At 42.4% G+C, this 260,543-nt stretch overlaps 4 long non-coding RNA genes across 4 annotated transcripts; 3 read left to right on the forward strand and 1 right to left on the reverse strand.

The window, feature by feature from the left end:
* Positions 1-8,462: 8,462 nt before the first annotated feature.
* On the reverse strand, positions 8,463-10,555 carry Gm31254 (predicted gene, 31254). The gene is made up of 2 exons (NR_168338.1): positions 10,291-10,555; positions 8,463-8,996 (listed from the first exon to the last, which is right to left on the reverse strand). It is a non-coding gene; the product is annotated as a predicted gene, 31254 (long non-coding RNA).
* Gm29185 lies at positions 10,123-179,108 on the forward strand. Its single transcript, XR_865539.3, has 5 exons — positions 10,123-10,391; positions 138,953-139,047; positions 139,643-139,744; positions 175,931-176,148; positions 178,903-179,108. It is a non-coding gene; the product is annotated as a predicted gene 29185 (long non-coding RNA).
* Gm31197 lies at positions 10,567-17,945 on the forward strand. The gene is made up of 3 exons (XR_373509.3): positions 10,567-10,663; positions 17,011-17,135; positions 17,927-17,945. It is a non-coding gene; the product is annotated as a predicted gene, 31197 (long non-coding RNA).
* Positions 179,109-233,783: 54,675 nt separating the features above from the next.
* Gm31344 (predicted gene, 31344) lies at positions 233,784-241,923 on the forward strand. Its single transcript, NR_168702.1, has 4 exons — positions 233,784-233,921; positions 234,961-235,173; positions 236,737-236,993; positions 240,314-241,923. It is a non-coding gene; the product is annotated as a predicted gene, 31344 (long non-coding RNA).
* The last annotated feature ends 18,620 nt before the right edge of the window (positions 241,924-260,543 follow it).

A 260,543-nucleotide genomic window follows, 5' to 3' on the forward strand; every position in this document is an offset into this window, starting at 1 on the left:
GTACAAGTATGTACTGCTTTGCAGTGGTACCTCCAGACAAGAGCTGGTCACTGCTCTTCCTCTTACATTGCACTCAAAGTGACTGGGACCACAGGCAGCCATGGACTTTATGACAGACCATTACAAAGCACCAGACTAGCAAGTTATTAATGAAAGCCAGATGATAGACCGCAAAACACGTCATCCAGAAGGTTGATTAGCCGGAATGGAACACACAAGGCTGAAAGATGGCAGGAGCCTGGGGTAGGAGGTAAGACTTGAAACCCTAACTCTGCTCTGATTGGCTTAAGTCATTGGATATTTCATCTCTCTCACCCCACCCCTCTGATCATCTATCAGAGGAGAAGGTCAGAGCAGGAGGTCTCTAGGGTTTTTCCCTGCTCCCACAAGCCAAATTTCAATCAGTTGAATCCTGATCTCCAGCTGTAAAAATACCAGGCCAGCCCCCTGGGTTTGCAAATGGTAACATTACAGACTAGCAATCATGTCTTGCAGGGTGTGAGGTGAAGCACTTGGATAGCCAGCAGGCGTTGTGACTCTGCATAATCCCACTCCTGGCCAGGGACCTCCTCCTTACTTGTGCTGTGTTCCATCACACATAGCTTGGCTGAGTCAAGTGAACTTATATTTTATTGAAACATTTTTTTTTCAAATGAGCATCCTATAAGTGTATACTAATATCCACTTACAAGCATGTATGACAAGGCCTATTTCTACATATACAGCATCCCACTCATACTGAACTTAACCACGCGTTTATTCATAACTCTAAGTTCATCTCTTATGAGATGAAAGTGTATATATTTCACCTGAGTATTATTCTACAGTTTTTGTTACCATTTACTTGTTTGTTTTGGGGTGTGTGTGTGTGCGTGTGTGTGCACTCATGCCCATGCTTATGTGGAGGCCAGAAGTCAACCTCGAATCAGTCAGCTTTTTTTATTTGAGACAGGGTCTCTCGCTAGCCTAGCCCTTACTGAGCAGACTCGGTAGCTTGGCCAGCAACACCCCAGGGATCTGCCTGTCTGCAGCTTCCTCAGCCTTGGGATTTTGCTACTACACTATTACTTTGCATGCATTCTGGACGTTGAACTTGGGTCCTTGTTCTTACAAGGCCAGTACTTTAATAACTTGGCTATTTTTCCAGTATCTTATAATTTTTAAAGCAAGTTTCCCCCAGTATATGACTCGCTTCATATTTTTGTGCATAATTTAGCATTTTATTTTACAACAATTGATTCATGTGGGTTTTTTTTTTCTAAGAGTTGGACTTGCATGCTAGGCAAGGAATCATATCCCCAGATGCATAGCATTTATTTTATTTTACTTCATTTTATTTTGTTTTATGTGGTCACATAAGGTCATGCACATTTTCATGGACTTACAGTATACTTTGAACATATTCTACACTATATATTAACATTTTAAATTATATTTTTGTCAGTATATTTATTGTTTAAGCTCTTTCTCCACTCCCCATCAAATAATTTCATGCATTAATAGCTGTGTGTTTTTTCCTTTTTATGGCCTATGATATTTCATAAATTTAATTTGATGCTTGATTGAGGTTGGCTGGTACATGTAGTAAGCAAATAAGAAATTCTCTCTGGAATCAAGGAGAGTTTCAAGGTTGGCCAGATAACTTTATCATTGTGTAGATAAATGGCCCGATGAGTCTGAATGTGGTTTGGATTATTTCTTCCTGATGCAGATGGGAGCCGGCTTGACTAGGATTGACCTAGGGAACTGAACATAAAAGATAATACTCTACCATTGAGCCACACCCACAGGTACATGTAATTTAAAACCATTATTATTATTATTATTTACTAAAGGTTGTACAAGGTTATATTCATTCCTATAGTTTTATGCCCAAGTAGTTTTAGTGGGAACACAAAGTCACAAAAGAGGGACAGTCACTCTGCTGGTCTCTTGGGTCAGTTACCCTCTTCACAGGAAAGAATGCCAGCTGCTTTTCTGATCAAAGCCAAAGTCCTTATAAACTACGAAGAAATAATGGGTCCTACAGATTCATTCAGGCCAGGGAAGTAAGGCTCATAGAACATCTGGCCTACAGAAAAACTCTCCAATCCTCCAAGTTCCTTATGTCTGCATCACAGAGGCTGTACCCTGTGTTCTTTCAAGGTTAGAATTTGCTTTAATTGAGGAAATAAAACACAACACACCCTACTCACCCAGCACATGTTCCAGGAGGTTCCAAGCTACCCCCAATGCTCTCAGAGCAGTGTGCAGAGACTTCTGGGATGATGTGGTTGGTGTCAGTTGACCTCCCCAACTCTTTTTCCTGGAGCACACTAGCTCCTTCTTGGAGGCAGCGAATCGTGTGCTCAGCATCCTTAAGTGTAGTGGTGTTCATATGGACTTCAGTTTGCACAGCATTTCTTCTATGCCAAGAGACATAGGAAACTTTCAATTAATAAGACTGGTTTGATAACAGAAAAATCCCTTGGTTACAGAGCCTTTGGTTGTGAAAATGTGACATGCTTTGTTTAGCATGCTTTCTGTGTGTATCTCCCAACTTGCTCTAATCCTCATTGGTCACAGTGTTCTTCCCATTTGGAACTCTGACCAATTAATTAACCTCAAAAGAATCTTCCATGTTAGAAATTTTTTATTTTGTATTTTTTGGCCCTTTGAAAATGTAAAGCACTTGTACTTATTTTGCATAATATCTTAAATTGATATGACTTTTCTCTGTACAAGCTCCTTGACTGCAGAGTTAACACTAACACACATCAGAGCACGGTTGATCTTAACTATTCCTCTCTTCAAAGCACATAGAAAGCAGTGAACAGCCTCATCTTTTTGAGATAGTTTAGTTAGCAATGCATGGAGAGGCAGGAGAATGATTCAGAGGACATTGACGTGTCCTGACAATGATGGGATGATGGATGGTCTAGAGCAATGGAAAGGGAGTACTGAAGGAATCTAAGGCTATTCTGAGGAGGCTTTCAGCTCTGATTGACTCCCATCCATCAGGATTTAATAATAGAAAGATGGAACTATGAAGATTCATAGGAGTCAAAATTAATTTAAGCAAAAATAGGACTGCCTTATGCAGGGTTTCCATTGCTGAGAAGAGACACTATGAGCACAGCAACTCTTATAAAAGAAAACATTTAATTTGTGTTGGTTTACATTGGCTTACAGTTTCAGAGCTTTAGTCCATTATCATCATGGTGGGAAACAGTGTAGAGTACAGGCAGGCAGACTTGGTACTGAAGAAAGAGCTGAGATTTCTACATCTTGATCCAAAGTCAGAAGAAGGAGACTATGTCCATACTGGATGTAGCTTGAGCATATATAAGATATCAAAACCCCACCTCCACAGTGACATACTTCCTCTGACAAGGCCACACCTCCTAATAATGCTACTCCTTATGAGCCACACATTTAAGCACTTGTGTCTATTGGGGCCATTCCTAGTCAAGCTGCCACAGGGATATCTAATGGCCCTTGAATTTGGTGTGACTCCAGGAGTACAATTGGTATTGCACTCAGATGATTAGGTTTCAGCAACTCTGTGTTGGCTCCATTCTCAGGAAGGTTTGCCATTCAGTGTCTATACCACTAAAGAAAATGATTCCTTTTACCTAGCAACCATTAGGTACCCATAGCTCCTCAGGGAGAGATGGGGCTTCATGAGTCCCTTCCCTCATTCACTACTGGATGTTGACAAGCCCTGTTTTGTGAAGGTCTTGTGAAGTCAACCACAATTGCTCTGAGCTCATGGTTGCAATGGACCAGCTGTGTCTAGAAAAATATAAGATATTCTCAAACCATTTCTCCCCATTCTTTGGCCCTTACATTTTTTTTTCCCCTGCACCTTCTGAGATGTTCCCGGAGCCTTGAAGAGGGTAATGTGATTGACACCATTTTTGGGTCTTGGCATTCAAAGTATTCACTAGTCTCAACACTTTGGCCAATTAGAAATTCTCCACTAACCATCATCCGCTGTAATCATGCCTTTTCTTAAGGACCTCTGGTCCCTTGGATTCTTTCTATTTTCATTCATTATTATTCCAAAAATTCTATGGGAATATGGTCAGGTTTGTTAACACCTATTGAAATGCTCCCCCAACAACACTTCAGAGATTTCAGTGGCACAAAATATGTCACTTTCTTCAAATTTGTAATTTTACTCCCTTATTGCTGCTTAGGGCTCCAACTTCTTCTTAGAAGCAGGTCAGGCTTGGGGCTTTTATTTAGCAAGTAGCTTAAAAAGTTCTGAGTTGTTTTCCCAGAAATCATTGAGAACTACTTTTAGAACTCAAGTTAGGACCCTCGAGTCCTCCATACTATCCGATCAATGTCACCTTCAAGCAGAGAATGTGAAAAATCCCCACTCTAGGCATCTGATACCAGTTACATAGACCACATTTTAGTTATTTGTATTTTAGAAAGAAATCGAGCAAGAGCAGAGAGACCCTGAGCATTGAGCTGAGCCTGGTGGTGAAGCTGGGATCTGTCAGTCTGTGTTGGCTTCAAGGATTTAGGACTCATTAGCCAGCATCAGCCACACTTTCATCTGGTGGCACTGGGGAGGCAATTATTTCAACTCAATAGTTTTCAAAACTTAGCTTAGGTCTATCCATAAGATTTCATGGTATCTTATTGCTTTTGTGGGAACTTAAAACTATCATTGAACAATCTGTAACCTTCCTGTCAGTCCCCAAAGTGTGCCAATGAGCTTTATTTGGAAATACTTTCTTTTTTTTCTTATTTATTTATTTATTTATTTATTTATTTATTTATTTATTTATTTATTTTTATTACATATTTTCCTCAATTACATTTCCAATGCTATCCCAAAGGTCCCCCATACCCTCCCCCCACTTCTCTACCCACTCATCCCCATTTTTTTTTTTTTTTTGGCCCTGGCGTTCCCCTGTACTGGGGCATATACAGTTTGCGTGTCCAATGGGCCTCTCTTTCCAATGATGACTTTTTTTTTAATTAGGTATTTTCCTCGTTTACATTTTCAATGCTATCCCAAAGGTCCCCCATACCCACCCACCCCCAGTCCCCTACCCACCCACTCCCCCTTTTTGGCCCTGGCGTTCCCCTGTACTGGGGCATATAAAGTTTGCAAGTCCAATGGGCCTCTCTTTGCAGTGATGGCCAACTAGGCCATCTTTTGATACATATGCAGCTAGAGTTAAGAGCTCCGGGGTACTGGTTAGTTCATAATGTTTTTCCACCTATAGGGTTGCAGATCCCTTTAGCTCCTTGAGTACTTTCTCTAGCTCCTCCATTGGGGGCCCTGTGATCCATCCAATAGCTGACTGTGAGCATCCACTTCTGTGTTTGCTAGGCCCCGGCATAGTCTCACAAGAGAGAGCTATATCTGGGTCCTTTCAGCAAAATCTGTTAGTGTATGCAATGGTGTCAGCATTTGGAAGCTGATTATGGGATGGATCCCTGCATATGGCAATCACTAGATGGTCCATCCTTTCGTCACAGCTCCAAATTTTGTCTCTGTAACTCCTTCCATGGGTGTTTTATTCCCATTTCTAAGAAAGGGTAAAGTGTCCACACTTTAGTCTTTGTTCTTCTTGAATTTCATGCGTTTGGCAAATTGTATCTTATATCTTGGGTATCCTAAGTTTCTGGGCTAATATCCACTTATCAGTGAGTACATATTGTGCGAGTTCCTTTGTGATTGGGTTACTTCACTCAGGATGATACCCTCCAGGTCCATCCATTTGCCTAGGAATTTCATAAATTCATTTTTTTAATAGCTGAGTAGTATTCCATTGTGTAAATGTACCACATTTTCGGTATCCATTCCTCTGTTGAGGGGCATCTGGGTTCACTATGTTCATAGCAGCCTTGTTTATAATAGCCAGAAGCTGGAAATACTTTCTATAGATGAATCTGGTTTCTTTTCTTCTTCTTCTTCTTCTTCTTCTTCTTCTTCTTCTTCTTCTTCTTCTTCTTCTTCTTCTTCTTCTTCTTCTTCTTCTTCTTCTAACCAGTGTCATAATGCTCCTTATTCAATAGGGTCATACCAAATACTATATCCTTGTGACTAATTATGATAATGGACAAAATGAATTCCTATCATCCCATTAAAAATTGTCCTGGGGCTGATGAGCAAACTGCTCTCTATTCAAGCATGAGAACCTGAGTTTGAATGTTTAGCATTCACATACTAATCTGGGTTTAGCAGCATAATCCCAGTGCTGGGAGGTGGAGACATGGGTATTGCTGCTGCTCCCTGGTCAGCCAGTAGAACCAAATTGATCAGATCTCCAGGTTCAGTGAGAGATGCTGTCTAAGAAAATAAGGAAGAGAGCAATTGAGGAAGACACTTGACATAGTGCTGTGGTTTCCACATGCATGTGTAAATAATTGCACAACCTGTTTTTGAACTACACACACACACCCCAAATGCTTAAAGTTCATTACATATATATCGAGATATTTATTTTTTACCTCACTTTCTCCATTCTGTACATTATGATAAAATAAGTAGATGCACACATATATACTCAGATATAGAAACATATGTGTATATACACATATATATGAAATATACAAAGTAATATTTCTGTCTGGACTATGATTATTCCTTGGGAGCTCACATGTTAAATGCCTTGTCCCCAAGGCAGTATTGTTGGAGATGCTTTAAGAAGTAGGGCCTGTGTCATTGGGAGTTTGCCTTTATCGGAGATTTTAAGGTTCTATTTAGTGTACTGATTGTGGGATGAATAGCTGGCCACTCATTTCTGCTATGGTATCCCATCCTGCTATGGGTTCCAAGTGACATGACTTGAAACCTCTGAAACTGTGAACCAGATTAAGCACTTTGGTTTTATATGTCAAGTATCTTGGTCATTCGTTATCATGAGAGAGAATGAATGAATGGACATCTCTGTAATATATGTGCATACATTGGAATGCAAAGCAAAAATCCTATATTAAATTGTGATAACATTACCTTATTCAATATTCCTTATGTTGATGAAATCCTTGCAATCAACATGTAAGCTATTAAAATACAGACATTGGAGACCTGGAGAGATGGCTCAGTGATTAAGAGCACTTGGCTGCTCTTCCAGAGGACCTGGGTTTGATTCCCAGCACCAACATGTCAGCTCACAGCTGTCTGTCACTCCAATTCTGGGGGGTCTGGCACCCTGATACAGATATACATGCAGGGTACATCTGCATGAAATACATGTGAAATAGAATAAATTAATTAAAAACCCAAACATTAGTATGACTTAATTTTTCTCAATGCGTACGCTTTGACAATTACCACTAAAACCAATTAATTACATATTTAGTGTCTAGAAAAGAAATCTAAGCTTGAGTTATTACTGTTAAGCTCACACATTTTGATTTCTGGAACCAAGTTAAAAATTGGAGAAATTGGTGCTCTAATTTTTCATTCTTTGGGCCTTTTCCTAATTTTCTACAGCAATTCAGCAATCCTTAGCTATGTGTCAAAAACCATTCTCTTGGGTCTCGTATCTCCTCTCTTCAGTTAACTCTGTCGATCCTCAGCTCAGGAGCCTCGTCCAAACCAGGTCTCTGCTTCTGTCTGAGGTCCCTGGGTCCTGAGTTCTCAGGTGGGTGGTGCCTTGTGACTCTCACAACCCAACCTCAGCGAGAACATCTCTGCACTTAGACCACCCAGTCTGCAGACATCCAGCACAGCAGCCAATTTCTGCTTGGAGGTCTGCTGCCCTATGCTGCCTTGCTTCTCTTCCCTTCTAATGGTAATATGGGAGACCCAGAGGGGTATATTTAATGGCAAAGAAATTAAATGTTTATGATTTCTATTCCAATGACACATAAACTAAAAAGAAAAGAAAGAAAGAAAAAAGAAGGAAAAAAGAAAGAAAGAAAGAAAGAAAGAGAGAGAGAAAGAAAGAGAGGGAGAAAGAAAAAGAAAGAAGAAAAGGAAAGGAAAGGAAAGGAAAGAAAAGAAAAGAAAAGAAAAGAAAAGAAAAGAAAGGAAAAGAGAGAAAAAGAATCTAATGATAGGGTGCAGAGAACTTTGCTCCTGATCTGACTTCTGTCACTGTCCACATTGACCAAGATTGAAGGTCCACAGCTTCCAAATCATTCTGACTTGTTGCAATGTCCTTCCCAGAAGTCACAGAAAGAAATGTGTTGACTCTTGTATGCCTGAATGAGTGGATCAAAGTTTCAATCAACCACAGATAAGCATTTGACTCTGCCAGGGAAGGAAAGGGATATGGGCAAAATATTTTTTGTCTTGGGGCTTCTTAGCTTGATGAAGAGATTTTAAAAAAGAAATACAGGATAAAATAAGTGGGACCTTTAGGCTGTGTGCTTCGTGGGAACCTAGGGGATGCACTCAAAAATACTGTGTCTCCCACCATGTACAGGGGCCACTATGCTGGGAACTTTTGGCCCATGAGGCAGAGGGAATACCATAAGATTTAAAATGAGGTGAAGCAGAAACATTGAGATCGTGGATCTACCACTTGCATTTGTCACTTTATTTCATGTCACAAAGGCTCAGTCTTCAGCTGGCATGTGTGATGACGTCCCAAATGCGTGCTTTGTAATGCATTTTCCAACTGGATTGTACTTATTAATTCTCTTGGCAGTTCCATCAAGTGTGAAGTATTGTACCAAGTTAATTCTTCTCATTAAATACTGGAACTGTGTCAGAGAACGTTCTTCAGGGAGAATCCTCCGAGCTTTCTTGTCTCCTGTCCAAAGGAACTCTTTCCATTAGGCTGCAGGGAAAGCTTTCTAGAAGACCCAATCTTCCTGGAGTCTCCTGGTATCTTGTTCCACTTTAGCTCATTCCTGTGTTTCCCAGATATACAGATGTGCAAATGTACAGCCAGAAGGATGAGCTCAGGCCTAAGCCGGTCATCTGGCTCAGCGTATTGGAAGAATTCTCACCCTAGTCAGTCTATGAAACAAATTTCCTTGCACTTACTTGCTTTGACACAGGGGTGGAGAATGTAACTGGAAAAGTCCAAGGTCTGGGTCCAATTCACAAAGCCAGGGAGTGAACATGGAAGATGTAAATAAGAGAAAATACATGGTTATGCTCTGGAAAGAAAAGTAAGCACTTACTACCTATGTAAAATGTTTTCCCAACTCGTACCTTTCATATCTATCCATTACTGCTTCTGATACTGACTTCATAGTTTTTCTTCTAAGAAATGTAAGAACCATTTCTGTCCTTTCTGTAGTCACGGCCAGAGGCTGAGCAGAGCGAAGCTGTTTCCAATTTTGATAGAATGAATAAATGGGGTTGTGCTACCTAGGAGGGATTTGTAAGAAGCTGATCTGCCTTCATCCTTCCTATCATTAACATCTCCTGGAAATGGTGATGATCTTGATCACACAGATGTAACACAAATGTTAGCTGATGTCTACTGCATGTTTTCTAGATGCTCCTCATTCACCAAGTATTGTGCATGGATTAAAATAATCTTTTTGTAGTAGCCATTCAAGATAAGTCACATAAAGATCAGTTTTTTCACAAACAAGAGAGACAAAGTTCATAAAATTGAAATACAGCTCCATAGGTTCTAAACCCAACCTTGTCTGTCCATGTTGCTTCATCCCACAATTGTGGAAAAGCAAAGCGCTTTACCTATGTCTTGCTCTGGGTTTCTTGGAAGTCCTGCCTTATGACAACTGTCCTATGATCCCTTTTGGAGTGGGACTCTAGAGAGCCTTTTTCCATGCCCCTATCCCATCTCTCAAGAAATGAGTTGAGCCACAATCTTAATGTCTTGCTATCAGCTTATTCCATCTTGGTTGACTTCTCTCCTTAAGCCCATCAGCTTCTTCTCCACTCTCCACTCAAAGTGTGGTGCATTCGTTACAACATCAGCATCCCCTGGGAATATGCTGGGGATGTAGTCTCAGCTGCAACCTGTATATTTACTGAGCTGAATCCATCTTTTGCAAGATTCCCCTGTGAATCCAATGTGTAAAGGTTTGCAAAGGATTCATGTAGTTGCTAGGCAACATTCACTGCTCTTCCATGTTTCTTTTCTCTCCCTCTCCTCTCCTCTCCTCTCCTCTCCTCTCCTCTCCTCCCCTCCCCTCCCCTCCCCTCCCCTCCCCTCTCCTCTCCTCCCCTCCCCTCCCCTCCCCTCCCCTCCCCTCCCCTCCCTTTCAGAATAACTTCTTAGTAACTGCATGAAATGTACAATGTAAATATTATAAGTCTCATTTCCCATATGAGGATCAGAGGTATCATTATGTAATCTGGCTCTTGTGCTTAGTTGAATGGACTTGAGACTAGGCTCTGGGGCTTACCTTGTGTCAGTTGGAAAGAACAGTTCCATCACCCCTCCCTCCAGTGGCTCCCATGTCTGTGTTCCTCCAAGAGATCACCAGCGTTAGAGGATAACCCTTAAGTAAGTAGATTCCTGGGCTCATCTAAGACATAATGGATCCCTCATGGTCCTTAAAATTCGAGAATCACTTATTTCCTTAGGTGATTAGAGCAGTGGGGCTTAAAGAAGACTGGACAGGAGCATTGGAGATTGGCTCATGTTAATGAGACTTAAGCTCACAGGGTGGGGGTGGGGGATTTGACAGGAAGTGGGAAGAACATTTTCTCCTAACTGCCCAGCAGCTGAAAGGCTGCCAAGAGGATTGAGAGAGAACAACAGAGTTGGTCCTGACAGTAAGTATTGGTACTGCCCTGGGTGGGGCAGTAAAACAGAAAGCAACCAGCTGTGGAAAGAGAAGCAAGGGTGACGTTCCACAGGCTAGGAAGGGGGGGTGGGGTGGGATGAGAGAGAGCAGACATCTTTGGAAAGTAGAGCGGGAAGTAGCATAAGTAACTGAAGGGGGAAAGGAAGCATAAACCAGTGTGAAGAGGGGAGATGAGTGTATGAGGGGAGGGGCATGCGGGCTGGCACAGGAAAAGGGACAAACAAAACAAGGCGGTGGGTAAGCCACAAATGGGAGTCAGAGGGCCTTTCTCTCAGGGTATCTCTGGCCCAGGCATCTGGTGATTGGTCCTTGTCACTGCGTCATAAGCATCACAAAATAGAGTGGCAGTGAGTACATCTGTAAGGCTGTAATGCTCTGGACACTGTTGGGATCCCAGCCACGTCTGAATCTAGACACAGGGATAAGTAAGTTTAAAACTACAGTGCTTCTATAAGGAAAGACAGGACAAAAAATTTAATCTTAGGATGAAAAAAAAAAAAGACAAAATTTAAAGACAGCAAACAATTAATTAATTAATTTAAGATCAAACGCTCTTTTGAAAAATAATGAGAAAAATAGAAATAAGCCACAGACTGGAATGCTGAGGCATCTTACCCTGAGTTTAGAATAAATTCTTAGGTCAGTAATAAGAAAACAATTGACTTTTAACAAGATCACAAGACTTGAGCAAACAGTTTGTGGGGCAAACTGTAGAGAGTAAACATGCATATGAAAAGACACCATCATCTGCCATCAAGGCAGTGTCAAGTGTAAATAATAAGATACCAGCACTTAAAATGACTAAAGGTTGCCATCGTCAGTGGAGACAGTGTACAATGCTAATACTTATTCACTGCCTGTAGGAAGACAGGGTGCTAAGATAACTTCAGAATGGAGTTTGTAAGTTCATATGCAATATAAGTGTGGTGTGATACATGCCTTAAATCCCAGAAATTTAGAGGCAGAGGCAGTCAGGATTCTGTAAGTTAGAGGCCAGCTTGTTCTGCAAAGCAAGTTCTAAGCTAGCCATGGTTATATAGTAAGACTCTATGCAAAAATAAAACACACACACACACACACACACACACACACACCCCAGTATTTGTCCTGGTAGGTGTCCATCCAACTGACTCAAAAACATGCTCACAGAAACCAATATTAGCATTTCTTTCAGCAGTCTTATCTATAATGCCACCAGAGATGTCTTTTAATAGACTACTGGGCAAACCAGCTAAGACCCTCTGTATAATGGAAGACTATCTATTTGCAGAAAGAGTGAGTTATCATTCATAGTTAGCCTGTGAATCTAAAATTGCATATTGCTAAGGGAGAGAAACATGCCACTGCTGCATGGTTGCCTCATGCGATTCCATTTATATGACATTCCAGAAAGCTAAAACCGTAGAGATAAAAACTAGATCAGTGGTTGCCAAGGGTAGGGGTAGAGGTTGACTAGATGAGGTGCAGAGGATTACATTTTAGGGCAGTAAAACCATTCTCTGAGCTACGTCACTTGTGGATTCAGGACACTACGTATTTACCAAACCACATGGAATTTTATAGCCCAGAGAGTGAAATCTTAATGCATGCAAATTAAAGAAATTCAATTAGGAGACCAAAAGGTTCCAGGATGTAATGCAGACAGTAATGAAAGGAATCTAAGTGCATTACAAATGTGTGACATAACCCCAATGAACAGGGTAGGAAGATGGAGCTGACATAGGCAACTTTGGAAGTAGACGTAGATGTAAGACTAGGCAAGGAGCAGTACGTGAGTACCGCAGTCTGGGTGGTAAAATGTTCAAACCACTGTACTGGTATAACAAGCTGAAACAAATCAGTAATGGATATGAGTTCTGAGGACCACACTGCTAGAGAGGAATAGTACACAGGGCAAGAGGGAAGATTAGAATGAACCATGGGGTTCTGCTCAAAGCTGGCACCATCAGCATGGATTCATGTTTGGCCAGATAGCAAGGCAGATAAACCAGCTTATCACACCTTATGTGCATACCTTCTCTAACTCAGTGTGCTTAATGGGTCTACAGGCCACATCACCCAAATATCAGTGAGCACATCTGTTCCCTGGATCTCCCCGTTTAGGACATTTTAAAATAGAAAAGGCCAATTCTCAGACTCGCTTGGGTAATATACACTAGGAGCTGGGAGCATCTCACTGCCAGGAAATAAGCCAATGCTCAATTAATAAAGTGTTAGAAATGTATTGAAAGAATGCCAGAAACAACCGAGAGAGCTCCACATGGCCAGAGTTGAGACACCGTGAGTGATAAAACATGTGCAGTAGTAGTATTACTGAAGTATAAGATATCAATCGACCCAGGACTTCCTGTTGATGTAATTCAAAGCTTGAATAAATGAATGAGAAAGCAGACACCATGCCTACGAAGTCCGAATAACGTATGTGGTCACCCTTCCCTATCTTGCAAGGATGAACTGCATACTGTGATTCACTCTACAGTCTGGAAATGGGAAACAAAAGATGAACTTTCTAGTGAGGGACTCTTATTTTTCCTACGTTGTTGTTGTTACGGTCCGGAATTCTTTCTGTGTATTTGAGTCTCATCCCCTCCATTGCATCTTCCCTTAGCTACTCCACAGGGCGCTTGCTGTGCTTCCATTTCTCTAAAATGGTGTGGTCAAGGTACCCAAAGGAGCGTAGCCAGTACAATTCCATTTAAAAAAAAATTTTTTTTTTTTTTGTAAATTTTCATTCATCATGGGCCTGGTACTCTTGATGCATAAGAATCCCATGCAGCCAAAGAGTTACAATCCAGAAAGAGAGAATGCGATGGTTAATTAATTAATGCCCCATAGAAATTACGGATGTGCCTTTAAGATGGCCCCTTAAAGTACTAACTGACCCTCTCTGTCTGAGAGAATGTTTGTATATTTGCATGCTACACACTAGGTCTTAAGGAAAGGAGAGTGGCTAGTTTGGAAGACTACGTAGTGTCGTGAACAGCATGGACCAAGGCCTATAGCATATTCATAAATGAGATTGCTGGATGGTAGGAGATGACCCTGGGAAGCTAAGTTGAGGTCAGACTATGTAGAACCATACCAAAGAGTTGAGGAAGAGATGATATTAAATAATGGATGCAAAAGAACTGCATAATATGGATCACGCAGGGGACATACTCAAGTTATAGCAACCATTATGGCACCATTATTGTCTTTATTTAACACATCTTTTAAGGAGTATACAGGATCTCATGGTATCTCTCACTAGCCTGGAGTCTATGTAGACTTGGATGAGCAAGACTAGAATCCCCTTCCTGAGAATGGGATTAAGGCATGTGCCCCTATAGCCAGTGCTGGGGATTGAACCCAGGGCTTCATGCTTCCTAGGCAAGCACTCTACTGAGCTACATCCTCAGCTTTAGAACTGTTTTGAAGTCTTCTTTAGCTCATGTGTGTTGAAGCACACTCTTCCCTGGAAGAAAAAGCAAAGCTATTTGCCATACTACTTCAAGAAATGCCACAGCCTTCCCCATACACAAGAATGAGAGAAGTCCTTTTGGCTCTTTCTAGCACAGGGCATGTGGCGATCCTGCAGAGAACAAGAGTCACATGTGGACTTGAGTGACAGCTCCATGCAGGCTCTGATGGTTCCAGGTCCTTCATCTGCCTCCAGGGGTCTCCTACAACTTCTCCTTCCTGGTGTCTCCATGTCTTTATTTTCTTCCCACAGTCTCAAAGGACAGAAAATCCTTACTTAGGCAGGAAAGAGAGTTCTTGCCGGTTGCCACACTTTCCTATGATGCCTGCCCCTCTCTCCTCCCTCTTCCTCCATAGGTGGCAGAAATGTGAAGACCATTAAGTCCAGGAGGGGTTGTCAGGTTCTTTGGGGTATATGATGGGAAATAAAAGACATCTCATTTATATTATCCACATGGTAGGAAGAGGCAACTGAAAGGGGTCCTTTTAGACATGAATGGTCAAAGAAAATAGATGGCTTTCTCATTAGCCATTGACACAGTCTGATAGTTTTGCAGATGTTGTCTGGTGACCAGAGAAGCTGCAGGGACTCTGAGGGACTGCAAGTCATACCTCAGCAACTAGGCCTTTGATTCCTGCAGTAAACACATACCTGCAGACCCTAGCCCTCTTCGCATAAGGGAAACAAACACGAAGTCCAGTTGCATTTGGAAGAAGGAGTAGGGAAGCAAGGGAACTCATTTGTACAGAGACAGGGCCTACAACTACATGGAGAAGACACCATGGGTACAGGAAGATAAAATTATATCACTGTTGTGTGTGAGAGGGTGTTTTCACCTCTGTTATTGCTGCAGTAGAATACGCAGTAGTCAGGACAGAGTGGCAGTGAGGACCTAGAGTAGATTGACTTACGACAGTCTGTCTTCTATAACCCAGACACCTCTGTCTTTCTCTGTTTTCTGGTAATTGTATCCTAGTTACTTTCTTATCACCCTGACAAGGCAAGTAAGAGAGAAAAGATCTTGGCTTACAGTTCTAGAGGGAAACAGTCCATGCCTGCAGGCAAGCCACTGTAGTCATAGAGAATGAGTAGTGACAGGAGCAAGAGGTTGCCTGGTTACACTGTATCCACCACAGGAAGCTGAGAACAGGAAGTGGGGCTAGGTTATAAAGTCTCAAAACCCAACCCCAATGACCCACTTCCTCTAGTGAAGCTCTTCCTAGTAAACATTCCACAACTGCTCCAATCAAGGATACTGCTACTGTTTAAACCTATGTGCCTATGGAGGGCACTTCATGTTCAAACTACACGGCTTCCCATGCAAGTAGCTTAGGAAGTGAAGCACATATATTGAAAACTTCAATGGCCCAGACACTTACCAAGCTTTGCACCTCAGATATCTTTTAGTTCCTTTAGGATCCTCTAAGGTACATGGCACTGCCCTCTGAGTTTCAAGAAGGGCAAGAAGGGCATCTCTTAATCCAAGCTGGATTTTGCTGCCCGGGATGTTAACTTTGAGGCATGGGCTCTTTCTATCACATGGCACGGTTCAAACTATGGCTTTGTTGCGGGGGGGGGGGTGGGGGGGAGTGGGGGGAGCACTACTGGGTGATGCTGTATATGTTGAGAGTTATACAAAGACTAGAGAGAAGGAAGTAGTAGGTGAATGCTTGCCTTTTTGTTTTTCTTTGGGGACTCATAACACAGGGTCAGTCTGTGAGCTACAGACTTCCTGATAGTATCACTGAACATCAATATCTGGGGAGAAAATTAGTTTGCTCTGAAGTTCATTGTTTTCAGAACACTGGGCAGTTTCTAGCTGCTCTTTCCTCTGGTGCCGTTACTTGCTTCTGTCTCTCAGCTTATTTGGAATGACTTCCATCTTCCTGGTTTTAGTTGCAACCCAAGACAGAGGTGCCAATGTAAGAATCAAATAGATTTGGACCTCTGTGTAGCGTCATGTTCTTTCTATGTGAAGTTTGGCAGGTTATTGCTTAATTTCCAGGGCTTGAATTATTTCACATCACATGCAGCGCTGTTATGCCGTGCTACATTATATTGTGTTATGATGTTATTCATGGTGTTATTATGAAGGTAGTGAGATAATGCCTATGAGATTGCTAACAGATTTCCATGAATATTGCAAACACAAGTAAGTTACACGTGTATTGTCCTTGGAACAACACACAGCTCAGAGCCTTATCTCCATAGCAGTCCCCTTTTTTCAAATGTGACTTATGGTCCCCTTGCCCCAGACTTCTTCTTTTCTAGAGAAATCTAGTCCATTCAATGAATAACCAATAGTTTTCAGCCACCCAAAGATTTATCAAACTTATGATTATATGATTTATGTCCATCTGTTCACTGTCCCCACACCTGCAACCTCTAGTTTGATGATGGTATTGAGTCAGCATTGAGGGCAATGCATCTCCCATTCCCCTTTAGCTTTGTTGCTATGGGCAAACTGGTTCCCCTCTTTTGTACCTTCAGTGCTGACATTTATAAAAGAGAAATAATATTTCCCCCAAATATTTCATAGGTCTATCAAGAAAGCTCAACAATGCACACTGCAAAGTATACAGAAAGCCCCAGCATGCTCTATAAATAAAAGGCATTGTTATTCTTAGGAGCTTCTAAGGAGCTTTAAGTTTTAACTCTGTGATCATTTAACTTTTGATGTGGAGCAAGCAACCAACCACACACACTCTGTGTCATATAACAATAAGCATTTATTTCCCACACATCTGTAGAACTGAGCTATTCCAAGCTGCCCTTGCTTACACATGTAAAGGGTTCTGGGGTTAGCTGAACATGTTAGGCTTGGCTGAAGCACTGTACCTCCACATGTTTCTCAGCCTCTTCCTAGGATTGGACTAAGTAGGATCTCAGAGCAATGGGGGAATCCTAAGGAAGCCATCCTAACACATGTGGCTTTTGACATCTAATCTTGGAGTTGGCACATCATCTTTCCATTAGCCAGGTGAGTTGCATGCCTGAAGTCACTGGTGGGGGTTAAGTGCTTTTTGTGCCACTGGAGTTTCCTGTTTGTATCAGAGCATGAACTGAGAGAGGTATAACACCATTTGAATTGTTAACACAATTTTCCAAATTGTGTATCTTGTCTACTGTGAAGACAGGGTTCTTTAGAGATTTATCAGATGTCTTTGCTCAATGTCTTCAGAAAGATCAAGGAAACTTACTGACTGGTTCTGCAACCTAACAACAACACTTCTTTGCTTCAGAATGGTTTCAGGAATAAAGGGGATGAAAAAGGGAGGTCCCATTTGGCCTGTTCTGTTACTCATAGTTCTTGCATTGTAACACAAAACAAAACAAAACAAAACAAAACAAAACCAAACCCCCAAGGCCATTGCTCTCAAAACAGGAGAAAACTATTCATGTTTTTCTATTCCCCTCCCCCCTTTCCCAGGATTCCTGTATATTCCTATGAGTTACTGAAGTGTAGGAAGAGAAACACATCCAACACAGGACTGTGATGTTCTTGTCTTGTCCTCCAAACATCCCCCAAAACACACACACACACACACACACACACACACACACACACACACACCCTCTCTCTTCAGGGACAATTATGTTCCTTATGGTACCAGATCACCACAGATAGGTGAACACAGCCATAATAGGCTCTAAGCAGTAAAATTTTCCCCTGGAAGTTTTATTTGTAAATGATCTCAATGAATCAAGTAAAATATGCCAATATAGAAATTCTGGGTTAGACATTTTCAAATCACTACATCCTGTTCAAAGGAAGAAGAAGAGGGGGAGGAGAAAAAGAAGAGGGAGAGAAAGAAGAAGAGCAAGAAGAGGAGGAAGAAGAGGGAAAGGAGGAAGGAGAGGAGGAAGAGGAAGAAGAAGAAGAAAAGGAGAGTAAAAATAATAGTAGAAGAAAAGAAAAGAGAAGATGGAGCGAAAGAGGGGAAGAGAGATAGTAACTGATGTGTAAGGAACATTCAGGACAATGATTATCTTTCACAAGGAATCTACCAATTATCTGAGTCCTAGTCACAAAGTAAGTGAGAAAGAGAAATATCTGCACCATTTGGTTGGGTCTTTCTCAATTTATTAAAACTGGTTGTTAAGGAGATTTGAAAGATAATGTTGATGTTGTCCAATGCTTTTCTTAATATTCTCAGATATGAAACCCAGGGTCGAGAGTCCTTCCATCTAGGTTACCTCCTGGTTTGACCTTATATGTGTAGAAAGGACACGCACATGTGTGTATGTGTGTGTGTGTGTGTGTGCATGAACATGTTGGTATGCTTGCCTGTATGTGTGCCTGTGGAGATCAGAGGTTAATGTTGGTTATCTTCCTCTGTAATTTTCCACCTTATTTTTGATGACAGGGTCTCTCACTGAAGCTGGAACTCAAATGGGGTGCCAGTGAGCCTCTGGGATCCCCTTGTCTCCACCTGCCAGTACAGGGAGCATGCCACCACACCAAGCTTTTCCGAGTGGGTACTGGGGTCCCAAACTCACGCACACCAGTACTTTATCTACAGATCCATCACTATAGACCTCTTGTTTGAGTTTTCAATAAAAATATCTGCTTTTCCAAAGAGAGTAGAAGAAAAAGAAATAGCACGAAACAATTACTAACTTGCACTGAAATATATGTACACCTAGGTATATGTATGTCTCTCTTAATGTAGAGTTGGGTTCACAGAAGAGACTGAAGACAGTAACACTCGAGTAAGTATGAACTCATCAAGTCTATGACCTTGGACTCTAATTATCATTACTCAGAGGAGGAACCTTGCTGGTGGCAGTGGAAGAGACACCATACGAGATGAGCCTGCACTATCTTATTATGCTAATTTAAAGAAATGGGTGGTCAGAAAAGTAACAGATAAAAACCTAAATTCCTTGTGAAACTCACAAGGGATCTGTACTGGCTAGTTTTATGTCAACTTGACACAGCTGGAGTTATCACAGAGAAAGGAGCTTCAGTTGAGGAAATGCCTCCATGAGATCCAACTGTAAGGCATTTTCTCAATTAGTGATCAAGGGGGAAAGGCCCCTTGTGGGTGGTGCCATCTCTGGGCTGGTAATCTTGGTTCTATAAGAGAGCAGGCTGAGCAAGCCAGGGCAAGCAAGCCAGTAAAGAACATCCTTCCATGGCCTCTGCATCAGCTCCTGCTTCCTGACCTGCTTGAGTTCCAGTCCTGACTTCTTTCAGTGATGAACAGCAATGTGGAAATGTAAGCTGAATAAACCCTTTCCTCCGGAACTGCTTCTTGGTCATGATGTTTGTGTAGGAATACAAACCCTGACTAAGACAGGATCCATAAAAAGTTAAATAAAAAAGAAAAGAAGAAGAAGGAAAAAAGACTCAGAACAAGTGTGAGAAGCTCCCCAAGCTGTGGAACGTAAAGCATCAAACATAAAGATGATCACTTGTCCTTTTTAACTGACACATTCATTCTTTCCTAGACAGGATAAGCTAAAGGTTAGCAAACAGGAGCAACACGAAGACCGACATCTGAAGTCTTTCAAGGTAGCTTGGGTTGCACACAACTCCTTAATGCACCGGGGTCATAGAATCACTGGACCACAAGTTCCATGTGGTCAAAGACCAAATGGGCCTTTATTGTCCAACAATGAGCTGTTGCGTGGCACACAGTCGCTGCCTGTTGTGGTTTGATTGTGAACTGTCTCCTCCACAGGCTTACGTATTTGAACACTTTGTTCCTCACTGGAACATCGTGGAATCTTTAGGAGGCAGAGCTTGGTTAGAAGAACTGGGTCACTGAGGATGGGCTTAGGGTTTTATAGCCCAAACTGACTTCCTGTCTGCTCTCTGCTTGGTGCTGTGCCCAACGTGAGGAGATGGGGTATCTCAGCTGAACAAATCTGCCACCATGGAGCCATCTGTCACCAAGACTTTGCATCCAATGTTGGACAGGACCCTCACACTGGGAGAATAATAAAACCTCCTTCCCTTATGCTCTGTTAGTAGGTATTCTATCACGGCAAGGAGATAAATAATCCATACCTCAGTCATCCCAGTTGATTAAGTAGCTGGAAGAAAGGAAGGGTGAATCAGACTGCATCATCTACGTGCACCAGGGCCATGGAATCACTGGACCACAAGTTCTCAGATGTGCTATCTAATGAAGCCTCTAATGCTTAAAGAGACCACATCTCCCAATCCAATGTAGACCAAAAAAAAAAAAAAAAAAAAACAAAAACAAAAACAAAAACAAAACAAAAAAACCTCCCAAGTTACAAGGTCTCAGGAGTTTATTAAAGTAAAACATGGAGCTAGAGAGGTGGCACTATGGTAGGTCTTGCACTGGACCTAGATTTGGTTCCCAGAAACTACATGGTGGCTCAGAGCTATTTACAATCCAGGTTCCAGATGACTCAATGCCCTTTCTGGCCTTCACAGTCACCAGGCACACATGTGATACACATACATACATATAGGCACACATACACACAGAATAAAAATAAATAACTAGAAATAATCAGGCAGAACAGATTTGGACCCTTCCTTCAAAAAGGGACAGTCCATGTGGCAATTAGATTCACAAATATCTATCATAGTAGAGAGGCAAGTAAAATGGTAAAGGAGCTATGTGCACAGTAGTCCACCTCTGCTCCCAATGGTTCAATAAGAAAGCACTAACAATCACTAATAAAAAGCCAATATGGATCTCCTACCCATTGTACACTGAGCACATTTCATCATGCTATTTATATTCAGACATGTGTCACTATCACAGCCATTTTTCAACAAGGGAACTGAAGCTCAGAGAGGTTAAGTAAAACTTCTTCAAGGTCACAGAACTAGGAATCTGTAGAACAGACTCCTATGTCTTGACACAGTCCATATCCAAGTAGATTTATTGTTAGAAAGATCTTCACGGTATATTTAGCTTTATATCCTTTTAGTTTCCGCTTAGAATTAATTCCACTTTCACCAAGCCACAAAGATGAAGTCTATTCCTACTTGAAAAATCAATGACTGAGTTCAATTGAATGCAGTTAACTAAGCGGTTAGCAATCCCCCATTTCAGCTGTACTGTAGGCTGCCAGTATTCCATCACAATCGTGGGTCTGCACTAAATATCTCCTCTAGTTCTCTACCCTTTCTTCACAGAGTTGCAGAGGAATTCTATGCTAATTCCTGAAGCTGTACAACCTGGTGATTTTTATGTTTTCTGATTAATTTATCATATCACAAACTCTCTGTTTTGTGGCCCTTTTCAGTTTCTGCCCCTCTGGTTGTCTCTTTTCTTAACAAATATTTATTTCCAGTTTCAAACCTACTGGGTAGAAAACTTTGGACTAGCCATGAATAGACACAGAGGGAAAGATAAAAGATGGTATTGAATTTGGAGGCCACACACACACACACACACACACACACACACACACTCACACACACACTCACACACACATGCACACACACCATTTTATAATATAACAAAATTTTGTGCTCATGAAGAAGGTGTGAAGGGTTAAGTATCACAAAATAGCATCCCCCAAGTCTGGCCCACGGAGGTTTGGCTATCTTTACAGATGAAGTCATGCTTGTAGCTAAGATGTGTTAGAGACAGTGGAGATGCGACACTCATGGGAGACAAACTTCATGTGTGAAGCCCTAAGGTGTCAGGAACAAAAGAGGACAGCAGGTTGAAGTATTTGGAAGTGTCTGGAAGAAAAATGAGGTTCTAGTGAGAGCCTGGGGTGCATATGGGGCCCATTCCCATAGTGGTCCAACTGTTAGGTTGTTGTTAAAGTTTAGTCCAGAGGATCTGAAGAATAGTCATGCACTTAAGCAGCCTATAGGTAGTACTAGATTTATGCTTTCAAAGCATTCACCGGCGGGGGCAGGGGGGCAGAATTTAGAGGCTTTATTCACATAAAAAGACACGAGTTTCTGCAGAGTCATAAAAAGGGTAGTTCAAATGCAGAGGTGTAGATCTGACATCCCAGCTGTCCTGCAGCTGGAGCAGGAGGCTTGACAGTTCAAGGTTAAATGGGAGACCTAATGGGACCCTGTCTCAAGATAATAATGGAAAAAGAGCTGAAGATATACATCAGTGGTGGAGTGGTTACCAAGTATGAGCAAGGCTTAATCTTCTGTCACCTCACCTCCTGCCCTTAAGAAAATTAGGTGAGCCATTTAAGAGGCAGGTGAGAAGAGATTTAGTTACTAGTTAAATTGGGGCCTTAAGAGGGAAGTTTAAGGTAGCGTAAGTTTTCCTTTGGGGTACATGAATCTACTGTGTGTAGCAGTGGTTCTCAACCTTCCTAATACTGTGATCCACCCCCAGCCATTAAATTATTTTGTTGCTTCTTTATAACTGTAATTTTGCTACTATTATGAATCGTAATGTAAATATTTGGTATGCGATCCCCCCCCCCCCTAAGAGGTTGTGACACACAGGTGGAAAACCTCTGGTGGGTAGCCATAAAAACAGAGGATGCACTGGAAGTGGCAGTGGTGAGCACAATGAGCTTGGAGTTTGGCATAAATTCGATCTTATGTCATTTGGTGGTGATGTTCAGGCAATGACTATGTGCACAGAAGTGGAGTCTGCCTGGAGCTGCTCCTCCCTCTCTTCTCCTTCCCTCCTCCCTCCTCCCTCCTCCTCCCTCCTCCCTTCCTCCTCCTCCCTCGCTCTCTCCACTTCTTCCTTTTTTCTTTCTTTGATCTTTTTTTTCTTCTCTCATTTCTTTTTCTACCTTCTTGGGAAAATAATACTTAAGAATATTTATATTCAGAGTGAAGAAGTCGAAAATAGCGACTGAAGGCAAAGTAAAAGGGAGAAAATATTTAAGAAAATATATGTTCATTTCTGCTTTGTTTTTCCATCTGCGTTTTTGCACAGTCAGTGTGCAAATAAGAGCCCGTGTGTGCATGCGTCCTGCTCATATATTCAAGTTCTTACTCTACATTTGTGGGGGAGGTTCATCTTCAAATCACTTCATGGATTACAAACTTTGCTGAGAGATAGGAAGAACATTCTTGTAGGAAGAGAAGAAAGGTGTGTGTGTCAATAGTATGTTCCTAGAGCAAGAGATGCCTCTCCCTGCCATGAAATGAGAGGCTAGATCTGGTTAGGTGTAGCACAGGCTTCTTGATTGCCTAACAGAATAACATGGATGGGTGTGGAAGATGGTGCTATAGGGTGACACTTGAGGTGCTCCAGCTGAGGGTGCTTCAGCTGAGGGTGCACTGGCGAGTAACAGTTGGATTTGCCAGAGGCCCACCATTTGAGTGCATACAAGAGAGCAGCCTGGGCTCTGTCCCAGTTTCCACTTGGCCAGCCCCCTGGAAACAGCTGTTCACGGGCCGCTGAGTTCTTTCCGAAGAACAATGAAGAACAGTGGTTTGGGGTAGGTGGGGCTAGGAACTGGTTGGTTGGGCAAGAAAATCAGACACAAATTCAGGCCTCGTGGCCCAATAATTCTAAGTACCAAAGAAGCCTTGTCTGGAAGCCTTGACACTCGTACTAAATAAGGGGAGAAGAAACAGGAAATTAAAAAGCACAACTGTGACCCAAGCATTCCATACATAATTACCCCTTAGATAAACATTGTCTTCTCCACACAAGAACGAACACTATTCCAATATTGCCCCAGTTTCTGACAAACATGGCAAGAAGACTCTCAGTACTGGACTGTTCACTGTGGGTCATTTGGCTGAAGCTTCATGCTCAGTGGAGTTAACTGCAGTGGAGCCTTAAGAGGTCCATCCTCTGCCTCCTCGTCGCTAAAGCCTCTTTAGCAGTTTTTTATACTATGGAATCCAATGGAGTCTGAGTCTCAGCCATCCTCCAGCAGACTCAGCTTGGTCCCTGTGAGTTTGGAGAGTCTGGATTCATACAGAAGGCTTCTAACATTTCAAATGAATACCCATGGAATTCAGAAGATTACTTTTACTGACTGAAAATGACCATGGATGGATAATGAATGTTTGCCTCTATTTCCAGAGTATATGGATGGAGGTGGCCAGTAAGATTCATAATCCCAGCGAACAGCTTATCCTTTCCAATATTTACCTTTCATTCACTCTACCAAGGAAGCGATATTTCAGACATATTATATGTGAGACAGCATGAAAGATACAAATGTATGTCAGATAAACTGCCCTCAAGCTATTTACAGGGAGGTACATAAGAGCAATATTTACATACTCATAAAACAGGCAGGGTGGAGCACATGCGTGTCTTTGTCCACCTTTCACAGTGTGGTGTGTGTCCACATAAAGTCTCTTTTACCTTATCAGTTGCAAAAGCACAATTCTAACATAAGCAAAATAGGAGATATTTATTAAAGTAAAAGGAATTATTTATTAAAAGTAATTAGGGAATTATTACTTCACACAACTAGTAAATTTAGTGGCTTTGGATACACTCACACACACACACACACACACACACACACAGAGAGAGAGAGAGAGAGAGAGAGAGAGAGAGAGAGAGAGAGAGAGAGAGAGAGAGAGAGAGATATGTTGCCTGGAATGGAGCTAGAAGACAAAGGGAATCTGGAAGTCAGGATCCTAGCCCATGGCCTCTTTCTCCTGCTCTCCATAGAAGATCTCCTAGGAGACACTGCTTGCTCTGGCATTGGTACACCACCTGATATAGGGCAATCCTCTCTCTTTGGAGAAGAAATGTTCTTATTGGTCTTGCTGCAGCAGGTTCCTACCATGTGAATAGAGTGTGGGAACACTGAGGTCCCATCAGAAAGAGATGCTGGTTCAGTCAATTCTAATGACATTTATTGTAAGCTAGACTTCTTAGGATGGTTATTTGTGAGTAGATAGAGAGAATTCAGGATGAAGAGTAAGGAAGTCTCTGCAAAGAGAGATAGATTACAGGGAGATGGAATTTGACCAATACTGTGTCGATCACAGATCTGACTGTCTCCATGTTTATAGAAAAGAGCAGAGATACATTGCACTTCAAGGAAAAGTGGTAGCTCTATAGCCTAACTATAGTTTATTCATTGAGAGGATAAATAAAAATAAAAACTATTTATGAACTAAACATAACCAAATTATTTATGAACTAGAGCCGAGCAGATAAACCTGGCTTCAGGTTGTTGAATAGGCTGAGACGGATGGAGTGGGGAGATGAATAATAGAGGAATCCCAGTAATCCAGGGGAGAGGAAAGGCAATGGGAGGGGCAGCGGGAGGCACAATGGGAGGAGCTCTGAGCTAGGTGGTGGTGGTATGACTAGAAAGGAGGGAAGCACTGTAGCCACTCTGTCTCCTTGAACATGGAGCCCAAGGGAGGAGAAGTTAAATGATGCTGAGGCTCCTTATATGTCCAGTGGTGCATCAGTGAGCAGTGTAGCTGCATCTCTACGTTTGCTATCTATCAGGAAGGTGTTTAGCAAAAGATGTTCCCACTAAAAGTCATTGTGTTAATTAAGTTTCCATTATGGCGACAAAATACTCAAGAGAATCAACTTGTAAGGAGGAGAGGTTGCTTTAGTTAACAGTTCTCAGTTCCTACTCACTGGGCTCTGTTGCTTTGGATCTGTGACGTCCCAGTTCACTGTGGCGGGAATGTAGAGTGTGTAGTACAGGAATCTTGTTCATCTCCCAGTAACGCAAGTGGTTGAGGACCCAGCCTTCAGTGCATTTGCCTTTGGAACACGTTCAAGAACCAAACTGTAGCAGTTTTCTAGAGCATTGCTTATTGTTAAATCCCAAGGTTTTGATTTTTTTTTTCCCTGTTTGAGTTCTCTGATGATGCTGAGAAAGAACTTGATTGCACTTAAGCAAGCATGGTGATCACAAAGTAGCCAAAATGTGGAGTCCTTGAATGCAAATAAGGTTTTGTATTTGCTGTCCCGTCACCCCTAGAACAGATGCAACGATCAGGTTGCTTCTAGCTCTCCTAGCTACGTGATGAGCATCAGCGCATTGATGATCTGAGCCTAGTTCTTGATGAAAAAAAAATTCGATTTTACAACTGAAAAGGATGGGGGTATTAGTAACGACTCTAAGACGAGTCAAAGGCACCTGCAAATATGTCTTCCAGGCAATAGCTAGAATGAAAAAATGAATTAGAGCCTTCAACCTTCAGCTATGCTACAGCACCAGATGTTAAATTTCTGTCCTCCATAGGATCCAGGATCTTCAAAGGGACCACATACCACTGACTCCTGAAGGTAGCAGGAGGTACTTGCTGCAGCTTTCCACAATCCTGTTGCCACACTTTCTGCTACAGGAGGAAGAGATGTTGCACGCAGGCTAAGAGAATGCTCGCATGTCTCCAGGAGAGTGAGGCAAGGCTCAGCTGAAGACTGGGAATGAGCTGAGAAATGGATGAAAGTCATACTATGTGGATAGGCTGGAGGGACTGCCTTGGGAGGAGAGGTGGAAGCCCTCTACTGACAACACCTGAAGATGTGGCCTGATGGAAAAGCACCAGTGTGTGGCAGGGTCTTAACTCTTGAGGCAGGGCAAGATCGGAGAAGAGCTAAGGAAAACATAAAGCTGGAGAGAAACTGACTAATGGACGAACCAGTTGGGAAGCAGGAGCGTCCTCTATGGGATGGGCAGAAGCAGGGAGGTGCTAGAACTGGACACAGATAAAATCAGCTCTGTGTGCTGTGTAGGCCAGGACACCCTGGCATGAGGAAAAGTGTCTACAAAGGGTGTTTACATTCACTGTCTCATCCGAAATGTTTTCCAACTTCATTCCATTCACTGCTTCCCCAGTAGGTGAGGACAGTACCAAAACCTGCAGAGCATGTTGAGGTGTAGATACAAATGAGCAATCTTCCTTTCCATTGCTGCCTTTGAAACTAGGATACCTCATCCCAACTAGACTATACTTTCCTTCTTCCCAGTTCTTCGCCTGATCACATTATTTTGAGGCATCTCACAGTCACCTGGGCCGTCAGACTCTCTCTAGAACCCAGGATCAGGAACATTATTAGGCTCACACCCAGGAAATCTCAGAAATTATTTCTGAAGTCTAACTAGTAACACCAGGTTTTCCTCCGGGTTCCTGATGAGGTTAGAGTGAAGGACACAAGCCAGGGAGGAGGACAAAAGACACCAATTTCATGAGGACAGTACCAGACCTTTCGTGTACTCTCCATGGTCACATTTGAAACCAAGATTACTTTTATTTTATATTATTATTACTTTCTAAATGTCTGATTACTAATGAGAGAGGAAAAATAAAGAATGTGAGTTTGGGTGGAAGGATATAGATAAGAAAAGAGGTGGAGAGGGTCTCAGAGAAGGTGGGTGAGGGGAAAGCCATTAATCGGAATATATTTATTGAAAAACAATCTATTTCAATGAGAGAAGACAACATGTTCTAGAATAAATGACAATAAATTAACAGTGAGTAAATGTATTTGAAGCCACCGTTGTCTGACCCCCCCAAACCCACGTTCTTGAGAGGGAACAGTTAGAAATGGGTCTGTCCATGACAGCGGAGTCTGAGGAGTGGCAAAGAAGCCATATTGTCTAGACCTGTGTGGCTGAGACTCTTAGAATCAGGGTGGATAGAGAGACTAAGTCTGGCGAGCCCCACATCCCTACTTAGAATCCCCTCCCAATGTGCTCAGATGCTGCTCGTTGTAAGTCAGGAGGGCACATTCGCATAGCTGCCTGAACTAGCCTCCCCCCAGCTACCGCTGAAAGTTACACAAGCAAATGGGAATTTCGGCATGCCAGCATCAGCAGCTCCCTTGCCCTACCTCATGATCTGGGTTCTGACTCTAAAGTCTCCACCCTACTCCTCATTGCCTCCCATTTCCAATGCCACCTTTTTCTTCTGAATTGCTGGTGTAGATACCTCTGTGACCAGTGTTGTTGTGTTAGGAATGAGTAGGATGGAGAGGCTTAGAGAATAAAGTGGCTCTGGGCAGTCTGGTGACGGCTTTAGAAGTCGAGGGTCTGTTATGTATCTACGTAGACTCTGAGGACGAGCAGAGTTGAGATTTGGAGAGAGATGAGCCATAAGGGTCTCAGGGTTAGGTTTGGCTGAGGCTGTGAAGAATTCTTGTCCAGAACAGATTTGGCTGCATATACAGCATCCCTACGGCCTCTGTACCACACTGGGGCAGAGTCCTTGCTGCTTTCCTCTTGGTTAAACTACAGCTGGAGAGAGAGCCTGGACGTAAGCTGACTGGGACAGCTTTGAGTTTCTGGAGAGAGCACAGGACTCATGGAACTTGGGCTCAGGTCCTGCTTGGGATTCAATTTGGGTTGTCCATTGGAGACAGAAGTAGACATAAACAATGGCTGAGCAGAAGAAATTTGCCTGGGTTAGTTTTCCCATGTCAATGAGTGTTACAACACCCACCACGTCAGGCTCCAAAGATGACAGAGATCACGCAAACAGAGGGCAGCAGCCCTACGTTGCACACCATAGGCACCAGTGAGTGCTCAGGGAGGTGGTGTGGCCTGAGCTGAGAAGCCACAGGGATTAGAGCTAAATCCACTGAGTTGCCTTCATTTAAAATCTCAGCAACGTTTTTTTTTAATGAAGTTTATTATTTTACTGTTTTACATTTTAATAATTTTTAAAGATTTAAAGATTTATTTATTTTAATGTACATGCATGTGTGTGTGTGTGTGTGTAAGTACTTGTGATTGCCAGAAGAGGGGGTTCAAACCTATAGAACTGGAGTTATGGGTGGTTGTAACCCTCATGATATAGCTATGTAGTACTGAACCCAGGTTCTCTGCCAGAGCAGCAAAAACTCTTATGCCCTCTCCCTATTGTTTTTTTTTTTCTTTTAAAATAAATGCCACATTGAAATAGTCTCCCTCCTGATTACATAGTTTTTTCCAATAAGCTCTTTAATGATCCTTTTCCCCCAGAGTCTGCTTTGTCTCTTATAATCATGTATTTTAATTTTTCCATGACTCTGGCTTTTTTACTTGTAAGATGCGCAAACTGGAAGCATCTATCACACAAGGGCTAAGACTGCTGCACGTTAATGCCACATCTCTGGGTGCACCAGCTCTGCATCCCAGTGAGCACTGAGTGGATGCCACCGATCTCTCTTGGTAATGCTGCTGGTTTTGTGTGTGTGTGTGTGTGTGTGTGTGTGTGTGTGTGTGTGTGTGTGTGTGTTCTCTTCCTGGAGAGAGAAGATCAGAAGGGAAAGCTCTCCTCTGAGTGGACCAGAGGAGACTCTGGACAACAGTGAAGGAGATTAGGGAGCCTGGGGCTGTCAGGGTTCTGAAGGCAGGGCGTGGATGCTGGGGGGTCTCCCACAGAGACCCAGAAGCCACATGTGTTGGGGAGAGGCAGCCCTGCCCAGCCCATGCAGAAGATTCTTGTGCTGCAGCTCCTCTCCGGAGAGCCTACACAGCGCCCTCATAGCTTTTGCTTTCGGGACTTGTTTAACATTTCAAACGCAAATAAAATAAATAACTGCAGTGTTTATGGAAACCTAAGCCTGAAATGAAGACAACTTAGGAGAAAGTTCTGTGGAAGGAGGCCAGGGGGCCTTTAGAGGACACCCCTTCCTTGACGTCAATGGTCCTGTGCTTCCATTTGTCAGAACTTCTTACTGGGCAAATGCAACCTCCCTCAGCAACCTCTTGCTAGGATGCACACATACATATATGTATAGAGCACATATGTAGACACACACACACACACACACACACACACGCCAATGAGAAACACACACTCCAGACACTAGCTCACACCCATCTCTCTCTTCCAGAAGTGCTTCAACTGGCTTCTGTAGGCTTAGCTTTATTTATTTATTTTTAAATATTACTAACTCATCTCTACAAGATGGGTTAGTTATATCACTTTTAATTCCGTCATTCTTTTAAAGTTTTTGGCTTTGACCTTTGTACTGGCAAACTAGCTTGTCCCTATGTGGTAAGCCATTCCCAAGTCAAGTTCCCAGGGGTTGAATGAGATGAAGGACTCAGATCCCAGTGGGGGAAACCTTTTACGTATGCTCTACCTAGACCCGCCAACTAGTGTGTTAGATCTATGTGGACCACTTCATTTGCCTACAGTTAAAATGACTCTTCTTTGCTAACCTGGTTTGTCTGCCAGACTTCCCCAGAGGAGAGTGATTTTGCTAGAAGTGAAGGTGCCTGAGGGAACAAGATTACAGTGTGGGAGTCTCTTAGAAGCAGCTCTGGCTACTTTCCATCCCTCCCTGAAGGCACAGCTCCCAAAGCCCTGTGCACTGTTCCTGATGTAACTACTGTATGTTTCTGGGAGTCCTGCTGCCCATACACTCAGGGCACCTCAAGGGTGACTAGACTAAGATGCTGGTGACAGCACATATGCTGGACTCCAAGGCTGCCTCTACATGCGCCTCATCATCTAGTCCTGACTGGTCATCAGAACCACTCCTGCTGTTGAAAAAGCTCCGATCTGCAGAAATGCAGAGGACCATTGTGTGGTAACTCTCAGGGAAGTGCTGGAGAGCCTTACTGCAGATTTAGAGAACAGAAACCTTTCCAGAAGACTGAAGGAAGCCCTCACAAGGGGTCATGCACCCACGAGCTTAGTTGCTCAGGGGTGATCTTGAGACGTTCTTTCTTACTTTTAAAGTTTTTACTACCATATATTCCTTTTATATCATAATTTTCAAATATGTCTAAAATGTGTTTTTGTTCCATTCACTTCCCCTTCCCTTTCCACTCTTTCCCACTTTCTTGCATCTCAGTTTCTTCACCTCTAAGTTGTCAACTCTTTATCATAGGCTTCTGAGCATTACATCTAAATGATGTGGGGTTTTGTATAGGAGGACCAGCGGTGTATAAGATGCTTTAACTACCTGCATCTATCTCCCCTCCCATTTCCTGGCTGAACAGCTGTTGGAGTGGCTACAGGGAGAGGAATGTAGTAGATCAATTCTGTCAATGGCTTCTGAATCGTGTTCTATGATGAATGCTCAGCTAAGAACACTATATGAAACATTCACACTGGCCAATCAACAAAGCACCTGACTCTAGATCCCTAGGGACTTGGACCCACTCCTATATTCCAATCCTTCATATTCCCCCGTTTCTCCATCCACCAAGCAAACAGTGCGAGATATTAAGTTCTGCCATAAATGCATCATGAGTCCATCTTTGTGCTGGTTTGAATCATCTGCATTCCTGTCTGTCAACTACATAGACAGACTTTCTAGAGGCCTCAAGGTCAGTAGATTACCTGACCCACCTTTGTCAGATACATTGCAAAGAGAACTGTCCCATGCAAAGCACAGGAAGTTCAGGCCATGGCCCTGTTGTTGTTGTTGTTTGATACCCAGGTCATGCACAGAGAAGTGCTGTACCAGTAAGATACCCATAGCCCTTCAGCAAATAAAGATGTCAATCAACATCGGCCCATTGGCCATGGAGCATGGAGGAAGGCTCTGAGTTACAACAACACAGAAGGTATATATAAATAGTCACTTTTGTCCAGTAGCAGGTACGGTGACCATCAGTAAGTGCAGAAGGGCAGCATACTATTATTATCAGTGTAGTTGGGTATGTCTGAGGAGGCAGAAGGTTGAGGTAAACAGCTTTCTGAGAAAATAATGTATTGTACTGGCCTAACTAACCCCTAAGGTTCTCATACCTTGAAATAAGTTGTACAACTCCTAAGCCACTCAGCTCTTCTGACTGTATCCCAGATGGTGCCTCTGAACTCTACTGATGAGCTTCCATTAAGGAGAATGACTACAGGGGATATCTTCCATAAGTTCCCTCCTTGTTGGGGCTACAGCTGTAAGAACTACTCTTACATTCAAGGTGCTTGCTGCCCTCTCTTCTTTTGCCTCTCTGAGCTAAGACTGACAATGGCTTCTTATGGGTTTCCAGAGAACTGGAGTCTTTGACATTCTTTATTTCTGTCTCAAATTGTCAAGAGCCCCTTAAGTATTCTTGGACAGTGTCCCAACTTATGGACTCATTATTCACAAACTGTGGCTCATGTGGATGCTTCAGATCCATAGGATGAAGGCTACTAGGTGATGGACCAAGAAGGAGTCTATGGGGAGTCACTTCTCACAGCTCTTGGCAGTCTTGGCACAATATTGTCTTGGTACTCAGCACATAGCAACTGAATAAGCCTATGGAAAGCTAAAGGCTCCAGCCTGACTTTAAAAAGAAGCCTTTGAAACTATCCTCCTGGGAAAATAATCTAGGTCAGAGAGGCTGAGGAGGAAAGGGTGCAAGCTGTGCTGACAAAGCAGACAGTACCCTTCCTGATGCTGTGCCCAGCCCAGTGTGGCCGAGTGAGTGCTGTCATTCCAAGCCCTGGAATTCTGTCCTCTAAGGAGGCTGGTTTGACTCAGCCCTGCTGGGGGAGCTACAGCACATTCCTCATTAGCATTTATGGGTTCATTACCAGCTTCCCAGAAAAATACCAACAAAGGGGCTAAGTCCCTTCAGAGCAGACTTCTAGAGTTTTCTTTTGAGAACTCGTACACTTCAAGTGAAGTTTAGCTTTTAAAATTCAGACATGGCCAGGCAGCCCTCCATTTTCCTATTTCAACTGTTTTTGGAATGACTTTGGGGAAGAACTAATAGTCCTATACATTTCTGGAACACAATCTCACTGTTGGTTACTGAAGAGGAAGAACCCAAGGCTGCTAAGGTTAGTGGAAGAAGCCAGAGTGCTGCATCGAAGGTATCAATCACCTCCCATCAAAACGCTCATGCTCAGCAGTTTTGACATTTGGGGCTCATTTCTCAGTCTCTAGGAGATTTTGTTCCCCTGTCTAAGAAGTGAGGAGCATATGACATTCACTGTCATATTGCAATGGATACATGGATGGTCGCCGAACCAGAAAATTAAATAGGAGAAGTGGAAGCCAGCGGGAGAGATCAAGAATTTCCATGGCAGAATTGAATTTCCTTCATCACACAAGGCAATCTCCCTGTAGGATGGAGGATAACGATGTTTTGTGTATTTTTAATCGATAGATAGCTGTGTATAGTAGGGATTGCTCTGAAAAGGCATAGGTAGTCAATAGAGCTTACCCAGTAAGTACAAGATATACACCCAGTGCTCAATTCCTTCTCCTTGCCAGCTCACCTCCTGTGCACACAGTGGAGAGAGCTGGTGTTCTTTCCATTCACTGGCATTTCTTCCTGGCTACTTCCTTCCTGGAATTCCACTGATGCCAGTTACCAGAGTCTTCCTAATAAAACCAATTCCAGAAATGTGTGCCAGCTGTGAGCCAAAACCTTCACCTGGTTCTCTCATCATTCTCCAGTAACTGGGAAATTGGATGCCACGATCCTCTTATAAAAAAAAAATGAAAGAATCTTAATACCATGTCAAGTAATCAGATTGCACTGCCAGGTGACCAGACCATAAGTCCCCAGCATGATCAATACCATGGTTTCTCATTGTACTATTGTTTCCTTAACTTGCCCCAAGACACAGGTAATCTCTTTGACTCATAAAATCGATTTGACTCATAATGTACCATCTCCAAGAAATGTAGATGAAAATAGACCATATTGTAAATCTCCAGCTCCATCCTCTTATCCACAGCCTGGCCATTAATATCAAATAGATGTCTAAGGTTGATTCAGTGTGCTCCATATGCAGACATTCGTTCCAACAAATTGTATGGGTTCTTTATTTAAATAACGCACAGCACGTCTGTGAAGTAAGTACTGTCATTCCCACATGGCATGGCAGGACTAAGCACTTCACCCAGTTTCCAATGGAAGTCAAGTGGTTATCAATACTATGCAGGTATGCCTTGAAGTTACGTCCTCATTCAGTCACCCACGTAAAATTAATTTCATGAGGCTTTACTCAAGTATTATAGGAAAGGATCCACAATATCCATGGACCCCAAAGTCTATTTGTATGACAATTACCCATCAACTCACTGTGGTCTTCCCTTTCTGCAAAACCATAGTCTAGAGTTGAATCTCAAATTACAGGATATTTTGACCATACTGATTCTTTAGTTTCCAAGGTAAATAATTCCTTTAAAAATGAAATAATTTTGGCTATGCAGTGAGCACCATTTGATTTACTCTTAAGTAACAGACACTGGTTGCTTCATACATTTGAGCTAGGATATTAGTTGACAATATTCGTTCAGTGAATAGCTTTCTTCTTGTGACCCACCCTTTCAAAAATGCCTTATTATCTATGGTAGGTAACTAAGGACCCAGTCTTCTTATGTGTGCTTCTAGGAATGATGCCTCTGGATTGGGCCAGAAGTCATTGGATGAGTGCCCTTGTGTAATGCTGATATGTGAACCTATCCAAAGAAGGAAGTCCTTATGGTCTCAAGACAGGACTCAAGAAGAAGGGCACCTTGAATACATATATTAGTTTCTCTTTGCTGTAACAAAAAAAAAAAATACACAACAAACACAATGTAAAGGAGGAAGGGTTTATTTGGACTCATAGTTTAAGGATGTCTTCATCATGGTGGAGAAATCATGGCATAAACATGAAGTAGATGATCACATTTTGCTTGCAACCAAGAAGCAGAGAAGTGAATGTTGGTGCTCAGCCCAGCTCAGCTCACTTTGTCCTTTTTCTATATTGTTCATGGGGTGGTGCCACCAACACTCAGGGTGGTTCTTCAGTTATGCTTCTATGGAAAGGCTCTCACAGACATAGCAACCTTTTGCTTCACTAATGCCATAAAGATTAAATCCAACTAAGTTGACAATTGAGATTAGACATCTCAGGAAGCCATGCTTCTCCAAAAAGTAACTCCAGCAAAGCCAAGGGTTGTGTTAAAGTACAAGCTATCGATAATGCTTTCCTGCCTGCTTGCTCAGTGCATCTTAAATGCTAGTTGCCAATGGAGGACATACATCCATGAAGCTTGGAGTTCGTCTACTCAACAGTTAAAAGCTGCCAGTCTTGAGTTTCAAAGGGTCCTAGAGCTGAAATTTCAAGAGGTGGATGACAGGTTCCTCTTGGGCTTGAGAACATAACTGCAACAAGAGCAGTAGACAACAGAGGCAAAGAAAGTGGTGTTCCCCAGAAGGGTGCTGAGGATTTACGAAGTTAATCATCTGTAATTGTTTATTTGAGTATGAAGATCCCTTCTCCTCTCTTCTCTCCTTCTCACTTCCCCTTGTCTCTTCCCTTTCTATTCTCTCCTATTCATACCTGGAGAAAAAGAAAAGAAAACGTCTAAGAAAATTAAGATAAGAATTCCAGCTTGTTCAGATTTCTGGGCTCCTATTCTATACAAACCATGCAGCATCTTTCCCACCTCTTTTGTCCTCACCTTTCTCTCTTCATGACCTCCCTCCCCTTTCTCTTCACTCCTCTTTCTTATCATGATTCTTTCTCATTAATTAGAAGATAATTTAGAGATCTCACATTTACTAAAACTGCCACTTGCCCATCAGTTGGGTGACAGGCATGTTCTTTGGATGACAGAAAAGTGGGACATACGAAGGCACTAGCTGAAGTGACTTCCTTCAAAGGTATATAATCATGGTAAGCACACTATGACCACATCTTCTGTCCAGTGCACCTCATCTTGATTGTATTTGATCTTCAGAGAGCATGCTAGCATATTCATGGGCTTCATAGCTTTCTTATTTTATGAACAGTGACCAATGTTTACTTCAATTTAGGATAAAATTTAGGATTGTGCTATCAGAAACCTCTTGCTATAACTTATTTAAAGGTGCCATGGCATTTAATCTGAGAACATTTATCTCTAGAGGCAGTACAGAAACTTCAAGGCTTACTCTTGGAGGATGTGAAAATACCTTCACAGCTTCAATGGCCCTTCTGGGACCTACAGGCAAACAATTATACCTGGGAGGGGTGTTCCCTTGTTACACTCTCAGTACCAATGGAACCAGTCTTTGAACTGACAAAGACAAGCATGTGGGTGTCCAAGCTGACTCAACCTGACCTAGGAATTTTAAATGAGTCCTCTCAGTCCCCCCTGTCTTCTTTCTGCCACTAATCAGTAATGATAGTAATAAGAAATTGCATTTTAGGGTCAGTGCCTTTCTGCCTTTGTGGTCGGTGACAGCCTGGAGTGTGGCTGGGCTACATGGGCATTGTCACAATGGTCCTTTCTGTAACTTTATGTCTTTTTAATCACTTACAGAGAATTCTTTATTTCTTTCTGGTCTAAAATTCAGTAATTGAATCTAGCCCTTGAGAATCTGAGTTGAAAGACCCCAAAGCCCCACTAATCTTGACACGGAAATGTCTGTCCTTTGAAGCTACACTGTGCCTATAGCTTTAATTGTACATCTTTGGAAGACAGAGAAATCTCTCTTCTTCTCCCTCCTGTGATGTGTGCCTAGTTTAATCATCCTCTTGTAGACATCATCAACTTTTTCTAAGTAACTTTTTCTAACAGCATAATGATTCCTTTTCAAGGCCAATCTAAACAAATACCACCAACTTGCATCTCAAAGAATATTGAAAACAGAAGAGTCCTTCTGGGACTCTGACTGGCTTTGTGTCTTCTTTGGGCAAGCATTGGTCTCCAGCTTGTATTTCCTAGTTATCCCAAACATGGGTGGGCCTCGTCCTACCAGAGCCATGATCTTGAGTGCAGACTCACTCCATGTTCCTCGGTCATCAGTGATTCAGTGTGCTGTGATGGTTTGCAGAAGGTGCCCAGAGTCAGATTTTCACGGGATCCTCCCAGCAACCCCACAAATCCAGGGTGAAAGACATGCTGTCTAATGCCAACTTCCATACCACACTGTCATCCTGTCGATAATGGAGTAAGAGCAGCAGGTATAAACACATAAACATTTGTGCAAATTATCCTCTGATTAAAATATGGGCAGGCATTTTGGGTGAACTATTAGTTTGGGTTATTTTGTGTCCTCTTGTATTTCATGTCTAAGTGAGAGCTAAAAACACTAGCTCCACAAACAAAAGGTGATCTCAAGGAGGTGAACAACACAGGTCTGGAGTTACAGATTGCCTCTGTTGCTGGTCAACTCTTAGCAAAAGTACTGCACAAATACTTTCTTTATATTTTTAAAAAATGAGAGCAGGCACCAGCGAACTGCTTACTGCATCCCAGAAGCTGTGCCCATGCTTTATTTATGCCTACAAAACAAGTTGGGAAGCCTCAGGACATTTGTCCTTGTCAGATCCTCTCCTGGAATCCCTCCTAGACATACATTTTAGAAGTTCTTTCCTTCTTCTGTGTGCAGCAGTTTATCCTCCTTTGTCATCATTGTTGGTATTGGTCGCTTTTCTCACTGCTGTGACTTCATCTCCGACACAATGAGACTTAGTTGAAGAAAGAGTTATTTTGGCTCTCGGTTTAAGGGGATACAGTCCATCACTGAAAGGAAGACACAGTGGCAAGAGTGTGAGGCAGCTGGCTCTGATACCTTGGTTGGTTGCAAATGGAGATTAGATAGAAAGTTAATCTGACTATCAAACCCCAGCAGCCAGCCCCCAGTAACCTGTGCTGGGGGGGGGGGGAGGGAGCCCAACAAGGCTCTACCACCTGAAGCAGTGACTGTTCTCAACCCGTGGGACACAACCCCTTTGGCAAATCTCTATCTCCAAAAATATTTAAATTATTTCACAACAGTAACAAAGTTACACACACACACATATAGTTGGTGGACCACAACATAACTGTCTTAAAGGGTTGCAGCATTAGAAAGGTTGAGAATCACTGACCTAAATGTTCTACAATCTTCCAAAACAGTATCACCAGATGTGGAACAAGTACTCCAAGACACAAGCCTATGGAGTGGGGAGAGGGTAATGCATTGCCCACTGAAACCCTAACACTCTCTTACCAGCTTCCTTTTTAATCTCGGTCCTCCTGGTCACTACATTGCTGTATTTACTTGTTAATCTGTGTCTTGTGTTCTATTTCACTAGGATACAGACTCTTTCAGAGCAAGGTTGGCTCTTCCCTACAATATCCCCAGCGCCCAGAACAATGTCTGGCCCACAGCACATATTCCACAAATATTTGCTGTGGTATGTCCTTTTACAAGTGAAGAAACCGAGCCTAAGACAGCAAATCAAGGGTTTTAGGTGAGAAACCTTAAGTCCTGCCTGGCTTTTTGTCTCAGGATTCTCTGGCCATATGGACATGTCCTTTATCTTGCCTGCTCCAGCTAAGGCTTCCCAGAGCAACATTGAAAGATACAGATTTCTGCCTTCCTCCTGTCCCTGGGAGGGGAAACAGCTTTTGCTTAATCCACCCTCTTTGTCAAGGTCATCCCAATCACTCCTCTTCCCACCAAACTGTTTACACTTGCAGAGCTGTGTTGATGCATATCACAGCCTCCTTAGTCATTGTTTAACCATTAGGCTTCACGGAGGTAATTTTCCATTCTTCTGTTTGTATTATACTTTTGCCTCTTCCTCATGCGCTCCACCTTTCTGATCTTTAAGGGCGGTGAAAGATGTGTTTGGTAACACCAGCAGTAATACAGTTGTAATGGCAATGGAAACATGTTACCAAATGGAAGGATTTAACTGGGATGTGTTGGATTTCATCATGACTGGATTCTTAACAGAACAAATGTGTGACCCTTTCCTGGGCCTCCTCAAATGGAGCAATCCCCAGTAGCTTCTGTCTCTATAGGAATAAGTGACAGCTCTGAGGAATGAAAAGTGGACACAGGGAAGGATATTTTGAAAGGAGCCTTCAGGTTGATACAGGAAAATCACACAACATATCTTTATCCACATCCTCTTCCATGGTACTAGAGGGGACTCAGCACCTTGTGCCACCACATCGGGCTGGCTTCCAGTGGGGGCTTAGTTTATGCACTTCTTGACTTGGGTTGCTCTGCCCGATGCTCTGTCTGGGTCACAGTGCATTTTCTGACTCTTCAGATTGGTCTAGAACTAGCGGCAGCCCTAGTTATAGAAATGAATTTGGATGAGTCTTTGATCTGTGAACCTATGGCACCTTTCTTTGTAGCTCCAACCGCCCATCCCTCTAGCGTTCACATCCTGTTGTTTCCATGGCTGGATGAGCACACTGGCAGGCAGAACCCAGTGGAGACAGAGGCAAGAGGAGCCTGACTTAGCTGGATTCTGTCTTCTTTGCTGTGGTCTTCTGGCCTGACCACTTTCAAACATTTCCCAGGCTCTTGGATCAGGGGCATCCAGCAAAGTTCAGCCAGGGCCGCACTCTTTCTCCTTTGCTTTCCTAGCCTTACTTGGGTCTCCAGTAGCAGCTGCTGCTTCATAGCTTCGAGATCCTTCTAGACAGGTGTCTGCTTCAGCTCCTGTCTGATGACCCCACCCACCCACTGGGTCCTGATATCTTCATCTTCCCTTTGTCCCTGCAGCTGTGTCCTGCTGTTGGTCGCCTCTGATTTGCTTCATTGTCTACTGTTCCGCTTCTTAGCAACGCCATTGCCTGGGAAACTAATTCCCTGCCCTGAAATCCTGCTTTAGACTCTCAAGTACAGCTTTCATCCTATTCAGACAGACATCGACTGGCACAGAGAGATTTGTGTTCAGATCTAAAGCTGGATGAGCATTTTTCTCTGGCCAAGTTTTTGTTTTTCATTAATCATGAAGTGACACGGCAAGATAAGCAGGCGGGCCTCAGCAGAAGGTCACATGGTTACATACATGTGGACCTTGAGGGCTTTATTTTATTTTTTTCCACAGTGGGGTTTCATTAAGCAAAATGTCAAAAAAAAATTCTTTATAAGTAAAGGGCTTTTAAAAATGAAAACAAAATTTAAGAGCAAAAATATAAAAATAAGCAAAGATGATTGGGTATCTCCGTTTTCCCCCTTTTCCTTGAAATCAGTGAGTTTTACTGTACAACCAGAGGTGGAGTCAAACTGCTTCGTTTTTGTTTCCAGTGATGGATTAAAGGGACAAAGTGCACAGGAGAAGGGGAGAGAGACAAGGAGAGGGAGGAGTGGGTAGAAGAGATGGGAGGAGGAGAGGGGGAGGGGAGGGAGACTTTGATCTTAGCATCCAGCAGGCCCTGTGTAGGTAAGCCTGGCACAAGAACACTGAGCTCTGCTGAAGTAGAATTGTCCTGCTAAGAGAGCCTAGAGATCCCCTTTCTACCTCATATTGGATTCTGAGATCTGACTTCACTGAAGTTCCATAGTCAGAGAGAGAGAGAAGGACAAAGAGGGTGAAGAGGGAGGCAGAGGGGAGGGGCGTGACAGGTCCTCCCTTGGTGACAGGGACTCTTTTTCCTTTCACTGGCAAGCTGTTGGTTCGGAGCCTTCTATGGGTACTCCCTTTATGTTCCGATGTGAAGTTGGCTTAGCAGGGGTGAGCTTAGCTTGCTTGTGTATTTTCATGAATGTGTCAGGTGCTCAGCAAATTCAGTGTGGCAACATTTTAGGTAAGCAGACGGGAAAAATTGTCTAGGCAAAGTCCATTAGGCAGAAGGTCAAAAGGATAGACTCAATGGAGAAAAAAATCCTATGTTGGTTTGTAAAATGTGTGTGTGTGTGTGTGTGTGTGTGTGTGTGTGTGTGTGTGTGTGTGCTTGCCTGTCTAATTTAGAACAGCTGGGGTGATCTCATAAGAGCCCACCCCCCTACCCCCAGGGGAGGGGCAGAACAACCATTCTTCCATGGAGAACACATTTTCCCTTGGAAATGTGTACTCAGGTGCAGCTAAAGGGCCTGAGGTCACGGCTGAGGCCCTAGCCAAGACCCTCCCAGGCTGCAAACTCTGGTTCCTCTAGAGTCCATTGGTCGAGAGCCATCTTTCAGTGGCCAAAGCCAGACCATGAGCAAGTCATACATGCATGAGGACAGCATGTATTATCTCCTCCGAGAGCTCAGCTTGGAGAAGCTGATCCCCCCACCCTCTCTCCCCCACTTCCCATGACTCCTGGGAGCTTGGGTGTTGGATTCCTCTGGGAAAACTTGCAGGGGATCTCATTAGAGAAGCAGAGGAGACAAACCATCCCTGAGACAGTAGACCACTGCCATACCTCTGGTGGACCCAGCATCATCTATCATTTCTTATGTGTGACTTCTGCAACCAAGAGTAAGGACAAGAAAGGAGCATAAAGAAAAAGATGAGGGGTTTCTTGGTGTATATTATACACTCCTGTGTCTAGAAAGGACTAAAATATCACACTGACAAGTTTTCTACATTTTTCTCAAGTGGTTTTTATGAGCTTATCAGGTTACTCTGAACATTGGCGTGGGGGTAGGGGAAGCTGGCTTAGTTTCTCCTGCTCACTGTTTTATGCCTAAATGAGCCCAGTACCCAAGATAAGAGGGGACAGAATCAACTCTGAAGAAAATAAACAAGAAAAGCCAATTTTGCAGAAGGTCAGAGTCTGGACTCAAGAATGAGATTCTATGCTCTGGGGTAAAAATTGTGAAAGGCTGGGAACCAAGCAGCCTGAGCCACTCATATCTGAGCAAGAAAGGTAGGAAGAGCTTTCTGAATACCAAACAACCGTCAGGATGCGAACATTTTGGAATATGGGCTCAGAATGCCATATCTTCCTATATTTATGGGCAAACCATAAAGTTGATATTTATGTTAACTTTCTTGATTTTGTATGTTGAGGAATAATTAAGGAGTTAGTGAAGTTGACAAAATAGAATGCACTTCCAGACTGAATCCTTCTTGATCGTTTCTTTGTTTGTTTTTTGCCCTTTGTCCTGATGGAATTTGGTTTGCCCGTAATAATTCACTGACTATACAAATTATTTAATTTAAATTATTTGCTATAGCATATAAGAGAGATTTTCATGAGTTAGGGGAGCAAGGAAAGTAGTAGTACAAGGGTGATGCTGAGATATTTTCTTACTTATGCTTATGGTTATTCATTAATTCTCCAAAGTTCCTCAATGTTTCTGGGTTCTCCCCATGGCAACTGTTATACTGGGCACAGAGAAGGACCCACACTAGGTGTATGTTGATAAAATCAATGTGTCTTCCCTTTAAATCTAAGTAGAGGACTGTAACTTTTAGAACTGAGTCAAAAATGATCTAAATTACAGATAAGTTCTTTGTCTCTAATTTTCTGAGACTTGTATTTGATATATATTGATATTTAATCTATCATTCTAAAAGCAATGTGCTTACAACAGCATACATTTTTATTGTCTTATTCATCTGTGGGACAGGAAACTGTGGGTTTAAATCACTTGGTGCCTCTTTGTAAAATCTCCCATAAGATACAAATTAGATGTTGGGCAGAGCTGAAGACTCACCCAAGGATCCACTCTAAACTGCTTCTCCAAGTTGTTAGCAGTACACAGTTCTTCATGAAGTGTTAGTCCAGGGTTACCATCTTTCACTGACTGGTGGTCACAGGCCACCTTCAGTTCTTTGGTATGTAGACATGTTGATAGGGTATCTCCCATGGTAGAATCTGGCTTTTATGAGCACAAGAGAATAATGGGGAAATCAACAACATGCAATATAGCCACAGCCTTTTTCAGAAGTCATGTCTCACCACTGTTTTCATATCCTAGTGATCTCAAGAAACTGGGTTCATTTCACAGCCAAGGAGATGGAGTTATATAAGCTACCTATGAGGCTTATGATGAGAGAGCCATTGGGTGATGGCTTGAGCCTGCTTCACTATATATTTCTCAGACTTCCTTTCTGATGATGAAGAGCTATGAAGGCCTAAGAGTCCTTGTCTTATCTCTGTCTAAGATATAACATAAATTACAGGGATTTAAAAAAATTATGGCCAGGTATAATGCTTGCCTTTAATCGCAACACTCAGGAGACAGAGGTAGGTGAATCTTTGTGAGTTCAAAGTCAGCCTGGTGTACAAATCAGGTTCCAGGTCAGCCAGGGCTGTTAAACAGAGAAACCATGTCTTGAAAAACCAAACCAAACCAAATCAAAACCAAGACATAAAACAAAAGCAAATTCACCTCATTTCAATATGAAACAAAAAAAGAACTAGAATTGATGACTTTTTGAGTGAAAGTTCTGGAAGGTTTTTGGAGGATAAACAAGAAAGATTATATTCCTAAGTAGTAACAATAGATTTTGGGTCAATTGAGTATGCAGCATTTCTGTCTGCTACCCAGGTCAGGGCATTTGGATCTATGGTGGTCAAGCCTGATGATGACCAAGCTTGGTGTTATTACAATGGGATCTGCCAGTGTAAAGATCAAAACTAAGTGATCTGTTGAACCCCAGGGGTGTGTGTGTGTGTGTGTGTGTGTGTGTGTGTGTGTGTGTGTGTACATATCAACAGTTCTGAATAGGGAGTAAGGGAAGAAATGCCTGAGATATGACTTCAAAGACATGGGTTAATTATAAAGACCAAATGGCAGGATCACCACTGGCAGAAAATGACAGTGACACCAAGATCCAGAGAATCACTTCATGCAAGAATGACACCTCCAAAACTAGGGGAAAAAATCAGTAAGTCAAAATGGCAGAAATCTGACATCCAGATGATATGATGGTTACTGGGTCAGAGGTCAAGGCCAGGGCATACTACCTCCTCCTGCTGCTCCTCTAAAGAAGGTTTCTTGGGGAAACTTAGAAGAAACCTGGCCTTCAGACTGGCTTAATGAAGAAACAGGAAAGAGACTGATTATTGGGGACCAGGAGATCTTCACCCAGTAGTGAGAGAGCAAAAACTGACCTAAAGCTTTCCAATGCCAGAAACCAAGACTGGTGCCTGGGTTTGGCACGGGGCTGAGACTACTGGTTGAGGTCAGACAGCTTTACGTGCCAGGAGTAGAGTCATGTGGGAACTCAGAGCCAGGCTGGACATAGAACTCAAAGACCCTGTGACCAATTGCATTCAATTTTCTCTGATACCTCATGGGAAAATCCTACAAACGCTGTTCAGAGAGGCAATTAGGTTTCATGATTTCCTCCCTTCATCTGGACTTCAGCATGGATTTGGGTCCTGGCTTCCAAGACTCTGCTGCCCCTTTCCTTGTACAGGGTAGGGTAAGGAAAAGGACATAAAGTCAGAACAACCTTGGGAAGAAGGGCTGTTGTTTTTAATCTTCGTTCTTTTGCTTTGGAGAAACACCATGACCAAGGCAACTCTCACAAAAGAACGCATTTAATTGGGGGCTTGCTTACAGTTTCAGAGCCTTGTGTTTTATCATCATGACAGGGACCATGGTGAAAGGCAGGCATGATGAAGCTGAGAGCTACATCTTGATCTGTAAGAAGAGAGACAGAGAGCCTGAGCCTGGCTTGACCTTTTGAAACCTCAAAGCCTACCTCAGTGGCATACTTCCTCCAACAAGGCCATACCTAATCCAGCAAGGCCACACCTCCTAACCCTTCTAATCCTTCTCAAACAATGCCACTACCTGGCAACTAGGTATTCAAATGTTTGAGCCTATAAGGGCCATTCTCATTCAAACCACCAGAGATGTGGTGATGGGGACATATGAAGATCCATGCCTCCTATTCTACTTCTTTATTAACTATTCTCCTGTCCAGGAATAATCTTGCCTGTTTCCTGTTCTATCAAACTGCATTCCCTATGGGACTCAAAAATTTAACTTTCCTTTGGGCTTTTCCATGAATCTTCCCAAACCTTCTCTTTTTAATTTCCCCTTATCTCTTCCATATCACCCACATAGCTCCTTCCCTCTACAGCCTACCTCCTGCTTGGACTTACATTAGTTCTTAGAATGGATGCTGTTTTCTTCCAGGATCTTTCCAAACTGCCTGCATTTCCCTACCCTATGCTACCATGGGAGGGAAGTATTCATGCTTGGTAGAATATGCTTTCTCCTTCCTAAGTAAGTCAGGACCTAAACCTAGTCTCAACCCACAGTTCCTTCTTCAGTAACAATTTAATGTACTTTGTGGTTAAAAGAGAAGCCACCCTCATGTCCAGATTCCTCCCTTTATCTATTTGATTCATGCTATATTTGTCGGGGTACACATGGTTCTGTAGTTCTGTCTCACTGGCTACTACCTTCATCTCCTACATCTTTTGTTGATCTAAATGACTATATGAGGTGCCATTTGTAGGTAGGGATTAGAACACAAAAGCTTCTCACAGAAATCAGCCTAGCATGGCACACTCCTCACACAAAGAAAAGTCCTTGTTGAATCAAATGGAATTTTCCTGAACTGAGTGTCTGGAGCCTATCTTTAGAGCTCTGCTTTTTGTGATAAAACAATCAGGAGGTTTGGCTGAATTTCCAGTATTTAAACTACTATGTTGGGGTCATGTAGAGACAACCTTTTGGAACACAGTGACCTTTAAGAAGAGCATCTCTGAGGTCACTCTGAGGTCTGATCCTGCTTGGTCACTAGTCAGTGGGCAGATTTGCTTACATTATGCAGTTTGCTCTGTTCCTCCCTGTGGGAGGACAGATCTAGGGACAGTATGACTCTAGCTATCTGAAACACTGAAGTATGAAACCTTTTGAAATTCACCTTTTACAAATTAACATTTTTTCTATGAAAAACTAGAAGAATGCCAAATTGAGGAAATTTTCCATGCAGGCTCAGGATGCTCACAGAGTTCTAAGATGCATCTTCAAAATCTTTCCTAAGATGTGTGGGTCAGAAGATAGGGGTAGGAGAGGCAAACCCAAGAAATTCTTGCTGTTGCTGAATGCATGGGTCTCATGTAGCCCACGGCCCAGCTTTGTTTGTTAAATATTGTCTTGGAGAAGTAAAGGTTACAGATAGGCGAGGATTCCCATCGTTGCCATGCCTGGCTCTTGTCCCACTAGAGTGTCTGTCAGCCTCATGTGAGCAAGACACTGCATCCTGCTGTTTGAGTTGGCTTTGCCCTGCTCTATGATTTCAGTTCCTTGTCTCTGTTTTCCAATGCGTGGGATCATTTCCATCTTCAGAACATGACTGTTTTTCTGACTTGAACAATCATCCAGAAAAGCTTGGTAATGAGGCCTTTGTAACCATCACTTGCGTTTCTAATAATATATGTCTTTCTCATCCTTCATACTTGATGACATCAAATCGCAGCTGAAGTAACTGCCTGGGAAAAAACAAGAGCAACAACAAGAAACCACTTCACTCTTTGGATGGAAACCTGCGACTGTACCAAGAGGTACTACACAGAACCTGCTTATGTTGGACAAGTTGGAATAAGGGCCTGAGAGCAGATACCATTTTAGCATCTCCTGCAAGGAGGCAGTAGGGTATTAGGATGGTTTAGCTTTGTTCACTGGACAAGGAAAGTTGTGAGGTCAGTTCCAACAAAGACTTATAATATGGCATATCAAAGGCCTGGTTTAACTGGCATCTTCATGCTGGACTCAAGGTTTTTGTGGTGGTGGAAGCCCCTTCTAGAACATTGCTTACTTTGCTTCCTAGATGTGGGTCATCATTTCAGGAAACTTATTAGTGAAACTGACATTTCTTAACGTAAACTCAGAGCTGAGGTGTGATATGCAGTTTGGTCACAATGGCGCTGAACAAGATGAAGCTGTGGGAGCTTCAATACAGCCATGATGGAGTCCTCAAGGAGCTGGGAGAGTGGCTTTGCTCAGGGCTCCAGGACTTACCATAATGGACATCTGTGTTCCTTGCATCCTGCAAGCATTTCCTTATTTCTTTTCTGGATAAGCATCCGCATTTTCCTTAATGAAACTGTTCTTTTCTTGGTCTTGGAACATAGAAGTGCCAGATGACATCACACGATCCAGATCTGGCCAAGCAGCCAATTCCATGCTTGTCGCTATTCTAACTGACTTAGCAATAAGGATAAGAAAATTATTCGGATAGTTTGGGGTTTAATGATGAAGAGGCAAGTGATTCTTGATGATACCATTTGTGGACCTAAGTCTATCTCTAACTGAATCTTTGTCACCTGGAGAACCTCGTTATTCATTTAAGTAAGTTTGGGTTGATCTACGCATTATAATTAAAAGAGGAACCTGTGTTCACATTCAGAGCAGGTCACAGAGGTAGTGTATCCCTCCTCCCGGCTGGCGCTTTTTCTCTTATTAGGACTGAGAAGATGCTTAAGGCTCCACAGATAGGATACACATAAGGGCAAGTGCTCAAGAACAGAAGGTCCAGTGGTTAATATCTGGACCACAATATTACTGGTTCCACTGACTTTATTTTGGCAACCATCTAGGAAGTGGAATCCAGATCCGTCTAAACCCTGATTTAATTGTAACATTTGAGGGAGAGTTCCAGATATTACATGATCTCCTGTGGGTTTTAGGGAGGGTGGGTGGTCCCTGGAAGTTCTCTGTGGGAATTCCCTTTGAGAATTGGTTTCAGAATGTACAGCCAAACAGGCAATTGAATTAGAGAAGGCCACCATATTTTTTTTCCTGAATGCTACTGAAGATATTGGATGGAAGCAATTCACACCAAAACATTTTTGATTACTTAGAGACTAGGTTTACACTGTGACCAATGAGTCCTGGGTTAGGATAAATGGGTGGCCTTGTCAGTTTTTTTTTTTTTTTTGGAGGGGATGGTGTGATACATATTTTAACTTTATGTAACTTTTAAAACCTATTGGAGTGAACAGTCCCTAGAGCATTTAACCTTGGACTCTAAATGAGAGCAGTCTAGGAGGTCCTAAAACTCAAAGGAATGGCCATGTTCCAAAGGTCATGTCTAAGTCTGAGTGTTTCTCTAAGATAATGAATTCTAAGCTGTCCTAGGGTATAAAAGGTTATTAGTTCTCCAAAATGAATTCATCTCACCAAAGCCTTTTCTAATCACCCTAATCAGTAATCAATAGTAGCTTTAAAAATATTGTATTATCCATTATCTGTCTGTCTGTCTGTCTATCTATAATCCACCTGTTGTTCGTGTCTCTGTGTGTGCTCAGGTGGAGTTCAGAAAACAACTTTTGGGAGTCAATACTCTCTTTCTACTATGTGGGTTCCAAAAATTAAACTTTGGCATATAAGGTCATCATTCTTGGTGGCAAGTGCCTTTATCTATTGAGCCATCATACTGGCCTCCACAGTAACTTTTTATCTCTTATATATGCCACAAGAATATACATATCCTTGGAGAGCCATAGCATGTGGGAATGAGCGTCACATCATTGGAAGCAGGTACCTGAGCTAACCATGGGAGAAAAAAAGGTTTATTTCTGGCTTGTGGTTTCAGAATTTTAATCCTTAGTAACTTGTTTCAGTGCTCTGGTATATGGTGGCACAGGCCACCATGGTGGTGGAGTTGGATGGGATTAAAAATGAAGATCAACTCTTAAAGGTTTCATCACCTCCCAGTACCTTCAGGCTTATTGCAACCATTTAATACATTGGTCTTTGGGGATTATTCAGAATCCAATCTATAGCATAGAGTTGATTTTTTTTTACATATAAATATTACATACATATTATATATTATATTCTTATGCATAGTAATCATACTGTTATTATTTGATGTACTTACCTCACTGTAGGTTAACCTAAATCTTAGGCCATAAGGCACATGTTATTCTACCTCAATATGTTCTCCACATCATGTCCTGCACAGTAGATGCTGAGGTCATATCAGTGAGTATAAACAGTCAATCATTTACATCCTTTCCCTTACTTTGGAATACACAGGTTTCAACTTGGGGTTTAAGACTGACTATCATAAGCAGGCCATGTTCCACATTCATTCAGTAAATATTGCTAAATGGTTCCTAAGGATCACATGCCATTCTAGTACCAGGAGACACCCCCAACCCCAGACAACCCAGAGAGGTCTCGTCTCTACCTTTAAGAATATGCAGTTTCAAGTCATGGAACTCTGGACAACATGCTTTTAAATAGCTAGGATAAATTCTCATTTAAAGAGTTAGAGGAACTTGCTCATAACCCTGGGGGTAAGAGGGAACAACACCACCCTAATATTACCAAGAGTTGTTCCTTGATGTCATTGTTGGCTCCCAGCCAGCATCTCCTTTTCAGTGAAAGGTTTTCCAACACTGGCTAGGGGCTTCACTGGGACTTAGTCAAGACACGTTTGTTTTTTTTTTTCCCCCTCCAATTTTTTATTAGGTATTTACTTCATTTACATTTCAAATGCTATCCCGAAAGTTCCCTATCCCCCCCCCCCAACCACTCCCCTACCCACCCACTCCCACTTCTTGGCCCTGGTGTTTCCCCTGTACTGAGACATATAAAGCTTGCAAGACCAAGGGGCCTCTATTCCCAATGATGGCCGACTAGGCCATCTTCTGCTACATATCCAGCTAGAGACACGAGCTCTGGGGGTACTGGTTAGTTCATGTTGTTGTTCCACCTATAGGGTTGCAGACCCCTTCAGCTCCTTGGCTACTTTCTCTAGCTCCTTTATTGGGGGCCCTGTGTTCCATCCAATAGCTGACTGTGAGCATCCACTTCTGTGTTTGCCAGGTACTGGCATAGTCTCACAAGAGACAGCTATATCAGGGTCCTTTCAGCAAAATCTTGCTGGCATATGGAATAGTGTCTGTGTTTGGTGGCTGATTATGGGATGGACCCCCGGGTGGAGCAGTCTCTGGATGATCCATCCTTTCATCTCAGCTCCAAACTTTGTCTCTGTAACTCCTTCCGTGGGTGTTTTGTTCCCAATTCTAAGAAGGGGCGAAGTGTTCACACTTTGCTCTTCGTTCTTCTTGAGTTTCATGTGTTTTGCAAATTGTATCTTGGGTATTCTAAGTTTCTGGGCTAATATTCACTTATCAGTGAGTGCATATCATGTGAGTTCTTTTGTGATTGGGTTATGTCACTCAGGATGATACCTTCCCGATCCATCCATTTGCCTAGGAATTTCACAAATTCATTGTTTTTAATAGCTGAGTAGTACTCCATTGTGTAAATGTACCACATTTTCTGTGTCCATTCCTCTGTTGAGGGACATCTGGGTTCTTTCCAGCTTCTGGCTATTATAAATAAGGCTGCTATGAACATAGTGGAGCATGTGCTCTTATTACCAGTTGGAACATCTTCTGGATATATGCCCAGGAGAGGTATTGCTGGATCCTTCGGTAGTACTATGTCTAATTTTCTGAGAAACCACCAGACTGATTTCCAGAGTGGTTGTACCAGCTTGCAATCCCACCAACAATGGTGGAGTGTTCCTCTTTCTCCACATCCTCGCCAGCATCTGCTGTCACATGAATTTTTGATCCTAGCCATTCTGATTGGTGTGAGGTGGAATCTCAGGGTTGTTTTGATTTGCATTTCCCTGATGATTAAGGATGTTGAACATTTTTTCAGGCGCTTCTCAGCCATTCAGTATTCCTCAGTTGAGAATTCTTTGTTTAGCTCTGTGCCCCATTTTCAATGGGGTTATTTGGTTTTCTGGACTCCATCTTCTTGAGTTCTTTATATATATTGGATCTGTTCTTAAGAGCTGTCTCTTTTCCTGTCCACCCATCTTTTCATTTATTTGGGAGTATTTCCTTCTTGGCTATCTGTAAAAAGGCATGGTTAATCTTACTTCTTAAGTGGTTGATGTAATAGACATTCTACAGGGGAGGACCAGGACATGTTGGACAGGATCAAAGGATCTCTGGGTGGACATGGCTCCTTTAAATCAGTGTCTCTGCTGACCACTTTCCATTGAGCAAGCCTGGGCTATGGTCGGCCTCTGAAGCCTTCTCATCCGGAATCATGAGCACCATCGTTGCTAAATGATCTCTGATTCCATTTGTACATCCCGAACCTTTATTCTTCCCACTAAAACCAAATAACATATAGTTTTTCAGTCTATATACCAATCATATTAGAATAAATATTTCTTTCCAAATTTATTTCCACTCAGAACTTTCTTTGAAAATGATGCCTTTCAGATATAAACAAGTTAAAATGAAGTCATATTGAGCTGGAAGTAGGCTGCTGTCCTTTGAAAAATAACTTGGAGTTAGAGGTACACAGAGAAGAATGCCATGGGAAGATGGAGGCAGGAGCTACAGTTATGATCCCACAAGCTAGAGTGCTGAGAATCACTAGAGCTCACCAGCATCTAGGAGGAAGTGGGCGAAATCTTCCTTTGCAGTCTTCTCGGGGAGCATGGTCTTGCCAACAATTGAATTTTTAAATTTTTCATTCTAAAATTGCAATAAAATACACTTCTATTCTTTCAAACCACCTCTTTTCTGGGGACTTACTTCAGCAAACTCAGGAAGCCAATATAGCAACCAATGACTGATTCCCATGAAAGTCTGTACAGGAGGAATGGGTGAGGCAAAATCAGAACCAGAACAGTTTCTTTCTACCCATTTTCTCTTGATGTGTTCCATATTTTAGGTATGCACTAGACTCAGGAAATATAATGCACATCATGCTATGGGATTGTCCACACTGGGCTCTGAGGTCATAGCATCTTAGTTCATGAAGTCTCTTAGGACTTGACTCTAATTAACTCTAGAGAAGAACGTTTGAACTTCAGGCTGAATGAAGATGTAAAAATTTATAGATCATACCGACCTATGTTGACTCTAGGAGACTGTTATACATTCTCATTCAAGAATGTGATGGCCACAAGGGTTAAAACGTAACTTTCCTCATTGTGTGTGCCTGAGACAAGTGCTTTCTTCTGGAGTGTGGTCCCAGAGAAGAGGGGAAAAGAATTAGAGGATGACTGGAAAGGAATTCACAAATACTTTGAGCTGTCCACCATTACTGGGAACCAGTGTTAAATACTTGTGGAACCCTTAAGAATCTTAGGCAACGTGTGTCTTACAAATATATATCTGGGTACAATGAGGATGAATCAATTTATTTTATTTTATTTTATTTATTTTATTTTATTTTTTGGTCAGAAGGGACCCTACATTCATTATCTCTCTCTTACTTCCAGGAGGTACTTGCCCAAGGGTGAGGAAGGCTTCTTTGTCATCTTACCCCACATCACCATGACAGGATATGAGAGGCACCAAATGCTGGGCTAAGCTGAGACAGAGCTCAATTGCTAAAAGTTACTTTACTATTTATTGGCAGAGCAGTGGCTGCAGAAAGAGTTTCAGGAGCAATCTGAAGACCCAGGAACAGTCCATGAGAAGTGCCCTGTCAATGTCACAGAAGTGGACACATACCATTTTTTTTTTCATTGCATTCTTTCTGAGTTTGGTGAGAGTATTGTTTCTTAGGCAATGATTTCCTATTAATATAACAACAAAAAGGCTAACACCTTGGAAGCTAGGCATGCTGAGAAAGCAAGTGAGAACTCATTAGATGGGGACCTACACCAGCCCCAGAGAGGAACTCAGACAATTAGAGACTTTCAAGGTATAGGTATAGACTCAGAAATGCATCAAGTAGACTAGACAAAAAAGCCACTCTCTCCTCTGGCTGTTTCCTCAGAGCCTGAATTTTCTGACAGGGTTCTTGGCTAATTCATTTTATATAAGCCTCTTTCTTATAAGACTGTTCAGTTTGGGTCTGGGGTTTTGTGCTACCTTCTCTCTGTAGTCCTGAACACCAATTTATGATGCCAAGTTTAGGATTGGCCCACCTACTATTTTCAGGTCACAAGCCCCTCTCAACTCATGGTTGGACTGCCTCTGGTTCATGGAGTACAATCTGGTTCACTTGGTCATATTTGGGAATGGGGTCAAAAAGCATACACACTTAGAAAATATGATCTGAGATAGAGATTCTCCAAAAGACAGCAGAGACACAAAAGGGAACATTCCTCAAAGCATATTTGACTAGGTGTACTACTCTGAAATGGGAATTGGAAGACCTAAGTCTGGCAAGTGTCTCACACAGAACCTTCAGAATCTCAGGGACACTGATGGATCTTCAAGCCTATTTCCAGCTTTTAGATTTGCAGGCTGTCCTTGGAAACAATCCCATTCGCACATAGTGGGAGTGCGGTTGCATTATTATGGTGTTGGCCTCTTTCAGTGAAGAGAGGTGAGCCAGAGCTTGGACAATTCAGGGGAGAATGTAATCTCTGTACAAGAGAACTCCCAACAAAAATCCAATACAGTTTGAAATTTATTTCAGAATCACTCAAAAAGACCCCCACCCTTTCCTCCTTTCCTCCTGAGAAAGGTCAATGGGTAGAGCAGCAGAGTCTATAATCCCCAGTGAAAGACGTCAGGATATCCCAGCCTAAAGCCAGCTGTCCCTGCTTTTAGATTTACTGTGAAGAAAATGTAGGGATCTTATCTTTTTACACATCACCTCCACTGTGGTCATCACCCAGTGTAAGATCCGGGGATGGAGGAGTCCTGAGAAAGCTTGGACCCACGGCTTTGAGGGGAAAACCTGAGCTTAGAAAGGGCACTTCCCTCTTTTCACTTCAAGGCTCTGGTGACAGGCCTCTAACAAGGGTCCTTTTTACCCCTGTAAAACGACCTCCACCTTCCTTTTCTTTCCTCTGATTTGAGTTGCTTTTCACCAGTCATTATCACTGTCTTAAGGTTGTAGGTTAAAATCCCCCTCAATTGTCTCAACTTGGAATGGGCTTTGCTGCCTTTCTCCTGTTGCTGAAGGAAGCCTTGATGGGGTCACAGGACTCAACAAAACATCTCTCATTAACCATTCTGTCCTGTGGGTGGTAAGGGCAGAGAGAGCTGTCTTGTTCCACTGTGGGAGCCCCACAAGAGCACAACACTTTCAACTTGTAAAAGCAGGAGCAGCCACTTTACGTGGGAAAATGTTCCCTGGGTCATTTGAGTCTACTGTCTAAGTCATATAATGCTACTAAGATGGAGATTGGACCTTTGTTTTGCTATGGATGTGGGTCGATCCTGCCTCTGTTCTATGACACAATCATTTGTGCTGCTCCACAGATGGCTGCTTAAGCTGGAACCCACAGCGTGCTCTAGTTTCTAAGCTAGGTTATGCTCACATAGGTTAGAGAGATCAACTTGTCTCTCAATCACCACGGTTTCTTTGACAGTGTTTGTTAATGGTCTGTGGTGCTCTACACCAAGGCACTGAGACACATATGGAAAGCTCACTTGAAAACTCAGCCTACAAGGAGAGCTAATATAGCCACCCGTTCCCTGTGCCTCTGCTCTCTCTGCCTGGCGCCCTCGCCGCCCTCTTATCATTCCTAGGACATCTGCAGTGCCATGTGCAATTTCTCCTTTTCTAAGGGATCCCTTCCTGCTGGGTTCCCATCTCCAGAAGCTTTGAGGGGAAAAAGGGTGGTTACAAATCACAGGGGCCTGCATGCATGGCACCACCCCAAAAGAGCTCGCCTAGTCTCTGATTGTTCTGTTGTAAGCTTCACTATAGGGGAAAAGGCTGCCAGGAAATGAGCTTGAAGATTTGCCTGACTAAGCAGAGAATAGAGCTGTGTGAGAGACAGTGCACACTCAACAGTGTCTCCATTTCTACTCCACCCTGAATCGTGTCTCTGGCAAAGCTACCTATATACTATTTGAGACTCTTGATGTTCAAGACTTGTTCTCATTTGACCAACATGATTCTGGGGTTCAGAGAGAGGAAAATAACTTCTCAGTGTGTGAATATGGAGAACTTGCCTGACACTTGCCTGGCATATTCATAGTCAGGTAGGGAGTTCCGCTACACTGTACTTCGTGTGTTGTGACACATATTCTCCACAACTATGTGTCTCTCTGTCATGCTTGTTAATCCTGCAACACTTGATCCAAGGTTCTGTCCGCCCAGTTGGGGCCTGGGATTTTTCTTAGTCTTGGGTTACCCACCCAACAGCTGTTTTTCCTCTGGCTTAAGCTGAATTCGGCTAATTTGGAGAAGAACGTCAGTTTTGTTTTGATGAAGAAGAATAATGACAAAGCAAGGCATTATTTGTACCTTGGAATAACGAAGAAGTCTTCAATAATAATTTAAGCTGCAGCCAGCTCTTCTCTAGACACCATGGGGGATATAGAGGCACACAGGCCATGGTATTTTTGCACACACAGAGAGAAGCTGGCCATTCTTCATAGTAGATGAAAAGACTAAATGTCAACTACAGCCAGATGTTCATTAATTTGAAAAAAATGTCGTGGAAAATAGACAATAAAAGAGATCATAGGTAGCAAGCTGGTTCCTGAAAAGAGTGCTATTTCGGCTAGTCTTTGAACATAAGTAGACCACTGGTAACTATAATTGTATGGGATTAAAAGGGCATTAAGAAGGGTGATTGTTCTGCTACAGAAGACTGGACTGGGAGTGTGCCCTGGTCTGGTCTTTATTCAGGAGGACAAGTTGAACAATAACCATGTCAGACCAATCACCCAACCTTCCGGAGGTCAAAACATCAAGTCTTGCCCTAGGCAAACCAATACATGGACCCATTCTCCAATCTCTATCTCAGTTTCCCACTGGGTACCTTACTAGGAAGCTCTGGAGGCACTTGATGGCAGCCTAGACTGGAACAAAATGAGGAAGGGTCTCAGAGTTCAAGGTAGGATGTGCTGGTCCACCACAGGCAGGGACATATGTTAACCAGACTGCCACTTAAGAGGCTGTAAAATAATTCTCAGGAAGGATAGATGGAGGAAGGGGCCTAGGTTCTGAAAGTTTCCAATCTTTCATCTTTTCTTCCAAGTCTTAGGGTAAAAGTCCAAACAAACATACACTTTATAAAGATAGCCACAGCGCCAAATGGCCTTCAGTCTCTCCATATGAGCTCCCATGATCCTGTCTAGCATGTCCTCTTTCATCCCTCAGCATTACCCAGGCAGGACTGAAGTACAAGATGGCCCAGCCTTTCTTTAGTTTTTCCAGCATGGACCCACCATTTTTTTCCTAAAACGAGGAAAAAGAAAACAACAACAATAACCCAGATACACCATTATTGTAACTGTGTTCCTGTGGGGATGAAGGGCATAACAATAGTTGCATGGTATGGGTGCTGACAGCTAAGACAGTTCCATATTCTAATGAGAAGTGTGAGACGTTTGCACAGAGGGACATGGTACTCAGTCTTCAGGCAGGACATTCTGGATATTGCATGAGAACTATGGCTTTGGGAACTGCCTGGAGTTGGCAGTGGCATCAACTCTCCATTTACCCTTGGAGATTAGTTAGCAAGTGGTTTGGGTCCAGAATGTGACCTTGGCTTCAGGCAGGCATAGCAGAAAAGAGGCCAGTTCATCTCCACAAACTTTTGAAAAGCTTCTACTCTTGTCAGCTTGAGAAGGAAATCCTCCCTAGAGAAGGTGAGGCTCCAGGAGAGATGAGGGAAGAAATCCAGATGGCTAGCCTGGTGAGAATAAGTCTTTCAACTCAGGTCTATCAAAACATAAGATGAAGACTAAGGTGTCTGTGTGGGGAAGGGTTGGAGTCCTACAAAGAAAACCAAAAGCTGCAAATAATACTTCTTGGAGCATCTGTTCACATAGCCCTTGTTTGAAGATCGCTGCCACAAACAGCTTGCTCTGGTTTAGCCATGAGACCTCCTGTGTCTGTCTGTCCAGGGGTGAGCTAAGAGCACTGGAGATGAGCTGATACTATGAGGGTGAGCTGATTTTCCTCAAAACCCGAATCTGGTTGAGTTCAAGGGAACAAATCTTCTATTTCCAGTGTAAGGGTTCTTTCTTCCAACCCACACCTGGTTCAATAAATGCTCCCTAATTTACCTGCACAGCTGGACTAACAAAAGGGTGAAGTTCAGAATAGGAGGGTAGAATCTTCGAGATGACCATTCTACATCCTAAACATCCCTATTGCTGTCCCCAATGCCTGCTGCTGCTCTCTTAGACTCTTCTTGGGTATCATTGTTGTTGATACTTCTCAGGTAACTCTGCCCATCTTCTTTTCCTCTAGTTTATGGATAGGAAGAAAGAACTGGGACAAGGCAGGGAAGTAAGTTACAGGGACAAAAAGGGGGGGGGGAATACAAAGCAGTTGATTCTAGTTGAATGTTTAATGTATAGCAGATCACATCACCATAGCTGTTTTGTTTAATTTTCAAGATAGTTCTGTTGTCATCCTTTAATTTACAGCTGTATAACTTAGGAAAAGCATATAGCCAGAAGTAACAGCAAAGAAATTATAATTATACATGGGTAATGACTGACAAGATCTGGTCTTTTCTACTCAAAAAATGAGAAGGCAAAAGGAAAAGCCACTTGATGCCAGGTGAAAGGCAGAGAGCATGCTATGGGGGGAGAACGGGGCTTGGGTGATCCAGGCTCCTCCACCCATTGTTATTTTGTTCATTTTGTTGTTTTGAAAAAGACTTTACAATGATGATGATCAAACTTGTGGTCTCATGCATGGTGGGCAAGTGCTTTTGCCTCTAAACTACACCTATTTCTTATATTCACATTTATTGAACATACATGAGCCGGGTTGGTGCAGGTCACATAGTAAGTCCTGAGAGCCTGATGTGAGGACTTCAGCTCTACAGCTTGGGTCACACAAATGCCAGGGCAAGTGCTGTAATGAAAATAAGAATATTGACATCCCACACAGAACCTTGTGGGGGGAATGGATAGAAGTCATCTTAGGGAGGCCATTGGAAATAACATTTTTTAGGGGGAGTTGGACATTTCAGTCAAGACTTGATTCGTCAAAACTACCAGCATGTGCTGCTGCAAATCTTGGTAATGGAATGGCAATGTTGTCTGCTTCTATTGCTAAGATGATTGATTTGGACAGCAACTCAGCAAGGTTGGAGATGGGGTGGATGGAGACAATGGGAAGATTGTTTGTGAAGGGTGAAAAACCAACCATGAATTATATGAGGCTGATGCTCATGCATGCTTCCCAGTGGGGCTGACAGGTCCCATTACACACCCTACAGGAGAGCAGAAAAGGGTGACCTGCTGTCAATGGCAGGTCTAGGGAGTAGCAGCTAGCATGAGGGCCTGTATAAAACCTGTAGTTACCAGGGAAGTCAGGGCTCCCTTTTCTGACTCATTGGTTAAAGAATTTAAAAATGGTCTCAGAAGGAAGCCCGAGGACAAAGATTTTGTTAGAAATTGGAAGGAAAAGAACAGGGCAGGTGAGCTGTGCATCTCAGCAGCTGACTAGAGAAGAGGTGCAGAGAGGAAGAAGGGAGAATGCTGGAGCTTTCAAAGTCCAAGAAAGCAGACATGTTCGACAATGAAGATTGGCAAACAGCAAAGCTTCAGAGAGCTGGTAAGAAATCCCAGAATGTCCAGGAAAGCACGCCTATTAATTAAAATGAATAAAGAAATAAGAAAATGACCAGACAAAAACGGGCATGCTGCATGACTCTGAAGGCAGCTGTGTGGAGGGAGTTTCCTGGAAAGGATATGAACATTATCTCATTAAGGGGATAATCATTCCTCCCACCTCCATAGCATTTCTTCAGATGAATGTATGTCCTGTGGGGCAGACGCTTGGCCAGGTGATTGGCTGGCCCTACTCTATCAACTCTTAAGGCAATAGTTTGATATGGCCTAACCTTTCGAGCAGATCAGAATGTCATGTTTCCTCTTAAGTCCAGGATTATTCCATTATTTTGACAGGAGGGCTGAGTATTTACCATTTTAAATGTATTTACCTTTTTAAATGTTATCCAAGAAATGGGAGATGGCCTCCAAAGCCTATCATGGGGCAGGGGTGCATCCTTAGGCGGGGGTGCATCCTTGATGTCCAAGGCTAAACCATGCCTAGCTACTTAACAGTTTTGGAAGGGAAGCTCCTGTAGGTATATCTTGCCCTTTTATATTGTAAAAGGGAGGGTTTGTTCTAGATTAGTATGTGTGGAAGAATTGTCTAGACTAGACGCTATAGATTCTGGTGGCCTCTGAAGGAAGGCAATTCACAGAACTGCCCCTGTCCTCTCTGTTGGTAGCTGAGCCCCATTCCATCTAGGATCCCTTTGGACTCACCACTATGAGAAAAACATCACCATGCCAAGAGGAAGTCTTTCCTGTCTCCTCATGGTGTAACTGAGCCAGCAGATGTTAAAGGTCAGTAGCACAGATTGTCTTCAATGGCAAGGAAGCCATTGTGTGAGAAAGCAGAGGCATCCGGATGGGAGCTTTGTTCAAACTCTGGGACTAGGGAGAGGCTGGGAAAGGAAGAGGTGTCCATGGGAATCCAGGACAGAGGGTCAGGAAACTGAGAACACCCTGCACTGTGGAAGCGGTAGAAACTGGAGACAGAGTGGGACATTTCACTGCAGCTGCAGGCTGAAGAAATAGCAGACTTTGCTCATGACCTAGTCAGGTTTCTCTCCTTTCCTCCACCACCTTCCTCCTCTCTGCTCATCCTTTTTCTCTTCTAACTTCCTTTTCCCCTGTCCTTTGCTTGATCATCACGTCTCTCTTTCCTGAACCCCTCTCATTCTAGTCTTCTGTTCTGCTTCTTTCTCTCCATCTTTTTCTTCCTCTCATCTTCATCTCCCACTTCCAGTCGGGAATGTGAAGCCTGTGGCCCATGGGTTGCATGCACCTGCATGTAGCCAAAGATAGTATGAATGCACACCCTTACAAACATTTTTAAAATATATGAGATTAAATGTGTATATATACATCATATATATGTACATGTATACATATATATGATATATATATTAACTCAACTGCATGATTCATGAGCATGAACTTTGTAGAGGGCAACATTGTGTGTTATATATGTCTCTAAGTATCCCAGTATTATTTCATGGAACCCAGGAGTCTTAATTTTGATTTAAATTTGAGCTCCACCATGTCCTCAATTTTTGGTGTTGGGAGTCCCTGAGTTTCAGAGTTCTAAAGAAATTCCTTCCTACCTCAAGATATTAAGCTGGTTGGGAATATTCAAACAGATAACATCTGTATAATTCTACACACAATGCACAGATGCTATTGCCCTCCCTCAGGAGACTAAGTGGGAGAAACACTTTCTAAGGTAGATTGTGGAGTTTCCTGTACATTAGCCCCTCTTCTGTTCCCCAGATTTCTCCCCTCACCCACCTTTTCCAAATGCAGAAAATTATGCAGTCTAAGTCATGATTCCCAGTTATTAGAAGCTATCTGGCTGCTGCACAGTTGTTGAAGTTGTTGACATAATGAGAAGAAATGCAGGAATGGCTTGAACTCCCCACCTCTCTTTCTGCCTCCCTTTCGCTCTCTCTCCAGGCTGCAGGAGCCATTGCCTCACCTATCATAGGGACTCTCACTGACCAATCCTAATACTCTTGTTCACTGAAAGGCTTCTGCCGTAGTCCCTTGATCTTCTCTGATGTCCAGGGTCAAAATGTTGTCTTTGGTTTAGGGGGAAAGACTTTCTCCAGTTCTGTATGTTAGGCACAGATAGCATTAAGTTTTTCTATTTTTATATTAAAAATAAAATCTTGATTACCCTTTACAAAGTTTGGGTTGGCATATAACACATGGGAGCGTGTATCCCTCCCAGTTCACCTAAATGATTTCCTGTTATGGAACTGTGGCACCCATCACCACTGACCTCTCAGAAACTGGAAAGATGAGCCATTGGGTGTGACACACACAAGTTCCACTCTCTACTTTTCCTTTGTAGCCCGATTCACAGTGTATAATTATGTGTTTGTGTGTGTTTTTCTCTGCTCCATGGCTCTAAGGCTCTGTGGGGGTAAGAATCACACATATTTAGTTCACTCAGCTTTCATTATGCATTCAGCATTGTATGCTCTACAACAACATAGGGCAAGTCTAGCTGCATATTAAACCACTAAGGGAGTAAATAACAAGAAAACCACTCCTTCCTTCTCCCTCCTCCTCTCTATCACACACACAGACACACACACACCCCTCAACACTGACCAACACACATACTATTACCACCACCACCACCACCACCACCACCAAAACAAACAAAAGGTACCAACACTTATGTAGACATTTTGTAACAACTTGTCCAAGTGGTCCTTCCACATCATCAACCCTGAACACTCTGCACAGTGATGCTCCACTAAAGCCATTGTGCTGTGCCTGGGCTTCATGCACTTGTTGCCTACCTGTCTCCTTCCCATAGCCAAAGCTTCAGCTCCTGCTTGCTGGCTGGCCCATTCCCTCACGAGCCTGTTTTGCCCTGACTCATTCCTGGGCCCACCCTAACACATTCCTACTTCTCTTTAAATGACTATTTATGGCCTGTTACCTCCAGGACACGGCTCCTGATGAAAACAGTCCAGACCCAACGCCTCCTGTGTAATTTAGAATCCAGTCCTCCTCCTTAAAATTCTTTTACACCGGTTTCTGTAATCATGTGCTTCTGTTGGCAGCCCCGTAAGTGCAATTGATCTGGACTGTAAACTCCTTGAACATGGCTGTAGCCCAAGGGCTAAGATGGCAGGAACAGCTTCTGCACCACCAGCTTGAACCATGTAACCAGCAAGTGAGACAAGATTGAGTTCTGACCATTCATAATTGTGAGACATGGGCAGACAGAGGCTGGCCACCTGGGCATTAGGCTCTCTGCTACACTGAAGATACTCAGGAAGACTAAGTATGGTGGGATGGGTAGGTGTTGTAGTTCTTTCCTGGAACTCAATGAAGAACCAGCTAGTGGGAGGTCAGACCTGTGCAGTGTGGTAGAAGACCGCTGAGGCCAATTCAGCTTCATGGAAGGATGGGTGTTCTTATTGTTTAAGCAGTCCTGGTTGACCTGTGTGGATTTTTAGTACCAGTGATTTGTAGCACAGTTACTTATGCCCTGCCTCACCATGTTCCTACCCTACCTCACTATTAGTTATCTATCCTTTGTATTTACCTAATACTTCCATTATTTCCTCATTTTTATTTGTTCATTGAGAACTGGTATGTAGTGAGTATTCTACGTGCATCTAGGTAATATGTGGAAAGTGTGTACATCATATGTGGTATGTGATATGTTGAACACTGTATATGTATGGCTCATGATCTATGTATGGCCTGTGAAGCATGTGTGTATATGTGTGGTATGTGGTATGGTGTGAGTGTATGTGGTACATGGTATGGTGTGTGTGTGTGTGTGTGTGTGTGTGTGTGTGTGTGTGTGTGTGTGTAGGATGTTAATAATGAATAGGCACTGCAGAAAAAAAAACCTTTAGGGAAGATTTCAAAAGTGGGAGTTGAGCAATTAATCCAGACAGGCCTATCTTATTGAAGATGTGGGAATACCCCACAGGCCTGGAGCTAATTAGAGGGAACTTTCCAATCAGAATCCAGTTCTCTGGTTGAGTCTCTTTCTGTGATACACTGTTTCTTCTTGATAATTCATCCCTATGATCTCTATTTGGAAATATAACAAATCACACATCCATCCCCTTTCAGCCTGAGTTTGTGAAGTGTGATCCATCAGCCCAGGGGCATGAGCACTGACCCATGGGCAGCCATGGTAAGGTAGAGACCAGGGCGAGCATACTTTAGAGTCTGTGGCAACCTCTATATCACTCAGTCCATTGATTCCTTACCCAGCCAGGTCCCCCTTAAGCCTCTTCCACAGCTTCTGAATGTTCTACTTCCAGTGGAAACAAAATATACTTTGCCCGGGCAGCCCTGTCTGTTAACTCACCTCCTCGTGCCTGATGGCTCACAGCTCTGGGCAGTCCCTCCATAGACCACTTCATTTGTTGTACTTCCCTGGGAAGGATGAGAAGGTTGAGTCTCTTCAAGAGGAGGGCTAGAAGGGGTGCTATTTTCTCAAGAACAATTAATGCACCCTGGCTGTGTAACCTCACACAGGCCCTCTCCCTGGATGCCAGTCAAAGGGAGATCTCAATCCAGGACCTTGGCAGCAGGGTAACACTTGAAAGCAATTACAACTCTTATGAGAGTGAAGGATCTCTCCAGGATGCTGGCCGGTCTCAGATGGTCTAGGCTTTCCCTGCTTGGGTTCCACTGTATCATTTTCCTTTCCTGGGGCTCCATGATTTGTGGGCTTCATGTTTGCCCAACCACTCTACAGTTATTCCTTCTTTGTGTATACTTTTCCCACACACAATGAACATAGAGCTCTGAGTGCAAGTGATGGGAACTTTGCAAGTTTGAATCCTGTTGTCATCCGGGCTCATGTGAAAGTTTATCATTTAAAAATGATCGTGTGTGTGTGTGTGTGTGTGTGTGTGTGTGTGTGTGTGTGTGTGTGTGTCTTAGTCAGGACTTGTACTCCTGCACAAAACATCATGACCAAGAAGCAAGTTGGGGAGGAAAGGGTTTATTCAGCTTTCACATCCACACCACTGTTCATCACCAAAGGAAGTCAGGACAGGAACTCACACAGGACAGGAACCTGGAGACAGGAGTGGATGCAGAGGCCATGGAGGGGTGCTGATTACTGGCTTGCTTCCCCTCCTTTGCTCAGCTTGCTTTCTTATAGAACCCAGGACCACAGCCCAGGGATGGCACAACCCACAATGGGCTGGGCCCTCCTTCCTTGATCACTAATTGAGAAAATGCCTTACAGCTGGATCTCACGGAGGCATTTCCTCAACTGAGGCTCCTTTCTCTGTGATAACTCCAGCTTGTGTCAAGTTAAGGGAATTTATGTACTTAGTAGATGTACTGGGGAAAGTAAAAAACAAAACATGTTTAATAGACAAATGATAATACACTTAAGGAACTTTATTATGACCTTTATGAACTTCAAATTCAAGAGCTTAGTGGAGACTTAGTGGAGACCCTTGGAAAAAAGTCAGCTGAACTAGCAAAGGTGTCCAAGGAGCTACCCTCTGGCTGTTAAGAACAGGAGACTCAGTTGCTATCTGATGTATTTAATGCTTAGGGAAAGAATTAAGCATTGAGTGACATGCTGGCCACAAGTTACGGTCTGGAGAAAAGGTGGAAATAAGAGGTTGAAAGCCTGTCTAGGCCAGAGCAAGGGTGAAGGCTTTGTACAAGCTCTCTCTCTCTCTCTCTCTCTCTCTCTCTCTCTCTCTCTCTCTCTCTCTCTAACTATCAAGCCCCACTGGAACCGGTGTTCCTACTCACAACCTGACATATGGCTTTTCTGTCTAGAGAAAATGGAACCTCTTGGTCTGCCTCAGTCCCCACCCTCCCAACTATGACCTGGCTGTTTTTTCTCTTCTTTGGAATAATCCTGCGCCCTGTGGGAACCTGAGGCCCACAGGCCTGCTGGATGAGGTGAGTGGGGACATTTATCCAGAGTGAGAGAGCGATGGGCAATGTGGAAATCGGAGGCAGGTCACAGGCCAGGTTGTTGATTCAGAGGAATTAAGACTGGTTGTTAAGACATCACTTCCTGCCACCACTATTGAGAAAGCCTGTGACGACGGAGGACAAAGGAAAATTACTGAGGGCTCCTTCTCTAAACAATCTTCAGGAAGAAGGACCTAGTTGTCTGACAGAGAAGACTTGCCCTGGGCAAGAGCTGTTTCTCCCATTTTCTTCCAGCCACTGGGTTGTTCCATGAGAAATATCAGCCCCTGTAGATAAGCTCTTAGTGTGGTTCTTCCAAATGGTTGTGCTAAACAAGCTAGGCACTCTATACCTTCTCCACTGTGAAGAAAAAGAATTGAAGGGATTTTTTTTTTAACACAATGAAAATTCAGTCAGTATCATGGTGAGAGAGGAAGAAAGGACTACAGAGTAAAGGTGATCAGGAATAGGACTGGCTTCAGGATGGTCTTTTGAAGTACGTGGTTTCAATGCCACTGGGCTCTGTATTCCTGGAAATTTCAATTTGATCAATCCAGGGGCACAATATGGATTGTAATGTGACCCAACAGTTAAGCCATTAGAAACAGGATGATGTTTCCTGGAATGCTGCAGACACAAGAGAGAGAGAGACCACACATGGTGCAAGGGTGCATGCTCACCTCTTTCTAAGGTTTCTATAATTTCCCAAGGACCATGGCTCTACAGATATAACTTATGAAAAACTTAATATAAACCATTAGGTGATGTTCCTTCAAACTAAATGCAGTTATGTTATCCTTTTCAAAAATAAAATACATGGATACTTTACATGTGTTTTATTTCTAATGCAAACTATTTGAAAATGCTACTTTAAAAAACTATTTCCAAACCTAATTGTTAATTACACAGTAATCAGCCTCCCTTGCTCCCCATCATCACTGAGAAAGAGCTCCTACTTAGACACGAGGGAACACGAGGACTGGAATGTATATCAAATATTTGAGGCTAATAGTACCAGTTTAGAGCCAAAATCTTCAAAACCTAAACCCTATGGCAAGGGTTTTATTAATTATAGTCACAAATAGAATATGGACATTTATTCTACTTCTCAGAGCAGACATTTACTTTAAAAAAAAAAACCTGCCATTTTCACACTTCAAATTGCTTTGGTATAAAAATAATGGCTGCATTAAAAAAAATGTTCATGTAAGAAAAAAAAAAAAAGAAGCAGGATGATGGAGAGATGGGCAGCATCTGGATATAAGGGGGAAGAACTGGAGAAACGGGGAGCACTGAGTGGATGAGGAAGTTTGAGGGTTCCAGGGCAGTTTGAGTTTCCCAACATACATTTACACTGGGGGCATCCTGGGGTGGTTTCCAGGAAATGGGATGGGACCCTTTTGCTTTTGGGATAAGACCAGGTTTGGAATGTGCAGCTGTCCTTCAGTATCCCTGGCAATCTGGTTTAAGTACCTCTGGGATATCAAAGTCAATGGTGTTTAAATCCTTCATATAAAACGGTGTGGCATTTGCATGTAATCTATGCACATCCACCCTTATTCTTTAAGCCACTGGTAGGTCATTTACAATGCTCAAATGAATATTATACATACCAGGAAATGACACACAAAAATATTTGGGAATATTCAGTATACATGCAAATGAAAGTTTATTTTGATCTTCAGTTTGTTGAAGTCACAGATGTGTGCCCATGAATATGTGGAAGTGATTATCCATGGAAGGAAATACAGGAAAAAAGATGGAGTACCAGAACACCCTCCATGGGTTGGGTGGGCTGTAAATGGAATACATTTGTCCTGGGCAAACACCTCTATGCTCTGGGCTCACTGAGATGTTTATCCGTGGCTTGGATTTCTGGAAACACTTCCTTTGGTCTATACCTTAGCACTACCCTTTTAATTTAAATGAATATAGTCAGAGTAACATGGACAAACTAACCAGAATAGTGAGCCCTTCTCCAGGATGCCAATGGCAAAACTGGGCTGCAAAAAATTCAGACACGGAGGGAGGCTAGAAAGGAATACATGACTGCACTTTGAATGAATGGTATATGCTTTCTAGGGGACTTCTAGCCTTTTATATGTGGTATTCTCCTGGGATGACAATAGCAGATGAACGGTATTCAGCAAGAAAGGGATAATGACTATATGGGCAGAGCAGGCAAGGTCTGGCATTTACTGCTAAAAAGCAGAGACCAGACAGCTAAGTGGCTTTAGCTACTAGTGGAGTCAGGAGAAATCACAGTGGTCATGTGTGCAGAGAAGGGTTCTTTTGGGTTTGACATAATGAACCAGGTAATGGATTTTCTGACTTGATACATGTCCTGAAAGCTCCTTCTGAAGTTTGGGGTTTCTTAAGGTTGAGAACCTAAAGTCCTCAAGACTCTGGGGGGGGGTGGGGAGTTGTCTCTCAGGAGATGAAAGACAGAACTGGAGCCCAGTTATAAACTCTGAGCAAGAGCCAGTAGTCAAAGCTAGAGATGGGTAACTTATAATCATCTATGGAAAGCACGCTGAAGGACATATCCAACAAAGGTACGAAATGTGGGATCCTTCTAGGTTCCTGAAGCTGGTGGCTCCAGACTTCTCCTTACCTCTAGTTGAGCTACGCTGTCTGTGTAGAAATCATGGATGCTGCCCTGGAATCCAGGGTTATCCTAGAGAACTGAGAAAGAACACACGTGTATGATTTACAGCAGGATTAAAAAGAATTAGTGTGTATTGATAGTGCAAAAAGGTCCCATTAGGATATTTTCATACATTCACAGAACATGCTTGGATCCTGAGTATGGGTTCATGTTTTTTTTTTGTTTGTTTGTTTTTTTGTTTTGTTTTGGTTTGGTTTGGTTTGGTTTTTCAAGACAAGGTTTCTCTGTATAGCCCTGGCTGTGCTGGAACTCACTTTGTAGACCAGGCTGGCCTCGAACTCAGAAATCCACCTGCCTCTGCCTGGGTCCATGTATGCCTGGGTCCATGTATTTTCATACATTCACAGAACATGCCTTGATCCTGAACTGACTCAGGAAGTATGGGTCCATGTCCCAGCTGTGGGAATTTGAGCTGAGTGACTCCAGGCAAGGAACTTGGCATCTTTTAGGTCAGTTTCTTCTGAAATATAATGGGGCTTGGATAGATGATCAAAAGACAACCTTTGGATCATAGTTCTTTATAACTCTGTGTTCTGTGACCCCCTCTTTTACTTGAAGGGCTCTTCAATCATTATTTTTATTGCTGTCGCTTTCATTCATATTAATAATAGCTTTTGATTATTTCTCAGATCATCGTGGTTGGAACATGCAGTCATGACAAGGACAGTAGCTGGGCATGTGCTAAACAAATTATTACGACAATGGAAATTCTACAGGGGCTAAAGCAGTGATAGTCACTGACTGTCCCTACTTCCTACTCTCAGGCAAATCTACCCTTGATGCAATGCCTCTCAATAGAGGAATGGATACAGAAAATGTGGTACATTTACACAATGGTGTACTACTCAGCTATTAAAAAGAATGAATTTATGAAATTCCTAGGCAAATGGATGTACCTGGAGGGCATCATCCTGAGTGAGGTAACACAATCACAAAGGAACTCACACAATGTGTACTCACTGATAAGTGGATATTAGCCCAAAACTTAGGATACCCAAGATGTAAGATACAATTTGCTAAACTCATGGAACTCAAGAAGAATGAAGACCAAAGTGTGGACACTGTGCCCCTTCTTAGAATTGGGAACAAAACATCCATGGAAGGAGTTACAAAGACAAAGTTTGGAGTTGTGACAAAAGGATGGACCATCTAGAGACTGCCATATCCAGGGATCCACCCCACAATCAGCTTCCAAATGCTGGCCCCCGTCTACTATCAGCATGACCCCCATCACCAATGCTGCTCTTCCATGCACTGCCTTCCAGACCTGGAAACCCTACAGATGCCAGGAAGGTCACTGACAATGTAACTTGACTCCATTCCTTTGCCACAGCAAAGAGTGCAGCAAATAAACATAGCTGTGCATGTATCTTAGGGGAAGGACTTAGAATACTTTGAGTATATAACTCAGGGTCATGTAGCTAGGTCATATGGTAGCTTAAAGGAGAAAAGGCGGTCTTGGGTGTGGGACTGATGCTAATCGAATTCATGTGACATGAAAGCAGAAGGAGAAAGGGAGAAAGGAAGCCATTAAAAGGAGACCAGGGGACAGGAGAGGGGAGTGAGGTAGAAAGATCAACAGAAAGAATGTACGAGAAACTGCAGTAATTAAGCACATCATTTTGTAGAGCCAATTAGAAAATAGCTATCAGAAACCATGTTAGATATGATGTTGATGTCCTCAACATCTGGGAGGGTGGTGGGCAGAAAGGAAAGAGAGGAGAGGAAAGAAGAGGAGAAGGGGGGGGGGAGCTTATGGTTCATTTATGAGCATGGGTGGCAAACCTGGATACTTAATGGTTAGTTGTCCCTACTAAGTGCTGGCCCTGAGAGGGACGGTGCCTCCCTGGGTTTCTGGAATCATACATTGCATGCTCTTTCTAAGCACTTGCCTCTCCAGTGCAGGACTGGCTGCTGTCAGCAGGGCTGCCCTTCTCAGGCTTCCCTCCACACACCCAGCATTCTGCCTCCCCGGCTTTACCCTGGATTTCCTTCCTACTCGTTTCTGTACCATATTCAGGGAACAGATCCAAGCCAACCTTGCTCTGTGGCCATTTCCCAGGTGTCTCTGATGCACAGCTCATCGGCATCCTCTAGTTCTTTATTGTCTGTTCTTGAGAAATTACCGTATTTGACCTTGAGTCATCTTCTCATGGTAAATGTCACCCCTGCTGTCAAGAGCTCCCAAAGGCAGAGCCTCATTTTGGACATAAATACTGACCTTTACCTTCTCCTGTTGACAGCTTTCTCCTGAGCTCTAAAAGGGCTCAGCAACCTGCCTGTGCAGCCTCCTCCACTCTTGCACAGCCAGAGCGGTGGCAGGCCCTTGCTCTGCTGTCTTCTTTGTATTTCATGCTGCCACAGCTGTGTGTGTGTGTGTGTGTGCTGAGGCCCAGACTCCAGCACCAAACACTACTCAGTTCCTAATGGAAACGCATCCACGAAGCCAGATAGAGGGACCAATAAGATCCCTACATCAATTAAGATCAAACTCAAAATTTCTGTGATTTTGGGATGGCACAGTTCTTAACCTGTCTTATAAAGGAAGCCTTTTAAGGTAGGACTAGAATTAAAATAATTTCCACAACACACAATTATACATTAACCCTCTTCAAGGAAACAGGCCAGGGAGCAAAGAACTAATTTTTTTGTGTGTTAAGTGTTATTTTTCGCTTGCACAAGACATTTTCAGACTCTTCTTACAGGTCTGTTTTTACTGTGTTTTCTTCCATGGTGGTTTAGAGAATTTAATAGTCGCTCTTGTAAACACTGCACACGTTTTGATGACGTAAGGAATGGTAACAATAAAGGCAGGTTGTCCGAATACATTTACTTCAATGTATGGAAAGGGTGATAATTTTTTCAGAACAATGGATTGGTGGGTGTATAGATCCCAGTGCAGATACTAGGGGTGGGAGTGTCTTGGTTTGTGGCTAGCCTTTCTATTTTCTAGTGACCCTGGCTGCTATATGTCCTTGGTGAGTCCCTTAATCACTTTAGAACCTCATTCCCTCATCAGTAAATGAGGTCGATGACACCCGCCCTTCTGATTTCCCAAAGCGACGATAAAGATAAAATGAAATGTGCTATAAAGTATAAAGCACCGGGCAGACCATAAATCACAATTATGATTTTAAATTGATACGTCTAGAATGTCATGACTTCATCTCGCAGGCCTAGTCTGTAGAGGAAACCTGAGACAGAGCTCTGTTACCCCGATTCTCATTAACCTCCATCTGACTACCTGCACTGCTCTCCTCGGGTTCCCATCTACCACTGCTCCGTTTTGTGATCTGTCGCCACTGTGTGAAACTTTATTTCTCAGTGTATCCCTTTTTGTAGGCTTGCAAGGATTTGCGGGGCTCTAAGGCTTCTTATTCCTTACTCTGCTTCACCACTGAGAAGGGTTTTGCCTACCAACTTAATCTTATCACCGTCTACAACTTTCTCACTTAGGGCTGCATGGCCCTTTCCTCTGACCTGGTTTCCTCCATGGTTTCTTGTTATCTCAGCTGCTTGTCCTGTTTGTGTCACTTCCTGTTGCAGCCCCGGGCTCCACCTGCCTCCTTTCCTCTCCCACACTGATGGGAACCCACAGATTATCTTGCTGCTTCCAGGTCCCTGCAGGCCACACTCTGAAGGACCTGCCTCTTCCTCTCTAGGTCATGATACCAGAGACATCATCAAGAAAGGGAGGCCCCACCCATAGCCTCCTTTGCACTGTAATCATTTATTGTACTTGAAGGGAGAGCAGGCATTTGCTAGAAGAGTCAATAAAACAAAGAGTAGGCGTCTCCTTTCACGGTGGTAGGTGGTGGGATTTGCTTTCTGAAGAAGCCCTAAGGACCTCTGTGCTCACTTCCCCCATTGCCTGGGTTAGGGAACAGAGATGAAAAGTGAACTCACCTTGTAAGGTCATTGTGATGGTTTGCCACCTCTAATGGGTGCTGGATACTAAAGGTGAGAATGAAGGATTAACTCTTTCCTGACTATTGATCAGGTTCAGTCATAGCATTTTTAGAGAACCCTTCCCTATTGTCCAGAAACAGTCTCCTTTCCCATCAAGTTCCAAATGTCTGGGGGTGGAGGACCTCTCCAAACATCCTTTTCCTGTCCGTAGACTCTCTCCCCACCCTTCCTTTCCCTATCAGAAATTGAAGATTCTGTCAGCACTCAGTGGCACCAGAGGCAATTTACAGTATATTTGGTGGTATAAGGAATGTAGAAATTCAAAGGATGTTTTGTTCCCAATTCTAAGGAGGGGCATATTGTCCACACTTCAGTCTTCATTCTTCTTGAGTTTCATGTGTTTAGCAAATTGTATCTTTTATCTTGGGTATCCTAGGTTTGGGGCTAATATCCACTTATCAGTGAGTACATATTGTGTGAGTTCCTTTGTGAATGTGTTACCTCACTCAGGATGATGCCCTCCAGGTCCATCCATTTGGCTAGGAATTTCATAAATTCATTCTTTTTAATAGCTGAGTAGTACTCCATTGTGTAGATGTACCACATTTTCTGTATCCATTCCTCTGTTGAGGGGCATGAACGCCAGGGCCAAAAAGGGGGAGTGGGTGGGTAGGGGAGTGGGGGTGGGTGGGTATGAGGGACTTTTGGTATAGCATTGGAAATGTAAATGAGCTAAATACCTAATAAAAATGGAAAAAAAAAGAAATTCAAAGGAGTCTTTTTTTTTTTTAAAATGGTCTCTGGTTTATAATGAATACTCTTACCATAGATGGTGGAAGCCATTGTTTGGATGCAATGAGTCACCAGTGAAGCTTCACTTCATTCTGTCTCTCACTTCATGTTTCCTCTGTTTTGTTTTGTTTCTTTTTTCTTTCTTTCTTTTTTGGTCAAGAATTGGGACCTTATAGAGGGGGTGAGGAGCCAGGTCATGGATGCCCTTGGAGAGGTGGAGAAGAATACTATACTCAGTGAGTCTTTGAAGGATCACTGACTACCTATCTATGGCTGCATTTCACCCCACCCCAAGGTAGGTACTCTAAAATATCTTTATTCCTCTTCACTGTGTAGGTAAGAAATCTGAGCAGGGCTCAGTTGGGATGACTCCTCTGTTACATGTGATGGCTGGAAGATTAAAAAGTGGCTACACTCATATATCTGGAGCCTTAGTGCTGATACTTAGCTAGGGCATCTTGGTTTAGAAGGAAATCCTTCAATGAGCCTACAATAATTCTTCTTCTGATGTCCCTGGCAATAGCTGTCACTCCTGGTGGTGTCTCTGAACAAATGCAAATGACATATGACAATGCTCAGGGTTGGTAAGCTGGGAGTACTTAGAGACATGATTACTTGGGGACTGTAGATTAGTAACAAATGCTTCTCTGGACCAGAGGCTGCAACTGCACTGATCGTGTGTTTCCCACCTCAGTATAAAGACTTCAAATCCCATCTTACCCACCTTTCAGTACGCCGTCCTTGCACTTCATCTGACCTCATTTCAGACAACCTCACTCTGTTTTGGGCTAGGATAGGTTGCTTGGCTATGGACACATGTAAAACAGTAATTGACCTTTTGTCACCTCAGCAGAGTGGTTGAATGTGGCCCCCGGAGTAGTTGTCATGGGCCGTGAGATCAGATCACACTTGTTAACTGCAAGCAACTTACCTTTTGTAAAATTTCTCATGTGAAAAATGGGAGCAATACTGTATCAATTGATCAATCAACCAGCCGATCACTCAAGAGTGCTCAGAATACCAAATGGTAAAGGTAGAGGCTTTTGGATGCTTGCCAGTGCCTGGCATGGCTCAGGACTCTATTTGTTGGTCCTAAGATATATTCATGTCATCATTCCACTTTCCACTTAAAATATAAAACACGCAAATAAATATATTCCTAATCACTGAATCTGTCAGTACAGACGAGTAGAAAAAGAATCAAGGAAATGGAAGGAAGAAGAAACCAGAGATTAGAGACTGAAATCAACTAGATAGTATGGAGACAAAGGAGGAGGGGGGAGAGGGTGACAGAGACAAAGAGGAGATGGCACGACTGAGAACACACATGCCTCATGAGCAGACATCACTTTCCGAGGAGGAGTCTCATCTCTGTGGTTGCCTCAAACTCACTGGCTCCTGAAACCTAAAGCCCTTGCTTGTGGGAGAGGAGGAGGGGTGGTCAGAACATAAGGGGATTCTGCCTGTGCTAACTTGGAAAAGATCAAATGGAAAAAAAAAAGAAAAGAAAAGAAAGGAAAAGAAAAGAAAAGAAAAGAAAGGGTGTTGGGACAGGGAAGGGAACCATTCCTCAGAGTGAGGTTCAGGGCTTGGCTGTTAATTTAACCAGGAGAACGTCAGTATTATCAAGTCTTCAAACAGTGATCCCAGCCCAGGGGTAGTCTAGTTCTCCCCTAGCCTCAAGGACCAATCAAACTGTGCTGTACACATTCCAGACTGCCTCTCTGTACCTTGTTCTTTTTAACTCTGGTGCTTTAGGACTGGTGATTGGCACCTATTGGAAGGCAGCTCCTTACCAAGAAGGAGTAGGAGCACAGAGGATGGGCATCAGCTCCCTGATATAAATTCCCTTCTCTGCCATGGAGATGAGGTCAGGGCTGGGGCCTCAGGATCTCTCAGTATGTATATGGCAGAATTAGGTAAAGTCTTGATTCCAAGCTAGAATATGTGCAATATGAAAATCCCCTTTTGCAAGACACTAGAAAATGGGTTTCCTCGAATAGTAGGAACCATGAGAGTCTCTTTAGATATCCCAGCTGCCCTTATCGATGTCATTGAATGCCATGCAGGGTTAATCAATCATTCAAGGATTAGTCTCCCCATCCCAAATTGGGATGACATATCTCTTTTATACATAAACTTCATATAAACCCACAAGATTCAGGATTCAGAATAGAAAACAGAGATGATAAAAGAACTACATGTTTGCATATGAAACTTGAATTAAGAAAATGTTGATTTAAAATTAATTTTCTGTGACCACTGATTGTGTTTTCTGCTCATAAATATACGCCTAAAAGATGTAGAAGACATCCTATGGGGAAATTTTTTTATTATGATTGTTAATGTATTTGCTTCCTACACAGTTTAGAACAAATACGTTACCATAAATCCAGAAAGAGAATTTGAATGTACATGAATATTTGCCAATGAATACCCATGATTTATTACATCGAAGTTTTCATGGGTCAGTAGCCCAGGCACTTGTCTGGCCTCATCCTCAGCACAGAATTTGACAAGGCTACAATTAAATGAGATCAAGACTCAGGGCTCATCTGAGGCTCTCCTTCCAAGTTGCACAAGGCTTGCTTCTTCAAGGTCAACAGAGGAAAGTATCTCTGGATCCAGGTCCTCTCTAAATAGTTCATCTGATTTGCTCGACCATGGCAATGCCCTGTGCACTTACTCGCCGTCAGCTATGTAAAAGTCTTAATTACATCGATGAAAATCATTCTTTCTTGACATATATCAGATCCTAATCACAAGAGTGACATTCCATGATTTCTGGAGGGATCATCATACCAGGTGTTCATCAAAAGTAAGGATGTTTGAATTCTGCCTAACTCAGAAGCAGTTTCTTCTTTCTTCCTTTCACAAAGACTCCACAGCCCACCACTACCGTCCCACAGCCCACCACTTCCTCTCCATAGCCTACCATTTCCTACCTACATTCCACCACTTCCTTCCCATAGCCCACCACTTCCTCCCCACAGACCACCATTTCCTCCCCACAGTCAACTTTTTCCTTCCATTTCTCTTTTCTTTTTTCTTTTCTCTTCTCATGTCTTCTTTTCCTCTCTCTTCCTTCCTTTTTCTCCCTCCCTCCCTTCCTTCTTTCCTTCCTTCCTTCCTTCCTTCCTTCCTTCCTTCCTTCCTTCCTCCCTCCCTCCCTCTCCCTCCCCTTCCCCCCCTCCCCCTCCCTCTCCCCCTCCCCTTCCTTCCTCTCCCTCCCCTTCCCCCTCCCCCTCCCCCTCCCTCTCCCTCTCCCCTTCCTTCCTCTCCCTCCCCTTTCCCCCTCCCCCTCCCCCTCCCTCTCCCTCTCTTTCCCTTTCTTCCAGTCTCTTTCATTTCTTGAGACCAGGCCTAACTATCTAGCCCTAGCTGGTGAGAAACTCATGATGTAGTCCAAGTCAGCCTGAAACTTGTGCTCCTCCAGCTTCTTCTTCTTGAATGCTAGGATTACAGCTATGCGTCACTACATCTGGCTCCTGATGGGTGTATTTCTGACTTTGCCTTTGAGTGTTCTTTTCAGAAGCCCTGTCTTGTCTCTAAATTCCCCTTTCCTCAGCCTCCATTGTATTCTCTACTCTCTACGCATCTGTCATTTGTCATATTCCAATTGTCCTAAGTGGTATAATTCCCCAAACAGGCTAAGTCACTGTGCTGGGAGTGAACTGAGCTTAGAAGTTTCCTATATAATCAAGTGTGGATTTATCCCTTGATGGGCTCATAATCTGACATTATTATTGGGAGGAAGTGTAAAGTTTTAGAGGTAGGGTCTGACTGGAGAAAGCAGATCACTGTGGGCATGATCTTGTGAGATGTATGTTATGCAAGTTTTTTTCTCCTCTTCCTCTGCCATGAGGCAAGCTGATGTAGTCTAGCATATAGTTCATGCATGATGTTCAGTCATCTAGAGATATTAGTCTTCTAATCTTCTATGACATACATATAAGTTAGTCTTTTTCGTGTCTTTATTTTTTCTTCTAGACAAAATGGCACACAGCGAAAGAAACAAGCTTTTATTTATTGTGATAGCTACAGTAGCTGGCACAGTGTTGAGATACTGTAGACCCTTCATGCTTTTTAATAAAGGAAACAAACAGAGGTGAATGAATGTTTCCTCTCTCGAGACTTTAGTTTTCTTACCAAAGGTGATACTGTCTAATATCTATAGCTAACACAAGGACTAGGGTTACCTTAAACTAGTTTTGTCACTAGGATATCCCAGAGGAAATCAGAACTCTGGGAAATATGACATCAATAGTGTGTGCTGAAGTTTTAGAGAGTTATATGGGGGAGTTTTGGCATCATAGAGTAGCAGACCTCTATAGTAAACTGTGAGAGCTCTCTTCAGCATACTTTAATGCAGCTGCCATGAATCTGAGATTGGCCCTTGCCACTCTCCTGCTTTAGGGGACACAAATGAATGAGAACCTTGGATGGTGCACTCTATAGAAGTATCTTTGTGTTTTCTTTAAGACCATCATGCTTCTCGCCCTCTGCTTCTCCTCATGACTGACATCACTAGAGATTCAGTAGTGATTCAGCCAATGCCTGCTGAAGGTCATGTGACTGCTCTGCCAGCTCATTTTGGCTCAATGACTTTACCAAGCCTTTCTTAGGCTGCAGGGCAGAGTAGGTGCTTGGCTCCAGTGTTTGCCCTGCATTTGCTTTGGGTCTAAGGCTCCACCCAAGCTTCTCTATGTTCTTTCTGCTTCCTTTCTATATAAGGAAGGTTATTCTCATTATAAAATTCTCAGAAGTTTAATCTCATCTTGACAGCTAATCCTTAGGGGGTAGGGGGAGAATCCAGAACAAAAATGCAGGCTACTGTAAGATTGTTTCTGTTTGTAAGTTGGTGTTTAGCAATGGAAGATTAATCTATCTTAACAATAGAGATAGGGAAGGAAGCTTTTGAGTTCTCATTTGGAGAAAACTCTAAAAAGGTGTGTGTTTGGGGGGTGGGGGGTTGAGGATTAGCATGACAATGACAGTGGCAATCATGATGGAGGCTTTAGAGGAAAGGGACATGGGAAGCTAAAGACAGGACTGGTTGCTTCTCCCAACCAGAAAGTTTTCTCAGGGAACTCATTTATACTGCAAAAGAAGCAAGCCTGTTATCAAAGTCATACACACACACACACACACACACACAGAGAGAGAGACAGAGACAGAAACAGAGACGAGACAGAGACAGAGAGGGACAGAGACAGAGACAGAGTCAGAGTCAGAGACAGAGACAGAGACAGAGAGACTCTTCTTGTAGTCTATGTAGTAGAGTATAATAAATGAAATCAGTAGCAATGGGGCTATTTACAGAAATATGATGACAATTTAGGAAAACTTAATGAGGATGATACAATATCCTTTAGGTTACATACACCTGTGAATCTTGAAGGCATAAGGGACTGAAGTAATTCCTGAAAGAGGAAAAAAAAAACCCTCGGATGTAAAGAACTCTTAATACAGTCCTCTCTTTTATTGAAGAAACCCAGGCACCTACAACAGCATGTTTGCCTCTCATCTTTTTGTGCACCCCAGTGGTTAAATTCAAGCAGACATTAGTAACCATGAGATGCCTGATGCAATCTGTGTAGCTGGGGATACATAAAGCAGTGTAGACAAGGAGTGGTGTGTATGGAGAGCAAATGGTAAGTATATTTCACACACTGCAAGAAAGGTGTGTTAAATTCTGCAGAGCATGCGTGGAAGGTATAAAGAGAAGCAACTCTCAGGAGTTTGTTCTAGATCAATGAACTAATGTTGTTTCTGTTTATTTTCTCCAAATATTTTCTCCAAATATTCAATTGCTTGGGAATCTATCAAAAATTTTAATTTGAGACATTCGAAGTTAGGTGAAATACACAGAGTTCGCCTGACTCTCTGGGTTCATTTTCTGTCTTGTTGACACTGTATAGTTTGATTCTTAGTCTTTAAGCTGTGCCTATCCAACAGATGACTTCCAACTCTAATGTGACCTCACTAACTGACTGAACCCTCCTTTTTGGGATCGTGCTACCCTGGCCTGACCCCACTTTCCAGTCTGGAACGCTTCTGACCAGTAATAATTGACTGACACCTGGAGCTGAGCTGGCTGTCGTTCTGTTGAGGGACTGGATCGGGTGTGTGTGGGAGAGGCCCTGATCAGCAGCTCTCATTAGTCAGCTTGCGGTCCTTATGCCACTCACAGTTCACTGGGGACAGTGTGTACAGGAGGTAAAGTTTCCCACCCTGATTGATAGCACTACTTTCTCACTCAGATGAGATAACAGCGAGGATACAAATAAACACGCTTTCAGGGTGAGGCAGGAGGACACAGTTTGCAAAGATTTGAGCCCGCATTTGGACAATGTTATCAGTCTTCATGTCACAGCAGAACCTATAGCTTTTCCACTCAAGCCAGGCACAGTGGATGGAGAGGGACAGAGTTTCTGCAAGTTAGTCATGTTACAGAAGTTGTCTTTCAAAAGTGGCTTTTGGAATAGACTCAAGGGAGCTGATGTGAAGCAATGGTGTCTATATTAGCTCTTGTCCTACTGTGACAAAATAACCAACAAAAGAGGCTCAAAAAAGAAAGGGGTTGTTTGGCTTGCAGATGAAGTCCATCATGGTGGGAAGACACAGTGGTAGGAGTGTGAGACAGCTTCTTACATTGTATCTGCAGTCACAAAGCAGAGAGGGAGAAATAGTAGTGTTCAACTTGATTTCTCATCTTTAATTCACTCATGACATCATCCCAGGAAATGGTACTACCTGATCTTGGATGGTTTTTCTGATCCCAGCTAATCTAATCTAGAATTTACTCTCACACACGTCAAGAGGTTTATCCCCTATTTGATTGTAGATGCGATCAAGTGGCCAATCAATATTAACATCATGCTGTCCTATGAAAATATTCATCACTGGGAGTGTTGCAGGGTTGGGGGAATCACTTCATGGATTGCCTCCTCTGAACTATCTCTCTGAAGTCTATAGCAGACATCTCAATTTTATGAACATCATGTCAATTCTCCTTTACTTAGGGTGATGTTCTCAAACTGGGGAATGTTAGAGTTATGCAAAGAGCTTTTAAATGTCCCAGTGACTAAGCTGTGATCTAGATTAATTAATTTAGAATCTTGGTGGGAGCAACCAAATGGTGGAATTACCTGGGGCGTGTTCTTAAAACCAAGACACAGACTCAGAACCTACAACTTGAAGCATCCCAAGGTATTTCTTCTTCTCCAGTGCTCCACAGCTAAATCCCCTTCTTTTTTCCTTAGGCAGTTAAACCTCTGATCAATGTTATAGCCAACTCAGAGTCATCAATAAAACAAAATAGACAGCCAAGGAGGAAGCAGCAGCGAGCATATTCAAGGCAGGTACAAAGCAAACGGAAGGGCAAATCTAGCTGCACTGGGCAAAGCTTTTGACCTTTGACCTCCTCTCCATCTCATCAACTGAATCATGAACAAGAGGTGAATTCTCAAGGCTGGACCTCTTAAAGGAAAGCATTGGCCCAAATGCTATTGACCTCTGCAGAAATATGGAGCATAACTTGAAGAGCCACTGAGAGATGATGTTAACCCTCAGACTTCCCGTCCCTCCTTGGTGTCTCATTAATGATCAGCTTACCTGCGTATCCCATGAAGGTTGCTTTGACATGATGCCCCAGTATGAAGATGGTTTTGGTCTACAATTGACAAGTTATACAGGCACTACTGAGACACCTGGAATTCTGTCTGGAATGTTCCATGGTGATCAGCTTAAATGTGAACATTTGATTGTGGATCTGGTTAAACCCAAAGGGCTACAGGAAAGAGCTGACAAAAAAAAAAAAAAAAAAAAAAAAAGGACATTTCTAGGTCATTGTCCATTGCTAGGTTTGGCTTGGCAGCTTGACTTGCTCCACTCTGAAGTTCAGAAAGGGTAGACTAGGAAATGAAGAAGGAAAAGAGAGAGAGGAGAGGGAATTTTTTTTTTAACTTTTCAAGTTCATGATGTTTCAGCTGTAGACACAGCTGAGACCAAAGCTTTGACTCTGGCTCATTGCCATTCTCATCTAGATAAAAAACTTATTTTATCAGGAGTTAAAAACAAAGGCTACTTTTAGATCGCATACTCTGAATCTGTCCCTACCCTGTGAGATTTAGGGGACTCTTTGTAAAGTCCCTGCCCGTTGATTCGGCATAGAGAGCAGTACATTGCAGTGATTCAGGTTTCCTGAATTTGAAATCTGACTTGTTTCCCTAACTGGACATCTTCAGTATCCCTGGGCCTAAGATTTGTAAACTGCGAATGGAAATTAAAGTGGCATCCCTATCCCAGGGCTGTGGTGATAGCTGAATTGTATTGAAGCACACAGTTACCCAGAAGCATGTGAGCTGTATAGCTGGTGCTCAGTAACTAGCAGCACTACCTTACAGTCTAGGAATCACTATGTGATGCTTAACATTGATTGTCAACTTGATACAATGCAGAGTCACAATGGAAAGAAACCTCTGGAGACATATGAGGGAGTTTCTAGGCTCTGCTGAGATGGTGCCATCCAGGCTAAATGTGGGTGACATCATTCTACAACCTGGGGTCTTGAGCTGCGTGAACAAAAGAAAGTAAGCTGAGCACCAGCCTCTGCTGCTCTCTGCTTCCTAACTGTGGATGCAGTGTGAGCTCATCTTCTGTGACCATGACTTCCCACTGTGATGGTTGGGACCCTTGAACTATGGCCCAGCACTAACCCTTCTTCTACTAAGTTGCTTCTGTTGGGAATTTTGTTTCAGCAACACAAAAAGTAACTAATACAAGCTCCTTTCTTCATTATTCCTGAGCTAATATGTCAGAGCAACACGTTGTTGGAAAACACACCTAGAACTGTTAAGGCTGGTCAGATCCTGGCAAATCATATTTAACTCCTTCCAGCCTTCATTTGCTTATCCATGGAATGAGGATGAGCTTAGCCTACTCTGCCATATAAAGATCAAACGTAAATATGGTTGAAACAACACCTCCCTCCCTAACTAATGAAGGCAATGGTTATCAACCTGTGGGTCATGAACTCTTTTGGGGCCACATATCAGATATCCTAAAAATCATATATTTACATTACAATTCATAACATTAGTGAATTTACAATTATGAAGCAGCAATTAATTAATTTTATGGTTGGAAGTCACCACAGCTCAAGGAACTGTATTAAAGGATCACAGCATTAAGAAGGTTGAGAACTTCTTGATTAAAGGAAGCTTTAGCAGTGAGGATGTTATTTGGATTTTGATGAGGTTCTTTCACTCCCTGTCTCATTCTTATGTACAGAGCTAGCAGACCACAGAACCTCTGGGGTAGTACTATTCCCCTGAGGGAGTTGGGGCAGGAGAATGGGGTGGGGGTATCCTGTTTGTCTTCTCCATCTCCTAGTTCTCAGTTTGGCTCTTTTATTGAGGCCTTAAAAAATCTGACACTTAGAGTTTGACAGGGTGGCACATGCCTATACTCTTGGTGCTTGGGAGTCTGAGGGGTGAGAATTTCCAAGTTCTAGACCAGCCTGGGCCACAGAGTGAGATCCTGTATAAGAAACAAACAAACCCTAAGATTTAAAGGCATAGTTTGGAAATAATTTAAAATTATGTATTTGTTACCTTAGAAATTTAATTTTCAATGGACTATAGCATTTGTGATATTATTCGGTCCCAGGAGAAAAGGGAAGTACAAGTGTGGTGATCTGGACACTTAGACTGAGTCAGGAGCTTGGATTTGAATCCTACCCACAGCCCTGGCATGACTGGGTATCAACTACAAGCTCCCTGAAAGGTGATCCCTGGAAAACAAAAGCACTAAATTAAATTTCCTCTACATTCCTATTTTCGAGGGTCTTCCAAAATCTCCAGGAGGTTTTCACAGCACAGGCATGTCAACCTAACTAGCATGTAGATCATTCTAATAGAACTGACCCGGGTAGAAAGAGAAATGCTAAGGTACCGTGCCTAGAAGCCACCAGCACAGTCTGAGAAATTTCTGCAGGTGGAGCACTACAGAAAGGGAGGCAGGATGACTTGTCTCCTCGTGGATCAAAGGATTCTATGTTTTTATGGGATAAGGTGAACCCCTCAAAAGCATAAAGAGAAATTATGAGGGATGGTACACTGTGGCCCTTCTCAATTCTTGCCCTGATAAGAGCCATTTCTAAGGCTTATCCTTCACTAATCCCTTCAGAAGAAACCTTGCTCCTTTTGGCATGCTGGAAGAGGATTCCGAGCATGACCTCTCATAACAGAGGCTAGGTAGGATGGCCATGAAGACTTGAGCTGATGGGATTACATCATTCTTTGACTTAATTGTCCTGTTTATGGATCTCCAGAAGGAGTGTTTCTTATTCACTAGCCTGCCTAGTTGTGGGAACCGCCCAACTGTTCTCCCTTCCCTTTCTCTGTAATTCTTGTTGAGAATGGGAGACAAGGTTGACTGGTGATAGTCAGTGTGCAATGATGACCCAGGCAATGCTCCATTTGAGGCTCAAATAGATAGGATATGGCAATTTGGGAGCTTTCTAATGTAGGTAATTGGAGAATTCAGGAAGCTTGAGAAGGGGTATGCTTCCACTGTGAGAACCCTTTAACACATACTTACATAAGCACTGAGATAAATAACGTACATCTTGACAGGGTGGTCTGAATGTCGATGAGGTGGTACTATCAGTGTCTCAGGAGTCATTTGCTTACCTGTGAAGAGAATTTACTGGCAGAGGGACATTGTTCATCAGAACTCCATTGTTTTATGGCCAGGGATCCCCCACCACATGAACTGGTACAGTGAGTGAGGCCTTCCTATCCATTTACTATGGGCGTTTTCAACCCTAGAACCACCATAGCCTGGGAGAAGAGGATCAGAGGGAAGGAGGCTGAACTTAGGAGTTTTGGCAATATGGCAGTTGTTCAGGATGGGTATCTGGGTGAGAAGACAAAGAGATACAGAGAAAGATATTGGGCTTCCTCATCTCAACAGGATCCACAATTTGAAGGGAAAGATATATCTGCAATCGAGCCAAATTGTATGCAACCAGTACAGACCCGTCTTCCAGTCTCTCTAATTTGTATTAGCGTAAGGACAGAAACAGCCAAGAATAGCAAAGAGAATGGAGCTTGGGCTTTCTGGGCAGGCCAGCTGCCAATAACCAAACTGCTGAAGGAGCAATAAATATTGGGCAATCATCATGTGTATCAAATTAATGGAAATTTGACTACAGAAGGGAAGATATCGGCACTTTGCACTTATTAAGGTAAACAATAAATTTTGAGTTGATCACTCTAGTTGAACAGGGACTCAGCTGAGGAAATGTCTTCAGAAAGAGAGAACAGGCCTTGACGTTAGATGAAAGTATCACAGTCTGTTTCCTGCAAATATATTAGAATCCTCAAGACTGGGTAATTTAGAATGAATAGAAATTTACTTTAAAAAAATAAAAAGAAATTTACTATGAAAAACAGAGCATCCATGTTTAAGGCACTATAGTGGGTAAAGGTCATCTTGCTGAATTTTGACATGGCAGAAGGCATCATATTGCATGAGGGGAACTAGAGAGGGCTTGCTTTATTTTCCTAACAAACTCACTCTCATGGAAATGACCTCACTTCTACAATATTAACATTAGTCAATTCAGAGTCATGCCTCAACAGCGTTGCTTTGGAGGTAGACTTTCCAACACTTGTGCTTTGATGAGCGTATACACACAACAGTAGCAGGGGGCAATGCTATATGTAAGTCTGAGTCATAGCTATCAAGGGTGATTCAAATACTGAATAAAGGACAAAACCAGTCTCTTTGGATTCCATCTTACCTCTTCAAGTCAGTATGTTTGAGCTGGTTGATGGGATGTGCACACCTGTAATGCCAGCACGTGGGAAGAAAAGGTGGGGGAGCAGAAGTTCCAGGACTGCCTCAGAGGCGCAGGGAGTTCAAGGCCAGTTTGGGTTGTTGTAGGGTGTGTGGGGCCACACTACCAGACAGGCATAAGAACTAGGAAGGTCGAGTGAGCTCAGACCCAGGGAATCTCAGCGATTTGAGGATGGCAGGGCTCCAGCTGCTTCTTACCTGTCTCCATACCTGCTCTGGAACATGCAACCATGACACCCCGTAGAGAGGACCATGGGCACTCAATTACATAGTATAACACTTGGAGGTCTTCTCTGTGCTAATGAGGTACTTAGATAGCCTTGAGCCTTCAGCCAATGACCTTCCCTTTCTGAGGTTCCTTCCCCCAAGAGGTATGTAATCCCTGGATCACCCTGAATAAAGAGAGTATGCATTCACGTCTTCCACCAAATAAAGCAATATGAACAAGCAAGTATTGTCTCAGAGAACTGCTCCATTAATGACCATGGGAAAAGCCTTTGCCTTAAAGAGTCATGTCTAAAACTCCAGGGGAAGGCTTTCTCTCCTCCAGCACCTCGGGAACTCTTGGTACTGGCTTCTACTGGGCAGGATCCTGTTCATCTCAGGCTCTACCTCTCTATTCCTGCCTAGCACATAGAAACCCTGAGGAGAAACACAGACCCAGGGCCTTGTTTCTGACTTCCCCTCCCAGTGGTATACCTGCGGGTGCCAGAGTACTTAGAGAGGAGACCAGGAACCACTGTGGACTCCTGGTTCCAGACTTTGCTCTACGTCTTCCTGGCAGCATGCCGGAGGAGCCTGGGCACCCCCAGGGGAAAGGCAGGCAGACACGCATGCAGTACGACAGGTTGTGTGAGATTCTGTTTCAGAACAAACAAACAAAAACATAGCATGTTTAACAAGCAGTGTGGTGGTGTGGATGAAAATGTAGAGGAATTTTTCGTTTACTCATTCATATGCATTTATCAAGAACAGACTTATAACAGGTACCAGGCTAAACAGTTAACTCCATGAGGATAAAATAAGGGAAGCAGTTTCTTTTAAAAAACAAATTTGTTAAAATATAACACCCCCTTCCTTTTCCTCTGCCCAAGCCTCTTATTGTCCCTGTTCCCTCCTCTCCAGTCATTCTTGCCTTTCCCCCTCATGCAATACCATGCTTGGGCCACCAGAAGATGTAGCTACATGCATTGCTGTCCTCGGCATCTCAGCGAAGGGTAGATCAGCTCCATCTGTCCCACCTCCTCGGTACCTACACTTCACTAGCTAATAGGAAGAAGTGGCTCTTTCCACCAGTAATTTTCCAAGTAGTTGTCTATCATGCTTAAGGTTTGGCCAGATGCCCATTCCAGATGTTCAGAGTAATATTTCCCTTAACAAACTTCTCCCCAGACACACAAAACAAGTGTGACAGCTGCCATTTGTCATGATCTTGGCACGAGAACTATACCATTCATCTCTAGGTCCTCAAGAAAATTCAGACTGGGATCTACTTAGCTGAGTTCATGAATGTGCTTGGACCATTATGAGAAATATAGCACCGAGGACTGCAGGGACCAGCTGGTGTGCATCCTCAGATGTTAGGCCACACTTGGGTACATTCCACTGATAAGGTCAGATCCATGCAGGGCTTCAGAGTATCCAGTCTCTTGGTCAGGGCAAGTCTTGAGGTTCATAAGTTATTGTCTCTTCCGGTGTAGATGAGGAAACAGGTTAAGGGATGGCTTAGAGGCCATGTGGCTCATCCGTAGCTGCACCAGTCCCAAGCTCTCTTAGATCAATGTTCTTGGTACTTTTCTCTCCGTTACTGCTCCTCAAACTAACAGTTCAGGTGCTTGATGTTCTCCTCAAGCACTTCATGAATCCACGCAGAAGTTTCAAAATGCAAGTCCAGATGCTGTATGCACAGGTGATTTTACAGTCTATTTCCAGATTGACAGAGTGCCCACGACACCATAATTTTATGCCTGTTCACTCTTGGATGTGACACTGTTTGAGTGGGCAGATTGTCCTGAGACACTTTCTTGCTACTGCGAAGGAGAATGCTCCACAACACAAATGCCTTTCCTCAGTTAGCCTGTCTTCACTTTGAAGGACTCCCCTCCATCACCCCCAGGATCCTAGCCATGCCTGCTTATCTAACACTTCAGCAACAGCTTTTCTGGTCTCTCCTGTCTTTTGTAGACATCTCTTCCTCTGTTATAATGGGTCTACCAAAATCTTTTGCTTTTTCCTTTAGAGTCCTGAGTAAAGCCCTTGACAGAGGATGTTAAACTAGGATTCCAGGACAATCTTCAGAGTAAATGTTCCTGGAATTTAAACTCATATGCATCGTGAAAGGAACCCATCCGTGGTTTTTCAAATCCTTCTCTCAGAACCTTGAAAAGTCACTTCTTTTCTGTCCCCTGATAGCCCTCTGTGGTCCTATCTTCCTGCAGGTGTCTTTCATCTGGTCCAAACAGTCCAACATTTCTAATGTAATATTGTCACCCATTCATGAAACTGGGGAGAACATGGTTGTTTTGTTGTTGTTGCTGTTGTTGTTGTGAGGCTCATTTTGCTTTGGTTTTTTTTTTTTTTTTTTTTTTTTTTGAGATGAACTCTCCCTACATAGCCCAGGCTGGCCTGGTACTTACCATGTAGCCCAGGCTGGCATCATCTTCACAGAAATCATCCACGCCCAGTTGAGAACTCTGTTCTCACTAAATCCTCTGAAGGGCGTACTCTAGTTTGTGCAACATGGACTCCTGCACTTTTCTTTGGATTGTTTTAAAACATCTTGCTCTTAGGCACAAAGCAAATCATTTCAGTGGGATTCTGTGTCTTAAACTCATTCTTTCTCACAGACTTGTGCAGCCTTCTACATTGTTGGAAAACCTCAGTGAAAGAAGGCAGGGGACCATGAAGCTGCCCATCCTCTCAAGAAGTGGTGAACAGAAAGCAAGAGCAGATAGTTTCTTCCAGTTCTGACAGTCTGAGCTCTCAGTGAGTTGTCACTATTCAGCTCCAATAACCTAAAGAGTGACTTTGCCTTTAACTTTGAGGATGAAGATGGAGCAGATGTTTTTCTGTCACCAAGAACTCGGCCTCCTTTTATTTACATTTCCAGCTTGTCACTTTTATTTTTATTGAGATTATAATAGAACTGTGCCAGTGCCTCTTATCTTTGCCCCCAAACCCTCCCATACACCCACTTGCTCTTTTTCAAATTCTTTCTTATTTTCCCATAGATGGATGTGCGGCATTTGCAAGATGGGCATTGTACAACTAACTGCATGCCGTAGCCACAAAGATCAGAAACAAAAGAAAAAGATTCAGAGCCAAGAATCCTCCTTCTGTTTCTCCTTTCTCTTATCAGAGAGGAAAATAAATCCCCACTGGTCAGAATGGGGCTCCAGGGACAGCTCAAATGCAGGGTGGGGTGGGAGCCCATGACCCCCTGTTTCAGACTTGAGAAAGGATATGGGGCAAGGGTGTGAAGAGCTGCAGCATGGAGAAACAGTAGCCGGGGCCACCATGATGGCTCTGCCTGAGTTACCCACAGTGGGTCTAGGATCTGGACTAGGGGTCCATAAAGACCACTACTTCATCAGTGATCCTGGCTCTTCCTCACCTTCTTCTTCCTTGATTTTGGGCCCATCAAAGATAAATGACCTGAACTACCTGCTGACCTTCACATTTTACCTAGATTGTGAGTTGCTTGAGTGAAAGGGCAATGGTGTAACACTCAGAACCAGATCCAGGAGAAATGATTTTATGGGAGGGGGGTTTTCTTATTCATTGACAATTATTAGTTGTATGAATAGACTGGTATAGTCTATTAGCAAGGACACAGTATTAGAGAGAGAAAGAGAGGGGGGCGAGAGGGAGAGGGGGAGGTGGAGGGGCAGGAGGAGGGGGAGGGGGAGAGAAGGAGAGAGAAGCAGAACCTGGGTTGTTAGTCGTGCCGCTGCTAGGAAAGATGGGTGGATGGAAGGAAAGAGCTACACTCAGCTACAGAGGAGTGCTCCGTGGTTACATCGTACTGCACATCATCAACTTTTCTCCTCTTCTCCCTGGTTTTGTGCTTTGGTACCCTGGAAATAAAAATTCTGTGCATCCTTTCTCTACAGATTCATATAACCAACCATATGTAATTATAGTAATTTATGACTTCCAAAGGAATTGCAATATTTTATTTTATCTACATATGACGACAAGCTGGGTGTGGTAAGCAAGGAGAGAAAAGAAAGCCAACAATTTAGGGTATGTGTTTCTTCTACACACACACACACACACACACACACACAAATATCCTGTAAGTACTAGTCTAATTTTTATTTCCTGTGTTTCACAAGAGGGATGATATTCTTAACTGGAAGAGTCAAGCTGATTTGCATATTACAGCACTCAGGAGGGTGAGGAAGAAATAAGAAAAAGACAGAAAGCTGTCTGAGTGGGAAGTAAAAGAGAGAGATTTTCATCCCCTGGCCCCTCAGGAGATCAGAGCCCCAGCAGCTAGGATAAGGAAGCTGCCAAGAACAGAACTTGGGTATATTTCTGAAAACAGAACGTTCCCATTACCTTCAGTGTCTGCAGAGCAGCAGGAGTAATGAGCAGTACTCAGTCCAAGTTACATTGAGTTTTGCAATGGTATTTATTTCTCATGTGTGCCTGTATTTGTGTGTATTCAGGTGTGTGTATTCAGGTGTGTGTGTGTGTGTGTGTGTGTGTGTGTGTAAAATCATTTGTACAAGACGACTCAAGACTGTGAAGGCCTGAGGTCAATTTAGCCTGTCATTTCTCAGGACCCATCCATTATATTTAGTTTTATTTCTTTTTTAAGAGATGCTGTTGATATTTAGATTTTTAAGAACATCGCTCAGATTATAATACAATTACATAATTTTCCCTTCCCTTTCTTCTCTCTAAACTCTCCCCATGCATTCTCCTGCTCTCTCTCAAATTCATGGCCTCTTTTTCTTTCATTGCTTTTCAGATAAACATATACACTTGTATATCTACATTCCCAACTATATAAATACAACCTGCTTTGTCTGTATAATGTCACCTGCATGTGTATGATCTCAGAGAGGACAATGGTATCCAGTCCCAGCTGATAACCCAGCTGATAACAGTTTTTGCATCTAAGGCTCAGGAGTCACTGCAGAGAGATTGTAGAAGCCAGAGAAAGAGGAGGGAGTTTGCTGTGAGATTGTGGCTCTGAGAAATGCCAGAGAAGCCTCACCCACAGCACCACCTTGCTTTGGGGACACAATCTCTCACTGACTTGGATCTCTGCTTGTCTCTGCCTCCTAGGATGCTAGGATTGTGTGTGCGCACTGTGAACTGTAGCTTTTAAAACTTTGATTCTGTGGCTCGAACTCAGGTCTTCATACTTACACAGCAAGTGCTTTGTTAACGGAGCCATCTCCCCCAGCCCTGGAAGATTTTCTTACATTTAAAACCACTCTCAGACTGAACTGCCTGGATTTCTGAGTTTCTGAAGCTTGCACATAGATGTTGAAATAAAGTCCCAGAGAAGTTTTCTGGTATCTGCTTAGTGAACCCCCAATGATAACTTAATCTACTTTTCGTGTTTGTTACTCTTCCACATAAACCTACAAATGAAAATATATGCAGTATATGCATTTTCAATCATTGCTGCTGTTGATTGTCTGTATTTTGGTGTGTGTGTATGTGCGTGTGCATGTGCGAATGCCTGTGTGTGTGTGTGGGGGGGGTGCCTGTACATGTATGTGTGTGTGTGTGTGTGTGTGTGTGTGTGTGTGTGTGTATGTATGTGCATGTGTGTGTAAGTATGCTTTCATGCTCTATTCTGTTCAGAGAGAATTGCTAAGTTTCAGGTTTGCATCTATCAGGCAGGTTTGCAGAATCAGGAGTTTTTCTTTTATTTCCTTTCTCTTTCTCTTATTTCTGGCACCTGTGAGTCCCTTGGGCTATGTGTCTCAGAGGTGATAATTGAATTTCTCAGGGAGCAAGGCACCAGGGAGCTGTTTGTGCTACTCAGTGGCACTGTGTAAGTGGCATTCCAGCTTGGTAGCTCCGCCTCTCTCTCCCTCCACTCTCACCCAGACCTAGTCATGGCTGAGGATTTCACTACAAAGCACAGCAGAGAGATGTCTCCATCATAGCTTAGGGACAAAGACTCACACATCCCGCTCTCTTGCAGGCTGCAGCTTGAGGTTCAGAGCAAGGCTGGCCTGCTTGCTCTGACCTTGTTCGCTCGGACTGATCCAGGGGAGTAAATAGAAGCAGCCTCACCAACACTGATGCTTTATATCTAAATCAAACAAAGATGGCTGCTCTCGCCCGTTTGAGAGGGCACACGATTGGAGGCAGTGTAGGGAAAAAGAGGTACAGATTATGGTGGACTCACGTGGATACTTCTGCTCCCATCAGAGAAAAAGCAATGGCTTGGAGCTAGAACCTCAAACAAGCCATTGTCAGAGCAGGGGGAACAGAGGCCGAGTGGTCAGCAAAGTCAGGAGGCTGACTATAGCCAGGATCAGCGTAGGCATGTGGTCTACTTGCCTCCTCATTGTCTGAGTTGATTATTGTTTTGTTTTGTTTTTTGTTTTTTAGTTTTAATGGATGCGGAGGAAGGGGGTTGGTGGAAAGTTTCAAAAGGCCCGCAAGCTAAGCTGGAAACTACAAGAAAGAAAGATACAATAGGTGTGTGCCAGGAAAATATTTTGGAAGTTCTTGTGAATATCCCACTGTGACGTGAAGGCCTGAGTAAGGAAGCAGGGAGGACCTGCATTGGAGGGTGGGTGGACAGGGGAACCATAAGGGTGTGAGCATCCTCCACAGACATGGATAATTTAGACAGGGCTGCTGCTGTCGTTTTAGGAGTTCTTGCTACCGTGTCTTAGCTCACACACGGACACATGGCTTCTCCATTCTCTGGGACCGTGTTGCCTATGCTCCAAGGCAAGTGATGTTTTCCATCACCACAGCAATAAAAAGGAGTCACAAAGTCCCAGAATGTCACAGGGCCAAACTCCTTCTGTTGAAGAGTGAACAGGGGACAAGGGTAAAAATGGCCCTTATATGAATCCACTCATGGGGCTAAATGAGGCTGCAGTCCACTCCTGGACATAACACACCAACCATTCTGAAATATTTTGTTATGTTTTGCTTTCTAACTCCCTTCCCAAGGCTCATGTGTTGGGGTCTTGGGACCTGGCAGCTGGCAGTACCTGGAGAGGCTTAGAAACCTGAGGTTGCGCCATCTATCCGGAGGGAGCAGGCTCCTGGGGATGGGTTTTTGAAGCTGTATCTCACCCTGGCCACTTTTTTTGGTTTTCCTATCTCTCTTCTTTTCTGTCAGGAGGTAAAGAGGTTCATTTACCAGATGTTCTGCCACAGTGATGTTCCCCTCAAATATGGGGCCAAGAAATTGTGGGCTGAACTCTTGGAAACTATGAGTAAAAACAGGTCTCCCCCCCCCTAAAAGTTATCCAATCAAGATTCTAGACAAAGTGACAAAGATAAATAACACAAAGGCTCACAGGTAGTATAGTGATACCAGGGAATAATTAGGTGAGCAGAAATTACTAAGATGATGGCCATATATTTGGGTGCTTTTGAGTGGCAGGAAAGAACTGGAGACTCCATTTTGATTGGGAAGAATGTTAACTTGTTGACTGGTTGGTTGGTTTCTGGTCGTACTTTATACAAAATGTTCATGTTAGTTTGAAATGAGCAGACATCAGATGTTGTACTCCCCAGCACTTGGGACGCAGAGGCAGGTGGATTTTGAGTTTGAGGCCAGCCTGGTCTATAGACTGAGTTCCAGGACAGCCAGGGCTACACAGAGAAACCCTGTATTAAAAAGAAAGAAAGAAAGAAAGAAAGAAAGAAAGAAAGAAAGAAAGAAAGAAAGAAAGAAAGAAAGAAAGAAAGAAAGAAAGAAAGAAGACAACAATAACAATAACAAAAACAGATGTTGTACTCCTATTCTAATGCAAAATGCTGTGGTTTGTCCCTGAGAGCAAAGCGATGGTACATGGGAAGACACTCCGCGCTCCTGAAGTCAGGGGGAGGTATGCTTCATAGCTGAAAGGAAAGGATGGAATGTTGGCTCCTCTGAAAAAGACTAGTCTAGAAAACTGTAGATTTTACTCTTTCTGTAAAGGAGGTCCTACCAGCAGACCTGGAACTGGGGTGAGGGGATGCTAGCAGAGCCTCTGTAAGGTCTGGTGAGGGTGCCATACTTCAAGACTGGTTGGTTTGTTATTTCCTTCAGTGATCTGCAGTCTCCTTCACTGAAACATTGGGAAAAATCTCCTGCCTCCATGATAGCTCTTAGACTGGATTACGGAGCTGGTGTGACTTCAATCTGAGCATCTATAGGTGAACAGAACTCCAACCTGCACCCTTCAGCTCAGAGAAGATATGCAGTCTCTGGTTTTTCTATCATGCTGGTGTGAGGAGATGGAGAAGAAGGGAACAGAATGAGAAGACATAGGGCAGTTGCTTAGTAGGACAGAAGAAAAGGGAGTGATAGCTAGTCACATGTGAGCTGAAGCAAGAACATACATGTGTGACATGCGCATCATATTTCATGGAAAACCTCACAGAGAGCAGATCCCCAGTGTTAGCCCAGAACTTCTGTCTGCCTCTGACCTCCTGAGGTTTCTGAGTTACACAAGACCCTGGGGAAAAAGGAGCTTCACTTCCTCCGGACAGAAAGACATTATCTCATTCTGTGTCAAGACCTCAGAGGCTCTTTGACGTCAGAGCCACTTGCTCCTCCCCCTCCTGGCCTTTGACAGACTCCTGCTCACAGACCCCCTTGGAAGTCCCATCCTTCAAAGAGACAGTTTTACAGCTCTCATCCTGTCACCCTGTCCCTGTCTCCCAGGCCCTAGGGGATCAGAATTCTAAGAATGGCACACAGAGATGCAGATAGTTCCAACCACCCAGTAGGTCATGATGGTTGAAACTTGGTTGTGACAAAGAAACAGGAAGAAACAGATCCTTGCACCAGTGCTATGCCAGCCTTGGGACTCCAGGTCCTCGGAGCAAAGGACAGAGACCATCTTTCCAGATTGCCATCTTCTATCTGGCTCACTGTTGACTGGTCCCTGAAGTATCTCCCACAGTACAGAATAAAATGGCATAGAGAATATATTCTGAGAACTTGAAATAGAAGCACTCTGAAATTTGAAAGGAAGTGGTAATTTATAGGTGGCAAAGACTCATTAATCCAATCTGCCCCAACAAAATTTTTGTTTGTTTCCTTAAGGTTTTAAGTCTTGCTATGAAGCCCAGGCTAGACTCAGACATAGGATCCTTTTCCTGCCTTAGCCTCCTGAGTGTTCCAGTAAGAAGAGGCACATGCCATTGTTCCACTGCCAAGACATACTCTTCCTACAAAATTTTTCTGTTCATCATGGAAACCAGTATCACCGTGCCCCACACAAGTTGTGAAGATATCCTGTTTTTCTCCCCAAAGATGTATGTTGATACAAATAAAACTTCTAGGCCAGAAGTTAGCACAGCTTATACACCATTATTATTATTATTATTATTATTATTATTATTATTATTATTATTACCATCCCTGCTGCCAGCTTCTCTCCCAGTTCTCCCCACCTCTGGCCAGAAGAATTCTAGTGTTACTGACATCCTCTTATGTGCACAATTAAAGCCTGCTTCTTCCAGATCCATTAATAGTCTGCAAGTACAATTTTTCAGTGAATTATTCCTCTCATCAAGAACATCAAGATGATTCCTGATTGCTACTGACTCGAGATTGCTTAGAATAGCACCCCAGGCTATCCCTTTCCTAATACCATAACCCACCATTCAACTTCAGCATGGCTGAGCCACCTCAAGCTCCTTCTTCTACCCCTCCTTCCAACATCTCTCCCTGAGATGCTTATTTCTCTTACTCTTCTCCACTTAATGTGTACAGCCCTAGCTACAGAACCTCAGGGCTCTTTTGCTTGCAAGAAGCCATTAGAGCACAGGGCAAGACATTGGTCTGACCAAAACAATATCAATATTTATCAATACAATAAGTAAGGTTCTGAGAGGAATGGTAAGTACAGATATTGTATTATTGGATCAGTTTATTCTGGTTCTATTTTATCTTTGTGTCTAGTCTTTACATTTTTATTACATTTATTTATACATGTGTATGTGAGGAAGACACCCACCCCTTGACACACATGTGGAAGTTGGAGGACAACTTGTAGAAAGCAGTTCTTGACTTCTACCATGTGTGTTCTGGGAATCAAACTCAGGTTACTTGGTCGAGCGGAAAACCTTTGTCTCCGAGCCAACCTGTAGGCCCTCATTTTTAATTTTAGTGGTACTGGTGATTGAACTCATGACTCTGAGTGTGATGGTCCCTCCTTCCACTGTGCAGCTGTACCGCAGCCCCCTTTCTGTCATCATATCTTCACTAGTGAGATTCCAAGGCTTCAACTTCAGGAAGCCTAGTATGGAAAAATCCACCGGATCTCAACCAGGAGATGGAAATTTTTGTGTTTTTCTAGCCCTGAAGATTTCTTGATTGCGGGGAAGAGGACAGATATATGAGGGGAGTGAAAACACAGGAGTCATGACTCCAAGAATAGGGAAAACATCCCAGTCTTGTGCCATGAGGGGGGAAGGGGAATGTTGAGACAGAGGAATGGTCACTGTGGCCTTCCTTGCTATATGGACATTGGTCTGATCACAGTTCTGTCACAAATCTAGGACTAGAGAGTTACATTCCATCCGTTAACTCCACCATTGATAGATAATTGGATGATCACTTACAGTATCATATATGTAACATATTATTTTTCTTTTCTCCCTTATTTTGCTTTATCTCCTTAAAAATGAAGAAAATGATTTCTAAATAGCACCTCAGTGATGCAGATATGAAGGGGGGAGGTGTTTCTGTGTGGAGAGGTGAGTGAGGTCGCATAGCGCTGTGGTGCATACACACAGCCAGCTTCTAGCAAAACCATAGGTAGTTATCAGACAATACCCTGGGGAAATTAGGTTAAATCTATTATTTCCGGTCCTTATCACTGTCTTTGTAGCCTTTGATGTAACAGATTTGTCATGACTAGAGATGATGTAGGTTCCAGCAGTTGAGGCAGGAGAATGGATGCAATGACCCCTCTCTCAAGATTTTTCTGCATGGATATTGAATAACTTTATGATCTCAGGAGATTAATCTGTCAGAGGCTGGCCATGTTTGTATTTACAGCCTGCTTCCTGTCTCCTCCCCCTCTCTCCACCTCCACCCAATTTGTATTCCCAAGGGAGAGAGGCTTTGATTGAGGATAATAGCCCTGACATGAGGTAATGCATTTGTTTTGGCCTGCACTTGGGTCTGTCTCTGTTATTAGAGGGTGGGCTCCCTTCATCTGGTCTTCCCACTGGCTGCTTCCCAAGATTAGGACCACTCCACCAGGGCTGAGGTGACTCACCTCCCAGATAGAGTCTTTGAAATCGTGACTGTGGTTGGTTGTCTGTGATAAGCCCCCAGGGCATGAAAGGGTATGGGCTCTCTTGATGCTACCCTTCCAGTCCGCATGTGACATATTCCAATTCATTTGTGTCTCTCTATCATCCAACCGTTGGGTGATTGTGTATACTTCTAGCCACAGGAAAAGCGCAATCACACAGTAATGTTGCAATTAGAAATGAATAGAGTGGGACGCTTTTGCAAATGATGTGTGCACTTGGAGGAGGTATGGCACTTGCAGCTGAATGAAGAAATGATCACTTGAAAGCTTTCCTAGAAAATCATTTATTTTAGAGAAAGTAGAAAAGACAGGAAATCAACATAAAAACAAAATTGTAGCTCTATTTCAGAGCCACTTATCAACAACATTTTGAATAAATCCTTGAAGACATGGTTTATCCATTAAACACATCTGAAACAAAACAGTGGGATCAAGGAATTTTGATAACTGGATTATATCATATATTATATTAAGATTACGATCTTAGCCATGTGAGTTGAATACATATTAAACTTGTATATTTCTAAACTTAGATGTCTTTGGTTTTATTGTTATTATTATTATTATTATTATTATTATTTATTATAGAACTGCACTGTCCAGTATAGTGGTTAATAGCCACTAAGGGATATTAGTGGCTAACGCTACAGTCACTACAATTACATTCATTTAGTTGAATTATAATTTAACAATTTGGCATGGCATAGCCACCTCATTGGAAGGGTTTAACAGTCTGATGGCTGCTGATGACATCTCAGATGTGGGATGTGTTCCTCGTCACTTAGAGTGCTTTTGGAAGTACTGTCCTCCAAAGATATGAGCTGAAGGCAAAGGCACACCTGCACACCATATTTAAATCTAATTACTACCAGAGACGGAGAAGGAACTGCTCAGCCTACTTATGTTTGCTGTGGTTTTGTCTTGTCTTGATTTGGCAACAGGGTTTCACTCTGTAGCCTAGGCTGACCTTGGTCTTGCAGAAATCCACCTGCTTCTGTGTCCCAGGTTCTGGAATTACAGGATTGAGCTGCCATGAGCTCAGTTTTAAGTTACTATGTCAGTGTTTATTCTTTTACTTGGCAGTTGAATCTACCATTGCCACTACATTCCAACCCACTTCTCCCATGTCTCAGATACGTGGCAGGTTAAAAAATCATGTGAGGAGTTCCAGGTAACCAGAAACTGGTTGGAGGTCTTTGTTGAGAGAGGAACTCAAGCCAGAGGCTTCCTTTTTATTGTCCTGGAAAAAGAACATAGATTCTCCAGGATTGCTCACGAGTGAGGATTGGCCATGGGATCTACAGCACCCTGCTATCCTATGTAGTCATCTGTTGGTATGTGTGTGTGTGTTCGTAGGCCCTGGTGATGACAGTGTCCACTGATAGAGGTAGCATGGAAGGACAGGTATCTGCATTGATATCATAGAATCCACATTTACTTCATGCCATTGTTGCAAGCAACACAATAGTTCTAGAACAGGGATGAACTTTTGTTGTGTGGTGATGAATAAAGACTAGCTCTTGCCCTGAAGACAACATCTCCACAATAGGCCTGGGGTTTAGATTTCTTTACACTGGGTTATAATTTACTTTCTTATTGTAATTTTATTTTTTTCCAGAGAATTTTATACATGTATACAATCAAATAGAATCATAAGCCCCCCTCAGTTTCAACCTCCAGTTTCACCCCTGTATTCTCCCCATCATGTCCCTCCATTCCCAATTTCATATCATTTTATTGTTGTTGTTTTGATAATCCATCAAGCCCAGTTAATGTTGCTAAAGGTGTCTGGGTGTAGGACCATCTACTAGACCATGGGAAATTCAATGCTTTTTTGCAGTCCTAGAGTCATGGAATGTTCACTCAAATCAATTTTAGGATATTTTCTGTTCCCTGAAAGGGAATCTTGTGTCAATCAGTGGTCATCTTCCAAACCTCCCTGACCTGCAACGTAGTTATCATTAACCTATGGACTTATGGCTTATCTCTTAGGAACCTTTTGTATAGTTGCAGCCAGACAATCTGTGGTCTCCTGTGGATGGTTTTCTCAGCATTTCTTCAAGCTTCCTGTTCCATTCCTGTTGCACTATGTATTGGAATGCCATCCTTTTATATGGCAAGTCACGTGACATGCTCAGCTCTATCATTCATTTGTTAACCAACACCTTAAAATATTGGATTGTGGTTGCCACAAATTCAGTAAGTAGGTCCTTGTTTTTCTTTGGGTTTGGAGAACAATTCTGTCAACTTCCTCTGTCTTAAGGAACCGATGCCCAGGGTTAATTTGAAAGTGGAAAAGGGGCAAGATATTATATTTTAATTTTAACTATCTATAAGTGTTTGTGTGTGTGTGTGTGTGTGTGTGTGTGTGTGTGTGTGTACACTGATGAGACTGGATTCTACTCATTATTCCTCTGCTTTGTGTACCAGAGTTACCTGCAAATAGGTTCCTGCTCACCCTCAGGGATTTTTATTGCGTAGGTCTAGGGTAGGGACCAAGGCCTTGAATTTCTGTCAAAAGCTGCTGAAGATGCCTGTGTATGGAGCACGCTTTGCACCATATTCAGTTTCATAATCTGAAAAATAACACGGCTGGGTGATGTCTGCTCTCTGCCAGATGCCTCTTGTACCCTCGTAATGAACAGTAGACGCTTCCACCTTCTGTCATAACAAGCAGAAGCGCTGTTTATGGGATGCTGCTCCATGCCAGGCCCTGTGCAAATTGCTTTACCGGCACAGAGTGGTTGTGTAACAGGCTGACGGGAACAGTTGTCGGGGTCATAACTGGGGCTCCACAGATTATTGCCTCCTACACTATAAGAGGTGATTTCAGTTCCCAATACATAATGCTTGGTAACAACAGTTATGTTCAGCTTTGGGGATTTTAACTGGGGTCTTCCTTCTATGTGCTGCGTATCGAGGTTTATGCTCTAGAGGGGATGATACAAAAAATAGAGCGGAACCATCTCTCTGAATTATACATTTCTCTACTGCTCTCTTTTATGGGCATTTTATCTGCTGTTTGCAATTTCCTTACACATTCCTTGAGGTCTGGGGTAGGATCACTTACTTTGTCATCTTTGTGCTGTCTACTGTCATACCCAGCATATGCCACCCAATTTTAAAAATCAAATTTTCTTTTTCAGAGAAGATTTAGATTCTGAACAAAATTGGATGAAAAGTACTCACAGGTACCTCCTGCCCCACAGAAGGGCAGACTCTTCCACCTTCAACCTTCTTTGCCAGAGTGGCACATTTGTGGCTACCACCTCCTTATCCTGTTAAGTCCATGATTTTAGTAGACCTCACTTTCAGTGCATATTCCATGGTCTCTCGGTTGCATCCTGTATTATTTCTGTGATGCCCCTTTTCAGAATTTCCTATAATTGGGATAATAAACAGTGGATTCATTTCACACAAGCTTCTTTCGGTATTCATACACACTTACATTTCTTCCATGTCTTTTCAAATGTCTTATGAGCTTTTCTGTGTATATGTGTGTGTGTTCATGCATGCTGAGTAATACTTTGTTGTCTGAGTTTACCACATTGTGTTCATTTCCTGCAGGCTAAGATGGCTGCTTTCAAGTTTTGCCAATAATCAACAGAGTTTTATTGTATGTTTTGGGAAGACTTGAGTTTTTAATTCACTGCATAAGCACCAAGAAGCACAATTAATGGAACAGATAATTAGGGTTTATTAGTTTATTCAAGAAACTGTCAAACTGTTGTCTAAAGTATCTGTTCTGTTTTGTACTCCCAGTATTGGTGAGTAGTCTTTCTGCTCTTTGCCCTAGACTGTCCTTGCCATTGTCAGTGTTTGGGGTTTGGCCATTCTGATAGATGTGTAGGAGCATTCACTATTGTTTTATTAAATTACCCAATGACATATGATAGTGAGCATCTTTCCCCATGTTTATTTCCATCTTGATTTCTCCTTTGATGAGTTGTTTGTTCAGATTATTTTGTCATCTTAATTGGATTGTTTGCATTCTTATTGTTCAACCTGGACAACACCCTTTTATCTGATGATCTTTTGCAAGTACTTTTTGGAGTCAATGGTTTATATATCTTTCTATTGTCAGTGACTTCTGAAGAACATTTTAAATTCCCATGGAATATAGTTCATAATCAATCTGTTAATGAATTACAGCTTTGGTATTGAATCTGAAACTCAGGGAGCCTAGCAGTGTCTTCTAGATTGTCTCAGGTTGTCTTCCAGCGGTTTATAGCTTTTTCTTTAGGTCAATGATTTGGTTTTTTTGTGTGTGTGTGTGTGTGTGTGTGTGTGTGTGTGTGTGTGTGTGTCCCTTGCCAACCAGTCACCCTCTGCTATTTAAGAGCAAGGATGATGATTTTTTTTAAACAAAACAAAACAAAACAAAACATTTTACCTTAACAGATGAAAGTTTCAAGTTAAGTTTATCTTTATGACCTTGTGCTGGTCATAAAGATCTGAATATCAGTTGTTTATTTGTTGTTTATTGCCTGTAGACATCTAGTTGTTCCAGCATCTGTTGATGTAAAGACTCTCTTCTCTATCGTATTGCCTTTGCTCTTTTGTCAATATCAGCTGACTGTTCTTCTGAGAGATTGATTAACCTTAAACTTTCTCCTTTGTTTTCTAATCAGTTTTTGAAGCATTTCTACCTTGTTTTTATTTTTGTAGCTTTATACTTGGTCTTGAAGTCAGCTCAGTCCTCAGCTTTGCCCTTCTCTTTAAATATCGTGCTGACTATTCTGTATATTTCCTTCTTCACAGTTTGTCATGGCCACATAGTTATTTTAACGTACTGTAAACATGTAACACAGCACAACAATGAAAAATCATACTATCCTGCAGCTCTAAAACTAAAGTGTTTTTGAAGTGGTATTAGCTAATTCATATTATGAGAAATGGGGGATGGGTAGGGGAGAAAGGGAAGGATGGAGGAAAGGTAGCAGGGGTCAGGGGAGTTGGGGAGGGGAGATGGAATTTTTCTGTGAGACAGCAGACCCTGTTCTGTCTCATCATCTGGATTTTAAGAAGTCAGAAATTCAAAAGTGGAAGTAGATTCCTTCTATTATTAATTACTAAAAGGTTATGGTTTTAAAGTGGGAGAGGTATAGCAGCAGGGAGCTTTTGGGTCACCAGCTTCCTGCCTTCTTTATGATGTAGGAAGCTTTCTTTAGCAAACTATGATCCACTGGGCTGTTGCTTTAACAACATCTCTACACTAATTCCTTGTGTAAAAAAAACCCCACATCTAAAACTTCAATTCTTTTCGCTTTTCTCATCTCTCTACCCTTGCCAACCAGTCACCCTCTGCTATTTAAGAGCAAGGATGATGATTTTTTTAAACAAAACAAAACAAAACAAAACAAAACAAAACAAAACATTTTACCTTAACAGATGAAAGTTTCAAGTTAAGTTTTGTTCTTCCTTTCCATTGTGTTTCTGGCTTTTGTTTGACTAAAATCACTTCAGTAGAATGGGGTCAAAAGTCTAAGGGTTTAGCTCACCAACTGATGGTAAACCTCTGACAATATACAAACCACCTGTTATTTAAAACAATACAGTTTTTTAAAATAATTTTTTACATTACTTAATATAATGTGTTTGTGTATATATGCCAAGGCTTCCATGTCTAGAAGAACATGGAAGCAGCTTAGAGGAAAATGTGGGATGCTCAGTTCTTTCTTGAAATGAGTTCTTGGGCTCAAACTCAGGCTGCCAGGCTTAGTAGCATATACCTTTACCCCCGGGGTCATCTTGATGGCCTGGAATTTAATTTTTTTCTTGAATCATGGTTTATTTTACCACCAAGTACAAAGTTCTGGTATCCAATATGCTAAGTAATTCCTAAACCTAGCAGTCTTTTATTCTTTTCGAGTATGGAGTGCAGAACAGTATGTTCTCTGAAACATGATGACAAAAACTGCTTAACAGTCTCTCTAGGGCTTCAGTGAGGTCTGCTCCCTATGCATTCTACATCCTGCAAGTTGACAGAGTTTCCTAGACAAAGTCCTCACAGAGCACTGAAATTTAATTTTTAAACTTGCTGATGATTAACTCCATGGAAAAGAAAATCAAGGCTCTTTATTTTTCCCAGGGATTTTAATGAATGTGCAGGAAAGAGAGATTGGTCTGGAGAAAGACTCTAAGACACTCACTTTAGACACATTTTTATCTTCAACATCTGCTCTTACCTCCTCCTTCCAAATTTTCCCTCTGCAGGTATACACAGTTCAGGCATTACCACCAAAGTTATCATAGGCTGGTACTTACTGAGTACTTCCATGAAGAAGAAATGATATAAAATAATTTGCATGCATACCATCCTTTTATCTGTCATCAAAGTAGCAGAATAAACTCTATCCTTACTTTCTCTGACCAGCTTTCAGTTGCTATAACAACATAGCATGCTAGTCAACTAGTAAGGAGGAGAATAATTTTGGTTTACCCTTTCAGAGATCTATACCTATAGGCTCCTCTATCTATCACCACGTGAGATGGGACAGTACTGAATAACTGGATGTCAACAGACAAGAATATCCATAGACATCAAAGTGGGAACATGCTCTCCTTCCATAGTGAGGTCTCCATATTGTTTCTCATGATGTATGCACTAATTTTTCTTTCTAACAACAGTGTTCAAAGGGCCCCTTTCTCCTTGTCCTCACTAGCACTTTTACATTGTTTCACTGAAAACATGCACTCATTTCAAAATTATTTATTTGTATCTCCATGTGCATTTGTGTGTGTGTGTATGACATAGGCATGTGTGCATGCTTGTGTGTAGTTGCATGTGCCCACGTGTGCACATGTGGAAACCAGAGGTTAGTGCTTGTCTTTCTCTTTTGCTCTCCACCTTATTTTTTTTTTAAGCAGATTCTCTTTCTGAACCTGGAGCTCACTAACAGGTGAGACTCACTGGTTGGCAGACTCCTAAGATCTTCTGTCTCTGCCTCTTGCTTCAGGACTGGGGGTGTGTGCATCACTCTTGAATTTTTAAGTGGTGGTAAGGATCCAAATTCAGTTCCTCATGCTTGAGCATTCTATCCAGTGAACCATCTTCCCAGCATCACTGCAGTTTTGATTTGTACTTTCCTAATGATTAGTGATAAGCAGTTTTTCCATCTACCTCTTGGATATTTATATGTCTTATTTAGAAAAAAATATGTGTTCAGATCATTTTAAAATCATCTTTCTCCTTATTTTTTCTTAAATTTTTTGAGGATTTTATATATCCTACATGTTGCCCTTTTGTTAGCTCTCCCATTGTGCAATTTCTCTCTTCTCTCTTGATTACTCTTTTTTGTGTAGAAGGGTTTTATTCTGATGTGTCCTCTTTGTTCATTTTTGGTTTTGTTTCCTATACACAGGTATTTTCCCCAAGACTTCTTACTGATTCCATTGTCCTGAAGAGTTTGCCCTATGTTTCCATCTAATTGATTTGTAGTTTGGGTCTTACATTTTAAGTCTTTTGTTCATTTTGAGTAGTTTGTGTAGTACGTGAGACATGAGTCTGCTTTCATTCCTCCAAGAGGTTACCCAATTTTCCAAAGGCCACTCTTTCTGATGTGCTCTTAGCACCATTGTTGAGACTCGGCAGGTTGGGGAGGTGCAGGTTTCCACCAAGGTTCTTTCCCATTGGCCCATGTGTCTGTTTTATGCCAATACCATGCTATTTAGGGGTTCTTTTATTTTATGTAGGACCCACAAATCATAAGACTTTATTTGGAACTTTATCTCAAATTTCATCTGGAGTTCTATTTTTTCCAACTGTAATTTTAAAATAGTCACTTGCTTATCTCCTCCCTTTTGTAACACACAGATGTTCTCGGGCTCCCCAGGGCATCATTTGCAATAGGAAATAGTATGTGTGTATGTGTGGGTGTGTAGTTTTGAGAGCAACCAAAACAAAAGCAAAATAACATGCATGCAGATTCTCTCTTCAGGTCAGGGTTATTATTCAGGCTTAGTCAGACCGTGCTATTTATCTGCAATGTCTATTCATAGTCTCTTTGTGTGTTTGTGCACATGGGTGTGCACAGGCATGAATGTGTGTGCATGTGTGTGTGCTTGTGTATGTGTATGTCTGTGTGTATGTGTACACATGTATGTCAGAGATAGAGGCTGGTGTGTTTCTGACTCACTTCTCTCTCTCTTTTCTCCTTCCTTCCTCCCTCCCTTCCTTCCTTCCTTCCTTCCTTCCTTCCTTCCTTCCTTCCTTCCTTTCTTCTTTCTTTCTTTCTTTCTTTCTTTCTTTCTTTCTTTCTTTCTTTCTTTCTTTCCTTTCTTCTTTCCTTCTTTCTTCCTTTTTTGAAACAGATCCTCCTTCTGAATGCAGTCTCACTGATTCACCTAGGATAGTAGGTGGTTGGCAAGCCCCAAAGGATCCTCCTATCTTCCTTGCCCCAGCCCTACGATGACAGATGCTATTGCACTTAGCTTTTATGTAGTTTCTGGGCATCAGAATTAAGGCCTTCATGCTTGCATGGCTAGCACTTTGCTGACTCAAGCATCTCTAAGCCCCATTCATTGTCTATTAACCAAGACCTAAACGATTGAGTCTAAAATGCCAGGGGTTCTTTTCTTCTGGACTGGATCAAAACTTTCATGTGTCACTCTATAAAATCTCCTGTCTTGACTCATCCCCTCGCTGACTTATTCAGGTCTTTATCCTTATGATGGGCTTGATGCTTAGTTGACAGGTGCTTCATTTCTTTATAGCATAAGGTAGAAAATGTTATGTAACTACCAACTGGTCGTTTCTCAATTTATACGTAAGTAAACTATCTACATCAGAAACTATTGTCTTCCACTTGTTAAAATTGGATGTGAAGAGGTGTGTGTATGTGAGTGTGTGTGTGTGTGTGTGTGTGTGTGTGTGTGTGTGTGTATGTATGCATGTTTGGGTACACATGAATCAGTGTATATTCAAGAGTGATGTTAGTTTTGAGGCCATCCATCCTCTCACCAGGAGTCTATTTCTTTGTTAATTATGGACATGACTTTTGAGATATGAAGGTTCCTGCAATGAGTGATTGAATCCAATGGACCATGATTGTTATGAGGAGAATAGTTAACTTGCAACTATCTCTCTAGTTTGTCCAGAAAAGAACAGAAATCTCTAGGCCCCTGACAGCTGTGGTTCAAAGGAATTTTCATACAAAACAAAACCAAGAAAGTACAGAGATATTGAACTTAGCAGGGACAGGACCCAGGTGAGACACAGCATTCTAGAAACCTGAAACAGAATGCTGTTTACCACTGCTGGAAGACTGGGCCTGGAGCCCAGGGGGAACTCAGTCTTAAATAAAAAGACCTGGGTAGGGCATAGAGAAGAGCCACTGCTCTGCAGAGTTTGGAGGATTAAGTCAGAGACACTCGGACTTGCTTGGCCAGGTTTTAAACTGTAGCAGGTTGGTGCAGCCACAGCCCATGGCCCCTATCTGGGCCAAACTGAGTGTCTGTGGGCTCACCTGATAGGACGCTGCTTTTCTCATTTCTGAGTTACTCTCTTAAGAATTCCTCCTCAAGTTTACTTTTAGAAACTTCATTCTGTATCCAGTTAACTTACTAAATTAAGCCTGAGTTCTATGGGGTTCAACAAAAAAGCATCTTTTTATCTTTGCTGTTTTTGTTGTTCCATTAATTTTTCCCCCAAAAGATTGACATGTAATATTTGTAGTTCTTTATGAGCTGCTGTGTGAGCTTTCCAGTTTCATTTACACTGTATAGATTTTTATGGGAACCCAATGAAGAGGCTCCTCACCTACTCACTGTGGCTATGGATCCTCAGGCATAGGTACTTTTTATCCCACTTTGCAGATGAGGAAACCTAAGCCCAAAGAGACATGATTGGCTCGTGGCTTGAGGGCTGCAAAGCTTACTGGTGATGGAATGGATGTGTCTCCCCATCCCCAGGCAATCTGGCTCAGGACTTTAAGTCCCACCTGGAAGGTCACCCAGACTGGCATTCACTGGCTGGTCTTGCCATAGCACTCTTCAGTTGGTAGGCTTCTTATGCATGTGGAGGTGACTGGCATTTGCATCTAAGATGTCCTCTGAAGTTTCAGATTTTGGCCACTTGGGTTCCAGTCCTTGGGATTCTGGAAAGTAATTTGATCATGAGGGCTTTGATCAAATCTAAATTTTAATCTGAACCTGATCCAGAACCTCAATAGTTTATTGAGACGTGATGGGACTGTGAGAGAGGATGGGAATGCGCCTCTGCAGGTACATCTTCACTCTGGCTCCTTTATGCCTTTCTTCTCTGTTTCCCTCCTGCTGTGAGGTAAACAGCTTCTCTCCACCGTGCCATCCCTTTGTGAGAAATTTACTCATGGAGAAAGTTTAAGGCCACCTTTTCATGTATTCTAATAATGTCCCTTAGCTCCCATTTGGTTCTTTGGCCTGTGTTGGAAACACTTTTAGCTCAGGTTCATGTACTGAGAGTCTCAGGAATGTAAGGAGATCACAAGACCCTGAACAACTATTCTACAGACTGGTACTAGCAACGAACAAGTCTGGCCCTTCCCATTTAGTCAAAGCCACACAAGAAAAGAAGAAAGCAGCTTTGTTAAAGATGGTGTTCAGCTAACTACGTAGTTTAGATTCTTAGGGTCTGGTATCATCATGCCATCCTTGACGAGTCACTTCCAGGCAGTCTCAGCCTTCTTACGGGCTGCAATGTGGTCTTAACTGTGAGGAATTCTGACAGGAATGGATGCCACCAGCTCCTTAGAGTCACAAAACCACATCTGCCTGTTGCCTAGCCATGGGCCACCAGCACGGCATTCCTTCCTGCCTGCAAATGTCCCACAGATTCCTGGCGGCTCCAAAGAAGAAAAGAAAATCGAGGGAGTCCAGACAGCAAGGGAAAGGAAGAAGACCCCTGTCTAGACTTTGTTAGCAGATCTCTATGCTGCCTTCTCTGAACACCCAGAAATATATGTGGCTCGTTCCTTACTGCTCCCTTCCAACCTCACCTTCCTGCTCTTTACAATTCTCTGTGATTGCTGAAGCCCGTGGGTTCAGACATGTAGGCACGGGGGACAAAGTTCTTCATGCTCTGGTGTCCTTGAATCTCTTTTTAGCCAAGGATGACCTTGAACTTTTGATCCTCCCATCTCTGCCTCCTGAGTGCTTGACTTAGAGACCTGTGGCAGCAACTCATTGTTTTATGCAGTTCTGGAGATCAGAGCCACAGCTTTGTGCATGCTATGGTGTTTTTACCCTGTTCTATTTGTAACTCTTGCCGTATTATCATGTGTCCCCCCCCCCCACCCCCTGCCTGTCTTCTCCTGTTACACTCCTTTCCTACCCTGTCAGTTTTGGTCTCTCCTTCCCATACTCTCAGTGATATTAGCCAGGATATGATTTTCTAATATAAGCAGCATTTTTCCTGCCTCCTGTCCTGTTTTTTTTCTTTATAATCTCTCATTTTCCTGGAATTTCTTCTCTCAGTACCTCAGTCTGATAATTCTTTCCTCCTTAGCCTCAAAGAATCAACTCAGTTTTCCTCCAAGGAGCTGGCCTGTTCCCTCATCCAGTGTCACCTGTTTGCCACTGTAATACATTAGGTCTCAGATCCTAGTGATCTTACCTCCACAGCACCAAAATCTGGTGAGACAATGTCTGTTCATATTGTTTGTACAAAACACAGCATCTGTTCTGTGGAAGGTGATAGCACATCTATGTTATATTGGATGATGCTAGCATTACATAATGATATAAACTGGTATCGATCCCTAGCAAAAACACTTAGTCTCATCTCATGTAATAAGAGTCAGACCTAGAAAAAGGCCAAGGCATCACTATAACATGTGCAGCTATTCAGGTTACATCTGGGACTGGAGCCCAGGCCTGTGAGCCGTCTCAAAAAGACAACATTTCATATGGATCCTGAGACCCCAGAGCCCAGTGTCATGTCTGGAAAGTAGCAGGTGTCAAATGAATGAATGAGTAAATGAATGAACGAACAAACAAATGAGTACACAACACTCTGTTTTTTCTGTAGCTCAGGTTAAAGTGGAGCATGACCAACTCTGATGTTACATTTGAATGGCTCAGTCTTGACAGCTAAACCAAATAATCAGAGCCTACGATTCCAATTAAATACAAACTTCTCAAAATCTACCAGGCAGGTTGACAACCGCCCAATTGCTTTCATGTTCTGCACACTCAGTATAAAATATTGTGACTCCCTACAGGACAAGTCACAATAGATAGATTACATCCTGAGATGGCCTAGATACACGGTTACCATTCTGCCAACAGAAGGAGGTTGCTGCTATTTTTAAATTTCCTCTGGAAAGTAGGTGATATGATTCCCCTTGCTTGTCCATTCTGATGTCACTCAACCCCCCAGGGAGGATAGCTCCCCTTCCTAGGCTGCTAGAATTGATCAGCAGCCTCGGGTTTGGAATCTCTGTCTAGACAGGTCAGATCAGAGATGAGCAGACAGGCTTCTGATAGCAAGCTATCACCTTATGCCAGTCCAATTTTCCTGGCTCAGTGGAAAGTATAGATCAGAGGGCACACATGTTTATGGAATCTTAACTACAGAATGTGAGAGAGGCTAGAGAGGGCTGCTACTGCCTCTGCTGTAGGGGTATCAAAGAGTGCAGAAGCCGAGGACAGCATAGCACACACTGTTTTGTACCCCGACCCCAGTCTGTGGCTGGGATCCTTGTGGCCACTCTACTCAGGGTTTCCATCAGATGCTTGAAGGAAACCCTGTAAGAAGGAACTGGGGTATCATCCCCAAATTCCAGGGACTGGAAACCACGTAGCCTATGTTGAGCTGAAATTTTTGTTTTGACATAGGGTCTTATACTTATGTAGCCAACACTACCCTAAGTTTATGCCTCTTCCCCTGCCTAAGCATCTCAATACCACTGAAATGACATCCCTGTCAATAGCGCATATGCTAATGCTATCAACATCGGCAAGGTCGAGCTTGTTTGCCTGACTGGATTCAGTGTTCCCCAGACTTTGTGTTTCTCATTTCCATACTCTACCTTTTGGAAGTCAATTGTAAAGTGCAGCCCACACAGGAGAGCAAGAATGGGAGCATTAATCTACTGGAGAAGGGAATAGACAAATTAAATACTGCAAGGAATATTAGTCTCTCCTCTCCTTATTATTTATTTATCCAATCATTATTTATATTGGTATAGATCCTTGGAGGTTTATTTTATACTCTAGGCTATAACCTAATACTATGTTCTTTATTTTTGTGCTCAACTTATTTCGTTATAGGATATTGATACCGGAACCTCCTGTTTTGGCTCCTGTATCCTTTGGATGCATTCCCATCAGCCTGGGTTATTTATTCTTGGAACTTTCTTACTTTTTGGTACCAACGGATTGTCCAAGCTATGGCAATTACTTTATAGGCCAGGACATTAAAATTTGTTAGATAATATTATAGATCCAATGTATATTATAAGTGATTTTGAGCTGTCTGAACTTGTTCACTCTGTTGACTCTTTAAGTAAAAGCATTTCCTTTCTCACATGTCACTTTTATTTATTCAATCAGTATAAAATTAATTTTATTATCAGTATTATGGCTTCAACTGAATTTACAGTGTTATATTATTAGGATCCACTTTTTATAGAGTCAAGGGAGGCAAAGAATAATGGTCAGTTTGCTTATAATAGACTTTCTGTTTGAAGCACCTACGGCATTTGGCATTTATATACATTGTCTTCATTTAGCTGTTGGCCAGGTTCTTCCTCTGTGAGAATGGCTAAAACAGGGAGCCTTACATTCTGTGTTTCATACTGGCTCAAGAAAAACTGTAACAGATCTTGAGCACCATTAGTTTAGAAGGTCCGTGTAATCTAAAGGAAAGCCTGTGCTATATCAAATGATATGCAAGCACGCTGCAGCTGCACACGCCATCATTTCCAGGCACGTATTTTCTCTAGCTCCCACTAAATTGCAGGAGAGATGATAGTGATGCTTCAAGCACATCTAGGGATTGTGCTTTTCAGACAGAAGTGCTATTACCCCAGACTCTTCTGTGCTGGTCATCATTTATCATCAATTTAGCTGAAGTGAGAATCACTTAGGAGAATGAATCACACCTCTGTGTATGCATGGGAGGACATTTCAGAGAGCCACCCTGACTGTGGGCATCACCACATCTTGGCCTGAGGCTTAAGTGGAAGAACAGAAGAAAAAGAGAAAGCTAAGCAACACCACTGTTTCTCATTGCTTCTGCTATGCTAAGCAGCTAGTTGCCATACATTGCTACTGCTATGGAGTGGCCCACTGTCATGCCTTCCATAATATAACAGGTTGTATCCTGTCACACAGTGGATCAAAATAAATCCTGCTTTCCTTATTTTGTTTCTTGCCAGTTAGTTCACATCAAAAAGAATAAGAAAATAGAAAATTAATACTTCAAAGTTGGGATATTGCTGTGAAAAGATTGGAACGGATGACTTGGAACTGGTTTTCAAAGTCAAGGTGAATTTAAAAGATTGGAGCTCTGGGCTAGAGGAGCAGAATTTAATGGGGCATTCAGGTAGGGACATGGAAGACCAAATTACTGATGCAAATGCAAACAGCAAATACTATGCTTATGTTTTCAGAGCAGAATGAGGACTCTAAAAGTAACAAGGCTAGCAGACTTTCATGTTGGATTTTGGCAAAGAATCTGGCTGTGTATTGTTCATGCCCTGAGAACTTGAGAAAAGCTGACTTCTGACATAATGGATTAGGTTACTCGGCAGAGGAATTTCAAAACAGCATAACACACAAGCCTTGGTGGGGTTAGTACTCACTACCTTTAGTCAGATTTTACACGAGAAATGGGAAAAAAAGAGGAGGGCAGATACAAAAAAATAGAGAAGTAGCAAGGAATTGAATATGAACATAATTCAAATTATAGCCAGAAAAGATGCTGATGGAGCAGCTGTAGTTGTTAAAGGGATTGGGCTAAAAGAAAACCCTTACTCTATAGGAGGACAAGTGTAGGCAAGACATCATAACAGAGGGCTCCAGGGCATGAAAGGGCACATTCATCTGAAAGGAGAGTACCCAAGCTGTCTACTACAGGGTCTCCTGCTGGAAGACAACCTCCTAAGGAAATGCTTTCCTAGGCTCAGCCACTCCAAGGCTTCTGTAAAGACGGTGACCTAGGGCTAGGCTATATCATCTGCTGGCAGCTAAGCTTGGAAGCATCCCTCACGTGCTGATTTTGAAGGCAAACAAAGTACAAGAGTAACAAGATCATGAAGGCTTGCACCATGGTTTCAGGAAAGATGTGAGGCCGGGTTCTGCAAGGAAGGATTGAATTCCCTGTGGGTATCTCCTGAGTGGGCTGTGGGTGAGGCTGGGGAGGCTTTGCTTGCCTAAGTTGCAACTGAGACCCCAAAATGTTGGAGATGCCAGGACCATGGGATTTCTATGAAGGAAAACAGTGTGCTGCATTGTTACCGAAAGCAGAGGAATAAGGATTCCTAAGCCTGTAGGAACCCATACGTTGCCATCACAATCCCTAATGCTGGGCATGGAGTTAGAGGGTTTAGCAATTGGCCCAGGATTTCCACTGTCCTCCTATTCCATGTGTGTGTGTGCGTTTACATGTATGTATTTGGATCCATATCTATTTTAGGCTATATATGAATTTATGTACATGCATACACACACACACAAACATACACACACATAATCTAAGGTGCAAATTTTCACATTGTTTCTCCTGAATTAATCACCTGGCAACTTCTTTTAGTACATATCACTGACCACAGAAATCTAATTCTAGTCCCCAAGCAACTGGAATCTTCTAATACTACTGTCGAAGACTTGAGGGATCTACCTATGTACCTCAACCTGCCTACATACAAATATTTTATTTCATCAGAGCACACCTCGAATATGCACTTAAAGGAAAATGTGGGAGAAAGGGCAAGAGACCACGTGAGCTATGAGATGAAAGGAGACTTGGAGGAGGTTACAAGGTGAGAGGGGTAGGGAGCAGGAGGGGGAGAGAGAGGGGCAGGAGGGGGAGAGAGAGGGGTAGAGGTAGAATAGCCTATAAACACATAGTTTGTTTGAAAATAATATAGTAACATTTAATGCTTTATATGTTGAATTAAAATAAAAGAAAATTATAAATTGATAAACAATAATAAATTAAATAAATAAACAGGAAATGTTGTGTTATAGAGAGTTGGGAAAGCTGAGATGAAGTATTTTTTTGTTGTTGTTGTTTTGTTTTTTGTTTTTGTTTTTTTGAGACAGGGTTTTTCTGTATAGCCCTGGCTGTCCTGAAACTCACTTTGTAGACCAGGTTAGCCTTGAACTCAGAAATCCACCTGCCTCTGCCTCCCAAGTGCTGGGATTAAAGGCGTGCGCCACCACCCTGAGAGATGAAGTATTATTGGTCACACCCCTTCTAGCTTATCCTGTATGAAACTGCTAAGGATGGGTCTTTGTGAAGAAATGGGAAAACCCAAGAGTAAAACTAAAACCACATATGACATAAGAGCAATAAGCTTAAAGTTGAACTCTCCTGAGCTGAACATGTGGGCATCTTTTGTTTTGCTCTGTTTGGTGTGTGTGTGTGTGTGTGTGTGTGTGTGTGTGTGTGTGTGTGTGTGTGTGTTTGATACAGGTCTCTCTGTGTAGTGTTTGCTGTCCTGGAACGAACTCTGTAGACCAGGCTGGCCCCAAACTCACAGAAATCTGCCTGACTCTGACTCTTTAGTGTTGAGATTAAAGGCATCGCATCATCTTCTTTAACAGTCTCATGTCCGTAGATGTGTAATCCTTCCATGGATTCTGAAGTCTAGATAAGGTGCACAGAATTTTGCTTCTTTAAAGCATTGTGAACTTGTGCACAAGGCCCTCAGGCCCCCATACAGTTTCTAGCACGTATCTCTCAGCTACCTGGAACTTGGTACCTCATCTAGATTGTGCTAGATTCCTGTGAGCAGACACCTAGAAAAGTCTCATCTGCCCATGTCAAAATTCTGTCCGATAACCTGTGAGTTTGGCTGCACACCAACAAAATCTTGAGGTTTTCTCAGTCTTTGCTCCTTCTCTTCATTCCTACCATGGATGCTCAGCCTTTTCTCCTTTCTCATAGGCCTCACTTAAACTTCTACAGTTAGACTGTCTCTCAGTGGGAAGATTTTTCAGAGTCTTAGTCTAGCAAGAAAAGAACAAAGGAAAAATATGAGGTTGTTTGTTTGTCTGTTTTCAGTTCTAGGGCTCAAACCCAGAGCTTCATGCATGCCAGACAAGCACTGAGCTGAGCCCCCGGCTATGTGATGAGTTCTAAAAAGACCTTACTCTTTTCATCAACGGGTAAAGCTCCCATTTTAAGGGAAGATGGATGGCTGGGTGCATAATACAATAGTTTCATTGTGTTCATATGCGACGCTACCATTTTCCCCCATGCTTTAAATACACATTGGAACAAGACCACAGCTGGATGATGGGCGATGTGAATATGGGGCAGCCAGGCTGCTCATTGGGGAATAAAGGATATTTAACATAAGACTCCAGCCCTCATGGAGTTCATGGGTTACTTCAGAGTCTTTCTCACTACAACAGGAGACTGCAGCATCAGGTTTGCTAAACCCAACCTCAACGAGGCACATCATTTGGGGAGGTGATCGTGGAATTAAGCCCTGAATGGGAGCCAAACCAACCCACCAGCTGCACACTTTCCACACTCAGACTTTTGGTGCAAACCCAAATACATCCCTGAGAACAGCTGCCCACTGTGAGGAGCAATAACGCTGAACAAGGGTGTCTTGGTTTACAGCTGGCGCTTGGTGGTTGAGCGAAATCGTGGATTTTGGTTCCTGTGGCATTCGCTCTCTGGAGCACATGTGATAAGTTAGGACAATCAAACGGGTCTTTGTGGCAGGCATAAATAGTGGTCAAAGACATATATTTTGTTCGTATGATTTCCTCTCATTTTCTTGCTAGGTTTCTTTGGGTTTGAGCCTTCTGATGGCTCAGTGCTGGGCCTAGATCAGGTTTCATGAAGAGATTGCTTTGAGAATTAGGGATTTCTCCTTCACCCCCACCCCCCCCCAGGAAAACTAAACACTCTTTATAGGAAATATACGTCTAGAAAAATCTGTTCCACAGATGTTATTGGTAAGGTTTGTTCAGAAATACAATTTTTTTAAAAAATCTAAGTGGGAGGATTATCTTATATTATATTATGGATATGATGGAGAAAAGACTGGGACCCTGCAAACCAAACACCCAGCCATGGTCACACCAGGAATGGTGCCCTGCAATCAACTGTGGAATTATAGAGTATTGGAGGTAGATACAGATTCAGGGGTCATCGTCAGAGGTGGACAGAGAAGCTCAGTGGCCACCTCAGTTGTGACCTTTGCCAATGTAGAGACCAAATGGTGGCAGAGCTGACACAAGAACCCAGGCTTTTTTGTTTTGCTCACTCTAGAATTCTTCCCACGAGGACACAGACCACTGGGTGAGTCCTTGGTAATCATGCTGGCGTGAAGGAGAAAGTGAAATTTTGAGAGTAAAGAGATGATTGGCAACTCTGGTGCATAATTTAATATACCTCTTGCTTATATAATAGCATCCCTGGTGATAAATGCATTTATTCTGGGGACAAGTTCCCTAATGCCATCTGGGGACTGCCTTTCCTGTAATGTCACCACCCACCTCCTAACCACCCACCTCCCAAGAGGGAGTTTGAGATGGCCTTGGTTTGTCCTTCTAACTCGTTCAGGGAGGAACCAGGATGGAATCTACTAGGGAGACCAGCAAAAGGAGAGTTCTCAAAAAAACCAAGTGAAGCAGAAACTCTGGTAATCTCCCACAAAAACTATCTTCTCCATCTCCCTTGATAAATTCGCACATGCAGAAATCGTCATTATTGACATCCGTCCTCTCATAAATGCCAGTCTCATCAATGCTGGATGTGATGGCTCATGCCCTAATCCCAGCTGCTGGGAGGCAAAGGCAGTTTGGCACCAGCCTAGGTTACACACTGAAATTTGGTCTCAAAATACGGTCTAATACTTAATTTCTCACTATGCTGATTACACAACCTCCAAGGAGTAGTTTCCAGAGAATGCTCAGAGTTCCCACTTTCCTTCCTCGGAGATTCCATATTTTCTTTATACTGTCATAAAGCAAAGGCTAGGGCCCAAGTTCATAGCTCCAATTCCTCCTGTACTGGATATTTGCTGAAGTTGTTCATGCCGTGTGTCCAACATATGCCAGACAGAGACATCGGGGCTCCTTTCTGTGCCCTGCCTCTCTGGAACATTCTTGCTAATCCTCCTGCCAGGGTTCCCATTACCCTGACCAGGAGCTCCTGAAACAGATATCTGTAAGAGATGATGCAGTTTCTTGTTGGCTCCAGATCACAAAACATAAGCTTGGTGAAAGATGGACATGGTCCAGACTCTAGAAGAGAAAGCAAGAGCATGTTCATCCTGCCAAAGGCCACAGGCAGTCCAGCCACCAGTACCAGACTACAAATGACACCGGCACAGTGCTGACACTTCTTGTGCCTGGCACAATCAGCTCCTTCTGAGACAGCCTAGTAAATCAAGCTCCCGGGGACCAAGCACCATCCCAAGTGGAGGGTTTTAATTCACTGCAGATCTGATTCACTGCTGTCTAGTGTAGATTTCACCCAAATATATGGGCTCAAAAGTAAAAGCGATACTTTATGTCTATTTTTCCATCAGTCATGTTACATTTCAGTCTGGTGTGTCAGGAAATTTAATCTTACTCCCAACACTTGCCAAAGCTCTCATCTAGGATACACTAAATATTCATGGCCTCACATCACATCTTGATATGTACCTACAAGTAGCAGGCAGCTGTCCAGTCTTCAAGGGCAGGGTCCTCCCTCCCTTCAGCACTTCCTTCTGCTCTTGGCAACCCTTGGCTCTCATCCCATCCTCCTGACCCCAGCAATCCCCACTGATTGCAAAGCAATCCTTTACCTCTCTTCACATTCATATATATGTACACACACACACACACACACACACACACACACACACACACACACACATCTGCCCTAGTATCATCATCTATGGATATAGTTTCTAGAGACAACAGCATAGAAATTCTACTGAGTACTCTTTCTTTTTTTTCTTTTTTTAAAAAAATTAGGTATTTTCTTCATTTATATTTCCAATGCTATCCCAAAAGTCCCCCAGGCCCTCCCCCCCACTCCTCTCCCCCGCCCCCATTACCACTTCTTGGCCCTGGCGTTCCCCTGTACTGAGGCATATAAAGTTTGCAAGACCGATGGGCCTCTCTTTCCACTGATGGACGACTAGGCCATCTTCTGATTCATATGCAGCTAGAGACACGAGCTCTGGGGGGTACTGGTTAGTTCATATTGTTGTTCTTCCTATAGGGTTGCAGATCCCTTTAGCTCCTTGGGTACTTTCTCTAGCTCCTCCATTGGGGGCCCTGTGATGCATCCAATAGCTGACTGTGAGTATCCACTTCTGTGTTTGCTAGGCCCTGGCATAGCCTCGAAAGAGACAGCTATATCTGGGTCCTTTCAGCAAAATCTTGCTAGTGTGTGCAATGGTGTCAGCGTTTGGAGACTGATTATGGGATGGATCCCCAGGTATGGCAATCACTAGATGGTCCATCCTTTCGTCACAGCTCCAATCTTTGTCTCTGTAACTCCTTCCATGGGTGTTTTGTTCCCAATTCTAAGAAGGAACAAAGTGTACACACTTTGGTCTTCATTCTTCTTGAGTTTCATGTGTTTTGCAAATTGTATCTTGTATCTTGGGTATTCTAAGTTTCTGGGCTAATATCCACTGAGTACTCTTTCTAAAACAGATGCCCACAACATCCTCTATGTGCGCACAAATGTTTAGAGGGCCAACAAGAACAAACAAATTACAACCAAGGCTGCCTCATGCCACTACCCAGAATGACCAGAGAGGGACACTCGGCATGGTGTTTTCCAACCACAAGTTGCCTCATGCCAATAACCAGGATGACCAGATGCTGTTTGCCAACACCTGCCCTTCCTTCTCTCTTTCTGTTTTCCTGCAGCCTTTCTGGCCATTCAGAATAAGCCATGTTGACTGCTTCATCTCCCAGTTGCCTGTTTCCAACAGTACCATTTGTTCAGTATTTAGTTCCTGCTTTGTATTTTGATCTTTCAAGACTGAATGTTAATAAAGCCCACCCCTCCACTCCCAACCTCCATATATCACCCCAGACCAGGCCAGTTCAGAATCTGAAATCCTTGTTTCTACCAGTGTTTGCTTTTTGGTTAATTTGATTGTGGCTTTCTCCTGATGGCTCTTCTCTCCAGCAACAAGCCACCCTGTCTACATCTCACACTAATAATGTCTACCTGGTTTCTGAAGGCATTTGAGTTGAGACCCAACAGTTTGGATCTTTCTATTGAAGGAAGACTTGTGAGGTCTTGGCTCACCAAACGTTCAGGACCTAATGGAAGCTCCTCCTAAGGGGATGCCAAAGTAGACCAAGAATTCTTTCAATCTTCCAGTCTCTGAATTTGGTATAGTCCCTAGGAGTCTGTCTGGAGGCAAATTCTGGTTCTGCCACTAAATAGCTTAGTGATCATTAAGTATGCACTTTCCTTGAGATAACTTTATTCATGAAATGGGCATACCAATCACCTCTCTTTCAGATGAGGTGAGTTACCACAGGTAAAGTAGGGCTATGCATCAGTGAGGTTTTTAGTGAATTCTATCTATATGCACCCTTCCCTTTCCCTTCCTAATTTATTGAGAAGGGCCTGGCTCTGGTTTTCATGAAGCATTTTTAAGGATGTCAAAACACAGAGTGGCCTATATGTCTTACTGGGAAAGACCCTTCCTCTACAGCCTTTTTTCCCAGCCTCATGTCTGCTCCTGCCTTGATATCACTCACCTGTATGCTTCTGTGCTACATCAGGGAAATACATGCAAGCTGACACTGCTCTGGGTTTTGAGAGATTCCCATAGGACATAGAGGAAAGGTAGGTTTACACATTGTTTTAGGAGGTTTCATGACCAATTATCCAAAACGGAGTGATTAAAAGCAATAGAAAGGGAGGCTGGAGAGGTCACCCAGAGGTTAAGAGCACTGGCTGTTCTTGTAGAAGACCCAGGTTCATTTTCCAGCACCCACACAGCAGCTCACAACCACTTGTAACTACAGTTCTAGGGGATCCGATGCTCTCTTCATCCACTGTGGGACAGTGCTGAACACACAAGTAGGCAAAACACATATACACAAAATGAATAAAAATAAATCTATCTTTTTGATTCCTTTTTAAAAAAAAAACCTAACTCTTTCCATAACATGTGATGCTTTATAGTAAAAACAACCTGGCTTTGCCCCCGAATGTGAGTGTTGTATATAAATACACACACACACACACACACACACACACACACACACACACACACATTTTTCTTTTGAACTCACTTTCCTTATTCATACTCTGCTGCCGTTTAGGCATGGTTTCATTCCTGATAGTCTACCAGATATCCAAGTGAACTGTCTTTAGCCTTAACCTTGTGATTTCAGCTGAGAATGGTACTAGCGTCACCTCTTCTTAATGCTCAAGTCCTAGCTACTCAGGTCCTGTAAGAGCGATCATCTCTCTACCCTGCAGTCAGCATTACAGCACTGATGGACAAGCCCTTGTCACTCATCCTTCCTTTCCCAAGGAGAGTCTCCATTTAGTTCTTTACCAGGAGAGAATGAGTAGTGGTACTTACAGGCTGCATGGCCCAGGGAGCATCTGTGCTATGCAGCGACTCTCAATCTCCTTTTGAGCAGCTTTCTTGAGTATATTTGTTTCCAGGCCTGTGTTTGCTTCACTTCCAGCATAGCATCTTCCCTGGTGTCACCTGAGTACCCAAGGATGCTTCCTGCCATCCTGTCAGTCTCTGTGTGGACAGAGTTTAAAATGATGAATGGCTACCACATAGCACTCTGTTTTTCTTCCTTTTACTTCTCCTTTGCTCCCTGCTGTTTCCTATAAACTCCTTGCCAATCGAGCATTCATCAAGGTCTCATTTTAGGCTTAATTACCATCTCACTTTTATTTTTCTCTCAACTTTGACAAGCCCTGTTGTTTACGGAGTGGAAATAAAATACAGTGCTGGCTAGAGACGGGGGAGTAGATGCACTTTACCATCAACTGCGTTTTAGGGAAAACATCAAGGTGATTTCTTCATCCTTGCCCTATGCACTTTAGGGGTATGACACAGTCCTCCAAGAAGGATGGTAAATGATACTGCCCAAGTTGGTGGAAGAAGACCTGAACCATAGAGGTCATGGGGGTACAAAAAGCAAGAATGGGTTAAATCCTAAATTCTCTGCCATAACACACACACACACACACACACACACACACACACACACACACACACTATATGTTTTTTGTTTTTGTTTTTTTTTTTTGATACAAGGTTCCTCTGTGTAGCCTTGGCTGTCCTGGAACTCACTCTGTAGACCAGGCTGGCCTCAAGCTCGGAGATCAGCCTGCCTCTGTCTCCTTAATGCTGGGCTTAAAGGCTTGTGCCACCACACTCAATAACATAGGCCTTAATTTACAGATCAGTAAAGTATGGAATCGAGAATGTGGTACATCACCGTATGCAACACAGCTGAGATGAGATTTTAGTAAAGGAAGCCTGGCCCCAGGACTCAAGAGTTAATTACTGTTACTGTGTTTTAATTAAATATGTCAAGTTCATCAAAGATGTTGGCAATGAAATTGGTCTGATGCAGCAAAAGAACAGATGATGTCTTAGTGAGGTTTTGAGGAAACAATGGGAATTGCATAGAAAGAAACAAGGAAGAAGTGAATGGTGTATGGTGGAAAGTCAAAGAATTTTCTAGGGACTGTGTGTTGAGGATCCAACGCAGCATCATGAGTGAGAGTGAGCAGGGAGGCTGAGGAGGGGTGGTGATAAAGAGGATGGAACAGCATAGGCAGAGGTAGAAAAGAAAGTCTCCATGAGTAGTTGGGATCTGGACTTTGGAAGTTAGATCCTGGCCAATATTTTACATAAAGGAATAAATGTTCAAATTGGACCCTAAACTATATTATTTTCTTGGTTGAACGGGGAGTACGTTGTTCAAGAAAACATAAGAGGCAAGATGACTCTGGCTATTGGTGTTCTGAGTCTGTATCTGCCCGTTAGGACAAGCAAACCTAGGGTAAATTGGGGGAGCAAAATAAAATGCTTTTCTCACTCTCTAACTTTCCCTCAGTTAGACAGCTTTGTGCCTTCAAAGTTCTCTCCAAATTAGCACTGCAGACATTGTGTGGATTCCCCAAACATAGTTCCATGTTGCCTACCAGCAAGGATCCATCCTGAGAAATCACTAGGTGAGATGGTCACCATGTAAATTTACAGAATGCATGTACATGCATACAAACCTCTGTGGCACAGGCCAGTCAGTCCACATGGCCTACAATGCAACAGAGAGATGCAGTCAGCCTGAGCGTGATAGAAGCTGCTACCAGCACGCTGGGGTGTGCTGCTTTATGGTAAACTTTTTACTCACAGGAGTACACTCAATGACGACAGCATGCAGTCACTAAACTCATAGAGAAATGGTGTAGCTATTTATCACTTTCAAGCATACAGTCACTACTGGACTTTTATATGGCTGGCAACACTGTGGTCTTATTTACACCCACATCGCTAGGGACACGTGAACACTGCACCATGCTAAGATGTCATAATGGCTGAGTGGCCACTGGGTGAGAGGAATGTTTAAACCCACTTTTATTTTATGGCGCCACTGCCATATTTGTAGTCAATTGTAGGCTGACATACTGTTACATATCACATGACTATACATACACTCACTCATCAGAGAGAACTCACGGGAAGCCTTGGTGCTTTCATCCTTTGAGATACATCATAGCTCTCTAAGAACAAGAAGCTATAGCCCTTTATATCATGCAACAAAGACTGATCAATAAATACACCTACTTGTCTGTGTATCCTAAGACTGTGAACTTAATTCATTCCAGGAGAAGGGTGTATAGGAGACAGGATTGTTGTCAACAGGAGAAGGAAATGGACATATCTGGAAAAATACTGCAGGGTTCTTCCCTTCCCATGTACACGAGCCCCTGAGTTTCGATTGTGTAAAGTAACTACCCCCTCTCATTTGTCTAATCAGGGATTTATAAATTGCAAAGGGCAATCACGTGCATGAGCTCATCTGAGCTGGATGGAAGCTGCCATTCACACCTCTGTCATCGAGACCAAAATACCTTGTGACTTCACTCAGCAGCCGGCTGAGGTGTGAGGGACTCAGCTGCACAGGTGGCTGGGGAGGCTGGGGAGGCGGCCCTAGAATTGCTTCCGTGCTGTAGAGGAGGAACTGTAACTGTGGAGAGGCAGAGAGAAAAGCAAAGCCTGGAAACCCTTTTACTTGGGTTTGGGTTGAGACAGGGTTTTACTAGATAGCCCAGGCTGGCTCCCTACTTGCCACCTGTCTGCCTCCGCCTCTGAAATGCTGGGATGACAGCTATGCACTACCATTGCCAGCAAACCCAGTCTCTGAGATGGGGAAGAACATGAAAGGGAAGGCTCTCACTTGGAAAGAGTTGATTTTGTTCCCATGACTTTCATAATTAACAAATTCATAGGATTTTCTTTCTTTTTTTTTTTTTTTAATTACAGCCAGGTCTGTTTCCCATTGCCATTATCATGGTAGTTTAATTTTTATATTCATGATAATAAATATTCTCTCTGGAAAGTGGGAGCTGAATTGTGTCTTCTAAACTACTTTTTAAAACATAGATGTTCATATTGAATTCTTCATGGCTTATGTGATACAGGGAGGGGCTGAGGGTGGCCATTAAGATCAAGGAGGGATAACAGCTCTGAGGCCCCTTGGAGGCGGCAGTTATTCCTTACCAGAACTCAGCTATTTGCTCTCCATGAGTATGTTGTGTGGAATGAGTGAACGGGGCTGGAAGGTAGATTCGAGGTTAGAGAACACAGTTATTGTACACTTGGTTTCATAACGCTCTTTTTTTTCTCCACAATTTTCTACATGGATTATCTCATTCATTCTCCTCCTGTGGGCTCTCCAAATGTAATTCGCTCTGGTAGAGAAAAAACAGGAACCCCAATAAAGGCTAACCCACCTCTGAATAACCAGGCTAAGCTAAGGGACCCACATGTGGGAATCCCAAGCACACATTCCCTGGTCCGAAGAGCTCCCAGCCTCTAACCTGTCCACAAGGCTTCCTAGCATGGAGGGTACGTTATCATCAAGAGGGACTTCCCTCCTGCTCCTGGAAAGAAAGCAGGAAATTTGTCTCTTTTCACTGACTTGGGCTCAGACTCAGAATGACAGGTCCTTTTAGGGCAAGTCAGGACAGACCAATTAAAAAAAGAGACATGACCTTATGTAGGGGACTCCCTGTGGGGTTTGAGGTGGTACTGTGAGGGGGTCATGACTTCTCCTGCATCTGAATTCTGATTCAGAATTTATAGTCTTTCTCTAAGTCAAGTGTTCAGAGATTCTTCATGAGTGAAATACCTTCATCTTGTTTAGGCTCCATTTCATTTTATTTATTGAATTTTATTTTTTTGAAGCAGGCTGGCATTGAGAATCAAAGGTGCTGAATACCATTAATGACAGAATGTATGAAGCATTATTTTATTTTATTTTTAGAATAACAAAACAAAACTAGTTATCTCATACACCAATAAGATCTTCAGAAAAAAGTTCAAGACCGAGTTGAGCCATGGCAGCCATGGCAGCCATGGAGAAGCATGGCCGGGCCTTTTCCTCATGAGAGTTTTATTTGGATGAATACATTACTAAAGATAAAATCAGTCTAAAGGCCCAGATTGACCATAGTGCCAATATTTTTTCCCATTTAAGGGAGACGTGAGCATTTGCAGTTACCACCTGGATGTGTCCAGAAGTAGTGAGAAAAAGGCCTCCTTGGAACACAACCTGCATCGTCCCCTTTAAAAAAAATTCTGCTTGTCTGCACGGAGCCCCTCCCTTCTGAAAGTCTCTATATACAAAATCCTGTCTTGAAAGGCCTAAAGAAGATACTAAGGGCTCACAAGTCGAGGACTTGTTGAAGGGCTATTTCCCGAGTTTCTTTTCTGTCCTCCCCACGCCCCTCTTCTCTCCTCCAAGGAGTGCCAGAAGGGGCAAGGTTATTACATTAAAAAATAATTTCTGACGTTCGTTCGGCTCTTGCTTTCGGACTGCCTTGGTTACCGGACTGTGTTTGCTCAGGGAAAATGGGTCACAGATTGCTGAAGGGGCTCCTCACCGTGCGGTGGTTAAGAGCTGTTTGTTTTTCAAATACCTTAATTGTATGGTCTACCAGAAAAGAACAGCACTGAAAATTATACCTCTGCACTAACTGCAACCAGATGGGCAAAAACAACAAGGCGTTTGAAAAAGATAAATGCCCCACAGTCCCCCTGTGGCTGGTTTTATCGCCAGTTAATTTCATAATGGCTTCTTCTGGAGCAAGGCGGTGGGGTAGGGGAGTGGATATTCCCCTGGGGTAGGAGCAGGGCCTCAAAGAAACTCGGGCAGCTTCTAGAGGGAGGGTCCTCCTTGCAGCCCAGCCGATGTGGTGAGAACTGGAATAAACGTGTTGGTTTGGGACTGAGGTGATGGGCGGAGCTGTTGGGAAAATGGAATTAGAAGCCCAAAGGCAGCACATCCATCTCTTTTTCACTTTTCCTGGTGCTTTTCATTTTATATTGCCTTTTGCTAAGAACAGTGCAGAGAGGGAGGGCAGTGTTGATGACGAGAGAAGAGGCAGTGGGAAACACACTATTAAATGATCTGATCGGTCATTGTCATCTCAAAGACACAGACACCAAAGCTGCTACTGAAAGAATGGTCCACGCTGGGCGAGGGTAGCGTGATGCTTCCGTGAACTCAGGGTGAGGCTGACTTCTAGATCTTTGGTGCTTCTCCCAGGACCACAGTGTCCAGGCTCCAGATCAGCTCTGTGGGTATGCTGTAAAACCCAAGCGACCAGCGTGCCAGACGGTCTTCAAACCCACACATTAGTTCTTATTATATGCCACACTTACAGTATAGAGTAAACATAGCGGATTCAGGGACTGTGAAGAAGTGGTGTGGAGAGAAAGTCCTGAAAGAGACGAGGCAAATGAACTCGTTGACCCTCTCTTAGGGAGCAGCTATGGGACCAGGGACTGGTTACAGATCTCAATTTGGAAAGAGTTCTCCTTCTCCTGCTCCATCATCCACTCTGACCCCATTGACACCAGCAAGAGGTCCTTGAAACAGAGGACAAGAAAGTGAAGTAAGGATTCTCCTGGGGTTAAGGAAGATCAGGGAAGTAAAAACAAAATGGTCTGTCAGTTACTAATGCTGCTTCTTTCCTTCTAGAATGATCTCTGTTAAAGCCCCTGGGTCTCTATGCTTCACCTGTTTCAATAGCAACACGTCCCCAGCCACCCCGAATGGACTTGGCCTCCAAAGGTTGTTACTATTCTCTGAAGTCTCCTTTGGCTCTTCAGCTCTCCCTCACCAGAAACATTATCAGACTGTAGACGTTCAAAATCTTCTCTGTTGTATGTCAATTAAGCCTCAATAGAGCTGGTTTTCAAACAAGTTTTAACTTTTTATTACCATCTTATGCTTAGCCATAGGCTACTGAGAGGTGGGGGAGATGTCTGTGTGTATATGCTTTGGGTGGTTATGTGCGCACAGATATAGAGGCCAGAGGTATCTTCCTCTGGTATCAACACTGGTATCTTCCTCAATCACTTGTCACCTAGAGCTTGATGGTCAGAGTCATTGACCACGGAGCTTCAGAGACCCTCTTATGCCAAGTTTTGGTGACCAGCACTGTATCCACCGAGCCATTTCTCCAGCCCATTCCTTGGGATTTTAAAAACTAACCAGTGAGACACACAGCTTGTTTCATAATAAAATTGACCTAAGCTTTACTAAATACATTCATTTATACTGATCAATGTGGGAGATCTCTATTACCTTAGCATTTAAAAATTATTTAACTTTATCTTCTTATGAGTACTAGGGTTTTATCTGCATTGACGTCTGTGTAAGATATCAGATCCCTGGAACTGGAGTTACAGACAGTTGTGAATTTAAATTATTTTTTTTCCTGATTTTTGCCAATGTGTGTCCTAGTTTTTCTTGTGCTAAAACATCAAAAAGTTGAAGTATACAGTAGGTCCCTTTGGGCCTGCTTCTCCCATTGAACTTGCTGGTTCTGAGTCATTTGTGTTCCTATCATTGATGCTTTTGTACAGAGGCAGAACATCCTGTTGTATGAGTAACCTACAATTTGTTCATTCGTCCTTCTGTTCACAAACATTTGAACCACTTCAAATTCAAAGCTGACCTTATATAAATCTCTCAGCAGATGTTTGTTTTATTTCTCTTGCATAAATATATGAACTCGGCACTTCAGTGTTTAAGAGAGTGTACATTTTGTTTCAGCTATGATACATGTACCAATGAGAAAAAGACCCTTTCTTAGACTTCACTACTCACACTAGGCTTGAGAGCAGATGGGTGGATGGATGTTTTATAACACTGACCAGTTCTCCAAAGTAAGCTAGGCATCCCGTGATTCAATTATTACACTACTTGTAATTAGCGCAGGCACTATGGGTTAAGGTCTCTAGTCCATAAAACTGCCCCCCCACACACATTTTAAGCATCAATCATAATGTCAGGCCCCCAAGTCATCCACACTCTCTATGATTTTGCCATACATTGGAGGCTACCAAGATGTACCTCTTAGCTTCAGTAATTTACTGAACTGAAGAAAACACTATGCTTCTCAGCTTATTTTGACGATATGACAAAGGATGCAGATGAACACTCAGGTGAAGGGTACAGGAACTGAGGGCAAGGTCTGGAAGGGTCCAAAGCACAGAAGCTTGCTTCCCATGGAGGTGAGGCACACCACTCTCAGACACAGGGATTGTTCACTGTGGGGGTTCTTAAAAACAGATTCCATAACGCAAAAGTGGTTAGTTATGAACTCAATCTCGAGCTGCTCTCATCCCCATGGAGGATAGGAAAGGAACTAAAAAATTCCCCAGCTTTTAATCATGGCTTCCTGACAGACAGGTCCCATCCTGGAACCTACTGAAACAAAAGCTCTGCCCAGGCTTCATTACTCAGAGACCGCAAGGTTATAACAGATCTGCACTGAGACCCAATATCCATGACTTCTGTATCATTTCATCCATATAATACGTCTTAGTCACTAGGAAAATGCAAGTCCAAAAATATAGGAAGATATTACTTAATACCTAGTAAACTGATGTTTACAAGGAAAAGTTAGAGCTCTTAGGTGTTGCTGTTGGGGATACAAAGGGGTTGATGGCTTCAGAGTTTTGCAGTTCCAAATCAAACACTTCCCTAGCTTGCTTACCTGCCTAATTCCATAAGGGTCTCCTCAGTGGTAAAGGAAGCTCAATGCCTTTCATCTAACCATAGGACTCAGCAAAGGCAAGCTATCTTCTACCTCTATAGAGCTGCCACCTCTGAACATTGTATGCAATGGAATGATAGAGTATATGGTTTTTGTGTCTCTATGTGGATTTTTTTTTTTTTTTTTTTTTACTAATGATAGTGTTTTCTAGTTCATCCATGCTGGCATGAGTATTAGGCATCCCAATTAATCACCAAATAGTTTGTGAGCCACCATGTGGTTGCTGGGATTTGAACTCTGGACCTTTGGAGGAGCAGTCGGGTGCTCCTACCCACTGAGCCATCTCACCAGCCCCCCCGTGCTGTCTATTTTTAACCTGTTAATTGTTGAGACATTGTAAAAGTCCGTCACACACCCAGTTTACATATGAATATGTGAGGGGACTGGAGATATGGTTCAGTGGTTAATAGTGCTTCTTGCTCTTCTAGAGGACTCCAGTTTGATTTCATACACCAATTTCAGGTGGCCGAAACCTTGATAATGTCAGCTGCAGGGCATCCAAAGGTCTCCGTGAGGATTCTCACACAGATATACACACCTATACATAAACACAATATAACATCATACAATTTGCTGATGTTATCATGCATTGAACTTCTTGATTTTATTTTAGAATACTTACTGCTTATTTTCATTGGTTTTTGTACATTGATCGTGCATCATAATCTTGTGTGTGTGCATGTGTGAGTATAAGCAAGCACAAATATATGTGTGTGTGTGTAGCGGGGTGAGTACTGCTTAGGATTTTTAGATAGAAGAATTATGCTAAAGATATACACAGTCTTACTTTTTCTATTCAGTGTGAATGTCTGTTCTCTTTGCTGCAGAATGTACTGAGTAGACCCTCCAGAGCAGTGTGGTTTAGAGGCAGCAAGAGTTGAATCCTTATCTGTTACTAGAGTGTTGAAAAGCTTGCAGTCTTTCATTGTTAGAAGTGATGCTGGCTTTGGGTTCTTATTAATGGTCTTCTATTCTTAGCTCAAGTGTTTGTATCATGAAATTGTGTGGAATATGTCAAATGGTTGTCTGCATTTAACACAATGCCATATAAGTTTGGTCCTTAATTCTACTACTGTTCTGTGGGACACTGATTTTCATATGCTAGGTCAAACTTGAATTCTGGGATAAATCCTATTTGCTTGTGAAATTATTCCTTTTGTACACATCTGCATTCTATTTTCTGGCATTTTGTTGAGGATCTTATAATCAACATCCATCAGGGGCATAGATTTTTTATATTCTTTCTTTGGCACGTGTAAATCTGGGCTATCAGCTCTTTCTATGATCCTCCACATACCACTTATTAATTTGTGACAGCAAGACATTTCATTTGCAGAGGTAGGAAACAGCACTCGGTGGGGGTCAGCTACAAACTGTTATGTAATCTCCATCCTTAGATCACAATAAAAGAAGAATTACTCTCAAGGGATTAGTGAGGTCTATGTCTGTCTGAGGAAGTACAGGAGTCAGGGACATTAACCTGGTTGCAGCTTGCTGTAGTAAACATATATATAGGAAGCACTAACCAGAGATAACTAACCCTCTGTCTGAGCTATGTCTTCAGATCGCTACTGCCTGAAAGAGGGAATTGTGGCATTAAGCAATATGAATGGAACATGAAAGACTAGACTAGGCAGCAAGTGATCTTTCAGTAAAACAAACAACAACCAAAACAGTTCCAGTATTAAAATGTACAGACACCTGGGAGTTTCTCTTTGGACAGGTTTGGATGTAGAGTCCCAGCCATCTGTCTCAGACAGGCTTGGTAGAGTATATGGCTGGACAGTAGGTTTCTTCCTAGACCTTCTAAATTGCATGTGCTAAGATTTGTCACAGGGCTTACAAGATGGCTCAATGGGTAAAAATGCTTTGACCTCTGGAACTCATATCAAAGTATAAAGAGAGAACTGACCCCTTAGACTTGTCCTCCGATTTCCACTGACCCTCCCCCCACATCATGTAAGCACATACAGAAAAAAATGTAAGAAATAAAATTTCCATTAAAAAAATGGCTTTTGCTTCATCCTTGGCAGCTTCCACTATCAGAAGCTATTTGGTTTACCAGCCATCTCAAGGCAAGACTTTTCTTGGACTCTGAGATGGTCTTAAAGTGACTCTGCCTTCTCCTTTCGTAGCACAGAGAGACTTCAGGGTCCCTGCTCAGCCTTCATGGCCACTGTGCAGCAGCTGAGATTCTCACATTCCTCAGGTTGCCTGTGGAGTGAGGTCACAGTTTTGTGAGGATCCTGTGAGTCACAACAAAGGGGGAGGATGAAAGCCAAGCCTGGGTACCAAGGTAAGACAGGCTTTCAGGATTTTATGACTCCTTCGCTCTCCCCTTCTCTTCCCCTTTCTTTCCCTCTCCATTTTTATCCCTTTCTTCCTTACACACTCTCTGCATCTTTACCCTGCCAAGGAGAATATGAAAAAGGTTGTCCTATTTTTTAGAAGTCAATGTTTGAATTTTTTTTTCCAATTCAGAAACAAAGGCATTTCAAAATCTCCCTGGGTCTAAACCTAATTTTTGTTTGTTCAGTGGATAGTCATGTCCTCAATGTGACCCCTGGCTGGCCTGAAACTCACAGAAATCTACCTGTTTCTGTCCCTTCCCCACATGTGTATGAAACAACAATTAAAGAAAACAGGCTACGAATTTGAAGCACTGTCATCTTTATGTGGGATGGCCTATCGGAAGCTCCAGAGTTTCTGAAAAGGATGGTGTTCAAGTTGGGATAGGGCAGACTGGGTTGGGCTACTAAAGAGATGATAGAACCATCTATTGGGAGACTAAAAAAAAAAAATCAGGTTTGGGGCACTTGTTATCTTCACAGTCTTGCGTTTTGATTTGGAATCCAGGAGGTAAGAGTTGTAAACTGAGTAAGAAACTGGCCTCTGCCAATAGAGCCAGTTCATTGTGGTCAGTCTCTGCCATCAACCCCCAGCTGCAGTAACTACTGTTTCATCCTTGCTAACTCTCCTCCATCTCCCAGCTCCTTCCTCTTCTGCTACGTTCAGGAGCCTGTGCCCAGTTTCCCAGCTCAGTATCCACTTCTCTTCTCTCTTTAAACCAGTGGCTCCAATAGCTGACTGTGAGCATCCACTTCTGTGTTTGCTAGGCCCCGGCATTGTCTCACAAGAGACAGCTATATCTGGGTCCTTTCATCAAAATCTTGCTAGTGTATGCAATGGTGTCAGTGTTTGGAAGCTGATTATGGGATGGATCCCTGGATATGGCAATCACTAGATGGTCCATCATTTCGTCACGGCCCCCAATGGAGGATCTAGAGAAAGTACCCAAGGAGCTAAAGGGAACTGCAACCCTATAGGTAGAACAATAATATGAATTAACCAGTACCCCGGAGCTCTTGTCTCTGAGTATGTATCAAAAGATGGCCTAGTCGGCCATCACTGGAAAGAGAGGCCCATTGGACTTGCAAACTTTATATGCCCCAGTACAGGGGAACGCCAGGGCCAAAAAGGGGGAGTGGGTGGGTAGGGGATTGTGGGGGTGGGAATGGGGGACTTTTGGGATAGCATTGGAAATGTAAACGAGGAAAATACCTAATTAAAAAAAAAACAAAAAAACCAGTGTTTCCTAACCTTCCTAATGCTGTAATCCTTCAATAGAGTTCCTTATGTTGTCGTGACTGCCCCCCCCAACCATAACATTATTTCCTTGCTACTTCATAACTGTAATTTTGCCACCATTATGAATCACAATGCAAATATCGGATGTGCAGGATATCTGATATGTGACTCCTGTTGGGGGTTGTGACCCGCAGGTTGAGATCTGTGCTTTAAACTGTTTCTAGACAGAAAAGTACATATTCTGTCTTTTCTCTCTAAAGTCTGACACCTTCTATGATTTCAGATACTTTCAAAAAGAGCTCTGTTCCCTAAAGACTGTCTTCCAGGATAATCAGGAAAGCAAAGGGTACATTCTGTTCTTTTGTGTCTCTATTCATGTGACTCCCTGCTTGTTGTCATCAAACCTAAAGAGCATCCATACAGGCTGAAGTGAAATCATTTACTCTACCTGCTTGCAGCGATGTTTAGAATCAGTTGTAGCAACATTGATCCTTCGTCTGCGTGCTGAAATCTTAGGACCCTAGAAGTTTTCAGAATTGTGTGAACTCAGGAAGAATTTATTTCTTAGATGAATTTACACTGGATGTTGTTGGGGGAATGCATGATAATTTCCGTCTTTCATATAAGCTCTACTTGTGATTCCACACACATAATCTCTGCTGCTGTCATCTGTCACTTTTCTGGAGCGTCCTCCATGTCACCTGTTATTTCTGAGGACAATGAGATTGTATGGATTAGTAGTGATAACAGCAAGAACCGTTTCCCATATTAAGCAGCAGCAGGCCTTAGAGAGACCTAGCAGGCTCTATGGTTTATTTCCATTACGTCTTTTATCTAGTGTTTCCATGGGAATTTATGGAGTGTGGATCTAGGATGGGGGTAGGGGTGGGTTTTATGAGGAGTGATGACTGATGGGAGGAAGTCGCTGACGAGCTTTGCCTCAGACTCTTGTTCTTCTGCAAGCTCTGACCTTGAGAAGATAATGGCCATCTGTTCTCCATGTCAGCTGGGGAATGGGCAAGGGGACGATGGTTAATAATGTGGCAGAGAGGATCAGGGCACACAATGAATTTCACCACTGACAAGCTCCTTGGACACTGGAACTATTGACCAAGTGCTCTGTGAGTAGGGTGACATGCCCTTCTCTGGAGGCCACCAGACACATCTGTCTGACCAAGTATAAATGTGGTGTGACCCAGGAGGAGAAGAATGGGCAAATTCATGCTTGATTCTTGCATTCCAGCCTAGCAATATTTAGTTTAAACCCCATTCCTGACCAAGGACATTCAGGTTTCTTGGTGTGATTTTAACGTAATCTTCCTTTTCACTTAATTCCCCTGGACAGGGATGGCAGTCTGTTTTCTTGAAAGAGACCAGTAGTTCCTATTTCAGGTATTCATAGAAACACCAAGAATTTACAGGCATAAATATTTACATTAGAAAGAATGACAGTTGACCCTCGTAAAGTCAGTGTGATGTGGGAAGTGTTGATTTGTCTTTCAACACATCTTAATGATAAGCCAAGGAGATGAGTTCCAAGAAACTTGACTCAGAATTATCAACTGTGATGACTTTGAAAGTACCTTGAGAATCATCTAGTGAATCAGTCACAGAGAGATGGGATAACAAGAGCAGGGGGTTCAGCGGAGGTGGGCAAGTATTAAACATGAAACAAGATGGCAGAACTGTGGAGAAATGTTGAACTCAGAGGGGAAAGGCAAAAATGGCTGCCTTTAAAGCAACAAAAGGAGGAGGCACCAGCTGTTAGCGACCCTCAGGAACCAAAACACTGTTTCCTGCCAGAGATGCAGGAGAGATGGAGGAGAGAATGGGGAAACCGGAGCTTCCCATATTTGATAGGTGTCACTTATCGCTCTTCCTCATGCATTGGAGTGTCTCGGTTTCTTTAGGAAGAGTTCCATTTATGGAAGTGGAGATATTTAAATATTGAGCTACATTTAATTCTAATGCAGAGGTAAAAGCAACTATGTTAGATTAGTTAAAGTTATCACATTGGCCTCCAATATGGAAGCTTTAATAAGGATTTCCTGTGTTCATTTTAGTTTAGACTCCGCACTCCCCCCCCCCCCTTTTTTTTTCTTTTATTTGCCTTTTCCTCAAGGCAACAAAACTTCCTATGGATCTTAGTCTACAGGGACAATTTCACTCAAAGGGCTCATCTCTCCACCAGGACTGATTGCCAAGTGACCATTGCCAGTCTGATCAATATAAAATTTTAGACAAGAAATTATTTCCACTTAAGGAATCTCTCTCTATTGTTCAGTATAACCTAAGGGCTGCAGAGGCAAGCTTGGTTGATTCTGACTGTTTTGTGGTTGGAATTAGTAACAACCCATCTTTCAAATGTCGAGGGCCAACCCATCCCTCTGTGTCTACTGTTACACTGGATCCTGTGCTCATGTGGAGACACTCCAGTGTTCCTTCCAGAACCTGAAGGATAGCAGGAGAGTACAAAGGTCTAACTTCTGGGACAGTCTTGAGCCACAAGCCCCCTGCATGACTCAGATAAACAAATGACCCAATTAGTCTTTCTTTCGATTGCCCATTTCCACTCATCAAGCCTTTTTGAAAAGAATCCTAGTTAATTACAGAACTTCTGCCAGAGACCTCTTCAGGCTCTCTCCAAGTTTTGGTTTCCAAGAATTGAGATGTCATTTTGAGAGGACAAAACAAACCCGAGACGAGATGGTGCAGGACGCTCAGGACTCAGTGAGACATGAGTCTCCTCTGATCACTTGCCGGCTGCCAGCAGCCAGCTTTTTGTTGTTGTAACCAATGCCTGAGAAAACAGCTTAAAAGTAGTAAGGCTTTGCTTTGGCTCATGGTTTCTGAGGTTTCATTTCATGGTTGGCTTGCTCCATTGATATGGAATGGTTATGAGGCAGAATGTTATGGCCAGAGGTAAATAGGGGTCCAGTTGCCTACATCGTGGTAGCCAGGAACCAGAGAGAAAGAGAGACACTGAAAGGTGCCAGGAACAGGATATCAAAGCCATGTCCCCAATGATCCATTCCCTCCAATTAGGCTTTAACTTCCATCAGCCCATTCTGTATGACATCATTGGATTAACGCATGGATGAAATCATGGTCCTAAGGATCATCTGTCAGTAGAGCAAACAGCTGGAGACTAGGCCTTAAGCAAAGGAGCCTTTTCCAAAAACACTTTATACCCAGACCCTAACATTAGAGTAGCATCCTTTCTTATCATTCGTGGGATGCACATCTATGCATGAGTTTTGTTACCTTTCTAACTGTTTCCTCAAACGCCTCCTACAATGATAATCCTTTCTTCAAAATTTACTGCCTTTTAACTGAGGTCCTACTTAAAAATGGTTAGCATAAAGTATGACATGTTGTAAATATTCAAAAACAGTTATCCTGATACTTTGTGAATGTCCAGTTATGCCATTTCATAGCCATTTCATTTGTCAACAGAGGAGATCTCAAGACATGATTCAGGTCACACTAGTGAGATCACTCTCCATGGAGTCTCATCTTCACCAGGGCCCGCCTGCCCACTCTCACCGCTCTGGCCACTTCCCACCATCTTCCTTTTGAGTCTCCTGTATTCAAGTCTCCTGGAGCTCACTGGCTCTGGTTCTCCCCTCTGCAGCTGTAACACCTGCTGCAGGGGTCCTGTCTGGATCTCAAGCATCTACCTGAAGCATCCAAAGAGTGTACCCACCAGCCACTCTGGGATGAGGCAGAGCATCGTTACAGCAGTGTGTGGTTCAAAAAACCTGCTTACCTCATGGTGAGAAGGAAATAGTAAGACAATTTGCAGTCCTAATAGCTCCTCTACCGGACTTGGAAATACAGTTTGCCTTGTAGCTTATCCCTAATTGCATCACATAATAATAATAATTGCAACTACAACTATCACTTATTCAGCTCTTACTATATTCTAGGCATATGTTTCTACTTTAGTATACCTATTAATATTACAAGGTATGAATTACTATTATTTATTTTGTAGTTTATTAAAAAAAAAAACCCTAGAGCTCACTGAAGTAATGTAGCTGACCCCGAGTCATGTCAGTAAACAATTAAGCCAAGACTCAGCTTCCCTTGTTTGACTATGTTATGTCCCTCACCAGAGACTTGTTACAACATATACATTCCGTAGATACAAAATGAACACTGGTGGGCTCGTGGAACAGCAAAGAGGATGCAGCATGGTACAGATGGGCTCAGTGGAAGCCTCACTGTGTATTCAAGATTTCAAAGGACAAGAGGAAATTTCCTGCTTCCCTCATCTCCCTATCTCCTTTGCACTGTGCAGAAACTGACACAGAATAGTACAGTCAAGAAACCCAGACCCTGCACAGACCCTTTCCCTGCCACACCCAAAAGCCTGTCACTGCTACCTACAGTTGAATGTTTCTAGGCAGGCTGGGCTTGATGAAGTCACCAGTAACATACTCAAGGCTCCAAACAACATTGCAAAGATGGAGAAAAAGAATAATACGGTAGAGGATGCAAGAGCTTTCTTTCCCAGAAGGCTTTAGACTTGAGGCTGCCTGAGGAGCTGAGCACCTCCAAATGCCAGGTACATTGCAAGACACGTGGCACGTACAGCCTTTCTTTAAAATACATAATTACTGCAACCTCATCCAAACCCACTGACGGATGTGCAGAGTGGGAGGACTAGGTGACATCTCACCTGGACTGGAGCAGAGGGGTAGTGCTTGCACATCCCTTTTTCCACAGCCACACATCTTCCTAAGTTATATGGTCTTCATGTACCTGGAGCTCTTGCACCAGGGTCCTCTATCCTACCCCACTACCCCACACCTCTTAGGGTGCCTCAGTATTTACACAATGTACACGAAAATCCACCCTGCATCTCCAGTCTCTTCCCACCTCACAGCCCACTCCTGGACCTGTGTTCTCAGTCTTATGCAAATGAACCAATCACCTGCTGGGAACAAGAGATGACAGGAAGATTGGCTTGCTATTTACACCTCTATATACATCTCACTTTCTCAACTACCCAAGATGCTTAAGGGAAAGCCTGGAATGTACACATTTTCCCATAGCTTGCCTTTCTCCCAGTCTTCCTATAGTTTACTGAAAACATGAAGCGCTCATGGTGCTGGGCATGCTCAGAGATGACATGTGGTAGAGACCTTCAGAGCATCCTCATCCTAGAAAGCAAAGTTGTATTGAGGCCCAGGACAGGGAGGCTGGGGTAGAGCCCTTGACAGCTTTTTCACCTCAGAGGACATTTTTAAGACAACAGATCCAAGGTGAATAGAGATACACATAATTCCAGATGTGGTGACTCCTTGCTCTGAGTATATCTTTTATATACATTTAAGTACCTTTCTGATACATGTTTTAACTTTAAATTTTATTTCTTTTCTCTCTCCCTCTGCCTCCTCCTCCTCTTCCCCCCCCTCTCTCCCCCTTCCCCTCTCCCCCTCCGTAACCCCTCTCTGTAGCTATATGATCTGGGTGTGAAACTGTGGGTACAATCTGTGCTTTGGCATCGGTTGGAATTCTGAACTCAGCTTTCTAGCGGCAGTATGTATGCACCTTTCTTGTGGTTAAAAAAAGGTCTCTGGTCGTTTTTGTTTCTGTGGTGTTGCACACTCCAGTGCCTTCAGCTTTGGGGCGGTTCTCCTGTCCCCATCTCCCATCTTACCACAGGAGTTCCAGGATTACAGATTCTCAGTGCTATCGCCCACAGTTCTCTTGGGATGGGCTCAGTGAGGTCTGCGGATTGAACTCAGGTTATCAGCTTGTGTGGAAAGTGGGTTTTACCTGTTGAGCCACTTTTGCCAGCCTCCATTTCCTAACGTTTTTTTGCACTATGTACAAAAGAATACCAGTTAGGACTAATATCTAGTGGATATTAGTAAGAAAGCATAATGAAACCAGATACCCTGGTCTTCTTAGTTTTAGGTTTCAGTGTACCGTGGCCTAGGAGTGAACTTGAAAGCTATGATTAATGAGGCTTTGGCATGACAACGATTATGGTTTCAGTACATAGAGCACTTTTGGACATTTAAAATCATTTACACATTATTTTGCTTCCCCCCCCCCCAACACTGTGTGAGTGAGGCAGGGTGTGGATTATTTTATATATATATATATATATATATATATATATATATATATATATATATATATATATATATATATGAAATATATATATGATGGTCCTCTGGTCCAGTAAGTGATGTAGCTCCCTAATACGACAGACCCGCTGCCCTCATAAGCCCTGGCATTCAGGCAGGACAGAGATAAGGACGTGTCAGGCTATGTGCAGGGAAGGAGACTAAGCAGCATGATTCTGCAGTCCTGAGTGCTGCTGGCCAGGCTGGGCCCTTCCACCTCCTCCTCTCAGCCCTGCACCCCAGGACCTCTTTGTCCTGGCCAGTTCTTGCTTTGAGCTCAGCACAGAAGGCCGCTGCTTGCTTCCAAGTTGGCTGTTTACTAGTGGAAATTAGGTGCCAGAGGTTTTTGCTGGTGACTGCTCTTTCCCAGCACTCTCCCATGGTGTCATATTTTCTCAGCTTGTTCTTAAACTCATCTTCCTGACCCTCCTGGTGCTCAGTGACCCTTTCTCAGGTCACGGAGATGAGTTCACCACAGACTCCAATACCTCCTTCCCTAAGCATCTATGTTATCTAAACCCTGTACAACTTAGAGACTAGATCGCACCACATCCACCAAACTTGGAAGCCCATTCCATAACTGAAGGTGGTTGGTGGGTTAAAAGAGCCCAACAGCCCACATTCTCCATTTTAGAGTGAAAGCATTATAGACCCAGGACTCATTAGGGGAGCCCTGCCCAACCTAATAGCCAGTTACAGGGAAAGCTGGTCGAGACTGCCTGTCCCCACCTCTATCTCCGACTCATCCCCTTCCCCACTTCTCGATGTCTACTTGAAGTCATCTGATCGGTCCTGACCATAGTATCCCGATAGCTCCTAGCAGACTTCCTTCCTGAATCTTTTATACTGCTCTGATACTTCTAAGAAGATATACCTCTGCTGCTGGAATGACAGCTCTTCTGGAATCACAGCTCTTCTGAAGCCCTCACCCAAGTGAATCAGATAAACTCTGGCTTTTTTTTTCCTGTGTAGCCTCCCTGGCTGTCCTGTCCAAAACTTGCTTTGTGGCTGGCCTCAAATTCACAGAGATCCATCTGCCTCTGCCTCCTGAGTGCTGGGATTAAAGGTGTGAGCCACCATGCCAGGCTGGGCTGTAAACACTAGCTTCTTAAGTACTCAGCTTTCTTCATACCTCAAGCATTTGACCACAGCACAGTGAGGAGTGCACTGGCTTGTTTTCCTCATCTAATTGACTTCAACTTAAATGCGGAATTTTCATCTTCTGTTTTCTCATACTGTTTCTAGGTGAAGGTGTGGTAATGTGAGCCCCTCCCCCCCCCCCAGTACATAACAGTAATGTTATATCCCATGAACAATAGTAATGTTACATCCCTTGCATAACACTAGTGCTATATCCCATGCATACCACTAATGCTATATATTATGTATGTTTCCCCATACAGGAACAGTTCTCTCTCTGAAAGGAAAGGGGGCTGCAAATCACAGAGAACCTAGGGCAACATAATTCACTGAAAAGAAACAAGACCATTCACGACCAAAAAACTTCTTCACCTACTATTCACAGTATCCTATTAACTGCTAATAGTGATATTAGTAAATTAGTGATAAACAAGCTATAAATGGCATATAGCATGCCATTCTGATGTGGTATGTCTAGTAACAATCTATACTATATGGTTGTTAGAATATAAATATTATACATAATATATAGTAAGTATATTTATTGGAATCATTCTAAGCAGTGTATTCATATTATTGCACTGAATTCTTACAACATTCTCACAAGGTGGGTTATCATTGTTTTATAGATGGAGAAACAGATACACAAAAAATACAAGAGACTTGTAAAAATGATAAATCTGAGCAAAGACAACTGGTAATATTTAAAATCACAGGGCTCTGAGGGTATGGATTGGGTTCACAGGTACCCTTAGCATAGACTGCCCATCAGGCTGAATCTATTTCTAAAGCAGTGTTTCTCTGTGTACATCATGCTCACAGTATTTAGTTGTATATTATTTCCAAATGGAAATGGAGTTCATTGATCATTTAAGTATTATGTTCACTGTGAAACAGTTCAACACTGTTGAAAAGTAAAACTGTTCCAAATGGTTTCAGAACCTCTAGATAATCACTGCTATTGCTGTGGTGGGTATCACATGAAGATTTTTTTTCTATGCATAAGCATGCATGAATATCCATGCTTTCATTAAGTGGAGTATTGCTATATGTATTTTATTTCCTTTTAAAAAATTGATCTGTTAGTCAACTTCGCACAATCTAGAATCATCTAGGCACATAATTTCAATTAAGGAATTACCTATATCAGGTTTACCCATGGGCATGTCTGTGGAGGACTTTCTTGACCATTGATTGATGTAGAAAGACCCATTCCATTTTGGGTGGAACCATTCCCTAAGCTGGACCTTGGTTTATATAAAAATAAAGAAAACTAACAAAGAATCAGGCTAGGCAACATGGATATATTCGTTTCCCTCTGTTCTTGACTATGACTATAAGACAACCTGTTGTCTCAAACCTCTGTGACTTAACCACATGGTGGACTGTTACTTGGAATTATAAGCCAAGTAACTCCTTCCCCCCCACCAAGTTGATTTTAATAAAATATTTTTATCACAGAAAATAAAACTAGAATATAATACAGCCTTATTTTCAGTATTAAGACATTTTAGAACTCAGATCACTTTTAATGGTTAGTGGTATCCGAATTACTAGATATGCAGTTTCCTCATATAGGAGACTTTCCAGGACCACCCCCCTCCCAGTGGATTTCTGAAATCACGTAACACTATAAGCCAATGTCTTTTCTACATAATTAACTCTGTAGCCTTCACTTGAATAGTGTGAGGTGTAGTGGCAAAGCTAACATGAATCCCTTACTCCTCCTTCATGATTTCATGGGTAGAAGATTTGTCCTTAGCACTGACCTCAACAACCTCGGCATACCTTTCCCCCACTTTTTATGAAGTTGACATGTTTTATCTTTTTTTTTTTCCAAAGGATGCACTTTATAGACTCTTGGCACATCTGAGTTGCCAGCATCACTACTCTTGTGCTTCAGGGTCATCATTAAATAAAGTAAGGTTAATGGACCACAAGCACCTGGATACCTGAGATGCCTAAGTGACTCTGAGGGCAGGAAACATGTACAGCAGAGATGCTCTAGACAAAAGAGTGATTGGCGTCCTGGGTGGGCTAAAGAGGTGATGTGAGATCTCATCCTGACACTTGGAACAATACACATTAAAACTCAAGAGCTGCCTTTTTTTTTTTTCAGATTTTTTCCATTCATATTGTAGGTCAAGCTGAAACTGCAGAAAGTGAAATTACAGACAAAGGGACTACTCAATTGTAACAGTATATATATATATTTCCAAAGCGTTGCTATTGTAACCATTGATACAATTTTTAATTATGCAATTTTTCTTTTCCATTCTGGCTAAGCTTAGATGTACTCTCGTAGTCTAGGTTTTCATTTCTGTTTCTTTGATCAGCAAAGAGGTTGAATTTGCTCATCTTTTCATTGACTAGTGTTTAGCATTCCTTTCTTAGATTTCATTACTTTATTTTCCTCATTTCTTTCCTCATTTCTAGAACAATTTAAATAAGAGATCCAGCCCTGTATTGCTAGATACATTGCAACCGATGTTTAGAAATTTAGAAGCGACTTCAAAGGTCTTCTATCCTAATCCCCCAGCTTTACAGATTGTTAGAGAAATGAGGTAGCTCAGCGTGTGTCAAGGTTTACAGTCCTGAAATTTACAGGGATTTGTTAAGGTTTCTATCTAATGTAGATCTCTTAAAAGACAAAAATAACTCAGTTGACCACGTACGTGTAGCATAGAGCTCTTCATGAAAGTGGTGCCTTCTGTTGTTTTTTTCCCCTTGCGTTTTTTGTGCCAGGTTTTCTTTGTTTCCAGTGAGAACAGAAGTAGGACATGTTGGGGAGAAGCTAGTTTCCCAAACATCACTGGGGAATGTTCATCTCATTAGAGGGAGGACATTGGATCTGGTAACTGTTGATAGTCGTTGTAAGCCTAAGGACAGCTTGCTGGGTCTCTTGGATGCTTTTGTGTGCTAAGAGCACTTCCCCATCCTGTGTGTGACTGTGCACATGGTTTTACAGGCTGATGTTCGCCATGATGGATGAGGGCTCCTCCAAGAACCTGCTAACAGCTCCGAGCACCTCCTCTGAGAGGACATTTGAAAGCTGCTATCATGGTGAGATTCAGACTCACATCTGTTTTTCATGCCTTTCCATAATGGGAATTGCATTTGCTTTCCCGTTGCTGCAAGAAGGGAAGGGCACAATCTAAAATTAGGAATCCTGGTGAACAGAACGTACACTTGTCCCTCAACAGTGCAGGTTGGCTTCTTATTCTTGATTTATTCTAGGAGAAAAATATTCTTAGCCTAAGGGTCAGGGGAGACAGCTTGAGGAAGCAATTGTAGAAGTCAATTGGAAGACAGGAGAATGAGGGCGGAGGTAGGAAAGCCATCAAAGTGTGTTTATTGCTAATAGATTATTCCAGACTTCCTCTCTTAAATGGGGGAATGTGTGGAAATCTGCTTGTTCATTGTGCAACATAGCGAGTTAAAAGGGGCGGGGGACCCAGAATTCTTAAAGGGAAAAAAGCCAGGGAAGAGTGAAGCAGGTGTTTCCTGCTGTCCAGTCCTCAGAGGAACACTCAGCCCTGGGAGGGAGCTTTCCACACCCTGAAAATTAAGGAAGCCATACTTTTCCATCAGCCTAATTTAGTGGTCAGACTCACAGTCACCAACACAGCTTCTTCTTCCCTCTTTCCCCGTCTCTTAGCCTCAGAGGTGTGAGAGACCAGTGAAACCTCCATTCTCTGGGATCCTTCTTGCACCTGGAATACATAGCAACTATGGAATCGGCTTTTTGAACGTGTAAAAGGTAGCTTTTGGTTTTGAGAATTCTCCTTTCTGTTTTGTCTATTTATCTTCTGGGATCCACTGGTAAGAGCTTTTCAGTTTCTCTGTGTCCTGGGTCTTATCTGCTTTAAAAACAAACCACAAGCAAACAAATCCCCCTAATCAAAACAAACAAACGAACAAACAAACAAACAAACTTGCCCATATCAATCAATTTTTATTTCCTTCCTTCCTTCCTTCCTTCCTTCCTTCCTTCCTTCCTTCCTTCCTTCCCCCTCCCTTCCTTCCTTTTCTTTCTTTCTTTTTTTCTTTTCAATTTTTGTGTTGAATGTGAATGTTTGTATCCATGCCTAATATACCTTTCTTTACCTAAAAGTAAAATAAGAGGTAGACCCAGTTTTGGGGTGGAATATAGCTGTGAACTTGTACACTACAATCCCTAAAGTTACCGAGTCCTTTAGCTGAGCTCCTCTAAACCCACTGAGCAAACTAAGATACTCGTGACTTAGAAATATTTACGTTACATCCCTCTGGTTGTAAGCTAGGTCTCTTTAAGTATTTGTGAGCTTGCCTACGCTCTCTCCTTTATTCTTTCTCTCTTCCATCCGACCACTGTGCATTTCTCTTTTTCCTTCCCAACTGTGAGTAATCCAGGAGAAAAAATCATGTATGTGAGTGGGTATCATGGACCCTCCCAAATTTAAAAACAAAAAGATTTACTAGTTCCCTTACACATTTTTTTTAAGACTAAGGGAGAGTTTAAAAAAATGAAGCAAAGGATGAAGGGAACGAAGAAGGAAGAAAACAAAAGAGGATGAAGATGAGCTGGGGCATTGGGTGATGTAGAGAAAACACCATATATCACCCAGATGTTTGTCTACAGTGCCCAAACATCAGGCTTTGGGGAGACAATCGGAAGACACAATGCTTCTTTCAGGGCAGACAACTGCTCACAGCCCCATGGCCTCTCTCCCTGTGAGTGTGTCTATCCCTTTCAAACCTTTTTGTGGTCAAGTTATAAAGGCCTGTTTAGTAGGTGGGATGACGTCACACTGACCACAAAAGCTTATATTTCCTGCTACTAAATACACAGCCCCTGCTGACGAAGTGGTCATTACAGAGCTGGCTTGTTCTGTCTAGGTCACTCAGAGTGGGGACAAAGGCACTGGGGGGAGGGGGCCTGTTGAGAGAGCACAGCCATTATTCCCAAGTGTGTCTGCTGGCCTGCTGATTCTCATCTTGTTGGAACTAAAAGATGAAAATAGAAGTCCCTTTGTGCTTCCTGGGGCTCTTTCTCAGGAAGGATGCAGGAGCATCCTGGGCGGCCACATGGTGGAGAGAAAGGAACAGATGAAATCCAGGTCGTTGATTCTGATCTCTCATTTCTATGCAGAGTGATTCCATCTCTCTGCCTCTGAGCACAGCAGTCTCCATTTTACAAAGGAGAAGAGGATTTTATGCAGGAATCGAATGAGATCACGTGTCTGACATTTTATTTTTCCAATGTAAACATCATTTCTTTCTTCAGGGTTCTTACAGTACCTGGGACACATGGCAACTGTGCGTTCTCCTTTTTGAATGTGTAAAATATAGCTTTGGGTTTTGAAAATAAAATTTTGGTTTATTTTCCAGGAGTAACTAGTAAACAGCATTCTCTTTGTTTTTGACTGTTCCATACATCATACATTTCTATATAATGTATTATGTTTATATCCACCATATCACTCTCTTCTATACCTCTTCGTTAGCTCTGAGATTTCTTTTTTCCCACCTAATGTCCCAGTGTCTACACTATTAAACAAAATAGCATCCCATCTTCCAAGGATTGTCGATAGTTATTAGGCCCTCAGGAAGAGATGAGAGCTTTCTAGGGAGGGGAGCAGACACATCCTTTATCCATGGTGGGAAGTTAAAGGTTCAATCTTATGTGGGTTCCTTGTGACGATGTCAAATCTTGGTGGCAGTGTTATAGACTTAAATGAGAGAGGAAAATTGCCAAGATGCCATCTAAGAAGCCACACCAAGAACTCAGAGAAACAGAGAGGGAAGAGAAAGGATCAGGGAGATACCATGGAAGCAGTGGTCTTGTGTTGGGTCTAGGAATGTGTAAGATTTCAGTGTACAGCAGTAAATTAAAGGTGACAAGGTAAGGAGCCACACCCATGAGCCCCTAAGTGTCGCCTGACATTACAGCAGCACGCAGCGTGTTCAGTGTCAGTTTTTTGGCATTTGAACTGCAGATGAAACAAAATTACACAACTACAACTTCTAAATATTTCCCACAATCAGACTAATTTCAACATTGACAGAAGCAGAAAACCACTGTTTAGCCAAGATCCTACGGAATTTTCCTAGCCTCAGCTCTGAGCTTAGACAAAGAAGGGCTCAAATTCCCCCACTTTCCTTTCTTTTAACCACCCCTCTGTCCCAGCTTGAAGGACTATTATGCACAGGACTACAACCCCAAACAGGACTTTGACACTCGTCACCATGGTGATTAGAGAAGAGATTTGTTGCTGTTTTCCATGTAACAGGTGATAGGGACAATTATCTGCCTAACCAGCTGCCTAACCTGGTTGTGGACCAAGGTTATTTAGGCTGGTTCCCTATGAAAACAAAAACTTGAAAACCTTCCATGTTCCTTTTACCCTCTGGGTCTACCATGCATCTACTGGGGATGTGTTTCCTAGCAAGGCCCCTGGCTAACATTAGGGGCCTCTCTTAGGAGCCTCTGTTAGGTCTAACACCCCATGCACCCCTGTTCTGAAGACGTGGCACCCGCTGTGTCTCAGCAGTTCCCCATAAGCTGCCAGCCCCTGGCACAGACATTAGCTGTTAACTGTGTTTCCCCTGGAATACCCTGGATGAGCTGCTGACAGGGACCACAACTACTGTTTGCATTTCCTAATTTAAAAAAACAAAAACAAAAACAAAGTGTGTGTGTGTTTGGCAATAGAGGAAAGTCAAGTCAGGCAGGCAAGTTCAGAGTCCAGCCATAGGGGAGAGGGTCCTGGGTCCCCTCCATTGAAGTGTTTGGGGGAGAGCAGGGTTCCCAGAAGATGAGGTGACTTTCAGAGAAGGACAGCATCCCTGTAACCCCAGGCACATCTCTGAAAACAGAGCTGAGAGAGAGTCACAAGTTGGAGCATACTAGTAAGCTAATAAAAGTGTTAAGAAGTAAGACAACATAAAAAAAAAAAACTGATAACTGGAACTCAGGAGAAACAAGAATTCTGAAAAGGATCCTGAAGACTGTTGGCTGAAGCCAAGTTAACAGTCCACGATATTATTACGAGACTCAGCAAACCTAACACTAAAAGAGCATTCATTACCCCAGGGACAATGCCAGAAGGAGATCAGCTCCTGAGAGAACTGTGTGGGTGGAACCAGAGAGCAAGAGTTGAGAGTGGGACAAAGGACTGGAGTTACAGCTTGAAGAAACTGGGGTCTGCATTTAGAAAGATAAGAAGACAGAAGAGGTTCTCATTTAAAAAAAACAGGACATGTCTGCCAGAGACACAGGGCTCCTTCATTCAATGTAAACTCAGAAAAATAACACACTGTATTCACACATATAAAACATATGCATTTCTTTTTAAAAAAAAAATGAAAACAAAACAAAGCAAATCAACCAACCAAACTCCAAACAACCTGGAGGCCATTGGTCTAAGACCTCAGAGTGATGATAACTTATAAAACCTCGGGATGGAGAGTGTGTCTCTTAATTATTTCAATTGACTATATGAAATTACTCATACATTCATTGTCTCCAAAGAGATAATCAGAAAAATGCTAACAAAAGGACACCTTTGCACTGTTTTTGATGCTGCAAGAGACTCTGCTGCTATTAAATAATGTTTTTCTGAGCCCCAGCTTAAGTCTATCTCTCGGTCTCTATCACCTATGCACCATCTTTAGAGAAAAGAGTATCTTCTCCATGATTACGGTATCATGAGTCCTTTTTTTCCCCTTTATGATATTAAATGTAACTGTTAAAAAATGAAATGAAAGAAAACCCAAGTCTTCATTCCTAGATGTGATTTCCATTCTCCAGAGCCACATTCTTGACTGATTTTTTTTTCCCTGATTCACATTTGGCTGAGCTAACATGATTGGCTCTTTTGAATTTGGAAAGATACTTCTTCACTGACCCCAATAATCTGTTTGTTGATTTTACTCAAACTAATCTATTGACTGAATTTCTTGCCCTTGTTTTCAAGTGGAAAGCTAATTATACAGCCTATGTCTGTGTTATAAGAGGTTTGTAAGTGTACGTTCATTAGCTTGAGACCAGTTTTCTAGAAAGCTTGTGAGGTTACAGCACTTCAAGGGCAGAGAAAAGGAATAGCTTGGGTGATGCCCAGTGTAAATGTCAGATTTGAGAGACTCTTGTGGCCAAAAGAGTCTCCCTGACTATGAGGCTTCCCAAAGGCAGATGTGAAAGGCTCCCATCTGTCTAACCCCCTGTTGATCTCTACTACCCTGTTGTCCACAGCACCTTTTTAAACTTGCAGCTTAAATACTACCCTACTTTTTCTTAGAACTATGGGGATGGACCTTACTCCATTTCATTATTTTTCAAGTAGTATGTGAAAGTTATGCATACTACATTATGCATACTAATTTATGCACAACCTACATTAGCATAACCTACACATGCCAACTGAGTGTGTGTTTCATGGTCAGCTTTGAACATCATCCATGATTACAGAGTGTCTCTGACTCAGACTTGAAGACCTACTACTTATGTGGCTGTCTACTGCTATCAAATTCAGGGCAATGCCAACACCAAGCCTTGCTTTGTGCTTCAGGTGCTCTGGAGAGTGAGACCCATATGGTGGTCTAGTGCCCTCTTGTGGATTTCAAACTGAGCGTTCTGAGCTTTGGCGTTACTAGTAGGATCACAGATTTCAAAATGCTGCTACAAAGCACAAAAATAATGCTTGCCTTCTTCCATTAAGAACAGGACAATGCTCTTATAGAGCTTACCCAGTGGTGGTAAATTCATTGTACTCTGAGCCACTAAGGGACCTTTGGAGTGTGCAGATCAGTTGAGTGTAGGAGTTTAATAGGACCTTTGGACTCTCCATACACAGTATAAGCCAAATCAATGTTCAAAACCTCTCCCCCAACTTGACAATAACCCCCATTTTGTCTATTCACTGTTGTCTGAACTTACGCATTCACCGGCTCCCAGTCTGACTCTGTTCCAAGTAATTTCACATATTTAATCTGAAAGCAAGAAAATTAGAGTAATAGGACAAGTGATCTCAAAAGCTGAAAATAATTCTCATGGGAGCAAATCCTAAATGGCTCCAGTGAACCACAGATGGATGCTGGAGATGTTGGTCTACCATAAAGAATAGTGTATTGGTGATCAGCATTGTATGACAGTGGGGCTTCTGGTCCCTTGTTAGTCAAGAAAAAATGGACTGGTTGGGGTGTGTAAATAGTCCAGTACATTGGAATATGTTATTTTTGATAAAATTACTAAACTTTTAGGGGGTTCACAAGTTTATCTGAGAACATCTTTCTGGTGCTGATCAAATAGCTCTAGTGTTAAGTCATCTCGGGTATTCAATTCAGAACCTTTCTGGTGCATTTTACATTCATAACTATCATAGCCACCTCCAGGAAATCATAATGTGTGTGTGTGTGTGTGTGTGTGTGTGTGTGTGTGTGCGTGTGTGTCTATGTGTACACATATGTGTGAAGTTGCATGGCTCATGCAAACCCATTTTGATAACTTTTCAGCTTCTGCCTTTCTAGATTGTAATAGGACCATTGGCATAATCCATCTTCCCTTGTATTATTGTCTGTTAACTGCTTTTCATTACAGCAAACCTCTTATACCTCCATGCCTAGCTGCATCTAGAGTCAGCTCACAGAATGGAGAGCTGTGTGCATTTGCTTAATTCTGATCCTGTGACATACAGTGACCATATAATCACCTTTACTAAAACCCACTACTCACAGCACTGAGAAATGAATTAAAAAAAAAATTGAGACGAGCATTCATTAAAAGTAAGAGTGATGGCTTCTTACTCCCTAGTTATAGGGACAGTGACATTGGTTTCAACTTTAGCTGGTAACAAGGCAGTGGAGATGACACATATGACTTTCCAGTTTGATACTACTCTTTTCAAGAAGTGGAATGATGTCAAAGTTACGGAATGACTTGGGTTTTCCTCACACTTTTTCAGTGCTATGATCTCTTTCCTTTGGGAACTCTAACATAAACCTTGGAAGGAAACAGCTATCCCAGCACAACTCATGCGGACCCAAACTAATCTAAGTCTTGAGACCTCTTAGCCTTGATTGCTGTTTGGACTTACTGTTTTCCATAGGATGCTCTGCCTCCTCATAAAAAGCTACACCACGCTTCGTCCCTTCAGACTGAGGTGGGCTGGAGAAGACAGTCTCCTTTGGTAAAAGTTGATTCATCCTTACAAGGCTAACGCTTGGACTTAAGGAAATGCTGGTTTGGATTTTTGCTCACTTTCCTCTCAGTGACTTGCCTACCTGCGTCTTGGCAGAAGAATCAATAGCCCATGACCTGGAGCTCCGATGACAGCCCTTAGCTATAACAGAAGAATTCTAACTGCATTGGCTCTCCCTGGGAAAGTCACACAGGATGGTCACCAACCTGTGAAATCAGCCACCCACCTGGTCAGGGAACCATTTCACAGCCACAGGAACTCCAGCCCTGTCAGCTGTGCCATATGGGAAGCAGAGAGTGTTTTTCTCCATACGGCTCTGTCACACATTAATAGGAGGCATTTGCTCTCTGTCTCAGCCAAATGCCTGGACTTTCTTGAAACACATGAGAAGATGAACTTGGCGTGACATGCGAGGGAACTGGATATGAACTCTGTAAAATGAATCAAAGCACAAATAATTTCGTACCATACCATTCCTGCCTCGCTGGAGAGATGTGGAATGATGGTTTCTTAAAAGAGAAAAATATGTTGAAGTTTTGGAGAGGGCATAGATGGTCTTGTGCATAGTCACAAAACGCAAAGTGTTTAAACAGTCTTAGGAATCAACCCTGAACACACACTCCACATCCCCTCCACCCCCATCCCCATCCCCACAGACCCTCATTTTTCACGTGGAAACTGAACTTTAAAGAGATATGGCGATTTGTTGGGCAGCACTCAGGTTGTTGCAGCCCAGTCCTTTCTTTCTGTTCTTTCCCATGATGCTCCCCTTACAATGTATCTGCCACATGTCATTGATGAGGGGTGAGAGTTATGCTTATATATGGGTATAAGTATTTAGAATACAGCTAGAAATTGTGTTGATTTGGGGAAGTGGCTATCATGTCTGTGGTCTATGCCCTCTCTAGCTATGGATAGTGGGCCGGGTTTACAGTACCTGGTACAAATTCTCTTCTATTGAGCAGAACTTAAGTCCAATTAGGCAGTCGTTGATTATCCTGGAGTTAAAGTGTCTCTATTGTACTGTCTTGCAGGACTGGTCATTGTTATGGGTCCAAGGCTTTCCAGCTGGGCAGAGTATTAATTTTCTCCCTTGGCACCTTGCATAGCACATTCAAAACTCTAAACGTCTCAAAACTATAATCACAAAAGTAGTTGAGGAAGGACAGATACACAGTCACCATTGCTGTTTTCCTCAAGGAAACAGGATTTTTGAAAGGTTCATTTAGATGAAATACACGAGGACCAATCTGTGCAGCCCTCCAAGAAGTCAAAGACAGTCATACCAAGCCTAGGCAGAGAAGGGAGCTTGCAACTCTTCATTATCAAAACCTTTGATTTCATTATTTTTTGCTATCTATGAAAATCTAAGCTACATTTTAGTCCTGACATCAAGATAATAGTTACCCACTTCTCAACACTGTGACTACTGAAAATATGTCACTTAGTTCTTTCTTCTTTTGAGAGTAATTAAAACTCAGCAGTTGCTTCACTGAGACAGTTTTGTTTTTAGTGATACTCCACAACATGAATTTTGGAAAACCTGGACTCTGTTAATTGTCCAAAATTATATTACCAAGTTATTTGCATGGATCAGGAGTTTCTTACGTAATTCATGCAGTGGAATTGAGTTAGTGGAAGCAGGAGGAAGGTTGTGGAAGCAGAGAGGAGAATCATGGGAATGGAAGTAAACACTATCCACAGTAGTCAAAGCTACATGTTGACAGGTATGCATGTGTGTGTGTGTGTGTGTGTGTGTGTGTGTGTGTATGTGTGAGGTAAATATGTGGTGTGCATGTGAATGTGTGTGTATGTGTAGTGTGTGTAAGGTGTGTAGTGTGTATGTGTGGGTGTGATGTGTGAGTGCATGTGTGTTTTTTGTGTGTATATATGTGTGACATCTGATGTGTGAGTGCATATGTGTTTTGTGTGTATATATGTGTGACACCTGATGTATGAGTTTTGTGTGTGTATGTGTATATATGTGTGATGTCTGATATATGTGTGGTGTGTATGTGTGGGGTAAATACGTGGTGGTGTGCATGTACAGTGTGTGTGTGAAGGGTACCCGAATTCTACAGCATGATCATGAAAGTGAGAGGGCAATTTCAGGGAGTTGGTTCTCATCTTTTGCTACTCTAGGTTTCAGGGATCAAACCCAGGTTGTCAGGCGATTGGTTTTACCTGCTGAGCCATCTGACCAGTTATTGATACTCTGTGCACTCATCTGGGTTTCACCTGGGAGAGGAATTTAAATGGCTGAAGTATACAAAGGGTTTGGTGTCCTCCATGACACTCTTATTAGCAGGATGAGGCAGAGGTGTGAAGAGAGCAGTCCGTGCTCAAGCTGCGCCTTGATTTACAAAGTAAAGCTAGCCCCTCTTTGGAATTCTGTCTTGGGAGAAGAGTGATAAGATTGCAGTACCTGACTTTCCAAGTTATGTCTGCCTCTCTCATGCCTGAAGCTGGAGCTTAGAAAGGCTAAGAGAGACTTTATGTGCGGCCACACACCTCATTCCTCGCTGCAGTGTGTATCCGGGACTGTCTTCCCTGCTGTCCACAAAGGAAACCGTATGGTAATCAGTGGCCAAAAATGATCCATTAACTGAGTCAGGATGAATAGATAGCTAATAGCAGGGGAGGAATGGAAAGACAGTTTGTCTGGAATCCAGCTTTTAAACATATCCTGTCCCCTCCAAAAAATACAGGGAAGCCCGGAGAAACAGAGTCCAAAATAGTATTTCTCAAATGTCTAATTGCATAGAGATCAAACAAAGACTGAAGAGAGTGTCAGTTAGCTATGGTTGACAGTCCCTTATATTCTGAGAGTTACTCAATGCCATTTTTAATTTTCTTTTACCGCGTCTGCTTGTACCTCTGAGTAGCTTTCAAGCAGAAGGGTGCCCTGACACGTGTAAAAACCGCGAACTGGAATGCCAACTCCACCTCGTTCCACCTCTGACAACTCCTGCATGCCTCCTACCCTCTCGTTTATTTATAAAAACAATGCCACCCATCATGCAGGATATTTGTGAGGAGTAAATCAAAGCATCCGGAACAATTCCTGACAGACCAGGGAACAGGTGACAGAGAGCCATCTGAGGTCTCAGGATGTTTTCCAAGATCAGTCGGCAGTTCAGGTAGTTTTCTTCCATTTCCCACACTACAGATTTCACACACTTGTTTGTTCATTATAAGTGAATTCACACGAGAAAGAATAACTTTGAATGGAACAGTCAGCCCACCGTGACTCACACACTTATAAGATGCTGCAAGATACAACTTGCCTCTCATTCAATTCTTTCAACTTGGCTTGTTGGAAGAGTGAACAGGATTGTTGGAAAACCGTACTTTTTTGTCATCATAGACAGTTCTTCTCATCTGAAATAGCTTGTGATTTACCACAGTGCAGAATGACATCATAGGTTTCTCACTGTTTTGGCTTTTCTAAGCATGAGAATTCGGGAAAAAGGTATTCACTTTAATTAGACAAGTCATTGTACCATAACAATTGCTACTAGTTACATGAAGTAATAAATAGACTAATTAGTTTATTTACCATTCTATGATTTGTACAATGTTTCTGACTATTATGGTACACTATAAATACATACGTTATTTTATTTATCAATAATTTTCTTCACTTAACTTCTCAATTTAAAATGAGGGAAATAATAGGTCATATCTCACAGATTTATCAGCTTTAAAAGATGTGGCATATATAAAGTTTTATTTATAGGGACAGTAGTGATTTGAATGAGAAATGCCCCATAGACTTGCACATTTGGCTCGTTTGAATTGCCATAAGACTAAGCCTCCAAAGCGAATCTAAGCCTCTCTGTGTCTGCTGAGTGTGATGATGCTCAATGGTTATCTGCAACTTTTTATTCCTTATGTTTTATGCAAAATTCTTTTTCAACAAAAATATTTTCAACATTTTGTTTGCTTCCATGATGAATCTAAATCCTATCAAGGTGACAATGAAGATCCCCATCACAGGAAACTATTTCATACTCTGTGTTAATTTCCATCCTGTGGCCTTAAGTTCTGCTGTGTCCATCAAAGCCTGAGGTGTCTGGGGTCCCCCCCCCCTCTTTCACTCTCTTGTATATTTTCACTGTCTTGTATATTTTCACTTGTTTTAAGCATACTTTTAATTTACATCATCTGTTTTTAATTACTAATCTAGATATCAGTTTAACTATGCTTTACATTTTTAAGGCAGATGAATCATGACAGCAAAGTGGCCAAAGCTGTTCTCCACATTGGAGTTATCAGTGGAGTTTTCAGGGAACCAGTGAAGTCAGGGGAAGGGAATACTCGTGGGTGTGCCTGCAGGACAGCCCAGGAAAGCAAACACAACACAACACTGAAGGGAAAGCTGGAAAGGGGTGTGGAAGTCCGGATCCTTTTTTTTTTCCATTCAAAGGTGAAGAAAAATAAACTCTTGTTGGTATAGCAAGTAACTCAAAATGTACTTGGGCATAAATACAAACACACACTCACATACATAATCAGTAGTTGTAGCATTTATCTTGACATGCATACAGACACAATAAGTGAGGCACATGCATCAGTTCGCATGGACCTCTACACAAACACACACACACACAAAACACATTACATACATACACATATACTCTCTCTCTCTCTCTCTCTCTCTCTCTCTCTCTCACACACACACACACAGACACACAGACACACACTCACACACCACCACCACCACCACATACATACATACATACACACACACACACCATACCACATGCACATACATACACACATGCAGTCACACATACACACCATACCACATACATACAAACACACATTCACACCACACTATATACATACACACATACATACTCTCTCTCTCTCTCTCTCTCTCTCTCTCTCTCTCTCTCTCTCTCACACACACACACACACACACACACACACACACACACACACACACACACACAATTTGTGAGGCAGGAATATTAGCTACTTTTGTATTATCACAAATCACTCCAATACTTAGGTGTTAAAAACATTTATTTAGCTCCCGATTCATGGATTTCATATCCCTGATGCACTAAAGCTAGATGAGACTGCTGGGATTGTGGTGGTCTCTCATACAAGCATGGCTGTACTTCCAACTCAATAGTTCAGGGGTTACAATAATGCAAGCTACGAGACTTCTTGGTGACTGAACCCTAAAGTCTTATGTTGTGTCTATGGCAATTTCACTGTTTGGAGGCAAAGTGGGGTGAGTCTAAGTTCAGGCTGTGGAGGTGAATGTTGCATAAAGAAAAGCATACCCACCAAAATGTATTGGGGTCATGCTTTGGAAATTAAAGATTAAATTTCCTGTGTTGAAAAAAATAATGTTTCCTTTCTCTTAATTGCACTCTGCATATTCAATATAGCACAGAGTAAACCCATTGTGGGGGGAGCCTCTGGGCCTTAATCCAGAAAATCCAGTGTAAATACTTTTACTTTTCACTCCATTTTCATTGAGGAATGATACAGTTTTGAGTTTTACAACCACTATCATCATTCTTAGAAAGACTCACTCCTTGTTGTCAATAGGCAGCAGAGGCAGTGATACCATCCCTGAAAAGGAAGGTTTCTAATGGGCAGAATAATGCCCCATAAGATGTGCATGCTTAATCCCTGGAATGAATGTGCAGTGTGCAGTGCAGTGCAATATATATAGTGTGTGTGTGATAACATATACACATGTATAAGTATGCACAATGTTAGATGGCAAAGGGGACAGGGGTTTTGCAGATGTGTTTGAGGTGACAGAGGGTGGTGACTGGCTCCAGACAGCCATCAAGCTGTCTAGAGGAAGGCCACTCCTCTAGCAAAGAGATGTGTGGGAAGGATGAGACCTGCCACTCATTGACATCTTTGAAGAAAAGATACCATAGACTGAGGGCTGAGGTGGCCTCTGCGAGCTTGGAGTGGCCTTCAGCTTATGTCCACCAAGAAAACTAGAATCTTAGTACCGTAAATTCAAAGAACAAAGTCTCAATAGCCAGAAAGAGCAGGAAACATCACTGGCTGAACATTTGAATTTCAGTCTGGGAAACCCGAGTTTACATTTACGACCCCCAGAACTTCGGAAAGTCACTTTGCATTGTCTCAAGCCTGGCCTGTTTGTGGCAATGTTGTATGGCAGCCATAGAAAATGAATGTGATCTGATGAGAATGCTCATGAACAGAAATCTGAGGCGCTGTGGTTTTGAAGAGGACTGGGCAAGCCTTGACTTCCTGGGTAGCTGGACTACAGATCCATACAGTTTACATTCACCAGAACACAGCATCATTTTCACATCAGCAACTGTGTCTGTGTGCATTTTCCCCTTTACTAAGCAAATGCAAAATGGTACGATGAAGCGGGTGCCTTTTCATCCCGTTAGCTACCATTTACCCTTGCAGCCTGTCAAGGTATTCTGGAGTCTTGTTTCTGTCATTCAGTGGTCCAGCCAGGTGTGGGTTGTCAATATAGATCCAACATGGAACTTCTATCACCCTAGGATGAGGCTGTGTTTTCTACCTGTGGTGTTCTCCTGCTGTCCTGACCCCGGCTTGCAAACACCTTTGTTTTTCGAGGTGCAGATTGCTCCTCATGCCTGTTATGGAACCATGTCTCATAACTCCCACTAGAAATGATCTGACCCCTGGTCAACTCCACACAGGTTTATCATTTGTGTGGTTGTCTCGGTACAGGTGCGCTCAGATGCTGACTATTCATCCTTCCTCTTAAGTTATAGTCCTTTTGAAGAGAAGGACCATCTTTTACATTTTTATATCACTTAAAGCCATTACTGTACTGCATAACATTAACGGGTGCTTTACTCAAAACCATAGTCCATTTAGAGGGTCATAATTGAGCCTGGATGCAGTACTCTAAAACAATCATTTTTTTTATTTTAAGTGGGTTGAGAAAACTATATAGGCCAGCAAGTACTCTCCACAAATAAACAATTTGTTACTCAAAGCATCAGTGGCTCTTTTGAGGTAAACAATGGCTTGGAGCAATGTGTGTAAACCTCATTGATGTGCCATATGCTTGATTTTATGAGCATACTTCATCTCGGACTCCCAGAGAATAGCAGTTGGGTTTTCAACTCAGAGAACCTAGCATGGTGCTTAGGATAAGGATGTATTTAATCCCTTTGGCAATCTGTTCATCTGGTTGGTGAAGATTTCTTCCCATGGTACCCGGGACCATCTCAACTCAGCATTCTCATGTTCATTCAATGTCAACAGCAGGTGTTAGTGTGAATGAGCAATGAACCAGCTAGGACAATACTGACTGTCCATGTAAAAGACCCCCAACTCAACAGAAGTCACTGATAAGGCTATTTATAGAAAAAAGAAACTCAGAGGGAGAGTATTTAGAAATTCAACTCTTCAGCCACCCAGGAGCTCTAAGCTTGTACGCATGTATTATATAAACATACATCCAAGCTTATCACAGCTCCTAACTGTGGTCCTCGGGCTTGCTCCTCTCAAGGTCATGAGAAGGCTGGCTTCATTCAGTCACAATACCTTCCATCAGAACAGTCTGTGTCATAAAAGAAATGAGCTCTTTTCCTATGAACCTGCCACAGGTCCTCTCTCCATAGTTAGTATCTCAACAGTAAGGCTACATACTTATTCCAAATTAATTGGTGGCAAGGCAGCAGGATGTGTGCTTGTGAGGAGAAACTCAGGACTGCAGATACATAATAGGGTGCTGTTAGAAAGAAAGGAAGGGGTGAAAACCGGAAAGGAAACCAACAAAAGTACTAGTAGTGAATGTGAGGTCACTAAACCCCAACTGTATGTGCATATACAATGAGTGCATACATCCTCCCGATTTTCCTTTACATCTTTTGTGTGTTCACTTTTCTGAAATCACCCATGCTTTGCTTAAAAGCTGTTAGGAAACTGAAAATTGGTTTTTTTGTTTTGTTTTGCTTTTTGTTTTTCCATTATAGTATTTAGACTGAAACGGAAAAACAGGCAGGCATATACACTTGCACATGACACTGCCTTGCCAGTCCAATTCTCACCATAGTTTTTGAAAATAAAGAATCTTTGTGAGGTGCCAACTCCTTGAGTTTCCATCCTATGTCAGGGTTTGTTTCTCTTCCTTCCAAGTAGACAACGACAGCTTATGTCTCAGATGAAGCCCTTGAAATTGGGATTGTTGAATGGAAATAGACATTTCCCCTTGCAGATAGAATCAAGATGTTTATCCCACAACTGAAACTTACCTTCTTTATTGTTATTTTTCTCCCCAGTTTCCAAAGAGGCTGCAAAACTGAATGTGAGCTAAAGAAATTACTCTGGACCATTTTGCAGGGGTTGTGAGGGTGGGTAAAGAAAGAGTTAAAGAAGGTTGATTTCTTTATTATTTTTGGATATTTAAAAATGTGAACCTTTTAATTTAATGATCAATCAAGACTTATCCTACCCTTAACTCATAACTCTTGGGATATACACTATACTTTCAAAGTCACTTTTAGATTATTTATGTGTGATTCTCAAAGTTGATATGTAAGGGAGGTGGAATTAGGCATGTTACCCTGATCAACATGGAAACTACATTTCAGATGTTTATTAACTGGTCCTAAGTCACAAAACATGTTAGTGTGGTCAAGTGTGCCCCAGTAATGAGATATCCTAACTTTTATACCTGGTTTCCCTGAATTACAAGTAGCTACCTGATAGTATGTTCTTCCTTCATGTTTCTTCCAGTTAACTGAATGGCTCACTTAGTCCTGGGGTTTAAGAAAATACACCTCAGAATAGCAAAGGCACCAACCAGCTTTCCCACTGCAGGTCAAGGTATTCAGAAATAAAAACTGGTCAAAGAAAGGATCCTTTCACTCCTATGTACAGGAAAAGTTCATCTCTGCAGGATGGGCTGACCCATGTGAAACTGAGCTATGCCTTTGAGTTGAGAGTTGAGCCAGTGTGAGATGAATGCAGAGTTCCAAGGAAATTCAAAGTTGGATGATTTTCTGGTGCATCCTGGGAGCCGACAGACCTTTGGACCTATGTGTCACACACATTCAATGTGTGTTTTCTTCTTTCTTTGGTCTACTTCTGTGTAGCCCAGGTCCAGCCAAGCTCCACTCTCCTCGGTGTCCTCAGCTTCAGTGACTCTTACCTCCAAGAGTTCTTATTGACTCATCCCAAGCTAGGAGTTGCCAGGGAGACTCTAGTTTGCAGGGAGTGACTTTTCTGCCTTCATTAGCTCCCCAGGAGAGCACAGCTGCAGGATGTGTTCAAAGGACTGCCCCCATGGAATGCCACAGGCCACCACCCTGGCAGCAGACACTTCCTATTCGATCTACAAGCAAATACCCAGATCTGCTTGTCTGCCTTCCAGAAACCACATTGGACACAGCTCCCACTTTTCATTCCAGACCTGGAATGGGCTGGTAGCAACAAATCAGATGTTATTCTTGTGCACCCCCTCTCCCCTCCACTTTTGTTTAGAAAAAAAAAAAACCACACCCTGAGCTGGTTCTTCTCTTTGTAGATAATTTTAGTAGGTTTCTATCGATATTACTAATACTTTTAATCTTGAGTAGTTAGTTGTCTCCTGGTACTTTTTGAACATCTAGAACCAGGTACTTTTATGTCCACCTCACAGAGGTGGCAAAGAGAAATACTGACTTCAGGTTGGGTCAGTATTCTGGATGCTCCTCCAGTGTACTGCTCAGAAGAAGGTCCAAGGTCAAGTGTGTCCAAGCCTGTAGAGCTGCCTTTGTGCAGGATAGCTCCCTGATAGAGACGGAACCCTGCAGTCCATCAGGCAGATCATTCAAGTCTGAGTTCAAGGAAAAAATAGAGAGAAGCTGGAGAGATAATTTAATAAGGAAAGCACTTTTCTTCAGAACAAGAACTTGAGTTCAATTCCTAGAACATATATTAAAATAAAAAAGAAAGAGAGAGAGAAAGAGAGGGGGGGGAGAGAGAGAGGGAGAGAGAGAGAGAGGGCATGCACTGGGTATATCTGAATGGTTAAATGTGCTTGGAATCCCAGCCCTGGAGTGGAGGAGACAGGCCATGTCTGGGGTTCACTGTTCAGCCAGCTTGCTTAACTTGTTCAGCGAGTTTCAGCCCAATAAGGAATCCTGTTTTTAAAATGAAGAAGGTAGGTTTTTGAGGAATAGCAGCTGAGGTTATTCTCTGTCACACACACACACACACACACACACACACACACACCCCACTCAGAGAGAGAGAGAGACAGAGACAGAGACAGAGAGACAGAGAGTCAAAGACAGAGAGACACACACAGAGAAACAGAAAGGGAGAAACAGAGAGAGAGAGACAGAAAAAGAGGAGAAGGTATCAAACCGCTGTGGAAGTTTGTAGCTTGTCTGCATATCTACATGGCAGCCAAGTTCATATATAGAACACTTTGTATAGGAAAGAAACAATGAAAGCTAAAATAGCACAACTCCTTATCTAACCATGAAATTTAAATGTCACCAAGGTGATATCAACACCCTCCCTTCTTCATCGGATCAGTGTTTGGCCCTGCTACTCAGCTTACTTTTCCCACACATCATCCGTCCTTTGCTAGCAAGGTTGGGTTACATAGACGCTGCTCTAAAGTGGGAATTTCTCCCCCAAACACTTGCTAATTACCTGTCATGCAATCATGAAATCATGTTGTATGATGTGTCATGTTGAGATCTCTAAGAACATGTCATGTGCATGCTTTTTTTCCTTGGGATATCACGAATACTCTTCAGTGTACTGGTCTTTGTCTTAAGGGATCTAAATTACTTCTTTTGAAAGAAATAAGGGCAAACAAAAGTGGCTGGAAGCTGCCAATAGATCCAAATAGTGCTTACATCTCGTCCTTATGTTTCTTCACTGTTCTATGGCCATGGCATAGCTGTTATATACCCAGGAACTGATAACAGGTATGGTTATGACTGTATAGATGTCCACGATAAAGCCTGTGAACATCCAGTCATAGGTGGAGATGTCATATAGCCTGGTGAATTACTTAAGCACTAATAGATAGGTCTACATGCATGCCCATACAATTGGACCTGGTTAAACCTAAACTAGTGGGTCACAAAATAGAACCAAAAAAAAAAAAAAAAGAAAGAAAAAAAGAAAAAGATCTGAAAGTGGGATGGGGACTAGGGGGTGGGCTGGGGAGGAGAAAAAGAGAGTCTAGAGATAAAGGTGGCTGTAGCATATTATATGCATGTATGAATTAGTCAAAGGGCAAATTTATTTTTAAAAAGGTTCTCCCAGTAAAAATGGGGGGGGGTATATATGTAGATGGCCTTTGCATGTTTATGTCTCCATAGGAGGAAAGGGAAAGAGGAACAGCTACCAAGTGTACTTGGGAAACATACCTACACTAGGTGCTATGGCTCAGAGGAACCCTCCAGCAAACATCTCTGCAATGTATTCTGTTGGGTTATGAGTCATAACAAAGGTAATCACAAAATAGATCATCCACATGGCACACTATGAAGTATGCTAGATGACAAGCATTTGCTGTAGCTGCTCTCTTCAACCGTAACTATCATAACCGATTTCAATGCCTTGGATAGATGAACTCTCACTGAGAACCCATGCGGTAGTAGCTAGGTCAGGCTCTTCCATCTCTGATCATGTTTAACACTAACCTAAATCTTAGGAGGCTGAGAGAGATGCCTTTTTATTGCTACCGTCTCTGACCAGCAGAAAAGAAGCGACAAAACCGATGTCCTTCTCAAGGCAGTTTATTCAGGAACTTAACAATATGCAGGAAAAAGAAGAATGCCCCGACCTCTCTCAGTCATCCACCTTTATGCCCTCTAGTCCACTCCCCATCACCCCCATCCACGTAGGCACAGTTCATTGGCTCAGGACTACATTTGTCACATCATCTGATCTTACGTCATGGTCCATCTGTGCAATGCAGCTCAAGGTACCTGGCTATCTTGAGGGATATGAGGAAGTCAGGTGCCAGTCATAAGACTTGGCAGCAGTCCCAGGTGCCATCTTGGGGCCGCGGCCACACCCGCTCCTCACATCTCCCCCTTATTCTTTAAATTGGCAGAGAGAATGCCTGTCTTAGGTTGCCCCCTGCAACAATGCTCCTTACCCGTCATTGGGAGACAGACAGCAGTGGTCTGATCCCTGTTTTAGGTTGGTAACACGTCCAGGGAGTCTTACCTGTCATTGACTACTTCTCTAGCATGCCAAGCCACACTTGAGGAGATTGTCCCATCTCCACAGCTGCAAAGGCTTGTATCAACAGAGCTTGAGCCCTACAATGGCAATGTTGCATGCGGCAGATGCATCAAAAGGCCATGACACTGATAAGCATGCAGCACAGTGCCAATCCACCAATACCAGCCCATTCCTTTAGGTGTGACATAGCGGTGGTAATCCAATTTGCAAGTCCTTCAGCCATGGATACATCCACCCGAGTGGAATTGATATGGACTATCCCAAAATCTCTTTTGGGTCTAAACAAGGTCATAACTGAAGGGGCCTGCACGGGCCATGGTAACACTCTAGGCATTCTGGTCACAATAGCTAAAGAAAACATAGAAGCATTCCAACCAACACATACTATAAAAACAACTATCCTCCTTACATTCTACAACATCATCAAAATAACTACCATTATAAACTAAAAATACAAAAGGAGGCCAAACGCATACAGGCGTGGCTTTAAAGAATACATTTTCCCTTATGCAAATTGAATAACAGAAGACTCAAATAATACAGATCCATTCCAATAAAAGCTAGCATTTCCCCATGCCCCACCCATCAACATACTCAAAGGAGAAAGATCTGTACAACTCCCAATTTATCCCACACAACAGCCAAACATTAAAGGGATTGCTTGCCCCTCTCTGGGCTGGATTTTGATACGTCCAATTAAACCCTGAAAATGTTTAATTATGACTGGTACTAATATAGGGGGAAAAGGTAAAATATTTTTTCATGGCCCACGCAGCTTTCCTGGACTGGCAGCCTGTCTATGGGGGCAGCGAATCTCAAATACCCTTACAAAAGGGGGCCCATTGTAGATCTTCAGTCATCACTGCAGGCAGCATCATCACCCCCAGGAGCTGCTTCATCAGGGCACCTCCATCCATCTTGAACTACCCTCGTCAATTGCTCCAGAACCCACAGTGACTGGCGATGATCCTGTGGAAGCACACAAACAGACCCTCTTGCCCAGACCAACACAGGATCGGGCCCATGCCATCGTCCACTCAGAACATCCTTCCACATGACTGTGCCTCTGTAGGATGCCTCAGGATTGGCAAACCGTTCCACAGCTCTCAAATCATTTTTATCTTTATTCAAAAAATGCAAGGTAAAGAGAGCAATGAATGGCTAATCTCTCCCTAGGAGTAGCACCAGACGCTACTCCCCCTTTCTGTTTTATTAGATACTTTTTCAGAGTGTGATGAGCTCTTTCAATGATGCCCTGGCCCTGAGGATTGTAGGGTATACCGTGCACCAAACGGACACCCATCATTTTACAAAAGGAAACAAAAGAAGCTGAAGTATAAGCAGGTCTATTATCAGTCGTAAGCTCTCTGGGCTGACCCCATGCACCCCATGCCTCAAAGCAATGGGCAATGATATGGTGTGCCTTTTCACCTGTATGCAGGGAGGCAAACAACACCCCAGAGGCTGTATCTACAGAAACATGAACAAATTGCAGTTTACCAAATTCTGAAAAATAAGCCACATCCAGTTGCCAAATGTGGAGGGGAAGCAGGCCGCGAGGGTTTACTCCCACACTCACCTGAGGCAATAGGGGGGCACAGGCTTTGCAAGCCATAATAATATCCCTTGCCTCTGCTCTAGTAATATGAAATCGAGAAGAAAGTGTTTTGGAATTCACATGAAACTGTTAATGAAATTCATGAGCCAGTTCTACAGGTATTTGAATAAAAAAGGCAGAAGCAGCTCTAGCAGCTTTATCAACCAAATCATTGCCCTCTGCTAAAGGGCCAGGCAAACCTATATGAGCTCGAATGTGTTCGACCAAAAAAAAAAAAAAAAAAAATGGAGAACTACTATTTAAAATTAAGGATTGCAATTTATTTAACAAATCCCCTATAGTGGATTGAAAATTCATCTTCCCCACCACTTCCATCACTGCTAATGAATTTATCTTAAATTAAATTAAAAGATTCAGAATACAATTCAAAAACTTTAATAACAATCTGCAACTCAATAACTTGGGGGAGAAGCAGGGGGAAACTGTAAAGTTACTGGTGTGGAGCCATGGACCAAATATGCTCTGCAGCCTGTCTTAGACCCATCTGTAAAAATTAAAGGGGCATCAGACAATGGCACTCAAGAAGTAATTTGTGGAAAACAACTGGATGAGCTTTAATCAGCTGCAAAATGGGATCCTTAGGGAAGTGATTATCCATCTTCCCCATAAAGCTATATCTCAAAATTGCCCAATCATCAACAGTAGCTGATAATACTTCTACTTGCTTCATATTATATGGAACAATCAATTCCTGAGGGGGATTGCCAAAATATTGAATACATTGTTGTAGGCCAATCAAGGCCAATTGTGCTACCAAGGCAGGGTAATAAGACAAGATTTTTGTGGGTGAAATCTTGGGATGTGTCCATAGCAAAGGGGTGCCCTGCTAGAGGACTCCAGTAGGCTGGGTCTCCGAGGGTAGGATACACAAAATAATAGGACTGAACAGATCTCTTCTCTTTAATGCTGCTGTTTGAATACCCTTTTCAACCAAACTTAACACTGCACGGGCAGAATCAGTAAGCTGCCAGGGAGAATTTAATTTTATATCTCCCGGTAAAATATCATATAGTGGTTGTAATTGTTTGTTGGTTAGGCCCAAATAGGGACGTACCCACTGTATATCCCCCAATAGCTTTTGAAAAATCATTCAATATCCTCAGATTATCGGTCAGAATCTGAATTTTCTGGGGAGATACTTGATTATCAAAAATTTTTGTTCCTAAATAATTCGCCACTTTTCCTTTCTGAACCTTTCCTGGGGCTACAACCAATTGCTTTTCTTTTAATTTTTGGATCACTACACTATATGTGTGTGTAACTTTAATTGTCTCACTCCAAGAACCTCAATAGTCCCAAATCCGGCAACCTAATAGTCTCTAACCAAGAACTTGAATCGTCCCACTTACCTGGGAGCTTTCCAGCCAGCCTGCTACCCTGACTGCCGAGATTTCTGGACTCGTCACGTCTCTGTACGGGCCACCACTTGTTACTACCGTCTCCGAACAGCAGAAAAGAAGCGACGAAAACGATGTCCTTTTCAAGGCAGTTTATTCAGGAACTTAACAATGTGCAGGAAAAAGAAGAATGCCCCGACCTCTCTCGGCCATCCACCTTTATGCCCTCTCGTCCACTCCCCATCACCCCAGTCCACGTAGGCACAGTTCATTGGCTCAGGACTACATTCTTCACATCATCAGATCTTACATCGTGGTGCATCTATGCAATGCAGCTCAAGGTACCTGGCTATCTTGAGGGATATGAGGAAGTCAGGTGCCAGTCATAAGACTTGGCAGCAGTCCCAGGTGCCATCTTGGGGCCGTGACCACACCTGCTCCTCACATCTTTTAAAGTATCGTATAAGAATCTGGCCATGCCCCCTTCCGCTCCACTCGAGCCCTGGGCTACCTTGCCAGCGGAGTTGTCCGACACCCGCAAGGGCCCACACAGGATTCCCCACAGGATCCTAAGACCTCTGGTGAGTGGAACACAGCGCCTGCCCCAATCCAATCTCGCGGAACCTGAGACTGCAGTAAATAGGGAAGCAGACTACCTGGGCCTGACCTGGGGCACAAGTCCCCTCCGCTCCACTTGAGCACCGGGGTACCTTGCCAGCGGAGTCGTCCGACACCCGCAAGGGCCCACACAGGATTCCCCACGGGATCCTAAGACCTCTCGTGAGTGGAACACAACTTCTGCCAGGAATCGGGTTCGAACACCAGATATCTGGGTACCTTCCCTGCAAGAAGAGAGCTTGCCTGCAGAGAATACTCTGCCCACTAAAACTAAGGAGAGTGCTACCCTCCCAGGTCTGCTTATAGAGGCTAACAGAGTCACCTGAAGAACAAGCTCTTAACAGAGACAACTATAACAGCTAGCTTCAGAGATTACCAGATGGCGAAAGGCAAATGTAAGAATCCTAATAACAGAAATCAAGACCACTCACCATCATCAGAACGCAGCACTCCCACCCCACCTAGTCCTGGGCACCCCAACACAACCGAAAATCTAGACCCAGATTTAAAAACATTTCTCATGATGATGATAGAGGACATCAAGAAGGACTTTCATAAGTCACTTAAAGAATTACAGGAGAGCACTGCTAAAGAGTTACAGGCCCTTAAAGAAAAGCAGGAAAACACAACCAAACAGGTAGAAGTCCTTAAAGAAAAATAGGAAAACACATCCAAACAGGTGATGGAAATGAACAAAACCATACTAGACCTAAAAAGGGAAGTAGACACAATAAAGAAAACCCAAAGCGAGGCAACGCTGGAGATAGAAACCCTAGGAAAGAGATCTGGAAATATAGATGCGAGCATTAGCAACAGAATACAAGAAATGGAAGAGAGAATCTCAGGTGCAGAAGATTCCATAGAGATCATCGACACAACAGTCAAAGAAAATACAAAATGCAAAAGGATCCTAACTCAAAACATCCAGGAAATCCAGGATGCAATGAGAAGACCAAACCTACAGATAATAGGAATTGATGAGAATGAAGATTTTCAACTTAAAGGGCCAGCTAATATCTTCAAAAAAATAATAGAAGAAAATTTCCCAAACATAAAGAAAGAGATGCCCATGATCATACAAGAAGCCCACAGAACTCCAAATAGACTGGACCAGAAAAGAAATTCCTCCCGACACATAAAAATCAGAACAACAAATGCACTAAATAAAGATAGAATATTAAAAGCAGTAAGGGAGAAAGGTCAAGTAACATATAAAGGAAGGCCTATCAGAATTACACCAGACTTTTCACCAGAGACTATGAAAGCCAGAAGAGCCTGGACAGATGTTATACAGACACTAAGAGAACACAAATGCCAGCCCAGGCTACTATACCCAGCCAAACTCTCAATTACCATAGATGGAGAAACCAAAGTATTCCACGACAAAACCAAATTCACACAATATCTTTCCACGAATCCAGCCCTTCAAAGGATAATAACAGAAAAGAAGCAATACAAGGAAGGAAATCACGCCCTAGAACAAGCAAGAAAGTAATCACTCAACAAACCAAAAAGAAGACAGCCACAAGAACAGAATGCCAACTCTAACAACAAAAATAAAAGGAAGCAACAATTATTTGTCCTTAATATCTCTTAATATCAATGGACACAATTCCCCAATAAAAAGACATAGACTAACAGACTGGCTACACAAACAGGACCCAACATTCTGCTGCTTACAGGAAACCCATCTCAGGGAAAAAGACAGACACTACCTCAGAGTGAAAGGCTGGAAAACAATTTTCCAAGCAAATGGTCTGAAGAAACAAGCTGGAGTAGCCATTCTAATATCGGATAAAATCGACTTCCAACACAAACTTATCAGAAAAGACAAGGAGGGACACTTCATACTCATCAAAGGTAAAATCCTCCAAGAGGAACTCTCAATTCTGAATATCTACGCTCCAAATGCAAGGGCAGCCACATTCATTAAAGACACTTTAGTAAAGCTCAAAGCACACATTGCACCTCACACAATAATAGTGGGAGACTTCAACACACCACTTTCATCAATGGACAGATCGTGGAAACAGAATCTAAACAGGGACACAGTGAAACTAACAGAAGTTATGAAACAAATGGACCTGACAGATATCTACAGAACATTTTATCCTAAAACAAAAGGATATACCTTCTTCTCAGCACCTCACGGGACCTTCTCCAAAATTGACCATATAATTGGTCACAAAACAAGCCTCAACAGATACAAAAAAATTGAAATTGTCCCATGTATCCTATCAGACCACCATGGCCTAAGACTGATCTTCAATAACAACATAAATAATGGAAAGCCAACATTCACGTGGAAACTGAATAACACTCTTCTCAATGATACCTTGGTCAAGGAAGGAATAAAGAAAGAAATTAAAGACTTTTTAGAGTTTAATGAAAATGAAGCCACAACATACCCAAACCTATGGGACACAGTGAAAGCATTTCTAAGAGGAAAACTCATGGCTCTGAGTGCCTCCAAGAAGAAACTGGAGAGAGCACACACTAGCAGCTTGACAACACATCTAAAAGGTCTAGAAGAAAAGGAAGCAAATTCACCCAAGAGGAGTAGACGGCAGGAAATAATCACACTCAGGGGTGAAATCAACCAAGTGGAAACAAGAAGAACTATTCAAAGAATTAACCAAACGAGGAGTTGGTTCTTTGAGAAAATCAACAAGATAGATAAACCCTTAGCTAGACTCACTAAAGGGCACAGGGACAAAATCCTAATTAACAAAATCAGAAATGAAAAGGGAGACATAACAACAGATCCTGAAGAAATCCAAAACACCATCAGATCCTTCTACAAAAGGCTATACTCAACAAAACTGGAAAACCTGGAAGAAATGGATAAATTTATGGACAGATACCAGGTACCAAAGTTGAATCAGGATCAAGTTGACCATCTAAACAGTCCCATATCCCCTAAAGAAATAGAAGCAGTTATTAATAGTCTCCCAGCCAAAAAAAGCCCAGGACCAGACGGGTTTAGTGCAGAGTTCTATCAGACCTTCAAAGAAGATCTAATTCCAGTTCTGCACAAACTATTTCACAAAATAGAAGTAGAAGGTACTCTACCCAACTCATTTTATGAAGCCACTATTACTCTGATACCTAAACCACAGAAAGATCCAACAATGATAGAGAACTTCAGAACAATTTCTCTTATGAATATCGATGCAAAAATCCTCAATAAAATTCTCGCTAACCGAATCCAAGAACACATTAAAGCAATCATCCATCCTGACCAAGTAGGTTTTATTCCAGGAATGCAAGGATGGTTTAATATATGAAAATCCATCAATGTAATCCATTATATAAACAAACTCAAAGACAAAAACCACATGATCATCTCGTTAGATGCAGAAAAAGCATTTGACAAGATCCAACACCCATTCATGATAAAAGTGTTGGAAAAATCAGGAATTCAAGGCCCATACCTAAACATGATAAAAGCAATCTACAGCAAACCAGTAGCCAACATCAAAGTAAATGGAGAGAAGCTGGAAGCAATCCCACTAAAATCAGGGACTAGACAAGGCTGCCCACTTTCTCCCTACCTTTTCAACATAGTACTTGAAGTATTAGCCAGAGCAATTCGACAACAAAAGGAGATCAAGGGGATACAAATTGGAAAAGAGGAAGTCAAAATATCACTTTTTGCAGATGATATGATAGTATATATAAGTGACCCTAAAAATTCCACCAGAGAACTCCTAAACCTGATAAACAGCTTCGGTGAAGTAGCTGGATATAAAATTAACTCAAACAAGTCAATGGCCTTTCTCTACACAAAGAATAAACAGGCTGAGAAAGAAATTAGGGAAACAACACCCTTCTAAATAGTCACAAATAATATAAAATATCTCGGCGTGACTCTAACTAAGGAAGTGAAAGATCTGTATGATAAAAACTTCAAATCTCTGAAGAAAGAAATTAAAGAAGATCTCAGAAGATGGAAAGATCTCCCATGCTCATGGATTGGCAGGATCAACATTGTAAAAATGGCTATCTTGCCAAAAGCAATCTACAGATTCAATGCAATCCCCATCAAAATTCCAACTCAATTCTTCAACGAATTAGAAGGAGCAATTTGCAAATTCATCTGGAATAACAAAAAACCTAGGATAGCAAAAACTCTTCTCAAGGATAAAAGAACCTCTGGTGGAATCACTATGCCTGACCTAAAGCTTTACTACAGAGCAATTGTGATAAAAACTGCACGGTACTGGTATAGAGACAGACAAGTAGACCAATGGAATAGAATTGAAGACCCAGAAATGAACCCACACACCTATGGGCACTTGATCTTCGACAAGGGAGCTAAAACCATCCAGTGGAAGAAAGACAGCATTTTCAACAATTGGTGCTGGCACAACTGGTTGTTATCATGTAGAAGAATGCAAATCGATCCATACTTATCTCCTTGTACTAAGGTCAAATCTAAGTGGATCAAGTATCTTCACATAAAACCAGAGACACTGAAACTTATAGAGGAGAAAGTAGGGAAAAGCCTTGAAGATATGGGTACAGGGGAAAAATTCCTGAACAGAACAGCAATGGCTTGTGCTGTAAGATTGAGAATTGACAAATGGGACCTAATGAAACTCCAAAGTTTCTGCAAGGCAAAAGACACCGTCAATAAGACAAAAAAACCACCAACAGATTGGGAAAGGATCTTTACCTACCCTAAATCAGATAGGGGACTAATATCCAACATATATAAAGAACTCAAGAAGGTGGGCTTCAGAAAATCAAATAACCCCATTAAAAATGGGGCTCAGAACTGAACAAAGAATTCTCACCTGAGGAATACCGAATGGCAGAGAAGCACCTGAAAAAATGTTCAACATCCTTAATCATCAGGGAAATGCAAATCAAAACAACCCTGAGATTCCACCTCATACCAGTCAGAATGGCTAAGATCAAAAATTCAGGTGACAGCAGATGCTGGCGTGGATGTGGAGAAAGAGGAACACTCCTCCATTGTTGGTGGGATTGCAGGCTTGTACAACCACTCTGGAAATCAGTCTGGCGGTTCCTCAGAAAATTGGACATAGTACTACCGGAGGATCCATCAATACCACTCCTGGCATATATCCAGAAGATGTTCCAACTGGTAAGAAGGACACATGCTCCACTATGTTCATAGCAGCCTTATTTATAATAGCCAGAAGCTGGAAAGAACCCAGATGCCCCTCAACAGAGGAATGGATACAGAAAATGTGGTACATCTACACAATGGAGTACTACTCAGCTATTAAAAAGAATGAATTTATGAAATTCCTAGCCAAATGGATGGACCTGGAGGGCATCATCCTGAGTGAGGTAACACATTCACAAAGGAACTCACACAATATGTACTCACTGATAAGTGGATATTAGCCCAAAACCTAGGATACCCAAGATAAAAGATACAATTTCCTAAACCCATGAAACTCAAGAAAAATGAAGACTGAAGTGTGGACACTATGCCCCTCCTTAGAAGTGGGAACAAAACACCCATGGAAGGAGTTACAAAGACAAAGTTTGGAGCTGAGATGAAAGGATGGACCATGTAGAGACTGCCATACCCAGGGATCCACCCCATAATCAGCATCCAAACGCTGACACCATTGCATACACTAGCAAGATTTTATCGAAAGGACCCAGATGTAGCTGTCTCTTGTGAGACTATGCCGGGGCCTAGCAAACACAGAAGTGGATGCTCACAGTCAGCTAATGGATGGATCACAGGGCTCCCAATGGAGGAGCTAGAGAAAGAACCCAAGGAGCTAAAGGGATCTGCAACCCTATAGGTGGAACAACATTATAAACTAACCAGTACCCCGGAGCTCTTGACTCTAGCTGCATATGTATCAAAAGATGGCCTAGTCGGCCATCACTGGAAAGAGAGGCCCATTGGACACGCAAACTTTATATGCCCCAGTACAGGGGAATGCCAGGGCCAAAAAGGGGGAGTGGGTGGGTAGGGGTGTGGGGGTGGGTGGGTATGGGGGACTTTTGGTATAGCATTGGAAATGTAAATGAGCTAAATACCTAATAAAAAATGGAAAATAATTTAAAAAAAAAAAGAATCTGGCCATTTGGCTTCAACCTGCACTATCCCAAATTCAAAACTTTCGTTAGGGATTTTAAAAGTTGAAATTACCACAATTGGGGGGGGGGGAATCTTTTATGATTGTAGAAAAGGACCTTTGTGTGTGTGTGTGTCTGTGTAGTGTGTGTGTGTGTGTGTCTGTGTCTGTGTAGTGTGTGTGTGGTTGTGCAGGCATACATGTGCCATGGAGCACATGTGGAGACTAGACAACAAGTCTTGGGGACAGGTTCTCTCCTGCCATTCTGTAGGGTCTTCAGATCAAATGCAACCCTTGACACAGTTGCCTTTTCCAATGGAACGTTCTCACTGCCCCCCAGCCTCCTCCTTTTTTTTTTTTTTTCTTTTTGAGACAGATTTTTCTCATTATCCTAGAACTCACTGACTTGGCTGTGTTTGTTGGTTAGAGACCCAGAGGAATCCCATCCCCACTGCCCAGCACTGGCTTACAAACCTACACTGCCAGGCCAGGCGTTTTCACCTGAGTCCTGGAGCTCAAACCCAGATCCTTATGTTTTTGAGATAACCATGTACTAGCAGAGTGCGCTCCTCAGCCTATGCCCATGTTTTTATTAACGTGTGGGCATGATTAGAAGAGAAATGTCGATTCTTGACAGCATCAGTTTCGTTCCTCCCATGCTCAGTAAGCCCGAGTCCGATCCTGCTTGTTCTGATTCACTCCTCAAGGGAATGCCTGGGGCAGAGAGAAGCTCAGTTACAACTCCTATCTCATGCCTCACCCTCTTCTGCTTCATACTCAGCTGTTCTCAGAATATGAAAAAAATAAAATCATCAAGGTCACGCAGAGGCTAAGGTCCTGCTTTCTCCAACACCCACCCCCAAGAATCTGCTTTTCCATGAGAACTGGCTCTGAAGTCGCTGGACTCTACCAACCCCCTATCACAAACCCAGAGGTGGAGATGCGCTGGGCAGGACAGGACAGGCTTTTGGAAGCATAAGAGCAGATGATCTTCGAAAACAGGATGTCCTTAGAGCAATTCTTGGAAAGTCAGAGAAGGTTAGGATGGCAGAGCGTCAATTTCTCCCAGCAGAGTTAATGACCCCTCTCACTCGGTTCACGGCTTGGATGTAAACATCTGCCCCACAGTGGGAAAGACGTGAATAATCATCTGAATAATAACCTAGGACCAGAGGCAATATTCATCAGTCACATGCTGCTGCTTCTGTGGTTTATGTCATATTTGTTCATCAAAATATAAATTAATCACTCCAATGTCAGCGTTTGAGGCTGTTTTCCTGGAGCTTGTTGTCTTGTGGATTGCAACTGAAGATGTAGAGAATTAAGTGAAAAAGTGCATAAACCGAGCTGTATGTGACTATCCAACTGCAGAATGTAATAGGGCCATAACATAGACGACTAGCCCAGTCCAAGAAATCTGGAGAGCTTTCTCAGAGAAAGAGACACGTGTTCTAACCAATCAATCCAAAAGAAAGGGAGCTTGGAGGGATGAGGCCATGGCTCAGTAAGAAAAATCCTTACTGTATGGGTATGGATACCCAAATTCAGATGACCAGCACCCAGGTAAAAATCCATGTGTGGTGGCATGTGTCTGTAACTTCAGTGTTGATGGGGCAGAGACTGCTGGATCCTGGAAGTATGCTGGCTAACTAGTCCAGCTGAAACAGCAGGCCCAGAGTTCAGTGGGAGATCCTGTCTCTAAAGGTAATGTGGGGAGCTATTGAGGGAAGACACAACACTGATCTCTGGACTTCTATGTCCACACACAGACATGCATACCTGCATGTTCTCTCTCTCCCATCACACACAGGCTCACGCATGCACCAAATGTGTGTGTGTGTGACAGAGAGAGAGACAGAGAGACAGACAGAGAAGCCTGGGACAAGGGAACACATGTAATCTGAGGCACTGAGCAAGTTCAAAACACTAGCACAGCATAAAACACTGGAGAGGAACAGGCATGGGGGTGTCTCCTGTTTTCTCTTTCAGTTCTTATAGTTGTAGACTGTTGAGTTGAAAGGGACATCTGTAGTCATTAACCTTCATCACTGGGTGTGCAGAAACTGAGGCCAAAGGTGAAAGGTGACATATCAAAAGTTAAACATTTTCTAACAAGAGTACACATAAACCAAAAGAATTGTCTCACTGACTCTAAGTCTAGTGTTCTTGACACAGTCTCGTTATTTTCCTTTGTAAGAGTATTTGAAACCATATGAACATTTGACTTTGCAATCCTGGACTGGAGATCTGTTAAGAAAGAAGGGCATGAGCTGACTGGGAATTGAGCTGAGCGATCTAAAGTCTTCTACCGTCAACCTTTGCATTGTTTGCATAGGATTTGGCTTAGTGAGCAATTTCAAAGTGTTTATCTTCTAGGTAAATACATCGTCTGATGTTTTCACAATTGGTTAGAGCCCTGTCATATGCTAGTGCCTCTGGCAAAGGTATTCTGTGCTTAAAACAGAAGGCTGTGTGTGTGAGAGAGAGAGAGAGAGAGACAGAGACAGAGACAGAGACACAGAAAGAGACAGAGAGAGACAAAGAGACAGAGACAGAGAGACAGAGTCACACCCAGAGATCAGACAGACAAAAACACACAGAGAGGGAGGGGGAAGTTTGCAGGGGAGAGAGAAAAGAACAGTTGACAAGAAGAATTTCCAGACTGCCAAAATGTTTAAATTATTCATTACATAGTCTCTGAAGAACAGTGAGAAATTAATGGTGGAGGGAGTAAGGGCTCCCACTGATCGGAGACACAGGGGAAGTGTAAATGAAGTATGAAAAATGATACAGCCAACTGGGATGGAACAAAAGGAACATGCAAGAAAGAGGAAGCACAGCTCAGTGTAGGTGTACTGACTTCTCACTGTCAGCTACTTTAGTGGATGGCAGGGATACCAAGGGAACTAGTGAGAGGTAGAAAGGGGCTTTCCTATTAGGACTCTGCATGGCCTTGAGGTCACAATGTAGCCTGTGATGTGCGACCCTGGTGTCTGTCACTCTTTTGAGGGCTGAAGTACTGATGCTTCTGGCTTCTGAAACTGAGCATTAGTACCTGAGAAAACACAAATGATTTCTAGAAATTCTCTACCCAGACTCTTGTATAAGGAGATGGGGCACATCATATTGGACTCCTGTTCTAGTCTGGAGTTCCAGATTAGCAGAGCCCCTTTCCCCCACCTTACAGCACCCTCCACAACAAACTCACTCTTTAATCTTTTTCTGGAGAGCCTGATCTGCCACAGGAGGATTGTGCTGAGTAGACAGGTTGAAAGTCAAGATTCCAGTCAAAGAGCACTATCACGGAGGGCATCTGAATGTCAAAAAGTAAAGCGAGGAGAAGGAATGAATAAGATGGGGCTGGTTGTTGAGCACTCACCTGACATGTATGAGGTCCTGGGTTTCGTTCCCAGCATCACAAGAATGAAAACCTTCTAAGGAAGCCTCTACCTCCCTTCTCCAACTTCTTACAACAACCTCACAGAACATCTTTTTTCCCTAGAGAATCAAATGTACAGTTTCCCAAACTGGTGACATATTAGACTAACTTCAATCCTTCTTAGAAGGGGGAACAAAATACCCATGGAAAGAGTTACAGAGACAAAATTCAGAGCAGAGACTGGAGGAATGACCATCCAGAGACTGTCCCACCTGGGGATCCATCCCATAAACAACCACCAAACCCAAACACTATTGCAGATGCCATTAAGAGCTAGCTGACAGGAGACTGATAAAGCTGTCTCCTGAGAGGCTCTGCCAGTGCCTGACAAATACGGAAGTGGATGCTCATAGTCATCCTTTGAACGAAACACAGGGGCCCCAGTGAAGGAACTAGAGAGAAAGTACCCAAGGAGCTGAAGGGGTTTGCAGCCACATAGGAGGAACAACAATATGAACTAACTAGTACCCCCAGAGCTCCCTGGGACTAAACTACCAATAAAAAAAAAAAACATGGTGGAACTCATGGCTCTAGCTGCATATGTAGCAGAGGATGGCCTAGTCAGTCATCAATGGGAGGAGGGGCCCTTGGTCCTGTGAAGGTTCTATGCCCCAACATAGGGGAATGCCAGGGCCAGGAAGCTGGAGTGGGTGGGTTGGGGAGCAGGGAGAGGTGGGAAGGAATAGGGAATTTTTGGAGGGGAAGCCAGGAAAGGGGCTAACATTTAAAATGTAGATAAAGAAAATATCATAAAAAGAAAAAAAGAATAAAAGAGGCAAAAAAAGAAATAAAGATTTGAGTTAATAAGTCACTGAATGAACATTCTGATAGAAGTATACAGATATACTGTTACATGTGTGACCAGTTTTAGTGTTCTGATAATCTGATTTTGGAAACTGTTCAAATTTATCAGTAAGAATTTGCTAAATAAATTGTTGTTCACATACATTGAAATGTTATGTAAAGAAAAAACATCATTAATAATTACAAATGTCAAAGTTGCTTTGAAGAGAATAAATTATATAAGAAGATATAAAGTATTATTTGATTTAATTTCTGTATATAAATAAACATGAAAATATGATTTAAAGATATGCATATGTATTAAAAATATACATGTAAGAAAACTGCAACTATATTACTCCACGCCAAGACTGTGACTTATTTTTTAGCTGTGGAAAACCCCAGCAGAAACATACACCGGCGCCTCACGTTTCTACAGTGCACACTTGCAAGGGAATCTCTCATTTGATTAGTACACATACTATATAGATGTGCATGCTATCATTATCATCCCATTTAATAGAGGAAGAAACTGAAGTTGAAAGAAACTTAGCAACATGCCTCGGGGCACCTAGCTAAATCAGAGATAAAGTCAAGATTAAAGCCATTCAAGGTCTCCTGGTGCTCTTTTCTCTATAACTCACAGCCCTGTCAGCTCCAGTGAACACAATTCTCAAGACCTGTCCTGGCACATGCTTCTCTCTTCTCCCCACCATTGCTAATGCTGTTTTCTCAGCTTACCCCACCCTTCTACACAATACAATCACAGAGAGAATATTAGGGTAACCCAAAGTGTGTAGTCAGCTATTCACAACACTGCCATCATGATCCTATTCATCACTGATGGGCTTCTAAACTGGCTGGCAATTTATGACCACAGGGAAGACTCCTGACTCACAACTGCATTGTAGACAGCGAATTTGATCACTGTTTGATTTATCTTTTCAGTGCCTTCTTGCTTTATCTATAGACTAGAGGCTTGGAGAGAAAAGACATAGACCTCCATTATAATGAAACAAACTTTTCTGACCCTTTTATGAATCAACTAAATAGTAGCAATCAGTGGGGCAAAGAGACTGAGGCATGCATGCCTTTGAGCATGCTCAGTAGCGCCCTCTGCCTCCATGGCTCCTTTTCCATTTCATGAGTGACTAAATGATGGTTTTGTCAACAAAGTAACACACACACACACACACACACACACACACACACACACACCACAAGGAGGTATGTGTGTGTGTGTGGGGGGGGAGGTGGTGAGAGTTCTTCAGAGAAACTGATGAGAGAAGCCTTGCCAGGAAGTTGGTGAATATCCACAAGAGGAGTATGAAAAGAATGTTTTTATATCTCGACTTAGGAGCAAATGTTCATTAATTATTTCAACAAGTAGACACCAGGCCCCACTAATACAGGCTGTTATTATTTATAACCCTTTTCTTCCCCTTTACTTCTTGGAATCCATGAAGTACCCAACCTCTTTTACCCCACCTTCCCAATCCTTCCACTTATCTCCATCACTGTTGCCTCATACCAAGCCCTTGCCACCTCCTTTGCTACTTGCCAATCCATTTTCTCTTTTACAACTAGGGATGCTGTTGCTAAGTTACAATCATATCGCCCATTCTGTGTCTTAGGAATCTTAGGGTACATGGTGAAATTTCATCCCACCTCTGCCGAGTTGAGCCCTTCTCATAGTCCCCCTGATTTGTCCTCTCTATGCTCCAGCCATGTCAGGTTTCCCTTCCTGTGCCAGGTCCTTTTCATGTACTTTCCCCTGTGCTGGAGATGGTTATTCCTGTTACCTCCCCCTTCTACTACACTCAGTCTATGGCTTCTGGATTCACTATCATCTTTTATTTTTCCATAAGAGGGATTTCCATGAGAAGATCTCCTCACCAGATCTCCAACACCTATTACCTGTTACTTTCACATCAGCATCAATTTATTTTCTACTGCTTTGAAGTGCTTATGATATGGCCCCCACTGCATGCTCGTGTGTGTGTGTGTGTGTGTGTGTGTGTGTGTGTGTGTGTGTGTGTGTAGGCCAGAGTTCATCTTCAGATGTGTTTCTTCAAGTGCCATCAACCTTGTGTTTTGAGACAAGGTCTTTTATTGGTCTGTATCCCACTGTGTTCTCTGGGCTCTCTGGCAGTAAGCTGCAGGAATCCTCCCATCTCCACCTCTCCAAAGCCAGGATTAGAAATGGGTGCTACCATACCTGACCCTTTTCATGTGGGTTCTAGGGATGGAACTTGCCTCATGCTTTTCTTTTTTTCTTTTCTTCTTCTTCTTCTTCTTCTTCTTCTTTTTTGTTTTTTGTTTTTTGTTTTTTGTTTTTTTTTGTTTTCGAGACAGAGTTTCTCTGTGTAGCCCTGGCTGTCCTGGAACTCACTCTGTAGACCAGGCTGGCCTTGAACTCAGAAATTCACCTGCCTCTGCCTCCCAAGTGCTGGGATTAAAGGCATGCGCCACCACACCCGCCCTCCTCATGCTTTTCATGTCACATGTTTTATTAATTAAGCTATCTCTGTATCCTCTACTTTACATTGTTTTTACTTGTTTGAATTAGTCTGTCTCCTCTCCCTTACTTCTCCCATATGCCAAGTTGCTTGAAGATAAGGCTTTTGTATGGTTCTTCACAAAGCAACCAATTCCCAGTCCCAGCCAAGTGCTTATACAGAGAAAGCCCTCAAACGCTTGTTAAATGAATCAGTGAGAAAAACAACAATTGAAAGAATTTTATGTGTGTTTAACACTGAACTGGGGCTTGACCTTACAGAAGTGAACAATCTTTTTTTTTTTGGTTTTTTGAGATAGGGTTTCTCTGTATAGCTCTGGCTGTCCTGGAACTCACTTTGTAGACCAGGCTGGCCTCGAACTCAGAAATCCGCCTGCCCCTGCCTCCGGAGTGCTGGGATTAAAGGCGTGCGCCACCACGCCCGGCCAGAAGTGAACAATCTTGATCTACTTTCTATCTTGCGGATTGTCTAATCTACTTGTGGCTAAGAATGAAGATTCAGAAATCAGCATATGACTATTTCATTATATACAGATTCTTCCCAACTCTTGCATGACTCTTGATCTTACTACTAGTAATAAATGGTCAGCCAGTGGATCTCAACCTTCCTAATGCTGTGACCCTTCAACACAGTTCCTCATGTGTGGTGACTCCCAGCCATAAAATCGCTTTGTTGCTACTTCATAACTGTAATTTTGCTACTGTTATGAATCTGTAAATATCTGATATGCAGGATACCCTCAAAGGTCTGACAGCCCAAATAGGGACTGACTCTAGGATTGTCGAGTTGATTTGTTTTCTGATGATTTCTACAGTACTCTGGTGTTAAGACTGAGAAAGGACTTATTACTTCTAATTCAGAAAGGCCCAGCCGTGGCATGTGTTTCCCTTTCTTGCTAGAGCTTCTTAGTTGGCATGTGAAGCGTTACCACTCTTTTATGCCATGTCTTTATGATGATACTTCCTATCAAGTGAAAGGTTTGTGAACTAATTAGGCATATGGACCTGCCTTTTAGGATTTCCTGACATGTCCAAGTTGGATACCCTGGGGAAACTATAAATAGATCCCCAGACCTCCCCAAAAGACTTTATCCTGAGTCATTGAATGAGGCCTTAAGTCAGGCTTCCTCCCCAGTTAATTTGAGTCAATGCATGTATCTGCTGAATGTGTCTGGCTCTCTTCGCTCAGGATTCATCTGGAACAGGAGTGGGCCAACTATACTGTCAGACAGAACTCAGTGACTGTTTCAACATGGAAAATTCCAGTGGAGAACAGATAATACCCATCCATTGTGTGATGTCTATACAGCATTCCCGCTTCAACAGCACAATGGAGAAGTTTTATCAGCAAGCACCTGGCCTTCGAGATTCGAAGCATTTACAGAAAATAGTCTGACAACCCAGAAAGTGAGTTCCCAATGTTCTAAGATATCCATTGTATGTAATTAAGTTCATACCTCTAGAATTATATGACCCCTAATAAAATTAGAAAATAACACTTTCTGTAGGGCTTACTATTTGGATGAAATTGTGGTTGAGCAATACTGAAGCCGAGGAATCTTAAATGCTCCCCAAACTGCTTTCCAGCCTAATTCTCCAGATCCTTCTGCTTCTCTACATTGGTTGTTTATTATCCTTACATAGAGAAGGCTATTGGGAGTTGACAACAGTGGTTATGCTTTGTCCACGGTTCCCTGAGACTTAGAAAGTCCTGTGTCTGTGTGCCTCAGCTACACAACAAAGAAACTGAATGAGAATTTGCAAATTCTCTTCAATAATTAATAGCTTATCTGAAGGAAGATAAAAATCAAGCAGATTCGTAAATTCTAGTGAATGAGGGGCTTAGGGGATAAAGTGCTTGTTGCAAAGTTGGAGATCTGCACACAGATCCCCAGAACTCAAGGAAAGGTGAATTCTGCAGCCTGCATCTGCAAGCCCAGCTCTCCTACTGCAAGAGGAGAGGCAGACAAACTTCTCGGAGGTTCACAGGCCAGTTGGTCTGCTGTCCTCAGCAGTGAACAAGAGACACGCATGCAATCAAGGTGCAAAGTGAGGACTGACACCCCAAATTGTCATCTGACCATATATGTGCCATGGCACACATGTGTTTGCACTCACATTCACAAGATACATGAACGAACATACATGTACTGTACATGTACCACACACAAACACATTTAGAAGATAAATAGCAGTTAAGAAAAAGAGCTGTGGGGAAAAGTAGAATCTAACTTTATGGATAACAGGAATGACATGAACCAGTGTGCAAAGCTGTGTGCAAATCCGGGGGTGTGCACTTAAGAAGCAACAAACCGCTGCATTTGTTTAAATACTCCCTTGTCCAGAGCCAAAGGAGAGAGCAAAGAGTCTGCGAGCTTCACTTATCCCACTGAGATCCCTGGAGACTAACCCATCAGCAGGAACTTTTGAGACAGTCCCTTAGCAGAGTTTGTTTTACTTTTTACTTTCAGACTTGCTCCAAAAGCTTAGCTGAAATTACAGCCTGGCCTCCTTAAATTCCTTTAACAAGCAACCCCTCACTGTAGACACAAGTTTGGGCCTGTCCACTTACCTCAAACAGGCCATCCATCTACACTGTTTGCAGTGGCCCCGGGCTACAGGTAGTTTAAGTGCCACTATCAGATTGCTTCTCAACCCTCTCCCCTCCACTCAATAGGCCTGATTTTGTCAGCACGTTTTCAACTCTATAGAGCCAGTGTTAACCCTTTCAGCACTGAGCAGCCACTTTCCTGCTCCATGCCACAGCTTTGGTCCCTCGGAGCCTTCAGACACTAGAGATGGGACTTATTGGCTCCAGGTCCTTTTTGCTCCCCTTTAAAATTACTCTGATGATCATATGTTGAGAGCTAATGACAATTGTCTGCTCGGAATGCTCAAGCAGGAGCTTGTTGCAGGTTGGGGGACTGATGAAATAGACCTCAAAATCCAAGACGCCCATCCTATAATTAAGGACCACTAATGTATGGCCCCAACAGGTCAGGGAGCCCCACTTTTGGTCTCCACAAATTAAAGGGCTCCAAATAAAGATTCCTTTCCTCCAAAGAGTAATTTTTTAAGAGATCCATTAAATAAATATTTATTGAACATGTTTGCTATGCTGAGCATTGTGCGGGCCCGAGCCATAGAAAGTTGAATAAGAGAGGCAGCAACTCTGTCCACAAAGTATTCATAGGCACCTGAGATGGTACAGGGAGGGAAGCATAGTACAAAAAAATACAAGCCATTGTAAATGATCTGACAGGAAAAATCTCCAAGCCTGTGATGCAGAACTGCTATGGGGCAAGAAGCGGTAGCAAAATTGGAAAGGAGAGACACAGAACTCCATGCAGACAGAACAGAGAGCAAAAGGGCCTCCACCTTCAAGGCTCTGAAATGGCTTCCCCTTGGCTGCCCACAGAGCAGAGGAGTGGTATATAGGGAGAAACCCACAAAAAGGGTGGCATAGGAATGATGAGGCACCCTAAAGACAGGAGCAAAAAGCATGGCACTTTATAGGTGTTGCTTTTTCTTGATTGGTTATGGATTTAAGGCTGAGAAAGATGAGGGGAAATAATTGTTTAATTTGCTTCTGCATATATCATCATTCTGCCTCATAAAGATTTTGGATTCCAGTATTAGCTAAAATTCACACAAAACTGTGGTGCGTTGATATTTTAAAAACACACACAGGACATGATATCACATATTTGTAAAATGTACCTCGGCTTCCTTGTAACAGGTGGCAGTACTATAAATGAACAACAAACAGCTGCTCACGGTGATGACCTGCTCTATAATGTCAGCCCAACTTGGAAAAAGTAGTAATCTCTATTATTAGGGATGGTATTTTGTGTGGGTTTGTATACACACATATTTATGGAAGTCTCTTTAGTGCAGGGCGGAACTAAGAGAGTGGTCTGTATCTACCTCTTCCCTGCTCACTTCCAACACCCCAAATAAACCATTTATTTACAGCTGTTATTTAGTGAGCACTTAGCTACTTAGCTATACCAGGCCCTGGGCTGGGTGTTTTAAAAGTATTTTCTCACAAAGTCTTCAAATACATGGTAAAGCAACTTGTTTTTTCTTTCAGTATTACACTCAGGAAGACTGCTGTTCATTTCATTAATGTGTCTAAAAGAGTGATTCTTTTTCATCTAGATTTTGATCCAAGAATGAAATTTCCTCTCAAGACCACTGAACCTAGACCATAGAGTTTATTTCTAGTCAACAGCAACGAGTAATACAAGAGGCCATCTGGAGCAGGGCTGCCCTCTGAACATCTTGCCTCTTGGAAATAAGTCTGATACTTGTTGAGCTCTGGCCTTGTTCATGTTGATAAAGGAATACTTGGGCCCAAAAAGGTTCTCCTGTCTGAGCATTGGTTCCTTCACACACACACACACACACACACACACACACACACACACACACACACACACACACACAAACACACACACACACACACACACCCCTCATTCCACCATCACCACTGTTCTCTTCATGTGAGTCTACAGTGGATAATTGGCATCTCCATCCAGAGATGTCCTTTGTCGAGTTCATAAGGCCTGTAGGTTGTTTTGACACTCAAGTCTTGGGTTTAACCATAGAAAAGATGGGCCTTTGCCAGAGTTGGAGACCCAGAAAAGAACCCAAGGCACTGTTTGTTCCTTGTCACGACCACGGGATGTTTTCTTGCCACTCTAGAGATAAAGACTTCTAATCAACCTCGGCACTTTCACATGTCTTCTGTCCAGAAAGCATGCACTTTTCCTGTAGCCGGCAACTCAATCCAAGAGCAGAGACAAATGTCTCAAGGCTTTTGAAGACATGTGCAAAAGCCCACTGGGATTCATCTCGCAAGATATTTTCAAAAGAACTCAAACGATTAGCCTGCCAGAAAACACATACACACCAGATGAACTTTCTCCTCTTAGTCAAGAATTCATTTGCCTAGTTCCCATGGCCTAGGCCCTAGATGAGACCACATGACACATGGTCTTGGGTCATCTAAGAGTCAGCTCCCCAGGCAGTGCTCCATGGAGGCAGGCTGGTCCAAACCAAGTAGGCAACTTCCTCCTACAGTTCTAGATGTGGGCATCATGATGTCTGGGGACATACACTTGTCTCTGTTGCACATGAAGCAGGGATCTTAGGAGAACCTGTTTCCCAGCTATAAACAATAATAAAGCTCAAAATCCGCAACGAGAAATATCCTGCTTGGAGGCATTGAGGCAAAGGTCAACAAGCTCCCTCTGACCACTGGTTCCCTCCCTTGCATTCTGGTAGTCAAACCCCTGGTACACATGCAAGTCAGAGTGGGTTCCAACTTCCCTCCTCATTAGCGCACAGCAGTCACACCCTGTGGCTGTTGCAGCAAGAGATTGCTTGAGTGCTGGCATAAAACAACAGATGCTTGTCTAAGCAGATCTGGAGGTCAAGTCATCGTGTCTTCAGGGTGCACTGTCCATGGAGGTTTTGAGGGAAGATTTGTCACTTGCTCCTTCTGGTGGCTGCCACCATTCTTTGATGTGTGGCGTCATCAAGCGAATGTCTCCTCATGTCCCTCTGTTTCTGTCATTCTCTTCTGTGTCCGTTCTCTCTCTTTCTCATTGTGTGCATGTCAGAAGGTATAACTATGTGTTTGTGTGTTTATGTGTGTGCATGCCTATAGAGGCCAAAGGATAATCTTGCTTCTCAAATGCCACCTACCTTTGTTCTTAAAACAGAGTCTCTCATTCACCTGGAACTCTCTGAGTAAATGAGGCTGGCTGACCAGGAGACTCCGGGATCTGCCTGTTTCTGCCTCTCTAGTGCTGGGATGACAAGCATATGAAACATATGCACCACACGTTTTAAGTGAGTCTGGGAATCAAATTCAGTTCTTCATGCTTGCAAGGCAAGCATTTTAGCAAGTAAGCTAATAGCCCAGAGATTCCTATAAGCACTCACTCTTTCTTTCCAGATCAGGGATTGGAGCCATAGAGATGACTTAAAGGTTAAGAGTGGATTCTGTTTTGCAGAGGACCTGAATTCAGTTCCCAAGTGCCTGTCCATCTTCAAGGGATACAAAACCTCTAGCATCTTCAAACACTGTGCTCATGTGTGCTAGGTGCAAATACATACATATAAACCGGCATACACACACACACACACACACACACACACACACACACACTCACACACAAATGAAGAGAGAGAGAAAGACAGAGGGGGGGAGGGAGGGAGGGAGGGAGGGAGAAAGGAAGGAAGGAAGGAAGGAAGGAAGGAAGGGAGGAAGGAAGGAAGGAAGGAATCTTAATAAAATAAAATTTTGACTTTTTATCAAAACTCGGGCTTTGTGAATGCTAGTTACCACCACACTTCATCTCTAACTTCACTTCTTCATTACAAGGACACCTGTGATGGACCCACTGAAAAATCTAAAATAACCTGCTCATCTCAAGAGGTTTAACCCTCCCTTGGCTGCAAACACCCTTGGCAAACAAGAAACATTGACAGGTGCTGGGAGCCAAGAGTCCATATTTTCAAGAACCATGCTTATTGTAACATGAACACCCATTTTATGGGTGTGCTATTGATTGTGTGATGCATGCCCACTCTCTGGCTTGCATTGCACTGGCAAGCATGTGCAGACTTTGAACACATCTCAAGCACCCGAACTACACACTTATGGTAACATTTTGGGGGATTCTTAAGCTTGAAATCTGGGGCTGGAAAATTCCTTCCTTTTTATTTGTTCCAATTCAAGCTTTATAAAATCTAATTCCATTTGAAAAGGGTGTTTTGTTAAATTACCAAGGTTTTCAACACAAGCCTGTCCAGCAAAATTCAGTACTGCTCCCCTAGTTCTTTATAGATGGACTTTTCTTTGACTTGTATTCATTGCCCCTGGCTTATGGACCCATTCATACTCTCCATAGTTAGAATCAAAGATTCCTTTCTGAAGAGATGGTAATTTTAAGGTAAAATGTGGTCTGAGTTCCTGAATTCCCACTTGCTTTTCACTCTTGAGTCTGCGTGTGTCTGTGAACCCTGAAGAAGATGTAATGCCGCTGACTGGGGAATGTGGCAACTTGGCTTCCAGTAAATTGAGGATCATGAGGAAAGAGAGTAGCAAACATACGTCCAATAGAATAACCTAGCCGTGTGGAAAAGTTATTCAGAATTATCTCAGGTACATGTTCTAGGCATCAGGAAAGGGCTGTTCTGTGCTTTGATGTATTTTGACAAATATAAGAACCCTAGTTAGAGCAGACTTTTATATACATAATGAATAGCTTTTTAGAATTAAAAACAAAGCTTAGGCAATATTTTGGACCTTCTAATACTTCAAAATTTATTCTTTGTATCATCTGAAATTTAAACATAGTTGGTTAATATGCCAACAGTTTACAGGTGAGAATATCTCACCTCTACAATATCACCAGACATCCCCTGAGAGATGAAGCCACCTACCACAGAGAATCAACTATCTAAACAAATAAAAATTTACATAAAACTGGAAGGATTCAGAAAAACCATGTGGAACTGTTTGAAAAAAAAATCTTGCACTGGTGGCTGTTGCTACTTACCTGCAAAGATATCAAGGCCAATGGATGGCTTTGGACTGCAGGGACAACAGTGGGGGTCTTGGGGTGTGGGGGTGGCTGGGCTGTGTGCATCACTGTTGGAAGGAGGCAGGGTTTGACAAAGACCATCTTCTCAGAATAGTCCTGCCCAGCCCTGTCCTTTCAGGCCTCAGAGCCTCTGGCAAAGCAACAGGACCAGGCATGATCTCCCATCCCCCACTCACCCTCTAATTTACTTTAATTATCCTCTCCCCCCAACCCCCTTAGTCTTCAGGCTTTTCTTGGGCGCAAGCGACTCTCTCAGACAGTCAGGAGACAATTGTCTGGCAAAGGAAGGCTGTGCGGTCCCTCTGCAGAGGAATTCTCACTTTGAGCATGTTCCTACTGGTAGCAAAAGCCAAACAAACCAGGCTGTGTATGTGTGCATACATGTGAATGTGAGTGTCTTTCTCTCTTTCCTTCTCTCCTTCCATTTCTTCCCAACATCCTCAGCCTCACCACCTCTAGGATCCCATAGCACAGTCAGAGACCATGCCTCCGTCAGTCCTTCTATAATGATTATCAGGGACCCCTTCTCCCCCAAAGGGGAGCTTCCCTCCCTAGAAGGCCAGCTTCCTCTATACAACATCAAATTTGACTCTAGAGTTTCCTCTAAATATAAACCTGGTGTGCACACAGCAGAAATAGCAATCAGATGTGAGTATTGCATGTCTACAAAAACAAAGCCGTGGGCGTTCTCTGGACCTGTATCCATGACAGATCTATATGGAAAGATAATGGGGGATTTTACAGATGGGAGAAAAAGAGAAATGAGCCTTTGAGGTCTCTGACCCAAAATAATATACCAAACAAAGTCCAGCCACAAATCCCTTCACAAAGGAGGGTTTTCTTTCATCCAGCACTGCTGCTGTGTCAAGAGGAGACTCACCCAGAACAGCGAGACCTCACAGAATAGGAGCAGGGTTTAGGTTCTATCATTCAGCAAAAGAAGAGGATTTAGCCATGTGCTATTGGTCATTAACACAGTCTTTAGTGGGAGTAGATGACTGAGCTCCCGTGGCACCTATTAACTGTCCAGAAACAAAGCTGATGCTGTGTACACTTTAAGAATTAACAACGAATAGATAAATGCAGCTAAACATAACTTGTTACCCTAGAATACAAAGACCCAGGTAAAACCATACAGGGGATGGTGAGGAGACCCAGAGAATAGTCAAACTAAACTAAGGAATTGTCCCAGGTCACCCACTGACTTGTTTGTTGGACTGGAGACCTGCCCTCCCACACCTCTTCAGCACGGAGATGGGGCAAGCTCAATTTTTGAGCTGTGTTTTCCAGGCCGCCCACAATGAAGACCATGGGCTTATAATCAGGAAACAGAAGGCACCCACAGAGGCACTGCTGTTGCATAGTCAACCCACGGCAGCCTCAGGCACTTCTCCTATGCCATCTTGCAGAGAAAGGCATCCCATAGGTTTTTTTGTGTGGTGTGTGTGTGTTTCATTGTTTTAAATACCATATATCCTGGGGTTCCCCTTTGAACGTTTTCTTTTTCTAATTGAGCCAAAATGCATAGACAGTAAAGCATTTAGGTCTTAATTACCCAGGGCAGGGTTTGCACAGACGTATATATCAAGGTAACCACCATCCCACAAAGCTGCAGGATGCACTCATCTTCTGGAGAAGGGTCCTTCAGGCCAGTCATGTATTGCATCTGCTTCTGCCCAGACTATTGAGCATCTATTCTGGTGTCTTTTTCTCAATGATGCCACACTGGGGGCTTCATCAGAAATTACCAGCATGACTACTGATCAGGCATCCTCCCCCACATTCCCACAGGACAGCCAGGTATAACAATAACCCTGTTCATATTCTATCTGGATCCACAGAGGTAAAGCTTCAGAGATTTACTTTAGTCTGAATGGCTATCTCTTTTTCACTATGATTCTCCCTCCCTTCTTCCTGCCCCTCCTCTCTCCCTTGTCCCTTTGCCCTCCCTTCCTCCCTCCCTCCCTCCCTCTCCTCCCCTTCTTTTACCTCCCTCACTGTCTCTCTCTTCCTTTTGTCTTTCTTTTGCCTCTCTATATCCTGAAGCTCAGAATCATTCAAGATTTCAGTTCACAAACATGGAAAAAGAGACCCAGAAAAATGTAATACTTTGTTTACAGTTAAACATGACCATGTTAGCCAACAACATAGCTTTGGAATTAGGAATTTTTTGGGAATTTATTTATTTATTCATTTTACAATGTAATGTCAGTCCTTCCTTTCCTCCCAGTACCACTCATGTAAGTTGTCTCCCATTCCTCTTAGAAGGGAAAGCCCTGATCTGGGTGTCAACCCTTCTACACATTCCCACCCAGCACAATAAGTTACTGCTGGACTAGGCACATCCCTTTCCACTGAGGCCAGACAAGGCTGCCCATTTAGGGGTGCAAGAGTCACAGTCAGGCAGGTGGGCAACAGGCTGAAGGACAGCCCCTGCTCCAGTTGTTCAGGGGGACCTGTATGAAGACCAAGCTGCTCATCTGCTACATATATGCAGGGGGCCTAGGTCCAGCCTGTGTATGCTCTTTGGTTGGTGATTTAGTCTCTGGGAGCCCCCAAGGATCCAGGAGGTTAGCTAATTCAGTTGGTCTACCTATGGAGTCTACTATTTGGATGTGAGTCTCTGCATTTCTTTCCATAGGCTGTTGGGTGGAGTCTCTCAGAGGACAATTCTGCTAGGTTCCTGTCTGCAAGCCTAACAGTGTGCTTCTATTTATCGGATGAATAGTCAGAGGTAGCACCCCATTCTGAGCCTTTCATCTTTTGAGAAAAAAAAAAACTTAAAGTTGGGTGGGTAGGGAGGGAGAGAGGATCTGGAAGGATTTAGGAGACAAGAGAGATACGATCAAAATACATTTTTAAATTTAAAAATTGTTTTAAAAAGAAAAACTATAATAAAAATCTCAGGCATACTAAAAATGTATAAAATGTTGACACCATTGCATACACTAGCAAGATTTTATTGAAAGGACCCAGATGTAGCTGTCTCTTGTGAGACTATGCCGGGGCCTAGCAAACACAGAAGTGGATGCTCACAGTCAGCTAATGGATGGATCACAGGGCTCCCAATGGAGGAGCTAGAGAAAGTAGCCAAGGAGCTAAAGGGATCTGCAACCCTATAGGTGGAACAACATTATGAACTAACCAGTACCCCGGAGCTCTTGACTCTAGCTGCATATATATCAAAAGATGGCCTAGTCGGCCATCACTGGAAAGAGAGGCCCATTGGACTTGCAAACTTTATATGCCCCAGTACAGGGGAACGCCAGGGCCAAAAAGGGGGAGTGGGTGGGCAGGGGAGTGGGGGTGGGTGGGTATGGGGGACTTTTGGTATAGCATTGGAAATGTAAATGAGCTAAATACCTAATAAAAAATGGAAAAAAAAGAAAAAAAGTGTCATCATATACAAATGTGTATACTCTTTAGACACAAAACATCACACTAGTAATGAAACATGTTATAACCATTATAGCCATTACATAGGGTAATGGAACCAAATACCTAACACACATCGCACATAACAAGAAGCAGTCATTGCCTACATGGTCCTCATGCAGCCCATGGGTCCAAGCCATGGCCTTTGCTTGAGTATGTTTTTAATGTTTTTGTTTATTTATATCATTATGTATATTAATGGGTTTTATTATGACATTTTCATAGTGCTCAAAATGCATTTTTCTTTAATTTCATGTGCATTGGTGTTTTGCCTGCATGTATGTCTGTGTGAGAGCCTCTGGAATTGAAATTACAGATATTTGTGAGCTGTCATGTGGGTGCTGGGAATTGAACCTGGAGCAAAATGTATTTCATCGTTTTCATGACTGTTCCCCTCTCTTGTCTCCCTTCCATTTCCACTTGCCCTCCTCTTCCCAGGCAGCCTTCTAGTTTCATGACTGATTTTTTTTCTATCTCTCTCTCTTTCTTTCTTTCTTTCTTTCTTTCTTTCTTTCTTTCTTTCTTTCTTTCTTTCTTTCTTTCTTTCTTTCTTTCTTTCTTTTTTTGTGACTCAATTCCATTGGGTTGCTTTGGGGAAGGGTTACTGATCTAATTTTTAAATTTTTATTTATTTATCTATTTATTACTTTGATGGCAGATATTTGATCTCTTCCCAACTTAGAATTATCAACTTTCAAAGCTCTTACAGACATTTCTGTGCAGACATTTTCACGATCACACATTTTCTTTCCTCTTGGATGGAAACCCAAGACTGACACAGTGAATTTGTGTTGGACTTTATAGAGCCAGACCATTTTCCAGATGAGCAGTGTATCAGCCTGCATGAAAATCCTCACTCCTCTGCATCCTGGGATATTTGATTGACAGCACATAGTCTTCTGCATCCTGGTGGACATTTGTTTGGTAGCACGGGTCTTTGTGCATGAAGTAGTGTATAGATCAGGAGATTTTGATCTGCCTTTTCTTGAAGACTACTTACATTAAATGCATTTTCTTCGGCTATCTCTAAATCTCCTTTGGTGTTGTGTCTTACAGGATTTGGAGAATATTTTATAGTCTTCACTAGTAAAATAATTCAACCCCAACGTTGTCTTTTGGGGAGGGAGTCTGATGATGAATTAGCATTTTAATAGATAGTGGGAGGGACAATTAGATCTTTCTAATTCACTTTTTGTCAATCCCCATAACATAATCCAGTTTTGTAATTTTTGAATGAGTCTTTCTAGATTTTTAATTTAAGTGTATTTGCCTGACTTTTTTCTGTAAATTTCTGCTTGTCCATTTCTTTCCTGTGACACCTTCTCTTCATTCCTGATATCAGGAATTCATTACCCCTTCCACCACTGGTTATTTTTGTCTTAAATTAACCCAATTTAACTACGTGAGAAATTTTATTTCCTCTGCCTGCATGAAGTTGGCCTTTTCCGCATGCTTCTTAAGATAGAAAATTAAAATATTAACTTAAAAATTTCCTCTTTTTTTCCCCAAAATGAGCATTTAATGCTTAAAAAGATTCTATAAAGCACTCTGTTCATTTCATCCTGTATCTATTTAGACATTGTGCTTGTGTGTGTGTGTTCTTATGTGTGTGTGTGTGTGTGTGCTTGTATGTGTGTGTGCTTGTATGTGTGTGTGTTCCTGAACGTGTGCATCATCAGGGTGTATGGACATATGCGCACATGCCTCTTACCTTATTTTTTGTGAAAGGACCTCTCATTAAACCCAAAGCACACTATCTCAGCCAGACTAGCTGTCCAGCAAGCACAAAGCATCATGCTGTCCCTGCCTCCCCAGCACTGGATTGAAGGCACCTCCCTAGCTTTTCACATGGGATCTGGGGGTCCAAACTCAGGTCTTCGTGTTTTTTTTTTCCATTTTTTATTAGGTATTTCGCTCATTTACATTTGCAATGCTATACCAAAAGTCCCCCATAGCCACCCACCCCCTCTCCCCTACCCACCCACTCCCCTTTTATGGCCCTGGCGTTCCCCTGTACTGGGGCATATAAAGTTTGCGTGTCCAATGGGCCTCTCTTTCGAGTGATGGCCGACTAGGCCATCTTTTGATGCATATGCAGCTAGAGTCAAGAGCTCCGGGGTACTGGTTAGTTCATAATGTTGTTCCACCTATAGGGTTGCAGATCCCTTTAGCTTCTTTGGTACTTTCTCTAGCTCCTTCATTGGGGGCCATGTGATCCATCCAATAGCCGACTGTGAGCATCCACTTCTATGTTTGCTAGGCCCAGGCATACTCTGACAAGAGACAGCTATATCAGGGTCCTTTCAGCATAATCTTGCTAGTGTATGCAATGGTGTCAGCATTTGGAAGCTGATTATGGGATGGATCCCCGGATATGCTAGTGTCTACATGGTCCATCCTTTTATCTCAGCTCCAAACTTCGTCTCTGTAACTCCTTCCAAGGGTGTTTTGTTCCCACTTCTAAGGAGGGGCATAGTGTTCACACTTCAGTCTTCATTTTTCTTGAGTTTCATGTGTTTAGGAAATTGTATCTTATATCTTGGGTATCTTAGGTTTTGGGCTAATATCCACTTATCAGTGAGTACATATTGTGTGAGTTCCTTTGTGAATGTGTTACCTCACTCAGGATGATGCCCTCCAGGTCCATCCATTTGGCTAGGAATTTCATAAATTCATTCTTTTTAATAGCTGAGTAGTACTCCATTGTGTAGATGTACCACATTTTCTGTATCCATTCCTCTGTTGAGGGGCATCTGGGTTCCTTCCAGCTTCTGGCTATTATAAATAAGGCTGCTATGAACATAGTGGAGCATGTGTCCTTCTTACCAGTTGGGACATCTTCTGGATATATGCCCAGGAGAGGTATTGCTGGATCCTCCGGTAGTACTATATCCAGTTTTCTGAGGAACCGCCAGACTGATTTCCATAGTGGTTGTACAAGCCTGCAATCCCACCAACAATGGAGGAGTGTTCCTCTTTCTCCACATCCACGCCAGCATCTGCTGTCACCTGAATTTTTGATCTTAGCCATTCTGACTGGTGTGAGGTGGAATCTCAGGGTTGTTTTGATTTGCATTTCCCTGATGATTAAGGATGTTGAACATTTTTTCAAGTGCTTCTCTGCCATTCGGTATTCCTCAGGTGAGAATTCTTTGTTCAGTTCTGAGCCCCATTTTTTAATGGGGTTATTTGATTTTCTGAAGTCCACCTTCTTGAGTTCTTTATATATGTTGGATATTAGTCCCCTATCTGATTTAGGATAGGTAAAGATCCTTTCCCAATCTGTTGGTGGTCTTTTTGTCTTATTGACGGTGTCTTTTGCCTTGCAGAAACTTTGGAGTTTCATTAGGTCCCATTTGTCAATTCTCGATCTTACAGAGCAAGCCATTGCTGTTCTGTTCAGGAATTTTTCCCCTGTACCCATATCTTCAAGGCTTTTCCCCACTTTCTCCTCTATAAGTTTCAGTGTCTCTGGTTTTATGTGAAGTTCCTTGATCCACTTAGATTTGACCTTAGTACAAGGAGATAAGTATGGATCGATTCGCATTCTTCTACATGATAACAACCAGTTGTGCCAGCACCAATTGTTGAAAATGCTGTCTTTCTTCCACTGGATGGTTTTAGCTCCCTTGTCGAAGATCAAGTGACCATAGGTGTGTGGGTTCATTTCTGGGTCTTCAATTCTATTCCATTGGTCAACTTGTCTGTCTCTATACCAGTACCATGCAGTTTTTATCACAATTGCCCTGTAGTAAAGCTTTAGGTCAGGCATGGTGATTCCACCAGAGGTTCTTTTATCCTTGAGAAGAGTTTTTGCTATCCTAGGTTTTTTGTTATTCCAGATGAATTTGCAAATTGCTCCTTCTAATTCGTTGAAGAATTGAGTTGGAATTTTGATGGGGATTGCATTGAATCTGTAGATTGCTTTTGGCAAGATAGCCATTTTTACAATGTTGATCCTGCCAATCCATGAGCATGGGAGATCTTTCCATCTTCTGAGATCTTCTTTAATTTCTTTCTTCAGAGACTTGAAGTTTTTATCATACAGATCTTTTACTTCCTTAGTTAGAGTCACGCCGAGATATTTTATATTATTTGTGACTATTGAGAAGGGTGTTGTTTCCCTAATTTCTTTCTCAGCCTGTTTATTCTTTGTGTAGAGAAAGGCCATTGACTTGTTTGAGTTAATTTTATATCCAGCTACTTCACCAAAGCTGTTTATCAGGTTTAGGAGTTCTCTGGTGGAATTTTTAGGGTCACTTATATATACTATCATATCATCTGCAAAAAGTGATATTTTGACTTCCTCTTTTCCAATTTGTATCCCCTTGATCTCCTTTTGTTGTCGAATTGCTCTGGCTAATACTTCAAGTACTATGTTGAAAAGGTAGGGAGAAAGTGGGCAACCTTGTCTAGTCCCTGATTTAGTGGGATTGCTTCCAGCTTCTCTCCATTTACTTTGATGTTGGCTACTGGTTTGCTGTAGATTGCTTTTATTATGTTTAGGTATGGGCCTTGAATTCCTGATCTTTCCAAAACTTTTATCATGAATGGGTGTTGGATCTTGTCAAATGCTTTTTCTGCATCTAACGAGATGATCATGTGGTTTTTGTCTTTGAGTTTGTTTATATAATGGATTACATTGATGGATTTTCGTATATTAAACCATCCCTGCATCCCTGGAATAAAACCTACTTGGTCAGGATGGATGATTTCTTTAATGTGTTCTTGGATTCGGTTAGTGAGAATTTTATTAAGGATTTTTGCATCGATATTCATAAGAGAAATTGGTCTGAAGTTCTCTATCTTTGTTGGATCTTTCTGTGGTTTAGGTATCAGAGTAATAGTGGCTTCATAAAATGAGTTGGGTAGAGTACCTTCTACTTCTATCTTGTGAAATAGTTTGTGCAGAACTGGAATTAGATCTTCTTTGAAGGTCTGATAGAACTCTGCACTAAACCCATCTGGTCCTGGGCTTTTTTTTGGCTGGGAGACTATTAATAACTGCTTCTATTTCTTTAGGGGATATGGGACTGTTTAGAAGGTCAACTTGATCCTGATTCAACTTTGGTACCTGGTATCTGTCCAGAAATTTGTCCATTTCGTCCAGGTTTTCCAGTTTTGTTGAGTATAAGCTTTTGTAGAAGGATCTGATGGTGTTTTGGATTTCTTCAGGATCTGTTGTTATGTCTCCCTTTTCATTTCTGATTTTGTTGATTAGGATTTTGTCCCTTTGCCCTCTAGTGAGTCTAGCTAAGGGCTTATCTATCTTGTTGATTTTCTCAAAGAACCAACTCCTCGTTTGGTTAATTCTTTGAATAGTTCTTCTTGTTTCCACTTGGTTGATTTCACCCCTGAGTTTGATTATTTCCTGCCGTCTACTCCTCTTGGGTGAATTTGCTTCCTTTTTTTCTAGAGCTTTTAGATGTGTTGTCAAGCTGCTAGTATGTGCTCTCTCCCGTTTCTTCTTGGAGGTACTCAGAGCTATGAGTTTCCCTCTTAGAAATGCTTTCATTGTGTCCCAAAGGTTTGGGTACGTTGTGGCTTCATTTTCATTAAACTCTAAAAAGTCTTTAATTTCTTTCTTTATTCCTTCCTTGACCAAGGTATCATTGAGAAGAGTGTTGTTCAGTTTCCACGTGAATGTTGGCTTTCCATTCTTAATGTTGTTATTGAAGATCAGTCTTAGGCCATGGTGGTCTGATAGGATACATGGGACAATTTCAATATTTTTGTATCTGTTGAGGCCTATTTTGTGACCAATTATATGGTCAATTTTGGAGAAGGTCCCGTGAGGTGCTGAGAAGAAGGTATATCCTTTTGTTTTAGGATTAAATATTCTGTAGATATCTGTCAGGTCCATTTGTTTCATAACTTCTGTTAGTTTCACTGTGTCCCTGTTTAGTTTCTGTTTCCACGATCTGTCCATTGATGAAAGTGGTGTGTTGAGGTCTCCCACTATTATTGTGTGAGGTGCAATGTGTGCTTTGAGCTTTACTAAAGTGTCTTTAATGAATGTGGCTGCCCTTGCATTTGGAGCGTAGATATTCAGAATTGAGAGTTCCTCTTGGAGGATTTTACCTTTGATGATTATGAAGTGTCCCTCCTTGTCTTTTTTGATAAGTTTGGGTTGGAAGTCGATTTTATCCGATATTAGAATGGCTACTCCAGCCTGTTTCTTCAGACCATTTGCTTGGAAAATTATTTTCCAGCCTTTCACTCTGAGGTAGTGTCTGTCTTTTTCCCTGAGATGGGTTTCCTGTAAGCAGCAGAATGTTGGGTCCTGTTTGTGTAGCCAGTCTGTTAGTCTATGTCTTTTTATTGGGGAATTGAGTCCATTGATATTAAGAGATATTAAGGAAAGGTAATTGTTGCTTCCTGTTATTTTTGTTGTTAAAGTTGGCATTCTGTTCTTGTGGCTGTCTTCTTTTAGGTTTGTTGAGGGATTATCTTCTTGTTTTTTCTAGGGCGTGGTTCCCGTCCTTGTATTGGCTTTTTTCTGTTATTATCCTTTGAAGGGCTGGATTCGTGGAGAGATAATGGGTGAATTTAGTTTTGTCGTGGAATACTTTGGTTTCTCCATCTATGGTAATTGAGAGTTTGGCTGGGTATAGTAGCCTGGGCTGGCATTTGTGTTCTCTTAGTGTCTGTATAACATCTGTCCAGGCTCTTCTGGCTTTCATAGTCTCTGGTGAAAAATCTGGTGTAATTCTGATAGGCTTGCCTTTATATGTTACTTGACCTTTTTCCCTTACTGCTTTTAGTATTCTATCTTTATTTAGTGCATTTGGTGTTCTGATTATTATGTGTCGGGAGGAATTTCTTTTCTGGTCCAGTCTATTTGGAGTTCTGTAGGCTTCTTGTATGTTCATGGGCATCTCTTTCTTTAGATTTGGGAAGTTTTCTTCAATAATTTTGTTGAAGATGTTTGCTGGTCCTTTGAGTTGAAAATCTTCATTCTCATCCACTCCTATTATCCATAGGTTTGGTCTTCTCATTGTGTCCTGGATTTCCTGGATGTTTTGAGTTAGGATCTTTTTGCATTTTCCATTTTCTTTGATTGTTGTGCCGATGTTCTCTATGGAGTCTTCTGCACCTGAGATTCTCTCTTCCATCTCTTGTATTCTGTTGCTGATGCTGGCATCTATGGTTCCAGATTTCTTTCCTAGGGTTTCTATCTCCAGTGTCGCCTCACTTTGGGTTTTCTTTATTGTGTCTACTTCCCTTTTTAGGTCTAGTATGGTTTTGTTCATTTCCATCACCTGTTTGGATGTGTTTTCCTGTTTTTCTATAAGGACTTCTACCTGTTTGGTTGTGTTTTCCTGTTTTTCTTTAAGGACTTGTAACTCTTTAGCAGTGTTTTCCTGTTTTTCTTTAAGGACTTGTAACTCTTTAGCAGTGTTCTCCTGTATTTCTTGAAGTGAGTTATTGAATTCCTTCTTTATGTCCTCTACCATCATCATGAGATATGCTTTTAAATCCAGGTCTACCTTTTCAGGTGTGTTAGGGTGTCCTGGATTGGGCGAAGTGGGCGTTCTGGGTTCTGATGATGGTGAGTGGTCCTGGCTTCTGTTAGTAGGATTCTTACGTTTACCTTTCGCCATCTGGCAATCTCTGGAGTTAGTTGTTATAGTTGTCTTTGTTAAGAGATTGTTCCTCTGTTGATTTTGTTACCCTCTATCAGCAGGCGTGGGAGACAAGCTCTCTTCTCTGAGTTTCAGTGGTCAGAGCAGTCTCTGTAGGCAAGCTCTCCTCTTTCAGGGAAGATGTATAGTTATCTGGTGTTTGGACCTCCTCCTGGCTGAAGGTGAAGGCCCAAAACAGGATCTTTCCCAGAAACTGTGTTGCTTTGGCCAGGAAGGTGGCCAGTTGTCTGGAGTCGAAGATGTCGCCGCCTGAGAAGCTCTGTGGCTCTTGTCCAGAAGGAGGCCGGCCGTCTGGAGCTGAGGATGGCGCTGCCTCAGAAGCTCTGTGGCTCTTGCCGGGAAGGTGGCTGGTTGTCTGGAGCTGAAGATGGCGCCACCCAGAAGCTCTGCGACTCTCGCCCGTACCAGAAACGGCTGGCACTCTGTATTCAACACGGTCACCCGTGCAGCCTGCCCTCCGCGGAGTCCCAGAGCCAAGAAGGCTCCCGCCGGCGCCTGTGCCACAAACCTCTCAGGCCTGGCAGACCCCCGTGCTCTCACCAGGAAGGTGGCCGGCTGTCTGGAGCTGAAGATGGCGCCGCCCAGAAGCTCTGCGACTCTCGCCCGTCCCAGAAACGGCTGGCACTCTGTATTCCACACGGTCACCCGTGCAGCCTGCCCTCCGCGGAGTCCCGGAGCCAAGAAGGCTCCCGCCGGCGCCTGTGCCACAAACCTCTCAGGCCGGGCAGACCCCCGTGCTCTCACCAGGAAGGTGGCCGGCTGTCTGGAGCTGAAGATGGCGCCGCCCAGAAGCTCTGCGACTCTCGCCCGTCCCAGAAACGGCTGGCACTCTGTATTCCACACGGTCACCCGTGCAGCCTGCCCTCCGCGGAGTCCCGGAGCCAAGAAGGCTCCCGCCGGCGCCTGTGCCACAAACCTCTCAGGCCTGGCAGACCCCCGTGCTCTCACCAGGAAGGTGGCCGGCTATCTCGGTCTTCATGTTTTTAACTGACAAGCCTTTACCAGCTGAACCATTTTGCTAGCGTTTCTCATTGTATTTTACTGCCAGTTCACAACATTTTAGTTACCAATTTCATTCATTGATTGTCTAAAATATGGCTTGTTTAATCACTACAATGTTTTGTTTTGTTTTGTTTTTTTAATATCCTGCCTCTGAACTCTCTCTGCCAAACTCAAATCCTTCAGAAGCTATGGAGACTTATGGATCTGAGTTTGGTCCATCTCGGCTCTGCATTCACTTAAACGTAATCCACTCTGCTGCTGTTGGTGGAACAGGCTTCCGTGATGGCTGCCTAATGGACAGTGAACTTCAACACAATCTAGCTGCCAGTGACTTCAGATCTAGCTGATCTTCCCATTAATGGGAAAGAGCTGTTAGAAATTCCACACTGCAATAAGAGATTCATCTATTTCTACCTCTGGTTCTGTTCTATTTGCCCCTCTTATTTTAAGAGACATTTTTAGGAATACTAACTTTTAGAGGAGTTTTGTCATCTGTGGATATGACTCACCATACTGAAAGGGATGAATTGGTTTTTGCTTTGGACAATCCTCTTGTGCTTAGAGACCACTCTCTAGCCTAAGTATTGCAGCCCCCCCCCCCCCGCCCCAGTGATGATTTGTGCCTGTTCTTTACATGGTAAATCTTTTCTCCACTGTCTTAATGTTCAACACATCCGCCTTTACACTAACATACAACCCTTGTCTTCTTAACCAACTGATAATCTCACCTTTTAATTGAATTATGTATGCATTGATAATTAATGTAACGATTGCTGTTCCTGAGTTGATTTCTCTCTTGAAATTCCCTTTTACCTTCCACCACAGTGGGCTTCACCGTTCCTCCTTTCCTTCGCTGGCACCACTCATGGCTTCTCTCTACTGAGTGAATTGACAGGGTGTTTAAAAAAAATTGTGTTGCTGTTGTTCTCCATTGGATTATAAACTGTAGAGCTTTTGTATCTTTTTTACCCGCTGAGAATTTTTAAGCATTATAATATGAAACTGATTTATCGAGGTGTCTACAGTTGACATGCATCTCACTTGAAGTGTAAAGAGCTCATTAACATAGACATAAAATTCCTTGGGTCCTATCCCTCTCTTTCAGCTACTTTTAGTGTCTATTTTACATCTACCCACACAAGAGAAACTATAATTAAGTAGCACTTTTTTGTTGTTCAAGTAGTTTGTTGTCTTTCAAATAACTGAAGTCAAGTCTTTGGATTTCTTTTTTCTAGTACTTTTCACTTCCTGCTTCTTGAAACAAAGTTTTCACAAGGTTGCAGAAGTTGGCCTCAAACTCTCTATGGAGTTCATGTTAGCCCCAAGCTTTTGGTGATCCATCTCCCTCCCTAGTGTAGAGATTACAGGTATTTTCTATCATGCCTGGAGCTTCAATCTTCCTTCCTTCCTTCCTTCCTTTTTGATTTTTTTCTTGGATATTTTCTTTATTTACATTTCAAATGTTTTCCCCTTTCCAGGTCTCCCCTTCGAAAACCCCCATCCCATTTCCCCTCCCCTGCCTCTATAAGGGTGCTCCCCCACCCTACCTACTCCCATCCTCTCACCCTGGCATTCATTCCCCAGGGTCATTGAACACTTTCAGGCCTGAGGGCCTCTCCTCCCACTGATGCAACAAGGCCTTCCTCTGGTACTTATGCCATGTGTATTCTTTGGTTGGTGGTCCAGTCCCCGGTAGCTCTGGGGGGTCTGGCCTGCTGGCACTGTTGCTCCCTCCATGGGGCTGCAACCCCCCTCAGCTCCTTCAGTCCCTCTCCATCTCCTCCATCAGGAACCCCCAGCTCAGTTCAATGGTTGGCTGTGAGCTTCCTCTTCTGTATTTGTCAGGCCCTAGCAGAGTCTCTCAGGAGACAGCTGTATTTGGCTGCTATCAGCAAGAAATTTCAGGCATCCACAATAATTTCCAAGTTTGGTGGTTGTATATGGAATGGATTCCCAGGTGGGACAGTCTCTGGATGGCCTTTCCTTCAGTCTCTGCTCCATTCTTTGTCTCCATATTTCCTCCTGTGAGTATTTTGTTCACCCTTCTAAAAAGCACTGAACCATCCACATTTTGGTCTTCCTTTTCTTGGACTTCATATGGTCTGTGAATTGAGTCTTGGGTGTTCCAAACTTTTAGACTGATATCCACATATCAGTGAGTACATACTGTGTTTGTTCCTTTGTGACTGAGTCAACTCACTCAGGATGATATTCTCAAGTTCCATCCATTTGCCTGAAAATTTCATGAAGTCTTTGTTTTTATTGACTGAGTAGTACTCCATTGTGTAAATGTACCACATTTTCTGTATCCCTGATTCCAGTTTTATTTGAGAGGGAGCGCCTTCAAGGTTACCCCTAAGTCAAACCTATAAGGAATCCTTCTTTCTTTCCTCATGTTTCCCATATTTGTTTTTCTCTCAAGAATCACAACCTGGCACTGCTTACTGCCAAATACTTAAAAGCAGTTCTTTCCATATTCCATCCTGTCTTAATGACATTCCCACTGATGGGCTGTCATTCGATGGACTGCCATTACAACACAGCACAAAGTGGGTGGCTTCACTGGCAAAAATTTGTCCTCCAGCTCTGGGCATTGGAAGGCGAGATGAAGGCGTGGGCATGCTTGGCTCCTTCTTAGGACTGTGAAGAAGGAGCTGTCCCTTGCTCATCTTCCTGTTTCTGATAGCTCAGGTCATCCTTGGCTTGCAGAAAGGAAACCTCTCTATTTTTGCACCAACCTATTCCATGAGTATTCCTGCCTCCCTAGTTGCCCCTCAATCATGTTGGATGAGGGCACACTGCAAAGACCTCACCTGAGTCACGACACACTCAGAGGGGATAATAATCAGGACTTCAGCACCCTTTTTCTAGATGCCAGTCAGCTCTGAAAACAAGTGTGATTGATCCTTCATGGTTAGAAGTCAAAGACATCCTTGGGTGTTTTCTGTCAGTGTCATTCAGCTATGGATTTTCTCAAGTTCAATCTTTCTGGGAATCAGGCAGATCAAAGAAGGCTGGAGGATAGAGATAGTAGCTGATAAGGCTTGAGCTAATGGATAACACTGAGAAGCCTAAGGTTCGCAGGATGAAAACAGACTGAGTTGTAGATTATCCCCATTATAACTGACCTAAAAAGAACCTAGGACACGTTAGAATCACTTACTCACTTACATAAAACAAAACAAAGTGCCGTGTGCTTGGATGAGCCAGATTTGGGCCTTGTGTGTTTTCATTCTCATGGGAAAATTAGAGTCTATCTATATGCTTGAATTTTGGCTGAACTATTATAGTAACAAACTAACCAGAACTTTTATTTTATTTTATTGTTGAAATAAATACAATGCAGCTAATAGTTGAAAAAGTATTGTGGTTTTTTTTTAATTCGTTTTATTAGTTCAGCAAATATTCTTGAACTCACATTGGCACTGGAGATTTAGCTGCCAAAATATTTGTTTTTATGTGGAGAGATAAGGTGTTTATCAGACAGCGATCAAGGTTATCATTTTACTGTATGAGTGCTGTTCTAATCAGCCCTCTACTCGTATCACGTCCTCTGTCCCCTGAACAAAGTCAGTGAAGAGGTGATGGAGAGGGAGAACCTACCCAAACTTGGCAGCTACTTTGAGGGAGAGCCTGCGTATGATCTATGGCACCATGGCTTCAGAAGTTGAGAGATGAATTGCATTTTGGAATACTGCAGATGCTATGAATTGTCTTTTCAATATTTTCCCACTAATTTCCAACTTTCAAGAGCACTGAGTGGTTCAAGGGTCTCCACCCTCCACTGTGAAATCATATGTTTCATGAGGAAGGTTCCTATAGCTTTAAGTTGTTCATAGTGGTCTCGTGCCTTTAATCCTATAGAAAACATATGACCAAGCTTGGGTCTACACAGCGTGGGGAATGTATACCAGAGACTACTGAGAAAGGTGTCCTAGCTCTTAAAAACATAGGCAGTAGTGTTGGGGGGAATTTAGGAGGATAGCTTTTGACCATTACTAAAAGAAGCAATCTCATAGCCAACTCCCTGACTTCCTGGCTCTTACATCTTTCCTCTCCTCTTCCACAATGTTCCCCAAGCCATATATATGTAGGATTATTCTGCAGATGTGTCCAAACATGATGACCCAAATGTGAGATGAAAAAGAACACCAATGGATAGCCCAAAGTGGATGAGGATAGCCCAAAGTGGATGAGGTGAAGTTTCAACCCTACACAAAGAACTATAGGCAACCTAGGAAATTCAGGGGATGGACAGGTGGTCTTCTCCAGAGAAGAGCACACCTACAAGCAATATTATACAAACTGAATGGGTTAGATTTAGGAAATATATGTATGTGTGCACATATATATGTGTGTGTGGATATACACATGTTGGGCGCCAGGTGTGGGGGAATAAAGGAAATGGGAGGAAACCTGCGTCCTGCCAGAGTTCCAGTGCTCTAGGTGAGAGTATGCAGAAGACTGTCGCACACTTTCCATGCAGCCCCTGGGGGGGGGGGGGTGTCTGGCTATGGGAAGCCACTGGACCCCAGCTCAGCAAGGTGGTGAACAAGGGGCAGTATTAGGTACCAGGTTCTCCGTCTTGGACATCCCAGACACCACTGGATACCTTGGAAAAGCTGAGAACAAATAGGGGCCCCAGGGGCAGCTAGCTCATCCCTGGGGCTCAAGGGAGGAGAGGGCAGGGGGGAGAGGGATGCGCTGGGTGGTTCCTATACAGGTGAGAGTCTTTGGTCTGGTTCATGGCTGGAGCACAGGAAGGCCTTCTGGCGGGAAATTAGATGAAGCTCGTTAGCGGAAAGCCTATCCCATTGTTCAAGCACGTGGGCCTTGATGAGCAGAGACAATCTATGGTTTTAGAGCTTTATTGTAGAAAGGCATGGGGAAAGAGAGAATGTCAAAAGAGGGAGAGAGGCCGACCATGGCCACATGGAGAGAGGGGGAAGGGAGAAAGAGAAGGAGGGCTAGAAATTAAGAATGGTGAGAGCTCAGCTTCCAAATGCTGACACCATTGCATACACTAGCAAGATTTTGCTGAAAGGACCCAGATACAGCTGTCTCTTATGAGACTATGCTGGGGCCTAGCAAACAACAGAAGTGGATGCTCACAGTCAGCTATTGGATGGATCACAGGGCCCCCAGTGGAGGAGCTAGAGAAAGTAACCAAGGAGCTGAAGGGATCCGCAACCCTATAGGTGGAACAACAATATGAACTAACCAGTACCCCCCCCCCCCCGGAGCTCATGTCTCTAGCTGCATATATATCAGAAGATGGCCTAGTTGGCCATCAATGGAAAGAGAGGCCCATTGGTCTTGCAAACTTTATATGCCTCGGTACAGGGGAACGCCAGGGCCAAGAAGTGGGAGTGGGAGGGTGGGGGAGTGGGTGGGAGAGCGTGTGGGGGACTTTTGGGATAGCATTGGAACTGTAAATGAAATAAATACCTAATTTAAAAAAATTAAAAGAAAGGTGAGAGCTTAAAGAGAGCGAGGAGGGGCCAAGCAGCCCCTTTTATAGTGGGCTGGGCTATCAGGTAACTGGGGAGGAACATACCTGACTGTAGTCAGGTAACTGTGGGGGTGGAGTCTAGCCAGAATGCCAGGAGCTTGGGATAGTGTCTGCATGACTGATAGTCACACACCTCTCCTACAGGGGCTGTGGGGGTGGTAACTTGGACAGCAGCCAGGGGTTCAGGAGACATGATCGAACACCTTCTGTCCCATGTAGGTGGAAATCACCACCCATCAGGTACCCCCAGGGTTCTAGATCTTTGCTCAACTGGAGACCAGGCTGTCTGTGCACAGCCCACTGCCCCACATACACATATACATATACATCTATGCATTCAATAACAACTAGTGAAAATAAGATGCCATGAGTTTGAAGGAAAAGAATGAGAGATATATGGAAAGGTTCAGAGTAAGGAAAGGGAAGGGAGAAACTTTGGGATTATATTATAGTATCAAAGAAAACAGATAAGAAAATAAATGAGAAGCTGATTCTGGAAGCTGTGACTTCTGTAGGTGATGTATGAAACTTCAGTGGCCAGTCTGACCACAACCAACCAACAGACCAAGAATTACAAAGCAGAAGTGGAGGCGGGGCATAAGAGTATATTAGAGCTGCTAAATAATAAATTTTAAATCAATGCTAACTTTGAATGTCTTGTCCAGAATACATGGGAGTGGTAAAGTGTCCTTACAAATGCCGTTTGGAATTCGATCTGCCTATAATCCTCACTTAATCGTGAGCCAAGAACAAGACGACCTAAAAAGTTTCTTTTAAAACCAATCTCCCCCCCCACCCCCCATCTTCCTAACCTGTACCAAAATATATCTGTCTTCTGTCCGTTAAAGCCAGGGTATATATTTTGGAAGAGGAGCACGCACACATGTCTTTAAGCATTCTTTAAGGCAGCTGAAAGGTTAGGTGCTGTCTAAAGCCCATGATATATGTTTGAACTCCATGTTTCTGGGTTTGCACATTCAGAGACCAGGGACATCCATCAAGCTTGCTAAATCCCCTGTTTTAGAAATTGAATTTCACGTAATATTTAAGGCTGTGTATGTTGGCTGCAGATTTCTTGCCATATTCTTTCCATGTCAACCCAAGGAATGAGAGTCCCTTTCTATAATAAGGGCCTTTTCTCCCCTTAAATAGCTGCTTATTTAGGCTGAGGATCTAATATTAGCCTGCCATCCCACTGAATAAAGCTATTGGATTTTTTCACAAACCTCAGGGTCTGGATGTATCTCTGCACTTTTCCTCAATGCTTTACACAGACTTAAAATAGCGTCCCCCTCCTCTTTCCCTTCAGCTTCATGCAAGCCCAACGCAACCTGCGGTGCTGGATTGGGGCTTTGGATCTGGCAGATTTGTGTTTAATTTTATTTTCCATATTTAACCTAAGTTGTTTTCCTGATTTTTCTCTTTGTATTTGAGGTAAGGAATGAATATCATCACTATGAACATGGCTCAGTGGTGGTGGTGGTGGTGGTGGTGGTGGTGGTGGTGGTGGTGGTGGTGGTGGTGGTGGTGGCGATGATGGTAATAGGGGTAGTGATGATGCTGGTGGTGGTGGTGATGATGCTGCTGGTGGTGGTAAGGGTGGCAGTGGTGGTGGTTGTGATGATGGTGATGGTGGTGGTGGTTTCTTGCCCAAGGCTATCTGTGGACATCAGGAAACTCGGAATGCTAGAGCCAGGACACATGGAGAAGATGAATCCTAGGAAAGTGTTTGGAAGCTTGCAGATAGGACCATAGTTTCCAGAGACTCATAGCAGAGAGGACAAGCTCCTGTTTGGAGCATTACATAGCTTGGATTTATGCCAAGGGGGAACAATGCGGGGGGTGGGGGGCTTGGATGGGGTAATAACTTGTAGGGAAAGTTCTGGCTTGTGGCAATAGGGACACCAACAAATCTTTAGATATTTGATTTTGCATGTTGGCGCTCACTGTTTTTCTGGGAATTGAAAAGTTGGGTTGCATGAGACTTTTGTTTTGCAGTAGAGAAGAATAAAGAGACCTTAAGTGGGAATTAGAGAACCTCTCCTTCAATCTCTTCCTATGTAGAGAAGGAGCCGGAGAGTCAGGAAGTGTCTCACTGAAGGTTGCCCTGTGAGCTGGCAGCTGAAGAGGCTCTGCGGTGTGACTAAATCCAGATGCTGCTGTTTCAGCTTAGGGTCACACCACACCTCTGCCTTGCACTCTCCCTTCTACAGCTGAAAGTACCAAGGCTTGCTTTCAAGATCAGATGAGTAAAGAGGTACACACCTTTAATCCCAGTACTTGTGAGGCTGAGGCAGGCTGATCTCTGTGAGTTCAAGGCCAGCCTGATCTGCATAATGAATTCTAGGAAAGCAGGGCTACACAGAGAAACTCTGTCTCAAGAAATCATATACATATATATGTATATATATATCACATATTATATTATATTATATTATATTATATTATATTATATTATATTATATTATATTATATTATATATGTAATATACAACACATGTAGCATATGTATGTATGTATGTATGTATGTATGTATGTATGTATGTATATTAGATGAGAGACAATCTCGAATGTGCTCTATGCCAGGCAAATAATATGTGCTCAATACATTTAGCTTTACAAAGACTGGCAAGATTGCTCATTGGGTAAAGGCACTTGCCTAGGATTCCCTGGGACACACATGGTGGAAGGAAAGGATAATTTCTCACTAATTATTCTCTGGTTTCCACACATGAATGTACATCATGGTGAGCACCTGCACTTGTGCATTCACACACAATAAAAATAATGAAGTATAATAATTTTTAATTAGCTTGGATGCACCCAGATTTGAGAGAAAACCATTCAAAGCATGTGCCTGACCTTCTCAAGTTTACCCCTTTATTCTCACCTCCGACTCCTCCTCCTCCTCTTCCTCCTCCTCTACCTGCATATGACTCATTTAACATCAAAATAGCAGAGACTCATCCAAGAAGAAAGGCAGGTACTTTAAGCCTTCAGCCTGGGACCACTAGACCCAAGGACACTGAAATACATCTATGCCATGTACTCCATTTTGTATTTTGCTGGATTTCAGTTTCCTTGGGGGTCTTTTCCCTGCTGTAAACATCACTTCATTTCTAAGTCCTTTTCCCCACAGGGAGACTGTCACCCACCAGACTAGGGCTTAAGTGAAGTGTACCTGGAGGCTGCCATGCTCCGGGATGGATTGTAACATCCATCTGCCTGCTAATGGATTTGATGAAAAGACTAGGTGAGACAGCATTCCTTTTTGGTAGGGGAGACGGAGAGAAGATCAGATCATGGGGAGGTGCTGAGAGATTCCTCTACGGGCAGAGTTGAAGACTTCTGTGTATCAGATAGCTTGTGTCTGGCAAGGGCTACAAATCTTTGAGTCTTTGCCTCTCTCTCCATCACTGCCTCTCTTAGGTCAGATAACAAAGGCAAGAGACATGTCTCAGAAGGTGATCACTGTTACCTGACTCTCCTATTAAGCAGCACTTCAGGTTTAGCTGGAGGTACAAGCACAGTGATGGGAAGGAATTATCAGAGAGCAAGCCCTTGTGGAAACAGAATACTATGAAGAGCTGATAGGGGCTCATGCCATATGCAGATTCATTAACCCTCCACTGCCCACCATGAATTGTAATTCTTCTGCTCATCTTACATACGGGCAAGAAGCCATAGTGTGGCTAGCATGCTCCTATAACTGAGCCTGCTGGTCCTCGCAGCCCCCCAGCGCCCCCCCCCCCCCAGCCTCATGCTTTGAGAAGAAGTCCATAAGCAAAGTGAAGCAGTGGTGTGCCTGTTACAGGGGCTCGATTCCTATAGCTTATGCCTTGTGGCAAATCCCAGTGGCTCGAAAGAAGGGCTGCCCTTGCAGGCTGGGCACAAAGAAGAAGCAATGAGTTTCAGGTAGATGAAGTGATCAGACAGGCTGGAAGGGGAGCTCTTTATTTGAGAGGAGGCAGGATTGAACCAAAAACAAACCCAAGCCCTAATAGTTCTCCTTACTCGGTGGTGTCTGTGTGGTAATCATGGCACCGAGCAAGGAGGAAACACTTGTTTCCAACTGCCAAAGGAGTCTGTTCTGTTATAGACCATGAGCTTGCATGGAGGATGTGAGTCCTTCTGTCTCCTGTGTGTAGAGCCTCTAAGACTGAAAGGAAATACTCCCCTCCCTATTATCTGTGATTTTTCAATTTAGGGAGGGAAAATTATAAGGTTTTTCTGGGGGAGTGTCCATGGCCTGGTAGAGCCAGAAGAAGCAGGGTGGAATTAAATTGGAGAGATGCTAATTCCGTCTTTCTCAGAAACAGGAACAGAGTGGCGAGACCAGTGTTAAGGCCAGACAGTGGAAGCCTGGCTTGAATGACTGACTTAACGATTAGTTAGTTCTTTGCCTCCATTGGCTGAACTCTAAAGCAGAACAAAGAAAGTTTGCTTTCTCCTCTTGATCTTTTTAACTTAGTGTTTTTCCTTTTCCTTGTTGTCACATACTTTCATTTTTAAAAATTATTACTATTCATTATTTATTTGTGTGTGTGTATGTGTGCATGTGTGTGCCTGTGTGTGTGTGTATGTGTGTGTGTGTGTGTGTGTGTGTGTGTGTGTGTGTGTGTGTGCACTAGCATATGTGTGTGTTCATTCACTTAAATTCTCATTATTTGCCCATAAGTGTTATTTAAGTGGATTGGTCCCTCTCCAATCCACTTAGAATTTTCTAAGCTGGGCCCAGGGATGCCAAGCAGAGGACCCTCAAAAATGCAGCCCACAGAGAGGTAGAAGACATCCTTTAATGTTTTGCTTCCAGTGGGAGTCAGCTGTGAGCTTTCTCCAGTTCTGTTTGAGCTGGATCAAAAAAGGCTGGAGGCTGGAGAGGGGACTGGTGAGCTACAGGCTGATGGAGAACATAGAGTAAAGAAGAATTGTGTTCACAACCTGATTTCTTGCCCTCGCCTGCTCATCATGGTGGGGATGCTTCTGAGATCTGCACCAGGAAGTCTTTTTCTGACACTAGCCTCCTTGGTCCTCTGGATGAACATGGCCTTTACAAGTGAGTGGCATTCTCTAGGTACCTAAGCTTAGGTGATTCTCCCAAGCTCCTTTCAAAGGGCACTCAGTGTTTGAGTGAGTCTGTCACAGATAGGGATTCATCTTTGCCCACAATGCCCTGTGTCCACAGATACAGCTCCTTCTAGCTTTGTCCTTCACAGAAGCACTGACGTACAGGTGTAAAGCAAGAAGTGTATAAATGGATGCAAAATGAAAAAGAAATCCTCCACCAGACCTCAGTCCTATGCACACATTCAAACTCATGGGAGGATACACATTAATAATAATAATAGTAATAATAATAATAATAATAATAATAATAATAATAATAATGATAAACAACCATGGAATACAGCCTCAACACAGGCATATTTAACAATTAAACATTGGTTAAAGATAATGACTGATCTGCAAACATCAACAAAGCTCAACCTTCTCTCCAATGGACTCAAATATGTCCAATAGCAAACACAGAGCTGTTTTGTTGCTCAGGCAGTGAGGTAAAGACTTCAATTCATGGTGTCTTAAAGCCTTCATACAAACTGTATCATGACCCGTCACAAATACAAAAAAATATCCCTATTTATATCTGAAGAGAATGAAGTTTATAGTACGCTACATAAACTTTGACAAAGCCACCCAACCAGTAATGAAAGAAGAGTTGACACAAGCAGTGAGTGTCTGAGGTCTACTCTCTGTGATTCAGAAGTCACAGGGTGCAGACCTAGTAAAGTGTCCCTCTTCCCACATTGCTTACAGCCAGCAAAAGAACACCTTCTACCCTATTGGAATACTAGTGATATAAATCGTCTGCCCTTTACTTCCTACCTCTAGACTCCTCCCAAAGGATGAATATTAAACAGGGATCCAGAGACATGAGGTTCATCACCCATTATTCTGTGTTCTTGATTGATTGTTGTCAACAAAGTTCAAGGTCAGAACACACAGGCTGTATTCTTTATCCCACTGTAGCCCAGAAGTCTCTTTGCTTTGGATACAGTAAAGCTGCAGTTTTCCTTACGTCTGGCTGAGTAAGCATAGAGTTTGCAAACCAGACTCAGAGTAAGGTTTCATAGTTTCACTTGAAAGTGTAAGATGTCCCATCTACTTGACTAGATCCAGTATGTTCTCCAGTTCCAATGAATAGGCATCTAATCTGATGGTTTCTAGTGAATTCTTGGGCCTAGATCTCAATGTGGGACTCTGAAGAGTGAGAGTGTAACATTGACCTGAAAAATCAGCCATTATTGTATACTACAAGGGTCTTTGTACCAGCTTTTGGCTAATAATTATTGGGTCTGAAACCACTTACAGACCTAGTTTAACAGTTCAAAATGATAAACACCTAGACCTTAATAAATGACCAAACAGAATACAACATTATTGGTACACAGGACAGTCACATTCCAGGGTTCTCCTCTGTATAGGTTTCAAGTGGAAGTCAGCCCCAGGGTGAAGGGGGTGCTCTCCAGACCTACATATCTTCACCTTCATGTAATTAGGGGTCCACACCAGCTTGTCTGCACACTACCACCAGCCTTTGCGCTTTTGAAAAAGGTGTTTCACACATCTTTCCAGTCAGGCAGGTTATGGACCAAATATCCAGGTTGGATACTAGATGAACTCCTTTACAGAGGAATGAGACTTCAGAATCTGAGTTAGCATCCTTTCTTCCAAACATGTGGAACATCATAAAACTTTAATGTCAGCCCATTCTACTCAAGGAGATGGATGAATAAATGTATAAATTGGGTTTTGACATTTGTTTAATCAAAACCAGATCATTAAAATTAGAAACATTTGCAGCATAATTGTTTCATGTTGTTGCCTTTGGCCCCTTCACAGAAAGATGAGTATTTCCCTTAACATGTGACAGTGACATATGACACAGTGGGTCTATTTTAGATGGAAACACTTGGAACACATATACAGTGGTTAAATCAATGGGTCAGCTGTTTCTGAAGCAGGGTTGGGAATAGGTCTTGGCAACTTTGCATTCTATTTCAAGGTATGACCCACTAAAATCATTTAAAAGTTCTAAAGCAAGGATTGTACCCCAGGCTGCTATGTTGGGGGAGTTCGTTGCAATTCACTTGCTGCATGTGAGTCTCCTTTATTCATTCTCTACATTTCCCTCTTGCTCCCTTTCTCCTTGCTTAACTTTGTCACTTTCTTTTTCTCCCAGTTTGAAAAACAAAAGGCCTTATTCCTTTGTCATAAGTTATAAAGCAGTGGTGGTGTTAAATAAATTTTCACATTGATATGGAACACTGTCTAATGTAGAAGCATTTTCGCACAATAAGAAAATTCACACCAGTCTCTATTTTTAGTGGGAGTGTCTCCTTCCAGACCTTGGGAATTTCACTTTATAGCAAAACAGACTCCCACTACCCCAGAGGCTTATCTTTGACATTTTCTGACAGCCTGACCTGCAGCCTGGAGGTCAAGACTTCGGCTAATGAAATAGGGTTCAATGTAAATAAAGACACAGTTGTCTGACCTTCCTTGTTTGCAATTGGCAAACAGAGAGATGGGCTCTCTAATCACTCCAACAGAGTAGGCCTTTCTTTGGATCCAGTGGCCTCTTCTGTAACTTCTGCATTGGTGAGAATGGGCTGTATTGGTGTGAGAATGGTGAAGGATCAGGGCAGTAAAGATGGTAGGAAATATGGTGTCAAGAGTCTGCTGGGATTGATTAGCACTGCAGAGGGAGGCACAGATATTATGGGTGAGCATGAAGCTAAAGGTGCTTACAATACCAAGTATCCCTGCTTTGAGATATGCTAGGGAGAAGGATGGGATCATAAAAGATTTTAGACTCATTTAATCTCATGATTTCAACATGGTCTCAACACTGTGATTTTTGTCTTTGAATCCAACTCATATTTCAGATATATTAAAAAATTTTACTAAACACCTTGAAGGTATAGCTGTCCTGTTTAATAGACGAATAAAGGCCGAGGAGAAACAGGCAGAGCAAGGCCACACAGCTAGTAAGCAGGGAACCACATTTAACTGAAACAATCAAGCTTATCTCAACATTTACCACTCTTACACAAGGCCATGATTCTTGGTTGAGCCCAGAGCTATCAGACTCTCACTAGAGACATGAGCTGGCAAAGAATGAAGCAAACGGGCTATGGTAAAAATGGAGGGCTCTGAGTGTTATTTTGTATTTTTCCTAAGAGGTACAATTCTACCATTACCACCACCCTAAACTCCATCCATTTTGCCATCTCTGTGTCAACTCACATCCTGACCCAGATTTTTTTTAAATTCTAACAGTCGATGGGTGGATACTGTCTGGATTCCTGAAGGGTTTGTGCTATAAGAACATAACCACCCAAGGGTGTCCCCTCCCCAGTGACGTCCACAACAGCAGCAAGGGGGTCAGATACAGACAGGAGAAAATGAGGTCACAGATATGTGCATAACTGTGTGTGTAGCCTCTGGCACAGAGCAGATGTTAAGTGATTTGCCATTTTCGCTTCCTTAAAAATACTTCTTCCTGAGTTGGGAAGATGGTTCATTCTGTAAAGTGCTTGCATCATGAGGACCTGAGTTCAATCCCAGAACCTGTGTTTTAAAAAAAAAAAAAAAAAAGCTGACTGTGGTGCACCCTTGTAGTCACTAATATTGGGAAGGCAATGACAGATGGCTCCCTGTAACTCAGGCCAGCCATTTTAGTCTACCCAGTGAGCTCCAGGCCAATGAGAGAGAAACCAACTCAAAACAACCACCACCACCACAACAAAAACCATAGATGGCACCTGAGATAGACCAAGGTTGACTTCTGGGCTCTCTGTATACTTATATACACATGCACTTTGACACACGCATTTCTTCTTACAAGTTCCTCATAGCTTCTTTCTCTGATGTCTTCCTCCTTGTCTGGGAATGCTTTGGCATTACTGAAAGTTCATTGGAAAGGATGCTTCCTAAAGGACCTACTTGAGCATCCCTCGACTGTGGTCAGGAATAGCCTCCCTCCTAAAGCGATTCTCCTTCACTCTGCTCTTGTATTTGTCCCCATCATCAGCTGATACCCCCTCCTATGTTAAACCCAATGTTAGTATATGTGACTATTGAGCCACCAGTTTTCATTATTGATGGAGCTGGAGATTTGGTTTCTTGATTTTAAAGCTAAGTTGCAAATGAAGACAATGGGCAGAAAAAGAAGTTTATCTTGCTGTTTGGTGCCAAAGATATGGTCAGATTTTTGAGAATAATTCCCAGGTAACTTCGGATTGCAATCAGAATACAAGTTTAAAATATATGAAAAAAGTTGATTTCTTGAGCAGGGAAATCTCAGACACTGGTGTCTTGCAATGCTATTTATTAAGTAAATAATAGTCTCTTTTACATGCTAAGCCGTGCAAATTTCATCAGGTAGGTTGTTTTGTTTTGGGGATGTTTTGTTTTGTTTTGGTTTGGGTTTTTTTCCTCATTATTCTTTGATTCTAACAACACTCCTGGGTAGTTGTGGAAACCACAGTGGGCCATATTCTTCATATTTATATATTCTTCTCTAAGAAGCATAGAAGTTACATGACTCTCCCACAGTTATTATCCCTTTTGTGAAACAACCATAACTAAAAACAAAACAAAAACAAAAACAAACAAACAAACAACAGCAACAAAACAGGTCCTCTGAATTTTGTGCATTACAGAAAAAAAGAAGATGGCTGAAGCACCTCACAGAATGTCTGGTACATTCCTGTCCTAGCAATGACTCTCTTTTCTGAGTTGCCTGCCTGGATCCTGAATCTATCTTTTTCTGTTTGGTGTGCTGGAAAATAAATGCAAAGAACTGATCTGGAGATGGGAGAGGGAAGAAGAACATGGCTCTCCATCTCCAGGGACTAGCTGGAGACACGCTTCTGGGGTAAGCCGGGTGCTATCGTGAAATTCAAACTTGAGCAGGACTTTGTTCTAACCAAGAGCAGGGAGCCTCCTCGCCTCCTGTCTCTACATCTGCGTCTTTCCCCTACTCCTTGCCCACCCTTGCCTTTGTGGTTTCTTCATTATTTGTGGCAAGAGAATGGGAGGTGTCTAGATTCCATCTTCCGGTTAATCTTACTCCTTCCGCCCCCTAAAACAATCTCTCAACAGCCTTGTCAGTCTGAAACCATAAGGCACACCTGAAACCTCGCCCTTCCCAGGCCTGCACTTGGGTTTCTGTGAGCTTACTCACTGGCCACCCTTGTCCACCCAGCATAATAGAAATCTCTGTTCCATGAAGCAGGTACTCGGGAAAATTAGAAATGCGTTCTATGGAGAATATGAACACCCTGCCTCACTGTTTCTTCACCAAGATAGTTTCATTTGGTCATCACAAAGATCACATTTCCCTCTTAACAGCAGAGATTGTTTGGCCATGTAAGAAAGTAACTGGCATTTTTTTTTTAAATTTTTTACTCACAAGTAGTTTTTAGAAAGGTCTGCCCCATAGGGATTACTATTCATTCTCATGAAATGTCATTTATTGGTGGGATAAGAAAATTGGAGACAGGATTCTGGGAAGTTCTGTCTCTGGGCATTTAGATTTGAGGAGAACTGAGAAGCCCCTGGACTGTGGCCCTTCTTCTCCTACTCCATGGGCAGTTGAGTGTGTTCCCTCACAGCTTGCTTACTGAATCACCTTTGCTGCCACTATTTTTGAATAATGTCATTAAACAATTATAACTAGTTCTTGGTCTGTTCAAAGCCCTTTCTTTGTCTTCATCGACCCAGTTTATAAATATTGCACTATGTGGATGATGACCACATCCTTGAAGCTGGATTTTTCTGTTGTATACATGTATGCATACTATATAGTTTCATTTATATTTGCATGCCTGTGTACATGGGTCTCTCTCTCTCTCTCTCTCTCTCTCTCTCTCTCTCTCTCTCTCTCTCTCTCTCTCTCTCTGTGTGTGTGTATGTGTGGTGTGTGGTGTGTGGTGTGTGCGTGTGCGTGTGCCAAAGGCCAAAGGCCAAACTTGGCTGTTGTTCCTACAGAATTGTCCACATTATTTTTGAGATGGGTTTCTCACTGTTCTGGAAATTGCCAGTTATTTGAGGCTGCTAAGGCAGCGATCTCCATAGGGTGTCCTCCTTGTCTTTGCTTCCTCAGCCCTGGGATTCCAAGTCCTCCTGTCTTGACTGATGACTGTCCATCTCTCTCCTCTGCTCATACCACATTTTGTTCCTGTGAGTTTATCTCCTTTAAAGTTTGACAGCATCTATGTCGCAATCAGCATTCATGAACTTCCATAAAACCTACAAACCTAATTTTTATTGTATTTTGTTTTGGCTTTGTTTTTGTGATACTAGGGATTGAACCTAAGGCCTTGAACATGTTAGGCAAATACTATATATTAAGCTAAAGGCTTGAACATGTTAGGAAAACACTATATGCTAAGCTAAATCTCCAGACATCTTTTTGATTTGGGGGGATTAAGCCACCACAGCTAGCCTAAAACTTAACCTATAACCCAGGCATCTTTAAGTGCTCGATCCTCTTGCCTTAGCCTCCTAACTACATGGGACCACAGACATAGGCCATCAGGCTAGATTAAATTTTAAAATTTGTGCTTGAGTCTCTCTAAGTTGACCTCCTTTCATATTTCAGTTATTTCTAGTACCATCCGAAGTCATGTAACATCATTATGTGTACCCAAATCCTTGCATCACTATAAGTAGACTGAATCCTTGCGTGTCCCTGGAATTCTGATGTTGAATCCTAGAGCCCAGTGTGGCAGTGTGGGTTTTTGGGAGAAAGATACATTGTGGTGGTGATGAGAAAGTCTATGAAGGGGGTTGTTGTCTTTCCATTTTCTGTATGGGAGGACATAAGAAGCCCGGTCTTCGACTTGGACTTAGAACCCGAACTTCTGTTGTTTACAAGTCACACAGTCTACAGATTTCTGCTCTAGCATCTCAGCATTTCAAACAGACTCTGATAAATGGCCTTGGCATGATGCCCACCATTGTTGGTCACAATGCTTCCACAGCTGACTGATAGAATGACACACAGGCATACGCCAAAGGGAAAGCACTTCAAAGACATTCTAGAAATCCATAATTGCTTTGTCTGGGTGCCCGCTATTTATTTGACAGATTAGATTTGTATTTACCATTAATGGCTGAGAACAGCTCTAACATTTACCTAGGCATGTGCAGATTTGGAGCTTTGGTACTCCCATGAAATTTTTCTTAGCAATATTTAGATTTGCTGTGGTCATTTGATAGCCAAGTTGTTACACTCAGTTTAGTTTAGTCATAACAAAATAAACTCATAAAGTTAATTTGATTTTCAAACTTATTTTCAAGGGAAAAAAAGGTATCTTTCTAATTTAAAATGTTCTTGCTCAGAACTTGCACTTTCCCATAAAAATGGTGTTTTCACAGTATGATCTTGGATAGTGCCAGGTTTCTTAGGAGCCATCTACCTTACTACTTCAGCAGAGACTGTAATTAAGCCTTTCTATTATTATTTGGGTTCACAGAGTTTTCTCCTGCCCAAATCTCTGGGAGGTGTGAGAAACAGTGTTCCCAGGGGATAAATAAGTAAGATGGCCTTGTTAAGACTGGGAGGTGCATCTCTAAGGTCTAGGTCTACAAAGGGCACCCATCGGTGGAACACCCCCTTTCCCACCTAATCAAATGACCAAAGAGAATGAATAGCTGGTTTCTGAGAACCTTGAATAAACAGTGAAATTTCAGAGAGTTGGGTCTTTATTTTCATGTTTTTCATGAAAATAAAACATGAACATGGAACCCTTTGCTCAGGAAACAGGGCAAACTTGCAACTGAGAGTAGCTCTTTTTCCAGACCTCTCTTGACTTGTCACAGTGTGTCTATTTTTATTTTATCATATTTCTGGTATTAAATGTCATTTTAAGTTTTAAAATTTAACACTCCAAGTTTAAAAATTAACTATGACCATTGATTTCACCATTTTACTTAATATACTTGGTCCTCCATATCTGCTGGCTCTGTGTCTGTAGATCCAACCAACTATGAATTGAAAATATTCTTGATAAAATGTTTATTCTAAATATATCCAGATTTTCTTCTTCTTAATCCCCTAAATAATAGTCTAATAGTTATTCAATGACATTTACACTGTATTGTGTAAGTGGGAGTGGGTGGGTAGGGGAGTGTGTGGGGGGAGGGTATGGGGACTTTTGGGATAGCATTTGAAATGTAAATGAAGAAAATACCTAATAAAAATATTAAAAAAATAAAAGTCAAGTGCACAGGAGGACTGTACAACTTCCATTCAGATACTGAACTGTTCTGTGTAAGGGAGATGCCTATCTATAGAGTTTTGTATCCATGAGCATGTTCTGGAAGCAGTTCTCTGTATTAAAAGAAAACTGTATTATACAATGGTACTTGTAGACAGAAATAGTGAGAGCATTTCACTCTATCAGGAACCATCAAGATAGCACAATGTCTACTTCCTAGGATGTACAAGTGCGTGCACATCATTTAAAGTATCAAAATTAATCATCACTAAACTGTTGGCAGAACATTTCAGTTCTCTTTACTGTATGAGCACTCTATGAACAGTACTTACCTTGACCTACTAATGAGCAAATCTGGGCTGCTATGAAGAGGAATTGGAAAGGACCTTGGCTCTCGCTTTCTATCTACACCATCACCTTTGGTGGCAGAGGTCAACGAACACAGGGAAGGAGTATGAATAATGAAGCCTGTGATAGGGTTTCTCCCATTCTAGTTTCTTTGAGTGTCATCACCAATTCTGTATAGGGAAAACAAGTTCTGATTTGGATAGAAAATCTGGCCCCTTGGGACTGTTCAGTCATAGACATAGCAAACAAACTTGCTTATAGTTGGTTTGAGGGCTTATGGGTCTATCAGAGTCCTAGGCCCATGAGATCTCCCCCAAAGTCATATATATTCAAATAAATATCCAAAAATAGAAGTCAAGAAAGGCTTGTGCTTGTGGCTATCTCCTCGGTTAATATACATTTTGTGTTTCCATTGGACTTCAGATATAAAATGCAATGATAAAAACAAAATCCTAAGCACTACTAAAATTTTCAATTTTGAGATGGCAATAATACAGTAGTAAACCAAGCAGGAAAGCTTCTTCAGCATGGAGCCCATGACACAGCACTGGCCACACCCTTGTAAAGTTGGCCTTGGCCAGGACCCATCCTTGTGAGCCAAGCTCAGCATGACTACTCTACTACACTGTAATAACTCCCCTTAAACACAAGACACCATAACTTTAAACCTTTCAGACTTTACTCTGCATATCCTTCTTGTAGTGAACACTTTTAAAATGTGTCCACAAATTATTTAATACGCTTCTGTTTAAGAGATGGAGATTAAGCCTGGGTTTCAGGTCTAGCTCTTGGACTCAGTCCCAGCTACAGAGCCAGCTGAAAGAGATGGAGTTTAGCTGTCTTCCTAGCAATGAACTGTATGTAGTGATGACTTACTCCTAGTAAATAGAATGGGGTAAAATGGTAGGGAGTGATCTGTGAAACCCCCTGAATCGTCTGTTCTCTTGCTCTTGGATCACTTCTCTGATGATAACTTGCTGCTGTGCCAGGAGAAGATAAAATACAGATGCTTTATAGAGCAGAGCAATGGGAGCTCTTGCATTGGGGTCAAAAGGCAACATGAATGAGCAATCTTGCAAACTGGTCCTTAGAGACACTGTAGTTCATACAAATCCAAACTGCAGCTTCATGGGAGACCTTGAGCCACAGACTCCCAGTTAAGCTGCTCTTGCATTCCTGAGTCAGACATTCTGACCAAGAATTTGTTGTTTTAAGCCTCTAACCTTGGGGGTAGTTGGTTATGCAGCAAGAGATGACTACCAATATTTTCAAGTAAGCCTATAATCTTGACACAATTAAAAACAATCTAAAGAAATACCAAGGAGTTTTCCTGGTCATGCTGGGCATCTACAAAGATATTGAAATGTGAAGGAAAATAAACAGAATATGCTTAATTTTTGTAGACATTTTATTTCTTGCAGGTACATACAAAAGGACCAGAAATCATTTCATTGCCTTGATGACTGGAGTAAGAAGCAGTATCCACATCCACCCTTGGGTACAAAGCAGAGAAGTTGCTAATTTGAATGGTTGCCATAGCAGCAAGTGATGCAGGAGCGCTGCAGAGGTATTTTAGTAGACCTGTTCCACCTTTACATCTATCCAAGTGTCTTCAAATTAGCTTAACTTCCTGGGATCACCCCTTGGAGACCTTAATGAGACCAATGGACTAAAACCATGGAAGTGAGTAGGTGTGAGATGTTATGGGGACATGTTTTGCCAGGAAGTGGGATTACTGTTCCTTACAATTGGATGAAGCCCAGGTTTCCTACCTGATCTCACATCTGTTATGGCAATCTGGCCAGTCACAGGCTGAGTGCCTTAGGATTGTCCAGTCTCTAATGAAAATGTGAATTTTTTCTTTTTGTTCACAAGACTATTTCTTTCATAGTGATGAACATACCTCAAGTTGGTCTTGTTTACAGGAATCAAGCTAAAACTCCTTGAAGCTGGGTATTCATTAGTTGACAGAAAAGTAGAGATCTATGTAAAACTGGCATTACCAATATATAGTCAAACAAACTTTGGTAGAATGGACATGTTTTTCTTGACATGGAGTCATTTCTATCCATGAGTGTTGTATACCATTTTGTTCAAGCCAACTTTTGCATCTTTAAGATACATTTTGATGTTTTTCTCATAGAGTCTTTGCTTTTTCATATCCTCATTAACTATAGTTTTCTTGGGTCCTCTGTCATGTCTTTTTGTCATTGTCATCTTCTGGATGGCTCTTCTGTGGGCTGATTTTATACTGTGATCACTATTAGAGATTGGGTTTCCTTTGTCATTAGTTCCAAGGCATTACACAGGTAAGATCATTTAACAGGTTTGCTTTTCTATCTAATTTTCTAAGTAAGGGCTTGAATCTATTTCTCTTGTAATTGTAGTAGTTTATACTTCAAGAAGTACAAAGAGGACTAGTAAGAAACAGTGAATGCCTTTGCTTTCTTTTTGACATTAGCAGAAATTTCTCAGTGTTTTCTTCACTAACTATGATACTTGGTTTAGGGATGTATAATTTATTTTATTATGTTAAATTAATCACAAATTCATATTTTACACTTTAAGAAAAAGCAAGCAATTATATGGAAAGGTTTTTTTTAACCATTTATAGAGGGTACAATATTTTTCTTAGGACTTTTAATAGATAAACATTTGGATTTTCTAACTTCTAATGTCATAATTATTTGAATCTCTCCAGTAAATCCCATTTTATTATAGGGTGTGTTTTCTACATAGTAGTAGATTCTATTTGTTAAAATCTTATCTAGAAACTTTATATCTACCATTTTAAGGGATGGTGGCTGAGAAGTTTCTTGCTCTATCAGGTGTAGATTTCAATGTCATATCTGCTTCGGGAAAAGTACTCGTGTGTTTCTTTTAGTTTTAATTTTCTGGAATAATTTAGGGAATATTTATACTCCTATTGTTTTTGCAAGCATGACAGAATTTTACCTGTCCTTTCTTCCCTTGCTATCTTCCCCAAGAAATAACCTAGGTCTGCTACTCAATGGTACAGCTAACCCTGGGCAACATTCTACAGTGCTTCCATGGGAACGTGAGCATGCAACCCTTCCATCTCTCTAAGCTGTATATATTTCTATGCAAAACAATAGTTTGTCTAGTCTTTCCAAGTTTATTCACATAAAGGACTATAAAATTGTACCGCGTGTTTTAAAATTTTTTCTTGTTTCATTAATATCCTTTTTTGACTGTAAGTGTGTAACTTTTTGCTTTATCCGTTCCTATTAAAGGTTACTGTGTGATTAATCTTAGCTGTTAAGTTCTTCACAAACCAGAAAGGAGATGATTTTGGATTGAACTTGATCTGGTGTCTTTCTAGTTGTTGGTTCTTTTGTGTCTTTCCCCCATCTTGTTCTTTCTTTAATTGCATCAGTATTACAAAACCATTTTATATATGGAAAAGAGCCATTCTCAAGGGGAGGCACCATCCATGGAGCTGTGGGCCTGGATGATGGATGAGGTACCAACCAGGGAGCTAGGGGCCTGGATGAAAGGCAAAGCCCAATACATGGAAGCTTGCGTTCATGGGAGCAGTGGATTTCTTAAGCCAGACATTTGTTTTGCTGCTGTCCTTGCCTCTAGATTCTTCAGTCTCTAAATACCCATGCCAATGACTTACAGGAGCTCTCACGCCTTCTGCTTCAGACTCCAGCCACATCTCTGTCTTCTGGTTTTAAGGCATCCAGATTCTTGGACAGATTACCTCCAGGGCATCCTTGGCTCTCCAGATTGCAGATGATTTAACATCTGAGTCACCCCAATTAATGTCCCCTTACCATTATTTATATCCTCAACACCCTCATCCCTCTGGTGAACCCTAACCAGCACACTTGATTTGCCTACTTGATTTGCACAAAAGTCACTTTTTGATATGTAAGTGCTTTTATACTTATATCCTATAGCTCCTATAGTTTGATTTTGAAGCATGTTGTGTTGATTTGGTGGACAGAAATCTTTAGCCATTATTCTTAATTGTGAATTCTGTCTTTTGCACAATTTTAAAAGTTATCTTCTCACTTGATCTTAGACAAAAGGCTGAGAAGCAATGCAGATGGCCCTGCTTGCCACACTGAACCTGCAGTTATGAATTCTTTGTCTGGCATCTCATTCTCTACACTTACTTTCTAAGCACTTCTATTTACTGTCTCTTCCCTGCATTTCTCTTCTCTGATCATTTTGTTTTGGAGTTGGTTTTTTTTTTCCCGGGTTGAAAAAAAATCTTAATGGTTGAATTATGGCCATTTACATTTATTGATATGATTGACATATTCTGTTCACTTTGCTTTATTTCTAGTTTATTTAAAAGTACAACACAGGCCTTAGGGAATGCATTGCATAAGGTTTTATTCTTCCAAGCAAGTCTCCTATTTTATCCTATGTCACAAACCAAGACACTTGAAAGTTCACCATTGTTACGTTGCACTATTAATCTTCTTTTTCAGATAAATTTCATCTTGTAACCACATGTCTCATTAGGGCTCATGGACTTCTTCACAAGGTTTCTTGAGCTCTTCTGTGTTTAAAGTTATTTCTCTATGGCTTCAATATTTAAAGGATTCTTTGGCTTACCTTTGAAATCTAATAGTTTTGATAGGATAATTTTTATTCTCCTGGTTACTTTCCTGTGCTGATGTAATAGCTTTATTATGCTATCATTCAGATTTGGTCTCCCTCTGGCACCTTGTAATTTAGTCTGTTTTCTATATGACTTTCCTCTTTGTCTTCTGCCTTTCCTCTCTTTTCATGTCTTGGGTGCTTTGTGTTTGTGTGTGTGTTACATTTCAGACTCAGTGTGGGGTGTTACAAAAGTGTGCGCTGTGCAGAGCTCTTCTGCTCAGGTTGGAGTATCAGCTTGCAGTTTTCTTCAGCCTCATCATTATTTGGTTCCAGACCAACTTTCATCAGCCGCCCATGCTCCGACACTCATTCTGCTTTCTCGTGATAAGAATTTGTACGTACAAAGCTGGTTTGTGTCTCTACAGTTCTGTGCTGGGGCAGGTGGCTTGGAAGATTTATCAGATACATTAGAGAACACTCTCATCTGTCAGTGTAATAAAATATGGTTTTTATCCTGAACGATTTTGTTGGGGGTGGGAGTGGGGCTCAGGGGTAGAGAGTGAAATTGTCTATAGGTTTCTATATTAGAATTTATTTTGAAATTTATTTATTTTTAAATTATAAATTACTTGTGCTATTTTGTATATAATTATAGTAATTTATCAAATGCCACACCATAATTTATTTCATTAATGACTCAGTTTTCTTTTGCCTGCAAGAATCTCAAGTTTTCCCCTTCCTTGTCAGTCTTCCCTCTGAAGCATTACCCTCCCAAGACTGCCTGGCTCCTTCCACCTTATCCACTTAAGTCTCCTCCCTGTCTGAAGTCAGTGCTTTGAACTAGCAGCACACCCTCCACACATTCCAGTTCACTAGTAAAGTAGATTCTTTTCTTGCTCCTTCTCCTTCTCCTCCTCCTCCTCCTCCTCCTCCTCCATGTCCCCCCCCCCCTCCTCCTCCTCCTTCTCTTCCCTCTTCTCCCCCTCCTCTTTCTCCTCCCCTTCTCCTTCTTCTTGCTTGAATTTTAGGGGGGAACACTAGCTTTTATTCTATTCATACCATTATCCCCCCAGAATTCCTCATCTTCTATAAAAACTTGCAAGTATGATTTAGAGATATCTAACTAAAACTTAGTGCTTATGTCTTCATATATAAGAATTCTATTGAATAGATTTTTACGTTAATTCTAAGTTTGCCATTTAGTTATGGTGTCATATAGATTCTTACATTAGTTATGGTTTTTCTTGAATATGTTTTTAGGTTCATCGGGAATTTGGGGTTAGTGAATCAGTCGCTAGCTGCTCACCTATTAAGCCTGTTTAAGGTGTACTTGTTCTTTTACCCGGGTGTTCATTTCCAGAGCTCATCATGGACATTGCTACAAGTAAAGGAGGATTTTCCTTTCATTAAGCCTGCTAGGAGACAGGTGTGATTTTAGTCTTTTGAATTTTGACATGCGCTGAAACTGTCAAATAACAAGTTAAATAACAAGTGAGAAAATGTTTTTCTCCCCAACCCCCAAGAAAGATGGTTGTCTGAAATAAAAGCAAAATATTATTATCCTCATAAAATAAAACTCAAGGACCAAAAATAAGCATACAGTTTATAAGTCTTTTGTAATTACGAACTTTATGGTGGAGATATGGCAGTTAAAGTCTGATTTGCATTGCAAAGGTGGCCTCGTGTCAAGAGTGCTTGGACTTTCACTACAGGGACAATCTTTGTCTGGGATTTATGATACTACATAGAATCTCAAACCTGTGATTGTAAGTAAGGGGTATTCCCTTGGAGTACTTATCTTTCTCTAATATCTCCACTTTTGGTCATATTTAGTGTATTCATTACTATATATAATATATCCTGTGTATATAATATTATATATATTATATATTATATTATATTATATGTATATAATATGGTACAATGCTCTCTGATGATGCTTGCTGAGCAGAAGCTGAGATCCTGGCAAATGCAGGGATAAGCAATCCATACTCCACATATTTGATATATGTATATATAATATAGGATATATTATATATGTGTATATATGTATATATATATATATATATATATTCTTTAAAGATGGCCTTTCCTCCTACATTCTGAGTAAGTAAGCATTCTGTTCTCACTCCAGCCTCATAGTGCATAAAAATTAATAGATTGTGATTCTTTAGTGAGTGAATTTCAAAGTAAAGTTAAATACAACATTTAAAGGTTATTTTGTATTATGCTAATTTTACTTTAGAAATTTAAGTTCATAAAAATCCAAAATATTAAAATAACATATCTATTATATACCTTTTTCAAGAAGACATATCTTGTCCTAATGTTGAAAATTAGTAAATGCATTTCCTAAAACTGCATAATGTTATTCCTAGATTTATATGGCCACATTTCTCTTGAGTTATGATGTAGTGTGTCCTGATAAAGCCACTATTAGGGCAGGGAAATGGTTCAGTGAGTAAAGTGCTTGCCACACAAAGGAGAGGCTTGCTTTGGGTGATGGAATTCATCTATGCCTGACACTGTCAATGAAGCCAAGAACCCAAAGTCAGCAAGGTAATAGGCCCTGGGAGAAAACCTACCACTATCATTCTCATAGATGGACATAGCAATAATGTGATTTCTAATGACATATTGCTATACTCACAGAGAATATATCTCATCAGAGAAGTTTCTTCTTAGTGTTGATGGCAATTATCACAAATGACCAATGGACAAAAAGTAAGAGAGACTTTGGAATGCTCATCCCTATGATGTCTTTATTATACCCCACCCTTAAAGGCTCAGGGATCTATGTGGAAGGTGGGTGGAAAGACTTTAATCCAGGAGTTGAAGATGAGTTCAAGGAAACAATGTTTAGCAAGCACATCAGGGCAACAACAGGGCTAGTGTCCATATGAGCTCCCAGAGGCTTATACAGTATGTATAAAAGACCTACTGGAGCTCAAGGCTAACAAAGAAGTATCACTCTTGGCCAAATTTCTGTTGACATTTGATTACAACTAGGTGAGGGAAACCCTTCTCTTTTTTCCTTCCCAAAAGAATGATGCTTTGCATGTTGGTCATTTCAGGGCAGACCCCATTCCTAGAAATAGTCAAACAACACAAACTGAATGGGAGAATAGGGAAGAAAGGAGGGAGGGAGGGAGAAGAGAAGGAGAGGGAAAAGGAAATGGAGGCGAGACAGAGACAGAGAGACAGAAAGACACACACACACACACACACACACACACACACACACACACACACACACACACGAGAGGGAGAGGGAGAGAGACAGAGACAGAGAGACAGAGGAGAGACAGAGAGAGAGACCATAAAGTGTAGTGGGTGGGTTAGGAAGAGGAGGGGCATGAATATGACCAAGATATATTCTACTAAATTATAAATTATAAATTAAAAAAAAACATTATTTTAGAAAGTTTGTGAGTCAGTCAAGTAAGGGGCTATTTGTATTAACATTGTCCAGAAATAGATTGTCCTTTATTCTTGGCTAATTAGAAATTATTAGTAATTGCTACACCTTTATAAAATGGATATCTTTCATAATCACAGTAAAAATTTACTCTTTTGATAGATGATATACATGTCTACTTTGAGAGAAACAGTTTTAACGTTGTCATTGAAGGTTAAAACTAAATTGCCTGTCTGATTTTGCAAATGAATAGACATTGTTTGTCTTACTGATATTTTTGTGTTGACTGTGTAATAATAACCTGTGAGCTCACATGACTTTAACATACACTAACATTCAGGGGTTGGAGTGTTGAAGAAGGAGAGCGGCGAGGCGGGGTAACTGATCTGGTAAAGAATATCAAATGTATACATCTCTAAAATAGGTTATTTCAATTTAACTCATTTCTTGAATACTGGTAAAGTTGCATCTCTTCTGCATACTTTTTTCTTTGACTTATGTATTTATGCCTTATTTGTTGAATGCTAACACTCATTACAAGTAGAGAGATGTTTAGAAAGCCAGTTAAGCACCCATCGTTTAATCTGTGGTAGAGCCCATGGTCAGAGCTACTTGAATCTCATAAAGAGGTCTATGATGGAAAAAGCAATTCCACTAATGGATTAGACATTAGAAAACTCTGGATCAAAGGGTTCTTTCATCATTAAAGTGCCATGGGATGAGTGCTATGGTTTCTTGTGGCAGGTGCCCAGGTTAATTTCTCAAGGATTTGCATTTGGGGAAAGACTGGCAAGTTAGTAGCTATTTGAAGCTGAATTTCTCTCTAAGTCACTTAAAGGAAAGAACACACACCTGGCAAGTAAGGCCAAAACTTGAATTTGATGAATAGTTTGGTGAGGTTTTATGCTTTTGGTTTTATGCAAGCCTGAGCTAAGTCAATGCCTAGCTATCTGATCACCAGCAATTAGCGGTCGGCAGAGGATTGCCTGGGGTACAGAGTGAGGACTTGTGGGGTGGACACACACACACACACACACACACACACACAGAGAGAGAGAGAGAGAGAGAGAGAGAGAGAGAGAGAGAGAGAGAGAGAGAGAGAGAGAGAGAGAGGCGATAAATCTGTACCAGATACATAGTCAGAGCACTGACCTACATATAGGAATGTAGAAAACTGGTGGACCATCTTCTATCCTAAGCACTATTAATTCTTCAAGATATGAGAATAAAAACCTATCTCTGTCTGGTGGACAACATATTTAGGGGTCATTTCAGAATTCTTAAATCTCCTTTCAAGTTTCTGAGAATAGCAATAGAGAAAGAACAAAAAGAGACACCAAGACTTTCGTAGGGAAAATCAAGTGAAGAGATCTAGAGACAGGGAAATGAATCTACTTTAATAATTACTGTCTCTGGCAGAAGGAGTTGGAAACACCTCCCAACTGCATCCTAACTGGGAACCACTAATGGGAATAATTCCCCTGGAAACTGCACTTACCCCAGCAACAGGGCAAAGCAGCCTTTCATCACCACAGCTGCCCATTTGTGATAATGGCAACCCAAGGAGAGTGGCTGCATTTGGTAAACAAAAAGACAGGATGGTCCATGAAATTTGAATCTCAGATAAACACTGAATAATATTTTAGGGATAAATATGCATGGCCCATGCAAATGCTGAGGTTATCCCTGTATCATTTAAAGGACATATTTGCATGGGCATACTCATTTCAAAGTTTAACCATTGTTTATCAGCATCTGAAATTCTAATTTATTGTGTGTCTTGTGTTTTTCTGGCAATCTTTAGCCCAGTACTCTTCTTCCAGACTTCCCTTTAGAAAGAAAGAAAGAAAGAAAGAAAGAAAGAAAGAAAGAAAGAAAGAAAGAAGGAAAGAAAGAAAGAAAGAAAGGAAGGAAGGAAGGAAGGAAGGAAGAAAGAAAGAAAGAAAGAAAGAAAGAAAGAAAGAAAGAAAGAAAGGAAGGAAGGAAGGAAGGAAGGAAGGAAGGAAGGAAGGAAGGAAGGAAGGAAGGAAGGAAGAAAGGAAGAAAGAAAGAATCATTATCTAATGAAAATACACTAACTACATATGCCATCTAGGTTTTTATAACAGACAATATTATTTTATCAATAAACGTCAAATGGGATATTCTAAAAAATTATGCATGTGCTTAATATTATCATTGGAAAAACGTTTTGAAACAAATGCATATCTTTTGACAATCCAGGCTTTGCAGACGCACACAAAGAAAACTGCAATCTCTTCTATTAATCGTTCTCCCACTCTGTGGCCTCAAAGCGATCAATATTCACAGTTGATATAGGTACATGTGTCTTTGCTATGATCACTCACTGAAGTCATTATGCATACTTCCCTTTTTAATTTTTATGAAGTTGGTTCTTTGGCAGTTTAATGTGTGAATATAATACACTCTGGCTGCTCTCTCCCTATACCCTCTCTAACCGCCCTCTCACCCCTGTTGATCCCCATTTTCCCCTACCTATTCCTCCCCCAGTTGACAATTTTTTGGTTTATTGGATGAGTGCCTTATTTTAACCACTCCATGTACTATTGGAGTAGAGCCATTCACTGGAGCTTTCTGAGGTCAGCAGTGGATACATAACTGAAGGAGACAGTCCCTTCTTTCCCTGAGTCTGTGCAAGATAGTTCAGCAGTAAGGGGTAGGGCTTCTATGTTCCTTCTCATCCTTGATGGGCTCATTCTTGTACAGATTCAGTAAAGTCACCCACAGGCAATGAGAATTTGTGAGAATTTTATGGCTTTTCTCCCCCATCTTTTGGCTCCTATAACAAGCTTAATTATATTGTTGAGATAAATTGTTATACGATTAAAACACATTGTGTTTCTATTCCCTGTGGAGGTTTATAATCCTTCAGCTCCTACAATGCAGCTGTCATCAGTTACATGTGGTTTCTGAGCACTCAACATCTGTCTTGTCTGATCAGAGATATGCCATTGAATGCCACCACACTTGGATATGAAGGTTTAGTTGCAAAACAAAGAATTTTCAATCTCCTCTAACAATTTTAAACCACCCATTGAAATTATATTGGTTGGGATATGTTAGCTACAATGCATTGTTAGAACTAATATTGTCAGTTTATTTTTACATTTTCAAAAAATGGAACTAGTAGAAAATTAGAAATTGTATATGTGATTTGCATTCTCTTTGGATCTGTAGCATGGCCAAGCCCCCAAAGCATCAGAAATGACCTGACTATATCCTAGGGTCTGAAGGAGATATTTTTCAGAGATTCTCACTTTATTTATATTCTCATAACAGTCCCACGCTGTACTTAAGGTGTGCACGTGGAACCCAATGTGTGTGATGCACGGCAAGTGAGCATGCTTTTACTGTGAGAGCTTTGAAAACCTTTGTAATTACTTCCTTTCTCTCCCAAGACTTATTCAGCAACTTTCCAAGCTGGGGAAAAGAAGCTGCTAAGAGTTACTTCCCTCATTTCTGCATCTTAGAGTTTGATGTCTGCTGCAACTTGGGCATGAATGGGTACCACTAAACCTCCTGTTGACATTTGGCTCCCAAAGTGGCATCTTTAAAATGAGGATGTAAGGTAAGAGGGATTGTCATAACGGGTTCTTGCTGTGGTTAAACTGGAGAGTTACAGGATTACAAAGCATGGCTACCTTGTGCTTTGTCCCATTCCCCCACCCACTCCCCACTCCTCCCCATCAGATGCTGTTGCCATGTTCTTGGGCTCAGCATCCAGGACCGTGAGTCAAAATACACTTTACTTCTTATAAAGTACTCCATGTCAGGTATTCTGCTGCAACAACAGAAAATACCCTAAGTTAAGACCATGTCCTTGTTCCTGAGATGCCTTGAGCATTCTCTCTGTTAAGACCAGAGAGCTTCTGACCTCCCTAACATGTCTTTAAGTTCAACTCCACCCACATGCCAATTTAAAGCTCTTCCAGTACCACCACTACCTCCTCCTCCTCCTCCTTTTCCTCCTCCTCTCCCCTTCTCCCCTCTTTCCTCCCTCTCTCCTCCTCCTTTCCCCTCCCTCTCCTCCTCATCTTCCTCCTCGAGATGTGAGAAAATGTTGACTCCAGAGGTTCTGCCCAAGAGATGATTTCTCTCCAGCTGATTCTCATCCAACAGAACCCAATATGGTCTCAGCATTGATTACTGGTTTGGAAAATGGATTGAGGGGGATTTGTTATGACTGCAACACTTCCTTTTAAAGAACATCTACTCAAACATTTGTTTCAAAGGTAAGAGTGTCTAATAAGAAGACATCGGTGGCAGCCGTGAGAGTTATGGAATGGAAGCAAAAATGATCATATAAGCCATAGAGAAAGATAATAGGGTACAGCTCTTTGAAGGGATTTGTTCCCTATCTGCCAGACTCAAGTCCTGAGAAATAAACACACACACACACACACACACACACACACACACACACACACACACACACACACACACACACATTTTCCACTTTGCTATGGACCTTTGAGTAATTCATTCACTCAATTCTATATATTTTTTTAATTTTTTAAATTTATTTTTTTAATTAGGTATTTTCTTCATTTACATTTCAAATGCTGTCCCAAAAGTCCCCCAGACCCTCCCCCCCCCCAACTCTCCTACCCATCCACTCCCACTTCATGGCCCTGGCATTCCCCCATACTGAGGCATATAAAGTTTGCAATTCTATATTTTTTAATTGGATGTTTTCTTTATTTACATTTCAAATGTTATTCCTTTTCCTGGATTTCCCCCCAGAAACTCCCTATCCCATCCTCCTCCCCATGCTTCTATGAGAGTGTTGTCCCACCCACCCACCCTAGCATTCCCCTACACTGGGCATCGAGCCTTCACAGGACCAAGGGCCTTGCCTCCCATTGACACCTAACAAGGCCATCCTCTGCTACATATGCAGTTGGAGCCATGGGTCCCTCCATGTGTACTCTTTGGTTGGTGGATTAGTCCCTGGGAGCTCTTGGGGGGGGGTCTCATTGGTTGATATTGTTCTCCTACCTATGGGGTTACAAACCCCTTTAGCTCCTTCAGTCCTTTCTCTAACTCCTCCATTGGGAACCCCATGCTTGGTCCAATGGTTGGCTTCGAGCATCTGCCTCTGTATTTGTCAGGCTCTGGCAGAGCCTCTCAGGAGACAGCTATATCAAGCTCCTGTCACAGTATGCATTTCTTGGCATCCACAATAGTGTCTGGGTTTGGTAACTGTATATGGGATGAATCCTGAGGTGGGACAGTCTCAGTATGGCTTATCCTTCAGTCTTTGCTTCACACTTTGTCTCCATATTTGCTCCTGTGAGTATTTTTCCCCCTTCTAAGAAGGACCAAAACATCCACACTTTGGTCTTCTTTCTTCTCTGGTCTCATGTGTTCTGTGAATTGTATCTTGGATATTCCGAGCTTTGGGGCTAATATCCACTTATCGGTGAGTGCATACCATGTATGTCCTTTTGTGATTGGGTTACCTCACTCAGGATGATATTTTCTGGTTTCATCCATTTGCCTAAGAATTTCATGAAGTCATTATTTTTAATAGCTGAGTAGTACTCCATTGTGTAAATATACCACATTTTCTGTATCCATTCCTCTGTTGAAGGACATCTGGGTTTTTCCAGATTCTGGCCATTTTAAATAAGGCTGCTATGAACATAGTGGAGCAAGTGTCCTTGTTATATGTTGGGTCATCTTTTGGGTATATGCCTAGGAGTGGTATAGATGGGTTCTCTATGTACAATTTTCTAAGGAACTGTCAAACTCATTTCCAGAGTAGTTGTACCAGCTTGCAATCCCACCAACAATGGAAGAGTGTTCCTCTTTGTCCACATCCTCACCAGCATCTGCTGTCAACCTGAGTTTTTTACCTTAGCCATTCTGACTGGTATGAGGTAGAATCTCAGGTTTGTTTTGATTTGCATTTCCCTGATGACTAAGGATGTTGAACATTTCTTTGGGTGCTTCTCTACCATTTGATATTTTTCTTTGTTTAGCTCTGTACCCCATTTTTAGTAGGATTATTTGATTCTCAGGAGTCTAACTTCTTGAGTTCTTTGTGTATATTGGATATTAGCCCTCTATCAGACATAGGATTGGAAAGAATCTTTTCTCAATCTTTTGGTTGCCATTTTGTCCAATTGACAGTGTCCTTTGCCTTACAGAAGCTTTGCAATTTTATGAGGTCCCATTTGTCTATTGTTGATCTTATAGCTTAAGCCATTGTTGTTTTAATCAGGAAATTTTCCCTTATGTCCATGTGTTCAAGGATCTTCCTCACTTTCTCCTCAATAAGTTTCAGTGTCTCTGGTTTTATGTGGACTTCCTTGATCCACTTGGACTTGAGCTTTGTACAAGGAGATAAGAATGGATCAATTTGTATTCTTCTACACGCTGACCTCCAGTTGAACCAGCACAATTTGTTGAAAATGCTGTCTTTTTTTCCCAGTATATGGTTTAGGCGCTTTTGTCAAAGATCAAGTGACCATAGGTGTGTGGATTCATTTCTGGGTCTTCAATTCTATTCCATTGATATACCTGTCTGTCGCAGTACCAGTATCATGCAGTTTTTATCACAATTGCTCTGTAGTACAGCTTGATGTCAGGGATGATGATTCCACTAGAGGTTCTTTTATTGTTGAGAATAGTTTTTGCTATCCTGGAATTTTGGTTATTCCAAATGAATTTGCAAAAAATTGCTCTTTCTAACTCTATGAAGAGTTGAGTTGGAGTTTTGATGGGGATTGCACTGACTCTGTAGATTGCTCTCAACAAGATGGCCATTTTGACTATATTAATCCTGCCAAACCATAAGCATGGAAGATCTTTCCATCTTCTGAGGTCTTCTTAGATTTCTTTCTTCAGAGATTTGAATTTCTTGTCATACAGATCTTTCACTTGTTTGGTTACAGTCACACCAAGGTATTTTATATATTTTTTGTGACTATTGTGAAGGGCGTCATTTCCCTAATTTCTTTCTTAGCCTGTTTATCCTTTGAGTATAGGAAGGCTATGAATTTGTTTGAGTTAATTTTATATCTAGCCACTTTGCTGAAGTTGTTTATAAGCTGTAGGAATTCTTTGGTGGAAATTTTGGGGTCACTTAAATATACTATTATATCATTTGCAAATAGTGATATTTTGACTTCTTCCTTTCCAATTTGTATCCCTTTGACCTCCTGTTGTTGTCTAATTGCTCTGGCTAGGACTTTGAATACAAAATTGAATAGGTAGGGAGAGAGTGAGCAACCTTTTCTAGTCCCTGATTTCAGTGGGATTGCTTCAAGTTTCTTTCCATTTAGTTTGATATTTGATTTAGTTTGATGTTGGTTACTGGTTTGCTGTATATTGTTCCTACTATGTTTAGGTATGGGCCTTGAATTCCTAATCATTCCAAGACTTTTACCATGAAACTGTGTTGAATTTTGTCGTATGCTTTCTCAGTATCTAATGAGATGATCATGTGTTATTTTCTTAGGGTTTATTTCTATGGTCGATTACACTGATGGATTTCTGTTTATTGAGCCACCCCTGCATCCCTGGGATGAAGCCTACTTGATCATGATGGATGATTTTGATGTGTATTTGCATTGGGTTTGCTAGAATTTTATTGAGTATTTTTTATCAATATTCATAAGGGAAACTGGTCTGAAGTTCCCTTTCTTTGTTGAGTCTTTGTGTGTTTTAGGTATAAGTGTAATTGTGACTTCGTAGAACAAATTGGGTAGTGTTCCTTCTGTTTCTATTTTGTAGAATCGTTTGAAGAGTATTGGTATTAGATCTTCTTTGAAGGTCTGATAGAATTCTGACCTAAACCCATCTGTTCCTTGGCTTTTTTTATTGGGAGATTTTTAATGACTGCTGCTAATTCTTTAGGGGTTATGGGACTGCTTAGATCTTTAATTTGATCCTGATTTAACTTTGGTATCTGGTATCTGCCTAGAAAATTGTCCACTTCATCCTGATTTTCCAGTTTTGTGGAGTATAGGCTTTTGTAGTAGGATCTGATGATTTTTTGAATTTCCTCAGTTTTTGTTCTTATGTCTCCCTTTTCTTTTCTGATTTTGTTAATTTGGATACTGTGTCTCTGCCCTCTGGTTAGTCTAGCTAAGGTTTTATCTATCTTGTTGATTTTCTCAAAGAACCAGCTCCTGGTTTTGTTGACTCTTTGTATAGTTCTTTTTGTTTCTTCTTGGTTGATTTCATCCCTGAGTTTGACTATTTCCTGCCGTCTACTCCTCTTGGGTATATTTGCTTCTTTTGGTTCTAGATCTTTCAAGTGCACTGTCAAGCTGCTCTCTCCAGTTTCTTTTTGGTGGCACTCAGAGCTATGAGTTTTCCTCTTAGCACTGCTTTCATTGTATCCCATAAGTTTTGGTATGCTGTGCCTTCATTTTCATTAAACTCTAAAAAGTCTTTAATTTCTTTCTCTCTTTCTCTCTCTTTCTCTCTCTCTTTATCTCTTTCTTTCTTTCTTTCTTTCTTCCTTTCTTCCTTGACCAAGTTATCATTGAGTAGAACATTGTTCAGCTTTCATGTGGGCTTTCCATTGTTTTTGTTGTTATTGAAGACCAGCCTTAGTCCATGGTGATCTGATAGGAAGCATGGGATTATTTTAATCTTCTTGTATCTGTTGAGGCCTCTTTAGTGACCAATTATATGGTCAATTTTGAATCCTGTTCTTACGTGCCACAAAACACTTACTGATCTGACACGTTGTTCTTCAGATGGCCCTAAAGCAGTGATTTCAACCTTCCTAATGCTGTGACCCTTTAAAACAGTTCATGTTGTAGTGACCTCTAACCATGAAATTATTTTGTTGCTACTTCAAAACTGTTATTTTGCTAGTGTTATGAATCATAATTTAAGTTCTTGACATGCCAGATATCTGATATTCAGGGGTCATGGCCGACAGGATGAGAATCACTGTACTAAAGCATAAGGATAATCAAGTTTAGTTACTACACTCTGGGAATCTGGATTGGGTATTTTAGGTTGACCCTTATAAATTGGTATCAGATCATGTTTGGCTTCCAGGCTGGCTGTTTTTATATGGTTTGTCATCATTTTTCATGCATATAAACATATTTTGAGATCCACAGCAATATAGTTGTGAAGTGTGCCATCTTAGAACTAGACATTACATTTGAGTATTGACCATTTTTGAGTCAGGGTTTCACTGTTGGTGGGGCTGATACTGGACTCATGTATTCCAGTGGTCCTCCTGCCTCAGCCTCCCCAGGCTGTTTGCTTTTGAAAGCCTAAGTGGATTTTAACTTAATTCTCTGAACGTCATTTTACCCATATGAAAATGAAGGTAATTCATAATTCATGGAGTCACAAGGATCAAAAGTTTAATCTTCATCTAGAACTTCCATACATTGCCCAGCACACTAAGTGTGTGATATTATTTTGAGTTATCACCCTTATTTCAAGAAGAGTCTATGAACATATATCCCCATTTGCAAATAACAAAACTAAATCTGTCAAGCAAGAACAAAAAGGAAACCTCAACTAATTTTAAAGCATGGTTGGGAGCTTCGGTGTCTCTCTGTTTCAGAAAGAAAAGCCAAATGGCAGGGAGAAGGAGCTCAATTCAAAAGCAGGACGGGTGGAGACAGGCGGTCCCCATGGCTCTCTTCACACTGAGGCAGGGTTGTAGAGTCTAGAGACTGCTCGTCTGAGTGTCCGTGTGAAGAATCTGTGTTGCGTTTCCTGTTCATACAGGGAGGGCCTGGAGGGCAGCACAGTTTCAGATTTATGGTCCAACAGCTGAACAGCACTGGCTCTCTGCTGGGACACACCTTGGATTTCACCCAGCCCACTGGAATCTCGATCCAGAAGTCGAAGAAACCAATAGTAGTATTAGCAATCTCCTGGCAGGAAAATTGCACTGGTTCCTGACTGTGCCCAGGTAACTCAGCTTCCTGGGTTCTGCTTGCAGAGAAGTACCTTGACTTTGAATTATAACCTGCCTCTGCCACGGGCCATGTCAGCCATGCCTCCAACTCAGGGGTCTGTTTTACAAGATAAAGAATAAAGCTGTAGAAGATCAGGGATATTGAACTGGATTGTCTGATTGACCCAGAAAATTGGACTTAGAGATGCTAAAAAGAAGCATAAGGTCAAAGTCAGAGTATAGCTTACAGAAAGTGGTAGAATCAGCCCACACCTTTGGTGATGAGTATTTGTGTGGGGCAAGGCCTGCCTTTGCCTCTCTGGACTTCAGTTTCACTAACTGAGAACTTTGCAGAAAGTCTGCCTTCTGGGTGTCTGGAGGTTGAAAGGCAACTGAATGTGTCCAGTGCTCCTGACTCTATTTTCCTGTTCTCTCTATGCAGAAGAATATTCTGGCAAAAGCTATCAGTTGGGCACATGTAGACGCCCAGCTAGTGAAAACCAGTCCCCTTCTCTAACTCCCCCACCCCCATACTCACCCTTGGTCCTCTCTTCTTGGCTTTTTCCCAGAAGACCTTGGGCTTCCAGGCTGGCTGCCAAGCCAGGAAGATGCTGTAAGTGGTTTTCAGGGACTCCACCCCCACCACTCTCCTACCTCAGTGTGGAGCCTTATTCCCTGCCCCACCCTAGAAGATAAGGTCTGTGGTGGCCCCAGCCTGCTGTGCCAGCACTTGCAGTAGGATTTCTCTGAAACCACCATCAGTGATCTGTGTTTATTTGTGGCATGCAGGGGAGCCAAGAGCTAAGAAAAGAACTGCATTCCAGAACTCTCCATGATCCCTGTAGGTCTGTCAATCAAGCCCTGTACCTGGAAGGAGACCTGGGTTCTCGCTTTCCAGTGCTTCACAAAGGAAACCACCCAGTAGTTATAATGTGATAATTCAGTCTAGTTTTGAACCATTATCAAAGATGAGAAGTTTTTGAGGAAAAAAAATAGAGATTTAGAATACTAATTCTTATAAATTTTTTATTTTACAGTTCCATATTTCAAGTTTTTTATTGCAACCTTTTATATACATGTGTATAAAGCAGCATAGATGGTGAGAAAGATTTGCCCTTGGCCCTGGGCTCCTGCTCTGCATAGCTTTGCCTGCAGCATCTTGGAGCACAAGAACTAATATGAATCTTCAGTAACCCTTTCGGTGTGTTTATTATGAGCGGGAACAAGCTGGGGCCAGCTCACACCAGCTCAGAAGGACCCACTTTTCACAACAACCCCTTCCCGCTCCACACTCAGCAACTTCCTTTCCTACTTGAAATGGAGGCTGTGGGGCTTTTCGACCACAGAACTCGGTGCTCAGTAGCTGGTGAGTAAAAGAAGCAGGATTTTTCTACTTCTCTTGGAGAGTTTTTAAATACCCACAATCCACTGCTCATAGTCAGCTTTATATACACGAGAATGAGACTTAAGTGTTTTTCTGAGCAGCTCCATTTAATCAAGCAAAAAAACCCCATTCACACTGCACTCTTCATTCTGGAAACCCTCAAGTATGCGACAACTGCCTTCCATCTCGTCTCTCCTTTGTGTTAGCTGACTGCTCTCTGTAAGTATCTTCAAGGTATTTCCCCAGAAGGACAGACATCCAGGGGGCTGATGTGCTAACCCTAACACTTCCTGGAAAGAAACCGTGGTCTGGTCTGTGTGGTCAGTGAGACCTTCAACAGCCTCTCTGTCCCACTTAGACAGCAGACATCTCCTGACTGTCCCTGTCAGCTAGCTTCCTTTAACCTGCAACTTTCTCCATGTTTCATATTTGCAGATAACTGCAGGCAGCCTTTGGGACAGACAAAATTCCCATAATTTTAAAGCAGCAAGGGCAAAGGCCAAAGCAAGGGCCCGTCTCTTCCCTGATTACAGTCTCTCTGCTTTTCTTTGGGTACAGTGGATCAAATGACGCCTGTCTTAAATGGCTGGCTGGGCTTTTTCCTACAGCATGCTTTTCCCCAGCCCAGCCACACAGCAGATTCCATTTTCAGCTAAGAAGAGGGGGGGGGAAGGGCGAATACTAAAGGAATCTTTCAAAAACCCTCGACCTGACCCCTGTCTGAACAAATAATGAATCTCCAGAAAAAGCAGTGCGCTGATGGGTCCAGGCTGTGCCTGTGGATTTATGAGGTGACATCAGTTTGAAGACGAGGTGCAGGGTCTGAGCTTCGGGTGACACACTCCTGGATTGTTTTAACGGGCCAGCTCTTGAAGGACACCAAATCCCTCCCCCAGCTGAGTGTTATTAAAGTGGCAGAGATGGAGAGGAGAGCTTTCCCAGATAAATCAGCTTACTTGCTCTGGGCTCCCTTCCCATTACCCCACCCACTGGAAAGCACTCCCTGGGGGAGGAAATGAAGGACTGAGAAATGCTTGCAGGTACATGCTTAATGCCTTAAACTCTTGCTTTGTGTTAAGAGCAACTCCTGGGCTGAGCTTTAAAGAAATAGATGGATTCTCAATCTGACCAATTTAAATAATCCCTGAGAGAGGACTGAAGGGAGGATTTATGTCCTTGGTAACTAAAAGGCACAGCCAAGTTTAGCCTGGAGGCTGGGTCTCTGTACTCAGCCTCACAGAGAAATTCTTCAAGAAGATCCATATACCTCCCCCCCTTTCCCTGTGTAAAGAAGTTACTGGAAGGGGGTGGGGGTGGGGAGGGGCGGGGAGAAGCTGGTGTGAGCAAGAGGAGTGTTGCAAAGCTTTTGTCTTGGAGGCAAGAGTGCTGGAAAAGCAAGGCATAGAAGAAGAAATTGTGTTTCTATTTTACACTTTAACACGGGCAACGTATGTGTAGGTCTGTGGGCACACAGCCTCCAGGTATGTGACCGTCATACCTAAACATGTGTGTCCCTCAGAGAGAGATTCTTAGATTTTAGCATCACATAAACATGCACTTATTAAGGAGTAAAAAGGCCCCAGGGGCGACATATGGGAACAAAAGCACAATACACTGTTAGGGAACCGTGTTCGAGAGTGGTGGGGGACAGCTTAGGAGAACTTTCAGAGAAAGTGGGGGAACTTAGTTGTTGAAGAACTCGAGAAAGTAGAAAAATAAAGGGCCTATCAGGTAAGCCTGGATCACCTATATGTTTTCTGGGTAAGTCAATCATGTGAAAACCCAAGGAAATGCTCTGACGACCATACTGTGAGACCTCCTGTCTCTATAGCAAACTATTTCCAAGTTTCCCGAGGGTGAGAACAGCAAAGTAGTGTTTGCCAACAGCATGAACAAAATAGGCTGTGAGAGAGGATGCACTCGAATCAGGACAGTGCTTTGTGTGCTGAATTATAAATAAGAGCCATTCATTCATTCATTCACTCATGTACCTGAAGATTAAAATGGTTAGCATTGCTGCTAACTGCATTCGCCGTCTTGCAGAGTGGAGTTCTTGAATGTGTTCATCCTTTCTAATAGAAGCCTTGTCTCCTTGGACCAATAACTCCTCAGCCCCAGAACTCCATCACACCTTCTAGTCCAGCTCCTGGTAACTCACTTTGTACTCTGCTTCCGTGAGATCTTTCAAACATCTTCAATAAAGATGAGGTTATGAGGCCACGCTGTGTTTGCTTCCTTGCTGAACTTATTGGCCCAGGTCATCATGGATGTAAGGATGCCACATGTGTGAAGGTGAGTACTTTTCCATTGTGTATCTTTATTCATCCATCTATTGATCAACACTTAATGGCTTATCCCAGAGATCGTGAATGACTCTGCAATGATAAACTTTTAGCAGAGGTGACGATCATTAAGGCAGGGCCTAACTAGAGCAGAAATGACCCAGGAGAAGTGAGATTGGAGATATCATGAAATCACCTAGGGCTCTAAAGCACAACCTTGGCTCCGCCATTCCCTTCCATTTTAGTTTTTACAGACTTTCTTTGTTACATAAAGCACACACTTCTGTAAGCCTAACAAAAGGAGAGTCAGTACTGGAGATGTAAAAGCCGAATGCATATAATAAAGAGTGTTTGCAGATGAAAGCTGGATAAGTGGAGGTGGTGGCTATCTGCAAGCCCTGATAAAATTACGTTTTGGCTGAAAGATCTTATAAACCCTGTCTTGAGTCTGAGCAGTGCCATTTCATGCCTCCATGGCAAGCATTCTCTCTCTGAAAAATCAGTGACCCAAGAAAGCATTTGGTGGTGGGGTCCCTGAGTTAATCTCGGAGATTGAGGCAGAAACACGGCTGCTTTGGATGGGGTTGGGGAGGAGAAGGGAGGCACGACTGCTCTGTTTGGAGAGGCCTGTCATCAGTTGGCGTGGTCTGAGCACTCAAGTCTTCTGTCAATAAGCACTTTATGGGGGAGATAAATGGATTTGGAATTGGGGTGGGAGGAGGGTGTCTGGGAAAGAATACAGACATTATCTGAACCCTTCTCCCAAGCTGCTTCATTGAAGTGCTCAAGGACACAGACCATGCATTGAGGAGAGACTGGCTGGTTGGGAAGGAGGTTAGACTCTCTGCCCCTTTCAGGGGGAATAAAAAGCTCTAGCATTCTGGTCTAACAGCACTAGGCAATCTCGGAGAGTCAGGCCTCTGTGGCTTGCTTCTTCCTGAGAGGTCACAGGGGCTGTGATGAGTTCTATCACTGTCTTTACAAGAATAGAAATAACTGGTCACCTGAACAGAGAGTGTGGGCATTCATATAAAGGGAGTGGGTTGTGGTTTTGCCTTTAGACCCTCTGCTATGTTCTTATTATACTGTGCCCTTCTTCCCACGTAAAGGAAGGAGGTCCCACCAACATTAAGAGGCACTGCTGTGGCATATGATCAGTAAGATCTCAGAACATGATAGATGGAGTGTTCAGTCAAAGAAAAGGAGACCAAAGGTCATTCTGGGTGCTAAATCTTGCTGGATGGTGGAATGATGGGATCATAAATGAACTGAGAAGGCAGGACAAAAATTACATTTGTGGGAGGGTGTTACAGGCTTGGTTTGGGCTACATCCCATTTAAGGTCCTTACGAGGATACACTAGTAGAGAGACCAAACACAACTGGCTATCATGTTCAAGTTTGGAAAATAAATTCTGGAAATGCATGGGTGCTTGTAGAAGGAGGGTTGCTTGCCCACAAGTGCATGTGTGAAGAAGACCAGAGGTCAACACCCATCAGGGATCTTTCTCTCTTGTTTTCCACATTATGTTTTGAGACAGGCTCTCTCACTGAAACAGGAACTTACCTTTTCAGCTAGCCTGGCTGCCTAGCCCATGGGATCTGCCTGCCTCCTCTCCACCAGCACTGATGTTACATGTGTGGATGCCTGGCGTCAAGGTGAATGTTGGGGATCTGAATTCAGATCCTCCTGTTTGTGCAGCAAACATTTTACCCACTGAGTCATCTCCCTATCATCTGCCCTTGACCCTCCTTGAACTGCACTGAATTTCTACCCTTTGACACCCCTGCTGAATCCTAAGCTGAAATCTGTCCAGCACTTCATGGAACAGGTAGGCCTGATACCTACAACTTAGAGTCTATTTTCATCCTCTCAACTGGTTATAAACCCTCTCAGGAGCCAGAACAGTGCCCCCAAAGGCTTTTAGGTTCAAATGCTGATTCTATCAGGATTTGAGATCACAGGCAAATCACTCTTCATTCCACATCCCTCCCCCACTTCTGGGCCTAGGAAAATAGAGATTATTAATCAGTTAGTAAATGAGATAATATACATTTAACCTGGTGCCTGAAACATTCAAGCATACAGAAAATTTGAAGAATTGTGGCAGATGCTACTGGAATTCCACCCACATTTCCATCCTCAAAGTTGCTTTGATATATTTGTCACTCTCTACATAGCCACTAGAATATGCTGAGTTCTCATATAAGGAAGACCAGACAGGCTTGAGACATAATCTCCCAAGAAGCTACCGTCAGCCAATCTACAATAACTCTGAAACACATTCCATATACTGGCAGTGTATACTCTGTTGTCTCCTGGAATCCTCCAGCAACTCAAACGCCAGCTGCCCCCCAGTAATGGGCATATTGGGCCCCTTCTGTCAGCTTGCCTTTGCTGACCTCTCACTTCCCTCAATGTGTTTCCAGAAACCAGTTACCAAAGACACTACTTGTACTTGTCTGGGAGACAAGGTGAATCTAAACCTGTGACAGAGCTTGTTGTTAGCAGTGGCTTCTTTCCCTGAAATCCATCAGTGTGCTTTGTTTCCACAATCTTCTGGTGGTCAGTGTACACCCTGAAAATGCTTCAAAGTCCACAGAAAAACTAAAACCAGAACCCAAATGCCAACAGGGCCCATGCAGAGAAATTACTTAGTCTGCCCTGGGAAGTGAAGAAAGAGTTCAGAGAGTCACTCAATGAACATAAAAATAGAGCAAAGACTATTGTTGGTTTGTCACTAGACACACAATTCCCCTTGGGGACAGATCTACCTCCTACACCTGAAGCCACTCCAGATTCACTCCCAGGACCTCTGAGGACACCACACCTACCTGTGGTTGTCTTCCTGGAGACATTTGCCATTACCTCATCACTATCCCCTCCGGTCAATGTTCTTGTGTAACCCGCTTCTATTATCCAAATATGGAAAATATTTTACAGAGATTACATTTTGGTCTTACCACTTCCTGAAGACCTCAAGGTTCTCACCTTAATCCTTAATCGTATTAGCACATTCTTCAGATCACCCAGTGGGGTGGGGGTGGGGGCACTCGCTGGATGCCTGGTGCAGTCATGGGGTGTTGCTTCTTATAACAGCCAGTCAGGGAAATCTTCCTTCTCGAACTCCTGCCCTGACCTCTTGCTGAACTCAGCCTCTGGGATCTTGAGGCTTGCCTTAAGAGGAAGATAAATTCTAGAGTCAGTGAGCTGTGAACTAGTGTGCACTGGAGCTGTAGGATCAGCAGCAGGAGATGTTGCTGCTGCTGGGTAACACAAAACTCACGATCATGCACTTGAGAACAGCTGGTGGCGTTGGTGTCCACAGTACTGCCAGTCCAGGATATGGCCTTTCTTGGGAGAGTTTCTCAAAGTTTGACCTATGGACCTCCCTATATTAAATCAATAAATCTCTCTCTCTCTCTCTCTCTCTCTCTCTCTCTCTCTCTCTCTCTCTCTCTCTGAGTGTTCATATGTATACAAGTCTACATGTGCATGCGGAAGCCAGAGGACAACCTCAGGTACCCTTCCTTACACTCTCTATCCATCTTTTTCTTTTTTCCAGTTCTTCACTGGCCTGGAACTTGCCTATGGATAGTCTTGTCTTTGCTTCCTAAATGCTGAGATTGCAAATACACATCACAATTCCCAGCTTGCTCTTTCTATCTATCTACCTATCTATCTATCTATCTATCTATCTATCTATCTATCTATCTATCTATCTATCTAACATTTATCTAATCTATCTATCTACAAATTGATTGTAGGTTCTGAGGATTGAACTCAGGTTCCATGATTCAAAGTCAAGCATTGTATCAACTAAGCCAGCTTCCCCAACCCCTAAAAGGTCTCCAGATACTGTTTGAAATGTAGACTTCTAGCTCAGTTCAGTCACTTGGAGACCTTACTCTGAAGGTATCTCAGTCTGTACTTTAATAAGCTTTCTGGACGACAAAGTGACAAACTGATTAACTTATCACATTGGTGGCAGCGAGTACAGGGACAGTTGTGTCCCTGTGACAGTGGATTGCCCTGTGGATGCCCCTTATGCACTGCAAACTTTATAGCATTCTCAACAGTATGGCATCTTGACATAGACCATTTTTGCTTGCAAAAGTCTCTGAACTTTTGAGGTAACTTGACACTGGGTGGGAAGTTTCTAAAAACATGGTCTTAGCAAGCATCTTCTGCGGGCTTAGCACTTTTTCTTGTTTGATTTTTTTTTATTTTTGAAACTCATGCAAATTCAACTTGGTCCTTCTTTAATACTACACAATTTAATTCTGTGTCGACACCACCTTACCCTGGATTTACACAGTAATCTGTTCCCAATTCCTCCACATGCTGCTCCCAGAAGGCAAACATTACAGGGTGATCATTATATACTCTTGAATTGATTTGTATCCTTGCAAAGTAAATAGCATGTTACCCTGTGTATTTTAATTTTAGCAAATTGTATTTGTCTATAGAGCTCATCCAATACTTACTCAGCTGTTGGGTATTGCATTCAGCGCTGTGTGGTCCTTTATTTTGTTGCTCTTTGTGGTAGGCAGCTCAAAAATGGCTCCCAGCGATGGCAGCGTCTTAGTCTTCATGTGTTTGTGCAGTCACTTGGCACTGATGATGGGTTAGACCTAGTAACTTGTTCCTGGTGGAAAAGCATGCAGCCAAAGTGATAAGTTTCTGATGAAGCCATAAAACCACAGCATTCTCTTTTGCTCTTTCATTTGCTGACTTTCCTGGAGACCAGCTGAATATTTGCAAGTTACCTTGTGGGGAAAGTAATATCAAGGGCCAGAGAAAGTCTTCCAGGCAATATCTAGCAAGAAACTGAGGTCTTCTGCCTGATATCAGAAAGAAACTGAATCATGCCAACAGTCTTGTGGCTGCGCTGGGGAGCAAATCTCTACTAACCCAGTTGAGATTTGAGATGAGCATTGCTAACACCAAAAACTTGATCACACAACTATAGAAGACCTTGATTCAAGGATCCAGCTACATCATACCAGCTCTTGACCCAGGGGTTGCTACAATAAATGATTATTGAATTGAGAGGTGAATTTGATATATGTTGTTGCACAGCACTAAATAACAAATATGCTTCTAACCATTGCCTACCTCTCCCACATCCTTGCTTACTTCCCAAAAAAGGGCAGCTACATATCTTACTCTGACTACTACAGATGTTGTGAACACCTTGAGCGAAACCCACTTCTGGACCTGTGCAGACAGTTTCCTGGTATGTGTGGGCACATGGGAATGCTGGGAAGACTAAGAAAGCATTAAAGATCCAGAGGCTGGAAAATGTAAGAGGATTGAAACTTTTAAAAGAAGGCGACTTCTCCTGAATCATCATTTTCTTTAAGGGTGGACAGTCTTTGAAGGAAAAAAAAGACAGTTTGATAAATGAATATTTTCAATGATGGGTTAAGGAATACTAAGGCTGATCTGTGGGGTAAGTTTAAGGTTTGGTGTCTTGTCTTGGAAAAATACTCAGCTATTTTATTCTTCTTACCAGGCTTCAGGCATGAGCAGCTAGGAGCCTGTGGAGGGAAGGAAGTCTTGTTCGAAGCCAAGTAGACACACCCATAACTATTAAAATAATGTTTCTCTGTTTGGATGTAGTAAATGGCCTCAAGCTCCTGTGAACATGTGCAGAGACCCTGCATCTATGGGAAGACCTGTTGTGTTATTTTTTACAGTAGGCCGAGATATATTTGGAAGCCACTGGACTGTGGCTGTTCTACATCAAAAGGCATGTCACAACAGAACAGCACCATGCCCCATTTACAGGAATAGCATGCAAAGCTCTGGCTGCTGAGGGCAAATAAAATGTGTTCTTGTAACATAAACAGCTTCACCTTCCCTCTGAGGACTGAAGGGCCATGAAAGATTTATTTATGTGGGTTTTTGAAACATGAGGACACGTGCAAAAACATGTTAAACACACATTCAAGCACACAGACAGTTGAGGAGGCTAGTAAGTATAGAAGAATGATTGTCCAAAGTGAAATCTAAATTCTAGAATCTTCTGGTAGGTAATATTGGAGAAGAAAATATCAAAGGCACAAAGGACATTAGAAGGCACCTCATTATTTTCTGCTTTGTTCCCTAGTGATTTTTGGAAAGGTAAAATGAAAGTCAAATCAAAACTAAATTCCTCATCTTAAATGTCTTAACATCTAGTCTCAGGGTATCACATATATTCATAATTTTGTGTAACTATCATCACCATCCATCTCTATTAGTTTCTTGTAAAACCAAACATTTATAGTCATTTAACACTTAAGCTCCAATTCCCCATCAACTCCAGCCCCTGGCAACCGCCTTATAACTTTCTACTCCTATGACTGCTATTATCCTATGTAATGGCTTATCTTGGTTGCCAACCTGAAGCACTGGGAAGAGGAAAACTATCAAAGAATTGTCTCCATCAAGTGAGTATATTTATTGACAAGTGGGGGGGGGTAGCATTTTCTTGATTGCTGATTGACATAAAAGGGCCTAGCCCACTATGGGGGAAGCCAGGCATATGAGCTCAGCTGGATAACATAGGTAACTGCTGGTGAGCTCAGAAGCAAGACAGTAAGCAGCATACCTCTATGGTCTCTGTTTCATGTTCCTTCTCTGCTTCCCTTGATGACTGAACTGTATAATAGTATAAGCCTTTTCTTCCCCGAGTTGCTTTTGGTCATGGTTTTAATCATAACAGACAGCAAACTAGGACACTGTGTGTATCAAATAAATGGAACCTTACAATACCTGTCTTCCTATAGCTGGCTATGTCATGCAACATATAATGCCCTCAGGTGACTGGCATCAGAATTTCCTCTGTGTGGCTGAATGATACTTCACTCTATGTGTGGTGGTTTGAGTAGGTATGACCCCCACAAGCTTATGTGTTTCAATGCTTAGCCCATAGGGAGTGGCACTATTAGGAGGTGTGGACATGTTGGAGGAAACATGTTGCTGGGGGCTAGGGAGCAGGCTTTGAGGTCTCCTATGCTCAACCTACACCCAGGATAGAACACAGTCTCCTTCTGCTGCCTGCAGACCAAGATGTAGAGCTCTCAACTCCTCCAGCACCATGTCTGCCTGGATGCTGCTATGCTTCCTGCTGGGATGATGATGGTTTTATGCCTAAAACCATAATCCAGCCCCAGTGAAATGTTTTCCTTTATAAGAGTTGCCATGGTCATGGTGACTCTCCACGGCAATGAAACCCCAATAAGACAGTATGCATATACTACATTGTATTTATCTATCTGTTTGTGGATGAATGTCTGCCTTGATCTTATAAGCTATGCTGCAATGAACACGATATACAGATATATCTTCAAGATTCTATTTTAAGGTTTTTTTCTTTCAGATATACATGTAGGGATAGAGTGGCTAATTTTCTTTTTATATTTTTGAGGATCCACTATACGGTTTTCCACCACAGCTGCACCATTTTGTATTCCCAGCCACATTGGACAAGTCTTCCAACTCATCTGTGTCCAGGCAATTTGTTCCGTTTTCTTTTCTTTGTTTGTATTAGAGCCATGTGAGCCAGGGTGAGGCGGTGCTTCCTTCCTTTGTGGTAGTTTTGCCTTGCACTACCTTTGTGCTCAGTGACGCTCAGTGACCACCTCTCCCTGTACTTACTGCACTTACTCTTTGTATATCTTCTTTGGGGGAAATTTCTGTTCAAGATTTTTGCCCATCTTTACGCTAAATTTTTTTTTCTGTTAAGTTGTAAGCCATCTCCACACATGGTGGGTTTGGGTCCTCATCAGGTGGACAATTTACAAATATTTTCTTCTACTCTGTAGGCTGACATTCTACTCTTACTATGTAATTTGAAATTTTTTTCCACTAAGCCCAATTTGTCTACTTTTTCTTTTCTTACCAGTGCTTTTCACGCCATATTCAACTCATTGCCAAATCCAACATTATGAATCCTGTGGCCTAATTTCTTTCTCAGGAGTTTCATGCTTTTAGGTCACATAAATTTTGAGTACATACAGAATTAGCTTTTGCATCTAAGAGTAGGTCAAAGTCTAGCTCCATTCTTTTGCATGCAGCCTTGTTTAAGTGGCAACCATTTCATTCCCTAAATGAAGGAGATGAGGCATGCCCTGAAGATGAGACACACAGAATCTGAACCAGATTACTGGTCATGGCTGTCCTAGATGCTTAAAATTGACACCAATTTAAGTTGTTGAGACAGTAAAAAAAATAACATTTTTTTAATGATGTAATTGAAAACAAGCATGGCAGAGCACTTGATGGCTTTACGATATGTTTACAAGTTCTCTGGACTTCTTCCCCTAAGACATAGCGCTTAATTTGTCTCCTGTTACATACGAGCTGCGCTTAGTACTGGACACTTAAAGGCTAATCAGAAATGGCATTTGGTGGCTTCTGAGCCAGGCCATGAAAGGCACTATGATTTCTGACTTAGTGTTTCTCTTTTTCATGTATGGATGTATGTAGGAGGGTGTTTGTGTATGTGTGCACATTTGCATGCAGATGAGTGTGTGAGTTTTTGTATATGCACATGCACACCAGAAATCAGCTTTGGATGCTTTTCATTAGGACCCTTTGTCCTGGTTTTTTTTGAGACAGATTCTTCCAGTGAGGCCTAGAATTTACTGATCAGACTAGGATGGCTAGCCAGCTATCCCCAGTGAATCGCCAGTCTTTGCCTTTCCAGAGCTGAGATTGCAAGCTCATGCCAGTATGCCATTTTATTATACAGGTTCTGGGGATCAAACTCAAGTCTTCATGCTTGTGAGACAAACACGTTACTCAGTGAGCCATCTCTCCAGCCCCAATCAATGTCTTTAATGATGACTTAGTCATGGGAGTATCAGCTGCCAGACTGACACTTGGTCTCTTGAGCCTCCTGCCCACGTCCATCTCAATGGAAGCACATCTCCGAGACGTAGGTTAGCCTTCTGGTGGCTGCAACTCTAGCTAACATTTTCACTACCAGATCATGAGAGATCATTAGCAAGTATCATGCATGTGGATTTCTGTCACATCCTCAATCCACAGAGACTGACATAAAAAGAGTTCATTGCTTAAGCCATTTAGTTCTCAAGTGTCATCCAATGCAACAGATGTCTATACAGAGAACTACTTTGCATGCCTTAAATTGCCACCATTGGGGAAACTCCCTACTTTATTAATGTGGGGGCTTATTAAAGTATGTTTTTTTTAACCAAGACCTTGATACCTTAGAATACACAGCAGAAGAACAACAGTGAGGGTTGCCAACTATCTCCCTTTACTTAGTCTGCAGCTGATGTCCTTAGGTTACTCTGCCAGCTTACCCCCATGAGAATGGCCTACAGGAAACCGTCTCTTCTTGGGACCTGTCTTTGGAGCCATCGGGAAACATTCCAGTTCAAGGCCATAGAAAAACAGGCACCAGACCTGGGTCCTAGCTCGAGCTCCAGCTCCACCCAGGTCTGGATGTGTCAGATTGACTCAATCCATTTTCCTTTGAAGGTCTCTGTTTGTTTACTAAGTACTTTCAGCTGGGAGACTCATCAGTGACATTAAACAGGAAAAAATATCAAGCCAGTAGAGTGTAGGTAGAAGCTTGCCTGTGCAGCTATGAGAAAACGCTGCTGTTCAGAGGACCCAGATGTCACTCAGATGCCTGCAGATGGGATTTGCACTCAGCTTTGCCAAGGCCTGGGCCCCTAATCTCAGATGAATCACCTCATTTTTGTCAACTTCAGCCCCTATTTCTTTAAGTAATAGCAACTTTAGCAAAGAATATTTATCTGTTGGCTACACTCAAAACATTAGGTAAAGTTGCGTGCGTTGTCTTTAACACAGTCTGAAGCACAGGAACTATTGTTAACCATTTACAGATGAAGGAGGGGGGCTGAAGCTGAGTGATGAATCCAGGATTCCAAGCCAAACACTCAACTACTGCTGTCGCAGACAATCTGGGTCAGCTTCAGTTTGCCTTGGAACTGTGGGTGCTAGGTTCCAGAAGAGATCTTGAGATAATCACATGAAACTTGGAATATGTAGAGACTAAATCAGGACAGGCATTTAAACAAGGAACAATAGAAAATGTTCATAAAGTTAGTGTCCAGGCACATGTGTTTGCTTCTAGAATATAGAGACCACTGGTTCTAGAGAAAAGGGAAGATTTTTTTGTCTCTCTTTGATAGTAGTTACTGTAATGTAGGTTGAGGCTGCAAGAGAGCAAGGCAAGAGTAAAGGGGATGAGATATCAGCAAGCATCTTATCTGCAGAACCAGGACTCCAGTGTTCTATAGTGATTAACAAGGATGCAGAACCCTGGGTATCAACAACCTTAGCACTGGTAACCAGAACTTACAGGAGTTTGCTGAGCACATTTATGTTATTCAACTTTCCAGCACTGTGATAAAATAGCTGTGATAAGCAACTTATACGGAGGAAAAGCTTACTTTTAGCTCATGGTTTCAAAGGTTTCAATCTGTGGTCCCTTAGCATTATAGGTGAGAGTGTGTGGTAAGATGGAGTCTCACAGTTGGTGGGGGAGAGTTTGCAATGGGGGGTGATTTGCATGGAAGGGCAAGGCTATCACAACTGGGATAGAGTAAAGGAAAAGAGCTTAATAGCCCCCTTCGTAGTCACCCTCCCAATCTCTTAACTTCATCCCACTAGGACTCAGCCCTTAGTTGCAACATCTTTCTGATAGGCAGAATGCTGGCCATTAGCACATGGGCTTTGGGGGACATTTAAGACATAAATCATGGAATCTAATAGTGAGGCAGCAAGAGAGACAGAGAACCAAAAGTTGAGGGCAAGCTTAAATTCCTGCAGAACAGAAGTACGTTTTCCTATTTTTTGCTCCCATGTTCTAGAATATGTAGTTTAGTGATGAAAAGCAGCAGTGCTACCCTGTCATGCTCTATAAAGATTTTCAGTTCGTCTAATGATCTCAAAAATACAGAACATCAAAGCCAACAAATGACATCACTCCAGTTGTCTGGGTGTGGAGGTATGCATGCATGTAGTCCCAGCTCTTGGGAGATAGAGGGAGAATGACCAGAAGTTTAAGGTCAGCCTGAGTTGCCTGAAGGACATCTCAAGGATGACAACAAAACTATCATAGGCTGGCAGAGGCCAACTGTGTGTATGTGTGTGTGTGTGTGAGAGAGAGAGAGAGACAGAGACAGAGACAGAGACAGACAGAGACAGAGACAGAGACAGAGACAGAGACAGAAGCAGAGACAGAGAAGATTCCTAATGCTAGAGTATTGCCCCCAAGATTAACTGATATTAAACTATGGAAATCTGTGGTCCCTTGGTCTGTGCAATACTTAATGAGAAAATTGCAGGATATTTCTGACTGAAATATCAAGGAATTCCAGAGAAAGAGGTCCAGGACATAACTTGTTGGCTAGTGACTTCTGAGAAGGTAAACTCCTTTCGGGAAGGCAGTTTGCAGCTATCTTACTGAGGCGGGTGTTGAAAGGTTGAGAATGAGGATGAGAGATGTTGTGAGAATCCATCCCCCTACCTGGAAGAAAGGGCTGGAGTGAGCCATCTAGCCCAGCTGGTGCTTGGACATGGGATTGTTTCATCCTCAGAGGATGGAGGGACAGGAAAGAGAAAAGGGATACGGGTAAAAGCTTGTCCTAAAGGCCTTGGAGAGGAGGGTGCGGCAAATAAGGGTGGATATGAGCCATGTAGAAGTTTCTGGGTAGCTAACCAACCTGTGGACCCGACCCTACTCCATCATTATATTTCCCCTGTGTACTGCTGGTCTCATCTGCAGCCCTTGGCAGTTTCCTGCTCATGGTAGCAGTTATACTGGTGCAACAGAACTACAGCTTTCTTCTGGAGGTCAGTGGGTCACTTGCACAGTAGCCAGACCACCCATGGGGACAGTATACATAAGTCATGACCTCTAGCTCTTAGGCATCCTATCAGTTTGTTTTTGCCTGTGGTGAGCCCACTCTTTAATCTCAATGCTACCAAGCTGCCTCTGCCCCCTTTTACCCAGACTCCAACCTCCTCTAAGATGCCTTCTTGATAATCTCCATGGGATTATTATTAATCAGCACAGTCTTTCTCCCTGCCTCCTAAGGATGGAAGCAATGGAAGAATGCTGCTCTTTCCTGCTGTAGGAATGGTCCCTGCCCCATTCTAGCAGAAATAAAGATGGAGGGGGTGCCAGCTGAGACAGGACTCTGGATAATTTGCTAGAAATCACCCTCTGAACTGAAGACCCTGGGGGTTCACAGGAGTCACAGGCACAAAACTTGAAGCATCCTGGAAATTACCTGTAGGGTGTATTTGCTGCATTTCCTAAGAGGTCACAGTCCAGTTGGGTACCAGTCATGATATTCCTGGATCTGGAAGGGAAAGGAGGGAAAATTCATTGGATTTCTTAGTGGCTGGCAGCAGTTTGGCAAACTGAGCAGGAACTGTGCATTCCATTAGGGTCTGTTTTCCAGTGTCCTCTCTGCTGGGAACAGGCCTGTGAGGGGTTTCCAGCTTGAGTTAAGATCCAGGCCTAAGAGAGTCTCTTGTCTCCTAGAGGACACATTCCAAGCCACAGATGTACAGCACACCCACAGGAGTCTTCAAAGACATACATCCTAGCTCTGTACCTACCCTCCAGACTTCCTTCCTCCATGAGGGCAGCAATAGATCTAGAACTCATTAGCTGGTTCTAGCATAGCAGTAAGATTCCTTTTTTGAAACAAGGTCTTGATGTAGCCTAGGCTAGTCTCAAACTCCCTATTTAACCTTTAATCTTTCCCCCTCTATAGTACTAGGATTATTTTGGGTACGCTAGGCTAGGATACTAAGCCCCTGTAGAAGATTTAAAATATCAGTCAATTTTTCTTTGATGTCAAAAGAAACAAAGGGTCAAAAAAAGTCTTACAGCAATGACCAAGGTCATCTATCCAACAGGGACACTGAAACATAAGAACCTTTGACCTGTGTTTTCCCACATGAGGAGGGTCAGAGTAACATACAGGAAAGTCTAGATGCAGTGAGGAAAACATACATGAGACATTGGGATTTTTGAAAGACAAGGCTGCAAGTTTTACTAATGTGGAAAAATGTGCTCCATAGGTATTTTTTGTTGTTGTTGTAAATGTTGCAAAAGTTTACTAGAGATGAGCCTTTTTCTCTCCTGCTTGTTTGCTCTTTAGCCTGGTGCCCTGTGGTGCATGCTTCCTCTTGCCTACCAGGCAGAACCCCTACAATGATAAATGTGATATAGCTGAAGAGTAACCACATCTCAACGACGTGAGCCCTACACTCTGCTTTGCCCCATGGCTTGTCTCTGAAGACTCTATGAAGAAGAACTTCTGAACATATTTTAAAGGTTGAGAATGAGAACATCAGGGTCCCTCAGCTGAATCAGAAGAAGATGGTATCCTGGTGACAGTAAATCCTGGGCACTATACTCTTGTGCCATGCCTGATCTCCTGGGGAATTTGTGAAGGCTGTTTGGTACCACTCTGTACTTTGCCCTACGAGTTACCAATGCCACCCACCAAGAACCTAACCCAGTGAGTGAGTGAAATGTTAGGGAGAACAGGCTGATGCACACTGGAGAACAGACTAATTCTAGGTCAGGGACTGGGTGGGGATCTTGAATAGGAGTCCCTTGAAGATTCAGATCTAAATGTTGGGGTCTAAGGCTCTCCAAAAACCTGAAAGTAGATGGTGGGCCCCATGGAAGAGACACACACTGGGGAAGCACTAGCAAGAAGCTACCCTAGGCAAACAGAAAAGTCATCTTTAGTCTAATCCATTGGGGCACCCCTCCACTTCACAACCTAAGTGGGCTGCTTGTATGACCCCTTTATTCTAATTGTTTTACATAAGGCAGCTATAGCTTGCTTGACCCAAAGAGTTGAAGAAAGAAGACGGACACAGAGACAACATAAACATGTCCTCAAGGCCTGAGCAGATCATTCGGAATCCCAGGTTATTTCTCAGTCTTCCTGTTAAGTCCAGCTGTAAAAATATAAAATTCCTTCAGTATTTTCCTTCCAGTCGGTCTCATTTGGGAGTATGCTGGCTTAAAACTTCTAGAGTGAAGAGATTCAAAGCAATAGTCAGAACCCTTTTGAAAGCTAGCCTCATGGTCAAGTCTGAGGAGGGCACACTGTTCTTGTATTCCCGCCCTTGGCGGTAGTGGCTGGGAACTTTTAGGTTCATTTCTCTTCCATTTCCACTTTATGAAACCCAGAGGTCTGTCCTGGTATGAAGCCAATTGGTACATTTATAGTCTGAAAATAAAAAAGATGTGAGATAGGGGAAATAAAAAATTATCCTCTAATAAAAAAAATAAGCAATATAAAAAATAGAGTTGTGTGGGCAATCAATGCTAATCCAATGGACTTCATGTGGCAGCCCTGAAGATCACAGGGTCTGAACTGCTGGTGCGGAACAATGCCAGGAGGGACACTGAGCTGAGCAGAAGATATCACACACTCTGCTTCTAAGGGGGTGGAAAGGAAGTTAGAAGGAAGAACAGATGGGAAACCCAGTTTCTCTTTTCTTCCTTCAAAACAAAACCCCTGTAATAGCCCCTTGGATGAGTAAAAATTCAAGGCTCATCCCAGGTGCATGAAGTAGCCTGGGAGTCCAGGAGTCTCTAGGCTACTGGCTGAGAGGTGGGACCTGGCGCTTCTCGTGTCCTCTCATGACCTTCGGTAAGCTGGCATTGCCTGACCCAAAGCTGAAGTCCCTGCACTGACCTGCCCTCTCATCACACAGCTTAGAGGACCTATGTGCAGTTACCACTACATAACCTCTCAATCCTGTGGGTTCCAGAGCCACATCTGGAGCCCAGCTGAGCTCAGAGGCTGGAGGGGGTTGTCACAGCCTTCCCCTGGGGATTGCAGGGATGGGAGGGGAGCCATCACTGAAGAGGCACACATACTCCCCACCCCTTATGAAATGTGGAGAGTACACTAATCCTCAAGCTGGCAAACTTTCCCAAAAGGTGTTTGTCCGTCAACCCTCTCTTTAGGATATAAGAGTCCATCCTAACACTGCCAGCAGTAGTCCTGTTAGTAGGCCTGCTGAGGGCAGGGGTCTTTCATAATACTTCAAGTCTGTCTAGTACAATGCCTGGCAGAAGTAGAGATTTAACATTCTAGTTAAATAAATGCACGTGAGTGAACAATGTCCTGACAAGGTCCTACATGTGGCAGACACCTATCGCCTTGCTTTCTTCCACTTCAGCTCTCCTTAATCAAGACCTCTTGTTCACAGCCCATGCTCTGTTTTCTAACACTGGGAAACTGGAGAACATGAAAAACTCTCTGTGCATATGGCTGTGTTCAAGCCGCACTTGCTCCCAGGTGTATTCGGCTCCCCAGGCTGCTGCAACAAAGAACCAGAAGCTGAGAAGGTTTAAACAACAAAACACATTTATTTGCCACTTTAGAATATAGAAGCCCATGATCAAGGTGCCCACAGAGTTGGGTCTTGATAGGACCTCTCTCCTCAGTCTACAGACAGGAGGGTACCTTGGCATTTGATTGTGTGTAAACTCTCTTCACCTTTGTCTATGCAAAGAGAGGAAAGAGAGGATGCTTGTCTCTGGTGTTCTCCATCTATGAGGATGCCAGTCTTGTGGTTTTGGGGTCCCACATTATAACTACATTTAACTTTGATTACCTTGTCAAGGTCCTGCCTCCAGCTAACAATCACCTTGGTGGTTACAAAGTCATCCAATAAGGCTGGAAAGAAGGAATTTGGCCTACAACACGAGGCAAGAAAAGCTGTCCCTGACATGGCACCACTTAGACTTTCTCTAGCTGACTCCCTCTCTAGAGCATGAGGAATCTGAAGATCACAAGCATGCCTGCCCACAGCTGAGGGTCCTCCCAACTGGCTACCTGCAGCCTCAGAATTCCTTTCACAGAGGAGGACTGACCGTCCTCCTCGATGGGTGGTTTAGAGAGCGCTGTTCCTGAAGAACATGACCTGAACTCAAAATGGCAGCTGGTTCATGTGCACATGGGCCCTGAAGTCCGCTTGTAGTGTGGGAAGGCATCTGTGTTGAGAAAATTAAGGCAGTAAATGATCCAATAGTTCAGGACTAAGACTGAGCTCAGTTCCCCACAGACATTCCATGAATATGGCACAATCTTATTGCATACTTTCCTAGCCTCATATGTCGCTTTTAGACCTGCACACACAATGCATGTACTTTCTTTTGTTCTCATCTCCTAAGCAGGCCACAGGTGGAGGGGCCTTACACTCTAGTTTGCTCCAGGCAATCCCTACTTAGGCCAGACACCCCTCAGTATTATTTATAGCCTCTTGCTTTCACCGTTGAATGTGTCCCGATTTGAAACAATAAATTCTATACTCCCTTCGACTATGAAATGCAAACACGCACACAGAAGTCATAGGGACAGCGCAGTGGACTGGATCTGCAACAGTATGATAGTTGTTCCTCTGTCCCTCAGCTGCAGCATGTTACAAGGTGCTCAGGCCCACTTCCTCCCCAGGAAGCTTGCTGATTATGTCTAGGGCACAAGACTTATGCTCCCCTGTCTCTGGAGAACAATCCCGGAAGGTGCACAGATGTAACAGGGTGCTTAATTAATCAAGGCCAAATGCACAGAAGGGAAGGAGGAAGAAATACGACTTTGTCCACAGAATTCTCCAGACTACAGCTTTCTCGGCTGTCGCATAGGAGGAAATGCTGGCAAACCAGCTCACCAAAATATAACACAAAAGAATGAAAACTCTCATGTTTCTATAAAGCAATAAACAAAACAAACAAAAGGCCTGTGAAGCTCTTCTAGGCCCCAGGTTAAGGACTAAGAAATGACTTGAGGAGCTTTCTTGATTCCATTAAAGCTCTTGTCACTTAGCTCCCACGGGACAGAAGAGCTTGAGAACAGGTGGGGCTGTCTTGACCAGTCGATCTGACCCTTGACCTCTTGGATCTGATCTCACCTTGCAACCTCCCTCTTGGCTCCTCATTTATCTTCTCCAGATGCTGAGGCTAGTGGGCCCTGATCTCATGAAGTCTCAGAAGCTCCGTCACCATCCTTGGCAGCAAGTCACTCCATGTGTTGATCTCCCCTCGTAGGAAACAGCTGCCATCAAGTTACAGACCATGGCTCGGAGCCCTAAAGTCATTCTAGTTTTCTTGTAATGTCACGAGTCAGTCATTCTTACTGTAATCTTAATATTCTTAATAATTAATTCTTAAAAGGAAATGAAGTGTGCATGAGAACAGCATTTAGAACATACTCAGTTCCTCTACAGCTTGGTGTATTTTCTTCCAGAGACCTTGGTTCTTCCTCCTCTTTACTGTTTTCCTTTAAAAAGCAAAAAAATGGAATATCAGCAACATATTTATTGCGTCGCACTTAAAACAGTTCTTAGTATTGATGAGAACTTCATAGTCTAGCGCTGCATCTGTATCACTCCTGCCCTCCCCCCAAACCGCTTGTGTGTCCAACTTCTCTGTCCCAAATTTGTCATCTCATCTTTAATTGTTATTGTTACATGTACATGTACATACACACTCACACACATATGCACACATGTACATACATTTAGCACTGCTCATGTGTATATGCATCTAGGGCTGACCACTTGGGATTAGACAACCTTTGAAACAGCCCAGTCCCTGGAGAAAACTGCTCCACTCTTTCTCTCAGCAACCATACCCCAATCTAAAAGTCAAACCGTGCAGACTTTCCTCTGTCCGCAGCAGCATGCCAACCAGCACTGCCATTATTCTGTTTAGGCAACCATATTGTTGAGATTTCTTGAGTACATTTTCCCTTTTGTATCCACAGGACACTATTTAGCAGTAGGTACTAAATTATAATATAATATAATGCAATATAATATAATGTAATATAATATAATAATGTTGAGGTATTTTCTTTTTCTGATTTCAAGTCCTATTTCCATCTAATGCTCTTGTCACTTTGCTTCCAGGAACAGAATTGCTGAGGAAGCTAGAAAACATCTGGAGCTGTCTGGACAGCTATCATATTCTCCAGGGTTAGGGCTATTCCATAAGTTGTCTAATCCCAAGTGATCAGTCCTGGACACATATAAACATGAGCAATGCTAAATGTCTTATATGTTTGTGTGTATATATGTGTGTATATATGTATATAATCTTTTATCTGAATGTATGTCTGCACCACATGCATGCCTGGTGCCTGCAGACCTAGAACTGAAGTAACAGGGGGTTGTAAGCCACCATAACACCTGCTGGAAGACAAACCAACTTCCTCAGCAAGAGAAAACATTGTTTTTAAGCATTGAGTCACCTCTCCAGGTTAAGATACTTGGTTTTGTTTGTTGTTATTCTTGCTTTTTGTTTGTTTGTTTGTTTGTTTTAATAAACTTTTCTTTTGAATAGTGTCAGATTGGTAGAAAAGTTGAAATGATAGTTAGTATAAAGAGTTCAAATCCCTCAGCCTCCTTTACTAAGACCTTATTAAGGTGTATTTGTAACAATTAATGAAACAATATTAATACATTATTGTGGATGCTTAGGATTTTTTTCTGTTGTACAATCCGACCTAGGCTGTAGACGTTCGTCTACAGAATCTCCCAGCTGCCAGGGTTTCTTGATGATCTTGACAGTTTGAAGAGGACTGGAGAGGGATAAAGTTACTCTCATCTTGTCTTTCAAATGTGATTTTTCCGATAATTTTCTCGCAGTTCTGGTTACAGTTCAAGGTTTTCTAACCAAACAGATAACAGACATCAACCATGAATCAGACAATGGAAAAAGGAACTAAGGAAGACACTGAAAGATATGCAGAACCTCCGTGCTCATAGATTGGCAGAATTAAACTGTGAAAATGACTGTATCACCAAAAGTACTACAAAATTCAAAACAATCCCAGTCAAAATTCCAATGATATTCTTCACAGAACTATAAAAAAACCCTAAAATTCTTATCAAAACACGAAAGACCTGAATAGCCAAAGAAATCCGAAGCAAAAGAATAATATTAGAGGCTTCACAGTCTGAGCTCAGACTATAGGACTGAACCATAGGAACCAAAGCAGGCACGTGGACAAAACTAATAATGATGATAATATAGAAGTTCTGGGAGTAAACCCACACAGCTACAGCCACAGTGGGGGTGGGGGGGAGATAGTCACTTTAAATACCAGTGCTTGAAAAAAATATTCACATGATGAAGGACAAAATTGTATCCAACATCTCTCATCTTTCTCATAATAAAAGCAACTCAGAATGGATCGAATACCTTAATACAGAATCTAAATGCTGAAATTACAGAAAAAAAAAAAAACACTTTAAGACTCTGGTGCAGGTAAGGAGTTTCTGCAGTGGACTTCAGTAACTCAGGAAATAACCTCAAGGATTGGTAAATAAGATTCCGTGAAATTTAAAGGCTTCTTCACAGCAAAGGAGACACCCAGCAGAGTAACGAGGCAGCTGACAGCATGGGAGAAAGTCTTTTCGAACTGTACTGCAGACAAAGGCTAGCATGTAGAATGTATGGAGAACTTCGTAATTTAAATTTTAAAAACAGAAATATTCAGTAGACAGGCTAATGAACTAAACGGAAAGTTCCCAAAAGAGAAAGGAAGAAGGAAAGACAAATGGCCAAGAACTTTTTTTTTTTAATGTTCAATGTCCTTAGCCATCAGAAAAAATACAAATAGAAACTTGGGGATCCATCTCATCCCAGTGAGAATGGTTGTGATCAGGAAAACAAAGGACAACAAACGTTAATGAAAAGATGTGAGGAGGTGCCCTATCCACTGCCAATGGGATGCAGAGGCACACCCATCATGGAAATCACTGTCATTTCTCAAAGCATGTAAAATGGAAGTGCACACAACAACAACAACAACAAAATGAACTACCATATAACTCCCTATACCTAACTCCTGGACATATCCCCAGAGGACTCTATATCATACATGCCACAGATGTACTTACATATCATGTTAACAGCCACTCAAATCACAATAGCAAGAAAGTTGAATGGGTCTGAATGTTTATCAGCAGGTGAGTGGATAATAAAAATGGGGTACATACCATATATAATTAGTCTACTGTAAAAAGAAAAATGATTTATAGGAAAATGGATGAATCTGAAAAGTATGTTAAGCAAGATAACCCAGACTCAAAAAGACAAACACTGCATGTTTTCTCTCATATGTGGACCCTAGCTTTTAATTTTTCATGTGTGTTTTGTTTTGTTTTTGGTTTTTTCGAGACAGGGTTTCTCTGTATAGCCCTGGCTGTCCTGGAACTCACTTTGTAGACCAGGCTGGCCTCGAACTCACAAATCCACTTGCCTCTGCCTCCCAAGTGCTGGGATTAAAGGCGTGTGCCACCACGCCCCACCTGTGTATTTTCATATGTGTATGTATATGTAACTTTTCATGTGTGTGTATATTTATGAGGTGTTCATGTGTATGCATGTGTGTGCATATTTGTATATGTTTCTATATAGATCATAAAATTTTAAAGGGACTACACATGGGAGAAAGGGGTCTTAGGTGAGAAGTGACAAAAGGGAGATTATATCTGATATGAAAGCAAAACCAGGGCTTTTAGGGGGAGGAAAGAGACCAGAAGGAGGGGCTGGGGAATGTGGGAGGATCACCAAGAAGAATGTATATAATAAAATGACATAGTGAAATATACTCTGTGTGCTAGTTTTTTAAAAACTAGTTTAGAAAATAGAAAAAAATGGCTATGATTCTTTGCTTTGCATATGTCACTTTTACAAGTGTAAGAATGACTGACAATCTTTGGATAAGCCTTTGCTTATCTGTGAATTTATTCCTTATTTCTCTTTGCATATGGAATCCTCTGAACATCACTATGGTTTGGCTTCATGCAGGTATAAAAACGAGACATTGTCTAATGTTTGGAAGACCCCAGAAATAAGTGATGAAGAGATCCACTGCAGTCACTCGCTCTAACTTCTGGCAGGTCAGGACACTGCTCCACATTCTGGTGGGTGTCATGGGAGATCTCCACCCCCAGCCTTCTTGTAGTTCCTCCCTGTGAGCTCACTTCCTGTTCAGCAACTGCGTAGGAAGGAAGTCAGGACGAGGTCAGGCCCCAATCCTCCATCAAAACCACAGAGTGTCTGGGCTGCATGTCATCGAAGACGTCATCTTCTGCAAAGTTTTCATTTTACAGTGTGAGGCATGAGATGTCCAAGGTCACACAGCTGGTGAGAGCCAACTCCTGTGCCGAAGTCCACGTCCTTCATCTTTCAGTTGAAGCACTCCCCATGGTGCCTGCCTCTGCTTAGAGTCCTGCATCTGCCTTCAGTAGAAACCTCTAAATTTCACGTAGACAGAACTCCATCTAATCTCAAAGAGTGTGAGTCCAACTAGGACAAAGTTCTCCCACCTTGACATTAACCTAATGGGAGACGTGGACTCAGAACCTCTCTGCTCTGTAACTAGGGACAATCTCAGGTGTTGGGATATTAGCATGTTAATGTCAGAGTTGCATCTGCCTGTCACATGAAGTAGGACACCATAGCAATGTTAATTATTTAAAGGACAATGTACCAATTTCAAAACCAATATCACTGTCTGCTCTTGGGAATTTCCATGCCTTTTTCACTGAGCAATAGAAGCCATGTAGGGATCAGGGTTTTCCTCTGAGGGGCTTTAATCTTACCATTAACCACATACAAACGACCTCTCATCTGTTTTGTCACACCTGCCTCCTCCTTTTCTATTTTCTCCTTCCTGCTCCTAGCATCTCCCCATGTGATCAAATATATGGATTCTGTCCCAGAACCTCGGTGCCGTGATTTTTATAATGACAGGAAAGTCATAATTTCTTTTTGTCCCGAGATTCTTTATTGTTTCTCTGGTAACAAACCAACTCTAGTTGGAGTGGGCTGAGAGATGATCTTATTTTTTACTTGAAGATTATATCTAAATTGGTGCACTTTCTAACAAAATATATGGTAGGTTCTTGTGCCAGTTAGACATAAACTGGCGTCATCTGGGAAGAAAGAACCTAAATTGAAAAGAAGCCTTCATCAGACTGGGCTGTAGGCAGGTCCGTGGGTCATTTTCTTGACTACTGATTGATGTATGAGGGCCCAGCCCACTGTGTCTGGCATCACTTGAGGCAGTTCAAGAATGTATAATAAAGGTAGTTGACTGTGAACCTTGGGAGCAAGCCAGTAGGTAGCATCTGCCCATGGTCTTTGCTTCCATTCCTGCCTGCTCCATATTCCCCTCCCGATGAACCATAAGCTATACATTGAAATCAAACTTTTTCTCCCAAAGTTGGTTTTGGTCATGGTGTTTCATAATTGCAATAGAAAGCAAAGCAAGACAATTCTCTAACTGGTTTTGTCAACACCATTGCTGAGGGTTCAACTCCTCAAATGAAGACTGAACTTGTAAGAGTAATCTAGAAGAGTGGGGTAGCCAAGGACCACAAATCACACCACAACGGTATCAGCTGTTCAAATCCAGATAAATTGGCTGTTAAAACATTAAGGTTTGTTTTTACAAGTTTGTGTAGTCACTGTCCCAAAGTTCCCGTGCCAGCCTATTACTAACTTTTCTTATTCACCTCGTTTATGAGAGAGATTCCCCAACCCCAAATAGCATGAGATGATATGGCCCAGCCCTGAATAATTGAGACTGAGAGCAGTGTATTAGTCACCTATGTTGCTTGCCGATGGGAGGAGCACCCATGACTTTCAGGACCACATGAGGGCTGCACTTGGGAACAGAATGAGTGAACAGAAGCTGGGCAAAGCTGATTTTATATAAAGAAGAAGATGGTGTATCCCCTGACTCCCACAGAGAGAAGCAAATGATTTGTTTGAATGTGTGATGGGGTGGCAAGGTACTAATATCCAGTGGCTGAAGCCTGGGTAGCTTCTAGTTAAAAACTAACTGGATAAAGGGAATGTTTACCATCGGTTGTGGCCTAGACCTATCAGGATCATTCAAAGCTTTGGGGGACCCAATAAGATTCAAAGAAATCAAAGCAGGACAAAAAAAAATGTGAGTCTTACAACAGAATTCTCCACTGCCTTCACAATGTGACCCCTAATTGGAGTTGGGACCTCCCCACACTCTGGCAACAAAAGCATTCATGATGGCTACAAGAAGACATCCAGGCTCCAGTGACCTTTACTTGGTGGCACTTGGGCTTTATTAATTGCTAAATACTTTAACTATCATCCTGGCTGTTACGTCTGACACAGCATTACATCGGTGGCATTTTTCTCTCTGGGACATTTTCTCTCCTGCTTTCCCAAGGTCCCTGGGTTGCTTATTCTACCTGTCCATTGTATAATCACATGGCCTGAAGAATCTGTTTCTTCATTCAAAATAATAGTTCACTCAGTTGAAGCTAGAAATCAAGTGAATGAGCTAAGTCACAAAAAGTTGCTGCTTTTATACTTCCCATTTGCATATGTGCTTTAAAAAATCAGGCATGGGTTTTATTTAAAGCAAAGGATTAGCAAAGTGTGGTCCACAGGCCAAATTTACCATATCTCTGTTTATTCATAGATCTAAGCAAAGAATGTTTAATCTTTAAATGCTAAAAGAATGCAAACAAAGGGTAGGCGGTAGATACTATATGTAAAGAATAAAGTATTTATCATACAGCCCTTTTATTGAAAAATACTTCTGGACCCTGACTTGAAATTAAGACTACCCAGTGGTAAAACATTAGAGCATTTCAAATAGGTTAGGGATACTAATTACAGAATAAGGACTCTCAATTGACTGAAGATGAAATGCTAAATCAGAAAAAAGAATACACTAAACCCAGTGTAACAGTTAATTTTGACAAGTTGACATAGCCCAGAATCACCTAGGGAGAGAGTTTCAATGAGGAATTGTCTATATCAGGTTAGCCTGTGAGCAGGTTGTTGGGGAATTATCTTAATTAAGTTAATTTATGGAGGAAGAACCAGCCTACTTTGGGTGGTGCCATTCCCTAGGCAGGAGTCCTGAATAGGGACATATAGCTTACCAGAAGCAAGCAAGCATGTATGGGAATTCATTTTTCTCTACTAGCAACTGTGCTTATGATGCAACTAGCTGTTTCAAATTTCTTACCATTTTATCTTCCCTGTTATGATGAACTATAAATGTTAACTGTGAGCTAAAATAAATCCTCCTACTCTAAGTTGTCTCTTGTTGGGGTATTTTATCACAGCAACAGAAATAAAACTCGGAAGGCTAAAGTAGAAAGTTGAAACCAATGAACCAAAGAAAATAGTTGGCAGTCAGTGGTCAAATTCAAAACCACAGAACCATAAGGAGTCGGCGTTGGTTAGGACAGGAGCTGTGACCTTGGAAGAGCTGCCAAACACCCCTCCAGTGGGTGTCGTTTTCCATAGAAGCCCATGAGAAATTCAGGCAGATGCAGGTGGGGTAGACAACGGTGAAGGAAAATCTCAGAAACTGGACCTCGTCAAGGATGTAACTTTGATCTCTTTTACTCTCACATGCTGGTGGAAAGAAGAGGATTGGGGAGTTTGGTTACCATCTTCAAATCAAAACATTGTTTTCACTGACTATTAAATACTGGCGAACTTGGCAAAGGCTAAGTCGTGGGACTGAGATAAAGAAAATAGGTTGCAGTAACAATAGGAGGGAGAAGGTTGAAAGGTAAATGTCCGTGTCTGAAGGTGTTGTTTCTCTTCCTAGAGCCACCCACAGAAAAGGGACATAACCACAAACAGAATCTTGCTGGCATCTGGGACTCCATCTTGGCACTTTTGCCCTCATGGAACCCTGACATGGAGTGCTGAGAAGCCAGCTTCTGCCAAGCCTCATTGCCTGACATTTCCACTACGTGCTCACATGCATCTTTGTTTCGGAGGAAGGGCTGGTGGGTGGGGTGTTCTAGTCTGGGACACAGTGGGTGGTAAGAGTTTCCAGGAGGGCAGAGATGGGCTGATTGGCTAGGTTGCTTAGGGCATGCTATTAACAAGGTCAGGTCACATCCTAGTTCCCCACCACACCCAACCAGCAGCCTCCTTTCTGGGGTCACAGATTGCAGTCCTCACCAGAAAACAGGGGCCAAGCAAGAGTGTAATGGGTAACTCTGTACAAATCTACCTCCGTTAATGAAAACAGAATTTGGCCAGTGGAGGGAGGTCTCTTAAGATTTCATTATACTTCATTGCCCACTTACTGGGGGTATGAACACATCAAGATTCTGTTTAGGTTGATTTAGGCTGATAATAAACCACAAACTTCAAAAATTGAGGGCATAAATACAACCATTCATTTAACTCTTGATGCTACAGATTGATTGAGCAGATCAGATGTAGGCCAGCTCAGCTGGTCTTTACTGAGGTTCCGTAAGCATCTTTACTGTCTGTCTATCAATGAACTGCCAGTCAGAGCAATGCAGA

The sequence above is a fragment of the Mus musculus genome, chromosome 1 (assembly GCF_000001635.26).
Source record: "Mus musculus strain C57BL/6J chromosome 1, GRCm38.p6 C57BL/6J".
NCBI classification, from domain to species: Eukaryota; Metazoa; Chordata; class Mammalia; order Rodentia; family Muridae; genus Mus; species Mus musculus.